The sequence below is a fragment of the Artemia franciscana genome, chromosome 10 (genome assembly GCF_032884065.1).
Source record: "Artemia franciscana chromosome 10, ASM3288406v1, whole genome shotgun sequence".
Taxonomy (NCBI): Eukaryota; Metazoa; Arthropoda; class Branchiopoda; order Anostraca; family Artemiidae; genus Artemia; species Artemia franciscana.
The window spans coordinates 32,448,223-32,654,065 of NC_088872.1; the positions used below are offsets into that span (position 1 = coordinate 32,448,223).

Consider the following 205,843-nt stretch of genomic DNA (forward strand, 5'->3'; position numbering starts at 1 on the left):
GCACTATCATAGATAGCAACATCATAGAAACTTTTAAAGGATCCTGCTCCCAAACTATTTTATTCTCCAAGCATATCCAATCAAAATTTTGAATTAGCCATTTTGTTCAACACAGTTGAACAATCCAGTAACTATATCTCTATAGATATTGGGTATGTCAACCCCCCACAGTAACGCAATTTGCCCATTATGCTTTGTAACTGAATGCTTCTTTAAAATTAAAGCGAAAGGCACCTTATGTAGGCTGGTTGCAAATAAGACGTCTCAGCAATATCTCAAGAACGACTTGGATCATTAAATTTTAAATTTTAGGGCTACTATTATTACTGCTTCTGTTCTTACAATTGAACTCAATCAAAAGAGTGTAAGTGTATCCAGGTTCTCAAAGAGCATTGATACAATAATTTGGGAATTGTGTTAAGTTTTATTTTTCAGGTCATCTTGAGGAGGTATAAAACAAAATTAAACAATATTGTGTTGGTCCAGATTTTTAAAACGGCGTATGTTATTGAAAATTGTTGAAATTTTTTTCCAACACACAAATACCAAGCCAAACTATGGATTCTGATAGGAATTAAATAAAAAAAACAAGTTTTTTCAACTGAAAGTAAGGAGTGACATCAAAACTTAAAACGCACAGAAATTACTTCGTATATGAAAGAGGCTGCTTCCTCATCAACGCCCCGCTCTTTACGCTAAAGTTTGACTCTTTCTCTCAATTCTTCTTTCTAAAACAGTAAAAAACTTTAGCGTAAAGAGCGAAGCGTTGATGAGGAAGCAGCCTCTTTCATATACGAAGTAATTTCTGTGCGTTTTAAGTTTTGATGTCACTCCTTACTTTCAGTTGAAAAAACTTGTTTTTTTTATTTAATTTCTGAACGTTTTTGAATCAATGCATGTTTTGATTTTGGCTCTCCGCAGAGGAATGATCAAAACGAAATTTGCATATTTTTTTTTTGGCTCAATGGCTTTCTCATAATTTTGATCGAATGATTTTGAGAAAAAAAGAGCGGGGGACGAAGCCTAGTTGCCCCCCGATTTTTTGGTTAATTAAAAAGGCAACTAGAACTTTTAATTTTTTACGAATCTTTTTATTGGTAAAAGATTTACGTAACTTATAAATTAGCTTACGTAAAGAACTTTTTTATTCTCATGTTTTTATTACATATATGAGGGGATTCGCCCCATCGTCAGTACCTCGCTCTTTACACGAAAGCTTAAATTTTATCCCAATTCATTAAGAATGACCCCCTGAATCACAAAAGCCGTAGAATAAGTAGTTGAAATTACCGAAAATACTTTAGCGTAAAGAGCGAGGTATTAGAAGGAGGTGAGCCCCTCATATGGGTAATAATTTCTGTTTGTTTTAAGTTTTATTGCTGTTCCTTACTTCCAGCTGAAAAAGCTTTTTCACTTTTATTTTTTAATTGTTTTTTTTTTAATAATGCTAGTAAATCCTGCTCTCCCTTCATGGAAATTTTCTTCTCCCATTACAAATTCTCGAAGGAAAGTTCCCCCAGCATATCCCCCTCTTCTCAACCCCTCCCCCAAACCAAAAAAATCCTCCTGAAAACGCCTGTATACTTCCCAATAACCATTACTATATGTAAGCACAGGTCAAAGTTTGTAACTTGTTGCCCCTCCCACGGGGACTGTGGGGGAGTAAGTCGTCCCCAAAGACATAGTTATAAGGTTTTTTGACTCCGCTGAATAAAATGGCTATCTCAGAATTTTGATCCGTTGACTTTGGGAAAATAATTAGCGTGGGAGGGGGCCTAGGTGCCCTCCAATTTTTTTGGTCACTTAAAAAGGGCACTAGAACTTTTCATTTCCGTTAGAATGAGCCCTCTTGCAACATTCTAGGACAACTGGGTCGATACGATCACCCCTGGGGAAAAGAAAAAAAAAACAAAAAAACAAAAAAACAAAAAAACAAATAAACACGCATCCGTGATCTGCCTTCTGGCAAAAAATGCAAAATTCCACATTTTTGTAGATAGGAGCTCGAAACTTCTACAGTAGGGTTCTCTGATACGCTGAATCAGATGGTGTGATTTTCGTTAAGATTCTATGACTTTTAGGGGGCGTTTCCCCCTATTTTCTAAAATAACGCAAATTTTCTCAGGCTCGTAACTTTTGATGGGTAAGACTAAACTTGATGAAACTTATATATTTAAAACCAGCATTAAAATGCGATTCTTTTGATGTAGCTATTGGTATCAAAATTCCATTTTTTAGAGTTTTGGTTACTATTGAGCCGGGTCGCTCCTTACTACAGTTCGTTACCACGAACTGTTTGAAAAAACAAAAGATCTAAAATATTCTCTTATTTTCCCATGAAAAAGTCATGCCAATAAAAAACGAAAAGATATTAGGTTAAAAAGCTTTTTCCACAGAATAGGTTCTTCAAAGTAAAGTGAAGAGCTACATTAAACCAAAAACGAGCAGAAATAAAGTCAAATAATTTTCCAAGGGTAAAACTACCACAAGTCACCATCAATAGATAAATGAAACCCAGAATGAACGAAAATCTCAATAAACAACCTATTCAAACTCAAAACAAGCAGAAATTAACACGAGTATGGCTGACCCCGCCCCCCCTGCCTTCTGAATACCAAAACATAATTTGCATTACACTGACAAAAAAAAACAAATGATTGTGAAGTGACAGTTTAATGTACATATACTAATATATATTCCTTGAAGTCTTAATACTTTTATTTTTTGAATTGTTAAAGTTAAAAAGTGAAACCATTTTAAATGTATTTTGTTTTCAGTGAAACATAAATTATTTCTGGTTTTCAGAAGAGATGGGGGGAGGGGATCAGTCCTACTTGTTTTAAATTTCTGTTCGTTTTGAGTTTCATTTATTTATAGATGGCAATTTGTGGTAGTTTTATGCTTGGAAAACTATTTGACTTTACTAGACTCTCTTTTGGTTTAAAGTAACTCATTACTTTTCTTGAAAAATCGCTTTGGTTAAATTTTTTTAATTAATCCAGGAAAAACTTAATGATTTCATAGTCTCTGTGTCCATCCAACACGTCGGAGACGATTAATTTGATTTTACTATTTTAAAAGGACACTAGTTTTCGTCCAAACCGCAATGCGTGCATGCATGTTGTCAACAGGGTGTATCAGTTGCGTCTTAGGAGTGCCTTAGAGTATTAAGTTGAAATCTTCATGATATTTTGAGGGTGATGAACTAACTAAAATGCGCTAGGTGGATGTAAACTACTACTGCTACAACAGCTACTACTGCTGCTGACACCGCTACTACTATCCATTGAAAGAAACTTTTCTTTGCAAATTACAAAACTGATTACGTGTGTAAAGCTGCTTGAGCGTACCATTTTAATTTGCAAATTTATACAAGTCAGAGATTCCAATAACAACCGCTAAAACATTTGGTTATCTATTTAGAGATAAGGATTGGGTTTTGAGAGTTGGGGTTTTTTCACCTCTAAGAAATTCACCAGAGTATATCTGTGATTGTCGACATACACCTGTGAGGGTTCGAACTATATTCTGTGAGGCACAAGAATATAATGAAATAATTGATTTTTCACTAACGTATTTGGTGTTTGTTGACATTTACCGGTGAAAGTCGACATTCACCACTTTTGGACATTCACGGTAACATATATATATATATATATATATATATATATAATATATATACATTATTGAATGTAGTAGAATTTTCCGTTTAAAGTTTAGAAGAGAGCAGTCCCTAAAGATATTCTAGTATACCTCCTTGGAAACATTAGAAATCTGTTCAAAAGAAGTCTTGCTGAATTTTTTGACAGCTTTTGAAGTTCCTTGTTGTGCTAACTGCTTTTATTGAAATCTTTGGGGATAGGCCTATAGGATGCACATTATTTATACTGTACGTATATTGTATAAACACCATTTTCCTTAACAATTAGAGAAAGGTTATAGGTTTCTTTTTGGAGATTTTTGTTTTTAATTAAACACAAAAAAGATCTATAGCCTTGTTTAAGGAATCCATGGAACGTCAGGAAAATCGAAAGATTTTCTTAGACGAATATGGCTTGGTAGGGATGCACTCATTCTAGAATGGTTTACTATTCACTCGGCCCAAAAGACGCCCTCTGTTAATTTGATAAGCTTAGGGACAGTAGATACCCTTGGACTGACATATTTGATTGTACCGAATTGTACAAAGCAGTTAAAATCAAAGTTTAAGCAATAAAGTCAGGATTGTACACAGAAGGGGCGTTTACTTCGTACGCCCTCGAGACTAGATTTTTCCGATTATTTCCATTAAATTTCCCCATATTAATTACACGAGTCACCAGCACACTTCTCATCGTTCGTTAAATGCTCCTAGTTTAGCCATGCAATCGAGAGCAATTGGGGAAGAATCTAGCTAGATTCTCGTTGTTGTCTCGGAGACGAATCATAATAGTGTATGGTTAAATCACGCAAATATTTGATCTGGTTTCGTAACACAATAACAGCTAAGTGTATATGCACTGCAGAATTTGTGGCATATGAATTGCATGGTAATTTAAAAAAGAACAAGAGCTAAGAGCTCATATGGCACTTGTGACGAGGCCGGAAGAGCAGAGAGCTCATATAGTATGAGCTCTAGCAAAATTCTAAGAATCAATAGATTGATTTAAAAAGAAAATCAGAGGCTCAATGCCGGTCGGGATTTAAAATAAAAGCTCTAAGTCACGAGGTCCTTTTAAATATCATAATTCATTAAGATCCGATCACCCAGTCGTAAGTTATAAATACCTCATTTTTTCTAATTTTTTCTCTTTCTTCAGCCCCCCAGATGGTCAAATCGGGGAAAACGACTGTTATCAAGCCAATTTGTGCAGCTCCCTGACACGCCAATTTGCATCGTCCTAGCACGTCCAGAAGCACCAAACTCGCCAAAGCACTGAACCCCACCCCCTAAGTCCCCCAAAGAGAGCGGATCCAGTACAGTTACGTCAATCACATATATAAGACATTTGCTTATTCTACCCACCAAGGTTCATCCCAATTTCTCCACTCTGAGTGTTTTCCAAGATTTCCGGTTTCCCCCTCCAACTCCCCCCAGTATCAACAGATATGGTCAGGATTTGAAATAAGAGCTCTGAGACATGAGTTCCTTCAAAATATCAAATTTCATTAAGATCCGTCACCTGTCCTTAAGTTAAAAATACCTCAATTTTTCTAATTTTTCTAAATTAACACCCTCCAGCTCCCCCAAAGAGAATGGATCCGTTCCAATTATATCAATCACGTGTCTATAACTTGCGCTTATTCTTCCCATCAAGTTTCATCCCGATCTCTCCACTCTAAACGTTTTCCAAGATTTCCGGTTTCCAATATTTCTTTTTCCCCCTCCAACCCCTTATGTCCCCAGATCGGTTTCGAATTGAAAATAAAGCATCTGAGACATAAAATCCTTCTATATGTCAAGTTTCATTAAGATCCGATCACCCATTCGTAAGATAAAGATACCTCAGTTTTCCAAGAATTCCGGTTTCCCCCTCCAACTCCCCCAATGTAAACGGATCCGGTCGGGATTTCAAATTAGAGCTCTAAAGCACAAGATCTTTCTAAATTTTAAATTTCATTAAGTTCTGATCACCCGTTCGTAGGTTACAAATACCTCATTTTTTCTAATTTTTCCGAACTACTCCCCCCCCAACTCCACCAAAGAGAGCAGATCCGGCCCGGTTATACCAGTCACGTATCGTAGACATGTTTTTATTCTTCCCACCAAGTTGTATCCTGATCTCTCCGCTTTAAGCGTTTTCCAAGATTTCTGGTCCCCCCCCCCAATGACACTGGATCCCGTCGGGATTTTAAAAAGGAGAGATCTGAGTTACAACGTCCTTCTAAATATGAAATTTCATTAAGATCCGATCACTCCTTCGTAAGTTAAAAATACCTCATTTTTTCTAATTTTTTAGAATCAACCCTCCCCCCACAACTCCCCAAAGAGAGCAGATCCGTTCCGGTTATGTCAATCACGTGTCAAGGACTTGTGCTTATTTTTCCCACCAAGTTTCACCCCGATCCCTCCACTCTAAGCGTTTTCCAAGATTTTAGGCCCCCCCAACTCCCTCCAATGTCACCAGATCCGGTCGGGATTTAAAATAAGAGCTCTGAAACACGATATCCTTCCAAACATCAAATTTCATTAAGATCCGATCACCCGTTCGTGAGTTAAAAATACCTCATTTTTTCTTATTTTTTCCGATTTAACCGTCCCCCACCCCCACCCCTCTCAGATGGTCGAATCGGGGAAATGACAATTTCTGAATTAACCTGGTCTGGGTCCTGATACGCCTGCCAAATTTCATCGTCCTAGCTAACCTGGAAGTGCCTAAAGTAGCAAAACCGGTACAGACCGACCGACAGAATTTGCGATCGCTATATTTCACTTGGTAAATACCAAGTGCCATAAAAAGCGCGGCTAATAGTAGGTTATCCACTAACAAGTCCAGAAATCTATGAGGCTTATGACTTAGAATGGACACAAGTATCCAAGTTCCATGCCGTGACGAGAGAAATTGGAGGTGTATTGAGAAAATCGGAAATATTTTAGCTTTTGAGATATAATTATTAACTATAGGAAAGACAGTCTTCAAGAGTTCACTAGCCGGTGTTCTATTCTAATCAGAACCATTCTTAAGGGTGTTAACTACAATAAAAGCAGGATACGGTTGGAAAAGGCTTGGCAACCCCTTGATTCTCTTCTCGGAAACTTCAGGTTCTTTGAAAAGGTTACACTTGGGCCTACAAGGACAGTCATTTGGAGAGTATTCAATCTTCTGCCTTATACTCGTCTTCTAAACAGAACACACTCAATAAGTGAAGTCAAATTAATTCTACTGAAATATAACAAAACATGATGATAATATGATACTTTAGAAACAAAATTATGGAAACTACGACAAATAATAATGGAAAGCAGGCCACCCAGAACGCATTACATTTAATACCTAACCCCTAACCACCTCTATATATTAAATATTTAATAAAAATATACATACATCGTAGTTTTCTCACTTAAAATAAGTAAATCCTAACCGATCCAGGAACGGAAATCAGTTTCTGTTAGATCTTACACTGCATAATTCTTGATTTCCTTCAGTTTAACAGGCAAGTACCTTCTGCCCTCCTATGTTGTTGTGTTAGCTGCAGGTTCACCATTTTTATTTGGAATCACAGCTACCATTCCTGAATCAGCTTTAAATGTTGTTTTTCCTGACAAGGCAATTTTTTAAAAATGTGTTTTTAAACTTTCGGTTACTATGACCTGAACTTTAGTAGGTTGCAGCGAATGCTGTTACTATGATTTCGCAGATTTTGTTCTTACCAGTACGAGTTATGTTTCAGCCCTAAGGAAATAGAAGTTGCATTGAGCAACCAGCGTGAAATCGATTTTTGTTCCTTGTTTTTGAGAATACGTGCATTCTCAAGACTTTGTTTTCTATTTATGCTTACGAAAAGCGAGAATAGTTTATTACCTGGTTGTCACTTTTGCTATAACTATAATAATGACGCATGTAATAAATACCGTTTAATAAAATTATAACTGATTACTTTTCATTATGTCAAATATTTGTTTCAACTATGTGGTCTTTAATACATAAAAATTATCATTACTTATGTTACTAAATTTGTTTCAGCGCTGACTTTAGTTATAAAAAAGCGTGTTTCAAAATAAATTTCTCTTCCTCACCATAAAACCAGCTTCTTGAATTTTACTTGAAAATTTTAAATTAGCCTTTCTAAACCACTTGTTTTTATAGCTGCCAAACAGAAAAAAACTGGCCGATACAGTAGACCATATCATACAGTAGACTTACATCAAAAGAAACATAGATGACATATCCAAACCCTCTTCCAATCCAGCTACTGAATTGATACAAACCACTTCACTTATCAAAAAGTTCGTGATAACGAACTGTAAGCAAGGAGCGACCTGGCTCAATAGTAACAAAAATTCTAAAAAAAACGGAGTTACATGAGAGGATCTTCAATGGAGGTATTTCATGGGGAAGGGAATTTTCCACGAAGGAGGCACCGGATTTACCAGCATTGTTTAAAAACGATCAGAAATTGAATATGAAAAAAAGTTTTTCTTCGACTTTAAGTAAGGGGCAACATTAAAACTTAAAACGAACAGAAGTTATTACTTATATGAGGGGATTCGCCCCCTCGTAAATACCTCAGTCTTTACACTACAGTTTTTTTTAGTACTTCCAAAGGAGCTATTTATACTAATTAAACCGCTTTTGTGATTCAGGGTTCATTCTTAAGGAATCGGAACAAAATTCGAACTTTAGCGCAAAGAGCAAGGTATTGACGAGGGGGCGAACCCTCTCATATACGTAATACTTTCTGTCCGTTTTAAGCTTTAATTTTGCTCCTTACTTTCAGTTGAAAAAAACTTGTTTTTTATTTATTTATACACTTGATGAACCCGAATTATTATAATATAAATAGGGGTTAGTAATAGAGGCCCGGGGCGCCGTTTCAGGGGGGCACAGGGGCAGTTGCCCCCCAATAATTCAGAGAGATAAATTCATTACACTCTTTGTTCCTTGACTATCCGGATATGGACCCCTCTTTCCCCCCTCTCCAATAAAATTTCTAGAGTCACGCTCCTGGGTAGAGGAACCAATTCTATATGAAGTTTTTTCTAGTTTTTTTAAACCTTTGATCTCGTTCTCTATTATCACTGGGAACAAATTTATTGATTTGAGTTATGAAGGTATGTAAAGCAAATTCTTTGCTTTCTTTGCCGTGATTTAAAATCCACAGAAAGTCATTATTAAATAAAACAGAGAAATCTGATTAGAACTGTAGTCGAGTTCAAGACTGGTTATTTTTCTTAATTCTATAAAAATAGCAACTTAATTGCTGATTTCATAGCCAACCCCATCCCCCCTACACAGAACAAAACTTCTTGCAGCTCCTTATAATATCCGGTTTTTTTTTTGTTTTTTTTTTTTTTTTGCATGAACCATTTCTCTACTTTTTTTTTTACTTACAAGTTTAGTGAGGAATGCGCTACCCAATTGCAGTGTATTCTATGACTTTGGGAGCTTTTATTTTCTTAGCTTTTTTGACATTTTAAACCGATTGGCTGTCTTGAAATTTTCCTAGGCACTCTATTCGGAACAAAACCTTTGGTTTACAAAAACTAAGAAAACTACTTCGTTTGGTACGATGCATTTGTTGCTTAACCAAAACACTAGAACTTAAGATGTCCAATATACACTGGTCTAATAGAATCCTCCCAGGTGAAAAAAGGCAAAAAAAAAACAAACAAGTAACGTAACATCTTCTACCATCCTTTTCGGAGAAAATTCAAAATTGCATATTTTAGTTATCGAAAGCAGAAGCCTCCGCTGCAAGGTCTCAAACGCAGGCGTATACACAGGATTTTGTTTCCGGATAGGGAGGGGGGCACATTTTCTAAGAAAAAATGGAATATAAAAAAAAGAGGGGTTAAATCCAAAGATTTTTGGGATGAGAACAGTATGCTAAATGGCCCGCTACGTTCGCATCTGCTCTAGAACTGTAAATTTTTTCGTTTAACTCCCATCAATATTGCAATTATTTTTGGGGATGTTTCACCTTTTTTTCTACAACAATCTAATTGTTCTGGTGCTAATTACTTTTGAAAGAGAATTTTAAACTTAATGAGTTTTATTTATTTGAAATCGGCCTAAAAGGACTCATATGACGAAGTCCTGATTTCTTTTTTTAGACCTATGGTTACTATCTATATGGATCGCTCTTTCCTTACTATCCATCTCTACTAACGGTTTGCGAAGTAACTTTGGAGGGATTAACTCCCAAGGATAACTTAATTAAAAGCAAATGTTTATAAAACAGTTGTACGATTAATGATTGACAGTTCCAAGACCGATTTTTCAAACAACACATGGTAAATTGTTAGTAAAACTAGATGTCAATGCACAAATCATAGCTGGATCGCGTTTCATCGATCTGGTCGGAAAGGTTTGTGATCTCAGGTTTCAAGCTCTGACTATTCCCTGACACCGTGATTCTGAAATAGTTCGATAAAAGTTTCTCTTCCTATGGACAATAGCCGGAAACTACCCGACTGGGTACTCCCCGATTCATATTCGCTTTCATTATTTGCGATCATAAATCTATACAAACTCTCAAAATTTACTTTTTACATCCATAACATAAATGTTACAAAATTATAAGGAGTTTGTCTCCTTCCATCACAATATGAAAATTCGAATGACCTTTATAAGGGTTTAAACCAACACAAGAACATCTTTATGCCCCTTCAAAACCTCTTGCGCATTAAAGACCAAAAATATACCATTGTAGCGATAAGTGCAACCCCAGGGGTAATCCTTCCCAAATACTGAAATAGTCCATATTTTTGGAAGCATGAAATGCTTAAAATCTTTGTGTGACTCCCCTAAATCAAAACATAAAGGCACTTGTTTCGCTTAAGGCCTTTGGTCCATAGTTGGCACCTAAGGATTAATCGTGATATTGATTACAAGGTAGAGGATAATTTATGGTCTATGGAAAAGAAGCTTATGAGTTTGTGATTATTCTTAGACTTTTTTTGGAAAATGATCTAAAATTGCTTGAAAATGGAGAAATTTTCGAATTTTTAGATGGCTTTGCTGCTTTTCAAAGTAGTATAAAAAAAAAAGCAAATTCAAAAAAAATTAATTCAGTAGATGAATAAAGAGGGCTCTCATTAAGGGAATAATAGCAAATCGTCGTCTCATGTTGAAATATTAAACCATGGGATTGCAGACAAATAAAATACCAAAAATCTGCGCAGGAAACATAAACCTGATAAACCAAAGCATAAATCAACGAATAGGCATACGCGGCAACTGTTATCTCTTTCTTTGAAAATGTTGCCTACAATTTTAATTGGCTTTTAAAATCTAAGTTCAGCAATACCACATCGAAAAACAACCATTAGACTGGAAGTATAAACTTGCGTATATTTGTTTGGTCTCGTCTCTATTTTCCCACTTAGTCACAATCAGAAGACAAAAATGCTAACCAAATACTTAATTTATGTTGATTCATTGTTGTTCACAACAAAACAAAAATAGGCATACACATCTTATGTCTGTTAATCTATGAACTAAGTTGCAGGTATTTTTCTCCAGATCCAGTTATTTCTCGAAATCACCGAACCTTCAAAAATAATCCTTATAAGAGCTTGTAGTACATCCTGTTTAATACTTCATCTTCTCTGTTCATGTGAAATTTTACTTAATAGCGAATTATTACTGAGTAAGCAAATGTAAAATTTAAAGGTTTTTTAGTTGCATACGTAATTTCAGGTTCAAGTTCCTGTAGCAGACCAAAATAAATACTGCATACTCTAAAGAAACAAAATGGATTGAAGAATTGAAATCACTCCAAAGGTTCAAAAGCTCAAAAACAAACACCTACGAAGGAAATACTTTTGTAGCCTTCCAAGGAACAAATATAGACAGCCCCTATCCAAGAAATTCTATGGGAAAGATATATGAAAAATAACCTCCAACGCGAAACACAGCTCTTTTCGAAAAATGGAAAGTTAACATTTTACAATATGAAAGAACAATCTAGAAAGGTCACGACTTTGGAAAAATTTCTTTCTTTTTCCCAGCCCCCTTAATATACTTTTCATAAATCGGCTTCAGGCTAAAATTAGCCGATCCAATAATCTTGTACTCACATCATTACTATTCTTACTTTCTTATGTTTATTTTCCGGTGTAGAAACAATCTAGATAGGTCACGACTTAGGCAAAGTTTGTTGAGAACGTTATCTTTGGAAAAACATTTAAAATACCCAGAATAGTTATTTTAAATTTTGCCAAAGATGATAAGTGTCTGTGCTAAATATACTAGAAAGGCACATTACAATATAATCTGACTGTCAATAGTACAGTATTATTTGTTAGTAAACATATGCCAAAAGATTTACCGAATAAAAGAAATTGAATATAAAGAGCTTTTAAAAAAAATGTCTTTCTCTCACCCTTGGTATTTCAATCTACCGAGAAAAATAATGTTTTTGCCTTCAACTTACCCTGCTGTGATTATTCAACCGCCATCCCCGAAAACACAAAAACAAAAATAATTATATAAATAAATCCCGAAGGATTTTTGCCTCACATATTGTATCTGTATTTTGGAATATAGGTAGATTATCATAGAATCCCCTCTGTTGTTCATTCATTTTGTTTGTCTTACTTTCTATTTGGCTGCTCAATTTTACAATTGGGAAGAATTTTCCAGGAAGAATTGCCCCGGGGGAATTTTTCGGGCGGATATCTTTCGTAGGGAGGATTTCCCAGGGGTAGCTCTCAAGGGGAAGGAATTTACGGTCAAAGTTTTTACGCGGGAGGGGTGTCCGTCGGACACCAGTTTGTCCATTTTCCACCGTTTGTTCAAAATTTGCTTCACCGATCAAAGATCGGTCCCCTGGTCGTTCAAGTTTAAATCGAGCAGAATTGACTACAATTTAATTAACGAGATATAAAACAAACATACATAAATATCAATGATTAGATTTTGCTTGAAACAAAATGAAATTACCCCAGATTATAGTGGGGCGTCCACCTTATCAAACCCCCTAAATACTCGAGAGTCACTTGCACTTTACAAAACAAAATACTTGAAATAGTATGTTCTTTGTCTATCATCATAAAAAAGACAAGTCAATATTTTTGAACAAAAAAATATTTCTTAGACTAGATATATATGTAACCAACCTGAAATTCAAGATAAGATTGATTCCTTTAATAAACAGTAGCTAGGTAGATAAATAGCAACACAAATGCTCCAAGACCTGTAAAGAAGAGGAAGAACACTCATCTTATTAATTTTTACTATTTTGAAATGACATTTTTGCCTTTTATTTCCTTTGATTCGATTGCATTCAAAATCATAGAAAATTGATTCTTAAATAAACTTTTGCGTATTTTTATGCACATTTCCTTTCCCTAACAATCTTCCCCTATAGATTTTCCTTTCCAAACTCTTTCCATATAAAATGTTTGTTATTGTGACAATTACGACCCCCCCCCCTACTGCAATGCCTCGATACAGCCCTGAATGATACATAAAAACGCTGCTGATTTTTTGGTTTGTATTACATTTTCGTCTTATTTGTCAATCAACAGTTTGTTCATATAGATCCAGCAAAATCAACAAAACCGTAGAACATAGCCCGGGGCATATCTTGATACTGGGCGGGGGGTTATAATAGAAGTTAATATATTTGGAAAGAGTTTTGAATGTTACTATTGCAGCTAGTGTAGAAAAAAAGAATCTTCCGCCAAAATCACCAGTTTCCCAACGTTTCGCTTGATATTTTTTTTTCAGTGATTTGTCGTTTTTAAACCTTTAAAACTTTTACAAAATTCATTAATTAATTAACAGTAATTCATATGTTGATTTTACACTTAACTTATTATATGCCTTTCTTCCTGCATGTTTTCCGTTTTGTTGTCACCCTTCACGTTTTAAAAATTTGGTTTCAGGAAACTTTAAAAAAATCAACTTCTGTTCGTTTTTAAACTGACTAGCCTGAATCAAGTTTCCATTTAGAGTAAAGAGTAACATCAAAACCTGCATGAAGAAGAAAGAATATCAAGGCCTTATATAAAAAAAATCGACTCAAAATAACCTCAGTCCCGAATCAATGTAGAAATTCACTAATTGTAAACCCCAGAGTTGGTGCACTTCAAAGAATCCACAAGTAGCTCTATTTTTCTCGTAAATCATGTATTTTGCGAGTTTTCAAACTGACCCTCACCATCCCCAGAGATAACGAACTTAGTCTTATTTTTAAATTGTTTTTTCAAAGTTTAATCCTCCCCAAGCCCCCTTCCCCTGAAACCTGAACAATTTACGCGCACGGGTCTAGTCACAATCTCACCAAATTTCCATCTGTCACGTACATTGCTCACACTAGCTTTCAGTGAACTGAGTAATTGAGTAATTATCGCTGCATAAAGTACTACAGGTTTTGACTTTTCATTGCTCAAGAAACTGACAAAGAAAGCAGATTGGAACGGTTTGGCTTACCATCTAAATTAAAATTCCCTTTCATTGTCCTTTACAGCATAGTTTAAAAGAATATCCAACGCTAAAAAAGCAATCTCATCATGTAATTAAACACTTATGCGAAGAAATCTCAAACTATCACTAAAATTCATTCATAAAAAATACTTGAATCATCGAGCGAAAAGACACCGCGTTAGTAGTTGAAGTCAGTAACAAAACAATAAGCGGTACTGAAACAAAAAGTGTTTGAAGCTGGCATTAGCTGATGTACTCATTACGCCTATAGCAAGCAAATGGCAATGTTGTTCTGATTTAAAATTAAAATTAAGTATGTTTGAATTTGCGGGTTGATTAGGTTACTGAAGAAATTCTTACGTGTTTATATTCACTTCTTGCATCTTCTATTCTTAGAATTTTTAAGCTTAAGAAAAAGGAAATATAATTCCATGGCTCTTTGTGCCGAATTATAGGATTTAAGGAGAATTTTTTTTCTTACAGTTTGGGGTCAAGCGAGTGGTGGGTCTCAGTAATGGGACAAAAAGGGTATAATATTATAAATAAAATAAAAAAATAAGATTAAAAATATACTAAATTGGGAATGACTCGTTGAAAGAGATTCTTGTAAAGGGAAAGGGGTGAATGCTGGAAGTATTGTTGAATTGGTGTGAGTTGTTTCTTTGTTTGTTATTTCTTTTTTTGCAGCCGTGGCTCGTGCGGCTTTGAAGCATGAGATATATATCTATCTATCATGTCTACGACGTTATGTGTAATTAATGAAAAAAAAAGTCTACTGAAAGTAAGCAGCAACATTAAAACTGAAGCCGAACATACAGTATTATGTATACGAGTTGGGGTGCGCTCGTCTCAATATCCCACTTCTTTCAGCAAAATTTTTTAAGAACTTTTAAAAAAGGTTCTGATTCTAATTGTACAACCATTGAGTATAAGGAATTGTTCTTAAAGAATCAAAACAGAAGGTCAAACTTTAGCGTAAAGAGCGAGTAATTGAGGAGGGGGCAACCCACCCCATATGCTGAATAATTTTTTTTTGTTTTGAGTTTTAATGTTTCTCTTTACTTTCAGCAGAAAAAACAACTTTTTTTTAAATTTGATTTCTTAACGTTTTTTAAATAAACCCGGGAAATTCACCCCTTCCATGGAAAATCCCCCCGCGAAAAGTTCCTCCGTAAAAAGTTACTCTCATGTCAAATTATTCTGATGGGAAATTAACCACGGAAAATTCCATTATCGCTATGAATTCCCCCAAGAAACTTTCTTGCTTACGATTCCGCCTGAAAAATACTCCTTAGTATACTTTTATTTGACGAAAGACTTAAATTTATCTAATTTCTGATTTTTTAAGGGCATGGGGAAATCCTCCCCGCGTGGAAAACGTTTGCCGAAAATCCCCCCAAAGGAAAGTTTCTCTCGTTTGAAATCCCCCCTCCCCTTTTCACGTAGACATTTCCCAGAGAATTCCAACTCCGTTGAAAATTTACCCCAGACAATTCCCCCAAAGCATCTCCACATATAAGATGGGTCTCTAACGAGAAGATAAGGCAAATAAAACAAATCTCATATACAAACTCTATCAATTTCCACCGTGTAAAATTTCCCTTCCCCTGGATAGTTTGCCACCGGAAACTGCCATCCCAATGGGAAATTTTCCCGTAGGAGATCCATCCCCAGAAAATCTTTCCTGTGAAAAATATCGGTATACTTCCTTGTAACAAATACTATATGTAAACAATTGACAAATTTAATAGCTGATTGCCCTTCCTCCGATGGTTTTGGGGGATCATGTCGTCGCCAAAGACATAGTTATTGTACCCTTCAACTATACTGAACAAAATGGCAATCTCAAAATTTTGATCAGACGAACCTTTGGGGGGAAAGGCACGTGAAGGGGCTATTTGACCTCCAATTTCTTGGATAATTAAAAGGGTACTAGAACTTTTAAATTTTCGTTAAAATGAGAACTGGGGAAAAAACAAATAAACACACATCCGTTATCTTTCTTCTGGGAAAAAAAACACAAAATTCCACATTTTTACGGATAAGAGCTTTAAACCTCTACAATAGGGTTCTCTGATATGTTGGATCTGATGGTGTGATTTTTATTAAAATTCTTTTACTTTGAATGGGCGTTCCCCCCTTTTTCAAAAACCCAGCAAATTTTTTCAGGCTCACAGCCTGTGATGGAAAAAACTAAGCTTAATGATTTTGGAATCATTTGAATACAACATAACAAGCCAAATTGTTTTGATATATTTATTGATATCAAAATTCCGTTTCTTAGACTTTTGGTTACTATCAAGCTGACTAGACTTTCCAACTATGCTGAAAAAATGGATATCACACAATTTTGATTGAATGTGTTTGGGAAATTTATGGGCGTGAGAGGGAGCTGGTTTCCCTCTAATCACATTTGTATTTTGAAAGGGACACTAGAACTCTCAATTTCTAAGCCCATCAATTTCAATTTTCAAAGATATTGCTGATACACTGTTTTGAAAGTATGTAAGAAAATACTATTTCTGATTTAGTTCAAGTTTCCCCTCAACATTTCCTAAAATTTTCACTTTAATATGCTCAACCTTTGTAATACTCACTACAGAAGTGGTAGTTGTACTAATAGTAGGCCTAGTGATAGTAGTAGTGGCGTGCAAATATTGCCTTTTGGTTGATGGATCTTCCCCTTTAAACCTGGAAAGGTCCATCTCAATACCCTAATCCATACTGGAGATTAGCCCTTTTGACAAGTTACGTGCACATAGTGTCTTTTGATTTAATTTAAACTTTCCCTCTATATTCTCTAAAACTTTCACCTCAATACCCTTAGTCTTAATAGTACTAGTGTCATAGTATTAGTGGTAGAAGTAGGAGCCGTAGTAGCAGTAGTAATATGCACTTGTTGCCTTTTGGCTAGTTGAACATCCCCTCATTATGCCCTGGAAATTTCAGCCCGATACGATGAGCCGTTCTAAAGATATTGTTGATATGCCCTTTTGAAAATCTGTATGCATATAGTACGTTTTCATTTAGTTCATCTTTTCCCTCAACCTTTCTTCAAATATTCACTTCAATAGCCTCAGTCTTGGTAGTACTCACTACAGAAGCAGTAATATAGTCGTAGTCGTTTTACTAGCTAAAGTAGTAGCAGCATTGATAGAATCGTGAAAATATTTCTTTTTGGTCAATTGGTCATCCCCCTACCATTTACTGAAAGTTCCATTTTAATACACTCAGTCATTCCTGAGTTACGCCATTTTGACAACCCACATGTATATAACGTCTTTTGATTTTGTTCAACACTCCCGTCAATATTCTCTGAAAGGTTTACATGAATGCCCTTGTCTTTTTGGACAATAAATTCCGAACATGACGACCTTTCTCAATACCAAATGCTATTTGTAAACTTGGGACAAATGGCATAACTTAAAGCCCTTGCCTGAGGGCTGTGAGGGTGGGGGGAGATAGCATGATGGATATAGTTACTGGACTTTTAAACTATGCTGAACTAAGTGGGAATCTGAAAATTTGAATGGATGATTTTGGGGAAATGACTGGAGTGGGGGGGGGGGGTTGCCCTCCAATAACTTATAACTCCTAAAAAGGATACTTAGGAAGGGAACTAGAGTTTTCAATTTCCAATCGAATTGGCCCCCTCCAAAGACTGTACAGCCAGCCCATCCACAAAAATCATCTAATTTCTTTTTTCAATGGACTACTTGTAAGAGTTACTGCCCTTGTCCCAGGGGTTGGGAGGATTTACCAACTCCTGAAATATAATTATTTGACTTTTAAGCCATTTTGAACAAAATGGTTATCATAACGTTTTGATCAGATACATTTGGGGAAAAAGGGCGTGAGCTGGGGGGAAGGCCTGGTTACCCTTCGATCGCTTTTGGCTCTCAAAGAGGGCACTAAAACTGTCCATATCTAATCGAATGAGCTCCCTCCACCATCCTTTCCATAAAAGCCTTATATGTTAACAATGGGCAACTAGCATAACTGACAGCCCTTGCTCCAAGGCCTGGGGGGAATTATCAAACCCAGAACAACAGTTATTTGACCTTCGGACTATTTCAAATAAAATTGTTAACTCAAAATTTGAATCGGAAGCATTAAGGGGAAATAGTGGTGGGGGTGCCCTCAAATCACTTTTGACTCTTAAGAAGGGAACTAGAACTTTCGATTTAAAATCGAATGAGCCTTCTTCGAAGTTTATACGAACATTTCTTATATGTTAACAACGGCCAACTTGCATAACTTACAGCCCTTGCCCTACGGGCTGTGAGGGGTTTTGTCAACCCATAAGGCATAGTTCTTTGACCTTTGAACTATTTTAAACAAAATGGCTGTCTATAAATTTTGACCGTATACATTTGGGTAAAGAAGGCGTGGGTGGCTAGTTTGAGTCGACATTAGTAGATATTGAAAAGATTGCACAAAATTGTAACATTTCGAGCATTTTTGATTCTTAAAAGAGAACTAAAACATTCAATTTTCAATCAAATCAGCCTCCTCCAAAGTTCATATGACCACCTCTTCCATAAAAACCTTATTTTCCCCCTGTGCGTAACTTTCAACTCTTGTCCCCAGACTCTTGGGGGTTGTATCGACCTTGAATATTTTGAACAAACTGGCTATCTTAAAATTTCGATTGTATACGTTTGGGAATAAAGAGGATGTGGAGGGGAGGCTAGTTGCTCTCCGTTCACTTTTGACTCTAAAAAAGCCCCTAGAACTTCTGATTTCCAATCGAATGAGCCCCTTAAAGTTTAATAGGATCGCCCCTTTCATAAAAACCTTATATGTTAATAATAGACAACTAACATAACTTAAAGCCCTTGCCCTGAGGGATGTGGGGGAGTTGACATCCCAAAAGACATAATTAATAGACCTTTCAACTGTGCTGAACTAACTGGCTGTCTCAAAATTTTGTTTGAATGTGCTTTGGGAAATGATTGGCGTGGAGGGGGGGTGCCCATCACTTTTGACTCTCAATAAGGGCACTGGAATTTTCTATTTCCAATCAAACGATCTCCTTCCAAAGTTTCTACGACAATATTCCTTCATTACGAAGTGCCTTGGTCAGAAAATAAATAGTGTGCCCAATTCGCTCTTTACTTAGGCAGCGCCATTGCGCTGCCTACGATAATTTATGTTTGGTTTAGGTTTGACTTGATTATTGAATTCGTTTTAACTTTGAAGTATTATTTGACTTTTAGACTCGTCTTTGGTTTAACATATCTCTTTACTTTTGTTTGAAAGACTTCCTTTTGAGAAAATGTACTTTTAAATTAATATCTGTTTGTTTTTAATTGACATTGATTTTTTATTTTGAATCAGAGTAAATGTTAGCAATGTTTTTTTTATAACTTCAGAATTAAAATTTTGGTTGGCTAATTATGTATTTCTGTCAAAATTTTGTGGTGAGATTTAGTGTAAGTTTACTATAGATTTTTGGATGGATGGGCCTCCTATGTAGAAATAGTCATCTTGACCCAATCATGTTACAACCTAGATTAAAGACGAATATTGATCGACCGTTTCATTTACTGATTTTTGTCTTATTGAGAAAATCCCTTAAATTTTTTACTTTTTGACCAATACTTAATTTATCTACTGGTTTTGTTAAAATTGAAAGATTATAAGATCATTTATTAAAAGGAGGTTATGATCTGTTGTTTAAAAATAAAAAATAGGACTACAAAAAGAAACACAACTACGTTTATTTTTGGTGAAGTTCCTTTGGCTTTTAAACGTTAATTGATGTGTCCTCAATGCCTAGAATTTTAAGCTGTTCGGCATAAAAATGAATATTTTATCTCTAAGAATCAATACAATTGAATTTCCTTCAAACATTTGTCTTCCTTGAAAAGTTGCCTCCTCCCCCCAAAGAAAAAATAATCCAATTGATCCCCCTGGTCGATATTCCATCGAAGTTTTGTGTCCTTTGAATTGCTAATTTTTATCATGCTCCTATCCTCAGATCTTGCAGATACGTCATGTTGATACCCAGTATGGATAGAGTGTAGTTGGATTTAGTTCAGTATCTCCCTCAACATTCCCAGAAAGTTATAACTTAGAACCCTTAGCCGCTTCAGATATATTGCAAATTAGCCCTTTTGACAAACTGGATGCACATAGTGTTTTTTATTTTGTTAAAAATACCCTGAAATCTTTAATTTATTACCCTTAGCCGATACTGAGACATTGCAGATGCACCTTTTTGACAACATGGACCCAAATCCTGTGTTTTAGCATTAATACCTTTATACATTCCTGAGATATTGCATAAACCTTATTCTGACAACCTGGACGCATAGACTGTTCTTTGATTTAATTAAACAAAAAAAAAAAAACAACAAGTTTTTTTAAATGAAAGTAAGGAGCGACATTAAAACCTAAAACGAACAGAAATTACTCCGTATATGAAAGGGGCTTTTCCTCCTCAACGCCACACTCTTTACGCTAAAGTTTGACTCTTTCTCTTAACTGTACTTTTTAAAACAGTAAAAAACTTTAGCGTAAATTTTTTCGTTTTTTTTTTGTTAAATTTCTGGAACATTTTTGAATGAACGCATGTTTTGATCTTGGGTCTCCACACATAAATAATTAAAACAAATTTGCATATTATTTTCTTTGGCTAAATGGATTTTTCATAGTTTTAATCGGAAGATTTTGAGAAAAAAGGAGCGAGGGAGGAGGTCTAGTTGCCCTCCAATTTTTTGATTACTTAAAAATGTAACTATAACTTTTAATTCTTTACGAACGTTTTCATAAGTAAAAAATACACGGAACTTACGAAGTAACTTACGTAGCGAACTTCTGTATTCGTATGTTTTTATCGCGTATATGAGGGGGCTCACCCCTCGTCGATACCTCGCTCTTTACACTAAAGCTTAAATTTTGTCCCAATTCCTTAAGAATGACCCCTGAATCGCAAAGGCCGTAGAATAAGTAGTTGTAATTACTAAAAATACTTTAGCGTAAAGAACGAGGTATTACGAGGAGGTAAACCCCTTTTATGCGTTATAATGTCTGTTCATTTTAAGTTTTAATGCTGCTCCTCACTTTCAGTAGAAAAATTTTTTCATATTTATTTTTTTTAAATAATGCTAGAAAATCCTGCGCCCCCTCCATTGAAAGTCTCTTCTTCCATGAGAAATTCCTCCATGGAAAGATCCTCCCACGTAACCCCTCCCCTCAACTCTCCCCCCCAAACCAAAAAAATCCCCCTGAAAACATCTGTATACTTCCCAGTCACCATTACTATATGTAAACACAGTTCAAAGTTTGTAACTTGCAGCCCCTCCCACGGGGACTGCGGGGGAGTGAGTCGTCCCCAAAGACATAGTTATTAGTTTTTTCGACTATGGTGAATAGAATGGCTATCTCAGAATTTTGATCCGGTGACTTTGGGGAAAAATGAGCGTGGGAGGGGGCCCAGGTGCCCTCCAATTTATTGGTCACTTAAAAAAGGGCACTAGAACTTTTAATTTCCGTTAGAATGAGTCCTTTCGAGACATTCTAGGACCAATGAGTCGATACGATCACCCCTGGGAAAAAAAAAAAAATAAATAAACACGCATCGGAAATCTGTCTTCTGGCAAAAAAAAATGCGAAATTCCACATTTTTGTAGATAGCAGCTTGAAACTTCTACAACAGGGTTCTCTGATACGCTGAATCTGATGGTGTGATTTTCGGGGGTGTTTTCCCCTATTTTCTAAAATGAGGCAAATTTTCTCAGGCTCGAAACTTTTGATGGGTAAGACTAATCTTGATGAAACTTATATATTCAAAATCAGCATTAAAATGCGATTCTTTTGATGTAACTATTGGTATCAGAATTCCATTTTTTAGAGTTTCGGTTACTATTGAGCCGGGTCGCTCCTTATTACACATTCGTTACCACGAACTGTTTGATTCAACCTGCCTTGAAAGCTTCAACATAATGCTTTCCTTCGTTCGTTGAGGTATTTTAGATACGTACTTTTGATACTTTTGATACGCAGATGGTCTTTCTATTTAGTCCAAAAAGCCCTGAAAGTTCCAATTTAATTCCTCAAGCCATACCTAAGATATTACAAATACACCCTTTTGACAACCTGCACACATACAGGATCATTTAATTTAGTTTTACATCCCCTAAAATTCCCTGTAAGTTTTGCCTTAATGCCCTTTAACTTTTTGGACACCCGCGATCATAAATGCCCCCTATTACCTAATAATAAAGCTAATATGTAAGCAATGGGAAGCCTGCATAATTCGCCGCCCTTGCTCAAATGCTTTGGTGGTCAAATCATCCCCCAATACTTCAAGATAGCTATTTTGTTCAACATAGTTAAAGGTCCAGTAACTATGTCTCAGGGTATGTCAACCCCCCAAAGCTCTCGGTGAAGTTTTGTAGGCTGAGCAATCGGCCCATTGTCTACATATAATATTTGCTATTGGGAAAAGAGGGTAGGTTGGACAAATATATAAAAAGGACCATAGACAGTCAGGTTAAACTTTCAGAGAATGTTGAGGGGAGTGTTGAATTAAATGAGGTCACGTTATGTGCATTTTAAGTGAACGTTAAGAGTGTAACTCAAGAATAACTGAGGTTATCAAGCTATAACTTTAAGGGAATGATGAGGGGGGTGATCAGTTTACCAAAAAGGTAATAGTTGCAGGCTACTACTAGTACTACTACTACTTCTATTACTACCACTTCTGCCGCTACTGCTACTGTGACTACTATTTTTGTAGCGACTACCACTAAAGCTGAGGATATTCAGATGAAGATTTGAGAAAATGTTAAGGGAAAAGTTTAGCTAAATCAAACCAAACTAAGTACACGTAGATTGTCAAAAGGCCGTATCTCAAGAATGGCTTGAGGTTTTAAATTGGAACTTTCAGAGAATACCTAGGGGGAAGATCAATCGGTAAAAAGGAATTTGTGCACGCTACTACAGCTACTACCACTACTATTACTCCAAATTCTCCTTGTATTGTAACTACTACTAGGGCTAAGTGCTAATTGAAAAATTTAGGAAATGTTGAGGCTTAAGTTGCACTAAATTCAAACACACTATGAGCATAAAGAATAGCAAAAAAAGATAACAGCAATATCATACCAACGGTTTATAATATTGAGTTGAAACTCTTAGGGTTTTATGAGGGGGGTGTTCAGCTGACCAACAGACAATATGTTCATACTGCTATTGCTGCTAGTACTACTGTTACTGCTGTTAGTACAACTACTAATCCTACTACTACAAATAAACTAACTATTATTACTACTATTACTGTGACTACTACTACTTCAGCTAAGTTACAGGGTATGAAGGTGAAAATTTGGTGAAATACTGAGGGGTAATTTAAACTAAATCAGAACACACCATGTCTATGCAGGTTGTCAAAAGGGTATATCAGCAATATTTTAGAAACGGTACAAGAAAATGTCATTTATGTTAAAGTAAATTTCAATTTAGTGTTTCGCTTTTATTTATATTGTAATTCTTACAAAATTGATGCGATATGATTGTCTTAAATTGACATATTCCAACAATTAACCTTAAAATGTGACAATCTTTGGAGAACATCGGTGAGATGCCAACCAAACCTAAGCATCTTTAGACACCTTACTTAAATTTAGATATGAAACTAAGAGCATTTTGCGAACCAAGTAATTTTTCTCGTAAACTTAGATGTATACATTAATGCTATAGGTTGTTCAGGTACTACCAGTGTCGTCGTTGAGGGGGAGGGCAAGGAGAAACAGCCCCCCAGTAACTCGGAGAAAAATTATTAAGCAACTTTAAAACTGTTAGTAAAAGTGCGAAAATGTACTATATTTCCTGTTTCGCCATGTTTGCTGAAGTCAAATTCTTTCCCCTGATAGGCAAGGGTCTTATACGTCCTAAGATCTATCAGTTCAATGTAAGATTTTCTTGTTTTAAAACTTTTAAAAATAGATATGAATACACCCCCTACATCTGAAAATAGGACAGACATGGAATCACTGAAAAATAAGAAAGCATTGAAAACAAGAATTAATTCATTGAAAAACATTAAAAGAAATCATTGAAAAATAAAATAAACTTTGTGTTTTCTATAATAATTTTTTACTGTAGCTAGATAAGTCAAATCGGTTGTAGCTTAGTCATAGAAGTTAGTAGAGAGGAGGGATCAGCTCCAGAAATCATTTGTTTTTTAATTTTTTTACTTCCAATATTTTAATCGAAACTCAAAATAGCTCCAAATTCTCTTATTTGTAACTGAAACAACTAGTTAGCGCTGATAACGTCCTATTCCTTGCGTTTTAGATTCACATACTAACCCATAAATGTAGAACTGTCTCTATGTAAAATACCGTGCTAACTTTTCGCTGTTTGTGCTTTTCTAAATATTTCTTTTAATCACCACCAAAAAAAGAATTGACATAAATGTGCTTGGCATTATTACTGGTATTAGTCGCATTTCCCGTAACACCAGCATTACTTATGTAACATTTATATCTGCGTCAGCATGCTGCATGAAATGCTTGCTGCAAATAGGATAAAGTGAATCTGAACTATATATGTATGTTTTTCTCACAATTTAAAAATTTTATGCTCACAAATAAGCGGTTCCAACCCATATTCCTTATCTATTGTTATCAGTTTAACATGCAGCGCTAAGAGACAAAGCTTCGCTTGGTGAAGAGAATTTTAGATATAAAAAAAAAACATTCAGCCCCCCACCCTCTGGAAATATGTAACTCCCACACGCTGATTTACACACTTTAAAACTTTTGTGCAATTTTACTAGATTTAATTTTTCTTAACAAAAATACAAGGGGGGAGGTAATTTTCTAACTCTATGCGTAAATTTTTCCGTCCGATTGGCATCTCTGGTAAGTTTTGATTAATATATGGTTTCTACCACAAGCCTGCCAAGAATTGTTCAGATTTTCTGGATATTCTTAATCAAACAATGTTCAACGAGTAAGTTAATAATTAAGACATTTTTTTTATACTTTATATTAAAATAATGTCGCTATTTCAAAAGTAAGAAAAATTTTCAGGGGATTTTTCACAGAACAGAATTTCCACACGGGTGGGGGGAAATTTGTCCACCGATTGACAACAACCTTTTTGTCCAAATGAAATGAAAAATGAAAAGATATCCTAAAGCAGACTTTTTGGGTGTCATTTGTCACTTTGTGATTGCCTTATAAGGTCAAATTTATAAAGAGTAATTAAATAAAAAAATTAGTTTATAAATAAGTCCGTAATTAGCTCTCTATGATGTCCCTGTGTCCGACCCAGCCTTTCCATCCCAAAATGTCGCCCAAATTGCACTTGTGGAATCACCATGTGGCGTTTTATTACGCTATATTGAGTCTAGGCAAATAACAAAACAGTGAGAAGATTTATTTTTATGAGCCCTTGAGCAGCTCTCTATTATGTTCCAGCGCCTTAATGGCGACGAAGAAAAATAAAAGGACATCTCTCTGCTGCCCAAGTAAAAAAAAAGAAGTGATTGTTTTTGTTGTTCAGTGAGAAGGGTTACACTGTATAAGGTTTACACTGTAAACAGGGGTTTACTGTATAAGGTTTCAACAATGGTAATTAAAAGGGCGTATTTTTGGTTTGCTAAGGAGTCATTTTCAAGTCACTTCCAGCTGAATGACGCGACGCATGAGGCTGTTAGAATAGTGCGTAGTTCAACTGCAAGATTTTGACTCTTATGATAAACGTGGGAGTTGAAGGGAGTGGAAAGGGGATAAATACTTTAATATTAACGGCAAAGAGTCCAAGCTTATTGAACTCACTATCACCCACCCGAAAGTGTTTATAGTACACTACTGCCATCTGCATGAACTCATTGCTGACAGCCTTAGTAAAAGCAGACTCTACCACTTAATTTATGTTTCTTTGATGCGTGTGCATTGTTTATTTATGTATTCTATAATGTTTTTGAATTTAATCGAGTATCCCTTGAAAAAAATGTCCTATTGAAGACTTACGGAAGAAAAGGGCCATCTTTCCTTTTTAACTGTTTGGTACATCTTCCCCCCCCCCATCAGGTGGAAGAGTGCAAATGTGCTCCCTGGGTCGGTACAACTGGGCTGCTACGTATTATATAAATTATTAATTTAGAATAAGCCTATCCTTAGGCTAATAGAACCAAAAAAGGGCACAACTCCTTACTTTCTTTAGTTCAGAACTAACATTATAAAGTGATGGAAAGTAGAACAAGAAGAAAAATGTACAGAAAAGGGATTTGATTCCCATCTATGTCTTCTTGTAGTAACACAAGAACAGAAAGTGAAGACAATCTTAACAGTGAAAGCAGCTCAACTTTGACCAAATTAATTGACAAACAATATTCAATCAATGGTTCAACCTCAGCCTTGACTCACATTTGTGATGGATACTTCCAACAAAGAGACTTGATTTTCCCTTTGACTAACAGAGGAGAATTCGGAACAGAATCCTCAGAATTATCTGACATCTTTATAACACACTTAGGCTTGTGCTTTTCATAAGTTTTCAAAAACTCTTTTCTCCACGGGTAGTTTTAGGGAAGAGGGGCTGAGAGGGCACTCGCCCTGGGCGCAAAAATTTGTAATCATTTTGTATTGTTTTTAAAACTGTATCTTTGTTAAAATAAAGTAGAGGTCGTAATTGGCAGTAAGTTACTTATCTACTGTAACACATATATAATAATACTCAATACTTACTTTAAGTATAAGCAAACTGAAGTGGGCAGAACCACTACTGCTTTCCCCTGAAGGAAAGCATATGCCCATTGACTATCGGGATGGGGACCCCTCTTACCCCTTCCCCCAATAAAAATGCTGTGGTTACGTCCCTGGGCACTACTGTTTCTTTTTGACCAGTGCAGCATCTGTAATTTTTCCCCACATCACCTCGACGTTGGAGAGAATTCTCGTCCTATTTACTGCCCTTAACATTGAAACCTCCAAGTGATGCAAGACGGGATAGTATAGTCGATACACTTCTGCCACTTTGTTGTCAATAAGGAGAAATACAAGATTCACCCTCATTGGCATTGTTGAAACAGAGAATTTACAAAAAGTTTTGCTGAACTAACTAGTAAGTTACTACTGGGACTGACCAAAAAAAAATTAGAAAATCTAAGTTTATGGTATTTCTTACTGTGAATAAAAAATATCTTGTATGAAATTGATTTAAAAATGAAGGTAAGTTACGGTTATGATGTATCTGTTGTAACAATATCACCGATCAAAACTATAACAATTTAAAAGCAATTATAGTTTTGAGTGGAAATTCGTAGATATTAAATAAAAAAAGAAAAAGTTTTTTCAACTTAAAGTAAGGAGCAACATTAAAACTTAAAACAAACAGAAATTTTTACGTATATGAGGGGGTCACCCTCTCCTCAATAACTAACTCTTTACACTAAAGTTTTTTTAAACTTTAAAAGGGTTTATTATCCTAATCAAACGGCCTTGGTGATTCAGGAGTCATTCTTACATAAACAGGAAGAAAAATCAAACTTTAGCGTGAGGAGCGAGATATTGAGGAGAGGGAGACATTGCTCATATGCATAGTAATTTATGCTCGTTTTAAGTTTTAATGTTGTTCCTTACTGTCAGTTGAAAAAAGTTTTTTTTTAATTTTTTTTCTGATCGTTTTTATGGCACTTAGGTATTAACCAAGTGACATATAGCAATCGCAAATTCTGTCGGTCTGTCGGTCCCGGTTTTGCTACTTTGGGCACTTCCAGGTAGGCTAGGACGATGAAATTTGGCAGGCATATCAGGGACCGGACCAGATTAAATTAGAATATTAGAATAATTCTGAAAAATTAGAAAAAATGAGGTATTTTTAACTTACGAACGGGTGATCGGATCTCAATGAAATTTAATATTTAGAAGGATATCATGTCTCAGAGCTCTTATTTTAAATCCCGACCGGATCTGGTGACATTGGGGGGAGTTGGGAGGGGGGAACCTAAAATTTGGAAAACACTTAGAGTGGAGGGGTCGGGGTGAAACTTGGTGGGGGAAATAAGCACAAGTCCTAGATACATGATTGGCATAACCACACCAGATCCGCTCTCTTTGGGGTAGTTTGGGGGGGGGGGTTAATTCTGAAAAATTAGAAAAAACGAGGTATTTTTAACTTACGAACGGGTTACCGGATCTCAATGAAATTTTATATTTAGAAGGATATCGTGCCTCAGGGCTCTTATTTGAAATTCCGACCGGATCTGGTGACATTGGGGGGGGGGGGGTTGGGAGGGGGAAACCTAATTCTTGGAAAACACTTAGAGTGGAGGGATCGGGATGAAACTTGGTGGGAAAAATAAGCACATGTCCTAGATACATGATTGACATAACCGGAACTGATTCACTCTCTTTGGGGCAGTTGGGGGAGGGGGGCTAATTCTGAAAAATTAGAAAAAATGAGGTATTTTTAACTTACGAATGGGTGATGGGATCTCAATGAAATTTGATATTTAGAAGGATATCGTATCTCAAAGCTCTTATTTTGAATCCCGACCAGATCTGGTGACATTAGGGGGAGTTTGGGGTGCGGGAACCTAAAATCATGGAAAACGTTTAGATTGGAGGGATCGGGATGAAACTTGGTGGGAAAAATAAGCAGAAGTCTTAGATGCGTGATTTACATAATTGGAACGGATCCGCTCTATTGAGGGGGGGGGGTTAATTCTGAAAATTAGAAAAAATGACGTATTTTTAACTTATGAAGGAGTGATCGGATCTTTATGAAACTTCATATTTAGAAGGACCACGCAACTCAGATCTCTTATTTTAAATCTCAACCGGATACAGCGTAATTGGGGGGGGGCAGTTGGGGGACCGGAACTCTTAGAAAATACATAATGCGGTGAGATCAGGATGAAACTGAATGGGAAGAATAAAAACCTGTCTAAGATACGTGACTGACATAACCGGACCGGATCTACTCTCTTTGGTGGATTTGGGGGAGGGGGGGGGGTAATTTTGAAGATTGAGGTATTTGTAACTTACGAAAGGGTGACCAGAGCTTAATGAAATTTGATATTTAGAAGGATCTTGTGCTTTAAAGCTCTAATTTTAAGTTCCGACCAGAATCTGTGACACTGGGGGGAGAAGGAGGGGGAAACCGGAATTCTTGGAAAACGTGAAAATTGGGGTATTTTTATCTTACGAATAGGTGATCGGATCTTAATGAAATTTGACATTTAGAAGGAATTCATGTCTCAGAACTCTTATTTCAAATCCCGACCAGATCTTTTGACAAGGGGGAGTTGGAGGGGGAAATCTTGGAAAACACTTGGAGTGGAGGAATCGGGATGAAGCTTGGTGGATAGAATAAGCAAATGTCCTTGATACGTGATTGACGGAACCGTACTAGATTTACTGTCTTTGGGGGGGAGGGGTTCAGTGATTTGGTGAGTTTGGTGCTTCTGGACGTGCTAGGACGATGAAAATTGGTAGGCGTGTCAGGGAGCTGCACAAATTGACTTGATAAAGTCGTTTTCCCAGATTCGACCATCTGGGGGGCTAAAGGGAGAGGAAAAATTAGAAAAATTAGGTATTGACAACTTACGCGTGGGTGATCGGAACTTAATGAATTTTGATATTTAGAAGGGCATCGTGAATCAGAGCTCTTATTTTAAATCCTAGCCGGCATTAAGCCTCGTATTTTCCTTTTAAATCAATCTATTGATTCATAGAATTTTGTTAGAGCTCATACCATATAATCTCTTGGCTCTTTAGCTCTTCTTGCCTCGTCACAAGTGCCATATGAGCTCTTAGCTCTTGTTTAAATAACGCTAACTAATCCAGCTCCCCCTCCATGGAAAATTCCCTTCCTCCACGAATACTTCCTCCATTAAAAGATCCTTCCACGTAACTCAACCTCCCCTCCACCAGGAAAAATCTCCCCTGAACAACGTGTGTATACATCCCAATAACCAATAGTATATGCAAACAACTGGCAAAATTCGAAACGATTTAGTCAACTTAAGAGCTAAATTCAAAATTAGGATTTTGTACCGTATTGACACATCAGTAGTGAAAGTAGCACAGTTTGTCATAGAACAATGTGCTAACTTTAATCTTTAACCTACAATTAATTTAAAGAATATAGTCGTGTGGGGAACTTCAAGCTATTTTTTGATGAATTACCGAGCAGTTAACCTCAAAAGACGTTCACATTGTATTTTAAAATCTGACAGCCACATCCGAGTGTAACATAATTTGTATTTTGCTCTGCGGTTCTCCTAATGTTACCAATATTTGTAGAAACAGGACAAAGGAGCTTATTAAAGCTGAAGATAAAAAACTTACCCTCGGTCACCTATGATACAAGAAAGACTGCATCGTCTGACGTCAGCCCTTGGTGAGCATGACCTGGCACAAATAATGACCTTAGTCTTTGGTTGATACATTTCTCAAATATAAAGCCAGGTAACAGAATACTTAATTCTGTTTTGCTACCGGAAAGTGTAAATAATTGTCAAATGGTTTTTCTTATCTGACCGTAAGTAATTATTTTTGATTTTATTATTTTTACAGGCTTTGCGGCGTCATCAAAGGTGATAATATGCCACTAATCCTGATAATTACTTTATTTTCCAACACTGAGGTATTTGTTACACCTTCTTTTGAACGCGTCAAGGGAAGTATTTACTGGGATTACCTCTGTCGGAAAGCTATTCCATGTGGCGACTGATCGCCGGTCGGAACTCGTTTTCAGATATTCTTGGTGGGGAATGCCCTGCTCAAGGTAGACCTGACGAGCTGTAGTTTGACGATTTGATCGCAAGGGCTTTGCTGCGTCATGAACGAGCTTCGATAGTTCTTCTAATGGGGGGCTATGCATGTACTTGTAGAAAACCGACATGGAAGTGATCCTGGACCAACTGCGGGGTTTTAGCTTTCGTTTTGCCAGAGGTTGCTCCATTAACTGCTCGATTTTGAATCTTTTGGTGTGGAGCAATGCGGCTTTTTGGTGCATCAGCACAGAGAGGACATGCATATTCTATGACAGGTCTGATGCACAAAATGAATAGTGGCAGAATAGACTCATCAGGGATGAGAATTTTGCATGCTAGGATAACTCCTAGCTTTTTAGAGCAGAAGGATTTAATTTTACTGGTGTGCTCACTCCATGAAAGATCCGAAGAGAAGTTAACTTCTCTACGGATATCAACTCCTGTTATTACCTCTCCTTTGAAGACGAAATCAGGATGAGCCCTCATATTACGTGCCTTAGAAATTGGTAACTCTTTCGTTTTTAATTCGTTAAAACTGACAAGCCATGCATCTGCCCATGTCTCATTCTCTTTAGTTCAGCCTGAAACTCCTCGTGGGTTTTACTGGGATCTTCAGTTTTTGCAATTGATGTTTTGTTGTCGTTTCATCAGAAAAGTGGTGAGTTTTCTTCACAAGGTTGTCCCCTAGGTCGTTTTTGAATACCAAGAAAACAGTTGGGCCAAGATTACTTCCTGGGGATACTTTTAATAAGACTGGGTGCTCTTTTGATATGAAGCTGTCAAGGACAACTTGCAATGAGCATTGACGATCAAAGTCAGCAAGCACCTCAAATAGTCGATCATCAACTCCATAGGCTTTCAGTTTACAAAGAAGTCCTTTGTGCCATACACGATCAAAGACTTTTGCAATGCCAAAGGATAGAAGGCAAACATCATGCCCCTGAGAAAGGAGCTCAATCAACTCTTGATACTTCGCAATCAGACAGTCTACATTCACAGGACAGCAGACCTATTGGATGATACGATCCTACATTAGTAAGGTCAGACTCTGCCTTTGGAACAAGGACCACATGAGCAATTCTTCAGGCTCTTAGGAACGATCCCGCTGCAAAGTATTTTCTATACAGAGAGGCAAGAAGACCAGCAAGTTCTGGGGCATGTTTTTGAGGATGAGATTGGGAATCGTGTCAGATCCTTAAGCTTTAGTGACATCTAGCTGGCTTAATAGTTTGAGCACCTAACTAGTAGTTATGTTAACGCCGCTGATTTCCGCATCTGTTCAGGGTGAAAAAGAGGCAGGGGAGCCTCCGGCGGCACCAAATTGGGAGACCTTTGAAAAAACTTATGAAACAGTATCTGCCTTTTCCTAGCCTGACTGGATCATCGTCCCTTCAACATGAAGCGAGGGAATTGATATTGGTTTAGATGACGTTAGAACTTCTTTGACGACCCTCCACCACCGCTTTGCAGGGGCACTTTTTAGTTTATCTGCAAACTTGTTTTTATAATCGGATTTTGCTTGACGTGTGGCTTTAACAGGCTTGTTCCGGGTACTAATAAAAGTTGCCTGGTCCTCATTGGACTCAGACAAGTGCCATTTCTTGTGAGCCTTCTTTCTGCCCCTGGTTGCCTTTCTACATCCAACATTGAACCAAGGCTTATCTCGAGATGAGACTTTTATTGTTTTTCATGGGAAGAATTGCTCAATGGCTTCCGTAATCGGCTTAAGCGCCGCTGCTTCACGGAGGACCTCTTTTGAAAATCTACTCCAAGGCTTTGCCGATGAAAAATTTCGCAGACAATTCCAGTCTGGGCTGTAATACTGCTTGAAGATCTGCTCATATTTTACAGGTGGAGGTATTTTGAGATTTTCACAAGATTTAGCTGTCAGATTTTTGCTGGCAAAAAATAGCTTTTAAAAGTAAAGGCATTCAAATGATTAGTTAAGAAGAGATTAAGACGGGATGATCCATAAGGGCCAATATAAGTGTCAAATTCAACAGGCTATTCTAGACTATAAGCAAGACTCAGGTTTAGCAGAGCTAAGCCTTCCATATCAATCGTACGATTTTTCAACCAGTGGCCGTAATGAGTGTTCAAGTTTCCTTGGATGATTATACTTGATTTAGGGAACTTTTGCTTTAATCTTCCAGCAATCTTCCAGATGTTCAGTTATTTTCATCTTTCGTGGGCTAGAGACTGTACCAATAACCAATGATTTTTTTGGTAGGTGTACTCTCACCCAAAGAGCCTTTTTATTGCTAGGAATCGAAAGTGACGAAAATGGAATGTTATTTTTAAGGTACATAGCAACACAGCTCCACTAAAAGTCGAGCTTCCCTGGTTTTTGCAATCCCGCCTTAGAAGAGTGTAACCAGGAATATTGATCTCACTATCAATGCCACCAAAGTTCAGGTTTGTCTCGGACACACACATGACAGAAGGGGAGACCTCATTCACCATATGTTGAAGTTGATCCAATCTGGATCGGAGACCATGTACATTGTAATAAGTAACAGTAAATGTATACATAAAATTGTCTTGGGACGCGAGATCGGTCGTCTACTGGAAGGAATTCTAATTGAAGGCTGTTTTTTTTGGTTAGTAAATACCGACAAAATGGGTAATTGGCCCAAACAGCAGAATATAGTTAAATTATTCTAATGAGTTAAATAACCTATAATCTACTGGTGGAACTATTTTTGAGGTATGGAGGAACCTAGCAGCACTTTTACTTAGGGTGACATAAATCTTATTTTAAGCCAGTATTTCAAAGAGGAGAAAGTGAAGTACATCCCCCCTCCTAAACTACCGGTAAACTACCCCCTATTCCCGTGCTGGAAAAGACAATCCTACAATAAGTGTGTTGGAAAATAATAGAATTGAAGAAGATATTATGCATTACACTTTTTTTCATAAGATCTTTGATTTGAAGAAAATGAATTTGAAACATTAAAATAACAATAAAAAAGGGAAATCGAAAAAAAGAGAGGACAGAAGGGAAAAGAAAATATTGTATATTTGGTATACCAAAGAGTAGTATACAGCTTTCGTATATAGCAATCAAAGAGGTGTGTGCATAAGTGATGCACATTACGCGGTGTCTGGCACTTTTTTTAAGGGAGCATATTTTAGAGCTTTATATGGCTTGAATCAAAATCTTTGCCATGACACAAACCCTGAGTTCTTTTACTTGTCCAATGGGATTTCCACTTATCAGAGTTTAACCCCTAAAAGATAACAACAGATACTTATCTGGCCACATGTCACTTAAAACGGCACGAATAACTACGAGAATAACAACATTTTTCACATGTAAAATATCCTATATTATTGCTTTAATGCTATGTGAAGTTCTGACAATGAAGAGGCTTGGGTTTCGGGCCTGTTTCTAATTTTACAGCCAAATACACCTTCAGCAATTATTTCAGAGCTGGGTAGCCTAATGCAATTTTTGTGGCCAGGAGTTTAATTGTAAGATTGCAAACTGTGGTTGTCATTTGCCTTTCTTAGTCATTCCATTCAAGATGCCTTGGATACTTTTTATTATGATAAATTGTCTTACTGCTCTGAAAAGGGAAAAATATTTCAATTGCATATTATAGGAAAATTTCAGTAGGCTAATCAATTTAAAGTCCTAAATTAGCCAGGAAAGTGTTTTTTTTTTTTTTCACTAAAAAATCACAACCTTCTTTGAACTCCAATTATATAGCCCTGTTTTTGGCCCCCTTGAGCCAGTATCCAGTTCCTGATTGTCATTTACACTAAATTTCACTTTTTCTGTTACTCATTTCTTGTCAATATTCCTAAGGGGTCATAGTTAAGCACTAGAGAAGTAATTGTTAAATAACATGTGCTTATGTATATATAGCTTTTTGCTACTTATTCTTCTCTGGTTATATAATGCTTGATGTGGTATAAGCCAAGAGAAGGACCTGTAGACCTATAGAAGAAAACCTGTTAAAAAAGATGATTCATAGTAATTTACATAATAATTATAGCTAACACATTCTGCATGCAGCCCTGCTCTACTTTAGCCCCAACCCTCCTAATATGGAAATCTATAGCTGAAATTAGATATTTTCTATTGATTCTGCCAATCTACCCTCAACCCTAGTACCTGTTAATTGAAGCAACTGTGGCAAAACAAGAACTGGAAAAACAAGTAAAAGGTGGCAGAAACCATTGGAAATATATAATTTGGGCTATATATTTGCAAATTGGGCATGTTAGGGGTAAATTTTTTGTTGTTCATATTTTGAATTACAAATAAAATGAATATACCACTTGATGCCTTTTTGTATGTTCTTTACAAATATAATAATTGCTTGTATTGCTAGTTCAAGTTTAAGCACTTTTTGACCTTACTTAACCTAACAAATTTTGGCAGTGAAAAATATACATTATTTTTTCAAAAATGACCAAAAACACATACTTATAATTGAAAATTTGGCATCACAGAAGAAGAAAAACAGCATAATATTGTAAAATTTATTAATCCAACTTAATTGTTGAGAATCAGTGCTCATAGATTACGCAACATTTAAAAAATGGATTAAAAATGAAACAGTGAGTTCAAGACCAATGTTTTAAGCTTTTTTATACCCAAAAACTATTTGGGTATATTTTGGTCATTTTCAAGAGCTCAAAAACTTGCAATTGAAGCACTTATTATGTTTGTAAAGAACATAAAAAAGGTATCAAAGGGTATGTTCACTTTATTTGTAAATCAAAAATATGAACAACAAACAATTTACCAATTATTAGTATAGCTGCATGATTTTCCCCTGGGTACATAGGCTAAGTGGGAGGTCACTTATACCTGATCCTGTCCCAGCTGTTTTTACTTGTTTGAAAAAAATCCAAAGAAAGTTCCCATTGAAAAGGAAAGAGACCAAAAGTGAGATTAAATTTGTCACAGCTTGGAGGTTTGCCCCTTCAGTCTGTTTAAAGAAAACAGGTTCATAATTGAAGCTTTGTTCATTTCAACCTTAGGGATGATCTACATTTGTTACACTTCATTAAATGGTTGAAGAGGGATACTTTTTTATTTGTCTTGTTTGTTTTTTACATGATTTTTTTAATCTTTAAATTGATATACATTTCTTACAAATTAACTAGTCATACCAAGTTCCATTTGCAAGTTTTGATCTACTTCGTAACCTGGTCTCAAAATTGCATATAAATTTAGTGAAGCTAGGAAACATAGAACTCCCCTCAGTTTAGAAGAAAATGGATGGACATAAGTAGGTTTTAATACACTGAAGTCCTAGGGCCATGGCAATTAAAACAAAACAATGAAGATTAACTTTAAAATGTTTGACATTACATAAATATAACATTCACAAAGAAAAACCATTCACAAAATTTTACTTTTGTGCTCAGTTGCCAATCTGAGTAATTGCCCTAAATTTTTAAACCTTGCAAAACATTCACCAGCCACCTCTTATGACCTACACTCTTGTCTGTACATCAACAATTCATTGAAAAGGAAGGACCGCCTTACTGGCATTTCTTCCTTTGTACTTATATTTGATGGGTTTAAAAGAAAGCTTCTATGGCTAAGTCAGAAGCCCAGCGCTAATGCCAGGAATTAAAGCTGTGCCCTTTGGATAAAGGATTGTCAACCTAGAGTGGCAGCCACTTAGGAAGGAATGCAAATGCCACCAGAGAAAAAAAATTATTTGGAAAAAGAAAATATTGAAAAAAAAAAAACAACTCAAGTCATAGTTGCTTCCATTTTTCACTGCTGTCCCACAAACAATATGTATTTTATTTAGGCAAATAAATTTTAAGACAGGTATCAACAAAACTCCATCAGGGATTGTATTTACTTAAGGTACAATCAGCAATATGAGTGCTTAAAGTTTTGTGATATTCAAGTCTTGAAATAATAAAAAAAAGAAAAATTATATGTTCTATTTGTTTTCCACCAGCCTATTTGAGAAAAATCATTTGTGACAATAATACACCCATGGTTGGCTCAGAATCTCTCTAAAATGCTTTAAACAGAAGGAATTTTAAAAACAATTATACTGATCAGCAAGAAGAATATTAACATAACTCTCTAAACTTGGCACTTTTTAAGACAATTTTTAGCAAAGCAAATGTAAAACTTTAATGGTGTCCTATGTCATCTAAAAAAAAAACAATTAAAATGTGTCAGATGTGTTTTGATATAAGATGCCTCAAAGACTTTTAGTTGAATCTATGAAATGAAGGGCCAGGTATTCCTTTACATTTTATACAACAGGTAAAAAGAAAAACAGTTCAAATTTTTAACAAAAGAAGAAGCTTGATGTAAAAAAATAAATGTATTTTTAACAGAAAGCAAATGACATCAATGGAATCAAATAAAACAAAAATTCATGGAGAATAAATAATATAAGCCATATATTTAACCTATAATGAGGTGGCATTAAAAGTTATTTCTAAAATTAGAAAAAACCAGTGTTAAGGCTTAAAGTTCTGCTCAATCAACAGGAATTATCTTTTCAGAACTAAGGCCAGAGAAAATGAAACTGATAACCAAAAAATAAAGCACCCAAAAACTTCAGGACCCTCTAGAGAAAAAAGAAGTAGAAGTAGGTACTTCAAAACACATTCCTGGGACATACTTTAGCCTGTAGACACATACCTGGAAGTTTCATTTTCCTAGCCTAACCTCTTTCAAAGATAGCCAAAAGTAGCTAAAGTAAAATTTTACCCCTACTTTACCTTAAAAATCCAGTTTAAATAGCAATCTCAACAAAAATAGACTATATAAAAGGCTATAGGTATTGTCCTAATCATTCTAATTTTTTTAACTAAAAATTAAAGGATGAATTAGAAACTGGGCCTGTTTAATATAGTAATATTTGACTAACTCACCAATGTGATAGCTGCCTTCCAAAGAACCAATGTTTTTGATAACCAAAAAACTTTTCTTCTGACTCCTTATGAAGCTTAGCCTATGCAAGACGGGCCTAGAACACCAAAAACCCTACAGAGCCTAAGGAATATGCATAAGATTACTTACAGATCACTGAAAAGCTAAGATTATTTCCACTATTTACAGGTTCCTTGTCTTTCCTCTAGACTTAACGATTTCACATGTTTATCCATTTAAAAACAGCCGTAACATTGACGTCACTTGTCCCCAATAGTCCTTTTTTTTCGAGGTTAGAAAGTGCAAGCCCACGGACAAGTAATCCTGAACATTCGAGGGCGTAATCCGAGTAACCTCTGACGTCATGTGCGTCTCATAAAACGCTTGGATTAATAAGATTAGTAATCGGACAAGTAGAAGAACACGGGAAATTGAATCTCGAAACGCACAAATTTGAATAAGAAACACGTGACAGATTACTGTCTTAACAATAAAGTCTTTAAGACTTCTCGTTTGCCTGTGTTAGAAAGAACAAGCCAAGAAATATATCCTGGTATATTGAGTAAACAAGTAAATTCTTCTCTTCAAAGTCTCTCCTTTGTCTCTTTGATTTTAGTTAGCTTAGGCTATTCATTAATCTTTTAAATTTTCAAGGTATCAATGGTGAACATGTTAGTCTGAAGCACAAGTGATAAATTCCAGTTTACTTTGATTACAAAAATATTGATGAATATGAGCCAAATTATAGATTCAGTGCTTTATCTAGAGGTAGGCCTAGCCTAGTTCTAACTGCTGTTGCAATTAGGCCTACAGGTAAAATTTTAAGCAAGGGGCTTTGGTAAAGGTCCAGAGTTAGGGCTATTGAGATGGAATCATATTGAGAAAACAAGGTAAAATTCTAGTTAATTGACTTCTTGCTATCTCGGAAAGGGTTTAGATTAGGAAAGTGAAACATTCAAGGATGGGTCTACAGGCTAAAGTATGTACTGGGAAGGTATTTTCAAGTACCTACCTCCACTCCTTCTCCCTCTAGAGGGCTCTGAAATTTGCCTTCATGACAGGTCTATATCTAGGCCTATTGAAATTTTGACAAAATAACATTTCACCTTGATTTTCAGTTACTAGTTGCTTCTGTCTGCCTTTACTTCTGAAATTTGCAATTCCTGTTATTTAAGTAGAATTTTGAGCCATATCAATGTTTTTTTTTCAAAATTTAAGAAATGTATTTGCATATCTCTAAAACCATATAAAATAGGATTGAGCAAAGTTATAAAGGTGAAAACAATTTTGTTATACTTCAATTAAGCAGAAGAGATCTATCTTGCAAGGTTTCAGTTTTATAATACACATATATTTAAAGGTCATCAAAGGTCAGGGCCCTCTAGAGGGAGAAGGAGTAGAGGTAGGTACTTGAAAATACCTTCCCAGGACATACTGTAGCCTGTAGACCCATCACTGAAAGTTTCATTTTCCTAACCTAAACCCTTTCCAAGATAGCAAGAAGTCAATTAACTAGAATTTTAAATATTTACCACAAATTGAATCAGTTGTGGCAAAACAAGAACCAGAAAAGCAAGAGTGACTCTTGGTAAGAATACATACAAAATATATGATTTGGGCTATATATTTGCACATTTTGGGGAGGGTGCTGGTAAAGTTCATTTCTGATGCAAATAAATATTATACTTGGATTAAGGATGAAATTCTGATTCTAGTGGTTTGTCTATTTCTTAACTTGTCAACTCTAAGGGGTATAACCTCCTAGGAATTGTTCCATAGCCTAAATGATCCTTTGTGAAGATATTTTGAATTTCCTACCTCTGTCTCTTCCCCCTCCAAAGGGCCCTAATTTAAAGCTAAACCATTGCAAATAGAACTGTTGCTGAAATAAGGCAAAAGAAAAGTGTTATAAGGGTAAATTTGATATGGTTGACCACAACTAAAGGCAACATGCTAAGATAAATTATGTGCATGCAACTGAACCCCTGTGCAGCTCAACCCTACTTAACTGAACCCTTGTGCAACTTAACTGCTGTAAACAGCTTTACACTATTCTACAAATATGAGGCAATATCATGGGGCAAAACACAAGCTAGAATCTTTACATGTTCAATCTCATTTGAATTGTTTGTTTTCTAAAGTTATTACATAAGTGCCTGTCAATATCATTTGTAAAAAAGCTCTGTTTTGTTGTCCTAAAAAAGAAAAGAAATCAGACATCACTAACCATAAAAGGCAGATTTTTTTCTCCAATGAATCAGACTTTTCCTGAACATTGAATAACAAACTTCTAAGTTAAAAATCTTTGAACTTTGTAAATTTAGATAACCAATTTTTGATTAGATGGCTTTGGAGAGATTGTAGCTAAAAATGGCATGTTGCACTCAAAACTTTTTCAACATTCCCCTCAACATGCCAGAAAGTTTATTTAATACTTTCAGTTGTTCTTAACATATTGCAGATGTGTCTTCTTGTAAAACTGGATGCACAAAGTGTCTTTTTATTTAGTTGGAGATGCCTCTAAACATTTCCCACACAGTGTCTCAGCAGAGACCATCAGTCCTCCTGTAGATATTGCTGGTATGTCCATTTCACAACCACTAAAGGAAAAAACTGTTTTTTGATTGTGGTTGGCATTCTTCTCAATATTTCTTTAAAATTTGACCTTAATACTCCAAGCCTTTTCATATATTCAGGATTAAATACACCCTCTTCTCTTGATAAAAAGTCTTATGTGTGAACAATAGGTAACTTGCATTTCATATAGCCATTGCACCAAGGGATCGGCTTGTGAACCCTGGGGGCATAGCTATTTAGCCTTAGGGCTGTTTTAGGTTAACAAGCTACCCCAAAATTTTGATCTAATGCATTTGTGGGAGAAAATGGCAGTTGAAAGAGGAAGTCTGGTTGCCTTCCAATTACTTTTTATTCTTAAAAAATGAACTAGAACTTTCAATTTCCAATCAAATGAGCTTCCTCCAAAGTTTATACTACTATCCCTTCCATAAAAACTTGTATTTTGACAATGGGCAACTTGCATAACTTACAACCCTCTCCCTGGGGGCTGTGGGGGGTCTTGCGAATCATTAAGGCATTGTTTTCAGCCTTTGGATTATATTGAATAAGATTGCTGTGTCAAAATTTTGATTTGATGCATTTGGGAAAAAAAAGAGCATGGGGAGCATAGTTGCCCTCCAATCACTTTTGACTCTTACAAAGGTGTTAGAACTTTCCACTTGCAATAAAATGAGCCCCAATCAAAGTTTATGCAACCAACCCTTCCATTTGAAATGCATCTGGAAAAATTGTGATAAATCTTTGAAGCCTTATGGATCTTTAGTATAGGCAATGCTATAGCATTGCATCTGAAACAATTCTGTTCCATGTACTTACTGCATTGTTTTCTTCTTTTTTTTTCAGTGTTTTTTGAGTAGTTAAGACTTGGACAGGGAGCTGGGAATAAGTTTAGTTTTGCAGCATTGGTAAATTCTAATTACCACAACTTGAACTTATCTTATTTTTCCACCAATGAAGAGTTTTACTGTAGTCATTTAGCTAAATCTAAAACAAAGTGATAAAGTGGGCTACCATTTCTCTGCTATGCCCCTTTTCACTTCTCTCCCCCCAAAGACATCCAATAAAATTTTAAGATAGCCATTTTGTTCAACATAACTGAAAAGTCCAATAACTATGCCTCTGGGGATGACAAGACCCCAGACAATTAGGGCTGTAGTTTGTAAAATTTGTTCACTATTTAAATATGGGATTAGTGATTTGGAAAGAGGGGTGAGTATGTCAAATTCTTTTGTTTCAAAAAGTGTAGGGGTATTAAGTTGAAGCTCATATTGAACCTTAGGATGGGGGGGGGGTGTCAAGCTAAATCAAATATGTTTTATTCATGTAGTCTGTAAAAAGGACATACCAGCAATATCCCAGAGGTGGTGTAGGGTGTTAAGTCAAAACTTACAGGATGCAATGAATGGAATGTTCAGCCAACCAAAAGGGAAAACGTGTTTGCTACTATTACTACAACTAGTATGGCTGCTACTAAAATTAGGGGTACTAACGTGAAAATATTAGAGGATTTTGATGGAGAAATTGAACTAAATCAAAACACTATGCACATGCAGTTGCAAAAGGACATACCAGCATTGCCTTATCAACAGCTTTGAGTATTATGTTGGAATTTTCAGATATGTTGATGGGAAGGGTGAACTAACCAAATTGCACTGTGTACATACTGCTTATACTTCCACAGCTACAAATGCTACTACAACAGTTGGCCAATTTTGGGGGCCCCTTCCTATCTTTAACAGGGATAAGTCCAAGTTGACTATCCCCTCTCAATTTGTGAGCATACCAGTACAAGATTTTACTATCATTCTGTCTTGCTGTATCTTCAATATCTTTGGCAATTTCATCCATAGCCTCCACTTTACACTTCCTTAAAATTCAAAGGGTAGCACTTTCTCCACTTTCTTTATGTTCCTCCTATTTTCATGTGATCTATAACTCAAATAATTTTTGTATTGGTCCCTCCTCCTCTCTATTAAACATAAAGTATTTTTACTAATATTCCTAGCTAAATTTATAACTTTCTTCCCTAAGATACCATTAGCGACTTCACAAACTATTTTCCTAAAATCAATCCATCCATGTTCTACATTGTAAAATTTTAAACTCTCCAATTTAGTTTTTAACTTTTCTGGAAAGTTTTTCTATTAAATTCTTATCTGGGAGTCTATCAGCATTGGCAACTAAACAGACCTTTTTTTTATGAATGATCTTGACAGGCATTTGTATCATGACTTTAAAAAACAAACAATTCCAACAAAAAGTAAGTAAGAAATACAGCACTAAACCCTTAAGGTCCAAACCGGCGGTGCTGATCTCTGTTTCATGGTCCTTCAGCCAGGAAGTGCAATAGGGGGCTGGGGGCCAAGCATTCTGTGCTCTCACACACCCTTCCTCATTACCTTCCCCAGATTTCTCCATCCCAACAAGGTTGAACATTTAAAGATTCTTGCTTGTGCCTTACCCTATGATGTTGCCTCATATTTGTATAATACTAAAAAACTTATTATGGGGGTTTAGTTGCACGAGGGGTCAGTTACACAATTGTACTGGGGTTCAGTTGTACAGGGTTCAGTTACGTTGGGATTTATTAGCTGTGGAACCTTTAGATTCCTTATGTTATGTTCTTTTCAAATATCATGGTTGCTATGTCATTTCCAAAATTGTATTTCTACTCTACACTCCTCCCCATACTCACACACCTATTGTGCTAAAATTTTCTCTTGTGTGATGTTTGTACATCCGAAATTACTGAGACTTTTAAGAATAAATATCAATATATACTAATCTCCCAATCTATATTCATTAGTACTTTTCAGTAATCCTGGTTAGTTTAGTGATTTTGTTCTTTTTTTCTTGATGCTGCAATAAAAAAAAAATATGTGGCTTGAAATAAAAAGAGTTTTCAAGAAAGTGAAAATAACATTTTGGTCTTTAGATGGCATAGGAGGCATTAGGTTTATTCCAGTTTGTGGTGTTTCTGTTTGTTTGAAGTTATGATTATTTCTTGTATTTCCTGTTTGTGGTGGGTTTCATTTATTTATTGATGGTGGTTTTTGTTGGTTTTAACCTTGAATTATTGTTTGAGTTTATTTATACTTATCTTTGGTTTAATGTAGCTCTTTACTTTTCTTTGGAAAAGTTTTTTTTCTGTAGGAAAAGTTTATTTTCAAATTTACAATCGAAGTCTGAATATATCAGCACAATGTCTCGAAGCCTTTATCAATGCAGAAAAAAAGAAAAAGCAAGACAAAAAAAAAGAAATACTAGCTTAACCATAGGCTATAGAAAAAACACATAAAAGCTGAGAAAAGAACAAAGGTTATACGATTTTTTTTAAAGAAAAACAGTGTTTGACAGAATATATGCAATAGGCAATGTGCAAACACTTGGCAGGGTGACTGCTATACAATGGCAGATCTAGACAAAAAATCGGGGGGGAGGGACTGTGACAAGGGTGCCAGTTTTTGACCGGATTGACAACTTTACTTAACAAAGAGTGAAAAACAGAAAAAACGAATAGTGGGCACCAGGAAAAACCTTGGGGAGGGGTGGAGATTCCCCTCTCCCTGGATCTGCATGTGTTGCTATTTATGCTATTAGCCTATATATGTCCCGAGTTTTGTTTTGGCAGGAAATTGTAACGAATGATTTTTTTTTGCTTAATTAACCTATTTAAAACCTTGTTGAAATTAATAAAATAAAACACAGATCAAAGATCTTTACTATTCTTTTTTTTGAAAAATTCATCCGATTTTTTCGAAAAGTGTGGTTCAATCCCGCTTTCTGGGGCTATAATGAAAGAAAGGTTGAGATGGCTAGGCCACGTTCTACGGATGAAGGATGACAGATTACCGAAGATTGTCCTTTTTGGCCAACCGTCTGGGGCTACACGGAAAGCAGGTCGTCCTTGTCTGAGTTGGGAGGATGTCATAAATAAAGATTTAAAGGAAATGGGAACTTCCTGGGAGGGTGTAAAGAGGGAGGCTTTAAATAGATTAGGTTGGAGGAGGAGCGTGCGTAGCTATGTTGGCCTCAGGCGGCTTGGTGCTGCAGTGAGTTATTAGTATTAGTAGTAGTAGAATTATTAAAAGACCTTTTTAAACTGCACTTGATTTTTAACTAATTTGACCTAGGTTAGCCTGTATATAAAACAATAAAAAAAAAGTTTCATTTTATTAGTATTTCATGTTAGAAGAAAACTTGGACCTACATTATAGCAGATACACTTGCCTTTCCTTGTGTTAGTACTTGAATTATAATACTTGACTTGTTTAAAAACAACAGATATAGTTTACTTGGGATGGGTTTCTTTAGTGTTTCTTTTTTGTATAGCATTTTTGTTTTCCTTATTTGCGCATATTTCATTTGTTCAAGCTAGTTTTTTTCTTATTTTTCCTGTTGAGAAAGGCTTCTGAATGTGAAACCAAGATATTCAAGTATTAGCTACTATTTGTAGAAAAAAAGTCTCTTGTTTTTAATTTTAATGTTTACTGTCTAATTATAAGTTCTACCCTTGTTCAATAATTCTGTTTCTATTAAATCATAACCCAAATGTCACATTATCATGTTTCAATGGATAAGATGAACCAGCCAGCCCCAGTAACAAGGGGTTTAAATTATGCAAATTGTTCAAAGTTTGATTGTGCTAGCCTTGCCTTGGGCGTCCAATGCACTCTGGACCTCCAACTGATCTAAATCCTAGCTTTATGATTTTGATGACTTAATACAAGTCATTTAAGTTCAGGTTGCAGAAACTGGTTGGTTGGGGATCGGAAAGGTGAACATGTAGCCCTTTGTTTAAGCTGGAATCATGCAAAAAAATTTAATTCACTGTAGGCCAGCAGCCTATCCGCCATCTCTATCTACCACCAACTTTTTAATGGAAAGATATGGGTGCCAACTTTTGGGGTACCAGTTTAAAGGAAATAGAAATTCGCCTCCTTTTAGAGTTTACCACACAGAGGAACCTTTCATAAATTGTTTAACGAACAAAATCAACGGGAAATTATACTTACCCAAAAGTACGTTTGTCTTGAACAGTCTTGGAAAGTACAAATAAAATCAAACTGAATGTTTGATATATAATACTTTTAATTGTTAAAACATCATTGAGTTCAAGATTTTACTTCACTGTAATTCTAATTTCATTTTCAATGCTGTAATAACTGGGAAAGAAAATTTTTGTAATATAATTGGTTTTCAATGAAGTACCAATGACGCAGTAGGCTTTAGACTTTTACAGTTAGGGAAGGGGGCAGTATCCAAATTCTTTTCGGTAGTGAAACTATATTTGGCTGGAACAGTCTTGGAAAGAACTAATAAAATTAAACTTAATGTTTTATATATAATGATGTTAGTTGCAGAAAGCTCATTAGTTCAAAATTTTATTTTACTGTAATTTTTATGTTTATTTTCAATGTTTTAATAAATACAGAAGAAAATATTTGTAATATAAATCGTTTTTAGTAATTTTACAGTGACAGAAAGAGAAAAAACTTGAATTCTTGTTTGTAGTGATTTTTGTTCGTTTCAAGCTTGATTTGAATTATCAATTTAAGTTTCACCCGTTTTAAAATGTATTTATTCATTTACATTAGTACCTATCGTATGTATGTTTGCTATGATTGTTTGTTTAATTTCTGTTTGTTTTAAGTTTCATTTATATTTAAGTAGCAAAATATTTTTGTTTGTTTTAAGCTCGATTTGCATATTCAATTTAAGCTTTATTCGTTTTAATTTTTATTTATTCATTTTGTGTTAGTACCTGTTGTATGTTTTAGCTATGATTTTTTTTTTTTATTTCTGTTCATTTTGGGTTTCATTTATTCTTTAATAGTAATTTCTGGTTATTTTGAGTTGAGCTGTTGTAAATTTCTATTTCTTCTGATCTTAGGTTTGATATGGCCTATACTTTTCTTCAAAACACTTTTTTTCGTCAAGTTCAAAAAAATTAATTTCTTTTTGTTTTTGATTGCCAAAATTTCAAGTTTTTTCAAAATTCCCAATTTCAAAGTAATTGTTTATTTCAAAATAACTTAACAGTCTTGGCAAGAACCAATAAAATTAAACGGAATAATTTATATATAATGATACTAATTGCTGACAGCTCACCAGCTCAAGATCTTGTTTCACTCAGAGATGGATTTAAAGCCTTGACACTTCTAGGCCCAAACGTTTTTGCCACTCAGTTTTTTCAAGATTTTGGGAGAAATCCCCAAAACTTTGGGAATCGTTAAAGCCGCAGGGCTTAGTGGGCCTATGGTAAATCCTGGCCTAGTTTCAGTGCTATTTTCATTTTACTTTCAATGTTATAATAAGTACAAAAGAAAATATTTGTGCTATAATTCGGTTTAGTAAAGCGGCAAATACGCAGTAGGCCTTATGCTTTTACCGTCAGGAAAACGGTCAGTAGCCAAACTTTTGTTTTTAATTAATTTAAAAAACTTTTTCGCAAAATAAGTTTTTCAAAGAAAAATAGAGCTCTATTTAGCCAAAAATGAGCAGAAATAAAGTCAAGTAATCTTCCAAGTGTGTATCTACCACAAACCACTATCAATAAATAAATAAAACTCAAAACGAACAGAAATTACAATAAATAGCCGAGTCAAACTCGAAACGAGCAGAAATTAACATGAATAAGGCTGATAACCCCTGTTCCTTCTCATAACCAAAACATAGTTTGCGCTTTTCTGAAAAAAAAAAACAAACAAAAAACAAATAACTGTGGATTGTCAGTTTAGTTGACATATACTGATATTTCGTCCTTAAAGTTTTGATAATTTTTTAATTACGAAAGTGAAAACATTTAAAATGTGTTTTGTTTTGAGTGTTGTTGCTGGTATGTCCTTTTGATAACCTGTAGATTCATATGCTTCTTGAAATTTTCAACTCAATGTTCTAAACATTACAAGTAGTTTTAATAGAGGTAGTATTAGTAGTAGTAAATTTAGCAGTAACATTAGCATTAGCAGTATTATGCATGTATTGCCTTTTGGTGCGACGATCTTCCCCTTCAAGAACTTTCTCTGAAAGTTCCAACTTAAATGCACAAATCAATTCTTGAGATATGGTATTTTGACAATTTGCATGCACATAGCGTCTTTTGGTTGATACGAATTTCTCCTCAATACTGTGAATGGAGTAGTCTGGCAATAATAGTGGTGGTAGTTGTAGTAGTATTGGTTGCATGCAAATATTGTCTTTTTGATCCTATCCCTTATCATTTCCTGAATTTCCCAAATTAATATACTCACTTAGCCTATTCCTGTTTTACACACTTTGACAATCTTTATGCACATAATGTGTTTCGATTTAGTTCAGACATTCTCTGAAAGGCTCACCTGAATACCCTTCGTCTTCTTGGAAAGTAAAGTTCAAACATGCATACTTTTCACAATCGCATATACTATGTATAAACTATGAACAAATTACCTATCTTACAGCCCTTGTCCTGAGGACTCTGGGGAGGTTGACATCCCCAAAGACATGAATACTGGTCCTTTCAATAAATCTGAACAAAATAGATCTCTTAAAATTTCGATCGCATATGTTTTGGGGAATGATAGGCCTAGGGGGCGGGGTTGATTGCCCTACATTCATTTTTTACTCTTAAAAATAGCGCTAAAACTTCCGACTTTCAATCAAATGAGCTCCATCTGATCCAAAGCAACTTCCGACTTTCAATCAAATGAGCTCAATCTGATCCAAAGGTTATACAACCAACCATTCCATAAAATCCTTATATTCCCCTGGGAATAACTTACAACCCTTGACCATGGACTCTGGGGGATTATGTCCAGCCTAAAGAAATTGTTATATGATTTTTGGACTATTAGTAACAACTATTGGACTGTTGAATGCCTATCTCAACATTGTGGGATATCTCAACAATATGTTAGATTGTGAGAATGCCTTTCTCACAATTTCAATTGAATTCATTTGGAAAAAGAGGATGTCAGGGAGGGGGAGGCTAGTTACTCTCCCTCATGTTTGAATCTTAAAAGGAAATGAACGACCAATCAAATGAACGCCTTCTAAAATTCACAGGATCCCCAGAAACCCTTATATAAGGGTAAAAAACCCTTACCCCCAGACTCTGGAGGATTCTATCAACCCCAAAAGCTTTGTTTTATGATCTTTGGACTATTTTTGAACAAATGGCTATCTCAAAATTTCTATCCAATGCATTTGCGGAAAATATGACTTAGGGAGGGGGATGGCTACCCTCCAATCACTTTGAATCATAAAAAAGGCACTAGAACATCTGATTTCCAGTCATATGAGCCCTTCTAAGGTTTTTATGACCACCCTACCCATAAAACCTTATTTGCCCTAGAGGCATAGCTTACAACCCTTGTGCTGAGGACTGTGGGGGGGGGGGCTGTCATCCTCAAAGACATAATTTCCAGACTTTTCAACTACGTTGAACAAAATGGCTATCTTAAAATTTTGATTAGATGTTTTTTGGGGCATTGATGGGCAAGGGGGATAGTTGCCCTCCAATCACTTTTCACGAATAAAATGGGCACTAGCCCTTTCAATTTCCAATGGAATGAGCTCTTTTCGAAGTTTTTACGGCAACAAATGACCATCTCAAAATTTCTTATCAGATGCATTTCGGGTAAATACGAGGTGTGGGGGGGGGTCATCTACCCTCTGTTCACTTTGAATCTTAAAGGGCACTAGAAGTTCTGATTACCTATCCAATGAGCCCCCCTTCGAATTTATTACGACCACCGTTTCTATAAAAACTTAAATGCCCCTAGGACGTAACTTACAACCCTCGCCCTGAAAGCTTTGGGGGACAGTCTATCTCAAAAGACATAATTTCTGGATCTTTTAACTTTTTTGGTCTAAAAATTCTTCTCGTAGTCTTTGGTCTATTTTGAACAAAATGGATACATAAAAAATTCAGCATTAAAATTCCAAATTTCAAATTGAATGAACCCTTTCATGATATGTTATAACCGTTAGCTCAGTACAATCGCCCCTGAACACTCCCCCCCCCACCCCCGAAAAAAGAAGTAGAAAACCACAGTAAACATACAAACGAAAAAACAACAAACATGACCATTGCTCTTAGCAAATATGCCAAATTTTGTGTTTTTATAAGTAGGGGATTAAAACTCCACTCCGTCGTTTTCAGACACGTCAAATTTGATAGTGTTATTTTTTTTTTTTTTTTTTTTTATCAAAATGGCACCTCAATTTGGGAAGATGTTTCTCTCTTTTTAAACCTATATGTATTTTCTTATGCTAGAGATTTTATCAGTGATCGTATTATTAAGAATCAGTATAAAAAGCCGGTTCTTTTGTCGTGTAAATTGGAGCAAACTTCTTCTTAAATAGAGTTATGGTGTCTATCTCGTAATCTTAAAATTTTGCTACTAAAATTTTTACTTGTATTCATCTGAAGGCAGCTTAAAAAAGCCATTAACTTGATCCTTGGGTCATCCTTTAGACTTATTGTATACAAATGAAACATACTTTCGAATAGAACATTTTTATACAATGCATAACTTCATTGCTATCATGTATTTGAATGTGACGTCTTACACCTGAATTTTTTTTTTTTTAATTAAGGCTTTAGAGTATAATTAGTCTAAGGGTGCACATCATGCCCAAGACTTACTAAAATGTTGTCATGCCCCACTTGGGGAATCACGGGCTTACATGCTGATCATTACTATTCACTCGGTACCATAAAGAATCAACCTATCTCGTCCATTGTAAATATTTTTAGTTTGTGTGGCCGAACTGTTAAGAATTGATTGGGCGGTCTTGCCGTAAGTTGTAGAGTTTGGATAAGGAATTCAAATAAAAGCCGACATCTACTTCCCTTGAGATCTTAAATAAACCTTGTAACGTCTCTTGTTTTTTTGCTGGAGATAGCTATATTTAGTTTTAGAGAAACTTAAATCATTGGAAAATGTAAATTTAGTTTTTTCAATCAAACGGAGCAGAAATTCCTTTTTAAAATTTAGGAAAGGGTTGTCCCTAAAAACATCCTAATATTCTAGCTAGGAAATTACTCAAATCGCCTCAAAAGAAATGTCATTTGATTAATTTGACAGCTCTTCAAATTTTCTTTGCTGCAACCCGCTTTGATTGAAAGCTTTGCCGACAGAATTCCATTTTCTTTTCGATTAAAGTTCATAATCAAATCATATTCTCGGTAGGTTTTGATGATGAGTAGTCCCCTCGCAGAATTTGCTGATGGATCCTTTGCCTTTGATCCGAGATCCGTTGATTTTTGAATTTAAAAAAAAAAGGGAATAGTTGTGGGAAAAGTCAAAGTCATTGGCCAATTGTAGAAAAAAAAAGCCAAAGACAGATTGTTCAATTAAGTGGGCAGCCCAGTCAAGGGTTAATTTTATCCCTTTGATTGCCGTTGTTACTGTCTACCCATTTATGCTACCCCTTTCCGTGCATGTGTGTCCCTTCACAAGTGCCGAACTAGAGTCGTACCTGTTGGAGGTTCTCGCTGGGGAACACACGCAGTCAGCCGACATTGAGGGTCACAAATGTTTAAAGTTTCGGATCCTCTTAAAACAAGCAGAAAATACTATGAATGAAGAAACTAAGCCTAAAATGAACCGAAGCTATTAAAAAGTGGATTTAAACCTGAAAGGAACTGAAATTATCAAAATTGATTTAGGGTGGCAGTCCCCTCCCCCCATCAAGCACTCTGAAAGGTTAGATTATCATTTGTGCTTTATTTGAAGCTAAATGATATTTTTTTTTCAGTTGTAACTCTTGCTTAGTCAGTTGCTTTTTTGCATATTTGAAAGGAACGTATTTTAAAGAGAAGAAACAAGTATTTAAAGAAAAAAGGAAAAACAAATTAATTGTCACAAACAGTTATAGACTTTTTTGAATCTGGCGTTATTGCTAATGCAAAAAATTAATTTTGGGCGAAGGTTGCGCCTAATGATAATTGCCCACGGTGCATCGGCACGAAAGCTTCTACAAATAATGTGAACGATATTCTTGACCTTGTTAAAAAATCGGACTCTGAGGAGGTGTCGGCTCCGATTTAAATTATCAAGTCTCCCACTGAGGTTCCCAGTCTGCCCGCTGTGGCCTACTCTAGGCTTTCTACAAAGATTAATTGTGTGGAAAAACTACTCAGTGTTGCTGTGACAAAACTGGGTGCTTATGAATTGAATTACCAGCAACTGCCAAAGCCTGCAATTCCTGACTCGCATGCTACTATTGTTGTGTTTGACAACTGACAATGTTGTTGTGATAAATCAGATAAATAGTCATGAATCTATCACTAGTATACGTCATGTACGTGACAAACTGATTATCAATATAGATAAGTCAGTTGCCGAAGATTTCTGTTTGTCAGTAACTGGATCGATAACTGGCTCTTCTGCGAAAGAGCAAACTAAGAAGTTTTACGGCCTCTTGAAGGGGATTCCAAGCGATTTCGAATTATCTCACCTGATATCCTGCCCTGGTGTTTTTGACACCTCTAGGCTAGGGAGATCCACTGCGGCAGACTTGAATTCTCTGATGCAATGTCAAGAGCCGAAGCATCCAGATCTGGTCTTAAAGTAGGATATGAAAACCTACGTATTCACGAGTTCAAGGTGACCCCCAGTTGTTGCAACATTTGCCGGTCCCCTGAACATATCCAGTCTTCTTGTTCCAGTGTAACACCAAAATATGCGCGATGTGTCGGTCCCCATGTCTCAGACGGAGGCTCGCCTTGCAATTTGTCACCTAAGTGCGCAAACTGTGGAGGCAATCATGTTTCGTTTAGCTTCACATGTCCTAAAGTGAAAGCAATTGCATTTTACAACTTGCCAAAATTAATTAATGTCTGTATCAGTATCAGTCGTGTCTTTTAATATTAATATTAGTCCTATTTTAATTTTAATGTACTATCGATGAACTGTACTGTAAGTTTGACATTGTATGCTTTCAGGAAGATCTTTTGACTGGAATGAGTGTTAATTTCCTGCGCCTCTGTGCTAATCACTTTGCTTTCACAACAAATGCTATTTCTATTTCTAGAAGGCCTTCCGGGGGCTTAGCATGTAAATATCGGAAAATTGCTCTATTGAAATATTTCTCCCAATATCTCATGAGAAATCTTGAGAATACAGAATGGATAAATATCTCCTAGTAAAAATCTAGATGCAGGAGCTTCAAATTTTGTTTTCTTTTTTGAAAAAAATTACCCGTTGTGTTATTTGCACTAGTTTTATAGATATCTGTTGTGTCGATAAAAAATAAAAGTTCTTGTTCTTTTAAAATTTGAATTTTGCTCTAGGCCTATATTTCCATCAGAAACCTATGTTTTTGTTCATAAAAATAGTAATGGATTTTTTTTTCTTTTGGTGCCCAGCCTACTGTCAGTTTTCCTTTCAGAGTGTATCTGGAAACATGGGTACATATCATTTTTTGATAGTAGGTCAACACGAGGGACTTGTGTATGAAATGAACTTCATTGGAAATCAAAAAGACCAACAGGTAAGAAATGAATTTTAACGCACTATGTTTTTGTAATGAATATTTGCTTTTTTTTCAAACAAGATTGAAGTATAAGAGTATATGAAGTATATTGAAGTAAACGGGACAAGCCTTTGGCTTAAAAAAAAAATAAAATGAACTATAATATAACTTAGGGTCACGGAAAGAGAATACTGTAGTTTGGACAGTAAAAGCTTCAGTGGAAAAGCTCCGTAAATTATGCCTTTGCATCCATATTATGTTTTGACTTTAGAAGCCGAGTCCCAACAAAGAAAATGCATAAAAGCAACATTTCTCATTTGACAAAAAAAAAAAAATAGATTTAAACTTCTCTGCAATCACAGGGATGTTGTGATTATTCATAAATAGAATGCTTTTTATTATGACAGCTACTTTATAAACAGTTGATGATTACACTAATTTGCAGATGCATGTTCTTTATTAAAAAAGGTAGTGTAATAATAATTTTTCTTTTTTAAAGGAATTTGTCCTAGAGGCTTTTGTTTTTTTTTGTTAAATTTCTATAAACCAACCCAAGAGAAAAAAAAAAATGCACCTGTGATCCTTTTTTTGCTCCGTGCTCTCTTCTAATACTAGGCCTAACTATATTATTCATATGCACTATATGCTCTTTGAGGAATCAGAAATCTTTTAAAAAAGTCTTTTGACTATTTTGTTCAACTTTCACTAGGGCCAGTAATAGAAATTAGTTATTTAGGAAAACTACATTCAGCATTTAGATGTGAATAGCTCCTGGAGAAGCTCTGGATGTTATTAAGTTGGAAAAATCTACCAGCCCGATGACTTCCTCAGGCGTACATTATCACACTTAAGGGTTTTCCAACCCTTTTCCTACAAAAATAACCTTATAAACTAAAAATTACCAATGTTTTTATTTGATCAGCGGGAACTTGCCATTTCATTGTTAGATTGCGATGTTCTATGGTAAATCCCAGCTTCTGACACTCAATACCTAGAACACGACACTCTCTGAGAACTATTATGACACATAAGATATTTTTTGGTCATTTTTCTCCAAAAATATCCGTTTATATTAGAATCGATTGTTTAAACTTAATGAAAAATTCACAATAACTTTTCTTCTGATGACTCCTGGAAATTGAGGCCAGCTTGGCACAATCTACCAGCCTGACGACACCTCTGGCGCATATTATCATACTTAAGGGTTTTTCAACCTTTTTCCTACAAAAATAACTTTATAGACTAAAAATGACCATTGTTTTTACTTCAACAGCGAGAACTTGCCATTTCACTATTAGATTGCGATGTTCCTTGGCATTTCACATCCCCTTTCTTCTTAATTCCAGTGATTAAAAAAAAATCCCCTTTACTGTTAAAAAGAATTTTTTGAAAAGCCTTTTCTTGAATAAGTCTTTTCCTTTTTTCCATAACATGTAGAAACCTGGAACAAACTGTAGACATCAAGACCAAGCCCTAGAAATCCAGGTAAACTCAAAGGAATCGTGACCAAACTTTAGAAATCAAGAGCAACCTCTAAAATCAAGACCAGTACATAGCAATCAAGATGTCAATATGTAGGAATCCAGGGGATTCATAGAAATCATAAACAATGCATAGAAATCCAGAGGAATTCATAAAAACCAGGGCCAACCCTATAAATCTAGGCCAAACCGTAGACATCAAGATCAATGCGATGAAATCAAGAGGAACGATCCTTAGAAATTATGACCAGTGCATAGAAATTCTGAGGGATTAATAGAAATCATAACCAATGCATAGAAATCAAGACAAATTGATAAAAATCGAGACAAATAAAAAAAAACGAGACCAAACTGTAGAAATCCAGAACAATCCTTAGAAATCGAAACAAATACATAGAAATACAGGTGAACTCATAAAATCGAGTCCAAACTCTAGAAATGAAAACCAGTCGATTGAAATCTTAACCAATACATAGAAATCCGGACGAATTCATAGAAATCATAAGCAATCCATAGAAATCCCCACAAATTCAAAGAAAATCAGGGGTCAACCCTAGAAGTCCAGACCAAACCATAGACATTAAGAAAAAACTGTAGAATCCAAGGCCAGTTCATAGAAATCATAGTCAATGCATATGAATTCTAAGGAATTTATAGAAATCTCAACAATCCAAAGAAATCCAGACGGATTCATGAAAATCAAGACCAACCTGTAGAAATCAAGGCTAACCTCTAAAAATCAAGACCAATCTGTAGAAATTAAGAGGTCAATATGTAGAAATCCAGGCGAATTTATAGAAATCATAATCAATACATAGAAATCCAGGCGAACTCATAAAACCAGGGCCAACCCTACAAATCGAGACCAAACCATAGAAGACAAGATTAATTAAGAGATCAATATGTGGAAATCCAGAACAATCCTTAGAAATCATGACCAGTGCATAGAAATCCACACCAACCATAAAAATCAAGACCAAACTGAAGGAATCAAAGTCAACCTCTAAAAATTACGACCAACCTGAAGAAGTCAATATGTGGAAATCCAGACCAGGGTGGGCTAGCCACATATTGGCACGGTGGCGTGAATATGCATAGTGTTGTCTCAAATAAATGTGGCATTTTCATTAAAAGCTCTCAGAAATAGCTCTTACTAAGGCTTAAATTTAACTCTAATATCAAACCTCCACCCCTGAAATTGCTTGCTACAGTTCTCACCTTTCTCTCACGTTTTTCGTTCATGTCTAGGTAAATTCAAGCGTTTAAAGCTTTTGTGTGTAGTAGCCGGTAATTTTAGTTACAATTTGTATGGAAGTTGATTCTCAGGAATCTCTACAAACAAGTGTTCTCAATTGTATATTTAGTGATTGGTTCAGAGCTGCTTATAAGGATTCTGGTTTCCGTTATTACCGCACGTCATATGAACAGGTAATCTGAATAACATAGCATTGTCCTTTACCTTCGAGTCTGAACAAACTAATCTTCAAAGTGAGTACCAGCTATAAGGCTTTTTTTTTTCTTTTCTTTTTCCATTACATTTTAGTTAGTGTTCACTTAGAAAAGCACCAAATAAATCGATAAAAATGGTAGAAAATTTCCAGGGAGTTCTCAATATCTTGTTCAGATTTCCTTTCAAATAAGATCTGAATTCCATTTCACCTTTTGTAAATTTCGTTTAATTTCTCGAAAGATGAAATAAGCTTTAGCTTGAACATACATTCCTCGAGGATTCTTTTTTTGCCCTGAGTTGTGCTATTTCTGTTCGAAAAACTTAGAAAAATTTCATCCGAAGGGGGTTCGTCAATTCGGACCAAGTCACACCATAGAACCAAGCAAATTTGGTCAAATTTGCGAAGAGATTGTCATAAACCACGGTTCGGTATCGTATAAAATCTACATATCAGGACTAAAAGTAAATTCAGCAAATTTCTTGAACTCCATCAAAAGATTCTTGTGGACCGGAATTCTGTGAAAACTATGAAGAATGAATGCACTCTCATTTTTCAGGCCTATTTTCAGAAACGTAACCACAGGCCCTTAGCCCATCTTTTAGATATCCCTGAAGGAGAATGGCATGCTCACTTTCAATCCAAATCTTTGTCTCCAAGCACTGTCTTCGAATTTCCTGACAGGGAAATCTTGCATCCGCTGTCTCATAGTGGAATCAGGGTGGACTTTTCACGAGCTTTCCTAACCAAAACCGCGACTGCTAACAGCACTGAAGGATATTGAGGGATGACGCCCCTTGAGGAAATTATAGCCTAGTAAACGATACAGCATTTGAGCATAATTCTGTTTGATAGATAATTATTCTGTGTTTTGTCTGTTTTGGTGTTTTTTTTTTTTTTGGGGGGGGGGGCTGAAATACCTCTTCCTAGCTGATTTATCTATTATGGGTTGCCTTCCTGTAGTAGCATAATATTTGTAGGCATGAATATATAACGAGTCGCAGGTATTAGGCTCCAGATTGTCTGTGCGGGATTTTGACTCTTGTTGATAGAAGCATCGCCAAGGTTGGAAAACCTTGTTGTGACCAAGATGGGCCCAGGATTGCACCAAGCCACCATTCATACTGGAAGTCCCAGGGGCTTCTTGCTGTTTGGTTCTAAGCCTGCTTAAGCGCTTCGTGTAGATTCGAGAAGATGTGTTAGTCCCCGTCCTTTACTGGTTCTGGGACCATTGCTTTTTCCTGAGGCCATAATAATTTCAACGATTTAAAGAATATAAAAATCGCAACTTGGAATGCTATAACGTTAAAAAATAACTACCGTATCGACATTTTAACTGGCGAATACAGACGCTTCGAACTGGTCTTTTTAAGAGTTCTACAAATTCATATCCTAGGGATGGAAAAATGAAAGTGGGTGATATATTTATATACTCAGGCAGGAAGGATGGGCTGCAAAGGCTGGGAGTGAGTACGGTTTATGATGAACAAGGAAGCTGCTAAGTCTTGTTTAAGTTGGGAAGGTATTAATAATAGAATACTAGTCGCTCATTTTATGACTAAAATATGCAGGGTATCAATCATAATAGTGTATAAGAGAGAGAGAGAGAGAGAGAGAGAGAGAGATTGGTATATTTAAAAACTATCGTAGCATAGCTAAATTAAGTTTTGTACAAAATCATACATTTAAACAAAAATCATACACTACAACTCAGCATTGAAAATTGATGTGAAGAAAGGCACAAATGAGTTGGCGTAACGATTAGTTCGTACTTTAGGGGGTAGAAGTTTATTATGTAACCGAGTTCGGCTATTGGAGAGGGGCTGATTTGGGCAGTAGTGATCGGTGGCTCTTATTGGCTAGGACGGATTTTCTAAATTGCTGAATAAGGTGTTCAAGCCGGATTTTAAGTGGAGATAAATTTAATTTAGCGAGGGCTTGATCATAGGGTATGTCGCGGTTTCGGAGTACAATCCTTGTTGCTCTTTTCTGGACGGACTCTATGTCGCATAATAGGTACGCTGTGCGGATAGCAGATGGACCCCACACCGGGCACGCGTAATCGAGCAACGGGTGAACATAACACATTTAGGCATGGAGAAGACTTTCAGTATTACACCCAAAACGCCTCATTTTGGTAAGTGTCTGAAGGCTTGCATTAGCCTTATGGACGGTTAAATTAATATGGGCACTGAAACTACAGTCACTAGTGAAAGTTACTCATAAGATTTTTATTTCGTTCACAATTGGGAAAGGGACTTGAGACATATCTATATTCCGCTTCAGAGGGTTGAAACGAACTATCTTCGACTTGGCTACGTTGATGGTAAGATCATGACTTGAGCATTCGGTCTTAAGCTGATCAAATAACTGGTCTGAAAACTGCTTTGTTACGATAGTGTTTTCGACCAGGTAAGCGAACACTATGGACAAATCATCTGCTGCTGTGGCACCGATTGATGGAGACAGTAGTGGCTTACAGCTACAGGAACAAATAGACGGGATACCAGGTAGAAATGTGGTATTTTAATCAGGAGATTTTAATGCATATGTTGGTAGGAATAGCGATAGAGGGTATCCTAGCCTGGATTAATTTGGTGTAGGAAAAGAAAACCGTAATGGTCGCAGACTATTGCAATTTTGTAAATATAAAAATCTACCTATAACCAATGCGGTATTTGGTCAAAAAATAGTCCATAAATTAACATCGTGTTCGCATCATGGCAAGACAGCTAACCTTATTGATTATGTTATTGTAAACAGAAGACTGGCAGGATCGATACAAGGTACTAGGATGTTTAGGAGTGCTATTGTTTATATCAAAAGCAAAGATAACAATCTAGTAGTGTTTAAGGTTAATCTAAAGCCGAGATTTGGGAAGGGTAACTACCTTCCGAGAAGCTATAAAGTTGGTAGACTCCAGGATGAGAATTTGAGAGAAACATTCCAGGAACAGTTGAACATTGAAATGGAGAGTCTGAAATTTGACAGTGTAGAAGATGGATGGAAGAATCTTAGGAAAATAGTTTATGAAGTCACTAATGGTGGCTTAGGGAAGAAAGGTAAAATCACAGCTAGACATATTAGTGAAAATGATTTATGTTTAATAAAGAGGAGGAGGAGCTTGTACTAGTATTATTTAAGTGATAGATCGTATGGAAGTAATAGGAATGTAAATAAAGTGGAAAAGGCATTAAAATATGAATTAAGGAGGAGTGAAGTTGAGGGCATCAATAAAATTGCTGAAGATGTGGAAGATGCAACAAGACGGCATTACAGTAAAATATTGTAGTGGTATGTTAATAAATCGAGAGAGATTAGTCAATCTGGACTGGACTTAGAATGTGGTCACAATTAGTGATAAGGAAGGCAATAAAGAGAGATGGGCAAAACATTTTGAGAATGTGTTACACCATGATAGGGCCACGGGAAAAGATATAGAAAAGGTGGAAAAGTTTGTGACGCTTTGGATATGAAGGAAGATTTATTTTGTGAGGAAGAATTAGTGACAATACTAAAAGGATTAAAACATTTTAAGGTTCTTTGTGCTGATAGTGTGGTAAATGATATTATTTTAATTATGATGGTTACAAGGTTACAGATAAGTTACTGATGATTATGAATCTTATTTTTGAAAAAGGGAAGTACCTAGCGATAACCACTTTAATAAGAAAGGTGACAAGAGTGAGTATGATAATTGTAGAGGCATTAGCCTGGTTTCTGTAGGAAGCAAATTACTTAGTATGATGATACTTTTTAGACTTAGACACGCTGTGGATAAAGTTTTAAGAGAAAGAAAAGTGTGGTTTTAGGAAGAGGAGGGGATGTGTCGACTGAACTTTTACACTTAGTTTAACAATTAAGAAGTGCTTGAGTCAGCAAACCCATTTAGTCCTCAATTTATAGATTTAAGCAAATGTTTGATTCAGCTAGTAGAAGAACTCTAGCAAAGATCCTATTCTTTTATGGTATACCAGATAAATACATTAAAGTGATAAGTGCTATGTACGAGAATAACATTGGTGCAGTTTAGTTAGGAAGCGATGTTTGTAGCAAGTTTCGTATTAAATCAGGAGTTAAACAGGGTTGCGTCCTAACTCCATTTATATTGCTCATTTTAATGGGTTAAATCCTAAGGAGCACAGCAAAGGCAATGGGAGAGCACGGAATCAATTGGGGAAGTAAAACTTTCCTAAACTTAGACCATGATAATGATTTAAGCATCCTTGATGAAGGTCTTAGCAGAATGAGTGGAGTTTATTTTATGTTGTTTTCTTGTGTGTTTTGTACTGTCTTCGTTTTTTTTTCTCTCTGTCCTTTCAAGTGTCATGTTTTCAGTAAATAAAGAAATATAATTTTTATCCCAGTAATCTGGGCAATATATACATTAGAATAACATAATGTTGAGCTCGAGCAGCAACCAGAGCTCATTTGTCGTAAAGTTTTGGTAAATTTTAGGGCCTAAAAAAAGAAATACATCGTTTTTAGCTCCTGTAATATTTTCTTATTAATAATGTTATCAAAAGTTGAACCAGTTAGCGGAATATTAAGGGAATGGACAAAATAGTGACCAAGTAATAACATGTTGAAACTAAAAACACATCATTAATATATTGAACCTCTTTCCGTCTTAAACTTGAATAACAAGGCTTATGTGGTTGAGTAAGCAGCACTCTAAAAACCGGTTTGTTTAACTTGGAATGACCCACCATGCTCTTTTCTATGATGATCAGCAGGAAGTACGCAGATAATTTAACTACCAAATCGATTAATGAAATATTTGCTTTATTGGTTCAAGATCAAAATTTTTTTTGCCAGCGAAAATACTATCTAAAAAATCGACCACATTTCGTCAAAAAGTAACAAGAGGTACCACAACTTATTATTTTTAATTTTTTTTTCCTGGTCCGTAAAAACACCTCAAATGGTAGCCTAATTTTGTTCCATGGGTAACATGGAATTGCGTGCCTTGTTGATCACCCAGGTTTGTTTTATTTCCTTATCTTCATTTTTCCCAATAATTTAGTCTAGTTGCATGGAACATATCTTAAGAGCATCCAAGACTGTTTTAACCCCTCCTTCCTCCCCCACCCCCTTCTTGGAAGATCAAGAGAATTGTCCATAAAACAAGAATCACCGCGCTATCAAAGAGCCCAACTTGCAAATTATAAGGATCACCGTGTACACTGTGAGAAGAACTATTTTTTTTTAAGTAATTTTTTAGTAATTTTTGTAATTTTTTCTATTCTGCAGAATATGACAATTATATGTTCGTCCTCTTTCGTTCTAGGTTAACTTTATCGCGGGATACTAATTTGTAATTTGACTCATTGCTGCTTCTTCAAGATTAAGCGAAAAAAGAAAATAATAAAACACCTTAGAGTATGGAATATATCTGTCTTTATTTTATTTTCCAGAGTTTTGACGAACATCGCCATTTAATACATTTTGTTGGGCATAATTCTCTGGATGTTATCAATGAAACAAGGCTATCCACAAACGCAATGTATCTAAAAACAGTGGATAGGTTCAATGAATGGTTTGTTTCTGCGTTTGTAACTGCTAGTCATGCCAAATTCATAATGCTCCATGATATTAAGAATGATGAAGGGATTAAGAACTTCTTTAATGATGCCTATGAACATTATATCAAGGTACGTAAAATACTTATAGATAGTTCGAATCAAGAAAACTACCGACTAGAAAATATTTTCTGTTTAGAAAAAAAAAGAACTATACTGTGACCTAGCATTGTTGTGCCTAGTTGCTAATCTGAAACAGGAGTGCCACTCAATTTGAAAAAAATAATCAATGCCAAGCCTCATATAGAGTGGTAACCAGTATTTATCGAAGCTATTATCAATTCTTTGGTATGGTGGCATTTGGTTTTTAAGGTATAAGGGAACAATGTAAGGTAACAGTGTCCTACCCGAAACAAATGGTCACATCTAGCATTTTTAAATTTTTTTTAGAAAAGCAAAAAGCTTTTCAAATTTTTCTCAAGAACAAGGTTTTATTGCAGCTTTTAAATAAGAAAAATATCATGTGTTGATGAATTAACTTTAAAAAAAAAAGAAGAAATGTACATTCTATGAAAAACTGGAGAGTTTATTATATACTACTTCTAACTTTTGATTTTATTCTAGAGTCCTTGAATAGGACTCTAGAAACACAATAATTAAAATAGGCAACATCCCTCTTTATTAAGCAATAAGAAAAAATGTTTGTCAATTTTTATGCTTCATCCTAATACAGAACTAGCAAAAAAAAGGTTATACAATAATTAAAACTAAAGACGACTAGAAATTATTTGGTATATTTGGCATAATTTTTTGGCGAAATTATTTGGCATAATATATATTATATTATTTGGAGGGAGTATATGTGAAGGCTATTCCCTCCTTAATACCACAATTTTTAGCTTAAGTCTGTGAATTAAGCACAGGGCCAAGTGGAATAGAATAAAAGTATTTCCCATAACATCTCAAGAATAAAAGAGCTGATTGATGTGTATTTGCTTAAAACAATATAAGCTTCAGTTGTAATGTTTTAAAAGACAATCGGTTACACATTTTTGCACTGACAAGTCCTTTCAGCACAGCTTTATAATTTGTCAGGGTAGAGGGAGGGGGTATCCCCCTCAAAAACAGTATATTTTCTATCCACTTTAAGCTTCAAAGTCGCTCTTCACTTTCATATGATTTCTTTTTTTATTCAATATCAGTAGAACCCAAGTTGCAGGACTAAGTACATAAAAATCTCTACAGTCATTACTTCAAGTAAGTAGTCGTAGTTCCGATAATATTATAATTCCTTATTGTAGAGAACAAGTGGCTAAGGAGGGAGTATCCGCCTAAAATACAGATCAATTTCTGTTCATTTCAAGCTTTAACGTTGCTCTTTACTTTCGTTTGAATTTTTTTTATAGTTAAACCTAAGTTATACACACGTAAAGATCCCTATATTCATGACTTCAGATAAGGAGTGACTGTTCCGATAGTGACCGAAACTATATGTGCATCGAAGCAACCATTATTTTATGCTGATTCCAAGCATTTATAATCTGTTAAGTTTTAACTACCCTAACACTTACCTTAACTTATAGAAAATTGACAGAAACTAACCTAATCTGTTAAATTTTAATATATTTTAGCATAAGTAAGCTCATATAATTTCATTAAAAGTAGAAAAAGAAAGATGATGTGATCTCAATGAAAATTGCAACATAAATTCTGGAATCCTAAGCACCCCAAATTGAATCTTCAGCCCCTATGTAATTAAATGTGAATTTAATATTGGTCGTGTCAATGATGCACATCTCTTTGTCGAAACAAGAAAAACTGAAGCAACCCAAAAAGGGAAGTGGTTTTTATGAAAATTCAACATGTATGACAACATGAAAGCTATTATTTGCAAAAATGCAAAGTTCCACATTTTTTTTCTGTGAAGAAAAGACCCAACAGAGTGTGTTCTTTTTAGTGTTTTGGACGTTTGTTTTTTTCCAAGATGATAGTATCAATTTATATCGTTGATTATCGGGAAATATTGGCTCTAGAGGGATCTAGGTAGTATCATAAGCAGTGCAATGGCGCTGCCTAAGTAAAGAGCGATGTGGGCCATTTATTGTCGTAGGAACTTCGGAAAGAGTTCATTCGATTCGAAATTAAAAGGGCTAGTGTCCTTTTTAATAGTCATAAGTGATTGGAGGGCAACTACCCCCCCCCCATACGCCCACCATTTCCCCAAACACATCCAATCAAAATCTGAGTTAGCCATTTTGTTCAGAGTAATTGAAAGTTCCAAAAGTTATGTCTTTGAGGATGACTACTCCCCCTATATCCCTCAGGGTAAGAGTTTTAATTTATGCTCTGGGCGCATATAAGACATATATATATATAGAAAAGGTGATTGTAAAATTTCCGGAATGGGAGCATTTGATTGGAGATCAGGTGTTTTATACCCTTTTTGAGATTCAGAATGATCAGAAGGTGGATACCCCCATACCTTGTATTTTCCCTAAATATATCTGATAGACATTTTGAGATGGCAATTTGTTGTCACAGAAACTTCGAAAAGAGCTCATTCGATTCGAAATTGAAAGGTCTAGTGCTCTTTTTAATAGTCGAAAGTGATTGGAGCGCAACTACCCCCCTCCCACGCCCACCATTTCCTCAAACATATCCAATCATAGCCATTTTGTTCATCGTAGTTGAAAGGTACGGAAATTATGTCTTTGAGGAAGATAACCCCCTGCAGTCCTTGGGGCAAGGGTTGTAAGTTATGCCCTATAAGGCGCATATAAGGTACATACAGAAAGGGTTATCGTATAAACATTTGAGGGGGCTCATTGGATCAGTGTTTAGAAGTTCTAGTACCCTTTTTATGATTCAGAGTGATTGGGGGGAGATACCCCTCACACACCATGTATACCTAAGTTACAGTGATTACGACGACGTGAAAACCGGAGTGAACTCTTGGTTATCGGAGCAGGCGGCAAGTTTTTATCAAGAGAGTATTTTAAAATTGGCTGAGAAGTATGATAGGTGTTTGAACAAACTTGGCAATTATGTCGAAAATTAGAATAAAAGATGAATTTTCTGAATATAAATTTACTTTTTTGAAATAATCTTTCGTTGTGTACTTATGTTCAAACGAACCTTAATTAAAAACAGCCCGTACCATAGTAGGCTATACAAAATAAGTTTTAGATTTATTCACCCTCGTGGCAATCAACTTAATTTCACTAATTTAATAAGACCCTAAAAGGACTTCTTGCTTTTAAATCTACTCCGCTGACATGAGTAATAATTCGTTTTAACTTACAAGTTTTCTAAGACATCGACTGGCGATATTCGAAGCAGATCTTTTGAGTTATAGAATGAATAGCAGTCATACTTTAAACTAAGCATGGTTATTCTACCACAACTGACCTTGGATTATTACTTCAAGACCTTTCTTTTTTCTTTTTAGTTGTGTATGAATCCATTCTACAACTGTAAATCTTACATTTCCTCGCCGTCTTTTGACAAGAAAATACAGTACCTTGGAAGGAAATTCCTGGCAGTTTGATTAATAATTATGTGACATGTGGAAAGTAGGTGACCGACAAAAATTTGTGATTAAGTGGACATTGAATGCCTATTTCAACAAATAATATGGTCTTTCTAGTTGATATCAAATCCAACATTATAAATTACTTTCCCTTTGTTGCCATGGAGTGAAACTATAAACAGAGAAGAATATACATCCATCCTAACTTTCGGAAACAAGAACAGTTGTGATTCGAGAGGAGAGTCAAATATGGTTTGATAATAGATTATACTTAGTCTTTATTTGGTGAGTTTCAGGTCACATTTTGAAACTTTCTTTACTTTTTGAGGGTTAACTGCTCTCTTAAGGAGGAAAGCTGTTTTAACTTACAAACACCCAGAGGGGACAGGGGGAGTCCCTCCGAGATTGTTCCAAAGAGCTCCCACGAAAGACCAAAAATTTGCCCTAGAAGTGCGATTTTGAGGCATTAGATCTTCCCCCTCAAGCAAGGAAATGTATTATAATTCCGCTAAAAAAAAATGATAGATCACCTAACATACATAGCATTAATAAAGTAGTTGTATATCTGTGGTTTGTTGTAACCTATTTGTGTGTAAATATCATTGCTCTTACCTTTTTCCTTAGACGCAAAAATTATTTTTCTGTTTACTGAAGATGTCATTTCGATCGTCCACGCTGAAAACGCCTTGAAGGAGGCTAGGAATTTATACCTAGAGTCTAACCTGATTCTAGGCAGTTGAAAGTGAATGCCTATGCATCCGGAGTTGTGAATATGGTAACTCAGCCCCCCCCCCACCTCTCCCATAAGCTTGCCTATGTTTCAAAATTGTTCTCAAAATGTTTGATTTGTTTTTCTGCGTAGTGAATCCTGATTTTGACATATGAAATATCTTTTAAATAACTCTGAATGGTTTTAAGTTGAAAAAAGTATTTAAAATAAATCTTAAAAGCTGTTACTCGTTAAACTTATAACCAAAAAAAAAAAATCCGCACCACAAAATGTCCCAAAAATAGTTTTCCAATTTGCAGAAGAGGCCTATTAAAATTGTGCGCCTGTGCGTTTTTGTCTCGTAGAAAAAACGGAAGAAAACAGCCGAGAAAAAAAAACAGACAAATATCCTATTTCATTTTCTGCTTCCAAGAAAGCATAAACACAAACAGAGTTAGTAAACAGAAATAGTGTGTGTGCTTAATCATGACAGGCTCTACCCCGGGGGTAGACAACCTTTTTTCGCTGCAGGCCAGAATTAGCGAAAATACAAATATGAAAAGGATATTCGGCTCATTGCAAGTCCCCTTTTTATACAACCTTATGTTAGCCTTTCTAGACGAGTGTTAAGTACCCTAGAGTTGAAATCCTGATGACAGGGGTTCGAGTCCTGGTGTCGCTGATTATTTGGTAGTGGACGGAGGTCAGTGGTGTGACTAAAAGCCCAGCCATTGTCGATCCAGTTCTAATTGAGCACCTCGAGAAATCGGGGGGGGGGGGGGGACGTAGAAAGCATCGAATGATTTGCCCTCCAGCTAAACATTGCACTCCCGGCCAAAGGCAGAGAATCAAGAGTACCTGCGATACGCAGACCATTTGTCAATTGTGAAGAAGTTTTTTTTTCTTTTTTTTTTTAGTGAATATAGTTTCACCAAAGGCTATTTAAGGCACTAGTTAGCAAAGCATTAGACTTGTTTGTCAATATGCTTGGCCATATCTTCAACACAATGGTAAACTTTTTTAGTTAGCAATGACGTTTCTTTGATTCTCTCTTTTTTTTTTCTTTTTTTTTTGAAATAGTGTCATCAAATAAGTGTTCAGGACAATTTCTAAATGTCGTTTCCCAAAATTTAATACACGTCTAGTAATGTATTCGGATTCATCATCATTCGTCTTTTCACCTACATCTTCAAATTTTGAAAAAAGTACTGCTCAGCATTGTAAGTCCTGGTGATGATTGCGTCTGTACATAAAGCGCATATAAATTTATCAACACTTTGATTACATCTATGGTCTTATGTCCAAACATGTTGGAACAACTTCTTTTTTTTCTTTGTTTGTTCATCTAGAATACTACTACTAATAACTCTCTGGACTACCAAGCTGCCTGAGCGCAGCCACGCACGGAACTCCTCCATCCCAATCTATTTGAAGCTTCTCTCTTTACACCCTCCCAAGAAGCTCCTATTTCCCTTAAATCCTTCCTTATGATATCCTCTGACTCCATTAGCGGACGACCTGCTTTTCGTTTGGCCCGAGACGGGTGGCCGACAAGGACGATCTTTGGCAATCTGTCATGCTTCATCCGCAGAACGTGTCCTAGGCTAGCCACCTTAACCTTTCTCTCATTATAGCCCAAGAAGTTGGGACCGAACCACGTTTTTTGTACAGCTTACTGTTTGTGAAACGGTCAGTCGTTTAGGTACCCAAAACAATCCGTAGTCAATTTCTCTGGAAAACATCGAGCACATCCTTCTCCATTTTTTGGAACGCCCACGGTTCCCGACCACACTTGACCACTGTAGCTCCCAATATCCTAATCCTGGTTCGCAGACTTATCTTCCTATTCTTCCAAACTTTTTTCGATTGTGAAAAAACACCATGGTCCTTGGCTATTCTATTTTTAATGTCTTCACGACACCCACCCTCTTTACTAATAATACTACCTATGTACTTGAAGCTATCTTTTTGATTTGTCTTCTCATTATCCTGTATGACCTCTTCACCTTCACTTATTCCTAGTCTTAACGACTTAGTGTTCTTAATATTAATTTTCAAACCTGTTCTTGAATCTTAAACGGACAAAACTTCTAAAAATCCATTAATTTGCTAAAAATTTTATATAAGACGCTTAAATCTTCAGTATAATCTAAGTCTAGGAGAGTTTTACCTTAATTGATTCCCTGTTCTGTCATTGCCTTTCCTCTGCTCCTTAATACAAAGTCCATCAAATGATCCATGTAAGAGGGGATAGGACGCAACCTTGTTTAACTCCTGGTTTAAGACAAAACCAGCTACTAATGTCATTTCCTACCTTAACCGCAGCAATGGTATTCTCGTATATAGTCCTAGGGACACAAGGACAGGACCTTCTTTAAAGCTCTTCTAACATCTGAGTCAAGCGTTTGCTCATAATATATAAAACTAAGGACTAAATGCGTTTGATGACTCTGGTACTTCTCAATTATTAATGTAAGAGTGAAAATTTGGTCAACGAATTCTCTACCCTTCCTAAAATTACGCTCTTTTTTCTTAAAAGTTTATCTACAGCATCCTTAAGTCTAAAAAGTATCATCATACTAAGTAATTTGCTTCTTAAAGTAACCAGTCTAATGTCTGTATAATTACCATGCCCACTCTTATCACATTTCTTATGGAGGGGTTTAATTAGATTTCCTAAAATCGCTGGGTAATTCCCCCTTTTCAAAAATCCTATTCATAATCTTCATTAAATTATCTCTAACCTCACAACCACAACATTTAAAATATTCTTCGCTTTCATCTGACGAAAAGCCTTCCACCAAACCAACCGACGTTCTAAGATTTAATTATCACCTACATTGGTCAGTAAATTGTAAATAATGCGATCCTGCAGTAATTTGATTTATCTGGTATACCATACAAGGAAAGTACCTTTGCTAAAGCTCTTCTATCAGCTGAATCAAACGCTTGTTCATAAAATATAAGACTGACTAATATACGACTGGACTAAAGGGGTTTGATGACTCAGGCACTTCTCAATTATTAATCTAAGAGTGAAAATCTGGTCGACACATCCTCTTCCCTTCCTAAAACTGCACTGTGATGCTGTTAAAACTTTCTCTGCAGCATCTCTAAATCTAAAAACTATCATCATACTTAGTAATTTGCTTCCTGCAAAAACCAAGCTAATGCCTCTATAATTACCATACTCACTCTTGTCACCTCTCTTAATAAGGTGTTTGATTAGAGTTTTCCTAAAATCGCTAGATATTTCCCCTTTTTCAAAAATCATATTCATAATCTTCAGTAATTTATTTCTAACTTCATAACCACTATAGGCTATTTTAAAAACTAATTTACGACACTATCAGCACCATGGGCCTTGCTGTTTTTTAATCCTTGTAGTACTATCACGTATATATATATATATATATATATATATATATATATATATATATATATATATATATATATATATATATATATATATATATATATATATATATATATATATATATATATATATATATATATATGTATATATATATATATATATATATATATATATATATATATATATATATATATATATATATATATATATATATATATATATATATATATATATATATATATAAAATCATGGCAAAAATTTGTTCGAAGAATGTAGCTTCATTCCCCCTATTGTAATTGTTTCAGCAACTTTGTCATCGAACTACAGTGGTATTTGTATTATCTTTTTTTGCTCATTCTCAGAAAATTCGTTTTGTGTTTATGTTTTATTTATTATATGTCTTTATGGAACTAAAGTAATGTACTTGGAATCAGTAAATGGGTCACTCGGTGACTCACGGGTAATAGCCCCCCCCCCCCTCATTTACCGTTTTATATGTGTTTTGACTTCTTTTTTGTCGTGTGTCTAAGCATAATCTGTGTTTTTTCTATTTTGTTATTCTTGAGGGCGAATAGTAAATAAACCAGAAGGTGTCAGTTATAATTTTTGTTTACATTACAGATTGTCTACTTTATTTAGAAACCATGTCATATTTTCTTCCTTGTTAGTAGTTTTTGTTTAACTAAATTTTAGATTGTAATTTTAAATGAATCCACAAAGAAAGGTGAAACAAATATGGCAATCATGAGTGATGAAGATGTTTCATTCCCTTGTTGAATTTAGCATAAGTAACATAAGATATAACTTAAAGAGACAAAACAGGCTAGCTTTACAAAGAAGTTTTTGCATCTTTAGAACTTTTCAAAATACATTCTATGAAAAAAGTTCCGTCCAATGAACTATTGTTCATAGTATTTTTCAGTTAAAAACTTTAAATTAGCGTTAAAATTGATACAAGGAACCTGAAAACTTTAAAAGATTAGGGGTTTATTAAACTTAAAAATTAAGTGATAAAACATTCTAACAATGACACAAAAGTTGGACAAAAAGCTGAACTCCCGCCAGGAAGGGAAAATACATTGAAAATAGGGAACTTTTTCATCTCGTTTTAGAAGTCCTATTTAAGGTAATTGAAGGGTAGTTAGATTACCTGCCGACTCATACTAGGCTCTTGAATATTCCATTCCATTGGACTTTTTTACCCTTAAAGTTAGTATAAGTAGACCTGTATACATTCTCGTAGCACTAAGTTTTAAATTTTAAGTTTTGACCCTTACTTTCTCTTATGCACTGAATTATAACTGTCAACCAAGCCAATAAATTGGCATTCACATGCATTCATAACTATAAAATCATGCCTAGAAAAGGGTTGGGCCAGACGTATGCGTGTAGAACTTGGAATCTGTTCTAAACGAACGTGAAATCCGATTTTTGGGTGAAACAAGCCGCAGTTGATCCCTCAGTTGTGAAGTTTAGAACTCTGGTTCCAAGAACGTAAATTCTGCCAGTGAGGAAGCTTGGGTATTGTGCTCTCTAGGTAAGGGAACCCCAAATCATGGGGCCTGTAGTATTTAATACTTCCGCTAGATGGATTATCTGACACTGCCTTTTACAAATTGTGATTGAAGAAGCAGCTGAATTAAAAAGACCTAGAATCACGTTTTTTGTGTTATTCCACAAATGTAGGAAAATTAATTTTACAAAACAAGGTAGTTCTTACGGAAATAAAGAACAGAGTTTAAACAACTCAGAGTTTATAAACAACAAAAAAATATTGCTTCGCAAATTACGCAAGATATATCTACAAAGCTAGCTTAATTAAACTGACTCGTGATATTTCCCAAAGTCTGTTGATTTTTAAAAACTAGCACTCCGCGAAAACTGAGCCTACTTGATTTTTTTTTTCGAGTTACAACTGTATTCTAAAAGTTATCGAAATCACTGGTCGATATAGAAATGTATGAATTTGTCTTTTATTTTCTGCAACCTACTTATGGAGTTTTCTGCTCCTAAGAAAACATCCTGTTTTTTGTGTCAGTTGCTTGTTTTCAGTAAAGTGCTAGTTTTGGAATTCTGCAGAAATTAGAATTCTACAGACCGTAAAAAATTGATAGGCTATCTTAAACTCCTATTTTCTGGAATTTTGACCTTTTTTGGCAAAAAATAATTTTCAGTGGCGCAACATGGCAGGAAATATCACTTTGCTGTGCTACGGTCTCCCTGGTACCTTGAAAAAGGTACTATATATGGTGATTTTCTTTCGGATGGGTCCTCTCCTAATATCCTGCGAGTACCAGTTCAATACGATTATTCCTGAGGGGTGAAAAGATGAAAAAACGGATGCGCATCATTGCTTCTCATGCTAACAAATGATTTTCCCCGTTGAAGGTGGAGAACTGCAATTATTCTATAAACGGTTTTGGCCATCATCATTGTGTATTTTCAATTCAATCGGACGCCATTTTTGAGGGGGGCTTTATGCTCTTTTTCGAAATTTCTATAAAATTGTTTTCGTAATAAACTTCTACTATTAAAATTAATTGAAATAGCAGTCATCACTCCTGCATCAGGTTCAAATGGTCACTAGACATTTTTTTTATTTTTCCAGAACGCATGTTTTAACTTCTGGTTAGTATAGGCAGTGGTTCGCTCTTTACTAGGTTGTGGCTATTGCTGCAACTATGGTTATAGTTCTTTTTCCAGAAAACCGAAAATGCCATGCTCTTAGACTAGTGTTTTAATGTATTTTCTATTAAAGTCTATTTTCGCTAATTAGCTACTAACAGAAGAAAAAATTGTTTAACATTAGAAAATGATACAAAACGCCCGCAAACTATAATGTGGTCTTTAAAAAAAAGTACACAATAATAAAGCCATCTTCGAAAACCCCAGAAGTGTCGAAGTTTCATCTTCATTGAGAAGGAAGGTCTCAGATGCGTGTGCTTTGTTTTCCAGGGGTGACCGTATCGAATAAAATACTGGGAGAAGGTACACACATAGGCAAATTGCGAGTTCCAATGCTCTTTTTAAGCAATAAAAGATTTTCTGTCACAGCTGTGTCCATTTTGGTGCTTTTTCATCCCAAAACCTAAGATATCCAATTAGTTAAAACTGTTAAATCTTTGGTTGTTTTGGATATACCGCTGCACGGTGGTACATTCCTTCCTAAATTTATAAAATATCCATTTAACTGAAGGATTTAAAGAATCTACATAGAATGTATAAAGAAGGATTGTTAGAAGAATATATAGAGGACTCGCTTTAAGTGCTTTAGGGGTGAGAAGAGTTAAAAAAATCATTTCAAGTCTAAGTTTTTAAACATTCACAGGTCTTCAGACGCCCAGGGTACTTACCTCAGAAACTTCAAGTCGATTGCTAAAAAAGAAAAAAAAAGTGTCTTATGAGGGTCCGATGAACCACTTTGCCTTCAATCTTGCGAATGAAAACTCTTAAATGATTCTGCTTCAAACATGAAGAAACCTGCCCAATTTCTATATAAAAAAAAGTTGCCTATAGCAGGGTGAGGGTTTTCAAAGGGCCATAGCTCAAATGTGTGTCTTCAATCATATACATCGGAGACCATTTTACATTTTTGCTCTAAAAAAAACTGAACATTTTTACTTTTCTACTTAAAAGTTAAAGGTGGGATTAGGTGTGGTAAACCTATAAAAATTTTATTTTTAATGATATAGATTTAAATGCTCACGTGATTGCTTATCAAACAAGGTGCAACATGACTGCTGTTCTGAACAAAAGTTGGCATTGCAAGGGACGTGAAGGACTAAGGGTCCAAACGTTACCTGCATCAATAAAGGTTGAAAATATTCCACAGGATTATCCTTCAAAAAAGGCTGTGATAAAAAAAAGGTAGTGTAAAAAGCACTGGAGAGTTTGAGTATTTTTTCCTGTTATAAATTCTAACTTTGCTCTTTATTTTCAAATGAAAGCGTTTTTTTCTTAATACTTTGAAATGGCGACGACAATGGAGGTGTTTGTTCATCAGATATATTGTTTATCAGGCAGTTCTACTTTTCTTAAGGGTCTCCAACTCAAATTCCTGCTCTAGCTTATATAACGAGAGTCAAGGCCTAGCCAAAGTCCAAACATTTAACTCCCTAGTCAATTCTTTTTCTTAGGCGGCAACTTGGTCAAACACAAAGGTATCAGTTTTCTTCGTCGCTTCAACTAAACAAACATAAGAAGGTTGAACTTCAGGGGATTCTAACTTAAAATTACGATTAGGTGCAGATTATCATTAGCAATTCTTCTTGTAATTATTTATACAATATAAGTTTTTATATGTATTTATTAACCGGTAGTTTGATATCTGCACGCTACTTGTTCTCTAGACTCTGTTTAAATAGGTTGCAACAAACTAATACTTGACTGAATCGCTCCTGAAAAATCCGAGGGGATAGTCCCTTGGTGTAATTTATACATCCTCACGCGCTCCGATTGCAGCTGGATCTAGTCTTTTGAGGGGAATTTTTGACTTCGGAACACAAATATGTAAAGTATTTGAAGGGACTGCATCCAGGACGTATATATTATAGAAATACGTTTCTGATTGTTGAATAAAAAATTTTTTGCTCTGTTTTTTAATGCCCCACAACAACAGTGTCAAGTATAGCAATCTAGAATGCAAACCCGAAACAGGTTTTATAATTATTTTGGAATTATGAAAAAAAATAATTGTCGGCTTTAGGATTTGATTAGATCCAAATATGTATCAGATTTTTTTTATTTCTATTGACATAAAAATCACCGAAATCACTAATTCAGGAACGTCAGGCAAGCTCCAAATGTATACATGGGAGGTATTGGAAGATTCCTTGAGAGTGCGTCCTGCCTTATTATGCGCTAAACACATACGCCTTTTTACCGACCGCTTTCGGCAGGAATCTTTTGGACAGGAATGGATATGAAAAAGTATTTTCCAACGAACAGCAAGCCACACTCCATACGATGAGAATGGCCGTCAGCATTTCTAGAAGGGATTTTTATTTAAATATTCTGTCAAAATCTTTATATCCCGAGAGCTTACGATTTTAGATTTTAGCTCTTGCTCGTCTTTTTGCTTTGAAGTTATAACCACATGTTTTAACGAGAAAGTACTGTGTAATTTCTCTAGCTGTTATGTATAACTATCCAAATTAGAATCAAATTGTAATAGATGTTACTACCAAATGTTAGCTACGAAGGGCTGATTCATGGATGCAAGCATGGTTGAGGGAAATAAGTGGCTAAAGCTTTTTTCCCATGGAGATTCATAGAATGAACATAGGTATTTCCATTATAATATTCTTAACGAGTTTTGCAATTACTGACTGTCATTACTAGTCCCTTCTTTTGCTCAAAGCTTATTAAGCAGCAGAGTATAATGAACTTAACACTATTTTTCTTGACTTTAGCATCCAGAAATGATTTCTAGCAATACCTGTTGATCTGTTTTTATGTTTCAAGAAGGCTATGCAACTCTATCATGACTATGCGCATTATGACCTTCGATCTTAAGCATTCTATTACCCTTTTCAATGGTATGTTAGAATACCATGACGTTTATGACAAATATGTCTTCCTTCTAAATTAAGACAAAAGAAGTTTTTTTTTTCACTTTCCACGAGTTATTTCATAAATTGACTTGGAAAGTAAAGTAGGTGCTATTTGAAGAAATGCAGCTCTAATTTTTACTGTCCGTCTATTAGAGGCCCTATGCTTAGTTCTAATTTTTGTAAAAATATCATGGTGAATTTTTATAGATGTTCGCTAAAATTAATTTTAGCCTTAGTCCCTTTTTTAACACCAATTTATTTATCCCAGTTTTCATTAGTTTATTTCCTTTTTAACACGAATATATTTTACAGGGATAACTTGATAACGATGCCAGCAATCTCATTCAAATCAATATTTAATATACAGAATGGATCAAGCTGTCAAAATCATATGCAGTTTACTGATCCTATTAATTCAAGTATGTTTTGTCAATGTGTATCTGACATAGAGGTAGAAATAGACGACATAAAATTCTGCGCTTGCTCAGATATTTCTATTATCACGGACATTAAAGATACTTATACGCTAGTGAACGGTAAACTGTTGCGTCAAAAAACTTTTAGTGTAGCTGAAGATGAAACATACTGCCAATGCACATCGTCCAAATTTATATGCAGTGATTTCCTTATTTGTTCAAATTTAAGATGTTTAAACAATAGAATGGTTGATCTTGTTACCTCTAGAAGAGCACTGCGTCCCTTTAGACACGTTTATGTAGATGGCGAAAACACTTGTCCAAGGAGTCCATCCATAGCAAGTGTCACTGAGTTGATTCATTTCAAAAAAGCAAGTAAAAATCAACTAAAGAAAGGTGCAAAAGCTCTACGTGATCCAAGTTATAATTCAACTCTAGAATGGCTGAAAAATTGTAACCTCGTTGAATCATTGTCGCAAAATATGAGACAAGAACGTTCAATCTTGTCTCCACTCAGATTTCCTCAGTATTCTAAATCTACTAGAATTGTGGAACGCTTAGCCAGAAAACGTAAGAAAAGTAGCGCAAAAAGTAAAAAAGAACAAACGCCACATTTGGAAGAAAACCAAGAAATTGGCTCAAAAGTTTCATCTGTAATTGCCAATAATTATCAAAAACAAACTTTTGAAAAAGAAAAGGAGAGTATAAAAACATGCCGTGGATATAAAACTTTAACCGACGTTTCAAAAATATCAACTAGTAAAAAATTTGGGTTGACTTACGATGAACTTCGTAAGCTTAGAAATAAAATTACTAACGAACGAAATACTGGAGAAGTTTCTAGCCCCAAACAGCAAAGAAACCAGAAGTGTGCAACAAATAAGTCAATTGTATCATCATCAATGGGTACCAGTAAAGACTCCACGGGGATTATCTCCATCTTAGAATTGAAACAAAAGTTAAAGGGCTTTAACTTGAGAAATAAAGAAAAGATTGCCACAGCGGGATCCTTTTCAAACAAATTACCACCTACAGTTGACGTTAGCCTGTATAGAAGTTCCAGCAATGAAAGAGAAAATGGCTCAGAAAAAAGCGAAGCTGAGAAAACCCAGCCTCTAGAGAGTCGTGAATCTTTTCTTCCGAATAAAGAATGCATGCAAGAAACGCTCAAAGCAAAAACTTGTGGAAGGGAATTTTCAAGACATTATTACTTTGAAAATCACCAAAGGGGATCTTTGGAAAATATAAGGGACCAAAATCAACCCGTAAACAAGCAAAAAATAAAAGGTCTACATGCGAAAAAAACAAAAAACCTTGCAAATTATGACCTCGAAGGTCAACCGAAAAACAATGATGATTTCAGATCAGAGATGGATGAATTGAGACAGCATGAGCGTCAACTTATGGAGCCCTCAAATCATTCTAGTGAAGTACTCTGTTCTTTAAATTCAACTCGTAATGATTCTTGTGAGTTTCCTAGAAGAAGTTTTCCTCAAAATTATGTAGATAAAAACTCAGTTTTGGGAAATCCAATCTCTAGTTCACTAAAGAGAAGAGTAGAGCCAATTGATTATGTGGGAAACATTGTTCCAGTAAAATATAAAAGTAAGCATCCTATGGAGAGTCAGATATGCTCAGATGGTAACTTAAGGAAACTTTGGCTACGAAAGTCTACCGGGAAGATTATCAATGACAAAGAGGTAATTGAAAAAATAGGAATGGAAAATATTGGTTCAAAGAAACTGAATAGTTGTGCTCAAGGCCACCTCTCGAAGCAAAAACTACGTAACATAAATACAGGACAACGTCATAATAGAACACAAGGGCAAACTAATACAGAACTGGTAAAAAGCAAGCAAGAAAAGAAAGATGCTCCAAAGTATAATAAACAAAAGCCTACGGCTGGCTCACCTGGTGCAAAATCATGCCATTTTAAAAGTGATTTTAGTTCCGAAAATCAAACTCAGAATGAATTTGGTTTTGCCAACTGTAGTTCTGACCGAGAATTGATCCTTGATAATGTTTTTGATGCAGAAGGGGCCTACAAAGAAGAGAAAAATACTAGAAAAAAGGAGGTGGATTCATCGCTTTGTAATTCAAATCCACTTAAAACAGTAGACAGTAGACATATTTTTGAAGCTCAACAGCCTAATAATACTAGTAAGTATGGAACAAACCATATTTTGAATGAAAAATTGTCTAACAAAGTTGAAACCCAAAAAAATAAAACTCACGAAAAGTTAGTTCAAGAATTCATTTGTAAGGAAGAAGTGTCAAGTAAAGAAACTTTTAAAGAGCCAGGTAATGTTGAGCAAACATGTAAATCCCAATATTCTATGGTTGCTTCCTTAGAAACTGGTCAGGTAAACGACCGGTTGCTTGTAGTTGTTGGTACAAATGAAACAGACAGTAATTTGATTGAAGAAACATCTTTTGTTCGAGTTTTAAAAAAAGACAGCAAACCAGACCTAAGTGATGATCAAATAATGCGAGTTCTTCATAAACCAACTGGTGCTATCCGTCAAGAAAATCAAGAGGATTCAGGGATTGTGTCAAACTTGAGCTCTCAGAAGCTGTCCGATAGTCAAAGTTCATGTACAAGTAAAACCTTTGCTAAAAGGGTCTGTGAAAATGAAATGCTACCATCTGAACATTTGGAAATGACTAAAAGCTGTGATAGTAGCTCCGATATCCTTTGGATAGAACAGGATAATTCCCGTGTGGAAAGCTCTGCAAACCCGAACGCTCACAGAGTATATTTATCAGGTCATCCAAATAACACAGAAAATTTAATAGGAAACTCAAACATTTTCGATGAAACTTCAGGTTTTAGTAATAAAGAAAGTATTAAAATACCCCTCTATAAAATATCTGAAGAGAGTGATAAAGCCCCTTCAGTATCATTGTTTAATTCTGAGGTAGTCTCAGAAAACTTAAAAAATATACCGGTTGATGATCCAAAATCCAACAGACTGGACACCGAAAAATCACGTGAAAACAATTTAAAAAATGAAAATTTGTCTGCACACATTTCGGGTAAAGAAACATCTTTATTTCTCAAACCAGACAAGAAAGACTTCCGTTCCTATGAAATCCGTGGTAGCACTTATTCAGAAAACAAAAATGAACAAGAAAATAATGAAAATACCGATAAATCGAAACTTGAGAGTATTGATGTCTTTTCCAAATTACAGACGAGTCAAAAAAGTACGAAAGATTTAAGTGATTTTGAATTCAACATGCCCGTTAGAACTTCTGCAATTTTTCAATCTGATATTGCCAATGAGAGTGTCGAAAATCCACCAAATCCAATAATTGGTGCCAGTAATTTTGACACCCAGAAAGAAGTTGATAGTACAATAGGACAATGTCTAGATAATATCAGTAATAGTACTGAACGTTTTAATGCTAATCTTAGAAGTATAAAACACTCAAGATATGATCGAACTCTTAGCAGACTAAGTCAAATACGGTGTGATTATATTGATCCCTGCTGTTCCCACGATCCTGCACGTTCAATAACTGAAGCAGCTTCATCATATAATATTGAAACTGGTAAAACAGAGGCTGAAAAAATTGACGAGATTCACACTTCTGGGTACTCTTTCTACTCAAAGTCTAATGACTCTCCTGATAAGCGTAATTCAAAGGAGGAATATGAAAATCCACCTTTGGGAATGAAAACCGACCATTACAGTAAAGGATGTAAAGGGAAAATTGCTGATAATCTTCGAGAGTCCGTTCATCAGCAGGTAAAAGGTAATGAGATATTGTTAAAAGATCTCAGTTCTGGTTACGCCGGATTGCAAAAAGACTGTGAATATACCCAACTTTGTGATGCTGCGACAAGAGAAAATACACATATAGAGGAAAATGAACTTCTGCTTGATAAAGGCATAAATAAAACTAATGTTACATCAGTGAAAGAGTCTAATGGAGATTCTCCATTATCTGTCATACTGGCAAAGCAAGCTGAAAATATTGACCGTTCTGAGAGGTCAGAAAATATTACGGATCCAGACGTAAGTCTATACTCTTATCAACAGTCTACGAATACGAACACACAACAACAGAATGAATTTGGAAAAGAGAGTGAAAAGCGAAATCTTCTTGAACCTTTGCCTGAAGATCGTGCTTTATTTCAAAACAAAGCTATTGATAGTCGGTATGAGACTTTTACAAATATTACCGTGGAAAGTTGTGTCGAAGCCTTGGTTTCAGCTGACACCTTGGAAAGTAACATTCTTATGAAGCCAGAAAAACCAATTAAAGGTACTTTTGATCCATTTATGCATGAAAAACAACACCCACAGTTTGCAACACTAACTGAAAGTGATTCTGTGATGAATCCGTCTTTTATAGGTAGTGATGGAACAATTACTGGATATACGATGCCTAGTATAGAAGAAAAAGCACAAAAAAGTGTTGGACTCATCCCAGAAGAAACAGACAAAGATCATGTCCCGCAGTATGGGGAATCCTTCGCAAGCTCTTCTGACTTTAGTTGTGGGATGGAAGTTGGAAATGCAAAAAGGTTAGTGGCAAGAAATACAAACGCAGATCCCGCATCCACTGCAGAAAGTGTTGGAGCACTTCCTCATGTTGGTCATGCTATAAGAAATAATTCCTTTCGGTCGCTTACTAAACCTCATGAAGATTCTGCATCTTCAATAGATTACAAAGCTTTTCAAATGGAATTTCACAATTCACCTGAACGGTTTTCTGTAAAGTCAAAAGAGATTTTAGGGAAATTTCAAAATGAACTCGATGAAAGATCTAAGCAAAAAGTAATTAGTGTTGAATCTGAAAATTTTCGCTTGGGCAATCCGAGGGATGATATTAAGACAGATGGACAAAGAATAAATCAGGAGGATCTCCAAAGCAATGTTTGGAAGGCGATAAATTTACAGGAATCAGCCCAGAATTTTGGGTTAAACTTTGCTAGAAAAAAAATTGATTTAGGTAACAGCTCAAGCGATGCGAGGGAAGAATCTGTTGATCCTGAAATTCTGAGCATGGAAACGAATAATCACAAAATGAAGCATCCAAACCAAGGCACATGGCGTAAAAAGTCATACGAAATTATTGATTCTTCTGACGATTATTTTATTCTACCCAAGAACACAAACAAGCTTCAGAATCAAGAAAATCTTGAGGAACTTGACTCCTTAACGAAATTTGACGATCAAAGAAGCTCAAATACAATTGATGGTGACTATAAATTTGAAAATTTAAAAACTCCTTTCAAAGAAGACAAAACTACACATGACTCTCCATTAAGTCTGTTCAATACCAAGCGAGAAATATTTCCTAATAAATCATCCATCATCACAAGCCAAGATTATAGTAGAAGCTCTATTAAAAGACAGCCCAACACTACTCTGAAGCGAGATGATGAGGACGGGAAGTCAAGTCCTATTCCCTCGTGCAGTCAGAAATATGAGAATCCATTGTCGCCGAGCGTTATGCACAACAATATCCTAGCAACGGAACAAAGTACTTTTGAGCTTCAGAACTTCTCCGATAGTAATCCTAGTGAAACAAACGGGAAAAGCTTGATGAAATTTTCATTTATAAATCGCAATAATCCCACGGGTGTAAATTCTAAGAATGTACTTCCAAGAAGTTCAAAAAAGGCGTTTCAATCTGGTTTTAGCCAATTGGATAATGTATCTACTACAGAAGCAGAAAGGAAGAGACCTGGTACAATGCTAAGTTCCTTACAGAGGGAAATCCCAAGCGGTACACCTGGCAGCCAAATACAATCATTTAGTACCACACCTTCTGGAAGCAACTCGCTTCGAAACATGCGTGACTATCTTAGAGCCAAACAGGACGATGGTGGCCCCCCTACTTCCTCTCAACTTAGACAAAAGGATACAAATATCACTGGCGCTTTTTTGGCTATTGATGAACTGAAAAAAGAAAAAGCAATATTATTGAAGAAGATTAAAGGACTAATGGAAATCATTGAGGTTAGTAATCAAATCTTCAGTAAATGCTCAAAGCTCCATTTTTTCAGTAATTTATATATTTTCAACAAAAGCTGATAATGTAAAAAAAGTCTTATAAAAAGAGCAAGGAAGTAGCAGAAGTTACCACCTTAAATAAACTAAATAAAGACAATATTTCTCCATCATCTAATTCCTTTAATTCGTTCCTCGTGATAAAAAGTTGCCTTGATAAAAGTATTTGACTATTTTTGGCAAATATTTGAATAAAAAACTGAGTCATTTGCTTAACAATATTTCCCTCCTTAGTTCTAAGTATCTAGTTTCATAACACGAAATAGCCTGGCGAGGGTTAACCAAGTTGTACACACGGTAAACAAGGACTTCTGATGGATAATTTGTGTTAGATGTAAGTAATTGGAGCACTACAATATGGGATGAAATTGGCTTAATTTGTTTTTTATTCCTTCTTGACTAATAGATCTTCAGAAAAATCATAGGAAAATCTCCAAAGCAAACCAAGCATTTAGATCTAAGAGCTCTCTGGGTGGACCTTATAGCAATAGTTCTTGGCCTACTTTAGTCTTTCAATTTTTCAAACTCAGTTTTTGTACAATGATGTTGTGGGGTATGCAGGTGGCGTCAAAGCCCATTCCTTTCTTCCGATATTCTAAATTTTTCCCAATTTCTGTGCATTTCTTGTCCTTAATACCAAAAAATAAGTTTTTTCATCATTCCTCCACTAAAAAAACAAAAACAAATCCTGCGTGCGTTTCTGCAACAATAAACTTTGGAATTAACAAAACTATCGACGAACAGGTGAAATTCAAATAAAACAATTTATATTTTGGAAATGAAACAGGAATGTATCCATGATGTTTTTTATAAATCAAAATATCTCTGCTTTTTTCCTAATTAGCTTACTGCATTGACTTGTAAAAGCGTTAAAAATAAAGCCTAAAAAAAGAAGAAAATTTATCTAACCTTAGTTTCCTGTAAAATTTCGAAATTACTACTGCTAGAAACTGGTTGCAGCGTTAAGCCGTCAGAAGTCGGCACATTGTCAAACACTTCTCCATATCATCCTGTTTTAAGGCAAAACTATGGCTGGCTCAACGAAAATCCCTGCTTGGGTCTAAGCTACTTGCTGGATTTTTATAGCCTCTTTTTGCAGCCTTTTGAGTTTCTAGACCCTATTTTGACCACAATTCCCTCCCTCCAAAATAGAGTATTGTTATATCCTAGGTAGAGGATGAAATTTCACCTTGATCAGCGACAAAAAGGACTCAAACTCAAAACCCCAAACTTTTTATGCCCCTCCCTCATTTAAATTTTAATTTTGTAACGTTTGTGCGGGGGGGGGGTGCTCAATGACTTCTCAGTGTTCTATGACGATTGGATGAGTGGTTTAGTAACGCATAAAGGATAGACAAGCATGCATATAAACGTTGCCCTATATATTAAACAGTTCGTGGTTACGAACTGTAAGTAAGGAGCGACCCGGCCTAATAGTAACTGAAACTCTAAAAAATTGAATTTTGTTACCAATAGATACATCAAAAGAATTGCCCTTTTTAAGTGGCGAAAAAAATTGGAGGGCAACTAGGCCCCCTCCCGAGCTCATTTTACCCAAAGTCACCGGATCAAATTTTTAGATAGCCATTTTGTTCAGCATAGTCGAAATATCTAATAACTATGTCTTTGAGTACGACTTAATCCCCCACTTTCTCTGGGGGAAGGGCTGCAAGTTGAACTTTGGGGGCTGGAAATTTTTTATTGTTTTGAAAAGTAGAGTTGTAAGAAAGAGTCAAACTTTAGCGTAAAAAGCGGGGCGTTGAGGAGGGAACAGTCCCTTTCTTATACGGAATAAGTTCTATTCGTGTTAAGTTCTAATGTCGCTCCTTACTTTCAGTTAAAAAATAAAAACTTGTTTTTTTATTTGATATATATTATATCAAATTTAATATATATATATATATATATATATATATATATATATATATATATATATATATATATATATATATATATATATATATATATATATATATATATATTATATATTATATATATTAATAATATATTAATATATAATATTAATATAAATATAATATACATTATATTTGTTTCTTATATATATTTTGAGGAATTCATATTTTTTATATAGATATTTTTATAAGCAGTATTTTTCTACTTTTCGCTTTGCCACTTGAGTACAATATGATTAAAAAGATAGGGAATGCTCAGAATTTATACCCGTGGAGGGTATTTGACATTTCCTTTGAAAGGCAGCTTGGGACTTGGCTCTTGCAGACTATTAAATAATAAAAAAAAAGTTGTTTAACTACAAGTAGGGAGCGATATTAAAACTTAAAACGAACAGAAATATTCCGTATGTGAAAGGGATTGTCCCCTCCTCAACGCCCTGCTCTTTACGCTAAAGTTTGACTCTTTCTCACAACTCTACTTTTTAAAACCATAAAAACTTCAGCGTAAAGACCGAGGCGTTGAGGAAAGGACAACCCATTTTATATACAGAATAATTCCTGTTCAAGTTTTAATGTCGCTCCTTACTTTCAGTTAAAAAATAAAAACTTACATCCCTTACAGGAATGTAAAAACTTACATTCCTGTTCTTAGCTCCTTACTTGCAATTAAAAAAATTAGTTTTTTTTCTATTTTGTTTCTGAACGTTTCTGAATTAATGCATGTTTTGATTTTGGCTCACTGCATATGAATAATTAAAACGAAATTTGTATATTAATTTTGTTTTGGCTAAACGGCTTTCTCCTAGTTTTGATCGGACGATTTTGATAAGAGAAGGACTTTTTATTTCTTAAGAACGTTTTTATTAGTAATAAATATACTTAACTTACGAATTAACGTACGTAACGAACTGCTATATTTGTATATTTTTATTACGTATATGAGGGGATTAGCCCCCTCGTCAATACCTCGCTCTTTACAGTAAAGCTTGAATTTTGTCCCAATTCTTACCCATGAATTACGAAGGCCGTAGAATAAATAGCTGAAATTACTAAAAATACTTTAGCGTAAAGAGCGAGGCGTTGAGGAGGGGACCACCCCTTTCATATACGGCACAATTTCTGTTCGTTTTAAGTTTTAATGTAGCTTCTTACTCGCAGTTAAAAAAAAACTTATTTCTATTATTTAATTTCTGAAGGTTTTTGATTAATACATGTTTTGATTTTGGCTCACCGCACATGAATAATTAAAACGAAATTTGCATATTAATTTGTTTTTTGGCTAAATGACTTTCTCATAGTTTTGATCGGACGATTTTGATAAAAAAAGGGGTAGAGAAGGAGGCCTAGTTGTCCTCCAATTTTTGGTTACTTAAAAAGGCAACTAGAACTTTTTATTTTTTTACGAACCTTTTTATTGGTAATAAATGTACGTAACTTAAGAATTAACTTACGTAACGAACTTCTATATTTGAATAGTCTTATTACATAGGGGTTGCCTCCTCGTCAATACCTCGCTCTTTACACTAAAGCTTGAATTTTGTCCCAACTCATTAATAATGACCCTTGAATCACAAAGGCCGTAGAATAAACAATTGAAATTACTAAAAATTCTTTAGCGTAAAGAGCGAGGTATTGTAGAGGAGACGAATCCTCTTGTTTGGGTAATAATTTCTGTTTGTTTTAGGTTTTAATCCTGCTCCTTACTTCCAGCTGAAAAGCTTTTTTTATTTATTTTCTCATTGTTTTTATTAATAATGCTATAAAATCCTGCGCCCCCTTCATGGAAATTCACTTCCCTCATGATAAATTCCTGCATGGATTGATCCTCCCACGTAACACCCCCTTCCCTCAATGCGAAAAAAGTCCCCCTGATATCGTCTGTACACTTCTCGATAACCATTACTATATATATATATATATATATATATATATATATATATATATAAATAATGGTAAAAATTGTAACTTGCAGCCCCTCCCCCGGGGACTGTGGGGGATTAAGTCGTCCCGAAAGACATAATTATTAGGTTTTTCAACTATACTAAACAAAATGGCTATCTCGAAATTTTGATCAGGTGACTTCGGGAAAAAAAGCGTGGGAGGGGGCCTAGGTGCCCTCCAAGTTTTGGTCACTTAAAAAGAGCACTAGAACTTTTAATTTCTGTTATAATGAGCCCTCTTGCGAACTTCTTGGACCACTGAATCGATACGATCACCCCTGGGAAAAAAAAAACAACAAAAAAACTAATAAACTCTAGATCTGCCAGAAAACGCATCCGTGATGTGTCTTCTGGCAAAAAAAAACAACAAAATTCCACATTCTTGTAGACAGGAGCTTGAAACTTTCTAGTAGGGTTCTCTAATACTCTGAATCTGATGGTGTGATTTTTGTTAAGATTTTATGACTTTTAATGGGTGTTTCCCCCTATTTTCTAAAATAAGGCAAATTTTCTCAGGCTCTCTTACTTTTGATGGGTAAGACTAAACTTGATGAAACTTACATATTTAAAATCACCATAAAAATGCAATTCTTTTGATGTAACTATTTAAAATTCCATCTTTTAGAGTTTCGGTTCCTATTGAGCCGGGTCGTTACCACGAACTGTTTGATTTACCACTCTTACGCAAATGCAAAACAACTTTAAAAATCTTACAATGCCTCCAGTTTGTACAAAAAAAACAAAGTGATTTTGGAGGACTTCAAGTCAATGTCTCTAAATGACTAAATTAAGGTCTTAACTAAAAATTAGGGCATAAGAAATGCTTAGAATCCATTTACTGTATAGCACATGTTATAAAATTTCTTACAAATTCCTGTACTATACAGCATACATGATCATATTCAATAATATCCATCAAAATTGGAGTATACTTACCAATTCTAATTGACATTGTATTTATAAAAAGAACATGGACGAAATGGCAAAATAAGAAAAGCATATTTTTAGGGGATTGAAAAAGAAAAGGCTGAAATAGAAGCAAAACGCGAGGATATTGAAAAAATGTATGCAGATCTAGAGGCCCGATCTAGTGACAAAGATGACAATTTACGGTATGTGCTAAGACTTACGTCGATGCTGGATTTCCTCATCTCTGTTTTAAAGAAAAACAATGAAAAACGGTGAGTGTATCTAAATTATTTTACATTCAATAGCCTTTTCAGCAGAGTTTTCGAAGTATTTTAAAAAACCTTTGAATTTAAAAAGAATTGTCCTCAATCCTCTTGTCTTACTAACGAAATAAATTCGTACAAAAGATAAAGGAGGATAAAGATCGTCTAGAGCCGTTGTTGGCGCATAAGGCGTTGAGTCAACGTTTCTATTGCTGGGTCTTTATTACAAGGAAAAGGAGCAAGCCTGTCCCCCAACCTTGCCGCAAAATATGCCCACCGAATATACATTCATTTTTATATTGTCCAGTAAAATTACCAGAATTACTGAAATTATGTTATGAAATTATCAAAAAAAAAAAATTTATTCTTAGGGCAATGATTACGTTGTTTTTTTTTTTTTTTTTTTTTTTTTTGTTAGCTTTAATTCAAACGTAGGATTGCCAGTTCTCTGGTACAACAACTTCTTTGATCTGGGGTCCATTATTGGGTGGACTTCTTATTTTCTAAAAATTGGCACATACAACCCAATAGTTGTGTCACCATACTATGCATGGTGACACAACCATGACATAAAGATAGTATACTATCTTTAAAAACGGGCAATAATCCATATATATATAAATAAGTTGTTTGTCTGTGGGTCTGTCGAGTGACTTCATGTCATCATGTCATGTCATCATGAAGTTAGTTGTCGTCATGTTTGTTATGACGATGACGTCATTAAAGGTATTTAAGACATTCGTTCACGGAAAAATGTTTAATTGTAAAATGACTGAAGAACCTACAATGGCAACAGCCGAGGAAGCTGCTCAAAGAGTCTATGCCAAAAAACTTGCTGATAGAGAAAATAAGAAAAAAAAGCGTGCCGAGGAATCACAAGAACAGCAAGAAAACAGGCTTGCGGCTGATAGAGGAAGTAAGAACAGAAAGCGTGCCGAGGAACTACCAGAGCAAGGTGAAACCAGACTTGCTGCTAAAAGAGAAAGGGAAAAAGAAGGCTTGCCGAGGAATCACAAGAACAGCAAGAAAACAGGCTTGCGGCTGATAGAGAAAGTAAGAAAAGAAAGCGTGCCGAGGAATCACAGCAACAGCGTGAAATTAGGCTTGCGTCTCAAAGAGACATCACCAAAAGAAAGTGTGCCGAGGACTATGTCTAAAATTTGTCCCTATTGCAAGGCCTTGAAATTTAATGGTGAAACAATGGGAATGTGTTGCGCCTCAGGAAAAGTTAAACTTCCTCTACTGGCTGCACCACCAGAGCCATTGAAGACTTTGCTTACTGGAACTACGTCAGAATCTAAGCGTTTTTTATCACAGATCAGAAAATATAACTCATGTTTCCAAATGACGTCGTTTGGTGCCCAAATCGAAAATCCAGATTAATTTATGCCTACTTTCAAAGTAAAAGGGCAAATTTATCATAAAGCAGGGTCCCTACTACCATTCTCAGGCGAGAATCATAGATTTTTGCAATTGTACTTCATCAGTGATAGAAATTCTGAATTGAATGCACGTTGCGAAATTTCTCCCGACGTTGAAAGGACAATCGTTTCCCAATTGCAACATCTTTTCCACGAAAATAATAATTTAGTGCGTCTATCATTTTTTGGGATGGAGCCGACGGCTATCACTTTAATATTAAATTGATAAATCCAGCCATTAACAAAGAAATGAATAAGAAATGCAATGCAATGCATTATTATTCCTATAGACTAATGATTCGGCAGGATGAAGACAATTATATTTTAAAAGGCCGTCAATTGTTTCACCAATACGTCGTTGATATGTATGTAAAAATTGAATCAGAACGTTTGCTATTTATCCGTCTGAATCAGACCAAGCTCCGCTCTGAACAATAAATTCATTTGCGAGATGTAGTTGTGAATGACGGTAATACCACAAACGTTGGAAGATTAACGATTTTACCTTCGTCATATGCTGGCAGTCCCCGTCATATGCATGAATATGCTCAAGATGCTATTGCGTATGTTCGTCTCTATGGTCGTCCAGATTTATTTATTACATTTATATGTAATCAATCTTGGGACGAGATACAGCAGCTTTTACTTCAAGGACAATCGGTGGTTCATAGACATGACATTACGGCCCGTGTCTTCCGGCAAAAGTTGAAATCACTGATAAACTACATAGTAAAACTTGAAGTGTTTGGGTCAGTGCGATGCTGGATGTACTCAGTGGAATGGCAAAAATGAGGATTGCCACACGCACATATACTAATCTGGCTACATTATAAAATTACTTCTAACGAAATTGATGATGTGATTTCCGCTGAAATACCTGATGAAAATGTCGATAAGGGTTATATGATATTGTTATAAAAAATATGATACACGGACCTTGCGGTGCACTGAACGAAAATTCACCATGCATGGCCAAAGGTGCACAAAGCAATGTCCTCGACTTTTAGTACCCAACACAATTACCGGCAATGATGGTTACCCACAATATAGAAGAAGATCTACTGAAGATGGCGGTAAAACAGCAATAATAAAGAAGCGTAACGGTACCACCATCGAAGTAGATAACCAGTGGGTTGTTCCATATTCCCCATTATTATCAAAAACATTTAATGCACATGTAAACGTTGAATTCTGTAACTCCGTAAAGGCAATCAAATACATATGTAAATACGTCAACAAAGGCAAAGACATGGCAGTTTTTGGCTTGCAGTCCGAAATCAAAGATATCGACGAAATCGTACAATATCAGGCTGGAAGATACATAAGCAGTAATGAAGCTGTTTGGCGAATTCTTTCATTTCTGATACATGAACGTAGTCCAGCTGTTGTTCACTTAGCGGTACATTTACAGAATAGTCAACGTGTTTATTTTTCGGAATCCAACGTGCAACAAAGAGCCCTGAATCCACCGGATATAAAGTTAACTGCTTTCCTTTCGCTATGCAAAAATGATTCTTTTGCAAAAAAACTGCTTTATACTGAAGTGCCTTCGTATTACACGTGGAATACTAAAAATAAAGTATTTGAACGTCGAAAACAGGGTAAGTCAGTCGACGGCCAACCTACCATCTTCAAAGATACCACGATAGGAAGACTCTACATCGTTCACCCCAATCAACATGAATGCTTCTTTCTACGCCTGCTTTTGGTGAATGTACCCGGTCCGACGTCCTTTGAGTATTTGAGAACTGTAAACAGTACTATACATGACACTTACCGTAGTGCATGCCAAGGTCTGAATTTATTGGAGAATGACCAACACTGGGATAACTGCATCAATGACGCGTGCGAAACGTCAACTCCAAGTCAAATTCGTGCATTGTTTGGAATCATTCTAACAACTTGCTCCCCTTCAGCTCCTACAGAGTTGTGGGGAAAATATAAATCGAAAATATCCGAAGATATACTCCATCGAAAACGGTTAGAGACGTCAGATATGACTTTTGATTTTACATCAGAAATTTATAACTACACTTTAGTTATTATAGACGATTTGTGCGTATGTATGGCAAACAAACCTCTTCAGGATTTGGGAATGCCTTCACCTAATCGTACCGCTGCTGTTTCGACATGTGTAGAATTGGATCCACGAAATCAACAATATTGTTTTAACCAAGATTCGAGACTAGGCAGTCCTTTACAAATCAGTCGACACAGTTTTGGAACCAAATGAAGCGGTTAATTATCCATCTGAATTTTTAAATTCCGTGGATCTTTCTGGGTTTCCACCACACGTGCTACAACTAAAAATAGGCGTACCAATAATACTGTTAAGAAATATCAACCCACCAAAGCTTTACAATGGCACGCGACTCGCCGTAAAAATAAGCAATGGAAAACGTAATAGAGGCCACAATCTTGACAGGGCCTTTTGAGGGTGAGGCTGTTCTTACTCCTCGCATTCCATGATTCCAACGGATCTGCCTTTTCAATTTAAAAGATTGCAATTCCCAATTCGATTAGCATTTTCAATCACCATCAACAAAGCTCTAGGTCAATCATTAGAAAAATGTGGTATAGATCTTAATACTGATTGTTTTTCCCATGGACAATTGTACGTTGCATGTTTGAGGGTCGGTAAACCTGACAATCTATTTGTATGCAGTGACAATTGGACAGCGAAGAATGTTGTATATTCGCAAGTTTTACGCAGTTAATTTGTATTGTACCTATCTATCTATCTATCTATATAAAAACGAGTTGTGTGTTTGCACGTTTGTTTGTTTTTAAAAAGAGCGTTTGCATATGACGTCATTATAAGTACATAAGGCTTTGTATATGCAAAGACAATGGGAAAGCCAAGAATGTTGTATATTCGCAAGTTTTAAGTAGTTCAAAACACATATATAAATCTATCTATATTCATAGGTGGTACACAGGGACACAACTACAATGGCGCGTAACTAATATGGCGCGTAACGAATTACGCGTGGGGGGGCTTAGGGGGCGCGAAGCGCCCCCACCAACTAGGTGTTGGGGTGGCGCGAAACCACCTGTGGATATAGATAAATATATATATATGTTTTTAACTACGTAAAACTACGTATCGCTGCTGTTTCGACATGTGTAGAATTGGATCGTGAACAAAGTTACAGTACGAGTGATCTATTGTCGTATGTACAAAATAACATTTCCAAGCTAACGTCGGAACAAAAAGACATTTATGATTCGATAATCCATTGTGTCGATAACAACGTTGGAGAAATTTTCTTTTTGGATGCGCCAGGAGGTACTGGTAAAACATTTGTGATAAAACTGATTCTGGCATCAATTCGATCAAAAAATGATATAGCGTTGGCAATTGCGTCGTCCGGAATAGCCGCAACATTGCTGCCTCGTGGAAGAACTGCTCATTCCGCTTTGAAATTGCCTCTGAATTTGCATTCTACAGAAACTCCCACGTGCAATATTTCCAAATCATCTGGGATGGGTAAAGTATTGCAGCAATGCAAACTTATTATTTGGGATGAGTGCACAATGGCACACAAAAAATCGCTCGAGGCTCTGGATCAATGCTTGAAAGATTTGAGAGGGAAGTCGAAACCCTTTGGCAGCACATTAATATTGCTTGCGGGAGATTTCAGGCAAACATTACCTATAATACCTAGATCAACTCCTGCAGACGAAATGAATGCTTGCCTGAAAAATTCTAATTTATGGGCACACGTAAAAATATTAAAATTAACTACAAATATGCGTGTCCGATTGCAAAACGATGACTCTGGTCAAACATTTTAGGATCAATTGCTGACAATTGGAAACGGAAAGCTCCCAGTAGACTCAATTTCAGGACGTATACAACTACCTGCTGATTTCTGTAATTTAGTGACGTCCAAAAATGAATTGATTGAAAAAGTATTTCCGAATATTCTAAAAAATTATAAAAATAATAAATGGCTAAGTGAAAGAGCGATTCTCGCACCCAAAAATATAGACGTCCACGAAATCAACAATATTGTTTTGACCAAGATTCGAGACCAGGCAGTCCTTTACAAGTCAGTCGACACAGTTTTGGAACCAAATGAAGCGGTTAATTATCCATCTGAATTTCTAAATTCCATAGATCTTTCAGGGTTTCCACCACACGTGCTACAACTAAAAATAGGCGTACCAATAATACCTTTAAGAAATATAAACCCACCAAAGCTTTGCAATGGCACTCGACTTGCCGTAAAAAAAAACAATGGAAAACCTAATAGAGGCCACAATCTTGACAGGGTCTTTTGAGGGTGAGGCTGTTCTTATTCCTCGCATTCCCATGATTCCAACGGATCTGCCTTTTCAATTTAAAAGATTGCAATTCCCAATTCGATTAGCATTTGCAATCACCATTAACAAAGCTCAAGGTCAATCATTAGAAAAATGTGGTATAGATCTTAGTACTGATTGTTTTTCCCATGGACAATTGTACGTTGCATGTTCGAGGGTGGGTAAACCTGACAATCTATTTATATGCAGCGACAATTGGACAGCGAAGAATGTTGTATATTCGCAAGTTTTACGCAGTTAATTTGTATTGTATCTATCTATCTATCTATCTATATAAAAACGAGTTGTGTGTATGCATGTTTGTTTGTTTGTAAAAAGAGCGTTTGCATATGATGTCATTATTAGTAAATACGGCTTTGTATATGCAGAGACAATGGGAAAGCCAAGAATGTTGTATATTCGCAATTTTTACGTATTTTAACTCCTGCAGACGAAATGAATGCTTGCCTAAAAAATTCTAATTTATGGGCACACGTAAAAATATTAAAATTAACTACAAATATGCGTGTCCGATTGCAAAACGATGACTGTGGTCAAACAGTAGACTCAATTTCAGGACGTATACAACTACCTGCTGATTTCTGTAATTTAGTGACGTCCAAAAATGAATTGATTGAAAAAGTATTTCCGAATATTCTAAAAAATTATAAAAATAATAAATGGCTAAGTGAAAGAGCGATTCTCGCACCCAAAAATATAGACGTCCACGAAATCAACAATATTGTTTTGACCAAGATTCAAGACCAGGCAGTCCTTTACAAGTCAGTCGACACAGTTTTGGAACCAAATGAAGTGGTTAATTATCCATCTGAATTTTTAAATTCCATAGATCCTTCAGGGTTTCCACCACACGTGGTACAACTAAAAATAGGCGTACCAATAATACTTTTAAGAAATATCAACCCACCAAAGCTTTGCAATGGCACGCGACTTGCCGTAAAAAAAAACAATGGAAAACCTAATAGAGGCCACAATCTTGACAGGGCCTTATGAGGGTGAGGCTGTTCTTATTCCTCGCATTCCCATGATTCCAACGGATCTGCTTTTTCAATTTAAAAGATTGCAATTCCCAATTCGATTAGTATTTGCAATCACCATTAACAAAGCTCAAGGTCAATCATTAGAAAAATGTGGTATAGATCTTAATACTGATTGTTTTTCCCATGGACAATTGTACGTTGCATGTTCGAGGGTCGGTAAACCTGACAATGTATTTATATGCAGCGACAATTGGACAGCGAAGAATGTTGTATATTCGCAAGTTTTACGCAGTTAATTTGTATTGTATCTATCTATCTATCTATCTATATAAAAACGAGTTGTGTGGATGCATGTTTGTTTATTTGTAAAAAGAGCGTTTGCATATGACGTCATTATTAGTACATACGGCTTTGTATATGCACAGACAATGGGAAAGCCAAGAATGTTGTTTATTCGCAATTTTTACGTAGTTTGAAACACATATATAAATCCATCTATATTCACAGGTGGGACACAGGGACACAACTACAATGGCGCATAACTAATATGGCGCGTAACGACTTACGCGCGCGGGGGGGCTTGGGGGGGCACGAAGCGCCCCACCAACTAGGTGTTGGGGTGGCGCGAAGCGCCACCCCAACAGCTAGTATATATATATATATATATATATATATATATATATATATATATATATATATATATATATATATATATATATATATATATATATATATATATATATATATATATATATATATATATATATATATATATATATATATATATATATATATATATATATATATATATATATATATATATATATATATATATATATATATATATATATATATATATATATATATATATATATATATATATATATATATATATATATATATATATATATATATATATATATATATATATATATATATATATATATATATATATATATATATATATATATATATACATATATATATATATATATATATATATATATATATATATATATATATATATATATATATATATATATATATATATATATCTTCTATATATATAAAAATAAGTTGTCTGTGTGTGTGTGGGTCTCTCGGGTGACGTCATGTTTGTGTGTTGTCTGTCTGTGTGTCTGTCTGTCAGGTGACGTCATGTTTCTGTGTCGACTGACGTCATGAAGTTAGTTGTCGTCATTTTTGCTATGATGGTGACGTCATTAAAGATATTTAAGACATATATGTTCACGTAGAAATCTATTAATGTTTAAGTTTAAAATGACTGATGAACTTACAATGGCAAAAGCCGATGAAGATGCTCAAAGAGTCTATGCCAAAAAACTTGCTGCTGATAGAGAAAGTCAGAAAAGAAAGCGTGCCGAGGAATCAAAAGAACAGCAAGGAAACACGCTTGAGGCTAAAGAACGCAAAACCGCGCAGTTAGATGAAGATCCACCTGGACAGCGAGAGTCAAAACATATCAAAACTGAAAATGATAGCGATGATGATTGGGTTTGGGATTTTGACTTGGATAAGGTCATCAATGCCTACCAGATTTTAGTTAAAAAAACAAAGGTTCGGCGATATGTATTTCATAGTGAAGCTGAAAAATAAAGAAGAAAAAGAAAACTGAAAAAAGAAAAAATGTAAAAAACTAAAAAATACTAAAAAGAAAAAACACTCAAAGAGAAATTACAGACCGGGACACAAATGACGACCGGGACCGAGGGAATATAAATAACGACCGGGACACTCAAAGAGAAATTACAGACTGGGATACCGGGACACAAATGACGACCGGAACACAGGGAATATAAATGACGACCAGGACACAGGTATTTAAGAATATCGTTCAAAGACAAATTTTTAATTGTAAGAAGACCGTTGAAAGAGAAGTTTCTAATTGTAAAATGACTGAAGAACCTACAATGGCAACACCCGAGGAAGCTGCTTAAAACGAATGTATTCAAGCCGAAGTAGCTGAGTTGGTAAAGCGTTATGTTTCAGGTTCTAGGTCCGAGAGGCTCCAGGTTTGAACCTTGGCTTTAGCATTAATACAAAAGAAGAAAAAAACTAAAAAAGGTAAAAACTACAAAAAAACTAAAAAGAAAATATATATATATATATTAATATATATATATCTATCTATATATATAAAAATAAGTTGTCTGTCTGTCAGGTGACGTCATGTTTCTGTGTCGACTGACGTCGTGAAGTTAGTTGTCGTCATTTTTGCTATGACGGTGACGTCATTAACGGTATTTAAGACATTTGTTCACGGAAAAATGTTTAATTGTGAAATGACTGAAGAACCTACAATGGCAACAGCCGAGGAAGCTGCTCAAAGAGTTTATGCCAAAAAACTTGCTGCTGATAGAGAAAGTAAGAAAAGAAAGCATTCCGAGGAATCACAAGAACAGCAAGAAAACAGGCTTGCAGCTGATAGAGAAAGTAAGAAAAGAAAGCGTGCCGGGGAATCACAAGAACAGCAAGAAAACAGGCTTGCGGCTAAAGAACGCAAAACCGCGCAGTTAGATGAAAATCCACCTGGACAGCGAGAGTCAAAACGTATCAAAACTGAAAATGATAGCGATGATGATTGGGTTTGGGATTTTGACTTGGATAAGGTCATCAATGCCTACCAGATTTAAGTTAAAAAAAACAAAGGTTCGTCGATATGTACTTCATAGTGACGCTGAAAAATAAAGAAGAAAAAGAAAACTGAAAAAAGAAAAAAGGTAAAAAACTAAAAAGAAAAACCACTCAAAGAGAAATTACAGACCGGGACACAAATGACGACCGAGACAGAGGGAATATAAGTGACGACCGGGAACCTCAAAGAGAAATTACAGACTGGGACACCCGGACACAAATCACGACCGGGACACAGGGAATATAAATGACGACCGGGACACAGGGACACAACTACAACGGGGACGCCGGGGGCACAGGCGGGATTTATAAATGACGACCGGGACACAGGGATTGTTCGAATAGAAATTACAGACCGGGACACCGGGACACAAATGACGACCGGGACACCGGGACACAGGGAATATAAATGACGACCGGGACACTCAAAGAGAAATTACAAACTGGGACACCGGGACACAAATGACGACCGGGACACAGGGAATATAAATGACGACCGGGACACAGGGACACATCATTAGAATAATGAGGTATAGATCTGAATACGGATTGTTTTTCCCATGGACAATTATATGTTGCATGTTCAAGAGTCAGTAAACCTGACAATCTATTTATATGCACAGACAATGGGACAGCGAAGAATGTTGTATATTCGCATGTTTTACGTAGTTAAAAACATATATTTATATCTATCTCTATTCACAGGTGGGACACAGGGACACAACTACAATGGCGCGTAACTAATATGGCGCGTAACGACTTACGCGCGCGGGGGGGGGGGGCTTGGGGGGCGCGAAGCGCCCCACCAACTAGGTGTTGGGGTGGCGCGAAGCACCACCCCAACAGCTAGTAGGGAATATAAATGACGACCGGGACACTCAAAGAGAAAGCGACCGGGACACAAGGAATGTTCGATTAGCAATCACCATCAACAAAGCACCGGGACACAAATGACGACCGGGACACAGGGAGTATAAATGACGACCAGGACATAAGTAAAAAAACACTAAAAAAGCTAAAAAAAAAAAGGTAAAAACTACAAAAAAACTAAAAAGAAAAAAAACTAAAAACTAATAAAAAAACTAAAAAAGCTAAAAAACTAAAAAACTAAAAAAGAAAAAAAAAAAAAAGGAAAAAAAAATGAAAAATAAAGGAGAAATACAAAACTAAAAAAAATATAAATAAAAAAAACTAAAAAGAAAAAAAGAAAAAAAAACAAAAAAACTAAAAAGAAAAAAGGGGAAAAATACAAAATTTATTTCATCATATACCATTTCAAAAACGAATGTATATACAGACCGGGACACCGGGATACAAATGACGACCGGGACACAGGGAATATAAATGACGACCGGGACACAGGGACACAACTAAAACGGGGACGCCGGGGGGCACAGGGGGATACATAAATGACGACGGCAACAAAGGGAATGTTCGATTAGCAATTACCATCAACAAAGCTCAAGGGCAATCATTAGAATCATGAGGTATAGATCTGAATACGGATTGTTTTCCCATGGACCATTATATGTTGGATGTTCAAGAGTCGGTAAACCTGACAATCTGTTTATATGCACAGACAATGGGACAGCAAAGAATGTTGTATATTCGCAAGTTTTACTTAGTTAAAAACATATATATATATATATATATATATATATATATATATATATATATATATATATATATATATATATATATATATATATATATATATATATATATACTAGCTGTTGTATATACTATATATATATATATATATATATATTCACAGGTAGTTTTTATATATATAGATATGTATTTTTTCTCGAAAATGGCTCCATATCTTTTTTGGGAAAATTAGCACCCTAGGAATTCTGAAAAAAAAACGATCTGGATAGCTCAGAAGTTTGAGAAAATTCATCAAGAGCCTTAATTTGGAAACAAAAATATTTTTGCTGGTGACGTCATTTTTATATACATCAATCGCAATGACGTTGTCACACTTGTCACACTTACGTGGAAAAATTCAAGATTTTCAGGTGGATAAGTATATATTAAATCGCTTAAAGAGCAAAAAACTGCTAATTAAAAAAAAATATTTGCATGTATTTTGACAAGGAACTACAACAATTCAAAAACCTTAAAAAAGAAAACCAAAAATTTGAGGCTTAGTAGAAATCGTGGTTAGAAATCGACTTGATGTAATAAACAAATATCTTTGAATGGACACAGTATGAAAAGACATTAAATTGCGTAAAGAGCAAAAAACTGAGGAAGAAGCAGTGTAGTAATTCGCGCACTTTACGACGTATTTTGATTAAAATTGGATATCCGATTGAGGGTCTTAAGTGACTATAGGCACATATTCTTGTCCCACCTCAAGGTCGTAAATAGCAGTAGCCTATAAAGCGTCGGGGCTAGAGATTCTTTTTACAATGGTGCTGTATAAGTTTGCTATTCTCATTGAATGTACGAAAATATTAATAATATCAAGCAAGCTTGCAACTTTGAAGGTTAAAATTTATGTCTGCTGTAAAATCCTTATATCGTCAGTTACGACCTTTAATTGGCACAACGTCGATATTGATTCTCAATGTCACTTTCTTCTAACTGCAACATTGTGAACTTCTTCTTGATGTCACAGCGTCACCTTAGGTTCGATGCAACCACCCTGGCAAAAATGCGAATTCTTTCTTAAAGTTGTCATCTATTTAGATTGTTCTTGTGGCCAGAAATGTCAATATGCCAGTGTTAAGGAAAAAATAAAAACCATAGTACCACCCTAGGAAAAATAAGTTTTCTTCCTTAATGTTGCCACCTCTTTCATTTTTTCATTTTCATTTCATATTTACTTATTTAAATGCAAAAAAAAACTACAAAATATGGCATTCCTGCCAGGAAAGCACGAAATGAGTGCTGGGCTAGGGCAAGAAAATGGCTAATATTAATTGAACAGCAAGAAACAACCGGAATAAACCAACTGAACACTAAAAAAAAAGGAAAGAAGAGAAAAAAGAAAGGAAATAACCTAACTTATAACTTTACATAAAGAAAAGAGGAAATTATAGAAACAGGTAACTAGAAGTAAAGAAAAGTAAATTTTAAAAATTGAAAAAATTCAAAAAAACTGGGGGAAGGGGGGTCTAAATGAAGAGAACGCTAAACGATTTTCTTGTAAAAACATTTCGCTGCTCGCTTGAACAAAGTAAGATTATTCAAATTCCAGATATAAAATGCTAGCAGATTCCAAATATTTGGTCCAAAAAATCTAATTAAAAAAGAAGCTCTTTTTGTTGAGGTTACTTCTTGGACAATGTCACAAGAATGTCGGGAATCGTAAGAATACAAATCTTGATTTACTGTTAACATATTTTGGAATGCTGACGGAAAGATGTTATCGAAATATTTAAAGCAAAAAGTTGCAATCTGGAAATCTCGAGTCTCCGACGCGTAAAAATATCCTAGAACTATTGAATTGAAGGTTGATATTATCTGTATGTTGAACCGGAGATACAATTTGAATTTCTCTGTTTTGGATTATTTGAACTCTTTTATAAAAAGAAATATAATTACTTGCCCGTATGGAACACCCATAAGACAAATGAGAATGAAAAAGAGAATCATAAATCATTTTTAGTATTTGCTTAGGAAAACGGAATTTAAGGTGGCGCATAACTCCAAGGGACCTTGAAAGTTTGTTACCAACTAACTTTGCATGTTCTTTCCATGAGACATTCTCATCAACTATGAAACCCGGATATCTACAAGTTTTGACTCTTTCTATGGTATTATTACCTACTCTTAATTACTGCCTTATTCTTATTAAACTAACAGCAAAAGATTGTTCAAGTTCAAGTTCAATTTATTAATAAAGCACGTAAAACAAATAAAATACACTGGGTCACCACAGAGAGGCAGAGCTCGTGATCGTGGTGAAAATTAGCAGAAGATAAATACTTTGTTTTGATGCAATGGCTAACAAACTCTTGAGCCAGTTTGATTTTTGTCCAAAATTTGTCTCTATGAAACTAGAAGAGAACTTAATCAAGTTCAGAATATGATGTCAAGAAAAAAAAAATGAAAAATGAGTAAAGGGGGTGATAAATGGTGCTAGTATACCTAGCCCTAGCAGCAGGAAATGCATCTTCCGAAGAGTATTACTGCTCAAAGGACCTCTTTGAGGTATGCCAGAAAGGATAGTTGGCCTGATGGTGCCCTGCAACGGGTTCCAAATGTGAGAAAAAATACGTATAACTAAGTCACATGTCAAGGGAGATGTGAAATATGCTCACTTAACTATTAACATAAACTTGGCGGAAGAAATTGAGGAGTAAAATTTCCGACCCCTGATTGGTATGAGGTGACACATGACCCTTATATCTCTTTACAGTAGGATGCAAAGCCATTCGGCATAAAGAAAGATACAACCTTGACAATTGTAATAGACGACAAGCCGGTATCTTCATCACAGCTCTAAGCTATTTCAGTGCAACTAAATGAGGCAGACATTAGGTTGCCGGCAGATGAATTGGCATCATTGTCAGGGTACTTCATATAACGTTGTGTGGCTGCTAGCAATCAGGCAAACATTGATAGCGTTGGTGAAAGAGTCTTGATTTTTGTCAAGTACAGTGATGGTAATGAAATTATTCCTTTTGGGTGCATGTATTACGTACACTTCATCTGCTACAACACTGTCACTGTCCAACCTGCTTGTCTTGGGTCTGCACTCCCTTGTGCTGTCCCTAACAGCACAGAGACGTTTCAATCTTGCGTTTATAACGCATTCCGTCTTTGAACAATTTTATTGCGTTGATATGTTTCATTGTTTTTATTTCAGAAAATGGTTGATTTTTCAGTCCTTATTTCTCGTATATAGTACTCAATAGTATAATTTACGAAGGGCTCTTAAAAATTTTTGGGAGGGATCGTCCCCGTCACCTCCCCTTGTATCCGTGCTTGCTGTGAAGGTTTATTTAATTTCTGGTCATTTTAGGTTTCATTTATTCTTTAATAGTAATTTCTGTCGTTTTGAACTTGAATTGTTATAGGAATTTATTTATTCTGGTGTTAAGTTTACTATGGCTCTCTACTTGTCTTTGAGAAAATTCTTTTAGAAAGTTTTTTAATTAATTTTATAATCTGGACAGAAACAGCCACATTGACTATACTACACTAAAATACCAATTTATTATAAATCTGGATAATCTGCCTACTGAAAATTTAATGAAAAACTTACTGAATACTTTACTGAAAATAAAATGACCATGGATTTTCAGCTTGATATACATAAACCGATATCTATTCCTTAAAGTTTAATATTTTTTTGTTCATTAAAGTAAAAAAAGGGAAAACATTTAAATCTATTTGTTTATATATCCAGTCCTACTTATATTAATTTTTGGCCGATTTGAGTTTCTAACTACTTCGGTCGCTGATCAAATAGTTCAATTAGCTTGTTTTAAAATGTGTGGAGGGAGGTTTGCTTAGTTTGGGCCTTGGCTCCAAAATTAGAACTAAAGTTTTCCCTGGTTAGGTTTAAATTTTAATAGAATGTAGTCTCTAGTCTAGGAATACACAATAGTAAGAAAGAATCTTAAAAAAAACGAGAAGTATAGAGAAGAAATCAAAATATTACAGGCTTAAAAATTTCTACCGCAAAAAAAGTTCTGAAAGAAGATTGCGACGATAGCAATTATCATATTTAGAAGAAGCTGTGAATAGTTACTTATGCGTCTTTTTCATCTGGAACTTTCGGCTGAAGTATACCGTTTCGTTTACCATCAAAACTAGTGACCAGTTAATGCATGCTTTTATTGGGAGGGCAAATAAAACCATAATTCTGAGAACCTTGGATGGTTATTAAATTAAACGCCCGTATGATATTTCAGTGACCGGATAGGGCTGGGAAAAAAAAAGAAGACATATCCGGATATCAAGGTCTTTTCAAAATTAACAAGAATTTGTTTTGTAATTAATTTTGGTGTTGAGAACAAAATAAATAGCATCTATCATTAACGAATCAGATATGTATTTGAATGAATTTTTCACTTCGTAGTTTTTCACAACTCTTTTTTTTTTTACTTTCCACATGCAAATGGTACTAGGAAGGAGAATATTCAACAGGGCGATTTTAGTCACACACAGTATAAGGGTTTATGATCATTGCACTCCAGAAATGATACTAAAATCACATTTTGATCATGTAAGGCATTTTATGATGGTGTTGACGAAATTATAAAAACACGTAAATGTGAGCACTGGCTTTCAAATGACATGAAACAGCTCTCTATGATTTTCTAGCGTCTTAATACTGCTGCAGAAATAAAAAAGAAAAACAAGAGCTAAGAGCTCATATGGCACTTGTGACGAGGCGAGAAGAGCTAAGAGCCAAGAGATCATATGGTATGAGCTCTAACGAAATTCTATGAATCAATAGATTGATTTAAAAAGGAAAATATGAGGCTTAATGCCGGCCAGGATTTAAAATAAGAGCTCAGAGTCACGATGTCCTTCTAAATATCAAAATTCATTAAGATCCGATCACCCACTCGTAAGCTATAAATACCTAATTTTTTCTAATTTTTCCTCCCAGATGGTCGAATCTGGGAAAAAGACTTTATCAAGTCAAATTGTGCAGCTCCCTGACACGCCTATCAATTTTCATCGTCCTAGCACGTCCAGAAGCACCAAACTCACCAAATCACTGAACCCCTCCCCCCAACTCCCCCAAAGAGAGCAAATCCAGTACGATTCTGTCAATCACGTATCAAGGACATTTCTTTATTCTATCCACCAAGCTTCATCCCAACTCCTACGCTCCAAGTGTTTTTCCAAGATTTCCCCCTCCAACTCCCCCCCCCCAATGTCAAACGATCTGGTCGGGATTTGAAATAAGAGCTCTGAGACATGAATTCTTTCTAAAAAGCAAATTTCATTAAGATCCGATCATCTATTCGTAAGATAAAAATACCCCAATTTTAACATTTTCCAAGAATTCCGGTTTCCCCCTCCAACTCCCCCCAACGTCACAGGATCTGGTCGGAATTTAAAATAAGAACTTTAAAGCACAAGATCCTTTTAAATATCAAAATTCATTAAGATCTGGTCACCCTTTCGTAAGTTACAAATACCTCAATTTTCAAAATTACCCCCCCCCCTCTCCAATTCCACCAAAGAGAGCAGATCCGGTCCGGTTATGTCAGTCACGTATCTTAGACAGGTTTTTATTCTTCCCATCCAGTTTCATCCTGATCTCACCGCTTTAAGTGTTTTCTAAGATTTCCGGTCCCCCCCAACTGCCCCCCCCCCAATTACGCTTGATCCAGTTGAGATTTAAAATAAGAGATCCGAGTTACGAGGTCCTTCTAAATATGAAGTTTCTTGAAGATCCGATCACTCCTTCGTAAGTTAAAAATGCGTCATTTTTTCTTATTTTTCAGAACTAACCCCCCCCCCCCAATAGATCAGATCCGTTCGAATTATGTAAATCACGTATGTAAGACTTCTGCTTATTTTTCCCACCAAGTCCGATCCCTCCAATCTAAGCGTTTTCCATGGTTTTAGGTTCCCCCACCCAAAGCGTCCCCCAACGTCACTAGATCCAGTCAGGATCTAAAATAAGAGCTTTGAGACACGATATCCTTCTAAATATCAAATTTCATTGAGATCCGATAACCCGTTCGTAAGTTAAAAATACCTCATTTTTTTATTTTTTCAGAATTAACCCCTCCCCCAACTACCCCAAAGAGAGCGGATCCGTTCCGGCTATGTCAATCATGTATCTAGGACTCGTGATTATTTTTTCCACCACGTTTCATCCCGATCCCTCCACTCTTAAGTGTTTTTCAAGTTTTAGGTTTCCCCCTCCCAACTTCCCCCCTCCTATGTCACCAGATCTGGTCGGGTTTAAAATAAGAGCTCTGAGCCACGATATCCTTCTAAATATCAAATTTCATTGAGATCCGATCACCCGTTCGTAAGTTAAAAATACCTCATTTTTTCTAATTTTTCAGAAATACCCCCCCCCCCCGAACTACCCCAAAGAGAGCGGATCCGTTCTGATTATGTCAATCATGTACCTGGGACTTACGCTTATTTTTCCCATCAAGTTTAATCCCAATCCCTCCACTCTAAGTGTTTTCTAAGATTTTTGGTTTCCCCCCTCCAAATCCCCCCAATGTCATCAGATCCGATCGGGATTTGAAATAAGAGCTCTGAGACACAATATCATTCCAAAAATCAAATTTAATTAAGATCCCATCACCCATTCATAAGTTAAAAATACTTCATTTTTTCTATATTTTCCGAATTAACCGGCCCCCCACTCCCTCCGAGATGGTCAAATTGGGAAAACGACTATTTCTAATTTAAGCTGGTCCCGTCCCTGATACGCCCGCCACATTTCATCGTCCTAGCTTACCTGGAAGTGCCAAAAGTAGCAAAACCGGGACCGACAGACAGACAGACCGACAGAATTGGCGATTGCTAATATGTCACTTGGTTAATACCAAGTACCATAAAAGCATACTTATCAGCGTTTCCAGCTCTTTTTAAAAGCTCCCATAAATTGATTTCCGCAATAAAATTTTAATATTGAGATGAACCTATATAAAAGCTATTTATTCAAACAGTTCGTGGTAACGAACTGTAGTAAGGAGCGACCCGGCTCAGTAGTAACCAAAACTCTAAAAAATTGAATTTTGATATCAATAGCTACACCAAAAGAATCGCATTTTAATGCTGATTTTAAAAATATAAGTTTCATCAAGTTTAGTCTTACCCATCAAAAGTTACGAGCCTGAGAAAATTTGCCTTATTTAAGAAAATAGGGTGAAACACCCCCTAAAATTCATAGAATCTTAACGAGAATCACACCATCAGATTCAGCGTATTAGAGAACCCTACTGTAGAAGTTTCAAGCTCCTATCTACAAAAATGTGGAATTTTGTATTTTTTGCCAGAAGACAAATCACGGGTGGGTTTTCATTTGTTTTTTTTTTTTCTTTTTCCCAGGGGTCATTGTATCGACCAAGTGGTCCTAGAATGTCGCAAGAGGGCTCATTCTAACGGAAATGAAAAGTTCTAGTGCCCTTTTTAAGTGACCAAAAAAATTGGAGGGCATCTAGGCCCCCTCCCACGCTCATTTTTTCCCAAAGTCAACGGATCAAAATTTTGACTCTTTGCCACAATTCTACTTTTTAAAACAATTAAAAGCTTTAGCGTAATTAGCGAGGGATTGCGGAGGGGACAACCCATTTTATATACGGAGTAATTTCTGTTCGTTTTAAGTTTTAATGTCGCTCCTTACTTTCAGCTAAAAAAATTAGTTTTTTTTTATTTAATCTTAAATCAGCATTAACGGTAAATTTTGTTAACAGACAGTGCTTTTAACTTTTCTTAAACGTATTTTTAAGCTTTTGATAGATCGCACTAGTACTAGGGGTTGGGTTAAATGGGGTTGTTTTGCACGATGGATGAGTTAAAAAGGGTTGAGTAAAATGAGGATTAACTCAAACAGGGGTTGAGTTTGACGAGAGGTGGGTTGCATTCTGGTTGAATTGAATAGGGTTGAATTGCAAGGGAGTTTAGTTGATTGAGGGTTGAGTTGAATAAATGTTAAACTAAACGGGATTGTGTTGAAAGTGTTTTGAGTTAAAAAGGCATTTAAATGCAAGGGGGTCGAGTTAAACTGGTGTAGATTTTCTCGGGGGTTCAGTTAAATGGGGGTTTAGTTGCACGAGTGTTCTGTTAAATAAATAATTAAAGATATATAAAACGGGTATGATTTTCGGTTAAGTGGGTTCAGTTACATGAGCTTGAGTTGAATGAGGGTTGACTCAACACTAAGGTTGAGTTGAATGGTGTTTCCATTAGATTGGGATTGGGTTCCACAAGGGTTCAATTAAGTGGGGTAAATAACACAGTTTTCAGTTAAACGAGAGTTCAGTAGTTGGAAACCAATATATCCTTGTCTAATCAGGGATAAACATAATGAAAGAAATGGGATGGATCGGTTGGGAGTTCATTAAACCGAAAGCAAACGTTAATATTAGCAATCTTGCTGCAAGACTCTCTTTCTGAAATAGCAGCGGTTCGTTTATGGCAAAGTTTCACTATTACCACGGATTTCTCTTTACTTACAGTTCAGTACCACAAACTCTTTGAAATTTGACTCTATTTTCCCGCTTGTTACAGTCAGATCTCCCAATTTCCAATATATGATTACTTTGAAGGGCTGATTTTTTTACTGATCATATTTTGAAAACGTGACCATAAAACAGAAAAGTTTTAATATGTGTTTTGCATGTCATCGGAAATACAGCAATCAATTGAAAAAAAAAATCATCTTTTCATTTTATACTTTACATGTGGAAGTTGCTGGCATGAAACTTAGATTAAGTGGGTAGATTAAATATTGATAAATATTGTTTCAAAATGATAAAATTTGTTTCAAAAGTATGTTGGTTCGAACCGTTGGGATGTCTATAGTCTATTAAGACTGTGATAGTGTCTTTAAAAAACTTTAATTAAGCTCTATTTAATGTAAGAATGGCCCATCTTTTCATAGGTCCAATAAGCCAAGCCTAATAGTGGAGGAAAAATTTGGTTTAACCTCGGGGAAAATTGTGACAGAATTCTTTTTTGCACCAAAATGTTCAGCAAAATCAGCTCAATCGCACAAAATATCCACCCGAATTCTCCTGGAACAAGTGTCCCAGATTTACCCTTGAAGGGGGAAAATGAGGAGGGAAATCGGTTTTTATGCCTATAAATGTTTTAGATTTTAAATAGTCGTTCTCTATTAAATCAAGCAGGACGAGTCGAAATCTGAAGTCATAAATCCAGTTTTACGCACCTCAGTATCAATTTTCACCTTCGTGGAACATTGGGGGGGGGGGTATACAGCTAATTTTTTTACGAATTCCTGTGGCTAAGGGATCATTTTAAATCAAATAAAGGAATCTAATGCCAATGAGGTCGAAAAACAGTTTTTTTTTTTTTTTTTACTATTCAACTGATTTCCACCTCTAAGGACCTGTAATATAAGGAGTTGCTAGGCATAACATCTGGAAAACCACTCATTTAACCGAGATCAAACTTCCAGATCAATCAGTTATAAAAAGGAACGTTTGGAACTCAGGTAAATTAATCACAAAAACATCTTGACTTTAAAGTCCAACCTAAAGCTAATACTTCTTCCTGATTGTCTTCGTTATCGTCCTCATTCTTTCTTGTTGCAGCTTTAGCATATAACACCCCGTTCCACTCCCACAGAAAAAAGCTGCAGGGCAAACCGTTCTGACAGCAGCTGCATCTGAGAGACTCACACCCGCGGGTGTACTGATGCCACATCATCTTCAGAAAACTTTGTGGTGCTGGGGAAGCATCTGTTACAATGGTAAGATACATATCAGTGGCGAAGAGAGGCTCCGACCCCAGTCTTCGGGGTTTGGCGAATTGGATGTTTCTTACCACTTTATCATTTGCAAATAGCACCTGTAAAAGTGGTACTTTGTCGCTGCTGAAGTCGGTGGAAGCCGCTCTGCTTGAACGATAGCATTTGCACTTGCAACCCCCCATTGTAAATACTCACACCCGGGCATCCTTCAGGGTCTTCTCATTACTTTTCTCCTAGTTTATGTGGTGCAAAGATTTCTCTCCAGCTTCGACGATCTCTCGTTGTTGGATCCTGGTGTCATGAAGATCTTTCGAGCATCCTTAAAAATTCTACTATTAAGTGACAAGGAAACCACTGCTTGTTTCGCTTCGCCGTAAAGTCTAGATATTGTATCGCAGAAAGACATTGGGTGGCAAACGAGTAGATTTTCTACTGCTTCGGTTCCTAGTTTGTCCTTGATCATTTGTATGTCGTACGCTCGTCAGTCATTTTCATGCATGTCTGTCTGCATAAGGGTATCACACGCATAGACCTTGGCACGGTATAGCAGAAGGATAAATAGTTCGGTAACACTCAAAATCAAAGTAGTCGACAAAATTTCAGTGCAACTGACCGCGGTTAGTACAACTAAGATATCGGCATCATCCTGAGCATTTAGAGCATAATAGCCTGGGTTTGCCAGCTCCTCAGTAAGTAGGTTGATGTAGCGTTGTTTATTTTAGGGATATCTTAAAATTCCTCCTTGCTTGACGATCTTCATGTTAGGAGAGATTTCGATCGTTGGGCATGAAGAAACCTTTAGTTCTCTTCAGTCGTGTACAATTTTTCTTCGGTGGTGTATGAGTGGAAGAGCAAAAACTACCACTGCCTGGCCAAATGTCTTGGGAAATAATCTATGAAAGATTCTGCACCTCAGAGTATGTGGATCTGACAGTCCACGGGATTTTTTGGCTAGCCAGCCACTCTCCAAAACTCTCTGGGAGGTTGGCAATGTCACTTGACCATCGAGCCATTCATTTTTCATCAGTATATTTTTAGAGATGCTTTGTCAGCTTTCCTCACCACCTCGAAGGAACTAAAGAGCGATGGTGAAAAAGTACGGAGCTCGAATGGCAAAACGTCGTTCATGTTAATACCACCAGTGATGAAGCAAGGACACCACTTGATTTGATAGGAAACGACTATTTAAAGTCGGAAACATTTATAAGCATAAAAACCGACTTCCCTCCTCATTTTCCCCCTTCTAGGGCAAATCTGGGACACTTGTTGCAGGGGGATTGGGGTGGATATTTTTGTGTAATTAAGCTGATTTTTCTTAACATTTTGTTGGAAAAAAGGATTCTGTGACAATTTTCCCCGAGGTCAAACCATATTTTTCCTCTACTATTGGGCTTGGTTTATTGATCATATGAAAGACGGATGTTCTTACATTAAATAGAGCTTAATTTATTTCTTTTAAGACACTATCACAGTCTTAATAGGCCTTAGGCATCCCAACGGTCTGAGTTAATTATTATACTTCTGAAAAAATTTGTATCATTATGAAACGATAATTTATCTATGCTTAATTTCCCACTTAGTCTCAAGTTTCATGCCAGCAACTTCCACATGTAAAGTTTGAAATAAAAAGATGTTTTTTTTCAATTGACTGCTGTATTTCCGAAGACATGCAATATACATATTAAAACTTTTTCATTTTATGGTCACGTTTTCAAAATGTGACCAATAAAGCAATCAACCCTTCAAACTAATCAAATATAGAAAATTGGGAAATCTGACTGTAACAACCGGGAAAAAGGAGCCAAATTCCAAAGAGTTTGTGGTACTGAACTGTAAGTCTTAAGAAAATTTACCGTTAATGCTGATTTAAGAATTATAGCAATTATTTAGATTCATCTCAATAGTAAAAGTTTATTGCGGAAATTTTACTATTGGGAGCTTTTAAAAAGAGCTGGAAACGCTGTTAAGTATGTTTTTTTCTTTTTTTATTTCTCCAGTGATGATAAGGAACTAGAATATAATAGAGAGATGTCAAAGATCATTCTAAAACCAGTGCTCACATTTACGTGTTTTTATAATTTCGTCAACACCGTCATAAAATGCCTTACGTCATCAAAATATGATTTTAGTGTCTTTTCTGGAGTGCAGTGACCAGAAACCATTATACTGTGGTTTAAAATCGCCCTTTTCACTATCCTCTTTCCTAGTGCCATTTGTCCGTGGGAAAAAAAAAAAACAGTTGTGAAAAAACTACCAAATGAAAAAATTCATTCAAATACATATCTGATTCGTTAATGATAGATGCTATTTATTTTGTTCTCAACACCAAAATTAATTACAAAACAAATTCTTGTGAATTTTGAAAAGACCTTGATACCCGGGTATGTCTTCTTTTTTTTCCCAGCCCTGTCCGGTCACTGAAATATCATACGGTCGTTCAATTTAATAACCATCCAAGGTTCTTAGAATTATGGTTTTATTTGCCCTCCCAATAAAAGCATGCATTAACTGGTCAGTAGGAACTTCAGCCGAAGTTCCAAATGAAAAAGACGCGTAAGTTCTTCTTCTAAATATGATAATTAGACCTTAGACCTTAGATCCTCCAGAGCCAGGGGTGGCTCATAGGGCGTCTACGAAACCTCGCCAGACATCTCGGAGCTGAGCTGCAGCCATGACGTCCTCCCACTGTGGTTGAAGAGACAACTCCGCATTTCTCAGGTCTCGGTCGTACTGTCGTCGTAAGGTGTGTCTTGATCGACCTCTTTTTCGCCTCCCCTCGGGACGCCAATCATATACTGTATTCGGGAGTCGATCCTCTGGCATACGGAGGACGTGGCCAAGGTATGTCCATCTCCTACGTTTCAGAAGGTCAGTAACTAATGGCTGACCGGTTCGCCGGCGAACTTCTATGCTGGTGACCTTTTCCTGCCACGATATGTTCAAGATTCTCCTAAGGCACATGTTTTCAAAGGCTAGGACACGTTTCTCTAGCTGGGTGTTTTGTTTCCAGCATTCACTAGCATAGAGGAGGATGGACATCACATTGCTATTCAGGAGGCGGAGCTTCAAGCGCATAGAGTATTTACTACTGCGCCAGACTGGTTTTAACTTGCTAAAAGCCGATGTCGCTTGTCCAATTTTCCTCTTGATTTCGCTGGCTATTTCACCATCGTATTCGATCCAACTCCCAAGATATTTAAATTCCTTGACCTGCTCAATAGTTTTATTTTTGCATTTTAATATGAGTGGGGAGTCAGATGTGGCCATACTCTTTGTTTTACTGACATTTACTGCAAGTCCCATTTTCTCGGCCTTTTCGTCTATGGCGTCGAGTAGCAGCTGCAGTCGCAGTTTTGCTTCTTCAAGAAGAACAACGTCATCTGCGAAGTCCAGATCGGAGATCAGTCGGCTGCTAATCTTCACTCCAATGCCTGAAGACTGCCGTAGAATATAGTCCATTACAATGACAAACAGAAACGGGGATAGGACACACCCTTGTTTGACGCCAGACATTATCTTGAAGAAACGCGTGTCCCCATCTTCTGTGCGTACACAGCATTCACTATCCTCATATAGTGCGATTATCATTTTGACTAGTTTATCAGGTACTCCGTAATATTTCAAAATCTTCCATAAAGTGTCTCGGTCAACAGAATCGAACGCCTTTTCAAAATCAATGAAGAGCAGGTACAGCTTTTTGTTCCATTCTCTGGACTCTTCCACCATCAGTCTAAGAATGAAAATAAGATCAGAGCAAGACCTACCAGGTCGGAACCCATGTTGCTCTTCCCTGAGATGTGAGTCCAGGGCTGCTCTTAGGCGTTGTAGTATTACTGAGGCTAGTATTTTACTAGGCACAGACGTCAAATTGATGCCCCTCCAATTGTCACAAATTTGTGCATCGCCTTTCTTGAAGAGTTTGACCAGTATACCTCTGGTCCAATCTTTTGGGACTTTTTCGTTGTTCCAGATGGCCACTAGAAGAGCCGTCCATACGAACATGCAGGCTCGAAGGGACGCTTTCAGCATCTCTGCCGTGATCCCATCGACTCCAGGTGCACGTCCATTTTTCAGCTTTTTCACAGCTGTCGTCACTTCTACCGTGCTGGGTGGGTCAGCACTTACGTCAATTTGTAAAAATGGCTTATCCGGTACTGCTTCTGGATCATCAGGTCTGGGCCTATTTAAGACTTTCTCGAAATGTGAGGCCCATCTCTCGTCAGCTTTCTGTGGATCCGAAATAACGTCTCCATTTTCATCTTTTACAAGGGATGTACGATCTGTTTTCTTTCCAACTATCTCGTTTGTTAGTCGATAAACCATTTTTGAGTCTCCTTTCTTTGCAGCTTCTTCTGCAAAGGCTGCTTTTCTCTCAATGGCAATTCTCTTATCTTTCCTGGCACTTCTTTTCACTGCTTTATCCTCTTCTTTGTAGCGGAGCTGTAATTGGGCTTTTTGCTCTGGGCTTGATGTATTCAGGATAAGCGTTTGGGTTTCCTTGCGTTTACTGATGTAATTCCATGTGTCATCCGATATCCATTCTTCTTTCTTTCTTTTCTTGAAGCCAAGGTTGGCCTTCGCAACGTCATGGTACACACTCTTGACTGAGGTCCATGTATTCTCAACATCAAAGTCATTGGTTTCGTCGAGCAGATTTAACGCTTCAAATCTGTTATGTAGAGATATGCAGAAGTTTTTGCGGATGTCAGGATCTTTCAGCTTATCGGTGTCAAATTGTTTATGTGTTGCAGTGTTAGTTTTCCGCTTCTGAGCTTTCAGTTTGATTCTTACTTCGGCTATCATCAGGATGTGATCTGAATTAACATCCGCTCCTCGAAAACCCCTCACGTCACATAGGCTACTTCTCCAACGTCTTGACATGAGGAAATGGTCGATTTGATTCTTCGTTCGGCCGTCGGGGGACACCCATGTGTACTTGTGAATTGTTTTATGGTCGAACATACTACCACCTATTATCAAATCGTTGCTTAGTGCATAATCGATTAGCAGTGTGCCATTCTCATTTATCTCTCCCATGCCATGTGGGCCCAGAACTTCAGGGCAGTACCGTCGCAATCTTCTTTCAGATATTTTTTTGCGGTAGAAATTTTTAAGCCTGTAACACTTTGATTTCTTCTCTATACTTCTCATTTTTTTAAGATTCTTTCTTACTATTGTGTATTCCTAGACTAGAGACTACATTCTATTAAAACTTAAACCTAACCAGAGAAAACTTTAGTTCTAATTTTGGAGCCAAGGCCCAAATTCAGCAAACCTCCCTCCATACATTTTAAAAAAAGCTAATTGTAATATTTGATCAGCGACCGAAGCGAGAAGCAGATTTTGAGCTTCTAATCAGCACTGGTTCAAACTAATTCTTAGGCTTTGGGTCGAGTTGAGTCAAACAGTGCTTGATTAAAATGGGGGTTGAGCTACATGAGCGTTGAGTTAAACAGAGATCGAGTTGATCGTGGTTTGAGTTTCATGGGGGCTGATTTAAATTGGGGTTGATGTGCGTGTTGGTTGAGTTAAACAGGGTTAAACTCAACGCGAGTTCAACGAGATGGGGCTGAATTCTTTGGAGTGGAGTTAAAGGGGGAATTCAGTTGAAGGGGGAATCAGTTAAATGGGCTTAGTCAGTTGACATGCATTACGGTTTTTCAGATGAAGAAAAGGGATAAGTGATAGCATGAAAATACACGGCAAAGACGAAGACCAGTAAGTATTCTGTTGGTACTGATTTGAAATATCACAAGTTCTTCGATAAAAGTTCGCTTAGAAAAAGAAGTAAAGATGAGACCACATAAACTTCTTTTCGTCATATTCTCGAGGAGACCAGAGACCAAACAAAGTAACTGAAACTTTGTATCGATTTGTTTGCAAAAAGAAACAGTCTTAACAATTAAAAACTTATTAATAACTCAACTATTAAAAATCATTTCAAAAAATAACTTTAATGACATCCCCAGCCAGAGCAAGCAGTCCCGATTCCAAATCCAGCACTGCCTTAGGGGGCAGGGGGGCTGTACTCGCCCCCACCTGGATCTATCACTGCCCCCCCACCTATACATAACGCTCCTATGCTCATGATGAAGTTAGAATACTCATAAGTTCATTAATGACTTTTGGATTTGCAGATTGGCAGCTATCCAGTCACACTTGCAAGAGCTTTTTGATTTGCAGCCATCATTAGGAGAATGGGCAGAAACACATCAATTGATTAACGTTGAAAATGAAATTGTTAGAAAAGATATTGCTAATTGTATTGGAACAGTGACCGCTACTATGGAGAAAATCAAACTTGATAGTCCTGAAAAGGTAACAAATAAAAGTCTGTTTAATTTTCATAGTAGGATTAGGATTGAAGATGGTCGTTATTCAACCCGGTGGACTGTAAGTTTCAAGCATAGGGTTTTTGGTCATGGTGATTCCAATAGTGTAGTTTTTATTTCGGTTCAATTTAGTGTCAAAATAATTAATTTTGGGTTACTATTGGCTGAGGTTCGCCCTTAACTAAGTTGAAGCGATCGCTGCAACCACAATAAAAATCTTTGAGTGTCCTATAACAACTTGAAACTACAGTAATCTTTAAGTTTGTTTACGTTAGTGGTGAAACATCGGAGTCTTTTCGTTAATGGTAAAATATGAAATTTCAAAGTCGATATGAATGCCTGGTAAAATTTATAAAACTAAAAAGAAAATCTAAAAATAAAAGCTTTCAAAAAAAGCAAAGAACAATATTAAGATGTAGAACGAGTAGAAATAAAGCCGTATAAAGGGTTAAAATTGAAACGAGCCAAATTAAAATGATAACCACGTCAAACTTGAAAAATGAAACACTTCACAAAGAAGGAATAAGTGAAACTTAAGATAATCAGAAATCAAAATTAGCAATCAAGTCAAGCTTTAACAAACATAAATTTAGCATCAAAAGTGGGTCTACCACCCTTGCAAAATCCCTAAAGGCTAGAGTTACATCGGTGTACGACTAAAATGCATCTTCTAAAAATGCCACGATTTTTAAATTTGAGGCCCCTGACCATGTGGCTGCGTGAGGCATACCTACCCTGTGTGTGCATTTTTCGTATCCTTTGTTTGCTTTCATTGAAATAGCCGCCACTGAGTTTTAATCTGGTGCTACGGGGTGGCTGGAGTTGAAAAAAGAGCATCAAGGGATGGTTTTCCTTCTGTAACATTAGAACCTTAAAAAAGAAGAACTTTCCATTTCAAATCAGATGAGCTCCTCCAATATTTGTAGTACCATTCTTTCTTCACAATTTTGCCATAAAAAAATATACATGGGAGATACATTAGTCTCTACAACTCAACACTAAAGCGTTGACTCAATCAATCAATCAATCATTGTATGAAGGCTAAAACACAGTCCAAGAAGCTTTGATTGTTTAAAGCTTAATTTAATATTTCCCTCGCCCCTGGAGTCTATCACAGGAACCTTGACAATTGAGGGTCTGGGTGAATTCTTCACTACAGTAGGTTATCCTTCCAGGAGCAGTTTTGCACTTTAGGTCTTCTACTTTACTTTAGTACTAGTTTACTAAACTATTACTTTAGTACTCTACTACTCTACTTTAGGTCTTCTTGACTTAGGTTACGATATCTTGTGCACCATCATTTTATAGATTTTAATATTAGAATTCATGACAAAAATAATTTAACACATAAAATCTATAATAAATTGGATAGTTATAATTTTATGATTGTTAGTTTCTTTTTTTTTAGTTTTTTTTCCAACTAATAAGATTTTTTAGATTATTCAGTAATTCATCAGATTGTCTGAGGTTTAAATTAAAAAACAATTTTAACGTGTAAAATTTACAATAAATTGGATTAGCATAGTTTTATTTTAATTTCATATTTTCACAAGCTAATATTACTTTTTGAGCTTTTTTCCCGACTAATAAGATTTTCTAGATTATCCACTAATTCTTCAGATTTTACTGAGACAGCTAGCAGACCAGTTCACAAACTAACCACTAGAGGTGTCCCAAATATGTATACAGTTATTTAACTTTACTTTCTGGAATACCATATTTCAGAACTTTCATGATGGCGGACTGAATTGTTAATCTAATTGCTTCTGTCTTCTCCTTTTCTCCCTTATGTTTTTATTGGCTTATTTTCGATTATAGAAAGTGTTTTACCGTTAGATTTTGATTCAAGTGCGTTATATTTCTTTTCTAATGTAACGGTTTGTATTTGTATCGGAATCTTTGTGTTCGTACTTCTAACAATTTGTTGGGATGCTTTAATTGAACTTTCTCTTTTTACGGTTACAGTGCTTCATTTCATATTTTTCTCTTGGTGGTATTCAGGTTTTTCGATGTTCAAGCTTAGTATAACAGTTTGGCGCGCCATCAGCTATTCTGTGGATATTATGTTGATCTACAGCTATTTTGTCATGGTACTGGTTGATCGCACAAGAGTATCTCCTCCCCTTGAAATGAATGCCGGTTGTAGCATCAATAAAAAAAAAATTTTTTCCTTTTTTTGTTCCCTCTTCTAATTTTAAAATTTTCGGTCTTTTTGTGTGTCAAATATTGACAGTCTATTTCTAATAGAAATTGCCCTAGAACCCCTCTCTTGACAAATGACACGATTTCCTTGTGATGACTCCTTGTGCTGTTTCCTCCTAGTTAATTGTTTTATACATGCTATTTAAACAAAGCGTGTGCATAAGCTTATAATTTTTTCAATGTCAAAAATCTGGATTACAGGGACAAATTCGTGAAGCTAGTTTCACAAGTACAAACCCTAAAGAGGAAAATGTGATAAGAGACTATATTTTTAAAGTGGAACGCACCATGTCCCTTTTAAACTCTGTCCTACTAACCGAGGCACTACCAGAATTACCTCCTAGTCCAGTTTTAGCAGAATGGCAACTACCTGACCCTGTAGAATTAGTAACAAAAGAGTATAAAGCTATGGAGGAATTCAATCAGATGAAGATGGATGAGGACTTGATGCATCTTGAAACACAACATGAACCTGAGTTGGAAACTAATGAATACGCTCAAGTTTCTGAGGTGAGTTTATCCAGTTTAGCCAATTACACCCTATATAAATGTAATTGATTGATAAGCAGGTTGAAGGTGACATCGGTGAATTAAAAAAAAAAATGTATTGAAAAGTATGCTCATTGCATCTTGGATCGTAAACTATTTTCAAAAGAAATTTCTGTGTTGTTATTAAAAACCTGCATAAAAGGCAGAAATATGAAAAAAAATGAAATTTTTGTCTGACATTTTTGAAGCTTTTTTCAGCTGTATTTTACCACTGATGTCATACTTTTTTGAATCGTTCAGACTGTATGCTTAAGCAGGGTGGCATCTGTGATGAAAATAAAACGAACGATATTTCAGGAAAGGGGAGAGGCGAACGTATTTTCAATGATTTCACTCTTGTGTAAAATTCCTGTCTTTTAACATAACACCGTTGGAACTACCACAGCCAAGTTTTAATTTGAGGAGAACCACCGAGTCCCTCACTCCCACCCTGATCCTGACTAGGCCAATAATCTAACCCCCTTCACGGCAAACGAAATAGAATGGTGTGTACTATGCTGTCTCGAAATCACTAACCTTTTTGAGTTTTTCGTTTGTGTTTATTTTTAGATGCTCTAAGTAAGAAAACTGAAAGTGAAAGCTGAATTTTAATCCAACTGAACTATCGGAAGAGGCCAAAAGAATCGTGCCACTGATTAGAAACTCGCAGTGAGAGTAAAACCCCTAGGATTGCCACAAGAGGAAAAAGTTTTGTAATGTCCAAAGACATAAAAATATAACATTTCTAAGCATCTGACACAAACATTGCTCTTTGAGGCTGAGTGCCTTTATTTTGCTTGCGCAGCAAATATGCCCAAACATTATAAAAACCCGGGTTGATTTGATTGCAATCTCATTTTTTTTTATTTTGAGTGACAGTGTTAAAACCCCTTCCTCCTCTTCAAAAAAATATAACCTACCCTTAAATCAATCTTCCTTCGTCTCTATCAACCAGATTCCCAAAAATATCAAAGAACGACTTGAAACAAGTTACATCCGCATAAGGTGCGTTTGGTCAAACTCCATCCAGGTGCACTTTGATTTCTCATTGATTTTAATATAAAACGACCAATTTTGTAAATAAAAAAAGGTATACAAATAGTAAATAAAAAAAAGGGACTTACCTAACTTATATTCCCTTCCAAGCTAAACTCTATTTTAACAAAAGCTTTTCTTCTTCACAATCAGAAATTCTTATTTGTTTTCAGACTCGATTCCGGTTAAACTGCACCACCCGTCCCAATTTTCATCTGTACTTTTTACTCATTCACTGTTTGTCTTATGTACCAACTTGAAAAAAAAAAAACACAACAACAACATCGAAATCGCTCAAATATTGTACATCTGAAGATTAGGGGAAGGGATAAGCTGGAAGAGTATCCGAAAATCCAATAAAAAGTTACAAGCAAGAATTTTGCCAGTAAAGTATTTCCTTCATAGGGGTACATAAACTTCACTGTTATCCAACGAATAGTGGATTGCACACCTTATAATGTCTTAGGTGTTTCATTATTAATCTATTCTTGTTGACTTCAAATGATTCCTTTCTTGTGCATTGGTGCCAAAGGGCGAGGGGCGTTTCTTTACTTTCCAAAAAATGTCCAAAACGTAACAAAATGTCTACATTAATGTCAAAACGTGACAAAAACGTCCACATTAATGTCAAAACGTAACAAAAATGTCCACGGCAACCCTAAAAACCCGGCTAACCATTGACGGTTCATAATGATTGCTTGTTCCCCTATTAACGGATAAAATAACGCTACCGAAGAGGAAGTGGAAAACAAAATGAAAACCAATTAATTTTTTCAATTATTTTTACAACAATTTGTTTCCTTTTATTAGCATTTGGCTAGCATTAGAGCGATGAGACTTACTATAGCAAATTTTGCGATTTATAATAAGAAAAATGTTGAAAATAGAAAAAATTTGAGAATTCTTTTTTCATTTCTTTGCCTGTAACTATTCTTTTTTTAGGAATTATAAGAAACAATCAAGCCGTAAATCCCTTAAGTCATGACTATTATTTGCAATTTCTTTGCATAGGAAGAGTAGCATTGAATAAAAATTACGATAGTTAGCCTTAATATGTGCCAAGTTCTTTGGAAGGTTCTTTGGACATTTTTAAATCTCAATCAAACGTATACGCATGAATTCAACAAGCACGACAACTCGGTTTTACGATTTAAGCAATCTTTCCCCGCACGTGCACGCAGAGGGATAAGCAGGGGAGTTCCTGTCATTTGTCTGCAATGCTCCCCTCTCCTAGAAGAATTAATAATAGTGACTTAAAAAATACATTTTTTGCTTATTTTGGCAACCTTCCCCTTTAAAAAATCCTTCTCTCAGTTCCCCCTTTAACGTTTGAACGGTGAACACCTATGATGAACCCCAGATAATAACAATTTAATTGTCTGAATCTGATAGTTTTCAGTTGCGGACTGTTGCGTTGTAGAACTTGCAGCGATAGGGGATAAATCAGAAAGCTTACTTCTTTCTATCTTTAAACAGTACTTCTATTTCATTTGTGCTATATAGCCCTTGAAAAAGCCAAACTATATATTAGCTGTCGCTTTTAACGGAAAATGTTGTTTATTTTTCATTAGAGACCCTTATACTCATTTTATTTTCAGGTGACTACATTGAGCGAATGCAACAATACTGCGTAGCGTCATATTTCCTCATATAGTAATCCTATTTTAGAGAAATTTCAAAAGAAGCTTTGTGTTTAATAACACGCTGTCTGTAAGACATTGTGATCAATGTTGTGATACTCTCTTATTTGAACTTTGATCTAAAAATAATGATATATGTAGTTTAAACTCTACTGATACTTTAAATCATTGACTTATGTGATGTTTCGTAGTAGAATAAAAAGGTCTTGTTAAAACAAAATCTAATACAGTGTTTTATCTTACTTAATGCTTTGAAATGGAAGGATACAGCCATGTTTAATGTTTTTTGTCTTTCCAAGCCTTATTTTCGCTTGGACTAAAAGCAACATGTAATATTTAAGTAGCAATTTCCTTGAAGAAATGTTTGATGTTGCGTTGAGCCCACATAAAAAGCCACTGATGATGAGGACTAGATACCTAACCCCTTCGTGTCGCACTGTAGATGCTCTAAGATGTTTTTCAGAAATGACTGCTAGGATCAACACACACTTGAATACAAAAAATTCCCCAAAATGCGAAATTTATGAAAAACGTCATGTCATTATTATATCTTCTGTTTTTAATTAATAGTCTTATGATTGCCATTAATTTACTACAATAGCAGCAAAAGAAAACCTTTTTTTCTTGATTATTCCGATTCAAGAACGCATTGATACAGATTAAGCTATACAGGGATGTAAGCAAGGTGCCTAGTCGTGTTGCAAAAGAAAATGTTGGGTCTTGGTCGACCACATTGATCCTGATTCTTGGGTACACTCTGGCTCTATGTGTTAATGGCACATGATTACTAATACTTGTGCCATGTTTAATTTTTTAATCAAAGATCACCCAAGTGATTTTTTTTCCTGTTCCCAAATTCGTATTTTATGCAAGTTGATCTTCTTCATTTAGAGATTCAAATATCAGCCCATGATTGGTAGAAGTGAGATTTTTAAAAACCTTGAAATTTGAATCCTGATGATAAATATCATTTTAGTTAATGATAAACTTCATTAATATCATTTGGATTAGCATAGTTGAAATGTTCAATAACTATGCCGCTGGGGATGGCATGACCCCCCACGGCCCCTGGGGATAGGGCTGTAAGCAATTTGTCCATTGTTTACACATAGTATTTATTATTCAAAAATATACACGTAGATTTTTTGGGGGAAGGGAGAATTTTGCACGGAGAGGGGAATTTTTTGGATTTGAAAAATTATCTGTAATTAATTAAAAAAACAAGTCTGTTCAATTTTAGCAATATTAAAACTTAAAACGTACAAAAATTATTGCGTATATAAGGGTTGAGCTGCCCCTGCCCCATACCTCGCTCTTTACGCTAAAGTGTAACTTGTCTCAATTCTTTAAGAACAACTTATGAAACACAAGGCCGTTGAATTTTAATGAGAACTATTTTTAAAGAACTAAGACTTTATTGTAAATAGCGAGGGATGAGGAAGGGAAAATCTCCTTTCATACAGAATAGTTTCTATTCGTTTTAAGTTTTAACGTTGCTGCTTACTTTCAGTTGAAAAAACATTTTCTTTTTATTTAATTCATATAAAGATCACAACTTGGCTTGTTTTTTTTTTTACAATGAATTAATTTTCAAACAAATCATTATTTCTCTATTTAAATTATACAAGAAATACAAATTACTAACTGATCCTTACTGTCAAGGACCATCCTACGAGGACTTCGACTTTAAAAATTTCTTTTTTATGCTCCTGGAATATCAGGCAAGTGATATACACAAAAGACTCTTCACAAGATTTTATAAAAACCAAGAAAAGAAATAAGAATTGAGTTCTGACTTAAGTCAAGAGATTTATTTTGGAAAATCAACAAAATTCAATAGCCAGAGTTGCATTGCTGAAAATTTAGGACTCTTGTTTTAATTTTCCCTTCATTTTTCAAACAGCCCGTTATACAACATACAATTTCTTGTCGGAATTCCAACCTAAAAGTTGGAAATTTCTTCCAAGATAGTTACACCATGTCTCTGTTATCTTGTGACCTACAATAACCAAGTTTTTCAATTACTTTGTACAATAACCAATTTAACGTTGCTTAAGGCTGCCTTAAATACTGAAATTTTGGAAAACCTTCGAAACAATAGGTGAGAATCTGTTGGGGCATAATATTGTTTGTGTATTTTTTGAGTTGAATAAAGAAAAAAGTTGAATCACAATCAAACTAATCACATGCGTCTGCCACAGATGCATTAAATCTTATGCGAAGAAATCCAAATGGTGCCAGAGCTTTCAGTTCTCTGTTTATTCTATTACAGCTTCTCCTACCTAATGATAGCACAAATGCTAAAAGGCAATATGAAATTAAGACTTGGTCCTTATTTGCTTCCATTAGAAAAATTAGAAGTGAGGAATAGGTCTAATATATAAATGACACCAAAGAAAAGACGAAAGAACGAATTATATTTCACGACATAGTCAATATACAAAAAGATAAGTTCACTGCCATTATTTAACAAGTAGTGCGCAGCTACAAACAAATACTTTTCTGTTTAGTACGAACGGATTGCAGGTGGAACTGACTTGCACTCTTCTTCGTCAAGGGTATGGTCGATAACAGGTCGATATTTCAAGTCAACCTGAATTGAAAGCATATTCTCAGTGTTATTGTTACAATATAAATCACAGCACATTTATAAATAACCTGTAACCTTTGAATTCATGAGAGGGTAAAAAGAAGAAACATTGTTAGAGACGGTACTACATCTAAAGTTCAAAGGTCAGAAATTAAAAATTGGAAATTTTCAAGCAAGGTCCTTTTTTCAACTGCAAAGACCTTGTTTCTTTTGAAGAGAAAAAAAAAACGACTCACTTGATTTTGTTTTGTTTTTTTTAGAAGGAGGGGGATTAACCTTTAAGTTGACCTTTTCGGATTTATGTCAAATTAATTGTACTTTCTCATTTTAAACACTTTCTTACGCGGAGTATTCAGTTCACCATAGGACTGAAGCCTTGGTAAACAGAACACACATACAAACAAAGAGATAGTGCTCAACGTATGATAAGTTCTAAATTAAATGTCATGAAATAAGGCGACTACTAATGAAGGAAAAAAACTTATTCCATTTTCGTTTTTCTGAAAAGATTTATTAGAGAACCCAGACGTTAACTCTCATCAGAAAAACAAAAGATATTAAGCCCAACATTAGGGTCTCAGACCCATTGCTATTTTCAAAGTCCTCGTCAAGTTCGTCTTTGTGGAAGGAAAAATGTTGTTGAAGCTACTTTTCCACCAGAATTCTAATGAAAAAGATATTCGCTTCACTACAGTAGTTTTTGTATATGTTTTATTCGTCCTTTTTTTGTCGAAATTGAGAAATATTCTTAGACGTTTAGTTTTTCACAAATACGTGAAACAAAAATAAATGGAAGACACAAGAGAAAATACCATTCACATACCCTTGCAATCCACTGTAGGTACATAGAAACAAATATCAGAATAGTCGTTAATAGGGCGGTGCTAATTCAAAAGACGGCTAAAACAATATAAGTTTTACAGGGAAGAGAGAAAGTTGAAATATCTCTTTTGGATTTCCAACTATTATTAAGGAACAACTGTTTGTTCACGGAGAGGTTTTTATACGGACGTTCAGATAAGAAATATCAATTTTGATTTAAAAAGCAAAAAGTTACAACAATTTACGCTATGACCCAAATAAGATAGAGTGAACATATTGAAGCAGTTGTTCAAGTGCATCCCAGTTAATAGTGCGGGTTATAAATATCGCTTTCGTAAAACGTATTAGAAAAAAATCCTTTGAACTACCCTGGGTATTCTTCACTGGTAGCAAATCATATAACAATCTGACAACTACAGCGATATCTAATCCAGCTAAAGACAAACGGCTAATTCAAACTTTTTGGCTTTTCCCGCAAAGCTCCACTTTATAGAAGCTTGAGATAGACACTTGTTTGGCTTCATAAAAGTAGTATTTAGCGTGATAGGGAATACTTTCTTACCTTTATGTATGCAAGATATTCAGTGACACAGAAAGGATAACACGTGGCTCTCGCCAAATATGTCTACGTCAGTTCAGTTGAAACTTTATTTTGGTTTAAAATGCAAAATGTTCTTACACAAACAATCGAACCCTCGACACACCAACTCATTCTGTCTTCTGTCATACCACGGAGAAGTACGTTCTTTGCTCAGAGGCAAATATCGGGATTTAAATTTCTTGAGCATGCTACAATTTGAAAATTTCCTTTTTATGATTTCAACAGTACTTACAATTTTTAGAACGAACTTTAACATAGTCATCAAAATCATAAATTAAACCAATGATAAATTATTGTTTGATTGTAATCAAACAAGAAGTTTTTAATGTGCATATAAGCGTAATTTTATAGTTTTTTTCTAAATAATTTAATGAAACAAGACCAGGATTTATCACTTTGTAGGGGTAGATGCGTATTTCCACAGTGACATTGTAAAATTCGCTCCGTTAGTACAATATTAAAAAAAATGTTATGCTTTGATTTGTTTTTTCACTTTACAAATACCTTAAGATTTTCAGTTAAAACAGTGTAACCACATTTTTTATTTATTTTAAAATCAACCAGACGACTCTTGACTAATCTTTACTAAAAATTATTATTATGCTTAAGTCCGAGAATTCTAAAAAGAATTCTTTACTACACAAAGTGTAGTAAAACATGCTCAAAAGATACGGAAATCTAGCAAAGTCTGGGTTTGTTCTAAAAAAAGAAACGCAGATCATCTCACTATCAGGGTCACCTTTAATTTTTCCCCCTCCCAAATCAGTTTAAATACATTTTAGTGAGACCTCTAAGAAAAACAAAACACTTGGTTTTTAAAAAAGTCAACCAATTTTATTCAAAATTCTGGGTGATTTAAAATTTTAATATTTGCTTGCTAGAAATGAACTGTCCGATACAGAATGTTAAGCTCTTCAGAGCTAAAACCTTAACTTAAGAAAAAAAGAAGAAGCCCAAAACAGGTAGGAATTCATAAAACATAGAAAAACAACAATGTTACTATCTGGCTTTCAAAAAAAAACATCTACCTCTTCTAAATTCCAAGTATCAGGTCAAATAACTTTCCCTTGCTTGTTAGACTATCGGACAAGGAGTTTAGATTGTATTTTTGGGCATTACCCATTACATACAATTAAGGATATATTAAAAATATTTTTCTTTACCTTTCCAGTCTTTGCATCACACCAAGAAAGAGTATGTTTTCGCCAATGCTCGTCTACATGCTTAGGAGTTTGACTGGCTACTGGCTTTTTGTAATCGTACTCGTCAATTCTATCCTGTAAGGAAAGCATCCTCTGAGAATAGACAAATAAACTTGCAAACATTATTGAGCTTAGATAAAGGACTCAAAATAGCAAAGAAAGAAAAGAATAAATAAGTAAATCAAACGTACAATATAAAATATACCGGGTCTCGCCATCTAAATATGTCAGGTACTTCAGTGTGAAGTGAGGATAACCCCCCCCCCTCCCATATTCAGGACACTTTCTGTGCGCTCCGCAATCAGATCAATCTGAGTTCCACATATCTACTACATCAATTTACCCATCTCACAGATAACACCACGAAGTGGCTTTTTCGCATTCCATATTTGGAACCCAGATGAGTGAGCCCATTGGAGTATTTCCTGTATAACTTAATTACTCCCCCTTTGAAGGGCATCTAAAAACATTTTTTTTAACCCCTTTTATGTTCCAGCTGAAGAAGCTCTTAGACAAGACATCTTTGGAAAGGATGCAACCAAGAGAGAGAGAGAAAGAAAGGAAGAGAACGTAAAAGACAGAGAGAGAGAGAAAGAAAGAGAGGGTGCAAAAGACAGAGAGTAAGAGATAAGGACAGGGAGAGGAATAGAGAGGGAGAGAGATAGAGCGAGTTAAAGGGAGGGATAAAAAGCAAAAACAAAGAAAGGGAGAGGGAAGAAGAAAGAGAGAGACAAAGAAAAAAGGGAAAGAAAAAGGGTGAGGGGAAGCAAAGAGGAGAAAAAGAGAGGGAGAGAAGAGGAAGGAAAGGAAAGAGAGAGAAAGAGCGATTTTACATAAGCCTTCAGAGTTAGTTCTATTGAAACAAACTACAAATTTTACTCATTGGCAGATAAAACCGTTTCAACGAAAGAAATATTCTACTATTAGCTTCCTTTTGAAAAAAAAAAAATCTATATTCATAAAACTCATAAAAAGATTGATACATAAATAAAGCGCAAAGTATTACTGTTATTTCTATTTTACCTGAAAGTCATCACGAGCATGGGCTCCACGGGATTCTTTCCTTGCTTCTGCTGAATAAATTGTCTGTATGGCGTTCACCATCAGATTTTGAAGCTCCAGGGTTTCAACTAAATCTGTATTCCACACAAGACCCTTATCCTCAACTAAAATAATAATAAAAAAATGGAAAAATTACGTGGTAATTATGGTGATGAAAAGACCTTATATTGAACCATCAAACTCTACCAATATTTGAAGTTAGGGAACAAATTAGACATTATTGAAAAAACTTACGAACCATGTGATTCGGTAATGATTCATCATTCATATTAAGAAACTGGTCCAGCTCGTTCCTTTATCAAAGCTTTTTTTTATCGTTCCCTCTGCTTATCAAAATTGTATTTTCAACGTTTCTTTAGGAAACTCGGCTCATTTCAACACTATAGGACTGATATCGTGAAATTAAGGGGCAAACATTAACCATACTGAAAAGTGAAAAAACTGAGAACAATAACTGTTTCTTTGCTTAGAAATAGAATAAAACTAACCTGAATGGCCATTCATACGTAAATAAGTGTGCGTTACCAAGGAAATGTACTTTATAAAAGAGAGAACAAGCAATTGGGAGAATCCTTCCAAAGAAGTTTAAGGGTCAACCTCAGAGGATTTTCAGAAAAAAGTACTCATTCCAAACATAAAGTTTAGACACTGAGCACCTTTGTGATAGTGATATACAACAAGGGAGATGCAATTATTTTACCTTCAATTTAGTGAAAATAAACACAAATGAATTATAACCATTTGTGTCAACTTATTCTAAACAGTAGACTTTCTTTTTATTCAATTTGCTTCATTAAATCGATGTATATTCACTTGGTCCGTAAGAAACACAAGAGTGCCATTTAGGACCCCGCTTAGAGAGTATCATACGGGTGTTTGACCCTATCGAGTGAGCTAGTACTGCTGTAGTTGACCCCAGTTAGCAGTTTGGGGTATCAAGACCCTGGACACAAAGGAAAAGACCCCAGAACTAATGTGAGATATATGTTATCTACCTTCGACCACAGTCCCTTTAAGGAGTTACTACCATTCTTGCTAAGGATAAGCACGGGATCATTTGATTGCTTACTCATTTTACAAATATAATGTCAGCTTTTGAAGATGTAAGGCATTTTTCAACTAATCATCCAACAAAGTGATCTTTTAACTTATCTGTTAATAAATACGAAAAAACATTGGGCCCAGCCAACGGCTTATAAACAAATTTTGGCCCAAACCCCAAAAGGCCCAATTATACCTCTTTGAGGTAGGAGATTACAGTGTGCATAGTCTCAGATCAGAGTTTGACCAATTCCTTCATTTATTGCAATTAATTGGGCCAACTATCTTAGCCATCACTTGATTTCTTCAGTTAGAAAACTGAGCAATGGCTGTACAAAAGCCATTACCTTAGTATATGGGTCTTTACTTCAAAAGATGAAATGGTAAAAACATTCAAGGATTCTGAGATAACGACGCTCTCTAAGAATTCCCTATGGTATTTCAACAAAGGCCAATGAATCCTGCTAATAAATTTTCTTTATATTTCCCGTGGAGAAGCACGTACATTACAACTAGTTACTTGGCCGTTTTTTGCTTCTTACTCTCAAGTACACATTTTATTTTGTCTTTTTACTTTCGAATAGCCTCCGACGACTAGGAGCCTTTTGCTTTGCTCTCATTGCCTTCTCAATGAAGGTTAGACCGGGTTTTCTCTCTGCAAAACATTTTGCTCTCAAAGGAAGTCACTGAATTAGGTCAACCAGGGCCAGCTGGGATTGCTCTATATCCTTATCAGTATGTTCGGCGAGGAAGGCCCTCTATGTTTGGAAGTAAAGGCAATTCGTCATCCCTTCTAATCTCCTCTTTGAGATAACAAAAGTGTCCTTGTTCAATTAGTGAAGGCAGGATATAAACACAGGAAGGCAGGATATAAACACCCAGCCCATCCTTATCTGTCGGTATATTGCCTAGTGCAATGGTGAACGTTAAAGTCAACATAAAAGACAACCGCAGACTGATATATTTTTTAAGTTATACTTGGGAGATACTTCAAGGTTGCCGGTTACAGTGGCAAACACGAATCGTTATCAAAAAGTTTCCAGGAGTAAAATAACGAATTAAACTTCGTAATAACACAAAAGTCATATATAATTCTTATTTATTAATATGAATGATTTTTGAAAGAAGATAAGTACCTAACGATTTTAGGAAAACCCTAATGGAACCCCCGTATAAGAAAGGCGATAAGAGTGAGCGTTGTTATTATAATGGCATTAGCCTGGTTGGACTTTGGCTAAAGAAGCACAGAAATGGTAAGGAGAGCACACAGATTTGGGTGGGGAAGCAAAACCTTTATGGATTTAGACTATGCTGATGATTTAAGCATCCTAGATGAAAGTATGAGCAAACTGAATGAACTTTTAAATGTTTTGCTGAGATCAGGGTGCTAGAATAGGTTTAAAAATTAACAGAAAGCAGGTCGTCCTCGGTTTGGGTGGGAAGATGTCGTAAGCGAATATTAAAGGGAAATGGGAACTTCCTGGGAGGATGTAAAGAGGGAGACATTGGATAGCTTGGGATGGAGGAGGAGCTTGCGTAGCTCTGTTGGCCTCAATCGACTTGGTGCTTCGATGAGTTGTTAGTAGTAGTAGTAATTCAAGATAAAGCAATTTTGAAAACGAAAGTTGCACTCTAAATGCGAGCTTTGCAAATGAAGAAAGGACAAATCGCCGATGTCAGGCCTATCGGGCGTACACGATGCAATGGTAGTCACATTTATGAGATACTTGCCGAAAGCCGTTTGCTTTCAGCAAAGAAAGACATTAGCCGCTCTCAAAGAGAGCATCAGCAGGGCAATGTATGTTAAATCACACTTTTAATCAAAAATCACAAGTTCCGGTAACCCTAATAAGATAGTAGTAGAGTTTAAGATCAACCAATAAAGTGCAAAATATTCGGTTTGAAGGAGTTAGGGTCTTAATCTCTTTTTTTTTAAATGAAAAAAGAAAAAAAAAAGGTTAAATGACTTATAACTTACTGCAGCCACATAAAAGTGGGCCACATCTAGCACGCGAGCTGTGCCTTGTGGAGGTTTATGCTAAAATAGCGGATTTACCTTTAACATCGTTCAAGCCATCCCACATGGCTGACATTTTTCTGCAGCCTTCTTCTAATGATTTGCCTGTCCTGAAGACAGCAGCATGATTTTGCATTGTTTTTTGCATTTGTAGCCTCAAATCAGAAGTTCTTGTGGATCCTTTGGAACTCAGCAATTTATCAATATTGGCAATTGATTCCTCACCGGCATTCTAAAAAGAATCATCACATGTAAAATTTGACAAAGAAATTAAAACGTTGACAATTGGATCCAATTTAAACTAGAAACTAAATAGTATACTAATCAGATTAAACACTAAATCCTAAGAAGAAAAGGATATGCATATTTCCTGAATTTGCTCCAAGCAAAAAGTAGAGGATTTTTAGCCAAAGAAGTTTTTGGTGGAATTTCCATTAAAATGCTTAAAGAAAAACTCAAATCTTATAATTCTGGCAAGGGGGCCTGTCACCTCTTTCCCCTCCTCTCCAGGAGGTTTAATCAAAGATTCCATCCAAATACTAAAACACATGGTTATTCATTATCAAAAAATCTTCACCTCCCTCCAACAAACCCTATCACTTGGCAAAATTCTGCAATAATGCTGACCGTTTAGCCCCTTTTCCATCAGGATAATTCTGTAATAATTGTATCACAATGGAAAAAAAGAATCCAAAGAGCGAGCCAAAAATTCGTGGACTAAAGCAGTTTTTGATACTCTAAAATTAAAAAACAGAAACATAGTGAGAAAAAATCATTCATAAATCTCATTATAAAGAAACCAAATTTCTGATCTCGTTTCTTTTTTTCCATTTCCGTCATTCTCTTAGACAGATTATAAAATAGAAAAAAAGAAAAGAAGGAAAAAATTCGCTTCTATAATATAACTTGGTCACATAAACTTACCCACAAGTAATTTTGCACAATCAATACTCGGCTTAGCTATTTTTAACAACAGCTAGCACATTCCTAGTTGGAATCTTTCAAAAGTACTCAAATGTCAAATGTCAGATGTCTTTAAAAGTTGTGCTTACTAATCACTGGCAACGTACATTTGCACTGAACTTAAAAATTTTATCACAAGCTATATTGTCTATAAGGGCACTCTTTTTCTGAGGCCCTTATTTTATTTAAAAATGAAAGCAATCTTTTAATACAAATTTTGGACTATAATAACTTTCAAATATCTAAAATCGTTATTATGTACTCAGAATTTAATTAATTTAATACGCATTTCGAGACCTATCCCTAAATCAAAAACACAAAACGCCATATAAACATGGATATTTCTTGAGAATTAAAGCTCGTACTTAGGTCATGTCGACTCTTAATACATTAGGTGTGCATATTATTTCATTCCAAAAACGAGAAGCCACTTGATCCAGAAATTCCAAACAACCGATGTATAACTTTAACTTCTATAGGTAGCATGTATCTGAGCAAATGTCTGGTAGAATAAAAGAAAAAAAAGGCAAAAATCCATTTGAAGCCTACAAAAGGGGAGGAGGGAAGACACCCTCCTTCCCCGGTTTTCCACGAAGAACATTTGAAAAATTATCCCATGAAAATTGTTTTCCCTGAAACATCTCTCTGATCCCAACAACCCCCCTTCGTAGACGCTAACCTCGAAAATAGACCAGTAAATTAAGTTACTTAAACATTTAGTGAGGCTGCAAGGCATACAATAGGAGACTGTAAGGTCCGTCAAATGGAATGATAGCACTGAACGAGTAAAACTTTTGATAAAGGCAGTGATCTAAAAAAAAAATCGTTACATCAAAACTAAAATATGGCCGAATATTTCGGCTTTATATCCGGTGACCCTTATCAACATGAAGAAAAAAGAGAAAATACTAAATAAAAATAGATTAAAAAAACTGACACAAACTAGAGAAAACACAAAAAGTCAGAAAAACACACAAACGCTATTGTAAAAAAAAGTATATAAGACAACTAAAGTAACTGTTTTTCAAAAGTAATCCAACCATGACAAGCACACATTGACACAAAACAAGAAAACTGCTGCATTATGATGCGTGTTCATGGTTAGCTACTGATATGAGGTTCCAACAAAAAGCAACAACCTTTTTATTTGAAAACGTTACACATAAACTAGGTTAAATTAATCGGAATTAGATTGTTTTTTTTTCCTTTTCTAATCAAGCGGGATTGCGTTGAAATTCCTAATCAGTATTAATATACCCAAGGTTCATTCATTTTGAACTTTATTTAGCAAATTCGATCGTTTTTGGGGTTGAGTCTTCAAAATCTCCTTGTCTTCTTCATTATTAAAAATGAATGAGGCTCACCTACACTTAGTTAGAATTTAAAAGCTGTTTTTATGATATAGTGAAATTATTAATTCCTTTTATTATTATAATGAAAACTTCGCAGCAGTGATAAACTAAATTTTCTATTTAAAGGTAGCCTAGACAAGACAACACGTATCTTCATTTTAAATCTAATCACCCCTTGTATCACAGCAGAATTAAATTTTATCAAAGATACGTTTTGGAAATGGTTGCCCCATCCTGTTTATTATAATAATTAGCCGTAGCCTAAAAAGATATTCTCTTAAAATCAAAGATCTCTTGCCATGTGAAGTCACTGATAAATCTTTAAATGCTATCGACTTACTATACATACTAAAAATTACTACCAAATTAAAAAAAAAGTTTGTAAACAAAATATGTATGTAGACATTACTAGTAATTTTAAAATCATGAATTTCCTAAATTCTAGTAAAAAAAAAAGGCCCCAAGTCATTCGTCAAAGAAGGGTGTGTCAAATACCTTGCGACTAAGGTAATTTTTATATGGGTAGAAACCACCAAAATTTAGAAAAACGCATGCGACAACATAAGGATGATATAACCAGGGGCTTTAAATTCTAGTAATGTGCCTAATTCTTTTGATTCTGCTCTAAGAAGCCATATTTTTGAAAAAAACAATTCCATGCAATAATTAATGAAAACACCTCCCTCATTAGTAGCGATTTAGTTATAAAACAAGTTGTTCTAGAGGCACTAGAAATTAAACTTAAGTTCAATAATAATATTTCTTTAAATAGGGATTTGGGGGAGTATTCAATCAACGTGTTATATGCAAATATAATTAAAAATGATTTTACAAATTACTTAACAAAACCGGTATCTAATGCCAATAAACCTGTATCAAAAAGACCTTTTAGGTTAGCTGCCAAAAAGCAAGAATAGCATTAAAAAGGTGCTTTTTACTTGTTTTCACCTGAATAAATTGCCTTGTTTTGTGACGTTTTTCTTCAGTCCTGGTTGAACTTCAATTGAAGTGACGTTTCAATTTTTGTTTGAATGATCACCCATTTTATTGGGCCTTAATTTATTTTTAATGTACTTTGCCGAGGACGGCCCTTGGAAATAGAGCCGAAATATTTATTTAGGAATGAAAAATATCACTGTTATATTAATTCCTCATTGTCTTACCTGTTGTTGTTTGCCTATAAGATGACTCTTGCAGTCTCACAGGAGACTATCACATATACTAACAGTTAATTAGTTATTATCAGAATTATAAAATATAGGGAAAAAAAGATTAAAGACTCACGGCTTTCAATTCACCAATTTTCTCGCCTGGCTTATTTTCCTCTGCAATCGTCTTTGCGCAGGCTCTACCAAAAACAACAAGATCAAGAAGAGAGTTAGCACCGAGCCTGTTGGCGCCGTGGACAGAGGCACAAGCAGCTTCCCCAGCTGCATACAGACCAGGAATAATTACATCTTCACCGTTTTCATGAGTGATTACCTGAAATTATGTGAGTGAAATTATAATTATGCAAGCACTTCATGCTTGTGGAATTATACAATAAACGATTTGGAAGGTAACAAATAAATAAATTTTCGTTTTAATTTCGTGGTATTCAGCAATAGTGCAACTAATTCAAAAGTAAATGTCAACCCAGATCAGCCATAAATTAAACGGAAATTAGAATTTTCCAGCAACCCCTTGCAAGTCTGTTCCAAGGTCACAAATTTTCTTTTTGTTTCTGGTTAGGACTTTCGAGTTAAGAACACATAGATTTATGTTAGTTTTTGGGAGCAATTCAAAAAGAAAAGAATAGAAGAAACCGTTAAAACGTGTTAAATAAACTTCACAAGGGAGGTTTTTGCAATGTTGGTATGTTAATTTCGGCTCAAGTCTTCGTGGACATGAACTCATTACCGTGTGTCATTGTTGCAATGTTCCAAATAGAAACTGAAATATTTTCCAGACTATTTTTTAAATGATTACAATTTAGAAATAGATAGATAGATCTAATCAAAAAATTATTTCAAAAAAAGTAAATTCCCCACTTACCCATCACAAGGCTCTATGGCATGTAATACAGAGAAAATAAAGAAGAAAGGGTCGCAGGAAGAATGCCCCGTAAATGAAGAAAAACGAAAGACGAACATGCAAGAATATGAAGAGATGTTGAATCAAGTAACAGTTTGTTAAAAGAAATATTCATCAACGAAAAGGTCTGTCACTACATCAAATACCTTAAAGGTCATATCAGCAAGGAAGAAAAAGTTGCAGTGCATATAGTTACGCAATAAGAAACATAAGACTCAATTAACCGATGATACAACATCAATAGAATCAACCCAGGATATGCGTGAGCTACCTCGGAATTCCACGATTCCTCGATATCTTCATTTTAATTATATTAACCTGATGACAGAAGAAGATATCCCCATCAAGAAGAATACCTAGGAACTGGTCATAATGGTAACTAGATCTAACAGAAGGGGCCATTGAAAAATGAATTTCAGATAGTTTAGGGCAAGCCTGGGAAATTCGCGAGAATACTTGACTTAGCAATATTTAAGGACAGACAAGCATCGGACCATGAATTATTCCCTCGGAGGAGCTAACCAATTTGACACGGATTTCAGGCTCCGTTCTGGCAGTACTGCCGAGGTTATAGTTAACACCGAAAGAAACTAATGTCTTTAAATCTTTTGACGTATTCCTAGAAATAGAAAGATTCGGGATGACATAGACGACAACAAACTATTGGTATATGCTTTACAATAGCAACAGTAAGGCCATAAAACAATAAGACCAGATCTGGCCCTGGAATTGTGGGACGCCAAACCCAACCTGAGACGACGAGAGGAAAAGAGGATGCAAAGATATAACGCATCCAGATAAAAAAGATTAAGACCAAACAATGTTATTCCCTCTTAAACTTATAATTTTTCTCCTTTATTATTTAAAATAATTGGGTTAAAGCTTTGTACGGTCTCAGTAACATATTTCTGTAAGGCAATTTGGACATCCTAAAATCTAGAAAACAAAAAGATGTCCAGGCAATTCACTGCGCTAACTGAATTTCCTTTAATCAGAAATGTTCAGATTAAAAACTAAAATCAGATACTATTTTAAACTTCCTGCTATAAAAAATGATATAATAAAATAACTGCAGAGTAAAAGAAATAAAAATCCAGGGCATGTCAGCTTTATTTTAACCATGTTCATTCACAAAAAAGGTAACATCATACTAATAAAAAAAGTTTAAGAAGAAAAAACCAAAGAAAACCCAAGATGAACGCCACTTTTATAGGGTTGCCTGGTTTTCAATGCTTCCTTTTTTGGCTTTTTTCTGAATGACTGCAGCTACCAACAACCAGATTTTACTTCTTTTTTTTCGAGGCAAGTAAGAGACTTTTGTCGGTTTGCAATAATGGCAACATTAATTACAGATAAGACTCTAACCCTATTTACATCGTTTCAAGAACTTTTACGACAACTTATAACAATTCTACAACAGATTATCAAGCAGTTTTATGAAAAGGAAAAAAATAATTACCTGGCCCTTGTAGTTAGTGGGAGTTCCACCCATGTTATAATGAACAGTTGGTAGCACTGGGATTGGCTCCCTGGTGACATCTACACCGGCGAAAATCATTGCTGTCTCAGAAATACCTGGTAGTCTTGTGGCAAGCTGGAAAACAAAATATGAATAGGACATTTTGAGAAAAAACTTTTTAAAGGCTATAACGTATATATTTAAGAAGAGTCACAACACAAAAATACCAAATCTTCAGAATAGCGAGACAACTATTTTTCATATTACAATACAGATTTTCAATTGCAAATATTTAGTTCAACATAAATAGTAGCTCTTATAAAACCATTACAGGCTTGATTTATATTTTTCTTGTTTTAACCAATGACTACTTTTCTTTTCAATCGTAACACTGTTATTGACATTAGCTTCGGTGAAATAGGGCAATAAAAAAGCTGGCTAGCACAACAAAATTTGAACAAGTTGAATTTACTCCTAAACTGATCATAAAGAAAAATTGAAGTTGCATTGTTGCACACAGACTTTTTCACAAAAAAATGACATAAATAATACAACTAAATAATCGATACTTCCTAGGAAAGTCTTGTAGATAATTAAAGCTGCATAGCTGTCTTCTGATAACCACTGGATGTACCAAACATTATTTCCCTAGCAAGACAGGTTAGGGGTCAAATCCCAACAAGAGTCTGGCACTAATTACCCTAAAATCCTTCGTTTTTTCCTCTCTTTTTGATCTTGATCTACTTCGAAAAAAAAAACCGGCATTATTATTCAATAAACAGACAGGAAATCTTTAAGAAAGAGTTTACATCCTATCGAACACACAATTTACCAGCTTTATTTGTAAATTTCGTAATTTTTGTAATTTTGTGTTTTTTATTTGTAAGTGTTCAGCGCAATTTTTTGCGCTGAACACGGGAAGCAGTACATGAAACGATTGTTAAAATTCCTAATTGTCAATTTTCCGTATGTTTAAAAAAAGAAAAAAAGAAGAAGTTCGGTTGTTGGCTGGTCTACAACTCCAGAATTTGGTCCAGAAAGCATACGAGTGTGCAAAGGTACAGCCAGTTTCCAGACTACGAAATGTTTACACATTTTAGCGTATTTTTCGGCTAAAAAATGGTACACACCTCATACATTTCTATAGTTTAGCAAACCACAGTGCTTTGGCCCAAGATTATAATACTCGGTTTTCTGTATAGATTAGTATCTCATAAGTTGTTTCAGCCCGGCTGAAGTTTTCTTTGCTTCATTGACAGATCAAAGGCGAGAACCATCTGGCTCAAAAATACTACTACTACTAACAATTCACAGCAGCACCAAGCCGCCTGAGGCCAACACAGGTACGCACGCTCCTTCTTCATCCCAATTCATTCAAAGCCTCCTTATTTACACCCTCCCAAGAAGTTCCCATTTCCTTTAAATCTTTCTTTATGACATCCTCCTACCGCAGACGAGGACGACGTGCTTTCTTTTTAGCCCTAGATGGTTGGCCAAAAAGGACAATCTTCGGCAATCTGTCATCCTTCCTCCGCAGAACGTGCCCTAGCCATCTCAACCTTTCTTTCACTGTAGCCCTAGAAAGCGGAAATGAACCACACTTTTGGTACAACCTACTGTTTGAAATACGATCAGTCAGCCGGGTAACCAGAACAATCCGTAGACAATTTCACTGGAAAACAATGTCCGATTTTCATGTTATTTAAATCATTGAAATCATTTTGGCCTCAGGAAAAGCAATGATCCCAAATACCACTTCAGGACGAGGATCAACATATCTTCTTAAGTCTACACCGAAGCGCTTAAGCCGGCTTAGAACAAAGACAGCAAGAAGTCCCTGAGACCTCCACTACGAATGGAGGCTTTGTGCAATCCTGGACTCATCTTCGTCACACATGGTTTCAGCACTTGGCGATGCTCTTCTATGAACAAGAGTCAAACTCCTGCACAGACAGTCTAGTCTGCACAGACAAGCCTATTACCTCCAACTAATTATATATTCACGTCTACAAATATTATGCTACTACGGGGAGGCAGCCCATAGTAGATAAATTAGCTACGAAGATGTTTTTCAGCCCGAAAACGCCCGTCAAAACAGACAAAGCCCAGAAGAATTATCCATTAATCAGAATCCCTTGCAAATGCTGTGTCGTTTACTAGGCTACAATTTCCTCGAGAGGTGCCATTCCTCAAATGGGAATAGAGTTGACCGCAAGGTCCCCAGTCTTGCAAGTATCCCAAAAGGGTTGGGATAGCCCTTTTGCAGAGGACATTGTCCATAGATCTATATCTTGCGCCCTGCCACAGTTGTCCTCCTATAGAGGATCCTCCCACGACGGTATTCTGCGTCACCATGCAATTTAACCCGTTACTGGGAGAATTTGTAACTAATGGGACGTGTGGACACGCCGCTAGGTCCTGTTGAGTGCACATTTGAGGGTCCTTCTTCCTCCTCCACCTGTATTTATGGCCCCGGGCGAGGGTGCCCCGGTTTCTATTATGGACCCCTAGGGACAAGGTCCCCCCTTGGTCCGTGCCTTCTGTGGAGGTACCCTACATATCTGTAGGGCGTTCCCCTATCGCCTCCTGAGGACACACTGAGTGGCCTGGGGAAACCCCTAAAGAGCAGTAGATTCAGAAGACTCATAAAGCTTTTTTTTGGATAAAATTTTTGGGATAAAATTATGATAATTATGATAATTAAATTATTGCTGATTGAGAGGTTAAATGTGGATTATTTATTTTATTTTTATTTAATTAGTGTTTTTCACAACCCTTCAAACAATTCCTAACTTTTCGGTGTGGCCGTTAAGCAGGAATTAATATTTCGTTTTGCATATTAGATATATACGAACAGCCCAGTCAGAGGATTTTTTTCGGGTGGGAGTAGTCCAAAACCACCCACTATTTTCAGGTTTAAATTTACTGAGGAAGACCTGCAGAACAATATTAGGGACAAGACCCCCTCCTTATCTTCTTTGCGCATATATTTAGTGGTTGAAACCGCAATCGATTTTTTCACAAGAATATAAAAGTTAAGATAGACTAAACTATTTGAACTAGAACTATTCATAATAGCTATAATAGAAATAACACCAGTACAGTAGTTGCTTGATGATGGTAGAAAAGAAAATTAAATACTTTACCTGCTCAGGTGGAAGGTGATGCAATTGAAGGTAGACGTGATCCTTTTCTGGTCCACATCCACGGCCCTCCAGAATTTCAAGAGTCATGGATCTTGATACAACATCACGCGAAGCCAAATCCTTGGCTACAGGAGCATATCTCTCCATAAATCGTTCCCCTTCAGAATTTACTAAAAATCCACCTTCACCTCTGCAACCTTCGGTGATAAGACAACCAGCACCATAGATTCCTATTTATCAATTAAACGGTTTTAGTAAACACGAAAGCTTAAGTGAAAAAAGTTTCCTCCTTCGATATTTTGCACAGGAAAAAAATGCGGTAGAATCAGAAATAACGTGGCTTAAGCTGGTGTACAGTATATAAAATTAAGTAAGGTAGTTTCGAGCTAGAAGTACTTGAACTTACTTTGTCCCATTTATGACCGACTTCCTAAGCAGTAAGTACGCCTCTGGAGAAGCGATCAGGTGATTTACTCACTTTCGAATCGATTTTGCAAAAGAAGTATGCACCCTTTCGCTTTGGGCATGGTTATGTGCAAACCATTCTCAAGCGTTACAGCATCATTTCTTTCAACTTTCTTTGTAGCTTGTATTATGAGGGTAATCGATTTGGCAAGTTAGTATCTCAGACATAAAAACATCAATAGGAGATAAATAAACGACACATGTGTGACGAAGATACCGAAGTTAGGAAGAACCCGGTTTCAATAAAAATATAGAATTTAAGGACAGGTCAAACTTAAAATCTATAAGTTTGATATTGGCAAGGGGCGCCAAGTAACAAAATTTGTATGAAAAAATATTATGCAACAAAATATTAAAATGAGAGACAATAAAATCTCCCATCATTAAACCAAATTATAATGAAGGAATGAGCAAAAAAAGGCATATGTTTGGATGAATTTGTTGGTAAACAAAAGATAAGCAACAAGATAATTTCTTGAAACTGAAGTATTTCCAGTTAAATTTTCTGTCATTAATGCATAGTAAGCTCCGAAGCTTACCATGTCTATGACCATTCAAAACCACATGAACCTTACATTCAACGCAAAAAATAATCACCAAACAAATATTTGAATTATTTATTAGTTTTATCCTCTAATGACTCTTAGCTATACTTCCGTTGTTGACCAAGACAACACGAATGTTGATCAACACAATCCCATAACGACAAATTATTTGTCAAGAATACCACCAGACAGTCATATACAAAAAAAAAGCAAAAGCAGGCAAAAATGTTAGAAATAAGGGACACACTGAGGTTCTCAGAAATTGGCAGATCATTTTTCAAAGATTTTCTTCTTAAGACACACTTAAAAATAAAATATCCAGCTTAATATTTTTTTAAACAATATTTACTAACCAAACAACGAAAAGACCACCTCTTTAATTGCAATATTTGAATTCTTAACGTCAAACCTCTTTTTAGGTATAAACTTATATATTAAAAAAAAAGAAAAAATGTCGAACTTATGCAATTGCAACTAGAACGCTTCAACACAGAGTCTAAAGCCCCACAGAATACTTAGATACAATACTTATTTTTGTTTTTACTCCTTTGAGTTAAAAAATGGCCGAAGCCGAAATTTGCAACATGTCATCAAGCCACTTATGACGCAGTAAATCTTGCCACAAGAGAAAAGAAAATTTCATACTAAAAGGCTATTTGACACATATACATTCACTGCCTTTATACTTAATCACACTCTATTGATTATCATGGGAAGCTTTTTAGATTTCAAAGAAGAGCGGAGACAACAACTCGCTCTATATCTTGTGGAAAGAGCCCCAAGTAGAGGGCATGAAGGAAAGGTCCTCGGGTCTGAGGCTCAGATCCAACATCCACGTTTCGTTTTTCATATGAAAGAACATTAGAAGTGGGATTTTCACTCCAAGCCGTCAGGGCTCTTGTTGGTTCTCCCTCGAATTATTATGATATGAGAAAATAAAATGAACAATAAGAGTATACATGTCTGAGAGCAAGAAAAGAAGTGCAATAATTATAATTAAACCAGCTTTAATTGAAAATTGTATTTTAGATACCTGTTGGATGGAACTGTACAAATTCGAGATCCTGGCTCGGGATTCCAGCGCGAGTAGCCATGGCCATACCATCCCCAGTGCACGTGTGAGCAGATGTGCAGGAGAAATAAGCTCGTCCGTAACCACCAGTTGCAAGGACCTGCAATTTAAATTCACTTTTTACAAAAAAAAGCAACGAACGTATTTATCTTTTCAAAGTTTACTGTGAAATATCTCAAGAAGGAGGCTTCAAATAACTTTTGACTTCTCGTTTGAAAAATATATTTACATATACAAAGATTCTTTGCGAACTTTTTCAAGGATCTTGTTACTCTTTGTGACTTATTTCTACCATTAACTAAAATGTGGTTATATCATTGACCTATCATAGGCCATCAGCTAGCACAAAGAGCAATTAATCATTGGAACATTAAATCTAAAGGTCAGAAGCCAAATAAAATAATGGCGAAATTGTCCTACCCATACCTTCAAAGATCAAAATTTTTAGAATCCACCTCATAGGAAATTATTGTCAAATAAAATATCCATTGTATATATCTCAAAAAGCTAAAAAAATTTTGATAGCTTTAATGGAAAGGGCCAAATGAAGACGGTACTCTGACGTGAAAAGCTTTTATTGATTTTGGAGAATTTACATATCGCGATGGATTATTAAGTTAGTGGTAGTCCCGATTAAAACAAAAACAAAAAATATAATATCTTAAACAAAAATATCTTAAACAAAAATATCTTAAAAAAAAATTAAGACAAATTAAGTTTTGAAACTAAGATTCCTCACATGGGACTCCCACTACATCTATAGAGTGAGAATAATTGTCGACAAAGTGAATAAATCGTTTTCTTCATATGACCTTGTCTACTTGACTGAATTCGGAAGTAATTAAAATTTATTTTGACTTTTCAAGAAAGTCAGCTAAGTTTAACCAATATTAATATAACCGAAAAAAGCAAGATCACTTTAACGTCGAAAAGGTGAAATTCGTGTATGAGCAGAAGAAACTTTTGGGTATACACTTTGCGAAAAAGTTTACTGACTTTATTGACACCATGGGAGCCCAGCATTAGCTTCCAACTTTGTCCTCAAATGATCCTTTTGAATGTTGACAAGTACAATATAATTTCTTTATTTTTTAAAATTACTTTTTGCTCTTTCACCAGTTGAAACTAGTGCGATGTCTTTTTTTTACTATATTATCATTTTTATAACATATATTCATTAAAAAAATTACTAACCGTATTTTTTGCTCTAAATCGATGAAGGGACCCGTCTTCAAGACACATGGCAATAATACCCCTGCATTCTCCCTCCTCCATCAAGAGATCCAAGGCAAAATATTCGACGAAGTAGTTACAATCGTATCGTAAAGATTGTCCATACAAAGTATGCAATAGGGAATGACCAGTTCTATCAGCCACGCAGCAGCACCTGAATTTGAAGTGCGAATAGGAAATCAGAATAACCAAAAACAACCATAAAACTATAGTACCTTAAGAAAATTGACTTTAAATTTATATTTATTAACCATAAAAAATTAATTGAGTACAAATAATTTTGCAGGCAGTTTGCTCTTCTCTACCAGATAAAAGCAAAAGGTTTCAACTTACAAAATTTAGATTTTAAGGGATAACTACTTTAAAATGAACACTTCAACCCATAACATAAAAATAAACACAGAAAAATGACTCTTGGGTTGTCATTTTGGATTTTTTTTTTTATGTAATGACGGTTTTACTAAGGCTTTCAAGTAAAGGAAAAAATTATTTATGCATAAAAGCCACAAATTTCAGTCTTATTTGCAAGGAAGAAAAGGAACTGAAATGTGTTTCAGGGAAACCAAAACACCTAAAGCACCTTGAAACCCAACTGAGAAATAGAAAATAAAGTAGAGTAGTCAATCGGTCACCATCATCACTTTCAAGATGTGTGCTGTAATCTAAATCTTCATGCTAATTAAGACCTTCTCCATTGTCATTTTCAGCCTATTTTATTCCTAAAAAATACTTAGGGTGTTTCATATTAGTCCTATTTTCAGAGCAAAATACAAGATATTAGGAAAATGATTTATAGATAATTATTTGAAATTTTCCTTTAACGTGTCTTAAACTATTTCTAAGAAAATACAATGACTCAAGTTAATGGAATCTTTTTCAATGGTTATATAAATTGTAAGTTTGAGATTGTATGCTAGGATAGAAGTACCCACTTTTTTGTACATCTTCTTTCGAAGGTAAATTATTCTAAAAGCCTCTAGGGAAAGCTTTTTTATTGCAACTTCTATTTTAATTACTCTACTGGTTGTTCTCATCATGACTAATTCTGTAAATTAGAAGAGAATAATAAAGCAGAAAACATGAGGTAGAAAGAGAGAACCAAATACGTGTTGTGTAAAATTTGATTGCTGGAAATGGTCAGGTCTTGGCTGATGTCAAAACTTTTTTGCACACACTAACTAGTTTATTGTCAAACTCAGGAGACATACCAGAGGTTCATTAGAACATAAACCCCATACATAGCTGTTTCTTTTTTGCTTGTTGTCATTATTTGTTAGCAAACAATATGTGTTTCTTTTAGAAGTAACTCCTCCTATATCAAGACCAAAGGGCAAAAATGTCCTTCTGGCAGAAAGCCCATTGTGAGTAAAAGGCCATCAAAGATTTGGAACACTCCTGTTTCTAAGCTTCAAGTCTAGTTAATGAAATTCTAGCTGCTTAATTTTTTTCTTCAGTTGCTAATGATAGTGAAAACAGATAAGCAGGATAGGATTATTTCCCTGTTAGGAAAAGTGGTCGATTAGGATGGAACTGAATTTTCTACTGCTAAGGAATTAAGGATTGTACAGTCCCCATTTTGAGGATTTGAAAGAGTGGGAAAGATTTTACTAAATGACAAACCTGTATAATTTTGGTTTCTTACAGAATAGGCTGTTTTCAATGTCAGGTCGCCATATGGTGTTTAAATGGAATAAAAAAGAAAAAGAGAAGAATTTATATACCTGTGTGCCTGGCCCCCCTTTCCAAAATTGTAGGACTGTCCACCAAAAGCTCTCTGGTAGATCTTGCCATCTGAAGTTCGACTGAATGGCATACCATAATTCTCTAACTCAACAACAGCTTCTGGTGCTTCTCTTGTCATGTAATGAATGGCATCCTGATCCCCAAGCCAATCAGAACCCTTGACGGTGTCATACCTAAAATTAAAGCATAAATAATAATAGTTGGATTTGGACGTTAATGATAAACACATTTCCAACAAAACCAATAAGTCGAATTCAAAACATCCTGAATCCACTGGTTAAACAAGAGACATCACTAAATGTCTTTTTTTTTTTTAATGCAACCCTGTAACTTCCTATTGCTCAACACAATGTTGTTTGAAGCATATTATGATTTTGGGCAGCAGTTTTAAGTTTTGAAGATGGATAGAGATAGGACATTATAACTTTGAAGTAACTCAATTACAAGCCTTAATATTCTTATACAAAATGTTTGCGATCTTCCCATAAATAAAATTTTTTCGTCCCTATCTATTTTAACAGACATATAAACAACTAATTGCAACAAAAGAGTGAAGCTTTTTCATGTTTAAATTAACCACTTTAAATGATTTCACCAACTCATTTGCTTACAACGCTAATCCTGTACAAAACATAATGCAGAGAGGTCAATTGGGGGCAAGTAGCCTATATCCCCCTTACAGTTTTGGAAGACCCCTTTTTTGGATGTATTTCCATTGAAAAATGCCCTGTTTGATATTTTCATTGAAAAAAAACTAATCCCCCTCCTCTAGATAATGGGGGGAAAATGCACTTATCCCACACCCCTCAATTATCAGAAATTTTTACAACTGCATAAAAAGGTTGGGCTGTTACTTTAACATTATATCACAAGTCTGAATAAATTTCTTAAGAATTATTCAATAGATGGGGCCTTATATTCAATGTTTTTAGTATTTTAAAATATATGTACAATTCAAAATCGATAGAATAATTGAAAACACCCACTATTTTGACACTTTTGGATCACAAAAAATTTAGTTTTCACAATGCACAAATAAGTTCAGCAATTATGGTGAAATCAGACAAACCCACAGTAAATAAATATTTAGTCTACGATCACAGTGTTAGAGAATCAACACAGTGCTCACACTATAAACTGGCCGGATACAATCACAATCGGATATGCAAATGAGACAGTTTAAATTTGAAACTGCAGCAGTGAGTGCAGAAATCCTTTGATGGCTTCCAGCACCCCCTTCAGGTTTCCCTGTATTTTTCACCAATTTTGTACATCCCTTTCAAAAAGAAAACAGTTTACATGAAAATAAAGACAGAGCTGAAAAACCATTTAGCAAAGCTTCTTTGTAAACCCTGAAATAAATCTAAACAGTAGTGCTTCTCAAAGCCTATTTATCTCATATCATGCAAAAAAACTGTGATAGGTTTTTCTTCTTTTTAAAGAGAAGGAAAGGCTTTCAGAAAGAACCATGCAAACAGAATAAGATATTGGAAAAGTTAGGCTTTTTCTAAATGACTACATCCAATAACCTTTAGAATTGTGTAAACCCCAAAAATTGTGAATCGTTATTAATTTATACAAAATATAAAAAAATGAATACTAACTACCCATTAATCCAGTTTAGCTTTTATGATGAATTGTACCAAGCATTTTTGGCAAATCAGCTCATTTTAACCTACTGTTTATTTGCTGCTAATAGGGTTTCAGCTTTCAGTCTCTTCCCTTTCATCTTGACTTATGTCTCCTGTCGGGCATTAGAGAGTGATGTCAGCTTCGTCCAACTGGTGCGATCAGCAGCTAATGCTGGCGCGTAGTGGACATTTATGTCTTCCAGTTTCAAGTATTTTAAAAGACTATCAGACCATCAGTGTTTTGGTCTTCTGTGGGGTTGTTTCCAGCCAGCTTCTGTGGGGTTAAAGTCAAGCAGGATTTTCGAAGGTAGGTGTGATGGCATTCTAAGGAGATGACTGTACCATCATAGAGTGCACTCTGCAAATTGGATGGAAAACAGCATCTGCTATGTTGTCTGTGGTTACTTCCTGTTGCTGACAAAGTTGGACAATCTCAGGCCTTCTATCCTCCTATGGCTTTTCGTCTGGAATATGTTTACCGTCTTGAGAGCTGTGATTGGGGCCAGCCAGGTTTCTGTTCCATGAAGAATCACAGACCCAACCAGGGTGTTGAAGATTCCCAGCTTCATGTTTTGACTAATACTTGGTTTCTGCCAAAAGTGACAATTTAACCTCCCCATGGCAGCAGATGCCTTGGCTACTCTTGCTTATAGTTCAGGGAGGAGGGAATTGTCAGCAGCAATGACAGAGCTCAAGTACGTGAACTGCTGGACCACGCTGACAGTAGTTTTTTGGTCCAGGGCCACAGGAGGGTTGGCAATGCTAGAGAATAGATCAACATCCATAATCTTGGTTTTGTCCCAATAATTTTTTTTTCTGCAACTGCCTAGTATGATGTAATACCATTTTACTGACTATCTGGGCATTTTTGTTGGTAAAACTACCTGAGCTTGTGACAAGCCTAGACAGTCAAATCAAAGACACGAACAGTCAACTAAATATTGGTCAACCAACATTTCATTCATTTTTTGTTAACCCAACTGTCTTAGGTTACAATTGGGTTCATTTGCCTAACATTCCAGGCAGACAGGAGGCCCTTTTAGGCTTTGGATGCTTATTCCCCCCTTCAATTCCAGTCAACTAACAATAAATTAACTTTTATTTAGTGCAATTGTCTAAGTTTATCAATTGAATCAATCGCCTTGCCTGACACTCATTGCAGAATGGCCCAATTTTGACTTAAGATGCTTGTTTGCCCGTCATTCCATGCAAAATAATGGTCCTGGGTCAATTCTTGATTCAGCCTGCCTATGACCACAGGTAGGGATGCCTTGTTTACCTCTCATTCCAGGCAATCTAATGGTCCTATGTCAATTTCAAATTCTTGGTCAACCTGCCTGAGACTCTAAGCAGGCATCACTTGCTAAAAGATAACAAACAAGTACTGGACCAATAAGAGAGGCACACTTACTCCCACCATTTACCCATGCCATTTAACAAAACACTTGGAAAACCAGAGGTTCTATGACTATATTAGCTCTATGAATATCTAACTTAGTTCTGCTGCCCTAGGAATGATGCATGGATGGAAAATAGATAGACATATCTATCAACTAATGAACTAACATCATTTCTATACAATCCTAATAAGGGGGAGGGGGGAATGTCAAAATTACCTCTCACTAAATTGAACTATCTTGGTTTTTTCTACAATTAACCATGACTTGATGCCCAAAATTTTTATTCAATTTTAATTCAAAAAGTTTACCTGTAGTCTTACTTTTACAGCTTCTTTTTGTAGGATGTGAAGTGCTTCCACCAGCTGGCCCATGGATTCCACCATTAGGGCCAGTTTGTTGGCAAAGTCAGGACCCAAAAGGATGTGATTGCCAAAATTAAGTCCAAATCCAAGCCTTGATGTTGTCTTTGCCATGACTTTGAACAGTTCAGGCGCAACAGCACAACCTTGCCAAACCCCTGTATAAATTAGGAAGAATAGGTTTTGTTGGCTCTTTACATGGACTCAGCTTTCTGTTTTGTGATGGAGTGTTTCAAAGAGTCTGTGGTATTTATCTGGCAGGCCAATGGACTTCAAGATGATCTACAAGGCATTCCAGTTGACTAAATCAAAAGCAGCTCAGAAGTCAACAAACGTGATAAATACTTTCTGTCAAAACTCTCTGGTTTTCTTGACTATTTTGTGGACTGTAAATATTTGCTCAATGATCAATCCCTCTGGCATTGCTTGTTCAACAACCAGCTTGTTCTGGTCTTCAGATTTGGCATATAATGTTTCAGCAACAATCCAAAAGTACCATTGAGAAGAGTTTACCAGGTACTGAGAGAAGAGTTATTCCCTGGTACTTTGCACAGTCACTTAGCCTGCCTTTCCTCTTCCATAAGGGGATGATGATTCCTCTTTGCCAGTCTTCTGGAATGACCTCCTTCATCTAGCTCATCTAATTTTTCTCTATTTTCCAGCAGTTCTTGATTCTCTTTAATCATTCAATCTTTTTCAATTCTTGAATCAGAATAACATTAAGACAAACCTAAAGAAGAAATTCAAAAGAAAATCCCTTTCACATGAAACTACTTACATATGCCACCTCCAATCATCACTTTCCATATTTCCAAGGGCAGCATTGATACCTCCTTGTGCAGCAACAGTATGAGAACGAGTTGGAAACAATTTTGTAACAACTGCTGTTTTAAATCCTTCTTGTACTAGACCAAATGCAGCTCGAAGACCTGCACCTCCTGCACCAACAACCACTGCATCATAAGTGTGATCGATTATTGTGTAGTCTCTTTTTGACTGAAAGTCAAAACATAATTAGATTCGGTCTTATTTGATTCTAGAAATGAAAAATTGTTATGGTTTACAATATGTGTTGATGAAAGAAACCTTTCAAGTTAAAATTTGTCAAGCTCTTTACCTAGCTCTTCTCTTCTTGCTTAGGCCTTAGCCCTAGCATATAGACCTCACTTTTTGTGTTCCAGGTACAAGACTAGTTTTATGCTTGTTACATTTTGAGGGCTTTTTGGTCAAGTTCAAGATAACTTAAGAATCTGAATTTTGGTCCTGATATTTCTATGTGGTTACCTGTATTATCAACTAGGATTTACCCTTAAAGAATTTTTTTTTCAGTCAGTGATGTTTCATTAAAAAAAAAAAAAAAAACTTTCTTAGTACTCAAAGAATGGAATAAAGTATAACAATGTTATAGAATTTATTAACTTTTTGATGAGTTTTAATGAGTAAAATAGGGATCTATGAGTGGTATAAGTAAAAAGAAATAAAGCTGCTTGGACTTTCACCCTTCCTTTCATTGAAAAAATTTGACATCCAGAAATATTCTACATTACAAACAAGACCCAAAGGAGGTATTTTGAACCTTGAACCTTTCCTAAATTTTGATTTATACGTTTTAAAGATATAATAAATATGTTTCCTAATTTGAAAATAAAATTATTTTCTTTAAACTGTAACCAAAATATCTATTTTTTTAGACTTAAGGTTAAAGAACAGTAGATTCAAACTAAAGCAAGGAAAAAAAAATACTATTTTTCAAATTCAATACAGGTAGTAAAACCCCATATAGCAAGCAAAAAAAAGGAATGAAAATAAGATGCCTCAGTACTTTAGCCTCTAATACTGAATATAATAACTCACTTATCCCCTCCAACACATTTGATATAATGTAATTTTGATTCAAGAATAATTGACAAAATAATTAATGACTACTCTTGATTACATAACAAAAATCAACAATATGGAAATGCTGTTGACACTTGTGAGTCAAAATAATTTTGGCATAAATCATTATCTTTCTTTTTGTATAATGGCATGTAGTGTTTTGTAGTCCCAGAACGGTAATCTTTTTTGGCCAAGCAATAAATAGGATAATTAAAAAAAATCTAATTTCAGAATTTGCAATTAAATATCTCAAGAAGGAGGCTTTAAATTACTTTTCACTTCTCATTTGGAAAATATATTTGCATATTCATTCCTTGTTAATGCTTTCCTGAATACTATTACCCTTTGTGACTTGTTTTTAGTTTTTTCTAAAATATGGTAACATTTTTACCTGTACCCCCAAAGGCAATTTCTGACACAGACTATGGTGAATGCACCTGGTTTTCAAATGTATCTGTTTCTTAAATGGTTCTGAATCTATTCCTGGAAGTCCTATCTACCTAACTAACCTGTTTTCCAAGGGAGCAAAATATCTATTATTCTAAATTCAATAGATAAATTTAGTATAAAATCCTAGGTGATGGCTATTATATTCTCTTTGAAAATAATTGAGGTAGGTGAATGAACCTTTCAGGGATGAGCCAGGGCCTGGTACTCATGCATTACACTGACCACACTCAAGAAGTGAAGTTAGGTTTGTTGTAATGAAATATACTAAACTATGATGATAGTATAATACTTTAGTAAAAAATATTATGGAAACTACAACAGAGAATTAAAGAAAGCAGACTGCCCAGAATAAGTTGCTGTTGATATAAGTAAATACCCCCACCCGCATGATGTACAAACATATACCCTGATTTGGATATATTTAGTGGTGGGGTTCATTTGTGATGCAAATGAAGGTTATATTTAGATTCAGAATGCAATCTGGGTATATATTTGCACATTAGGCAGGTGAGGGTATATACTCTGTTAATATTTAGGCCTAGGTTCAAGACATTCATGAATTCTTTAGAAAAACTGCAATAAAAAAGGAAAGAAGTGAAGATAAAGGTTCTCCTACTGCAAAATATATTAACTAGGATTATTCTGCATATTTTGAATTAAGAATTGATTTCTTAACATATGAATTAGTGACTAAACTGCTTGATGAGGGTTTTCCTGTCGACATGATTCTTCTTGATCTGTCCAAAGCATTCAACAAAGTTTGTCATGAATTCCTCATAATCAAATTGAGGGCTGCAGGTGTCAACGAAGGTGTTGTACAGTGGATTATGGGCTTCCTTTCTGAAAGATCACAGAGTGTCAGAGTTTTTGATTTGCAAGGAACTCCTCATTTCTCTTCTCCCACAACTGTATTAAGTGGCGTGCCCCAGGGCACTATTCTTGGACCAACACTTTTCAACTTCTATATTAACGAATTACCCACCCTTCTTTCAAATCTTATTACCCTTTACACTGATGACTCAAAACTAGTTGGAAAAGCAGCAACTCCCTCTGACCAGCAATCAATTCAAACAGATCTTGATAGTCTAGTAAGATGGGCTAACATGTGGCTTCTGACTTTCAATGTTGACAAATGCCATGTAATTCATTTTGGCAAAAACAACAAGCATCATAAGTATTTCCTTCAAGACAACTTCCTTTCTGCTGTTTCTGATGAAAGAGATCTTGGGGTTATTGTAGATCACCAATTAAAGTTTAGCAGCCATGCTAAGTCTGTTTCATCTTCTGCAAATAAAACCCTCAGTATCATAAAAAGAACCATTTCCAGCCAACACCCTAGAGTTCTTATGAAGTTATATAAGGCGCTTGTACATCCACGCCTGGAGGTTGGAATGTCATTGACAGCCCCTTTCTTCAAAAAAGATAGGAAGTTGCTTGAGGATGTCCAGTGTCGTGCCACTAAGATGGTTACCAACATGAATAAATTTCTATACAAAGAAAGACTATGTCGTTTGAAGCTACCAACACTGACATACTGACAGAAAAGGGGTGACATTATTTTAACCAAAAAAATCCTCTCTAAAAATACCCTTCCCAGTCTCTTTGCACAGCCCTTGCATTCTGGTACTAGAGGACATTCTTTGAAGCTCTCCATGCAGTGTTCCACGAGTAGACATAGAAGCCACTTCTTCAGCCAAAGAATCATCAATATGTGGAACCAGCTCTCTGAAGAAACAGTTTCTGCTACTTCAATTGACATGTTCAAGTCCCACCTTGATAGGGAATGGCTCTGCCAGGAGTTCCTTTACAATTGGGAAGCTGCAGAGTCCTCCACAAGAGTCTAATCTAACAGCCACAATCTACACCAAATGAATTCTTTTTTTTCTCATGGAGCATCACAAGGATGGATAATCCTTATAGGCCTATCACTCCAAGCTGCAATTTAAGGTAATTTAACTTGTATCCTTATATGGTGGACTGCATATAGGTAGATGTATATCTATACCAATTAAACTTCAGAAATTGTTTCTATTTAATTCAGGACAAAACTGGTTGGATACTAGATTAGGAGGCTTTAGCTATTTTGAAAAAAAGTTGTGTAAGGGGAACAACATAGCCTAATCAAGAACAAATTAAGAACCTAAACTAAAGCCCAAGGAAGGTGTTTGTGCGCAATCCCATTTCTGGCCCTTCCCTTTTTCAAAGGCTTAGAAAATTGCATAAAAGACACAAACAGGTCTACATCAAACCTAGGCTATCTTAACAACCCTGTAGCCTTGCAAAGTATTTAAGTTATGTAACAAAACATTTTTTTGAAGTGTTAGAAAAAGAAATCCTTTTCCAAAAGTCTCATAAAGTTAGGCTACTAGATTAGGACCTAAGCTACTTACAATGATTGTTCCAGAGACAGGAGCAAATCCCTGCACTTGGTTTGCCTGTTTTTTAAGCAAAGTGGCACAGGTTCGCCCAAGTTTTAACATCCTTCTAGTTCAAAGACAAACAACTCAATGACACAAAAATAAAGATCAAAGTAAAACTCAAATTTTTAAGTTATATAATTGTTGATTATTTTCCAATTACAAGCTCAAAAAAGAAGCTTTACCGTGCCATCTAATTTTATGAATTAAAGAGAGCGTCTTTGAGTAACAAGCCTGGAAGATATTTACTTTTACAAGCACGTCTACATTTTATTTAGAAGGATCTTGTGCTTTAAAGCTCTAATTTTAAATTCCGACCAGATCCTGTGACATTGGGGGGGGGAGTTTGAGGGGGGAAACCGTAATTCTTGGAAAACGTGAAAATTGGGATATTTTTATCTTACGAATAGGGGATCGGATCTTAATGAAATTTGATATTTAGAAAGAATTCATGTCTCAAAGCTCTTGTTTCAAATCCCGACCAGATCTTCTGACATCGGGGGGGGGGGTGGAGTGGGAAATCTTGGAAAACACTTGGAGCGGAGGAATCGGGATGAAGCTTGGTGGATAGAATAAGCAAATGTCCCTGATACGTGATTGACGTAACCTTACTGTGTTCGCTCTATTTGGGAGAGGTGGGGGGAGGGGTTTAGGGATTTGATGAGTTTGGTGCTTCTGGACGTGGTAGGACGATGAAAATCGGTAGGCGCGTCAGGGAGCTGCACAAATTGACTTGATAAAGTCGTTTTCCCAGATTCGACCAACTGGGGGGCTAAAGGGAGAGGAAAAATTAGAAAAAATGAGGTATTTATAACTTACGAGTGGGTGATCGGATCTTAATAAATTTTGATATTTAGAAGGATATCGTGACTCAGAGTTCTTATTTTAAATCCTGACCGGCATCAAGCCTCTGATTTTCCTTTTAAATCAATCTATTGATTCTTAGAATTTTGTTAGAGCTCATACCATATGAGCTCTTGGCTCTTAGCTCTTCTTTCCTCGTCACAAGTGCCATATGAGCTCTTAGCTCTTGTTTTTAATGTTATAATTAAAGAAATCTTCTAATGTCATTTTGTTCAGAACTTTTTGCAGTTAGGAGAGGTAGAAGGAGATAGCAGCCAAACTCCTGTATTTAGAATTTTTTTTTTCGTTTTAAGTATAACTTGACTATTCAATTTAATTTATACTCTTTTTAAGATTTATTTATTTACATATGTTAATATTTGATATCTTTATGTTTGATATGGTCGATTAGTTTATTTTTTGCCAACTCTAGATTTCATTTATCCTACGGTATTGATTTCTAGCCGTTTCGAGTCTGAATTATTAAAGGACTTTATTTCTGCTGGTCTTAAGTTTAACATGGCTCTTTACCTTTCTTTGGTAATTTTTTTTGAAGAGTTTTTTTTTCAATTTATTTCCTAAGATAATGAGAATTCTAGATGCTCACTTTTTCCTTTGGAAAACCTTTATTATAATGCATAACCACAGCTGGTACCACTATTTATGAGGGTCAACGCTGGCATCACGGTTCGTATTGGATGCCTTAGGGCTATCAGCTACTTGATCTCTCTAACGCCACATCAGTGCTATTATATACTCGCTATATTCTAGCGAGACGGTGGTCTCACTAGAATATAGCGAGAAAGGGCCAAGCTACGGGACCAGGGTGCCAAAACCTGTGTCCCTACTTATATCTCTAGTTAGCTCTTTGGAGGGTAAACTGACCCCCCTGTTGATATACTAATAAAGATATTTCTCGCGAACTATTTTCCTACCCTGCCTTGGTTAGGGAAAATAGTCTTACACGGTTATAGAAAATAACTCGCTTATATTCTCCCAAAGGTTACTCCAACAAAACATATATCTATAAACTCTGAAAACAAACTTTGCAGTCTAGGAACGAACTATACGAACTCTGAAAATTGGACTAAAGCCAAAATCACCACTTTTGTACAAAGAACTTTGTGTAGGGGTGGACCCTAGATTGACCCTGCCCAATCCTATAAATGAGAGCTTCAAAATCAAGCACTTTTTGAACACCATTAACTATCAATGGCCAAGTCCAGGGAGAAAGAAATAGATTTTAGCCCGAACGTTTACTTATTGCAACATCAATGGCTTAGCAATGGAACTTTGAATTGTAATTAAAATTATATTACAGGCAAATCTTAGCAATTTAATACCGAAAACAGGTCATTTATCTGAAAAATGAATGGAAAGGGACAGGAAGCCCCAACAGCGGTATTCAATTCTGTCTGAAGCTAGGAACAACCCACTATAGCTGTCTATTGATGTGCTTTGTGAATTTAAAATGTGCGATATAATCAATCACCTCTTCATATGTAAATCAAGAAAAGAGTAGCTAATCTGAGGCAATCTCTGAGGTTTACGGAAACGCGATAAACAGCGCATCAGTTGGAAGAGTTTGACTTGTGTTTAAAGGCGGAAAGACGAATGTACATGATGCGATGCGCTCGGGCTGGTCTTTTGTGGTGACCAGGGGTGAAGCTAGGGTTTTGAGTTTGAAAGTATGTAAGGAATGTACCGACAAAATCCTCCAGTCCCTTCCCCTAGCTGCACCATTGGTTGTGATGGATAAACTCAAAGGAAGAATTGACACGAAAACTCAAGAGGATAAGTTATTTGAAACTGACAGGCTTCACTCAATGTTGTCCGTGATTTCAAGAACTGTCTTATACGAAATTGTCATTGGTGAACTAGATTACAAAAATGCTTCCGTAAGGTGAGCTCCTTGTATATTGGCAGAAGAACACAAAAACAGATGAGTGAGAGCTTCATTGACTTTCCTTGACCTGCATAAAAAGGATGGTGTTGAGCTTTTATATCATATAAGCAAAGCGCTAATTAATAGAATGACACCATTTGCATTCCTAAGAAGAAATTCAAACAAATTATGAGCACCAGAGAGGTTTTGGCTACGGTGTTTTCGAATCGTAAGGACATTTGCTCTGTGACGACACGCTAAAGGCGAGATTATAAATAGAGAGGCCCACTATCAGATTTTATGCTGAATTTCCAGGGCTATCCAAAATAAAAGGAACGGATTACTGACCAGCAGTGTTGTACTCCTCGATGACAATACTTGTCCTCACTGAGTCGCATTGACAAGACACTTGCGTCAGCAGTTAACGCAGAGAGTCTTTGAGTATCCACCCTAGAGTCCAGATCAAGCCCTAGTGACTTCTATTTATCCCCCAAAGTGAAATTTTTTTTTGAAAAATCGCTATAGATGTGATGATAAACTAAAAGAAGCCTGGCACCTGAATCGGAATAGGCAGTAAAAGCAAAAATGCTAATAGAAGAAAAACTATAATGAAAAAGAAAAGTAGATTTTTTGCTATACTTGGCAGCCCATCTTAACTCTCAAGAAACATTTAATTACACAGACGAAGAAAAAATAAACATGGATAAAATAGGTATGGCTTTAAATATTTATCCATATATCTCAGAAAAATAGAACACCATAAACATAAGGACTCTGTGAATAATTCTACAAATGTTCATAATTCACGGAAAAAAGCTACCTATTTAATACAACTGGATGGGATCTATGATTTTAGGCTTTAGTTTCTACATACCAACCAAAGGATATCGAATCAACGAATCCGACCCAGAGAGTAAAACCCTTTAAGCGTTTTCATCTGTAAGCTAAACAGTAAAGTCGTGTGCAACTCAATGCTTTACACTTAGCCCGAAAATACAGTAAAGATCTTAAGATAATTCATTACGAATAAAAACACAATAAATTGGTTTTCCAAGATAATAAAAAAGAACATTTATAATCATAAATAATTACTTTGATATACCACTCAGCTAGAACGAATCGCGATTAAAGATCTGATTTTTCAATATGTAACGTCTATAAGTGCATTCCGGGTATCTACCTATGAATAATATTGCGACAAGTCGTGAAGTTCACCTTCAGAAGAGAGTCAGATCCAGGGTGTGGTTTTAGGAGTGCTTGCCCTCCCCTCGAGAAGGTAAAAAGTGCACTAATACAGGTTCATAGGGGTGTGAAAACCATCGTGGGAACCCTAGTGTTGTTGATGCACCCCAAACATTAATTCAGTATCCGCCCCTGCTTCAGAGCTAGACACTTCAAAAAAGATATGATATTTAATTTCAGTATGTAATTTTGTTTTGGATGAATACTTTTTTATATTGGTAAATAAAGGTTTTTTTTTTTTTTTTTTTTTTTTTTTTTTTTTTTTTTTTTTTTTTTTTTTTTAATCAAACTAGCGTTCGAGTAATTTATTCCGAAATTAAAACAGCAGTCCATGTAACCCTTGCGAAAAAGTTTTTTTTTCCTTTTTTGTATTTCCCTTCTATGGGAAATGCAGTTGATACCATTTTATCAAAGCCTAGTGAGAAAGTGATGCAAGTAGCGTGCTTTCAGTTAGATCCTATTTCTCTGCTAATAGCTAATATCGATGCATCCATTCGTGGCCCCTTTATTCTCAAAATAATTTACAAAAAATGCTGATTTGTATACAGACAATGATAATTAAAATTCTACTGTTAGAATTGAAAAAAATAACACAACCTGAACGGAATTGAAGACCAGAGGAACAACTATAAATATATATATTTATTTAATAAATTATAAAAACGTAATAAAATATATGGCAAACACTCTCCCAAATACGCCAGCGCAAAAAAGCCTAGATAGTTGAAGACTTAGCTATAAACTTCGTTTTGAATCAGGCTTGTCTTTGCACTTACTTCAAAATTAAATTAAGCCCTATAATATCACGCCACGCATCAGTCCTAATAAAAATCGGTTACTAAGTACAGGGTCTGTGCCCTTCGTGATCTGAAACCAATAGAGGCTCTTTTTAATTATGGCGCTCTAAAATTCAAAGGTAACTAAAATCGGGATTACAGCTCTCTGTTTCTTGTATACGAGGAAACAATATTACATAGATATAATAATAGCATGTATATTTACAGAGCTTTTAGAGCAAATACTGACCTGAATTACGCAGACGGTTTGAGTGCAATCCTAGATTAAAGTCATAGCCAAATGAATGAATTTTTGAGGCTTTTTTTAGTTCAAATACGACAACAGTTTAAAAAATCCCCAAATTTTTGACATGTATATACTTTAGTTTTTCTAGCGTACCATTATTATTAATATTGATTTCACCGACTGGCACATACACAGGACTTGTTTTGTGGGTGGATGTATTTCTGAGGGAAGAGGAGTTAACCTCGAAGACTGTACGTAAATGGCCGAATTATACGAACAATTTTTAAGTTACACAAAACATCGCAGAAATCTTTCTCAAAGAGTATTTGCCTAAGCCCTCGTCCCCATAACACGTTCCAACAGCCACTAGTACCCTAAGTACATGAGGATACAGCCCTAGAATCTGTACAGTTCATTGTCTTAGGGTAAGGGATTAGCAGGTGCCACCCAGTTAGATACCTTTGAATTTCTTTAGTACCAGAAGTAGCAAGCTACTCCCCCGACTTTAGTCCCTGAGCAGAATCGAACCAGAACCAAAGAAGAAGCTTCACTTTAAGTACTTTGTATCTAAATGATATTATAGTGAAAAACTCACTGTTATCACAACATCATGTAAAAAATATTACAACAAAACAATGTCATTATAACCAACCATTAAGAAACTTATGAGAATAAGTCTCACTCATTACGCAAGTATCAACGAGATAAAATTCTTCAAATTTGTTGAAAATAAAAGAAAGCATATTATAGTTTTATGCAACATATTTAAAAGAGCTAAATTAACCTTTTAAGTAATTGCAAAGACCTTTTCAAACTACATGAGAAATAACGAATCTATGGGATAGAGTTTGCTTCAATCCATCTAGCGAACTTTGTTAGCCTTGTGTAAACTCCTGGATATCCTGGCTCAGCACATTTATTACCAAATGAAACTAGCCCAATTTGTACCCAGTTACCATTTTTATAAAGCTGCAGAGGGCCACCAGAATCTCCCTGAAAAGTAAATGTTTTAATTAAATTGGAGAATAGATTAGCCTTTACATTCAACTGACATGGAATTTTATTATACACACGTCATTATCACACACTGCATTAGCTAAACTGTGAAAGCCCCAAACCTTGCTATAGGAACATCGTGTATAACAAGAAAAGATAAAGTCAAACAAAGAACACAATGCTTGGTGCTTTCGCAGGAATCCACACAGTGATAAACCAAGTAAAAAGACGCTATTTTTACCCACGCAGCAATTGCCAGTCAAATTGGCAAAATGCAGCTACAATGCGAAACCTAGTTCGAGTTGATGAGCTTTCTTGATGGTGATTGCTAATCGAACATTCCCTGTGTCCCCGTCGTCATTTATATATCCCCCTGTGCCCCCGGCATCCCCCTTGTAGTTGTGTCCCTGTGTCCTGGTCGTCATTTATATTCCCAGTATCCCGGTCGTCATTTGTGTCCCAGTGTCCCAGTCTGCAATTTCTCTTTGAGCGTCCCGGTCGTCATTTATATTCCCTGTGTCCCGGTGTCCCGGTCGTCATTTGTTTCCCGGTCTGTAATTTATCTCTGAGTGTCCCGGTCGTCCTGTATATCTCCCGGTCGTTATTTGTGTCCCAGTGTCCCAGTCTGTGATTTCTCTTTGAGTGTCCCGGTCGTCATTTATATTCCTTGTGTCCCGGTCTATAGTTTTCTTTTTCTTCTTTATTTTTCAGTTTTTTTCCTTTTTTTACTTTTTTTTCTTTTTCAGTTTTTAGTTTTTTTTAGTTTTTTTTAGTTTTTTTTTGTAGTTTTTACCTTTTTTTTTAGTTTTTTTTATAGTTTTTTTCTTTTTTAGTTTTTAGTTTTTTACATTTTTTTAGTTTTTTAGCTTTTTAGTTTTTTTTAGTATTTTCTTTTTAGTTTTTTTTGTAGTTTTCCCCTTTTTTAGTTTTTTTTTCTTTTGTATTAATGCACCAAAGGACGTCATTTGGAAACAGGAGTTATATTTTCTGATTTTTGATAAAAAAAAAAAAACGCTTAGATTCTGACGTAGTTCCAGTAAGCAGTCTTCAAAGTCTGGTGCAGCCAGTTGAGGAAGTTTAACTTTTCCTGAGGCGCAATACATTCCATTGTTTCACCATTAAATTTAAAGGGTTTACAGTAGGGACAAATTTTAGACATAGTCCCGATTTGAATACATCTACTATAATCATCGACTGGGCTGTACCTGAACGCCATGCGATAATTTTCACGTTGCTCTTGTGATTCCTCGGCACGCTTTCTTTTGGCATTATCTCTTGAAGCCGCAAGCCTGCTTTCACGTTGCTCTTGTGATTCCTCGGCACGCCTTCTTTTTTCACTTTCTCTTTTAGCAGCAAGTCTGGTTTCGCGTTGCTCTGGTAGTTCCTCGACACGCCTTCGTTGACGGAAATTGCACATTCCTAATCTGGCATTATCTCTTGAAGCCGCAAGCCTGTTGTCACGTTGCTCTTGTGATTCCTCGGCACGCTTTCTGTTCTTACTTTCTCTATCAGCCGCAAGCCTGTTTTCTTGCTGTTCTTGTGATTCCTCGGCACGCTTTCTTTTCTTACTTTCTCTATCAGCAGCAAGTTTTTTGACATAGATTCTTTGAGCAGCTTCCTCGGCTGTTGCCATTGTAGGTTCTTCAGTCATTTTACAATTAAACATTTTTCCGTCCACGATCTTCTTACAATTAAAAATTTGTCTTTGAACGAATTTCTTAAATACCTTTAATGACGTCATCGTCAAAACAAACATGACGACAACTAACTTCATGACGACATGACGACATGACGTCACTCGACAGACATAACACACAGACAACTTATTTATATATATATATATATATATATCTATATATATATATATATATATATATATATATATATATATATATATATATATATATATATATATATATATATATATATATATATATATATATATATATAAAGCATACATAGCACGCTAGAACTAGTGTTTTTTTCATTAGTTTTTTTTTAATCAGGTAAATTCAAATTATCTTGTGCCTTGAATGCAGTGATGCAAGTTCTTACTAACTCCTGGTGTCACTTGACGATTTCGTCAACACAATACATCCAAAACGAGCGCAAACTACAAACTAGAGTTTGTATAGAACAATAATCACGCTATTGTTCTATATTTGATGGCATATAAGTAGTTCTGGACTGGTTTTGAGCAATTTTTATGTTTTTTTTAAATTTCGGATGGAAATGGAACATACTCAAAATCAGCGACTACTGGATTCTGGTGGAAAACTTCTTTGCAATTCAATTTTAAAAATTATTTTATAAAACAAAACAAGTCTAAACTTTGTATGGTAAATTTCTAAAAATAAAAATAGATAACCTCGTAGCTGGACCTTTTAAAGCTTATACTTAGGAAATCTTGACCTCCTCCCACATTTCTTGATGGTCCTGCTCAAATCATAGTCACAGTTTTAAAAGATAGTAAAACTCTTTCTATATTTATGTAGCCCGGAGGGAAGTCAGCTTTGATTTACTGACCAACAGCTAATTAATGATACGTTAGTAATTCCTGCCCTACTCTTTTGACATATGGCTGTAAAATCAAACAAGAATGCTGTAAGGATCCTTTTTAGGATTCAGGACTCTTTCTCTTAACTCTACTTTTTAAAACAGTAAAAAACTTTAGCGTAAAGAGCTGGGCGTTGAGGAGGAAAGGCCCCTTTCATATAAGGAGTAATTTCTGTTTGTTTTAAGTTTTAATGTTGCTCCTTACTTTCATTTAAAAAAAACTTGTTTTTTTATTTAATTTCTGGACGTTTTTGAATTAATGCATGTTTTGATCTTGGCTCTCCGCACATAAATAATTAAACGAAATTTGTATATTTTTTTTTGGCTAAAATTTTCTCATAGTTTTATTCGGAAGATTTTGAGAAAAAAGGAGTGAGGGAGGAGGCCTAGCTGCCCTCAAATTTTTTCATTACTTAAAAAGACGACTAGAACTTTTTTTTAACAGCGTTTTCATTAGTAAAAAGTATACGTAACTTACGAATTAACTTGCGTAACAAACATCTTGTTGTAACAAATGCAACAAATGTACCATGTTGTAACAAACATTCGTATGTTTTTATTGCGTATATGAGGAGGGGGTTCACCCCTCGTCGATACCTCGCTCTTTACACAACAGCTTAAATTATGTCCCAATTCCTTAAGAATGACCCCTGAATAACAAAGGCCGTAGAATATATAGTTGAAATTCCTAAAATTACTTTAGCGTAAAGAGCAAGGTATTATGAGGAGGTAAACCCCTCATATGCGCAATAATTTCTGTTTGTTTTAAGTTTTAATCCTGCTCCTCACTTTCAGCAGAAAAAACTTTTCATATTTATTTTTTCATTGTTTTTTTAAATAATGCTAGAAAATCCAGCGCCTCCTTCATTGAAAGTCTCTTCCGCCATAAGAAGTTCCTCCATGGAAAGATCCTCCCACGTAACCCCCCCACTCAACTCTCCCCCCAAATCAAAAACATCCCCCTGAAAACGTCTGCACACTTCCCAGTAACCATTACTATGTGTAAATACAGGTCAAAGTTTGTAACTTGCAGCCCCTCCCACGGGGACTGCGGGGGAGTAAGTGGTCCCCAAAGACATAGTTATTAGGATTTTCGACTATGGGGAATAAAATAGCTATCTCAGAATTTTGATACGGTGACTTTGGGGAAAAATGAGCGTGGGAGGGGGCCTAGGTGCCCTCCAATTTTTTGGTCACTTAAAAAGGGCACTAGAACTTTTAATGTCAGTTAGAATGAGCCCTTTTGCAACATTCTAGGACCAATGAATCGATACGATCACCCTTGGAAAAAAAAACAAAAACAAAAAACAAATAAACACGCATCCGTGATTTGTCTTCTGGCAAAAAATGCGAAATTCCACATTTTTTATAGAAAGGAGCTTGAAACTTCAACAATGTGGTTTTCCGATACGTTGAATCTGATGGTGTGATTTTCGTTACGATTGTATGACTTTTAGCGGGTTTTCCCCCTATTTTCTAAAATGAGGCAAATTTTCTTAGGCTCTAAACTTTTGATGGGTAAGACTAATCGTGATAAAACTTATAGATTTAAAATCAGCATTAAAATGCGATTCTTTTGATGTAACTATTGATATGAAAATTCCACTTTTTAGAGTTTTGGTTACTATTGAGCCGGGTCGCTCCTTACTTCAGTATAATTTATTTAGTATAATTGCGCATCAGCTAGCATGAATAAGGGGCAACTAGTCTAAATTTAGACAGAGGAGGGGTTCCAGGTTCCAGGGAGGTTCCAGGTGCTTAAAAGAGTACGTGTCAATGCATATATTGTCTAACTCACCATGAGCCTTCAGTAAATACAGTAAGGGGTACAAAGAGGGAGGTTAGAAATTCAGTTAAACGAGGCCTGAATAAAGGTGTTGCAAGGGGATACCTGCCTTCTTATCGCAGAAAAATATTTCTGAAATTACTTTTAAAGCCTGATTTTACTAAACTGATTTGCAGTGTTGTGTAAATGCGCATCAGCTATTACGAAGGAGGGGCAATGGTTCATTTTCTAGGCGGGAAGGCAGTTGCATCAAAAAGTGTATTTTAATACCTAAATGTCTTCACTTTTATTGAGCCTCCAGATAAATATAGAATGAGTCTTTTTTTCCTTGATTCCCGGGAATATTTTTGGCCTACACCTTTATTATTGGCATGGGGAGGAGAGATTATACCCTTTCCATTGCGACATTTTTTCTCTATTTAGCATAAAATATTATATTCACATGTCTACAAGCATAGATATGGTTTAGGCGAAGCAGAGTATCAGGGGCCTCGCCAAGAAATTTGCTGGGTGTGGGGGGGGGGGAAGAGAGACTCGGAGAGTTCTACCACGAGTTATGTTGTCTTTGATTTTAATTGTAATATTTCTCTTTTCCTATTTATACAAAATGTTTCAATGTATTTAAACATGTATATACTATGTATTCAAACATAACAAAACCCAATGTAGACGTCGCAAAGGCTTTAGTTGTGGAAAAGATCATAAGTCAAGCATAATTTCCATGAACAGTAATACCCCTTTCCGTCCACCAGGAATTCTGTAGTAAAAATAATTTTTAGAACTTGTTAAAAAAACTACATTTCATCGAAAATTTTGACCAAATATTCTAATTTTGTCTGAAACTTCAAGTGCAGTCCAACATTTTAATTCTTAAACAGAACAGCTAAAAAAGGGGACACTACCGTTTAATTTGCAGTTATTGATATATACATTGGAGGTTTACGGGGCCAGTAGCCCTCATCACATCTTAGTTAGGTTTGGGTGTAATTTGAGAGAAAGATCTGAAATTAAATATTCATAAAAAAAACATTTTTCGGTTGAAAGTAAGTAGCAGAATCAAAAATCAAAACAAACGAAAAAATTCAGCATTTGAGGAGGGGCTCTACCCTCCTCAGCCCCTCACTCTTTACACCAAAGTTGGACCTTTGTCCCAATTCTTTAAGAATGACAGCTGACACACAAGGACTGTTGAATTAGAATAAGAAGCTTTTAAAGCACTAAAAAAAACATTAATGTAACGAGCGAGGGATTTAGGAGGGGGTAGATCCCCTCATGCACGGAATAATTTCTGTTTATTTTAAGTTTTAATATTGCTCCTTACTTTCAGTGAATAAAACTTTTTTTTAATTTATGGCACCGTGAATTTATGCTAGCTACCTGGCATGCATCTTTTCCCCCATCAGCGTAGCCAGCACATACAAAAATGTCGGTTATGGGTTGAATATATGCCCTGTCGCAATCTTCGTTTCGCCAAACCGGAATCTGCACTTCTCGAAGTATATTACTTTCACGACCACCTGCAAGAAAACAATACGTATTATTAACAAGATTATAAGTGCAACAATGCCTTGACAGATCAATGACTTTTATTCGTATTGCTCCACAATGAAATTTATCCTGTTCTTTAAATTTATACGTATTTATATTCAAGGATCGACCTGATACTTGACCTAATTGATACACTATGGTTTTAAAAAAATGAAAGTTGATCATGGAGTAGCCAGTCCCCATGGCTCCCGCCGGGGGTAAGCAGTATTGAAGATTTTCCCCCATGCTCCTACGAGTTTTACACCTATTACTGATTACACAAAACGTTACTATGTACACAAAACTAAGTAACACAAAAGAAGAAGAAACAAGAAAGCCATATATGTCAATGGTTATGTTTGGTTTTAGGCGTAATTTCGATTCGGGAATATACAAACTGCTTGTAATGGGCTTTGCATTAAGTAGGTCTTAGATTTGACTGCTATTGGAATGATATTGTTTCAGCATTTACTTTATCGTTCGTGATGTGAATAAAAAAGGACAAAATTAGAACAAAGGTTGAACTAAATTGTCTTCTATTATATTTACTCACTGCTCTATACCAAATCTGCGCTGTTGTACAGACAATGATAAGCACTTTTCTGAGACTTGATCAACTTGACAGTCAGCCCCTTTCCTGGAAAAAAATATGGTAGATTGTCTAGTCGTCACACAATCACAGACTAAGCTTCAGTTCTATATCTTCATTTTTAAGGAAGGCTGATATGCAAAGGCTCATGTGATATGCAAAGACTTACACAAAACTGGTCTAAGGGACCCCTCCTTGATGGACAATTTATAAATCTATGGCCTTTAACTGCCTGTGTTTTGTTGGAAAAAACCTCCCCGTTATATCGCTTCGATTTCTGTAGAAAGCAAATCACATAGCATAATGACACTTATCAAACTAAAAGATCTTGCGGACAAAGTTCTGAGAGAACAACAGTGTAATCTTAAGATCGGATGGGGATTCGTCAACTAAATTTTTACCCTTAGATAAATCATTGAGAAGTGTCTGAATCATAAAACCTTTTTAATCCTCAGTTTTATAGATTATGAACAGGCATTTGTTTCAGATGATAAAAAGCATTGTTTTTTAGGTGATTCTTAGCGAAGGTCCTATCCTTGTATGATATAACTTGCCAGATTTTTAACGCACTATGTAATTTTCGGTTACTATGGTCACTATGGTTAGTTTGGTTACTATGTTCCTTCTTTACCAGGTTGCAGCTGCCACTGCAACCATGATAGCAGATAGGTACATTGAAGCCATTAGGGCTATGTACGAGAACAAAACTCATGCGGTTAAGGTAGGAAGTGAGGTTAGTACTTCGATTGGTGTTGAATCAGGAGTTAGGTAGAATCGTGTCCTATTCCCGCTTGTATGGATTATTTTGGGAAACAGAAAGCACATATATTGATACAGATGAATTGTGAGGACGTAGATGATTTTAGTGTCCTGCAAATTTTTTTTTAGTAAGATAAATGAATTTTTAGAAGTCTTTAGAGTTCAGGATGCAAAAGTAGATTGAATATTAATGTTGAGAAGACAAAGTTGCTTATATTGGGAATAAATGAGGCTGAAGGAATGGAGTTGGGTAGCGAGAAGACCGATCAATAAATAGCTTCAAAAACCTGGGCAGTATTCTCAGGGCAGGGCAGTGGTGAACGCAGTGAAGATATAGAAAGGAGAATATCAAAGGCCCAGGGTGTTTTTTTTTACAGATTAAAAATATTTGTAAGAATAAGAAGATACGTCAGCGAAAGAAGACTAGAATATTTTAAGCTACATCAATGCCGGTAGTAAAGTATAGCACTTAAACATGGGTGTCTGAAAAGACTGAGAGAGTTTTGTGAGACATTTTCCAGGGGGATTGTCTACGGACAGATTTTGGTGTCCCTTTGACTGACTGAATGTCAAACAATAACTTGCTCAAAATATGTTATTAAATTCCATGTTTTAGAGCTAAAATAAAAGAAAGGTTATGCTTGCTAGGCCACGCTGACAGAGGGCCAAAGGTAGTGCTTTTGGCCATCCAAACTGAGGCCAAACGAAAATTAGGTTATCTCCGAATGAGGTGAGAAAAGTCAATAACGAAGGACTTGGAACTGAATATAGAATTTCATGGGAGGGGGTGATGAGGCATTATATGCTAATAGGGAAACGATGGACGGGAAGTACAACAAACTAGGATAATCTATCTTTTAGATTGACCCATGAGACTTTGTCTACTTCTGCTTCCTTCAGCTTGGTATAAGCATAAACAAGATGACTTTATGTAGTTTTCAACAAATGCTAGACTAAAGTCTAGTGACGTATAAGAAAAAGTAAAAAAAAGAAATATATTACCATAATCAGTTGCTCCAAATCCTGTAACAGTTGGAATTTCCCCAACAAGTGAAAATTCATCATCTTCGGTAGAAGGGAGGCAAACGGGTCTCACATAATCTGTGTATTTGGCTTTGCCATCAAGTGTAAATATTGCAACGTCATTATAAAAGCCGTGAGCTCTGAAATTGGGATGGACCCGAACTTCTTTAACTTTGTAAGACTGCATTTTCGAAGTGTCTCCTGTTATAAGATTTGTTCTTCCTAGTTCAACACTGAATTGAGAAGTATCAAATCTAAAAGTAGATAGTAATTGAAATTGTGAAGTTTGACATTTTGACCAAAGAGATAATTATTCGATTATGACAGTGACATTACTGATCATGTCCCATGCGATTAGAAAACCTACAAAAAATCCGAAATCCACAACAAAATTTTTCAATTCAACTGGAATTGCCGATTTCCCACCCTATTGCTTGAAACTAAATAGTAAAATGATATTATGCCAATTTTAGCTATTTCAGAAGGCATATGCGTTGAAACACAGGTTATGAATGAATACAAACAGCTATTGAAAACGGCATGTAGAAAATTCTGAGGTAATGATGCACGAAAATGAAGTGCAAGCGAGACCTGCTGCTAAAAGACACTTGAAATAAAGTATCAAAGCGAATACAGCGAATAGTAGATGAAATCTGGCGTTAGAAGAGAAGCAACAATGAGTTTCAGAAGAAAACAAATCCTAGCAAATGAATGTTTCTTTCATGCAGTAACCGGAAGAAGGAACTAAATTCACGCTAGACTTTCTTAACTCAATTGTTATTGTTTATTTGACGCTTTATGACTTAATAAAAGAATAACGAACATATATACTCTCTTTAAACGAACAACTATGTATTAATTTAATTTGTTAGAATTATATGGATTTATAGTATTTTTCCCACGGTGGTTGCATCAAACCTAATGAATAGTCGTAATGTTTTCAGCTTCAATGTAGCTGGGAAACTTTATCACAAAGCCAGTTGTGCGGCACATTTATCAAAAGCCCTTTAATGTGATTTTGAACCACCTTCATATGGCCAAATGCACTTTTTTATACCCCAATGAAGTTGTTGGAGAATACCTTGCACAACCTTTAAATTATTGAATTTCCCGTAGCCTAATGGGTCTCTTGGAAGAAATATTGCGAGACAAAAGCAACTATGCGAAAGATCACATTAAAATACGGGAAGTGAAGAATAATTTAAATCAATACGCTGCTTCAATGGGACAACAGTCTCGGTTAGAAGACAAGCGACAGTGAGAGTTAATATATATAAGCTTATCACGTAGCCGTGCGAGGGATCGGCGACGAAACTGAAAAATGGCGATTATTTGACTGTGTTTCTATTCATTTTTGGTTTAATGGAGCTCTTTATTTTTCTTTGAGAAATTATTATGTGGGAAAAGTTCTTAAAATCAAATATGAACAAGAGACACAAAATAGGGCCTTTCCATAAAAAACCTCATGAATCAGAAAAAATTCTCATTAAGGTTAGATGCGCGATCACACACCATTTGGAATAATTTTCCTCAAGCCTTTTTGTTCATTTCTTTAAAATGAGTCCTAGCCTTATCGTATATTTAAAAAGTGGACATCAATGATTGTAGTGAGAAAACGCCAAATCGATCAAACCAAACAAACATATAGGAAATCGTGGAAAAATTATAAAGATCAATACCGAATCTTCAGGGATGGGGGGATATTGGAGAATACCTCCTCCTACGTACATACGTGGCCCTTTATTCATATCATTATGAAATACGCATTGCCAAAACTTTTTTTTAAACAAATACATGGTAAGCATGGTAACCTTATCCATGTTGTCGAAACTCAAAACCCAATTATCATAACTATGATTTATCGATTTTGGCACGTTTTGACTCCCCTGTCACTTATCTTCACCATTTTTCTTTCTTTTTCATTTTGGAGTTTCGGTATCTCAGACAATTTACCAATGTCCTTTGCTTTACCTGCCCTTATTGGTCTAGTATTAACCCCTTAAAAAAAATACTTGAAACACAAAACTTACAAAATAAAAGAATTATTATTAATTTTTTCAGACTGTTCTCTCGGTCTTAGCACGTTTCTAGGGCTAGAGTTCGGTCCTTACTGTAATTACCTTAAAATAACAAAATTTGGATCCTAAAAATGAAGAGGAAAATCTTCAAAGAATCATAATAAGGAAGGAACCTTAACCCATGATAAAACGTATGTATAAAGCTGACAAACAGTTCGTGGTAACGAACTGTAGTAAGGAGCGACCCGGCTCAATAGTAACCAAAACTCTAAAAAACGGAATTTTTTATAGCAATAGTTACATCAAAAGAATTGAATTTTAATGCTGATTTTAAATATATAAGTTTCCTTAAGTTTAGACTTACCCATCAAAAGTTACGAGCCTGAGAAAATTTGCCTTATTTTAGAAAATAGGGAGAAACACCCCTTGAAAGTCATAGAATCTTAACGAAAATCATACTATCAGATTTAGCACATCAGAGAACCTCACACTAGAAGTTTCAAGCTCCTATCTACAAAAATGTGGATTTTAGTATTTTTTGCCACAAGACAGATCACGGATGCGTGTTTATTTGTTTTTTTTTGTTTTTTTTTCCCAGGGGTGATCGTATCGACCCAGTGGTCCTAGAATGTTAAATTGAAAGGTCTAGTGCCCATTTTAAGTGACCAAAAAATTGGAGGGCACCTAGGCCCCCTCCTACACTTATTTTTTCCCCAAGTCACCGGATCAAAATTCTGAGATAGCCATTTTATTCAGCATAGTAAAAAAAACCTAATATCTATGTCTTTGGGGACGACTTACGCCCCCACAGTCCCCGTGGGAGGGGCTGTAAGTTACAAGCCTTGACCAGTGTTTCCATATAGGAATGGTTATTAGGAAGTGTACATACGCTTTCAGGGGGATTTTTTTCGGCTGGGGGAGGGGTTGAGGGGAGGGGGTTATGCGGGGGGAACTTCCCATGGATGAATTTGTCACGGGGAAAGAAAATTTCCATGAAGGGGGCGCAGGATTTCTTAGCATTTTTAAAAAAGAACAATGAAAAAATAAATATGAAAAAGTTTTTTCAACTGAAAGTAAGGAACAGCATTAAAACTTAAAACGAACAGGAATTAGTACGCATATGAGGGGTTCACCTCCTCCTAATACCTTGCTCATTACGCTGAAGTGATTTTATTAATTTCAACTATTTACTCTACGGCATTTGTGATCCAGGGGTCATTCTTAAGGAATTGGGACAAAATTTAAGCTTTAGTGTACAGAGCGAGGTATTGACAAGGGGGGAACCCCCTCATATACGTGATAAAAACATACGAATATAGAAGTTCGATACGTAAGTTGATTCGTAAGTTACGTATATTTTTACTAATGTAAGCGTTCGTAAAAAATTCGAAGTTTTAGTTGCCTTTTAAATAAGCAAACAATTGAAGGGTATCTAGGCCTACTCTCTCGCTACTTTTTTCTAGAAATCGTCCGATCAGAAATATGAGAAAGCCATTTAGCCATAAAAATAAATTACTATATAAATTTCGTTTAAATTCATGTGCAACATTTATGTGCGGAGAGAATCAAAATATACATTAATTCAAAACATTCAGAAATTAAATTAAAAAAAACAAGTTTTATTTAACTGAAAGTATGGAAGTATGTGAAAGGGGTTGTTCCCTCCTCAACGCCCCGCTCTTTACGCTAAAGTTCTTTATTCTAAAAAGTAGAGTTGAGAGAAAGAGTCAAACTTTAGCGTAAAGAGCGAGGCGTTGAGGAGGGAAAAACCCCTTTCATATACGGAGTAATTTCTGTTCGTTTTAAAATTTAATATCGCTCCTTACTTTCAGTTTAAAAAAAACTTTTTTTTTTTATTTAATCTCCATGTAGAGATCAAACGATGGCTCATAATAGACTTAATTAACTGTCAGATTCCCAGAGGAACGTTTCTTATTACATCGGTTATTATGGACTAGAGTTCGTTCCTTATTATAAAGGCTTTTTTAACCACATCAATTTCCTTTAAAATGAGCCATTAAGCAGCTCCTTACGATGTTCCAGTGCCAAGCTATCTGAGGAGAAAAAGAAAAAAGAGAAAAGAAGATGCTTTATATGCAGAATATCGTGGTTGCACCACTTTTCTTGATATTCAAGCCAATATATTTTCCTAGTGACGATAAGTTATAGGAGTTTCGGATAAGGTTTGATCTGACTCTATTTTAGGAGTTATAGGTTATTGTAGTTTTTACTAAGGGAAGTGATCGTGTCTCACTAGGTTGCTAGCTACCGCTGCAACCCGGATAATGTTACATTCAATTGGGCTATCTAGGAAATTATTAAACAAAAAAACAAGTTTTTTTTAAATGAAAGTAAGGAACAACATTAAAACTTAAAAGGAACAGAAATTACTCGGTATATGAAAGGGGCTTTTCCTCCTCAACGCCCCGCTCTTTACGCAAAAGTCCAACTCTTTCTCTTAGCTCTAAATTTAAAACAGTAAGAAACTTTAGCGTAAAGAGCGGGCGTTGAGGAGGAAAAGCCCCTTTCATATACGGAGTAATTTCTTTTCATTTTGAGTTTTAATGTTGCTCCTTACTTTCATCTAAAAAAACATGTTTTTTTTAAATTAATTTCTGGACATTTTTGAATTAATGCATGTTTTAATCTTGGCTCTCCGCACATTAATAATTAAAACGAAATTTGCATATTAATTAATTGCAATTAATCGGAAGATTTTGAGAAAAAAGGAGCGAGGGAGGAGGCCTAGTTGCCCTTCCCCCATGAGAAGTTTCTCAACGGAAATATCCTCCGACGTAACCCCCCTCCCCTCAACTCTCCCCCCTAAACCAAAAAAATTCCCCTGAAAACGTCTGTACACTTCCTAGTAACCATTACTATATCTAAACACAGGTCAAAGTTTGTAACTTGCAGCCCCTCCCACGGGGACTGCGGGGGAGTAAGTCGTCCCTAAAGACATAGTTATTAGGTTTTGTGACTATGGTGAATAAAATATCTCATAATTTTGATCCGGGGACTTTTGGGAAAAAATGAGCGTGGGAGGGGGCCTAAGTGCCCTTCAATTTTTTTGGTCACTTAAAAACGGCACTAGAACTTCTAATTTCCGTTAGAATGAGCCCTCGCGCAACATTCTAGGACCACTCAGTCGACACGATCACCCCTGGGGAAAAAAAAAGCAAAAAACAAAAAAACAAATTAACACGCATCCGTGATCTGTCTTCTGGCAAAAAATGCGAAATTCCACATTTTTGTAGATAAGAGCTTGAAACTTCTACAATAAAGTTCTCTGATACGCTGAATCTGATGGTGTGATTTTCGTTAAGATTGTATGACTTTTAGGGGGTGTTTCCCCCTATTTTCTAAATTGAGGCAAATTTTCTCAGGCTCGTAACTTTTGATGTGTATAACTGATCTTGATGAAACTTATATATTTAAAATCAGCATTTAAATGCGGTTCTTTTGATATAACTATTGGTATCAAAATTCCATTTTTAGAGTTTTGGTTACTATTGAGCCGAGTCGCTCCTTACTACGGTTCGTTACCACGAACTGTTTGATTTTTTGTGTGTAGGTTTATAGCTTAAATTAATAAATGGTAGGCGGATGGACTCGGCAATTAGGTAATTAAAAGCCTAATGAGTAAAAAACTCAAATTACATTGACGAATTTTCTAGAGCTAGGACTGCGTCAGAATGCTGCAGCCAAATTAAATATTAAAATGAAACATGCATGTTTTACGTGCAGAAAATACCAAATCAATGCATATCGTTAAGTAACCAAGATGATCAAGGTCTTTTTTTTTAACGGAAATTCACAAAGAATTAAACACGAAAAAGGTTATTCAAAGATAACAAAGCACGTTTTATGCAATCTAGGGTTAAACGCAATGGTTTCTATTGGGGAGAGGGAAAATTGACACCTTTGTATTTCTTTTCTAGCCCCCTAGATTTTGAAATATATAACTTTTGGGTGTTTTCATTGAAAAAATTAAAAACGACAAATTTGCCTGCCACCCTTAAATTTTAAAAATGACGTTTTCCCCCATCTCCTGAATTTTTGTGCCTTTACGCCACCGGTCAAAAACATTCTTATTGTAATTTTCTGATCCCTCCCTTAGTCTCAGTTACAACACAAAAAAAGAAAATAGTTGAACCCTATATCATCAATCTCAGAACGTACATCTTAAAATTAGTTGTGTTTCCACAAAATAGACGGTCGAAATTAGTATCAATAATTGAGTTGTAAAAGTATGAAAGTCATGGAATGCATGGAGGTGGCTTTCTCATTGAAAATACTTTACATAAGAAAAAAAATAGATAAGTTGGCTCTGCGTAGCTAGAAATTAAGTTTGAGCTTAACGTTTAAATTAAGATCTGACAAGAAATATGCATTAAATTGTTTGAGTAGAATATATTTACCATTTAAAGTGTAGTGATGCTCCTCATCCCTGCTTCCACTAATTGGTTTGAGAAAATGATAAATTAATAAAACGTATGCCATATCTGCTATTAAGAGTTTGAAAAGTTCCTCAAATATCTGTTTCAGTATAATTTAAAATTATGGGGAATATTATCCTTCCTAAAGTAAATTGTTCCCCTGAATGGCTTAATTTGATGAAAAATTCGTTCATAAGATGCTAAATAGATTACCATAAATACTACAATAGTAGCGTCTGATGTTATTTCTAGCAAAAAGAACAACTTTGTCAGAAAATGAATGTCTGCCTTTTGCATAGGCCTCAATTTAAGTTTACAGATCACACATGCCAAGAGCCTTTTTTTTCTTTCATGTTGCTCAAAACAGTTCTTAAGCATGGAATTTTCAGTCTATTTTTTTCCTGATAAATAAAAGAATTGATCTAAAAAAAGAAAAGAAAAGTGGTACGGCAGCATTTTTGCCATATTACTTTGAAGCCAGTTAAATTTGGTATCTATGCTCTAAAAGACTAGCTCTAGTCATGTCTACTCCACGATAAAGCATCGTCTTTGACTATTGTATAAAGATGATAAAGCAAATTCACCGTGAACATGTTTGGCTCCAACACCAAAAAAGAAGAAAAATCAAGTTTGGTTGTCATTATTGATGCAACTGTCAATATTGAGCTAGTTATTACATACAGGAAAGCTGGTGTTACGAGGAATATGCCCAGTTATCCTTGTGTGTATCTATGACTGCTTTGAAGGTAGCTGTTCTTCTTAGTCTGAGTTAGACAAGCTTTTTACACAGCACCTGAACTAATGCTAAGAATCTGGTACTTCCAATTCACAAAGCATCTAGCATCCTTGACACTTGAGTTGACCATATTAATTAATTGGTAAATGCCTCTTTTACAAAAAATACTCACTGGGCTTACCATCCACAATCTTCATGAGGAAACATACCACACATACCTGATTACGAGTCTTATCTCTGGTACATTATTGAACCTATGTGTTTCAACTCTTATTAATAAGAGATAGAATATGCAAACATAAAATTAGAAGTTTTGAAAAGGTAATACAAGTCTTTTACAAGTAGGTTGTTGGAGCCACTGTTTTAACGGCTGATTGGCATGAGTGAAATGAAGAGTCCATTGAGGAAAATGCTATAAACTTTCGGAACAAAGATGGAATCTATTTACTTTCTTTTCCTTCCCAAGCACAATACTTATGTATTAGCTGCTTATATGTAATTATTGTCATCGTCATCATGCTCCTCACCACTCTTTAATTCGACAGCGAACATTTTTCACAACTGTCAGTATCTCACAAACTGATAAAAACCCAGGTTAGACAATATAAAACGTCTAAAACGGAGACTGTTCGCACTTTCAAAGAATTTCATCGAAATTAGGGAATAGAAACATTATTTTCAGAAAGAGAATCTGAACGTAAAATAATAATTTCTGAAATCATCATTAAAATTATTTATGAAATAAATTTTCACTTATGAAAGTTAGGAGATAAGTGGAAAGTTGTCTGTAACACCAAATTAGGAAAGAAAACACATAACTGAAGTGAGTCACTACAAGAATATACCCTGCCTTGTCTTACATCTGGCGGATGAAGTGAAAATTTCTAGGGATTTTCTCTTTTGGGATAGGAGGGTGGGGAATAATGGAATTATAACTTGGTATATATGAGATGAGTCAAAAATATCACGTTGCAGGAAACCCTTGGCTCATCATGGCGTGAGCGACATGTTTGGCACCAAGAGAATCTGTCTGCAGCTGATGAGTCGACGATGGACAACTAGTCAGGATTTTGGAGTCTGTCATAATTCCTGGGTCCACCAAGTAGCTTCAAGCCAGATTTTAGAGAATATGGCCGAATTTTTCGTTGGCTTCTCGCTTTCTTTCTCGAAAGCGTCAGCTTTGCTCTTTGAGGCCAGTAAATTTCAATGATGATTCGATCTGTTACAAAGATAAACAGGGTTGGTGACAAGGCACATCCTTATCTTACTACAAGCACAATATCAAAAAATGAGGATAGAGTCCTGTCAGCTACAACTTGAGCTTTCGTGCCCACAATAGCATGCCCTAAATTAGGCTGGCCAACTTGGCACGGGGTCTGTTCTCCCTCATGAGTTCTTACATCACCGAGCAGAATCAGTGATGATCATTTCTTGCTGGTGTTTAAACATATCTTAAGCTGAACATCTGGTCAGAGAAGCCAATCCCCGACTTGAAGCTCCCCTGATTAGGTCTGGATGTACTGTCGAAGACGCCACAAAATCTGTTGAGTAATATAGGGGCGAATATTGGTGCTACTACATAAATTACAGAATACTCTCTTGTGGTTTATTCACTCTGTTTAATCTCCTTTTTTTATAATACAGAGAAGATAGGAGACCGCCTTTAGTCCAGTGGTACATACTCCCTCTTCGAAACGTCACATATGATCCGATTGAGCTCTTGAATGGCTGAGAGAGAAAGAAATTTTATAGATTTCAAGTAGTTTTTTATAAGGAGTCATATGATCCCACTAATCTCATCAATTGTGTATGGATTCACATTCGTCCCCTCATAGGCTCTTCGAGGGATATGGTGGTTAGATGATGATACGCTTAATGAGAGTCAGGATCATAGACTGTCGGGGGGAGGTAGGGGGGATGTACAAGTGTTTAGTAGATGTTTCAATGTAAATCTCTACTAAACACTCGTACATCCCCTTTCAGATGGTTCACGACCCCCCTATTTTCCCGAAGGCTATTCTTAAGACTATCGGTGATGATTTTCCCCCAAAAGTCCTTATGTGCAGGGCACTGTGCCTGCTATCCTTCCAGGGGTGTCACCAAGTAGTTGGTACGTCATTCGAGCTCCATTTCTCATCGCAGTCTTACCCATCTCCGTTGATGCTCTATCTCAGAAATATTGCTTAACTGTTTTCTGGAAAGACACATTTTTTGGGGGCTTACGATTTGAGATAATCTAAGCTTCTTTAATAAAGAACCAACCGCTTTCCTAAGGGAGGGTCAACGCCTATGTATGATATTTGGTGTATGGTATGTTACAGGGCTGTAATAAACTGCTTATTACTCAGAGCACTAATTTCCTAAGCAAAATCTTAAGTTTACGGAGAGTAGTTCAATTAAGCAATAGAGTAAAAAACAGTGCAAAATTTTCATGTCATACAGTCATTACATAGACCAGTCATACAACAATCGTCCTTAATGCCTGTTAAATAATTAAAAATATAAGAGACAATGCATTTCCACATCCCTTTTCTTACTCAGAGGAACTCATGATAAAAACCTATTTACTTAAGGTGGAGAACTATTTCTCTTAAAATATCTCTTTCCTCATTATAAATCTTGGTGAATAAATGGCCGTGGGAGATTGATTACTCCACTTAAACCATGACAAGAGGTGAAAATAGATTGTTTGGCCCTAAAAAAACTCGAAAAATCCTGACAAACATGTTCAAAATTCTAACTAACACACGAATTTGCTTAAGCCAAAAAACGCTTTAAACAAATTTCACATACAAGTAAACTTTCCTCAGCCCAAATTTTTGTTCTTTGTTCTTTTTCTTATTTATGCTGGTTAATCCTATTTTCCAGCAAAAAAAAAAAAAAAATAGTTTCTTATCATTAACCTAATGCTATTCAACTTATTGCTGTATCCTATTTAATTCTCTAGTTTAGTTGTTATGTATTTTAGTGTAAAAATACATAACAATGATTAGATACAAAAAGTCTTTTATTCGGGTTACCACATGATCATGCCTGAAACTATTCACACATACATATACACATACAAATTTGAAATATGTTGAAGATAAGAAGAAAGAAAAAATATGGCTCTGGGTAGTTATAACAATAGTTATATTTTGACTATATCCAAAATATGAATATTCTCTTTTCTACTAGCAAAAGCGTCCATGTAGAATAGTAAAATCATATTAAAGATTCAGCGAAATGGAAAGTATGAAAAGCAATGCATAAAGCAGTAGAAGGTCATTAAAAAACCCAGTATTAACTATATATGATGAAGGTGATTACCCGTTCTTTGAACAAGCGCTCTTTTATAGAAAAACCAAAAGTTTGAGCTGACTACGACAATCAGCGCCTCCACTATGGTACGACCTACAGGGACTATTCCCTCCCAATATATATATATATATATATATATATATATATATATATATATATATATATATATATATATATATATATATATATATATATATATATATATATATATATATATATATATATATATTTATATATATATATATATATATATATATATATATATATATATATATATATATATATATATATATATATATATATACTAGCTGTTGGGGTGGCGCTTCGCGCCACCCCAACACCTAGTTGGTGGGGGCGCTTCGCACCCCCCCAAGCCCCCCCGCGCGCGTAAGTCGTTACGCGCCATATTAGTTACGCGCCATTGTAGTTGTGTCCCTATGTCCCACCTGTGAATATAGATATATATATATATATATATATATATATATATATATATATATATATATATATATATATATATATATTCACAGGTGGGACATAGGGACACAACTACAATGGCGCGTAACTAATATGGCGCGTAAGTCGTTACGCGCCATATTAGTTACGCGCCATTGTAGTTGTGTCCCTATGTCCCACCTGTGAATATATATATATATATATATATATATATATATATATATATATATATATATATATATATATATATATATATATATATATATATATATATATATATATATATATATATATATATATATATATATATATATATATATATATATATATATATATATATATATATATATATATATATATATATATATATATATATATATATATATATATATATATATATATATATATATATATATATATATATATATATATATATATATATATATATATATATATATATATATATATATATATATACCTGGGACCTTCATTCTCCGTTCTGACACCCTCTCTCACCGAGTGACTACTCCAGCATGTTCATTTTGGTGTTTTAAATGGTATATTATTAACCAAATTAATGTGTTTTACAATATACTAAGCATCGTCAAAGCAAAAATGACAACTAATTTCATGACGTCAGCCGACACAGAAACATGACGTCACCTGATCCACAGATCCACAGACAGACAGACAACTTATTTTTATATATATAGAAGATATATATATATATATATATATATATATATATATATATATATATATATATATATATATATATATATATATATATATATATATATATATATATATATATATATATATATATATATATATATATATATATATATATATATATATATATATATATATAGTTAACATGGAATCATATTCTCTATTTCGAAGGAAAATATAGTAAAATTCTAGTTGATTGACTTTTGGCTATCCTGGAAAGAGGTTAGGTTAGGAAAATGAAACTTTCAGGGATGAGTCTAAAGGCTAAAGTATGTCCCAGGAAGGTATTTTGAAGTGCCCATTTCCACTCCTTCTCCCTCTAGAGGACCCTGACCTTTGATGACCTTTAAAAATATGTGTGTTATAAAAGTGAAACCTTGCAAAATAGATCTTCTGCTTGAAGGAAGTACAACAAAATTGTTTTCAGCTTCACAACTTTGCTCCATCCCAATTTATAAGGTTTTAAAGATATGCAAATACATTTCCTAAATTTTGAAAAAAAAAAATTGATATGGCCCAGAATTCAACTGAAATAACAGGAATTGCATTTTCAGAACTAAAGGCAGAGAAAAGGCAACTGGTAACTGAAAATTAACGTAAAATGCTATTTTGTCAAAATTTCAATAGGGATAGACCTGTCATGTAGGCGAGTTTCAGGGCCCTCTAGAGGGAGAAGGAGTGGAGGTGGGTACTTTAAAATACCTTCCCGGGACATTCTTTAGCCTTTAGACCCATCCCTGAAAGTTTCATTTTCCTAACCTAACCCCTTTCCAAGATACTAAAAGTCAATCAACTAAAATTTTGCCAAAAATATAATTGCCAATGTTCTTGTAAGCATGCAGTATACTTCTGTGTAACGTTACATTCGCTATTATATGAAACAAATGCATTCATAGTAATTTATTTGTGGATTGATTAAACATCTACACTATGCAAGATAGGTAGTGGAAAATTTGTAGAAACAATTTTGAAACAATAAAGTAGAAGATATACGAATAAACTTCAAAGGCTACAAGAAAGAAAGTTCAGAAAACTCATCCTTGAGCGATCAAATTCGTTTGACCCGGGAAGAAACATTCCCAACTTCAAGGCATCAAGTAGTACAATTCGCCAACATTAAAATAAGACATTAAAGTAGCACCTAGAACCTTCATTTTTTAGAGCCATAACACCTGGACTGCCAAACAAACAAAACGAATGTTTGATTCGCGAAGGTCAAAGTTAAGTAAACGCTGTCCAAGTCTACTACGGCCTTGGATTTTGAAGCTAAATTCCAAGAAAATCAAAGACCGTTATTCATTTAGAAGCGGGTACAAATTTTTTGACTGGTAATTCATGAAACTGAAATACAGCATGGACCAGCATAACCTAATGATACAATATGCTCTGTCCAAGTCCAAACAGCAGATTCCAGTATAGTCACATACACAAGATATTCTTCTTTTTTTACGACAGAGAGTGGGACATGTACCAACATACGATGTGAACAAGTTCTAGAAATTCCTGGAAAAATACAAGTAAATTACGTTTTGATTAAGGAGCCACCTTGGTACATTGTACTGAGCCAGCAACGCTCAAGGATTCCCACCTCAAACACACTAATAGCTGCGCAGCACATTTTGCTTTTCTTTGAACATTAAATAAAGCTAATTAATTCTTACAAGGAATTATATGATGTTATCCCTACTGTAATCATACTAGAAACAGAAAATAGATATAAGCCCCGGTCTTGTAGTTGAGAATCATAGCACTTAAGCAGTAACGGTAGGTTACAAATTTCGTTGTCAGGACATTCAAAGAGATATAATCGAAGAAAGAATATAATCTGATTGTTGGGAAAAGGAAGGGCTTATGGTTCAAGCTCCGAAAACCTTTTTTCTTTTTTTTATAGTGCAGGTCAGTTCAAATGGGTATGGTTTATCGAATCTTGGGGTGAAAGTATATTGAATGTCTCTTTTTAGCTTTACTTGTCGAGATTCGAATATATATGCAGTTCATATATTAATGGAGTCAGCTTTTCTAGACTACACCTTGACATACTATAATATTTTTGACCACTTGTTCCAAAACTTCTTGCCAAAAGAGCTGGAGGCAAGAATCATCTTATATATCAACTAGCTTCATAAGATTCTAATATTCTAAGAAAGGATATCATATTCATATCACTGATTTTTTGAACATCTGCATATGTGGAAAGTTGAGATAGGGACACACTAATATTTGACCGACATCCACCATTGGAAGAATTTGAAAAAAAGCAACTTAATCAAACGGAAATGAAGAAATTTGGGTCTAGGAAGACACTCCAGCTTCAGATCCTTTTTCTCTCAGACAAAAGAAAAATATGTAGGACATCAGAAATTTCTGGTAAAATTATTTTGATAAAGATGCACAAAAAATGGCCGTGGTTGCCTTCCATCAGCTGTAGGAGATTTTGAAGCAATTACTGTTCTGGCTCCAAAGTCTCGTAAGTATTAGTGTCCCCTTTGCTGAGGATAAGTCTATAAATAGTTTTTATTTTATAAGGCAATGTCGTCTAGTAAACCGTTCTAACTTGCAGCTGTGAATTACTTGCCCATGTGAGATGTTTCTGGAAGAATTAATCACCCGCAATAGTGGCACACCATCACACAGGCAATGGTACAACAAACCTTTTGATACGATTTGCAGTGCATCATTGATGTTAATTATCTTAACCAATAAGAGATCTGAACGCGAACTGACAACCTATGACAAAGCAAACAGTACAGACAGAGAAAACAAAGTCACGATAAAGTAAAAAACAAAGGAATTCCCTAACATCATAGTAACAAATCCAACGTTAACGAAGACTATACCATATTGGCAAATGTGTCGGGTCAAGGCAAATAACTGAAACGGACTTTGTTGAAACACAATATTGAAAATACCTTCAAATCTGTAAGACCATCTGAAATTGTCTAGAAATTTTCTACTCCAGGTTCGTGATGCAAATTTTACATTATCCTCGCTTACCAATAGTTCAGAGACTGATTTATTAAACCTGGTAATTCTATAGAGGTAGAGAACAGACTATATAACTTCGAAAGCCTCCAGACACTATTAATTCCACTTTGGCTAAGCATGTTTTCAACCACCTCTACTATTTCGTAAAGTCCGAAGGCGCTTCATTTGTCTCTTAAACACAAGTTTTAAACAAAGGGATAACAAAGTTCAATAAAAAAACTCACATTTTTCTCAGATGAGGAAAAAAGAGTATTAGCAATCTAAATACTGATCCAGTTTACGAAGATATTTTAAACCATGATTCTGTTAAACAAGTAACTTGGTCAGGGGCCAATCTAGAGCAAGATCTTGGGGGGGGGGGCGCTCTGACGAGATCGAAATGATAATTTTTTCTTTTGGGAGGAGGGGGCAATGTGACAAAGGTGTCAATAATTGACCAAATTGACAAATTTATTCTAAAAAAGAATGAAAAAAGAAAGAAAAACAGTGAAAGAAGGCGCCAGAAAAAAAAATGGGAGTCAGATCCCCCTCGATCCGCTGGTAAACTTGGTCACACCAACCCCCATTTGAATCAATTAAATACATTATCATTTGTTTTTTTTCCAGGGGTAATCGTATCGAGCCGGTGGTCCTAGAATATCGTTAGGGGGCTCATTTAAACACAAATTAAAAGTTCTAATACTCTTTTTAAGTAAATAAAAAGACAGGAGGAAAACCTGGCCCCATCTTCCACCCCTTTTTAGATCTTTAAAATCAAGGTCTTTAAGTCATAAAATTGGCCTATTCTCTACACATAGTATTATTTATTGTTAAGTAAGTATGTATAAATTTTCGAGTGGAGGGGCGAGTTTTTTGCAGGTGGTTTTTCCACGTAGGAATTTTCTAAGGGGATGGAAGTTTCCAAGGGGTAAATTTGTCACGTAAAATTATACACTGATGGAATTTACCAGAATTCCTATACGAAATTCTCTTTTCTGTCTCAATTTTACGCGTGGACTTATTAAGAATAATTGTCCGGAGTTAATTTTTACCTGGATGGAACTTTCTAGAGGATATTTCCGTGGGGAGAGGGGTTTCTCCATGGAAGTGGGACTATATTTCCCAGCATTACTTAAAAACGATCAGAAATTAAATTTTAAAAAAATCAAGTTTTTCAACTCAAAGTAAGGAGCAACATTAAAACTTAAAACAAACATAAACTATTACGTGCATGTAAGGATTTGGCCCCTCCTCAACACCTCACTCTTTACGCTCAAGTTAAGATTTGTTCCACTTTTTTAAGAATAACTCCTAAAATACAAGAGTCGTTTAATTAGAACAATAGGAGGCTTTTTTAAAAATTATAAAAGACTTTAGCGTAAGTAGCAAGGTGTTGAGGAGGGGACAATCCCCTTCATACACGTAATAATTTCAGTTCATTTTAAGCTTTAATGTTGCTCCTTACTTTCAGTTGAAAAACTTGTTTATAAAAATATAATTATCTTAAGCAACAGGGACAGAAAATGATCGTAAAATTTGATGGGATTCGAGAATTATAGGTTCTGGAGGTAATTTACCAACGATCACACAAAATTCCTTAGTAAGCTGTTTTAACCTCTTCTGTTTTCCATCTTGGGTGCAGTGTGCAGCTGTTAATACATGTTTTGACGTGATCAAGGAGCCACCACACCAGTATTCTCTTCCATTCGGTCCTGTCAAATATATAGCGGTCATCCAAGGCCATTCACCAACTCGAGATACTTCTCCACCAACAATCCGTAGAGTAGCAACTGTCACGTGACCACAGATATCTGAAAAAAAATCAAAGGATTTTTTTATGCTGAAGAAATAATATGAAAAAGCTATTTTTTAGAAAAAAATATTTGTCATTTCTAAACTCTAGAAAGGAAAATCAATGTTTGTTTGATTGACATGGAATCATTTTTAGTATAAAACAGGAGATGTATAGCCTATGAGTACACTGCAAAGATGTGATCACGAAGATTCTTGAAAGATTAATAAAACGACCACTTGATTCTCCACTCAATACTTTTTCTCCACCCGGTAGTACTGTCTAAGTAAAGATATAGGATAAGTCAAAGTGTTAAAACAGATTGTGTAACATTATCTTGTGATATATTTGTCACATTTACATAGCGACCGTATTTCAAATTCGAAAGTATTTGGAAAATACAGTTCGAAATATTAACTCATCGTTTGATAAAGAATATCCAGAAAACCTCAATAATTTTTTGCATCATTGTGGGATAAGCCTTAAATTAATAAAAATTACCAGGGATGCCGATTGGAAGGTAAAATTGGCTCCTAGAGTTTGAAAATTACCTTCCTCTTTCTATCTTTGTTAAAAAAAAACGAACTCTATTAAACGAAAGTTTTTCTTGTATAAATAAGGGTATGGGGGTAAAAATTTCCGGAGGGGGCTACATTGAATATCGTTTCTACGTCTATAATTTCGTTAACAAGCAAAGCTCGGTCTCCTAGTGCTGCATGGTAAAACTGATAACGATAAAAAAAGAGAATGGGTTGTATCCTTTATACATGCACACGAGATTTCTAGATTCTGGGCAAAACATACATATTTGTTTAAATTCACTGTATTCTATTATCAGCAGACATTTCGCACAGCATGCTGATGCAGAGATAAATGTACAACAAGTAACGCTGGCATTGCGTGAAATACGACTAATTTCAGTCATAATTCATAGCACATTTATGTCAATTCGTTTTTTGGAGCTGGTTAAAAGAAACATTTAGAAAAGCGAAAATAGCGATAAGTCAGCATAGTATTGTACACAGTGGCAGTTCAATATTTATGTGCTAGAATGTGAATCCAAAACGCTATAAATAGGACGTTATCAGTGTTTTTTAGGCATTTCAATGATAAATAAGAGAATCGAAGTTTCAACTAAATTCTGGAAATAAAAATTAAAACAACAAATGTTTCCTGGAGCGGATTCCCCTCCATCAAATTCCATGACTAAAGTAAACCGATTTGACCTATCTAGTTATAGAACGAATATTATCATAAAAAGCAGTGAAACTTAATTTCTTTTTCAAAGATTTCTTTTTCATTCAGGCCATTATATTCACTGTATATCTTCCTTCTTACTCTTCAGTTATTCCATTTCTGTCCAATTTGCAGATGTAGAGGGTGTATTGGTTTCCGCTTTAGAAAAATTTTTAAACGAGAGAATCTAATCTTGGACTGATAGATTTTAGGAAGTAAAAGCACCTTAAATATCAGGGGGAAAATTGACCAGAGAAAATATGGCGAAACAGGAATCATAGAACATTTTTCAATTTTGTCATTAACTACGCTCACATTTTTACTTAATGATAAGGGTTCAAAGCCAGTATATTTGGAAAAATATTAATGTGGTTGATACAATGAAGTGTAATGGACAGCTATTTTTCTCGTTTTCCTTATGTTAAAAACGAAGACGGACTAATTAAAAAAAATTATCTGCTCAAAGTAAAGAGCAAATTTGACAATTAAACAAGCAACAATTTTAAAGCTAATTATTAAATTATAGATTTTTCTGAATTATTCGGGAGGGAACTATCCCTCCCTCAAAGACGCCACTACGAGGGAGTCAAATCAAAACAAAGCGCAATCGAATCCTAAATCAGCAATCATGTTACGAAGATTCATCGATAATCTCATGGCTGCTGACCATGAAATTCAAACAAGGTTCCGTCTGACTGGTATAGAGAGACTATAATCACTAACTGTCAATGATGCCTCCAACAATGTAGAAGTTGTCCGTATTTTCATTTATCTAGGTTTAGGAATCATCCCTGATGGTTCTATTAATTTTAAGATAGCATATCTCATTTTCAATGTGCCAGATACTTCTTCTCGCGATGCAATTGGCTTCTATACCCTCAAATCACTCAAACGCAACTGAACTGGAAATATATTGCTCAACAATACCAAGTAAGATGCTCTCCACGCCTAAAAATTGCCCTTGATTCATGCGCTTCGTAGTAAAACACTCTTCAGATCTCACACATTAATAGGATTCTGTGAGCATATGGGCACGATCGAGTTAGAAATTCACAAACGTTTGTCTTGTGAAATGCCTTCACATATCTTTACGTATGGTTACTAGCAGAATTAGTTGAAAGTTTTGACTATATAAACGTTCAGGAAAGCTGTTTATTCGGCATGAAACTAGGGCGTTTTTTGTCTATCATACTACTTATACGTTACTTAATCAGTGACAAAAACAGACTTAAAGCTCATGCCAGACCTATATCTCTATTACTCAGTTTTATTTTCCTTTTGTCAAACTTGTCAATTGTCTTGCATAAAAAGTAAGGATATGACAAAAATATTCTTAAAGTAGATCTGATAATTACGACCTGAGGCCTAATGGTTGCGCTTTAAAGCTTTTGACTCGAAAAAGACTCACTAGGCATACCAAAGTTTTTTTTTACGATAAATCCCCCCACCCCCATATCTATTTTAGCAACACAAGTATAAATCTTCAGCTCACCTATATTTGTCATTTTTCGTGACAATAATTACAATACTAGCTAGAACAATTCCAAAAGAAGGACAAAAAACAACAACAAGATAATGCATCCTACTTCCTTTCATAAGTATGAATGCTAATTTCGGGGAGAATCAGTTTGGTTTTCGGTCTGGCATCGGGTGCCAGCACGCTCACCGTGCTCTTGCTTTCCTTCTTAAAGATGCTTCGGCTAAAGGGTATGGTCTTCATATTTGTGCTCTTGATCTTTCTAAGGCTTTTGATAGTGTTGTACATAGTCAGGCTCTTTACTCTCTTTATAGTCACGGTATTAACCTTTCAGTTATTTTTCTTCTAAAGTTTTGGTATAGTAATTCTTATCTTCGAATTAAAACTAATGGTGCCCTTTCATCTTCTAATGTTCTTGTTCGTCGGGGCGTACGGCAGGGTGGAGTGTTATCTCCTAGTATTTTCAAATTTTGTATCTCTGGTATTCTTGAGAATATTTCTTCTATGTGTTTTGTTGGTTTGAGTGATATTTCTTACCTTGCTTATGCTGACGACATTCTTCTAATTAGCCGGTTTAAACTCAGTCTATCGCAGATGGTTCATAAAGTTTCTTCTTCTTTTACTAAAATCGGTCTTTCGCTTAATGTTGATAAATGTGAGTATCTTTCTTTCAATGTTCCCTCTTCTCCTAGGCCTCTAATTTTTCAAAATTTTTCTATCCCTCATGTAGATTCGATCCGGTGGTTGGGTATTACACTTACAAAAAATCTTAAAACTCTTCGGGAGCGTGCTGTCTGGGATGCTAGAGTGAAAATCCAGATTGGTTACTCTAAAATTGTAGCCAATCGAGGGAAATACAATCGTATTGCCCTTGGTAAGCTTTATTCTACTTTTTCCGATCATTCTGTTCTTTACCTTTCTGGGCTTTACCCTATATTTAAGAAAAATGACATTAGCGATATTCGATCCTCTTATTTCCGTTTCTGTAAATTTCTTCTCTATCTTCCTCTGTGGTATAAGAATCGAAAGATAATCAATAAGTTCCATCTTCCGAACATTACTGAGAAGCTGACTGATCTACACAAAAAGCTCTCAGAAACGGCGTATCGGTGTTTGTCGCCTCACCACGGTCTGATCCGTTTGTATGATTAATGTCTATTGTTGACTCTCGTTTTTTTGTTATTTGTTTTTTTATTTGTTATTTGTTTTCCGTTTTTCTTCAAGTTTTTACTCCACTATTTATCTTTTTGATGTAAGTGGGTTAGAAATAAATATTATATTATTATTATTATAACAAGAGTCTTGTTAGCACTGCCACTCTTAGAGTTTTGACAATACTTCCAATAAACCCTCTAAACAAAGATAAATTACAGCAGAGGCAATCACAAGATAAAGCCAAACCACATATAAAGAAAGATGGGATACTTTGAACCGTCTATTGTGCACACTTAAGCTAACTCAAGGTCTTATTTTGAGGAGAAAAGAAGTGGGCCAAGGAAATATGCTCATCCACTAGCAGAAACTCTAGTACCATAGCACTAATGAAGCGCAATAAATCTTTCCAAATAATTGAAAATTCCGGGTAATAGTCGAGCCATAAATGTTCAAATAATCATTTCTAGGTGTTTTCATAACAACTTTTATTGTTACTCAAATACATCAATTTAGACCATCTGGCTTCGAATATTTTATTTTATTCTCATTTATTTGTTGAAACCTGACAGAAAATACAATTCTGGAAACAAACCTTTATTTTTAAATGATTGTCCGTAATCTTGAATTATTTCATTGGTTGAAAATGCCGTATCTTCTTCCAATATCACCTTGTCAGGTTGCGCAGCAACTGTAGTCCGTGTGGTGGTCGCCGACGTAGAGGGCCTAGAAGTAATGAAGTGAAGAATGTCAAGTATAAAAGGCCTTTGCGTAGTAGTAGTAGTAGTGGTTGTAGTAGTAGTGGTCGTTTTTCTTCTATTTGGCTTTTTCGTAAATAATTCCCTGAAATAGAATAAGTAGAGTTAACAATTGAATTTTATAACGGGAGGTGTTACCCTTTACGAATTTAAGACTGACAAACGTTGAGGATTAACAGTAGTTTCACTATCACTAATTAGATTTTCACACAAATTTCCAGAACTTCCGTAAGATTGTATCATTTTTATATCTACGTTCAGTATCTTGTGTCACAGAATGGAAATACGACCCCTTATAAGGTTAATGATGCCCTACTAGTTGTAAATGATCAGAGACAACGCTCTAACGTTGCCAATTGTAAAGAGCCTTAAGGCTTTAACACATTCATAATACTATCTTTTTTCTCAGACCCACTTCATGATGATCGTATAAACGTCAGAGGATCATTCGTTTGGACATTGAAAGTTTTAGTTCCCTTTTGAAAGTCAAGATTGATCGAAGGGCAACCAGCTCCCCCCCCTCTAAGCCCTTTTCCCCAAAGACATCCAATCAAAATTTTGATATTTATTCCAATAGCCCTAAGATAAAAAAAAATATGCGCCCAGAATTGGAGAAAACCCGCATCCCCAGGGCAAAGACTGTAAGTCATACAAGTTACCCATTGTTTAAATTTAACGTTTTTTTATTGGAGAAAGGGGCCTTGTTTCATCCTGGATCTTTAAAAGTGCTAAGGGTACTGAGATGAAACTTTTAGGAGATCTTGAAAGTGAGGGTGGACAAAATCAAAACACACTATGCCTCATAATCTATGTGCATGCTGGTTGTCAAAAGGGCGCATCAGCAATATCTAAGGAGCACCTGAGGGTATTAAGTTAAGACTTTCAGGGAATGTTGAGGGGGATGTTGACGAGTGGTTAAAGTGCAACAAGCCCCCAATCCCATTTTAGATGCCCTCTCCCCTCAACACTGATCGGAATTTTGGAAAAGCTATTTTGTTCAAAATAGTCAAAAGGTCTAATAACTGTGCCTCCGGAGATGCCATGTCTCCCAAAGCCCTGGAGATGGATTTTAACAAATTATTTAATTTTCCCATTGTTTACATCCAGGATTTATCATTAGTAAAGGAGGGAGTGTTTGATTTTTGGCGTGTTCAGTAAAGGGCTAGTTTAATAATCCTAAAGATATTGAAAAATGTCAGAAGTCAGCTTATTAGTTGGGCTAGTTTTGGAGACATATCTTGCGCTATAATTTCAAAGTAATAATTTCTGTTCGTTTTAAGTTTCAACTTCGCTCTTTATTTCCGCAAGAGAACCTTTTTATTTTCAAAAAAAAAAAAAAAATCTGCAAAAGATGTAACACTGACAAACATACAACAAGAACAGCAAAACTTAGAAAACAGACTCCAACAGCACAAAAAAAACAGATTCTTCCTAAAAGTTTAATATAAGACCAAAAATTCTCCAATCAGCAATGTCAGTACATTTATTTGATTTCCAACACCATAACACTATATTTAATCGAACAAAGATAATCGATATTTGTATTGGTTGTTGCAAGGTCTTAGGTAAATAATAGGAAATAAAAAAATCAAACAGTTCGTTGTAACGAACTGTAGTAAGGAGCGACCCGGCTCAATAGTAAACGAAACTCTAAAAAACGGAATTTCGATGCTATAAGATATATCAAAAGAATCAGATTCTTATGCTGATTTTAAATATATAAGTTTCATCAAATTTAGTCTTTGTCATCAGAAGTTACGAGCCTGAGAAAATTTGCCTTATTTTAGAAAATAGGGGGTAACACCCCCTAAAAGTCATAGGATCTTAACGAAAATCACACCATCGGATTCAGCGTATCAGAGAACCCTATAGAAAAAATTTCAAGGTCCAATCTACAAACATGTGGAATTTCGTATTTTTTGCCAGAAGACAAATAACGGGTGCGTGTTTATTTGTTTTTTTGTTTTTTTTTGTTTTTTCTCCCAGGGGTCATCGTATCGACCAAGTGGTCCTAAAGTGTTGCAAGAGGGCTCATTCTCACGGAAATGAAAAGTTCTAGTGCCCTTTTTAAGTGACCAAAAAAATTGGAGGGCACCTAGGCCCCCTCCCACTCTCATTTTTTTACCAAAGTCAACGGATCAAAATTTTGAGATAGCCATTTTGTTCCGTATAGTCTAAAACCATAATAACTATGTCTTTGGGGATGACTTACCCCCCACAGTCCCCGGGAGAGGGGCTGCAAGTTACAAACTTTGGCCAATGTTTACATACAGTAATGGTTACTGGGAAGTGTACCGACGTTATCAGGGGGATTTTTTTTTGATTTGGGTGTGGGGTTCAGGGGAGGGGGCTATATGGGAGGATCTTTTCTTGGAGGAATATTTCATGGGGGAAGAGAAATCCAATCAAAAGGGCGCAGCATTTTCTAGCATTACTATAAAAAAACAAACAATGAAAATATAAACATGAAAAAGTTTTTTCAATTGAAAGTAACGAGAAGCATCAAAACTTAAAACGAACAGAGATTATTACGCATATGAGGGGTTCTAAAAATACTTTAGCATAAAGAGCGAGGTATTTAGGAGGAGATAAATACTTCACTCTTTATGCTAAAACTTTTTTAAGTAATTTCAACTATTTATTCTACGGCCTTTCTGATTCAGGGGTCATTCTTAAAGAATTGGGACAAAACAAGATTTAGTGCGAAGAGCGAGGTATTAACGAGGGGGCCAACCCCCTCATATATATAATCAAAAATATAAGAATATAAAAGTTTGTTACGTAAGTTAATTCTTAAGTTGCGTATTTTTTTACTAATAAAAACGTTCGTTAAAAATTAAAAGATCTAGTTGCCTTTTTAAGTAACCGAAAAGTTGGAGGACAACTAGGCCTCCTTTCCCATCCCTTATTCCTCAAAATCGCCTGATCAAAACTAAGAGAAAGCCATTTAGCCAAAAAAAGAATTAATATGCAAATTTCATTTTAATAATTTATGTACGGAGAGCCAAAATAAGACATGCATTAATTCAAAAACTTTCAGAAATTAAATAAAAAAAACAAGTTTTTTGAAATGAAAGTAAGGAGCGACATTAAAACTTAAAACGAACAGAAATTACACCTTATATGAAAGGGGTTTTTCCTCCTCGACGCCCCGCTCCTTGCGCTAAAGTTTGATTCTTTCTCGCAACTCTACTTTTTAAAACAATAAAAAACTTTAGCGCAAGGAGCGGGGCGTCGAGGAGGAAAAACCCCTTTCATATAAGGAGTAATTTCTGTTCGTTTTAAGTTTTAATATTGCTCCTTACTTTCATTTCAAAAAACTTGTTTTTTTTATTTAATATCTGTAAGGGGATGATCATAAATAAAGAGGAAAGAGAATTTAGATTGAATCTTATTTACAACAGTTTAATAAAAAATAGACCGAAAGCTGAAATACTTCAAATGATGAAGAATAGGAAGAAAGTTCACATAGTTAGCCCCAAACAACCTTGAATTTCGTAAATAAGGGTTGATATGAAAAAAAAAACTTTGGGAAAGAGTCATAATGTTTCGGCTAACTGAGGAAAAGAAAGGCTCTGTTTAAGTTTTCAATTAGCAAAAGTTTAACCTTTTGTAACCAAAAGTGTAACCTTTCCTTGTTATGGGTTGTAATTATTTAAACCTATAAGAACACTTAAGATTAAAAAAAGACACTTTCTTCTTTGTAGATCCAATATCACACACAAGATAATTAAGATAGCACACAACCTGCCTTGGGTATTGTGATTTATTAACTGATACACCAATTTTGATTTTGATTTTGCTTAGAGTGGAATTTTCTTTCTATTTTGTTTTTGCATAGTGTTTGTTTTTTTTCTCACCTTTTTTGTATTTTTTTTTTTCTTTTAAAGCTAGGTTTTTATTGAGACTCAAATGTGTAACTTTTTGTTCATTCATAAAAGCTTTCGGATGTGTCGGTGCAATCTTTGGAATTTTCTTATAATTCATAAAAAAAGTTTTTTTCTCAGTCATATGAAAAGATTTCTATCCGGTAATCAATATTTTCATTTTGCTTCTATTCTATATCATTCAGCCAAGCTTTTGCGTTTGGCCTACAGTATACTTTGCTGATATCATTGAAGCAATTAATTTTTTGAACAGTTTTTTTATGAAAAGTAAAGAAAAAGTTAGAAACTTAAAATGAACAGCGACTAGCTTCTTGTTTCTAAAACTGCAGTATGTACAAGCTATGGCTTAAAACAATAAAAGGGCTTTAACTACGCACATAAATTTCTTTGCTAAGTGTTTAAGTTACATTTACTTTAAATTCAACCTTTCACATTTAAAGAAATACTTTCACGCTAGGCTGAAGTTAAAATCCATAAAAAGATCATCACACCGTTTAAAATCATCACAATTACCAGAAGCAAACTATTCAAGAATTAAAAACGTGAGGTAGAGATAGGATTCAAGCTGTGATCAAACATGAAAGGCTTACAAGGAAACGTTGGTTAATTTATTTCCAAAATTTATCGATAGTTTGTTCTAAAATTATAATGTTTTGCTACTATTTCGACTTTTTTTTATAACATAAATAAACTTACGTAACGTAAAATCCTATGTATAGTTCGGGTCTACTTGGCACTGCCTAATTTGTGGAAAATTTTTTGTTCCGAAGGATTTCATAACGCTGCGTAAAGCCTTAAGTTATGCTAGCACGAAATTTTCTACGTCGTTGTGTGAAAGCACCGTAACATCATTGTTTCTGCATTAATTCTTAAATTGTTTCCGTAACATTATTAATTGTTTTTTATCTAGTTGACGGCTCTATTGACGATTAAAACAATTTGAGTCTGTGGCTATAACGGGTGATTGTCACAAAAATAAGTTGTGACATAACAAGTGGAAACCATATGCCTTTTGGAAATGTGTTCTTAGAGTCCTTTGATTTAGAACAGTGATATTACAATTTGATTTGTTTTATTGAATAACGCAAGACATAGATTTGATCATTTATAGCACCTTTTCGTACGCTATATCTCAAGATGTGAGGGGGGGAGGGTCTTCGAGGGGACAGAGACCCAAAGAACAGACTACTGATTTGAGGAACTCAGTTCCTCAAATCATACTGATTGGAAATTCTTACGTGATCCTCATTTCAACAATGTATGATATGTCCGATTTTGTTCTAAAATGTATCTGTGATGTCTGTTTTAAACAGACTATTTACATAATTTGTGGTCACTACCCATGCGGCTGTATGAATCACCTCACTATTAGTGGCATAATTTTTCTGTTTTGATTAAAATAGCTATCTTAAGATTATGATCTGAGGTCATACCGGGGTTCAAGGACAAACAATGTCGCAAAGGTCATTGAAACGGAGGTTGATTACCATCCAATTTACTGTAGCCTTTCAAATGCCATCACAATTTTTAACGAGTCATCTCCTACTTTTTCATGATCATCCCTCCTCTGTGATGAAGCTGAGCAAAACCAAAACAAAATTACCGAAAGAGAAAATTTAGATTCCCTTTGGACTTCCCTTTTTTATACCAGTGACACGATCATGAGAGCGTCCTATTCTTGGCCCAAAGGCTAATTGACAAACTTTAGGAGGAAGGGGAGTATATTGTGACATTTGGAACTTAACATTGATGGAGGATCAGCTGTTCTGGCGCTGTGTGATGGTTTTGGGGTCTCCGCTCCATCATGAGTTCTTTTCTTCATCCCCATCCTCAACACGAAAATCCTGTGTGCGTCGTCGCATAGTGGCATCAAAGTGCATATTGCATGCGTTTTCGTAACCAAAGCTGTGACTGCTAATAGCACTGCAACGTGACCTTAAGGAGTAACCCCCCTACCCCCGAAGAAATAATAGCCTAGTAAATGACACGGTATTTGCCCTGAATTCTGATTAATGGATATTCCTTCTGGGTTTGGTTTGTTTTGGTGGGCTTTTTTAGTCTGAAGGTAATAGGCTTGAGTTTGTCTGTGCAACTCTTGTTGATAGAAGAGCATCACCAATTAGGGAAAACCATGTTGTGACTAAGATAAGCCCAGGATTCCACAGTCTCCATTCAACCGGAGATTTCAGGGACTCCTTGCCGCCCGGTCCTATGTCGGTTTAAGCGCTTTGTATAGACTTGAGAAGATGTGTTAGTCGTCGTCCTGCACTGATTCTGGGACCATTGCTTTTCCTGAGGCCACAATAATTTCAATTATTTAAAGAATATGCAAATTGCAACTTGGAATATTACAAGGTTAAAAGACAACAATCGTATTGGCATTTTGTCTGACGAATTAAGACGCTTTGAACAGGACTTATTAAGAGTTTCAGAAACACATATCCCAGGGTGGAAAACACGACATTAGGTGATATAGAATTTGAAGGATGGGGTGTGTAGGCAAGGAGTAGGATTCATGATGAATAAGGAAGCTACCAAGTCTTGTTTAGGCTAGGAAAGTATTGATCATAAAATGTAAGTTTTTCATTTTACGATTAAGAATACGTCTCTACTGATCAGTCTGTAAAACCGACTGATGGAGATAGTAGTGACCCAGATCATTTTTACTTACAGCTACAGGAACATGAAGACAGGTCTCAGGTAGAAATATAATATTTTTATTAGGGAATTTTAATGTCCAGGCCGGTAGAAATAGAGATAGATGGTATGCTAGCCTAGATAAATTTGATGTAGGAAAAAAACAGTAATGTTTACAGACTGCTGCAATTGTGTATGTATAGCCATCTAGTTATAATCAATGCAGTTTTTGGTCATAAAATCGCCCATAAGTTAAATGGTATTCACATGATGGCAAGAAAATCTTATTGATTACGTTATTGTAAACCAAAGACTGGGAGGATCCATGCAAGATACTAGGGTATACAGAAGGACTGTTATTGATATTAAAAGTAAATGTCACTATCTAATAGCGTCTAGGGTTGATCTAAAGCTGAAATTTAGCTATCTTTCATGAATCTATGACGTTGGTGAACTCCAGGATGAGAATCTGAGAGACTTTACAGGAATAGTTGAATACTAAACTAGAGAGTAAAGTAAAACTCTCTTAGACTAGTCTCTTAGACTAGCTTATGCTAATGATTTAAGCATCCTAGATGAAAATTTTTAGCAGCATCAAAGAACTTCTAGAGGTTTTGCGAGTTCAGGATGCAAGAATAGGTGTTTGAAAATTAATGCTAAGAACATTAAGTCACTAAGACTAGAAAAAAGTGAAGGTAAAGAGGTGACGTTGGGTAGCTAGAACATCAATCAAGTGGACTGCTTCACTTACCCTGGTAGTATTATTGGTAAAGAAGGTGGTTGCAGTGCAGATATTAAAAGCAGGATAGTCAATGGTGTTTTCTTACACCTGAAAAAGTTTGGAAGAATAGGAAGATTTATTCGCGAACCAAGATTAGAATATTGGAAGCTACAGTAGTAACGGTGGTCAAGTATGGTTCTGAAGCGTGGGCACCCGAAAAACAGGGGAGGATTTGATCCGAAACTAGATGTTTTCCAGAGAAATTGCTTACGAGCTGTTTTGGGTACCCGACTGACTAATCAATTCTCAGACAGTAAGCTCTACGAAAAACGTGGTTCAATACCACTTTCTAGGGCTATAATGAGAGAAAGGATGAGATGTCTAGGCAACGCTCTGCGGACGAAGGATAACAGATTGCCAAAGATTGTCCTTGTTGGCCAATCGTTTAGGACCAAACGAAAAGCAGGCAGTCCCCGAATGGGGTGGCAGGATGTCGTAAGGAAAGATTTAGGGGAAATGGGAACTACTGGGACAGGTGTAAAAGATGAGGCTTTGAAGGGATTGGGATGGAGGAGGAGCATGCGTATTTGTGTTGGCATCAGGCGGTTTGGTGCTGTAGTGGGTTGCTGATAGTAGTAGTACTGGTGGAAGATGTACTCATGCATGATGAAAGGGTTTTAGCTCTACTTCCTCATTCCCCTCAAGTATTACGATCAGGAGGGCTCCTAGTATCGGCTTCTTGATACAACCTTGGAAGAGCTCTTCCAACAGGAATTCACACCTTATATAGCCCTTTTTATCAGTTGGAACTGATAAGAGGGTAACTCTGCCCCTCATTGCCTTTTCGCTCGGGGTTTCATCGTGGAAAACATGGCATGGAACTGAAATTCAAAATAGACGATCCAACGAGAAAGAACGAAATATGTAAAAACAATAACTCTGAAGGCGAACTAATACTTTTCCCCCAGAGGTAAAAGGCCAAAACTATGAAAAACATTCATATAGAAGAATTTAGATATAAATACAAAAAGAAGAAAACCTCGTTACCACTTTCAAATAGTAAAGCTTTTACGTTTATACCGTCTGTCGATAAATTGATGGAAAATTTCCAAAACTAGGCAGATGACTTGTTTTACATCATTTTAAACGCTCGCCTTTGGAGTTCTATGTCCTTCAGGACAGGTGACTGACTCCTGCAGTCAATGGTTATTTGCTTGGGACAGGGGTCAGCGTTGTGACTCTATGAGCCCCAAAAACTTCCCAGTCTTCTGCAACTAAACAAATTACACAAATTCCATGTTAGTCCAATGGTTGACCAAAAAATTGTAAAAGAGAATATATTTTTATGATAACTGACACAAACAGAGATTACTATAGATTGAAAAAAAGCAAGTATAAAACAAATAGATATTAAAATTACTTTCCACATCAATTTTATAACGTACAAAAATCTAAAAATAATAAGGGTTTTCCGTTCACCCTTCTTAAAGCTACCCCTTCGAAGTGGCAAGTGTCAAATACATTTTACTGAAAACCAGACAAATAGCCTCAATTTGTGCCGAATCCATCAATCAATTTATTTAAGGCAAACAGAAAAAATTACAAAACTTTAGACCCCCATATAGGCTCTTTGGCCTATGAAAGTGGGACCCTAAACATAACATTAAAAAATAGCACTGAAATCAAATAGAAGAACAAGACGAAAAAAAAAGAAATAGAAAAAAGATAATTAAACAACAACAACAAAAAATATCATGCCAATCAAAATAAATGAATTAAATAAATTGAAAAGGAAAGATAGAGGGGTAAAAGAGAAGGAAGGAGAGAACTAACTCTCTAGACATAAGAGGTGGTCAGTCACCCCTTTTTCGAATTGTCCATAAGAATGACATAGCCAAATTTTAACTGGTAGGGAATCCCATATGGAGGCACAACGTAAAACTGGATTAAAATTTGATCTTATGGTTTTGGTTTTATGAATGAAAATATCCATGTCGTTTCTGGGAGAAAAAGAAATACAAAGAGTCCTTTCACAGTTCAGAATTTAAAAGATGTAACTGTTTGAAGAAGTTAGGGAGTCGATGAAAATACTTAAAAATGAAAAATGAGGAAGGAAAGATGTATGTGGATTGACCATCCAATAAATTCATACTGAGCTGCCCTATCACCTCAGATATTAGTTTAATTGCTCTGTTATATATTTTGAAAACAGGGAGGGTAAAAGAAGAGAATGTTGACAGCTATACTGTTGGACATTAGTACATATAAGGTTAAATGAAAGAGTGAAAGAGGATATTTATTATTGACCCCGGGAAACAATGACGAAGCTTTCGAAGAACTCCTAGGCTTTTGGAGAGCTTTACAGGGATGTTTGAAAGAAAGACTTTCGTTCAATAAATTACCCAGGAATCCAACATGTCTATTAGGGGGACGAGTTATACCTCCGTGAGTGTTAAAAATAGTTTGAACCAAGGACAAGAAGTACCTGATCTGTAAAAGGCGATTTGTAACGATCCAAGCAAAGGTTCTTTCTAGGACAGAATACATTTTCATGGTAAGGGGAAAATTCTTAATTTCTGAATACCTAAGAGTATCATCGTCTGCAAATAGCGCTAGGTTTTGAGCTTTCTCACTAGGTGGATCAAAATTGTGTTCATAAATACTACAGCAACTTCCTTTAGTTTGTTCAAATATAGCTATGAAAAAAACTTTGATGGATATAAGGAATAAAAACAGGTCCTAGGATAGACCCTTGAGGAAAACCAAAATGAACACGGAATTGATTTTAAGCTTAGGGTCAATACTGATAGGCCTTTCAGATAAATAAGTTTCAAAACAATGACAACTGTTTCCCCGTATCCCTATGGGTTCCATTTTGGAGGGTAGGATAGTATGTGATTCGCTGTTAAACGCTTTTCTGACATCAAGGAAAATTGCAGCTGGAATTCCATCCTCATCAAGTCCCTTGTGAATGAACTTCAGCAAGGCCATGCAAGCATGTTCTGTTGAGTGTTTATTGTGAAAATCAAACTGGTTGTAATGAATTTTTTTTTTATCAAGAAACGACGGAAGTTTAGAGTGCATACATTTTTCAAAAATTTTACTAAAAGAAATTGGTCGGTAATTAGAAGGATCATCTTTGGAACTACTCTTATGGAGAACAAATAATCTGGCAGGTTTTAGGGCACTAGGAAAAGTTCCATTCAAAAATCAGAAGTTCACAAGAACGGTGAGAAAATAGAGAATAGAAGGTAACATAAACTTTAAACCCTTGGCAGGAATTTGGTCAGACCCACAAGAGGAACATTCTATTAGCTCAGAGACGATTCTCTGGACTATTCGGAAACAAGATCGAAAGGCATCGACTTTCGAATAGAAGGGCCGAGATTTTAAAGTCACTGGTAGAAGAAGCACTGATCAAAATATCTTCAATAATTGATTTCCCTATGGATGCAAAGTAAGAGCAAAATTCCTCCATTATGACCTTAGGCTACTATTAGCTACGGCTGCCCCCTTAGAAATTAATTTATTTGGAAAGTTAACTTCTTTTTGGAATTGGGACAAAGAACTGCGTTTATATATCGCCAGGTTTTTCTCATTTTCAATAAACTTCTATATTTTTTATACTTTTTCAAGATGATGATGGGAGTTAGAGGACTTGAATGCCTTCCACGCATAAGTCTTTCTTTTGCACTCTTAAGAAGAGCTGCAGTCATCCAAGGGGCACGAAGAACTGAACACTTCGAGCTTTGATAACCTGATTGACGTCTTAAAAGTTATATTCAGGTAGCAATTTTCTTTATTTTTGAACTAAATGGAATTAAAAGGAAAAATACTGCCTAACATCGCGTTTTCCTGAAAAAAAGTTTTGTTTTAGGTCTGCCGATTATATAAAATGTTTTTCCTCCATGACAGCCCTGTTTTCTCCATATCCCCGGCTAGCAATGGAAATTTCCGATACTATCAGAGGGACAAAGTGAAAGTGCCACCTACTCCCTATACATGCACAGCCGCCCAAATGGCGTAGCTACAGATTTACCGATATTGTACTTTTTGTGAGTCTAGTCGATTAATAAATTTCATTCTCATTCATAATAGTAGTGCCTGTCAAAATAAAATATATATATTACTTTTATTTATAGACACAGATAAAAGAAAAAGCAAGAAAAACGTATTTCGGCTGCAGCAATTCAAAAGACGTTATGCTAAACAAAAACTTTCAGACAACCAAACTTAAAATTCTTTAAGAAATATCTGAATTCGAGTTTCCAGGTGATTCAGAGAACAGCTGGTTCTGGTGCAAGATCAAGCACGAGAAGCTTAAAAATAAGCTGGGATTCTGCTACTTTTACCAAGGGTCGGTTGCTCGTCCATGGTAGGTCTTTTTTTATCCATCGATATATGACAAAAACAATTTTGATAATTTTAAACTTCGCTGAACAACTATTTCCAGGAACGTGACAAAAGGATTTAACAAATTTTAAAAACAGTGACTTCTACATATCTTGATAGCCAAATAATATATAACAAAACTGATCATCTGAGTTGGATGGGCGCAAATATTTTTTTTTTTTTACATGTCGCATAACACCTTTAGAGTAACAACAGCTGATTTGAAACAGTAACCTTCAAAAGGTGGCTTGTCTTTCTTAGCCTTTCTGCAAGTTTAATTGATTTAAAATTTTTCAGGTGTCTAGATCTACTTATCGGCTACGATTCATTTTTCATACTTTAGTTTATTTTTTTCTTTTTGTTACAAGTAGATTTTTTTTGCGTAATTTTTCTTTGGCATAACAGCATCAAGGCTGATGCGGAATTGGTTATTATTATAATTTTTCATTTCACAAATCCTACTCTAAAATGGTTGGATCCAGATGTAATAAGGAAAGTAACAAGTTCAGTCGATGCATTTTTATTTGTAATTTAGACAAGTTGATCAAAAGAGGATGAAAAATAAATAGGCGTTTGAAATGAGATATTTTTTGAATATTTTTCGTGAAACGGCTGGACCAATATTATTGAGTAAATTCAGCAAAACTGAAAAAGGATTAATCCTAAATTTTTCAAATTAGGAAAGGCGTAAATACCTTTCGAAATATTTTGGCATTTGTTTGGGTAAAATTCTAGTTAATTGACTTCTTGCTACGGGACAGAAGGAGTGGAGGTGGGTACTTTAAAATACCTTCCCGGGACATACTTTAGTCTGTAGACCCATCCCTGAAAGTTTCATTTTCCTAACCTAAACCCTTTCTGAGATAGCAAGAAGTCAATTAACTAGAATTTTACCCAAAATTTTGTATGTTTCTCTGTCTAGAAAATTTGACGAAATAGAAAACATGAAACGCTTTGAACATTTGTTAAATGAAATTTTATATTTTCAGGGGCGTAGCCACATTGTTTTTTATTTCATTTTAATGATAAGAGAGTTAACTTCTCAGAAATTACAAAACATTCGTTCCCTTTTTTGAATAATTTTTTTCAAAAAGAAAATATGAAAGTTTGTAGAAACTGAAATTTTTGTCACTTTGAACGTCCCCCTTCCCGTGGAAAAGTAATTTCATTTTTTTCCCAAATTGAATATTTCTCACTTACGGCTCAGATTCGTCTACGGGACAGCAAACTCCTGGTGTAAAGAGATTCTGAAAACATATTGATTTTCTTAGACTTGTTAAATCCAAGAGTAAAACAGGACAAGCAGCAAGGTCACTACACTTCCCGTTTTGTCCACTGGGTGTCGTACACGCTCTAAAATTCCCGTAAGCAATCACATCACCAACGTCTAGGAAAGTTTGTCGATTCTCCACAGTTTTATTGCCCTTATCATCTTTTTCATCGTTTTTCTTGCTGAAATTCACCAGTTCAAAAATTGGACTTCTATTCACTGCTTTTGGAAACGTAGTTCTGACCGGAACAAAGCCGTCAACCTTAATACTTCTATTAAATATATTTCGCGTTGAATTCACTAAAGTATCACGAGCTTTATTAAAAAACAAATTTAAACCGTTTTGACCTGATACACATGCTATAATAGCTATTAAAAAAATGATTTTCATTTTATCACAACCTCAACAGCAACGACCACACTAGCCAAGATATAGAAGGTGAAAGTAAATTACGGTTTACAAGTCAACAGACTCGTACATAATGATAACGACTTGCCTAACTCGGGTGAAAGTAAGCATCGTTCAATGTCAACACAGTCAAGGCAAAGTACCCGTTAAAAAGACATAATGATTTAAAACAGACGTAACAAAACTCAGGAAGTATTCAAGCTGAAAATAAATTGCAAATTCACTTAATCACACACGTTGGAAAAAAAAACAAGAACGACTCCAAAGAAACTACTGACTAAAGGTAAGCCCTAAAACGGCGCAAACACACGTTTTTTCCAGATAGAGGTGCAATTAAGGAAGAAAACGGAGCATTTTTTAGTAATAAATTATGAAAATATAGATTTCAAGGTGGAAATCTTAGAAGATCTAAGATTTCAAGGTGGGCCAGGCTCAAAGGACCTTCTCATTGCCCCCAGATGAGGGTGGGGGGGGGTCAATGAATTCTTTTCATCAGGATATAAGCCATAAGGGATTGTCAGACCTTACCCTTGGTTTACACTAGTGCATTTTTTTTTTACGCATAACGGCTCGTGGATATCAGGTACAGGAAAATCAAAAACACTTTCAGACAGAAATGGTACATTGCGCGAAAAATATTATGAGATATTCATGTAGTATAGGCCTAGGAATAGACTCAATCAAGTTATAGAAGCCAAGAAAAATATTCGAAGGGCTAGCCCGAATTAGGCTAGACTAGGTATGCTTAATTAACAGCTAATTTTCTATGTAGATTTCCCGAGAAAATATCCTCCCAGGCCATGAGGATTAAAAGTTTCTTTGAATGGACATTGGCCCTTATTTGCTATATCTCATCCTAATGGATGACTTCTGATAAATAAAAGTAGTTTCTCAGTTACTGGAATTGTATGTTTCAAAAAGGCTTTCAATTCAAAATAACGGACGCGTTTGTGAACGGCTCCGTAAAAATGTTTCAGCGCAGCCCTTGAACCGTTATGACGCATAAACTTGTAGCAAACAACAGAGGAAATTTAACAGATCATGCAAAATGGGCGTTCTTGCGTGAAAACACATCAGTGTGAACCAAGGTTTGAAAATATTTGATTGGAAGTAAGAACTAAAGCCGTAATTAATCTTTCTAGGAATAAATAAACAAGTTATCAAAACAAGGAGCAACAATAAGACTTCAGACGAAAAGAGACTACATAATATATGAGGGGGATCCCCCTCCTCAGCTCCTCGCTCACTACGCTAAAGGTTTTTTAATACTTTCAAACGGCTTCTTATTCCAATTCAACGGCCCTTGCGTTTCAGCAGTTGCTCTCAAAGGATTTGGGTTAAAATTCAAAGTTTATTGTAAAGACAGAGGAGTAGAAGAGGAGCAGCACCCTCATATAGGAAACAATTTATGTTTGTCTTAAGTTTTAATGTGACTCCTTACTTTCATTTTAAAAACAAAACTTGTTTTTTTATTTAATTTTTAATCTTTCTTCAAATCACGGATAACCTGGATACATTTATCGTATTTTGGCTTAGTTCAACACCCCACAACATCCATGAAAGTTTCAAGGTTGTACCATCAAGCTTTTTTTGAGATATTGCAGATATACCCTTATTACAGCCTGTATACACATAGTTTCTTTTGATTTAATTCAACATCCTCCTCAACATTCCCTTCAGGCTGATATACTAAGCTGTTCCTGAGATATCTTAGAAAAATCCTATTGATAACTTGGATGCGTGTAGCCCTTATCGAGCAATTTCAACATGTCCCTGAACATACCCTGAAATTTTGAACTTAATACCCTAAACCATTCCTGGGTTACTGAAGATAAAACTATTTCAGCAATCCAGATGCATATAGTGTCTCTAATTAGTTCAACACTCACTGAAACTTTAGACTAAATACCCCTAGCTGTTTCTGATAAATCGCCCATACCCTCTTGTGACTAATTGGATGCACTTAGGGTCTTTTGATTTGGTTCAACATCCAACCGACATTCCCTGAAACTTTTCAACTCATTTCCTTAAGCCGTTTCTGAGATATTGGAGATTAATATTACATATAAGCCCTTGAAGATACACCCTTTTGACAAGCCGGATCTTTCCTAGGCCGTCCTTGAGAGATTACAGATATCCGATTTTAACAACCTAGATGTATCAATTGTCTTTGGTTTAGTTCAACGTTGACAGCATTGTATATAGTGTATTTTGATTTAGTTCAAGGCCCTCCTCGAAATTCTCTGAAAATTTCAACTTAACAACCTTTGCCAGTCCTTAGATACTTCAAATACATTTTTTCCATGGCCTGAATGCAAATACTGTTTTTTGAATTAGTTCAATATTCACCTCGACACTTCCTGAAAATTTCATCTTGACAGCCAGGATGAATATAGTGTCTTTTGAACTAGTTCAAAATTCTCCTAAGCGGTTACTGAAAGTTTCAACTCAAAACCCTTAGCTGTTCCTGAGATATTGCATATAAGACCTTTCGACAACCAGGATCCACATAGTTTCTGTTGATTTATTTTGACATCCTTCTGAACTTTCCCTGAAAGTTTCAACTTAATACTCTGTCTAAGCCGTTTCTGAGATCTTGCAGATATTCCATTTAAACAATCTGGAGCCATGTGTCGTCTTTTGATTTAATTTATAACCCCTTCAACATTCCATAAAAGTTGCAAGGTAATTCCCTTAATTGTTTCTGAGAAATTGCTGACACTAGTTGAACAAATCCTGAAGGTTTGAATTTATTCCCTTAGCCGTTCCTCAGATATTGCAGATGCGCTCTTGTGACAACCTTGATGCACGGAACAGTCTTTTGATTAGTTCAATATCCCCCTCAACATGCACATTTTGTCTTTCGATTAACTCAACGTTCCCCTCAACATGCCCTAAAAGTTTCAATTTAACACATCAAGCTGTTCCTGAGATCCGTTTTGGCATCTTACATCGATATAGTGTCTTTGGTTTAGTTCAACACCCAATCAGCATACCCAGAAAGTTTCACCTGAGTACCCTTAGCTTTCCTGGACACCCAGGATAAAAAAATGCCTCCCTCTCCCAATAACAAACCTATTTGTAAACAATTAGCAGCTTCTATAATTTACAACCCTTGCCCCAGGGGCTCTGGGTGGTCAAGTCATCCATGGAGACATAGTTACTGGACTTTTCAATTATTTTGAACAAAATGCCAATCTCAAAATTTGATTAGATGTCTTCAGGAGTTAAGAGGAGGAAGTTGGAAGCTAATAGGGTCGTGGGAGGCGGGTTGTTTGTCCCACCAATCATTATTAACTCGTAAAAAGGGCAATAGAATTTTCAATCGAACGAGCCCCCTCCGAAATTTCTACGGCAACTGCTTCCATGCAGTTGTCGTGATACAAAGTGCAGTTGCCTGGGATACAAAAATTTATTAATACGTTGAATCCATATGACCCTTTAATGAGGCAGCGCTGTCACGCTGCCTATGAGAAGTTACAACGAAATAACAACTCGGCTTGAGCTCAATTTGTCAGCTTAATACGTAAGGAACTGGAGAACAAAACCGAGTAACACAGACCTCTTTAGCCAAAAATAAAATAAACTGAGAAAACCAGCAGCCAAAGCAAACAGAAAACAACGCAAAGGACATCCCAACATGATAGTAATTCAATCCAAGTTAAAACTAGATAAATAATTTGTAAGACACCACATTCTGGCAAGGAATAATCTTCAACATATATTTTTTCATTAACGAACTTTGACAAGAATTATATCAGTGGGATTAAAACTTAGTTTCTGGTACCTGAGTAAAAGTCTAGCCTTTCTAATTTAAAAGGATGCGACACAAAATCATTTTACGTGCCTCAAAACATCGGCTGGGCGTCTCAAAACAAAGGGTCCATTAGCGAATCCTCTCAGAGGAGTAATTGCCATTGAATGCTATTGAAACTTCGTGACTTGATTAAATAAAATTGATTGCAAGGACCGTTGAATTTTATTATCATATGTCGACAAGGCTTTCAATCAAAGCGGGTAGCACAACAGGCAACTCCCAAATCTATCGAATTGATCAAATAAATTTCATTTGAGCTGATATTTACAGTTCTTCTAGCATGTATACTAAAACATTTTTAGGGACTGCCTTTTCCTAAACTTCAAAATTCTGCTCTATTTAATCAAAAAAACTAATTCGCACTTTCGAACAAGCTTTATTAAAACTGAATAACTCTATCTTTGGCACAAAATGAGAGAAGCTACATGGTTTTTCTAAGATTTACAGTAAAGCAGATGTCGGCTTTTCGTTTTCAGTCGTTTATTCAAATCTCTTATCCAAGCTCTAAAAATTCATGCAAAACCGCCCAATCATTTCTAATTAGTTTGGCCACAGAAACTAAATTTTTTCATAATAGACGAAGTAGGGTGATCCTTTAAGGTATCGAATCCCATTAAGTAGAGAAAGTTAAAAATTCTTGTAGCGAACATGAGCAGAAAAAAACCCGATAAGGATTGAATGACCTGCATAAAAATGTTAGCGAAATGGAACCTCTAAAAATGAATTTTTGAGGTTTTGAGGGTTCGAAGTACAAAAGGAGGCTTGAAACTTAATGTTAAAACGGCTAATTCCCTTAGACTAGGAATAAATAAGGATGAAGAGTGATGTTAGGTAATGAGAAAATCAATCAACTCGATAAACCCGCTTAACCGGGTTAAAAAGACGTAAAAATAGAAAAGTCACGGTGCAGTGTGTTTAGGTATTGCAAAACTGAAAAAATAGGAAGATAGGCCTGCGAACTGAGCTTTACAATACCGTCACGTATTAACAATGGACAAATGTGGCTCTGACACTAGGGCACTTAGAAAGGCCGATGAAAATGTGTTTAGTTTATTCAAGAGGAAAAAACTTATAATAATAACGAAACAATAATAAATTTTCCGTACTATCCTTCTCTTCAAACTCAGCATGGCTATATTTATAATTAATTCTGAACATGAGACTCTGTCGCATAATCTCGCCCCGGAATAAAATTCCGAGCCCTGCAGCGAAATGCTGCAGCTGATTTCGAACTTCAGATCTCGTAATAGCAAGTATGTTTAGTTTCAATTTTTTTTGTTAAATTCTAAATATTTTCGGGTGAGTTTGATTTCTTAAATAAATTTTCATATAGATTTTTAGACTTATTCTAAGAATGTTAGTTAGCCAATTTTTATAGGTAGAGTCTATGGGTAAATTAGGCAAATATTTGAAATACTCTATATTATGGTCTAAAGGGTCTAATAGTCTTATCTTGTACTGTCGATACTTTTATGATTACATTTTAACATTGAGATGCATAGCCATGGTTTTTCGGTCGTAAGTTTTTTCTTGTGTAAAGCTTTTCAAAGACAATAAAGACCAAACTACTCATTTAATATCTTATAAAATTCATCTAAAGCCATCTTTGTATCCCCTTCTTTACTAACTCATCCTAGTCTGTATCGCTAAGACTTGATTTCAACCTTTTGCTAGGTTTCATGTTTTTCTTTTAGTTCTTGGATGGATAAACTTTCATTGTACGATTTTTTATTCTGTCTGTTTCTTTGGTGTTTCGGTTTCTTTTACCAGCGTCTTTAATAATGAAAGAGAGGTGACTGCATAAGCTATTGGGCTTGTTGGGTGGTTATTACCTTAATTCGCAGTCCAATGGATCTGTGTGCAGTAGCAAACTTAGCATTATTAGCTTTGTCCCACTTTTTTTTGTATTTCTTCCAGTAGCGGGATTTTCGGTTCCTTTCTTTCCTGATTTCCCTAGTCATGTATGGTAGGGTCTTCTGTTTGGGGATCATCTTAACCGATGTGTGTCATTTCTCCGCATCGGGAAGAAGGATTTTGAACATGTTCCATTTGTCTTCCACAGGTCCTTCGAGAATAGTGTCCCAATTAACATTAGTTAAGTCAGCTCTAATGGATCTGTAGTCAACAAACATTTTTCTGACGAGTCTGTTGGTTATTTTCTTGATCAATGTCTGGATTTCTAGCAGTAGGTGGTCTCTCTTTCCAACTGGTGGCATGTAGTTGATTTTCTGGACTAGTTCTGGGTTGTTCACGAAAGCTAAGTCGAGGAGTGATGGTTTCTGGTGCAAACGTTACCGCGTTGGCTGGTCTACAACTTGGGTGAGGGAGAGATCCATGGGTACATTCGATGAATGGGGATAACTTGTCTTGCGGGAAATTCCATGGTGACGAGAATCCATCTTTCCAGGCTATATCAGGGAAGTTAAAGTCTCCGGCAATAAGTAGGTTTCCTCTGAAGCTAGTGGTCACTTTTTCGAAGACACAGGCAAGTGCCCGCTGGGATTCCGCTCGGATCAGGGCTTGAACGATTGAATATTAGCTGGTATCCCGGGATTTTAACATGTTGGTCAGTTAGTTGGTTCCAGCAACTTTTTGGACATACTTCGGCAAGGAGGATCAAATCATAATCTTTATGATAAATTGCTGACCTGAGTTCGTCGATTTTGTTTGGTAGCTGGTCTATATTCGAGACGACTACGCTGAGATCGGTGGATATCTTCTTCACCATCTGCTTCCGAGTCACTTTCACTATCATCAATAGAAACAAAGCTCATTTCTTCTTCTTCTTCCTGGGAAGCGTCTGCATTTACAAACGAGTCTGACGATTTATCACTAATAATGTCACTTAGGGTTACTTCATCATTTATATTTTTACCAAAAAGAGCAGAACTATTTACACTATACACTGATGGTCGGGTGACAATTGGAATCACACCACCATTGATTCTGGGTTTTTTTTTGGAGGATTTTGTTGCCTCCAATAACCACATCTAGTTCACCATTAGATACACGATCACTTACTTCTGCCAGTAGTAGTCAGTTTTCCCTGTCAGTTTTAACCTTGTCGTGGCGGAACTGTAGTGTCGTTGTTGTTTCTTCTTTCGTATGACATATTCACGATTCTTCTGGGCAATGAAGGGTCGGTAACTGTGAAGACAATTGGCATGGTGGTGTTGGACGGAACTTGAATAGAAGCTGTAGAAGATTGCTTATTCAGCTGCCTTGCACTGGTGATAGTAGCAGGCATGCCGTATTCTTTCTGTAGAAATTCCACGATGAATGCTTTTTTGGCTGTAATTTGGGCTTCAAATGAAAGTGTAGGGTTGATTGGGACACTGAAAACGATGATATTGTTTTTACGCTTTTGTCTTTCTCTGTCGGTTCGTACCGCCTCAGCTACCTTCTTGTCTATTTCACTAGCTAGTGTCTTTGAAATATCTTGTAGGCCATCTTCTAACTACTTTTTAGCTTCAGTCCGCATGTCATATATTGTGCAGAGTTTAACCAATTCACCTTCAATGTCCCCAACCCGTTTTGTCAGACCTGACAGCATATCTTCCATGTTGCTTTTGATATCTTCCTTGAGTT

The 205,843-nt window shown here is 35.6% G+C and overlaps 5 protein-coding genes across 10 annotated transcripts in view; 2 read left to right on the plus strand and 3 right to left on the minus strand.

The window, feature by feature from the left end:
- LOC136032081 (calpain-11-like) overlaps positions 1–14,298 on the minus strand; it is a 212,066-nt gene extending 197,768 nt beyond the window's left edge. Inside the window, exon 1 of the mRNA XM_065712210.1 lies at positions 14,082–14,298. Coding sequence (XP_065568282.1) covers positions 14,082–14,106 — 25 coding nt within the window. The 5' untranslated portion in view covers positions 14,107–14,298. The remainder of the gene's footprint in view (positions 1–14,081) is intronic.
- Positions 14,299–38,116: 23,818 nt separating this feature from the next.
- On the plus strand, positions 38,117–67,467 carry LOC136032084 (trafficking protein particle complex subunit 2-like). Of its 5 annotated transcripts, none has more exons than XM_065712214.1 (4): positions 38,117–38,254; positions 52,643–52,744; positions 61,073–61,309; positions 64,626–67,467. In XM_065712214.1, the coding sequence occupies exons 2-4, from the start codon at positions 52,658–52,660 to the stop codon at positions 64,722–64,724; spliced, it is 423 nt and encodes a 140-aa protein (XP_065568286.1). In that variant the 5' UTR covers positions 38,117–38,254; positions 52,643–52,657; the 3' UTR covers positions 64,725–67,467. The 5 variants fall into 5 exon arrangements, with proteins under 5 accessions (XP_065568286.1, XP_065568288.1, XP_065568287.1 ...); XM_065712216.1 differs by having other exon boundaries at positions 38,117–38,237; XM_065712215.1 differs by having other exon boundaries at positions 38,124–38,254; positions 52,620–52,744.
- A 7,062-nt stretch (positions 67,468–74,529) lies between these two features.
- LOC136032085 (uncharacterized) lies at positions 74,530–118,529 on the plus strand. The gene is made up of 5 exons (XM_065712220.1): positions 74,530–80,734; positions 85,647–85,819; positions 112,716–112,896; positions 115,314–115,622; positions 118,274–118,529. Exons 1-5 carry the CDS (start codon positions 74,534–74,536, stop codon positions 118,307–118,309), a joined length of 6,900 nt encoding a protein of 2,299 aa, XP_065568292.1. The 5' UTR covers positions 74,530–74,533; the 3' UTR covers positions 118,310–118,529.
- Positions 118,530–120,715: 2,186 nt separating this feature from the next.
- On the minus strand, positions 120,716–150,022 carry LOC136032086 (succinate dehydrogenase [ubiquinone] flavoprotein subunit, mitochondrial-like). Its single transcript, XM_065712221.1, has 12 exons — positions 149,810–150,022; positions 145,870–146,087; positions 141,680–141,874; positions 139,920–140,112; positions 138,687–138,825; positions 136,644–136,873; positions 133,498–133,632; positions 131,250–131,447; positions 127,690–127,882; positions 124,554–124,696; positions 123,492–123,605; positions 120,716–120,908 (listed from the first exon to the last, which is right to left on the minus strand). The coding sequence occupies exons 1-12, from the start codon at positions 149,897–149,899 to the stop codon at positions 120,822–120,824; spliced, it is 1,935 nt and encodes a 644-aa protein (XP_065568293.1). The 5' UTR covers positions 149,900–150,022; the 3' UTR covers positions 120,716–120,821.
- A 4,411-nt stretch (positions 150,023–154,433) lies between these two features.
- Positions 154,434–198,641, minus strand: LOC136032087 (proclotting enzyme-like). 2 transcript variants are annotated; one of them, XM_065712223.1, is made up of 6 exons: positions 197,960–198,641; positions 184,960–185,090; positions 180,323–180,518; positions 164,045–164,319; positions 161,545–161,684; positions 154,434–155,822 (listed from the first exon to the last, which is right to left on the minus strand). In XM_065712223.1, the coding sequence occupies exons 1-6, from the start codon at positions 198,418–198,420 to the stop codon at positions 155,664–155,666; spliced, it is 1,362 nt and encodes a 453-aa protein (XP_065568295.1). In that variant the 5' UTR covers positions 198,421–198,641; the 3' UTR covers positions 154,434–155,663. The 2 variants fall into 2 exon arrangements, with proteins under 2 accessions (XP_065568295.1, XP_065568294.1); XM_065712222.1 differs by having other exon boundaries at positions 184,960–185,207; positions 197,960–198,636.
- Positions 198,642–205,843: the final 7,202 nt, after the last annotated feature.

What these genes read in the sequence shown, in the direction of transcription:
- LOC136032084 (XM_065712214.1), top strand. Translation starts at nt 52,658, where the DNA reads ATGGGTACATATCATTTTTTGATAGTAGGTCAACACGAGGGACTTGTG. An exon ending in GAAATCAAAAAGACCAACAG is followed by an intron (nt 52,745 to 61,072) that starts GTAAGAAATGAA and finishes TTTATTTTCCAG; the next exon opens with AGTTTTGACGAACATCGCCA. An exon ending in CCTATGAACATTATATCAAG is followed by an intron (nt 61,310 to 64,625) that starts GTACGTAAAATA and finishes TTTTCTTTTTAG; the next exon opens with TTGTGTATGAATCCATTCTA.
- LOC136032085 (XM_065712220.1), top strand. Translation starts at nt 74,534, where the DNA reads ATGGTGAATTTTTATAGATGTTCGCTAAAATTAATTTTAGCCTTAGTC. An exon ending in AAGAAAAACAATGAAAAACG is followed by an intron (nt 85,820 to 112,715) that starts GTGAGTGTATCT and finishes TTGGATTTGCAG; the next exon opens with ATTGGCAGCTATCCAGTCAC. An exon ending in AATACGCTCAAGTTTCTGAG is followed by an intron (nt 115,623 to 118,273) that starts GTGAGTTTATCC and finishes TTTTATTTTCAG; the next exon opens with GTGACTACATTGAGCGAATG.
- LOC136032086 (XM_065712221.1), bottom strand. Translation starts at nt 149,899, where the DNA reads ATGTTAAAACTTGGGCGAACCTGTGCCACTTTGCTTAAAAAACAGGCA. An exon ending in GATGATTGGAGGTGGCATAT is followed by an intron (nt 141,875 to 145,869) that starts GTAAGTAGTTTC and finishes CTTTAATTTTAG; the next exon opens with GTATGACACCGTCAAGGGTT. An exon ending in GATTTAGAGCAAAAAATACG is followed by an intron (nt 138,826 to 139,919) that starts GTTAGTAATTTT and finishes TTTAAATTGCAG; the next exon opens with GTCCTTGCAACTGGTGGTTA.
- LOC136032087 (XM_065712222.1), bottom strand. Translation starts at nt 198,420, where the DNA reads ATGAAAATCATTTTTTTAATAGCTATTATAGCATGTGTATCAGGTCAA. An exon ending in CCCGTAGACGAATCTGAGCC is followed by an intron (nt 185,208 to 197,959) that starts GTAAGTGAGAAA and finishes ATTCTATTTCAG; the next exon opens with GGAATTATTTACGAAAAAGC. An exon ending in ATTTGGAGCAACTGATTATG is followed by an intron (nt 161,685 to 164,044) that starts GTAATATATTTC and finishes GTTTTCTTGCAG; the next exon opens with GTGGTCGTGAAAGTAATATA.